At 40.7% G+C, this 232,053-nt stretch overlaps 1 protein-coding gene and 2 long non-coding RNA genes across 10 annotated transcripts; 2 read left to right on the top strand and 1 right to left on the bottom strand.

The window, feature by feature from the left end:
• Window positions 1-7,423: 7,423 nt before the first annotated feature.
• Window positions 7,424-162,934, bottom strand: MGLL (monoglyceride lipase). 6 transcript variants are annotated; one of them, XM_072598337.1, is made up of 11 exons: window positions 161,571-161,693; window positions 160,906-161,050; window positions 108,096-108,202; window positions 47,267-47,403; window positions 45,693-45,803; window positions 41,406-41,414; window positions 34,895-34,962; window positions 31,985-31,991; window positions 31,366-31,455; window positions 14,341-14,556; window positions 7,424-12,286 (listed from the first exon to the last, which is right to left on the bottom strand). In XM_072598337.1, exons 1-11 carry the CDS (start codon window positions 161,578-161,580, stop codon window positions 12,161-12,163), a joined length of 1,026 nt encoding a protein of 341 aa, XP_072454438.1. In that variant the 5' UTR covers window positions 161,581-161,693; the 3' UTR covers window positions 7,424-12,160. The 6 variants fall into 6 exon arrangements, with proteins under 6 accessions (XP_072454438.1, XP_072454433.1, XP_072454434.1 ...); XM_072598332.1 differs by lacking the exons at window positions 31,985-31,991; window positions 34,895-34,962; window positions 41,406-41,414; window positions 161,571-161,693 and adding exons at window positions 35,286-35,363; window positions 162,713-162,934; XM_072598333.1 differs by lacking the exons at window positions 31,985-31,991; window positions 34,895-34,962; window positions 41,406-41,414; window positions 161,571-161,693 and adding exons at window positions 35,286-35,363; window positions 162,106-162,124.
• A 120-nt stretch (window positions 162,935-163,054) lies between these two features.
• LOC140497413 (uncharacterized) lies at window positions 163,055-177,331 on the top strand. 2 transcript variants are annotated; one of them, XR_011964674.1, is made up of 2 exons: window positions 163,055-163,175; window positions 171,986-177,331. It is a non-coding gene; the product is annotated as an uncharacterized lncRNA (long non-coding RNA). The 2 variants fall into 2 exon arrangements; XR_011964675.1 differs by having other exon boundaries at window positions 163,175-163,377.
• Window positions 177,332-188,297: 10,966 nt separating this feature from the next.
• LOC140497412 (uncharacterized) lies at window positions 188,298-190,466 on the top strand. 2 transcript variants are annotated; one of them, XR_011964673.1, is made up of 3 exons: window positions 188,298-188,363; window positions 188,852-188,949; window positions 190,178-190,466. It is a non-coding gene; the product is annotated as an uncharacterized lncRNA (long non-coding RNA). The 2 variants fall into 2 exon arrangements; XR_011964672.1 differs by lacking the exon at window positions 188,298-188,363 and having other exon boundaries at window positions 188,765-188,949.
• The last annotated feature ends 41,587 nt before the right edge of the window (window positions 190,467-232,053 follow it).

The raw sequence follows: 232,053 nt of genomic DNA, 5'->3' as shown, positions 1-232,053 counted from the left end.
AAACCCAACTTGGGGAGAGAAGCGTCATGTCACACGAGGAAAGGATGGATCCCTGACAATGAGGAGGTGGGGGTGTAACCTGCTGCCTGGCCTGGAAGCCTGAGAGCCCTGAAGAGAGCTGGCCTGGAATTGGGGCTTGGGTCTTTTTGGCAATAGGCTTGGAATCCTTCATTTCACCTATGGCAGCTCTGGAGAGAAGGCTGATTTCTGAAGAGTTTCCCTCCAGGCCTTGTTGGGATCTCTTACTAGCTCAAGCCGCTGACCTTCCATGGGGTGATGCCTTTTTGTGGGGCAGAGGTGGCAGTACTGAGCAGTATTCTCATGGGGGCTGGAGTCAGGCTTCCAAAGCAACGACCTTGGGCCTTGGGAGTGAGTAGCCCGGTATATAGGGGAGCCCATGGGCTTCCATTTCAGTCATACACTGGGTTCATGCCAGAAGTCCTGACTCCAGAACTATGTGGCCCTGCAAAGTCACTTAACTTGGAAAAGAGAGTGGCAATACCTGTTCTACCTACCTCACTGAATCTTTGGAAGGAGAGCTCCTCCTGGGGAGCCATAAAGCCCTAATAGAAATGTAAATTATTGCTATTTTCCTACAGGGCCTTTGGCTCTGTCTCCTATGGGAACTTGGAGAAGGAGGGCATAATCCTCTTGTCTCATTATTCTGACCCGATGCATGGGCCTTCTGGCCCCCTTCAGAGGCCAACAACAGCCCTTTACTGGTTTATGTGTCAGAATCGGAATGGATGGGCCTCTCAAGGACCGCTTGTCTTCCTGCAACTGTGATCAAGGCTAAAGTCTTCTCTTACCTGGAATATCAGGATTTCTCTTGGCCAATTCCTTGCCTCTGCTGCTCTGAGCAGTCAGATTCCCTCCAGGGGTGTGGGGTCAGTGGGCATGTGACCCCTTCCTGGGGGAAGCGGTAAGAAATACATTCTTCAAGTGAGAAACGTGTTTTGATGAGTTAATTATGCAATCCCTTGCATGGGGCGTCTTTAAAGTCACCAATCCTGAACCTGACCTTCTCCCTTTTTACACACCTGTCTCCTCCATCCTGCCCTCTTTTCCCATTCTATAACCTGTTTCTAACTTTACCTGCTTCCCTACCCAGCCTGGAGGAGCTTCTGGGCATCCATATTAGCAATGCACTCTTTCCCACCAGGATCTCAGAACCAACCTCGCCCCCTGTGGCTGCCATGACAATTCTGCCATCTGCTTTCTCTGCTTGGGCTGCTGTGTTCCAAGAGAAAGAAACACAACCAGCCTGATTGTCTCCATTAAAAATTCCAGCCAGCCAGCCTCAGCTGGGCCTTTGCTGTTTCCTAATGGGTTTACTTACCTTCCGCTCACTCCCTGTGCTACTGGTAATTGTGAACCTTCTCCCCTCAAACTCTGTCCATCACCAGCTCCCCTTCCTCTTGCCTTTGGCAATATCATTCTTACCCATGGTTTCAGTCTTCACATAGGTGATCCTCCCTACTCCCATCTTTATTTTCAGCTCCAAACGCTCAGACTTCAACCCTTCATTCACAAGACTTGTCTTCAAATCTTGTCTCTGAAACTTACTAGTTATGTGACCTTGGACAAATCATTTAGCCCAGTTTCCTTCTATAAAATGAAAGGTTTGGGGATGGTCCCTCTAGCTGAAACCCTATGACTTCCCTCTGTCAACTGGACCTCATGTGGGTACTTCGCCAGCATCTCAAACTCACGGGTCCAACACAATTCAACCATCTCTTGCAAACCAGTTCTACTTTCTGGTTCTCTCCAATTTTGGCTTTTTTTTTTAAGAATTAAAAAAATCATCACCTTTATTTCAGAATATATCCCTCCTCCTTCTTAATTCAGCAAGCCATCCCTGGTAATAAGAAACAAAAAAAGGGGGAAACTAAAACTAATCAATAGAGTGTCCAAGTGTGTCATTTTATGTAATATACAACCATAGTCCCCTACCTCTACAAGGAAGGGAGAGAGGGCAGAAGGAAGAGAGAGGGAGATGTATTTTTTGTATCCCCTCTTCTATTTCTGCTGATGAGATGGTAGTGATTCTGCCATCTTCCTACAGTCTCAAGGTTCTGCCCTCTGGGATTAAAGCCTTGCTCACCTCCCACATCCAGTCAGTCCCAGCCCTCTAGTGTCTGCCTTTGCAGCCTTTCCAATGAGCCCTCCTATTTCCATTCATCATTCCATCTCACCTGGACTATTGTAATCACCTCCTCACTGTCCCAGCCCTGAGCGTCTCTCCTATGTTTCCACTCTCAACCTCCCTACCTTCTTAGAGGGAAAAAAAAAATCTGTCCTGTAGACCACAGCCCAAATAACCTCTCAAGGCAGAAATGGGCTTCCAATCCCAGGTCTTCTTTTTCTTGTACGTGAACCTGGATCACACATGTAACCCCCATTTTGCTCCCCTTTGCCTACACCAGTGATGTCAAACTCAGAAATGGGGGCCACTTTATATAAGAATCCCTGTGGGCCCCATAGTGACTTAGAATATCACATGTTAACATCATCTATGTTTTATCACATTTTTATTTTTGTTAAATATTTCCCAATTACATTTTGATATGGTTTAGTTGTGCTGGTCTGTTTTTGTTTTTTTACACTTCTGTTCTAAACAATCTTAAAGATTATAAAGATTATAAATTTTAGAGCAGGATTGGTAGACAAAGTTAGTTTCTTTCCACTTAGTTTCTGGAATTGAAGGTCCTGTTCCTATCTTTTGACTATGCCTAAGGTCCCAGTATACTCAGAAGAAAAAAAAACCCATAAAGATGTAGGTTAATGCCTATTTGGCAGTAAATCCCATATCTCTCCATGAATAGATTTAGTTAAAGGGACTCTCAGTTACTAATGTACAACATCTCACCTCAAGCAGCTGCTTTAGCACCTCCACCTAGGGGGCTTCTCTTTGGATGGATAAATTCTTGGCTCAGAACTCCATTTCCCAAGGACCAAGCTGACCTCACTCCTCACTATTGTTGTTGGTCAGTCAAGTCTACCTCTTTGTGACTCCATTTGAGGTTTTCTTGGCAAAGATACTAGAGTGGTTTGCCATTCCTCTGCCAGCTCATTTTACTGATGGAGAAAAGCTGAGATTACAGTTTTCACATGACTTGTCCAAGGTCACACAGGTAGTAAGTGTCTGAGGTCTGATTTGAACTCACAAAGAAGGGTCTTTCTGACTCCAGGCCCAGAGCTCTAGCCACTGCTCCACCTAGCTGCCCTTCACTCTAACTCTCTAGACTCAGCCTTACTCCCTAAATGGGTATACTTTCCAACCCCCTACCTTCCAGCTTCTCCTATTTGAAAGTTAAGTTCTCTGAGAGTAGAGACCATCTTGTTTGCTTTTATTTGTATATCCAGGACTTAGCACAAAATCTAACACACAATAAGCACTTAATAAATGCTCTATCTACCTATACTACTTGCCTAGGTTGTCTGTCTCTCTATCTACCTCTCCTTCCATCATCTATCACTCTATATCTATCTATATATCTATCTTTCATCTCCATCCATTTATCCATCCATCCATCTATCGGTCATCTATCTATCCAGTCTACTCATGGCCCACAGCCCTGGGCAGCTCTCACTGCCAAGCACATGCACTCTTGTAACATCCCCCTGATGGACAAAGTGGGAAAAATTCTGGATTTTTGAGTCAGAGAATGTGGGTTCCAATTCCAGCTCTTCTTTTTGTCTTAGGTGAACTTGAATAAGGCCTTGGGCAATAGAGCTAGAGCTGCAAGGGGCTCTTAAGAGATTTAATCTTTCTGGGTTCTGGTTTTCCTCATTCAAAGAATAAAGGGGTTGTACTAGGTAATTTCCAAGGTTCCTTCCAAATCTGAATCTATGACTCCATGGTTCTTCTTGTTGTCAGCATCCCAGAATTGTGATGCTTTGATATTGTAGAAGTCCAATAAGATAAAGTCTCTCAGAAAAAGTACTGGGCCAAGGTGGGGGGGAGGGGCCCAGGTCTGAAAAAACTGTCAAAATCTCCTTAGTACATTCTTTGAAATTCATTTGGGAAATAAGGTTGGCCATCAAGAGACATACATCTTTTTCTTTAAAATTTATTAAAAAATTAACATTTATTTTTCCCTCTGCTCCCTTTGTCTCCTCCCACCTGCCCCTGAAAGAAAAAAGAAAAAGAAAAAGCCCTTGACAACCCTATGCATTGTCGAGCAAAACAGATTCCCATATAGGTCATGTCCAGTAATGTGTGTCTTGTTCTGCCTGGTTAGTTCATTTACTCTGCCGGGGAATGGGCAGCACTCTTCACTATCAGTCATCTGGAAATAAACCTTAATCTTACACAGCTTTTTTTTTTTAATCACTCTAAATATTTTAACGATCAGGATTTTTTCCAGGTGTTAGTGGGGAAGTACTTGGAGAAAAATGATAAAGAGGGTTTTCTTTCTGATTTCTTCTGAATGAGAAACTCTGGAATTCTGATACCTCCAAGGTTTTTGGTCTCCAAATATTCAGGGGCACAACTCTCCTTAGGAGCACAGAACCACAGAATTCCCTATCTAGATAGGACCTCAGAAGTCACTTCATCCATGAGCCTAGAGTCAAAAGATCTGCGTTCTAGTCCCACCCCTGATGCTTACTCTCTGTGTGATACTCCCTGGGCCTTACTTTTCTTACCTATAAATTTAAAAAACGAGGTTGGATTAGATGGTCTTTGAAGTCCCTTCCAATTTTAGCTCTATGGTCCTGTGATCTTACGAACCTCTTCAACATCTGCAGAAGCTGAGGTCCCAAGAAGAAAAGTGATTTGTGGAAGAATAGATCAGAATTGTTGCTTTCTTTATCACCCTGGAAAAACTGGAACATTGCTTGAAGAGGAAAAACCACTGGTCTATTTCCTTCTCAAAACTGGAAGAGGATGAAATTATGCAGTGGGGAAAATGATAGAAATACATGGTTCCTCTTTGGTGGGTCACCCATCCTAAACCATATGAAGAAATGACAATTATCCTTAAGTTTTCCCTGCCTTCTTCTCTTCCTTTTGGAGCCTTGTCCTTTTCAATGGTTGTCTCCCTCCAGCCCTTCTTCCCTGCACCCTTCTGTGAAACGTGTAGCATTTAGGACAGTCATTGTGGGAGATTTTAGCCTGAATTTTCTGGTGTGTGTGTGTGTGTGTGTGTGTGTGTGTGTGTGTGAGTGGGGGGCCAAGCATACACTTTCCCCCAGAGTATCCATAATGTATTAATGTTGCATAATAAATATTCCTTGACTGAATACACAACTGTTTTCAGTTAAAAGTAAAATCCCCACTGGATGCTGAGAGCATAGACTTTAGAGAGCTTCTACTTCAACCTCCTTTTCCAAATGAGGAAAGTGAGCCCCAGAGGAGTAAAATGACTTGCCTAAAATCATGCAAAGTGTTCTTTCATGTCATGTTGCTCCTTATCTCAGGTCTCAGATACTTCACCAGCCTCTGGTTCTTGTCATATTTTTCTGGGGCAGTCCTAGAAGCTGAAGCATCAGGAATCTTGGTTCTACCCTAGCTCTGTTATTAATTTGATGTGTGACTTTGGGCCAGTCACTTTGATGCTCTATGACTCAGTTTTCCCATTTATGAAATGGGGGAAAAAACTTCTAAGATTTTGCCTAGCTCTGATATAACCATGTTTCTAGGTCTATTTTGTTGTTTTTCTTCAATTCTGTATCACTTTTTGTGACCCCATTTGGGGTTTTCTTGGCAAAGATACTGGAGTGATTTGCTATTTCCTTCTCTAGTTCATTTTACAGGTGAGGAAACTGAGGCAACCAGGGTTAGGTGACTTGCCCAGGGTCACACAGCTAGTAAGTGTCCGAGGTCAGATTTGAACTCATGAAGACAAGTCTTCCTGATTCCAAGCCAATTGCCCTTTCCTCTATAGCTAGACCTAATTTCACATGGTCTTGCTGCATTATTAATACAAAATGATATATGGATTGGTTTTCTTTTCATATGAAAGAGCCTAAAAGTGGCCTTCTCTTTTGCCATCTGCTTGAAGTTTAACATTGCTTCAGGCACTTACCCTTTCTGGGTTTCTTTTCCTCAAAAATAAAATGGCTCAATTCCTCTCTATGAGCTTCAGTTTCCTCATCTGTAAAATCCAGGAGTTGGACAAGATGACCCCTAGTTTCCTTCCCAGCTCTCTGATCCTATGATTGATGGTTAACTGTAAAGGCCACAGCTTGGAGAGGAGCCAGGGCTCGTAGGTATGATGCTTTTTATATGGCGGACATTTATGATAATCACAGAGTTTTGGAGTTGGAAAGCATTAGTTTGGTCCATTCCATGGAGGACCTTGAATGTCAGATAAAGGAATCTGGTCATTATTTGGTCTCTGATCTCTTGTAGTCAGCTGTAAAAAGTGATCTAGCCAGAAGTCTTACATGAGGAAGATACATCTGAGTTAAAATTTGTTTTCAACCAGTTTCCCGAGTAAGCTGTCTTTCCCATTCCCTTCCCCCTCCTCCCCTTATTTTCCTAGCTCAGTGGAGAGAGAAAGGGTTCCCAGATTGAAAGCAAGACTCCAGAGGTGTAAGATAGGGCTATTGGCTTCTGAGATTTGGATTCTCTTCACAGGGAAGCCATCTAATAGCCTTAGGCAGGACAGGGAACGAAGCACATATAAATCTGTAGGCTTGGGGAGAAACCAAAGATTCAGCTCATTGGTCTTTTCCATTAAAAACAAGGAACATGCATGATGGTCAAAACAATAAATTAACAAATTAAAAGATCCTTTTTAAGTTTCATGTGATGGTGGGTTATGGGAGAAAGAGTAAAAAAAGAAAGAATGGAAAGGGAAAGAGAAGGAGAGGGAGGGAAGAAGGAAAGGAAGACGGGAAAACTAAATTTAGCAAACATTGTGAAGACCGTAGGAACGTAAATTCCAGGACTAGGAGGGAACTTAGAGACTGTTTAGTCCAATTTTTTCATCACGTAGATGAGGAAACCGAGACTCAGAGAGGAAGTGGCTTGACCAAAGTCAAACAAGCAATAAACAACAGAGGTTGGATTTGAACTCATGTTCCCTGACACCAAATCCAGCATCTTTTATACTTTCCTGCACTAGCCTTGTCTTATCACCCCAGCTCTCCTTTGAGCTCACAATTGTTTGGATTGTCCTTAATGATGTGGGGGCTGGCAGTGGTGATCGGCAGAGAGAGACACCTCTCCTACTGAACTGAACTGTACCTTACTCCTCAAACAGTTCTCACTGAGCCTCTGACAGTGGTTTGAGGATTTAGCAAGTGAAGAAGCTGTGATGGGGGTGGGGCAGCAGCTGAAACTCTTATCTCCATCTCAGCAAAGAAGACTGCAGTTTTCCAGTTTTGGAGAGAAATGTTCAAGAGCTGCTCACAACAGCGTTTGAGCTCTGCTGAAGAAAAACACACACAGACACACACAGATCCAACGCCATTCAGAAAACATATGTTTTTATTATAGATTACCAGTAATCATACACTGTGTTCTTGTAATAGTTCTAAACTTGTATATATTTGCCCCACTAAAAGTCTATATGAGCATATGTCATTGAACTGCAATGGAACATGGTGAGAGGAATGCGATAGGAATTACTTGGGGGTCTTGATAGGTTTATGTTAGCAATAGGTTAAAGTGCAGGGCTGGGGACAGGGTAGGAAAATAGCATTGAACAGAAGATGCTTCTGGCCTTTTGTTATGTAGGGCCTTTGGATGCTAGAGTGATGGGTGCAGGAAGGAGAAGGGAAACAGGCACAGAGAACTATTGCTCAATCGCCATTGGGCTGTGTCCTTTTTTTAAAGGAAAACCCAGTTCCATCAAATAGTGCACAAGGAAGGCAGTGCCACTGATGGGTGGAAGTCCACATGGTTTGGAATCAGGACCTGAGCGTACCACCTGCCACCTCCCCATCACCACTGGGGACAAGGGGCTTGGTGAGAGGGTGAGATTCCCAGGGAACATGGGACCTTCATCAGCAACAACTGGTTTCCATTCCTACACAAAAGTTTTGCATGCACATCCAGTACAATCTAATTCATTTCTATCCAGTGCAATTTAATCAAGTGTTTGTTAAGCTCCTACCATGCTCAAGATGCTGGGCATCACATGCTCACAGTTTAAAATCCCTTAAGACAAAAGGGACTGGATGGTGGGCACCAACACTCAACCAACAAGCATTTATTTGGTGCCAGCCAATGTGCTAGGTGCTGGGGATACGAATACGAGAGAGAGACAGTTCCTGTCCTCAAGGAACATGAATTCTAAAAGGTGGATTCTATTTCTTCACAGATAAGTCTCTACTCTGATTTGTCAGTCCCTGGAATCCTCAAGACCCAGTTATACTAGCCAAAGATTCTCTCTCTCTCTCTCTCTCTCTCTCTCTCTCTCTCTCTCTCTCTCTCTCTCTCTCTCCCTTCTCCTCTCCTCTCCTCTTTTTTGGCCTCTATTTCCACCTCACCTTCTGGGGTGCCAGGTCTGGCTGGCTGCCTCAGTTTACTCAGATTTCTGTCATTTGCTCCTTACGAGTTTGGGAACCTCTGCTTGTTTCTGTCCCAGTCAACACTGGGGCTCGGTCCAAGGGGGAACTCTTCCTCCACTGGCAGTTAGATGAAATAGCCCTAGCATCTGGGTCATTTCTTCAGAAGTCAGTTTCCCTCTTCATACCTTACTTCAAAAACCTTGGTACATAGCTAAGGGATCTGTGCCTCAAAGTGCCTGGTGGAAGGCTAGGTCCTGCATCCCAGTACTGACTGGGCCCTGGATTAGGAGGGCTGGATGGTAAGGGAGTGGGTGCTTTTTCGAGGAACTGTTTGGGGAAGAGGGAGGGTGATAAGTGTGATCACTTCTACCATCCTAAAGACTAGTATTCACTGCTTAGAAGGCTAAGGGCCCTACTCAAGATTTTTGCTTTTTTCTTCAACTAAAAAATGGTGCTCTTTTGATGGATTCTTTGGTCCTGATAAGCATATGTGGGTTAATCTTTTGCCCAGAACTCAATCTCTGCATTATTTTTACCTCCCCAAGCAACTGACTCTAATCTAGACATCTGAAACCAAATGGACTATGGTGTCTGTTGCCAGTGAACCCACAAGTGCCTGTCTGCCTCCTGCCTTTGGTAATGTACTCATGGTCTCACCAAGGGTCATTTGTTATTCTCTGGATCTCATTGGAACTGAGCTCAGGAGTAAGACCCTCCTGCCAGCCTATAGTGGTGACCAAGGTAGCTGTGTCTTGTGGGAGCTGGGGAAAAAGGTTTCCATCTCTCTGAGGTGGCTCATCTCATTGACTCTTCCCTGAGCCCAGGCTCTCATGGCCAAAGTGGGTTCCTGAAGGTGGTAGGCATGGGTGAGGCTATACCAGGAGTAGTTTTTACTGCCAGTTATTGTTAACCTAGCCATATTACTGGTGCCCCACAAAAGTGGCAATGAGTCGAGCTGGGACAGAAGCAAGAAGCACCTTTTTAGCTCCTGGGAGACGTGGCAGCTATATTTCAGTAAATGTCTTTTCCAAGGTTCTGCCTCACCTTCAGATCTACAGATGAGTTTGAGGCCTGGAAAGGGAAGGAAGAAGGCTTTTGGCCAAAATCTCACTTCTCAGCAGGGTGGAAGAAAGATGTAATTTTTGCCTCTCTGTTGTGAAACTGGTGTTGGCATTTCAGTGGGTGAGCTTGGCGTCTATGTGCGGTTTTGGAAGCAGAAATGAGTCCTGCAGACTGATGGGTGGGAGGGACCCTTGTGATGGGGGTTTGCTCCTTGAATTATCCCTTTCAGAGCTTCACAACAGCTGTGTATCTGATGAACCATGCAGTTTTTTTTTTTAAAGTCCATTTTGGAAAAGACACTACTGCAGAGTCTTAGCCACATGGCCCCCTATTTATTGCTGGCATTCATTGAGGGGAAGAGAAGAGGAAAAGAGAGGCAGATGGAAACAACACCTGAGAAGAAGCGGGCCACTGGATCGGAATCAGTGCTGGAGGCATCCTCCTTCCAAGTCCTTTTATTCTGCTGTCAGGGGCCCGAGAGAGAGAAGACAAGTTCCCCTCACTGACTTAAGAAAGTGACTCCCCCCCCTGAATTTTGCTTGTTAATTATGCAAAACTCTAATCTGCTTCCGGCTTTCCCACGTTTGTGTTTTTAGGACTATTAACTTCTCCTGGCTGTGCTGGGCAAACTTGGGAAATGAGGCAAATGATTCCCCCATCTCCTCTCTAAGGTCCATTCCCAATGAGCCAGACAAGACTGGGGAGAATGTGCTGGCAATTTTGGAGCACCCAGATCCTTCCACCAGAGGTAGCTGTGTCCTCAGTACTGGTGACTTCTTCAGGAAATGTTCGATGACCCTCAATTCATTCTGAAGGCACCAAATGGAATTTAGGGAGCAGTTACCCAAGCAGCCAAACTGCTGAGTCAGTTTGTCTCTATGCTCCCACATCATTCAGGGACTGAGGAGGAGCTGGACCAGATCTGGCGAAGCCAATTCGTGCCCTGCACACCATGGACTTGATGGGAAACCCTGGCATAAGAAGTGCCCTCCATGCAGAATCGATGAAGGAAGGAAGACTGTCTCCAGGGTTTACTCATCACCAGCATCACCTTGGTAGCTGTTGTTTCCTCTCATTTTATCTCCTGAGCATCTTCTGGATAGTTCAGATTTGCTTTAGTTTCCTTGATGGCAGACCATCCAAACAGTGCTCTTGCTACCACTAGCTCTCTGCTCAAACTATTCCATTTCCAATGCCTATATTTCACAAATCCTGTTGGTTCTCTCTCCAAGAGATAGTTGGGCTTTAACTGGCATAGACGGCCAGTGGACATAGCTGCTCTCTTCCAGAGAGTCAGTCTGGGGGATATGGGTAGGGGGAGGGACCCTGGAAAGGCGCCTTAGGTCCTGTTCTTCAGAGTGATGGACATCTTCCAAAGAGCAATGGAACACTTCTGGGCCCTCATAGGCAGAGTCCACTTTGGTCCTCCCCCAAGGTTGATGGGCAAAGCTGGGGGCACAGACAGAGGGCTAGGGCCATGTTAAGTAAGAGACATAAGTGATCCTAATGGCACCCTTTGGAGAAGACAGAGACATGAAGAGCCACGCTTGAATGGTCTTGGGTCTTGATGGCATCTGGACTGCTTTAGCAAGGGTCTCTCAAACCCTCCTTAGTGTCTGATAATTAGTCTTCTCTCAATCATCAAAATACTATATTTCTTATAATATGCATCATATATTAAACATTTTCTATTAAATACGGCTTTTTCTTTCATAGTGTCAGTGGTTAAACAAGTGAAGGCAGACTCTTTGAAGGTATATAGAAGACCTGTTAACTCCAGGGTTTCTGTCCTTTGAAGGGGAATGGTCTATTTGGGGAAAATAGAGAATTGTCTTCTGTTTTGTTGGTTTGTGTGCTGTTATTTTTCAAGCTCCTTTTGAATATTTCATTCTGATTTCCCCCTGAAAACCTGATTATATTGAGAAGGAGTTTAATGTGCTCCTGTGTTCAGTTTATCTGTGGGATGATAGCCTCACCCTGGAGGCTCTACAATCCCAGCCAGCTGAATTAGACATGAAATAGCTCATGGAATAACTTTCACTGATCCCATGACTAGACAGATCTCCTACCTGACCCTTCTGGCTACAGAACTCACTTTCTGTCTATTTGAATATCAAATGGGAGGTGGGAAGTGGGGGAATAGGGCAAGAGTCCTTCTGATACAGATCACATTAGGAGGAGAAACTCAACAAAGTGTCAGTTATAAAACCACTGCAAATATAACTGCAGCATATGTAGAGAGACAGCACTCCCTCCCCCGACCCCTCATGTAATACCAGGCTTCCAAGAGAAACCACATGGGAGCTGGGAGAGTTGGTGCACAGGGGCTCCTTCTGACAATCATTGGCATATAGTCCCTACCTTGAGATTTGCCTGTAGCTTTTTCCCCACCGGGTACCCTTTTACCATAAAGGGTTTCTCCCTCCCCACACCCCTCCCCTTAAGGGAAATGTTCAGATAGCTGATGGGGGGGTCATCCCATAATAGGAATGTCTACATATTTGTTTTAAGCAAATTGTGCTAGGAATCCCTCCAATTTGAGATTTTGGTAAGATGAAGCCAAGAAACCAGCTTCCACCCCTTTCTCTGCCTATTTCCCACAGACCATGACATGGTAACCAGTCTGCTGTGCTTAGGGATTGGAAGTGGCTCCCCTTGAAGCTATCCTTTGAGAGAACCACATCTTTATTTCGTGGAAGACAGAGCTTGTCACCTCAGGGAGTTCTTTGTGGAGGACATGGTAGGCACCTTCGTAGATCTGTGGTCAAGAGAAAAACAGATTGTCAGAGCCATCAAGGATAGGACAGAGAGAAGATCCACCCCATGGCATCTGAAATGAATGGCACAGCTGACAAAATGGATCTAAGTCTCAGCCTCACTAACAGTAACTGTCCCGCTGCAGATAGAGGAGGCTCCCTAGAGATGTCTGCTGAGTGTGAATTCAAATCTTCACTCTGTCTACCAAAGTGGGCCTGGGAAGGCCAGCTTATGGATGGTGATCAACACCAAAAGGGCAACCATTTAGTAGGTGGCAGCATGGCATAGGGCAAATGACCCTGGGCTGGCTGTCACAAAACTTGGACCCTCACCCCAGCTTGGAAGCTTAAAGACTTGGTGACCCAGGATGGATCATGCGACCATTTTACCAATCTGAGACTGCTTCATCATCTAGAAAATGGCCATTACATAGAAATAGTATACATGTACACACATATGATATGTGTGTATACATACATGGGCACATGTTCCTATGTTGGCACACGTTCTATATAATATTTTATTTCTATATACATACACACATGGGTACACACATGTATATACACATAGCACATGCACACATAACCCATACATGTACACATGTGCCTATAAACATACCACCATGTGTATATGTGGATTATGCACATGCATGCATGTATGTACTATGTGTAGATACATGCACATGTGTACATGCATGTGTCTATGTATATACACACACCATACATAGCATGTGTCTGTGCATATACACATATAGAATACATATATGGTACTATTTCCTTCACAGGGCTGTCAGGAATAAAAGTGCTATGTATATCTTACAGGGCTATTATTCCACAGTCACTCTTACAGAGTATCCTTTTCTCCAGGGCTGCCATTGCCACATGCAGAGGCAATCAAGGTTTTCATTTTTGATCCAGATCTTCCTTCTACATGAGTCCTCCCAGTCTATGCCTAGGACGCTATGCCTGCCCCCCACCAGCTATGGCTCTTGTGCTCAGCTTCCCTGGGAATCCAGAGTCTTCTCAGTTTTACCTTCTCAGGGTAAATAACAAGCTCTTCACAGCTCCCATAGGCCCATCTCATAGGATCTTAATAACATTTGTAGCTTGAGAAGGGAATAACTGTGGAGGTCAGGAGTGAATGACTGCCCAGTGGGGAGAGACAGAAGGAAAAGACCAACAACATCAAAGGGACAGCGCCTCTGGTATTTTGCGTGGCACCATCTTGGCACCATCCTCTTGGTAGGTGCTGCATACCCATGGTCATTTTTTCTTTCAGTCACTGATGGAAGGGTATGGGCCAATCCTTTTTACTCACACAGAAAGATCCAAGTGCCAGTCTGGAGATTCTAGAATGTAGTAATGGCTTCTTCCAGCTGTCCCACCTCAAGCTTAGAGTCTTTTACTCAATCAGAACCAATCCAGGTCCTTCCATACACTGCACTCTTCTAGACCAAGCCTGCTCTCTCACCCCAAACCCGGGATGTTCCAAAAGTCTTGGTGCATTTTTAAACTGTTAAAGATGAAACCCGCACTAGTGGGGGGAGGGCAGGAGAGAAAAGAGAAGGGGTGGTGATGAAAGAAACAGAAACAAAACGAGAGACATAGAGAAAGAGGAGAGGAAGAGAGAGAAAGAGGAAGAAAGAAAAGACTAAGGCTCTTGGAACACCTTGTATGTCAACAACTCCAACCTAGGCTTCAAGAATACACACACACACACATACACACACACACACACACACACACACATGGCTGGACCACACCTATCAGAATGAGCAGGACTCAATGGTCACCTTATTTCAGCCTATGTTCTTTACATCTCAGAGGTGACTCGGCTGTGCACCCAAGTGGGGTAGTGTAGTTAGAGTCACAGAACCCCGGTTCGAGTGTCAGCAGTGACCCCTCTGAGCCTCAGTTTCCTTCTTTACAACATGATTGAGTGTGGATTTGGTGACCTCTAACAGCTGTTTCCACTTTTTTACTCTAGACCTGATGATCACACTTGGCATCACAGCTGGCCCTAGAACCAGCACAGCACAGGCACCCAGAGGTTTACCTTCAGGGTTTTATCTTGACTTTTGGCAGCTTCCATGAGGACATAGGCCCCTTTGCTGTCACACAGCTTGTCAGCGGATCCCTGCAGCAGCAGAATTGGCAGCGTCAGCCTGGGGAGGGCCCTCTCCACCCGGGATACGGCGTTCAGCAACTGAATGCCAAAGCAAACCTTCAATCCTGTATGGCAGATCAGGGGATCTGAGTTGTAGGAATCCACCTGCCAGAGGAAAGAGTTCAAGGTCAGAGGATTCCTTTGGCTGAGTGCAGTTGAGCTAAGTTTAATTTCTATGATCTTCAGAACCTGCTGTGCAGGCAGCTTGTATTTAATGGAAAATTAAGAGCTCAGACAAAACTTTTTATCTTCTTAATCCTGAGATAATGTTTGTAAAGTGCTTAGCATAGTGCCAGACACATAGTAGGCTCCAAAAAAATATGCTTATCTCCCTCCTTCCTCCTGGCATCTCAATCAAGGAAATTTCTAATCTTCACCCACATTTATTCTTTCTTCCTTTTTCCTCATGTTCCTTTTCTCTTTTCTTTCTTTCTCATCTTATTTTCTTTTGTTCCTTTCTCTAACCTCTCTCTCCTCCTTTCATTCTCTCTCTCTCCTTCCTTTAATCTCCACGCCTTCTCTCCTCTCTCTTTCCCCATCCCTCACTACAACTTTTTGGGACTGTCCAGGTTGCTGCCTATACCTATGAAATATCAACCATATTGACACCTTGCCACCCTGACTCCCACCACAGGAGAGTTACAGAGTTGGTAACTACATGTCATCAAACAACCATCTGTCTAGGCATCAGGACAAAGTAATGTGGAAAGCATTCTGAACTGACAATAAGAAGACCTGAGTTCTAGTTCCAGCTTGAGTATTAACTTGCCATGGGACCCTGGGCCAGTCACTTGTTTGGTCTTCCCTTCTATCACCCGGAGCACATGAGGGTTAGCCTGGATGATCTCTCAAGGTCCTTGTCGATTCTAATATTCTTCAGCTTTATGAGTCTAAGCTCATATTCTAAGATGCTTCCACTGAGCAGGCTATAGGAAGCAGGGACTGAGCGCAGTTAGCAGAATGAAGTGGGGACTCCATAAAGGAGCTTTTAGGGGAGGGGTTTTGTGTTTAGATAAACATCCATCACTGGAGGTTTACGAACAATTAAAACGGAGTGAAATAAACATGTTGTTGTTCCCATTTGGAGTTTTCTTGGCAAAGATGCTGGAGCGGTTTGCCATTTCCTTCTCTGACTCATTTTACAGATGGAGAAACTGAGGCAAACAGTGTTAAGTGACTTGCCCAGGGTCACACAGCTACTAAGTGTCTGAGCCAGGATTTAAACTCATGAAGATGAGTCTTCCAGACTCCAGGCATGGCCCTCTATGCACTAGCTGCCCAAAATAAACATAAAAAAAGATTAAGATGGCAGGGGTATGTAAGAGACACCTGAAGAGGAAGAGTCTGTGAGCTGGGGAACTAGACTGGGCATGAGGGGGTAAAGACTTTGTTGGTGGCAATGGGAGATGCTTTCAGGTCACTTATGTACATATCCTGCTCTATGCTTGGTTTTTCATTAGCAATTAGAAAAAAATCATTTATCAAATAAGGAAAAAGCCATTACCTGACTTGCTACCTGTGTGATCATGGGTGAATCACTCAATCTCTCTGGGCTTCTATTTCTTCATTTGCAAAATGAAAGGATTGGCCTAGATGTCTCTGAGTTTCCTTCCAACCCTCTGGCTATATTCTGCAGTCTTGCTTCCTGTTCAGAGGCAGCATGGTATCATGGAGTTCTTTAGACTTGTGGGACAGAGGCCCTGGGTTCTAGTCACTATTACTAGCTGGGTGACCTGAGCAAAGCCTGCTCCTTTCTTCAACCCTCCATTTCTGTAAAATGGAGCTGTTGAACTAGATGCTTATTAAAACCCTTCCGACTCTAGATTCTGACTGCTACAATCCAGCTCCATTGGCTCATTTGCTGTACCTGCCATGCTTGTCTCTATCTCTGGTCTGTCTTTGCACTAGCTTTTCTCCTTGCCTGCAATGCTTCCCCTCTTCCCTTCTGACTCCTATGAACAGGAGAACTTGAAGAACATTCAAGTCTCAGCTCAAACGTTACTTTTCTTAGGAGGTCTTTCTCAATCTCTCTCTCTATGACTCCTCCCAGGCTGATGAGGAGATTATACCCTCCCAGTGACACAGAGTTTGGAGGTAGGGGCAGGCTGGTACAACAGGACTGACTTTAAGAGGCTTGGCTAGGGTGAGTGAGTGACATGAAAAATGGGATGGGAATCAGAACCTCAGAGTCAGAAGACCATCTAGCCAACGAACTGTGAATTGGAACAGAAGTAAGGGTGCTTGCTTGCATACCTTCAGGAAAAAGAAGAAAGAGCTTCAGCGGACAGTTGGCCCAGTCATACCCACACCAAAGGTATGACAGGGCAGGCACAAAAATTAATGGGCTCTCAGGCAGCATCAACAGAAGGCCAGTGCCCACAATAAAGGAGATCATAGTCTGGTTGTCCTGTGCCCCAGTGTATAATCATAATAGCTCACTTAAGAGTTCACAAAGTAGCCTTTTCTTTGTGAACAAACCCCTTAAAGTATGTAGTGCAAGCCTTCTGTCCATTTTACAGATAAACAAACTCAGAGGTTAAGTGATATGCCCGGGGCTACATACTTAGTGTTAGAACTGGGACTTGAACTCCGGACTTCTGACCACAAGTGTAGTTTCACCAGACAATGTCTGGACTGTTGTCCAATCTGGCCATTTTCCTGTGTTTCTTTGGTTTTGGTATCCTCAATGCCTGGCACAAAGTTGGTGATCAATAAATACTTGCTGACTGACTCAGGGTACCGCATTTACAGAGAGACTTTCATGAATGGGAGGGCACCCAGAGGAGGGGCCTTAGAATGGCAAAAGCTGGATGGAAGACATGGGGAAGAGGGTGGCCTGGAGAAAACAAGATTTAGCAGATCTTCAAGAGTCCAAAAGGTTGTTCACTACTGACCTCCCTGGCTTCCTCTAAGTCCCAAAGAAAACCCCACCTTTGGCAGGAAACCTTCCCCAGCCCCTCTTCATTCCAGGACTTTCCCTCTTTCAATTATTTCCTGCTTATCCTGTGTATAACTTGCTTTGTGTATGGTCTCTCCCATTAGAACATGAGCTCCTTGAGGTCAGGGACTGTCTTTTGTCTCTTTTTGTATCCCCAGTGTTTAGTATAGTGCCTGGAACATAGCTATACACACACACACACACACATATACACATATATACATATATATTCATATATATATATGTATACAGATATAAACATTTACTGATTGATCCTTGGTTCCAGAGAGCAGGAGCAGGTACGACGGGGAGACATTGTTGAGAAGCAGAATTTGGCTCGATAAGCTTCTTAATAATTAGGTCTAATTGCTATGATGATGATGATAATGACAAACTAGCATTTGTAGAGTACTTTAAGATTTTCAAAGAGTTTAACAAACACTATCTTATTTAATTCTCACAACAGTCCTGGGAGATTAAGTACTATTATTATTCCCATTTTACAGAGAAGGAAACTGAGACAAACAGAGGTTAAGTGACTTCTCCAGAGTCACACAGCCAGAAGAGATCTGAGGCTGGATTTCAACTCAGGTCTTCTTGACTCCAGGTCCAGAGCTCTATCCACTGAGGGCATTTTAGGAGGTAGATAGGTCCTAATTGCTGAAGATGTTTGGACCAGCGGCTATATCTCTGGTCATGTGTCCAGGGAAAGATTCTGCTAAGGAAAGGCTCAGACCACATGGCATCTAAAGTCCCCTCCTGCTTGAAATCTCTGGCCACAGCAGATTTAGCCACATTCCTTTCCATGCTTAGAAGTAGCCAAGAAGAACTCAGCTCTTTGTGAATTGCCAGAGAAAAAAAAGAAGGAACGGCTGAACAACATGCCACCATTGAGATAATGTCTGTCCTGCTCCCAGCCCCAGGGCTGGAGCCAAACCGTCCATCTGGGGGCCCTCCACTGCTGAGTGGAGCTTGTGGTGGGGTGAGTGGCTTGGGATGGGAGGTTACGTCTGGTTCTCGTGTTACAGGGCTTGAGGTTGGACAACCTTCCAAGGTCAAGTCCCTAACCTCCCAGGCCTGCTCCTTAAATACCCTCAGGAGCTGTGCCCTGATTGGTTTTTAATGACCCACGGAAGATGTTGAGGGCCCCTCCAGAAGGTTGCTCCCTGGGTTAATGGCCCCAACAGCTTTACTATCTTCCTGACATGCAGTTCAAATTGCTTCTTGTCCTTGTCCATATTGGCCACTTCAGACAATGGTCTATTTTGGGTCTGAGTTCCTGCCAAGCCAGCCGTGCAGTCAGCAAATGTGGGGGAAAGGGCAGGAGAGGAGATGGGAAGCGGACTTAGGGCTGTGGGTGAAAGGAGAAGAGCGAGGACATTGTGCACGACTCTGTTGCTTAGAAGGAAGTAAAAGGGTCTAGGAGGAGCTCTTCCCATGCCAGATGGAGGGCTCTTGCTTCTGGCCTTGGAGTCAAGGAACCTGGCTCAAGACCTGGGCTCAGCCACTTATCTGTCTGTCTGCCACACATGGTGGTGCCCTTAAAGGGCCACTGGAGTGGGAATAGATACTATTTCTCAGGGATGTTCAGTTCAACAAACCTTTATTTTTCCAAGACCTTGTTTGGGCTAGTTAGAACTCAAAGACAGCCAGTAGGCAGTGTTTGGGCTTTGAGGATTTGAAAAATAAAGTTTCTTTACAGAAAGAACCTTTGAATGAATGAAAAAATAACCAATGATAAGGGCAGCTAGGTGTTACAGTGGGCTTAGAATCAAGAAGACTCATCTTCATGAGTTCAAATCCACCCTAGCTATGTGACCCTGGGCAAGTCCCTTAACCCTGTCTGTCTCAGTTTCCTCATCTATAAAATGAGCTGGAGAAGGAAATGGTAAACCACTCCAGCATCTTTGCCAAGAAAACCCCAAAATGAGGCCACAGAGAGTTAGACATGACAAAAACACCTGAACAACAACAAAAAACCAATGATAATAACACTGTTTCAGTCAATATCCTCCAAGTTTTCAATAAGTCCTTGACTAAATATAACTAAGGGATTGTCCCTGCTGTCAAAACTTAGGACTTTACTTTCTCCATCTTATTTTATAATAAAAGATATGGCATAGTGAATAGAGGGCTGACCTTGGATGAGGGATGTATGGGTAAATATTTAACAACTAGCTCTCTGAAAAGTAGGAGACACACTTTTAAGTTTAATCTGTATTATTAACATTTCCCCCACCACTTTCTTAAGTCTCTAGACAATCAGCAGAACAATAAATCAAACCTTGATTTCTAACTTGTGATTTCTGGGGTGTAAATGTTTATACCCAAAATGTAGCATCAGTTTGAACTAGAGATACCTGGATTCAAGTTCCATCTCTGACACGTACTGACTGAGTGACCCTGGATAAGTCACTTCTCAGTGTCCCAAGGCAAATCCAAAAGTATAAAATACAGAGAAAGTGCCAATAGAGGGAGTTACTCACTGGGATCTCCCCACACCTATGAAATTGTAGATCTGGTCCAGAAAATAAAAATGCTCCCAGTATTCAATTGGATTTCATCTTTAAATTAAAAGAGAAAACTAAGATCTATTTTCCTTAGATTTTAATGGTCTGAGAGAGATGGAGCACCTAGTTATAGGATAGGTAAGACCAATAATCGATCTTTCAGTGTGATACAGTGTAAATCGTGCTGGGTTTGGGATGGGATGACCTGAGTTCAAGTTCTGGCTTTCTCTTTTGCTTCTGTAACTTTAGGCAAAGCAGCTCCCCTTAACCGGGCCTCAGTTTCCTCCTCTGTGAAATATGGGGTAGGAGGTAAAAATCATAGTTTGAATGTATATAGCCTATTTGGGATCTGCAAGGTTTGCAAAGTGCTGTACAATTATTATCTTATTTGATTTTTACAACAACCCTGGGAGGTAGGTGCTATTATTATTTCTATTTTATGGAGAAGGAAACTGAGGCAGGCAGTGATTAAGCAACTTACCCAGGATCACATAGCTAGTAAGCGTCTGAGGCTGGATTTGAACTCAGATCTTTCTGATTTCAGATCCAAGACTCTATCCATGATCTGATCTTTCATCTAAGATCTTGTGATTCGTTGAGTGGGAAATAAAAATGTAAAGCTTGTTTGCAGTAGAATGTCAGTGGGTGGTATCACATAAACAACTATCTGAAATATTTGTGGACCATAAGGTCACCTGGTGGAATGGAGAGAGCACTAGATGGAGACTCAAACTGAGGTCTGGACTGCTGAGAGTAACCCATTGGGCAATAACGGGAAATTCATCAACTCTCTCTGGGTCTCAGTTAAGACACTCTCTCCTAAATGATGGGGTTGGACTAGAAGAATTTCAAAACCCTTCCATAGAGAACATTATGTGTTCTCAGGATCCTCCCAACTGTGTCATTTCATGTGCCAAAATCTTCCAGTTCTGAGATTCTCTGTTCTAAGGCTGCTCCCACCTCTGACATTTTATGATCTAAGTTCCTTTATTATTATAACATTTTATGTTTTAAGATTCCCATTCCATCTGAAGCATTCCATATTTAAAGACCCTTACCAGATCCTCAGCTCTGACATTCTATGTTTCAACTTGATTTCTTCTGATTCATATTCTCTGTTCCACGGTCCCCTTCAACTCTGACATTCCCTGTTTTAGAGTCCATCCCAGATCTGACCTTCTATGGTCCTTCCCAGCCCTGACATTTCATGTTGTAAGACTTTTCCCACATTTGATATTCCATGTTCTAGGGTTCCTCCCAGCTCTAACATTACATATTTTAGGGTCACTCCCAGCTCTAACATTCAGTGTTCTAGGCTTCTCCCTCAGGTCTACCATTCTATGTTCTAGGGGTCTTCTCTGCTCTGACATTCCTTGTTTAAAGGCCCCTTCCAATTCTAACATTCCATGTTCTAGAGTCCCTCCCAGCTCTAACTTTCCATGTCCTAGAGTCCTCCTAAGCTCTGACATTCTATGATTCTACTTGGAGAAGCTGGTTTAACAAGCCCTCATGAGTAGCAGTACTTCAGGATTCACTGCAGTGCTCAGCTTCTAGATGGTATACTGGCAGACAGCCCAATCTTATTAAAAGTTGCTTTACATTTTTTCATGTCAGTAAGTCGAACATCCCCCTCTGGTGTATAAGAGAGGAGAACTTAAAAAAAAAATGAAAACATCATATCCCAGACAAATTGTGTAAAATATAATAATAACATGGATTTCTTTTTTTACAAATTTTTTACCTCTCCACATTCATGTCATGGGGCCAATGGTTGTTTCTGGGAGTGTGGGATGAGAGTATTCTCAGAGGCTGATCCTACCTATAGTCTGAGGACTTAACTTGACACTTAAGAAAGCCCCCTCTACTTAGACTGCAAAGAAAGCTCCCTGTACAGGGGAAGAATCTGACACCCTACAGTTTCTAGGCAGTTCAATCCACTGCCAGGTATAGAATAAGGCAACTTGATGTTCCACTCTCTTAGCCAAATCAGAATATCCCAACGCCAACGGCAGCTAGTCACCATAATCTCTGGATATGGGATCATGGGATTTAGAGCTGGAGGCCACCCAATCCAATCTACTAATTTGATAGATAAGGAAACTGAGGCCTGGCAGGGTTAAATGAATGGCCCAAGTTCACATAGGTAAAAAGCAGCAGATTTGGGATTCCAAACAATGTTTTTACCACTTCACCCCATTGTCTGGTGAAAGAAACATTCATTATGAGCAGGGGATTCTGTCCTGCAGGATGCTACAAATTAATGAAGGAATATTTGGTAATGAAACATTCTAATGGTTGATTAGGAAATTAGATAGGACTAACCTAAACTGAGGGCTTGATTTTAAAGATTTTGAAGGCCATTAATCAAACACGTTGACATCATTTTTTATTCTTTCAAAAAACATCACTTTTTGAAGATCAAAGTTTAAGCCACTGGATAGTCTTCTATTTACGAGAAGGCACCAAAATGCATAAGAATAACCTGCCATGGAATATTCCAGATAATTTTCTAGAAAGGGACTATTTAGAGTTGTCTGACCCATAGAGATCTCGAAGTTGGAAGGATGGTGGATTTCACATTGAAAGTGACATTAGGAATCAGTTTCACTTACTCTCTCTCCCATTTTAAAGTGACTTCCCTCAATGTTCGGGATTTGAACCCAGGTCCTCTAACTGAAAAGTCAATGCTTTTATCACACTGTCATCCCTCTTCTTTTGTTGTTGTTGTTTAAGCCTATGATTTCATCACCGTTACAGAGCTCTCCGTGAGGAAACTTCCTTTAACAATGGAGACGGCCAACTCTTGTGCAATTTATCATCTTAAAGAGATGCCTGAGAAACCAGCAAGTTAAGTGGCTTGCCCAGGGTCACACAGACAACATGCTTTGGAGAACCTAGGTCAAGCTGACTTAGAGGTCAGCCTTCCATCAATTACACACCATGCTGTCTTCTCACTTTTCCTTGAAGGAATTCTAAAGATCATCTAACCCAGGAATTCCACTCTACAACATTCCTGACAGCATCTGGCCTCAGTGTAAATACTTCCACTGATGGGGAGGTCATTATCCATTGAGGCAGTCTTTTTCATTGTTGGGTCTGTAATCATTAGGGGTAGCTAGGTGGTACAGTGGATAAACTGCTTGGCCTAGAGTTAAGAAGACTCATTTTTGTGAGTCTGGCTTCAGACACTTATTACCTGTGTGACCCTGGGCAAGTCATTTAACCCTGTTTGCCTCAGTGTCCTCATCTGTAAAATGAGAAGGAAATGGCAAAACACCAGCATCTTTCCCAAGAAAACCCCAAATGGGATCACAAAGCATTAGATATGACAAACAACTAAACAACCACAAAAACCATTAGAAAGAAATGTCTTAGACTGAGCCAAAATCTGACGTCATGTAATAGCTACTGATTAATCCTAGTTCTGACCTCTTGCTTCGCTCCCCGGCTGTCATGTAGTGCTCTAAATCTTCTCCATTCCTGGCAAAACACCACTGCCCTTTTCATTCCATTGCTCCTCCTTTGGAGACCTGCACAACTCCTTTCCCACTGAGGCCAATGCTAAAAGTCAGCTCCCTTCACAATGAATGGTCCCTGACATTTTAGCTAAGATACAGAAATAAACAGCTGGTGTAGCCCTAGAGTAACCACAGAGGACAGAGAGTGGACAGCTACTCAGACACTCCTGCCAAGGTTTCCAGCTATTGTTCATTGCTTGAAACTGGTGTGGGAAGTTACATGATACCAGCTGAGGAGTACAGTCTTCCTTTTTCCTAATTCTTGACCTTAGAATCCCAGAATCAAACAAGCCTCAATTTCTGAATCCCAAATTGGCGAAAGACAGTCATGAAGATAAACATTAAGCTGCAGGGCTGGGGGCAGGGAGGCCTGAGTTTTGATCCTGGCTCTCTCATTAACAGGCTGTATGACTGTGGGTAAGGCATTTCCTCCTTTTAGAACTGTTTCCTTTTCTCTAAAATGAGAAGGTTAGAGTAGATGACCTCTGTGGTCTTTTCTAGCCTTTAGGTTCCGTGTTCTAGCAGCCTTATTTGAGGAACTCAGAGAGCTTGAGCTATTTACCCAGGGTTTATGAACTGAGTACTGGATTTGGAGTCAGGATTATGGATAGAGTACTAGATTGTATAGAGTACTTGCTGGGGGTCAGAGCTATGGGTAGAGTACTGGATTTGGAGACAGGGTTATGAATGGAGAACTAGATTGGATAGAGTACTTGCTGGGGTCAGAGCTATGGGTAGAGTACTGGTTGGAGTCAGGGATATGGAGAGACCACTGGATTTGGAGTCAGGAAATCCTAGTTCTGCTACTTTCTATGTGACCCTGAGTATATCAGTCAAGCTCTCTGAGCTCTTCAAATAAGGCTGCTAAGTGGTGCAGTGGATGGATGCTGGACCTGGAGTCAGGAAGACCTGAGCTCAAATCCAGTCTTAGCCACTGAGTAGTTGTGTGACCTTGAGCAAATCACTCAGCCTTTCCCTGCCTTTATATAATAACACCTCCCTCCCAGAGTTATTGTGAGAATCAGATGAGATTGTATTTGTAAAGTGCTTTGAAAACTTTAGAGCTATGCAAATGTTAGCTGTTATTATTAGTTTCTGCATGGGCAAAGAGCTTTTCAAACCAGAAGGCATTGAATAAATGGGAGCTGTCACTATTATCCTCTATTATCCACCCTGATCCATCCCTTGCTCAGAGCGCATCAGTTTGCTGGGCTCAGGAAGCAGTTGAATGCAAGGCTGGCTTCTATCTGTTTTTATCAAAGTCAGTAAGGGAAGGACTCTGGGGGAAAACATCAAAAGGAGGCAGGTGACTACATTGACAGGCACTCTATTCCCAAGGAGTAAAATAATGGAACTTAATTCACATGAGCTGTCTTCCTTTCCCCCACCCCCCAATCAGCACCCCCATACGATATAGAACATGCCGAGAGATGTTCTGATGGGCTTTGGATTGTGTGGGGAGTTTTCTGTTGCTGTTTTTAAGCTGCAGCAAACAGACAAATCTTTTGTGTGGATTGTAAAATATGAATGATGGATGCTTATAAGATGAAAACAGCTAAGAAAAGCAGACTGTATTAGAAAGGTAATGATCCTTGCAAGGAGGGAGTCTGCAGAAAGCTGTGTGGGAGGGATGAGGTTAGCTTTAGTTGCTGGGTGGCTTAGTTAGAGATTTTCAATATTTCCATTCTTTAAATATTCACAGCAGAAGTCTTTCTGAAGGGACTGGGTAGTGACCAAATGGGCCTGAATACAGGCCTTTGGAAAGCATATTTTGGTCTATGAGGAATGATGGAGAAAGATCTGATATGTGTGGTTGGAAACGGATCTCTTATCATATTAAGACTACGGGAGAACTGGTTTTTCTTCACTGGGACCAGAAGGAGGGAGGGGGAAATTCTAGATTGGAAATGAAGTAAGCAAAAGTTATTGACTTATAACTACAACTTGAATACATAGAACTCACCATATGGCCTGCCTGTCGTGAATATAAACTAGTAAGAATGCTCTTGGAGCACATCCCAAAGATATTTATAGAGGACAGAAAGTTGGTTCTGGAAGAGGAATATATTTGACATGTAAATAATAGATGTCCCTAGGACACTATGCACTCAGAAACTGTCTTACATCGCTACTACCAGAACACTTAAAGTATCAGCTAGAATATTTCAGCTTTGAAATAAACCAGTCAGTGGGTCTGATCTTAAAGCACTTGGATACATACTGATTGCTTGAGGGGAGAAGAAGCCTTCTCCTTTAAAAGCAGCCCCCCTCCAATGAAGCTGACCAAGGTTACCCAGAACAATCTCCCAGGTTCCCAAAGGGAAGAATTGAATCATTTATCCCACTTATTTCATTCAGAAGGCAGCCTGTAAGCTCCCTGAGAGCAGGAACTACTCTACTGTTTGTAGAGATAACCCCTGTGCCCAGCTCAATATCCTTGTAGATGACAGGTGCTTACAAGATTTATGGTGAAAACTAAGGTGAATTCTGAAGGGTAGCCCTGCAAACAGAATGCTTAATCTAGGGTGCTAACCTACCTTTCCTGCATTTTATGAAATGTCAGAGATGGAAGGGACCTTAAAGAAAAAAACAAAACAAAACAAAACCTGTACCAGAGGGGACTTTAGAACATAAAATGTTAGCGCTAGAAGGGTCCTTGGAACACAGAACGTTAGAGCTGGAAAGGACCTTGGAACAGTGTTGAAGGTATAAGGTTCCTCAGAACATAGGATGTTACAGTAATGTTAGAAAGGATTTTAGAGTTCATCTGGTCCAACTTTCACATTTTACAGATCAGAAAACTGAGGCCTACAGAGGTGAATGTTTACCTAGGGTCATATCTTATATCTTCAATGTAGAGTCTGATTTTGAAAGGATCGTATGGAATATTGCTTATGCAGGGAGACCAAGCTGTTCTCTGGACCCACTAGTTTGATTCTCACCTACTTTTAATATCTGCCACTGTTGGTGTTCAGTCATATCTGATTTTTTGGGGTGCCATTTGGAGTTTTCTTGGCAAAGATACTGGATTTCCTTCTCCAGCTCATTTTTCAGATGAGGAAACTGAGGCAAACAGGATTAAATGATTTGGTCAGGGTCACACTAGTAAGTGTCTGAGGCCAGATTTAAACTCAAAGAAGAGTCTTCCTGATTCCAGGCCCAGCATTCTATCCACTGTGCCACTTTGTGTGTTCATCCTTTGTTGCTGAAGAAGACCAGGCCATCAGAGAAATAATGACATGACTTGCACTTGACTTGTTTTGAGTGAGGGAGGGCTGTGCAGGTCACCAGCCTCATTTGTCTTCTAGGGCCATACAGATCCAGTGACCAGATATTCATCAGGATGACTGGAGATGACCCAGGATGAGGCAATTGGGGTTAAGTGACTTGCCCAAGGTCACACAACTAGTGAGTGTCAAGTGTCTGAGGTGAGATTTGAACTTAGGTCCTCCTGACTCCTGTACTGGTCCTCTATCCACTGTATCACCTAGCTGCCCCTATTGTGCCACCTGCCTGCCCCTTTAATACCTGTGGAGGCACACAAATACCTTGCCAAGATTTTCACCCATGCGGGGCAGCCTCTTTGTGGCTCGGCAGCTATGAAAGCAAGAAAGATCACCACAGTCGGTTGAATTCCTTGGGTCTGCTGCAAGGTAGTTTGCCACAGAGTTCCCCCAAAATCCCACTTTTGACATTCAAATGACAAAGCAAAATTTGGTCACAGACAGACAAATTTCTAAACCTCTCTCTCCTATTTGAAATGCCCTCACTTCCTGTTTGAGAACTTTGCTTCACTGTAGGAAGTGAGTTGGAGAAGCACGTCCTCCAGTTGTCATTCCTATGGTCTTTGGGAAGTCTGGCTACAGTAATGGTTTGTTTAGGGAAAGAGGGATGAGTTCTTACCTGAACGAGCCATATCATGACCTGGTGCTCAGGCTGAAAACCCTGGGATGTGTTCCTCGTCCTGTCTTTGTTCACTTCAAAGATAGTCAGAGAACATTCAAGGGAGACACTATTGGCTCACCACCTAGTCTAGGAGGGCCCTGAGCCAGTCTTGTTCTTCATCCTACTCAGGCACTGCTTTCATACACATTCACAACTGGGGAAGTTATCAGGACCTCTGAATCAATGACACCATTTACCTGGCCAGCCAGAAGGCTGGAGTAGTATGAAGCAGTAGCAAAGAGGAAGAGGGGGATTGATGGAGAGATGGCAGGACCTGCCTGCCACACTAATACTGTCATTTTACTTTCATCATCATCATTAACAGCAGCAGCACCACTACCACCACCACCATTATCACTACCACCACCACCATTATCACCACCACCACCACCACCATCATTATCACCACCACCACCACCATCATCACCACCACCACCACCACCACCATCATTATCACCACCACCACCATCATCATCACCACCACCACCACCATCATTATCACCACCACCACCACCACCACCATTATCTCTACCACCACCACCACCATTATCATCACCACCACCACCACCACCATCATCCCCACCACCACCACCATCATCATCACCACCACCACCACCAAGATCATCCCCACCACCACCACCATCATCATCACCACCACCACCACCATTATCACTACCACCACCACCACCACCATCACCCCCACCATCATCATCACCACCACCACCACCATCATCATCACCACCACCACCATCACCACCACCACCACCACCACCACCATCATTATCACCACCACCACCACCACCACCATCATCATCACCACCACCACCACCATCATCATCACCACCACCACCACCATCATCACTACCACCACCACCACCATCACCACCACCACCACCACCACCATCATCATCCCCACCACCACCGCCATCACCACCACCACCACCATCATTATCACCACCACCACCATCATTATCACCACCACCACCACCACCATCATCATCACCACCACCACCACCACCACCATCATCACCACCACCATCACCACCACCACCACCACCACCACCATCACCACCACCACCACCACCACCACCATCACCACCACCACCACCATCATTATCACCACTACCACCACCACCATCATCCCCACCACCACCACCATCACCACCACCATCATTATCACCACCACCACCACCACCATCATCACCACCACCACCACCATCATCACCACCACCACCACCATCACCACCACCACCACCACCACCATCACCACCACCACCACCATCATTATCACCACCACCACCACCACCATCATCCCCACCACCACTACCACCACCATCATCATCATCATCACTATCCTCCTCCTCTTCCTCCGGATTTTGAAGCACATTTCAAAGGTTTACAAAGCTCTTTCCCTGCAACAGCCCTTGAGTTAGAGTTGATGAAGGAATGCTACGTTTGGAGAAGTAGGTTCTAATTCTGTTTGTTTGATGAACTTCCCACCTCTAAATCCATAATCTTCTAATAACTGAGGGTCCCTTTCGCTCAAAATTCTATGAAGCTAAGAATTCATGGAGTCAAAGGACTTAGGTTTGAATCCTTATGGATTTTCCTCTCTCCAGATCTCACTTTCCTCATCTTTCAAATGAAGAGATTATTAGGTGACTAATGAGGTCTCTTCTAGTTCTAAATTTGATGATCCTCTTATCCTTATTTTACAGGTGAGGAAACTAAGGTTCAGAGAGAGGAAGTAATTTGCCCAGGGTCAAGCAGCTAATAAATGCCAGAGATGGGACTCTGAATCCAAAGGTCTACCCACTATACCATGCTGCCACTCTGGCTTGCCTCAAAGCCCTGGATTTCATTTCACTTTGTTGAGTTATTTCAGTCATGTCTGACTCTCCATGACCCTACTTGGGGTTTTCTTGGCAAAGATACTGGAGCAGTTTGCTAATTCCTTCTCCAACTCATTTTACAGATGGAGAAACTGAGACAAAAAGGGTTAAGTGGCTTTCCCAGGGTCACAAAGCTAGTATCTGATTTGAATTCACAAAGAAGAGTCTTTGTGACTCCAGACCCAGCACTCTATGCACTGAGCTACCTATGCACTGAGCCACCAGCTGCCCCTTAACATCATTTGATGTTAAAAGGAAGGAAAATCCAGATGTCAAGCCTCTTAATGCAAGACTACAGCTCTTTCATTTTCTTCTATCTCACCCACATTTTTTTTTGGTGTAGAAATAAACAAACTTTAGTCTACACCTGGATGCTTCCTCCCTAAGAGTAGGAGCTTTTGTCTTTGTTGTGCTATCTGCGCTGTTGCTAAGATAATTGCCTTTAATAGGGATTTTTCCCTATTAAGGAAGAGCTATTATCATGAATATCTCCAGGTGGGACTCCTTTCTTCCAGGCTACAGTCATAGTCAAAATAGTCAAGTCATGTAGATAAGATAACATCTCTTCCCATAAATCCAATCTAGGAGATTAAATAACTCCAAAGTGGATTGGATAGGGCTGTGCTTAGACTGAAAATGATCAGAAATATTAAAGGGATGAATTGCCTCATGTTTCAAACTCACAGCTCTACAACCCTTCAAGATTTACAGAAGGTGCTTTTTGAACAGTGGTCAGGTAAGGTGGACAGTACACTCTTACCTCCATTTTATATATGAGGAGACAGAGGCTAAGACAGGTGGAATGACTTGGTATGCAGATGATCACCCAGATAGGAATTAAATAGATTTGAGTCTGTGTCTAGATTCCAAGTCTAGCATTCTCGAAGCCTACAGCTGAATGCTCACTGAAGAACTGGGCATATCAGTTCAATGGCCTTCCACAAAGATGCTGACGTTCAAGAGACTGAACCACCTGGAAACTTGAGTCTCTCACTCAAGCTCAGATGAAAAGGATCCTATGAGCTCAAGCTGGAAAGAAACTCAGAGACTATCCAGTCCAATCCTCCCCATTCAACAATGGAGGAAATAAGTCTGAAGAAATAAAGTGACTTGCCCAAGACCACCTAGTGATAAGCCCCAAACCCAAACCTTGGTCTTCTTGCTCTAAACCTAGAAGTCCTTCCATTATGGAATGTGGTAACATTGCCCCACATGTCTACAGTAGCTCACTATGCTGTCCTTGAATGACAGACTATAAGTTCTATGACCTTATTCTATGGAGTCAATCATGTATACCTGTAGTACATATGTGATCTGTCGTTTTTGCCACAAAACTAAGTTTCTTAGGAGCAGGGACTGTCATCTTTGTATTTGCATCTCCAGAGTCTAGTTCAGTTCTGGGCACACAGTTAATACTTAACAAATATTTGCTGAGTGCCTTTCCTCTTGTTACTTTCCATCTGTTCTGCAGTTATTTTGTATATTTCTAGGTACACAGAATTATAGATGGGAAGGTCATATAGTCCAAAACCCTCATTTACACACGAGGAAACTGAGGCTCAAGGAGTTTAAGTGATTTGCCTAGATTCACAAAGGTAATCAGAATCCAAGGTGGGATCAGAAGCCAGAACCTCCAAATCAATGCTCTTTCTGGGGTACACATGGTATTTTCCCCACTAATAGTTAATAATAACAGCTAAAATTTACATGGTGCCTATTATTTGCCAGGGGGTTTACAATTATTATTTCATTTGATCCTTACAATAACCAAGGGAGGTAAGTGATATTACTACTCTCACTTTATAGATGAGGAAACTGAGGTAAACTGAGTCAGGGTCACACAACTAGAAAGTGTCTGAGGCTGGATTTGAACTCAGGTCTTTCTGATTCTAGGCATTACTTACCTGTCTCAAGATACAAGCTCTTGGAGAGCAGGGACCAGTTTTCTTTTTTCTTTCTACACCAGCACTTAGCGAGAAATTTTACAAATGAGGATTGCTTAACAGAGTCAACAATAAGTCAGAGGTAGATGGGTGATTGTCTACCCTAATCTATTATCATTATTAATAACCAACAAGACATCCTTATTAAGGATTTCCAAAGAAGCTCACCTCGGTCTTATTTCGGGAAATCACATTGGAGTCAATGGATCCCAGGGACAGGTTGGGGAGAACAAGGTTGAGAACTTTTGCAGCGAGGACCTAGGTGAGAAGGAACAAGTCAGAGTGAGGAAACAGTGGGATTGTGGCAGGAACAAACATCCCCAGAGTGACAGTTTACAGTAAATTGTGGAAAATGCCACCAAAGCTGAACATCTGCCAGGTTCACGTCCTGAGATTGAACACTCCAAAAGTAATGTTCTCGAGGGCTTGGCGCGTTCTAATTCACACAGCTGCGAACCAGCTTTGGCTCTTGGCCACTGTGGGTGAGCTGAGGAGAAGATTTTGCCTGACTTGCTGCAGTCACACACACACACACGCACGCACGCACGCACGCACGCACGCAAGCTCCTTGCTAAATTTATTTTCTGTGGTTGCCTTCCCCACAGTCATTCAGTGATTCTACAACCACGCCTGGTTCCTTTAGCTGTATTCTTTATGAGAATCAATTTCTAGTGGGAGCCTGAACACAAAAGCAAAAGACAGTGATTGGCTATGGGTTCCCCAAGACCACTCAGAATCAGATACCCATAGACTGATTGTTAGAGCTGGATTGGGTCACCCAGTCAACCCACCACCTCATTTTATAGACAAGCTGAGATTTAGAGACAGGAAGTGACTTATCCAAAGTCTTACTGCTGTTGTATTTGAAATCCTGGCCCAGGAAAAGATAATCCTTTTTTCCCCCAATTCTATACAGCCTCAAGGACTTAGAGATGGCAGAGACTTTAATGATCCTCTAGTCTAATCCATTCATTTTACAGATTAGAAAACTGAGGGTCAGTGCAGCGAAGTGGCTTGTCTGAGGTCACCCAAGTAGTGTGTTGTAGAGGAGTCATCAAACCCAGCTCCTCTCTGGCTTCAAATCTTGTGCTTTTTCCCACCATTCTCTTGCTGCCTCCAGTAATCTCATTTTACACATAAGGAGTTAGGACTCAGAATAAAGAAGCCACAGAACACATTGGACTTCCATCCAGTCATGCGCTCTTTCTACCAAGCCTCTGATCTAGGCCACCCCTGGTCTGAGCATCTCTGGTCTTTGGACAACGTTTTTCTAATCAGAACGTGTGGATGCCAATATTCAGTCGTTTCCATTGTGTCCAACTCTTCTTGACCTCATTTGGGGTTTTCCTGGAGAAGATAACTGGTTTGTCATTTCCTTCTCCAACTTATTTATAGATGAGGAAATTGAAGCAAATAGGGTTAAGCGACTTGCTCGGGGTCACACAGTAAGTGTCTGAGGCCAGATTTGAACACAGAAAGATGAGTCTTCCTGACTCCAGGTCCAACATCTCACTGTTGTTCTTTTACTGTCATTTTCCATCACTTCTTGTTTTAGAAGAACTAGCTCTAGTTCAATTTTGTTCAAATTTTCAGACAGAGGTTGTGTTTGGCTCTGGAGGGTTTCTAGGCTCTTGGGTATGAAAGGTGCTATTTCAAAAGTGAGCTGTGAGAAAAGGAAACTGCTTTGCTGAAATTAGAACAGCTTTAAAGGAGGGAAGTGAAGTAGGAGCAGTGAAATTCTTTGCAAATGTCATCAGCCCCCTCCCCCTCCTGGAGGCAACCTGCTGTCCTCACTAAGCCAGGGAACCTTTCCCCAATCAGGGACTTCAGGGGCACCTAGAGAGAAATCAAAAATTATTCATGGCTGAAATCTGAATCTATCTCCAGCATTTTCTGCTTGAAATGAGACTACATATTTATTCATGAAAGACATTGTGATGTAGGGGACAACACACTAGCCTTGGAATTAGGTCACATGGGTCTACGTCCAGCTCCATTTCTTGTTGGGATTATCAGCTTGGTAGCTGGAACTGTAACCCTCCCTCAACACCACCCCTGCATCTCAGATCTCACATAGAGCCATCAATCAGTATCCATCAACCAAGAAAATAAAGTAGAATGAGGAGCTTCTGACATGCATTTTTTTTTGCCACCACCTGATTTCCCTTGGATCTTGGGCACACAGACACTGGCTAAAATACTTGCAGAAATATACACTTACCTATATACTTGGACCTAGGCATGAACGATTCTCAATTGTTCTTTCCTTTTTTAAAACCAAAATGTTTAGTAAAGAAAAGTGCCAAAGGATAGTAAATATATGTGAGTGGACAAAGATGATAATGACAACAAATCTTAAAGTGATGCTTAGCTTCTGCTAAGGTTCAGAAGTGAAGCTGCCCAAACCAAATTTCACCTGGCTTGTGAGAGTAAATGGGAAATTGAGCAGGGATGTGACAATGATGGCTTAAAAAAACCATTTCTGCTCCCATGAAATTGACTTACTCCCTTGTCTTCCTCTCATTTTATGTGCAGAGAAAATTTCTGCACCACTGGATTTTTTTTTAAAGAAGAGATCTTTGTAGAAAAGAAAAGAAGCTAATGTCCTTAAGAGAGATGCTACCATCAAATTCTTTATTATAGCAAAATTAATAATGGGAGGTCTCCATCCCCTGTGGTGAGGATATATGAATCTTCATCACCCCAAGATTTATTAGGCACCGAACAACCCCACTGCTAGGTGGGACATTCCAAGCTCCTTGTGGGTGCTCTGACTAGATAGGCTTTCAATGGTCCATTGCTTTCTTGAGCAGAAACAGAAGGGATAATTATGATAATGCATCACTCATAGTACAGCACGGAAAAGGTGGATGGGTCACTGAATCCATTTAAGTACTATATGTTTTGAAAAAGACAACATAGGTAAGTCATTTTCTCTCTTTCCAAAGTGGTTGGTGTGAACCAATTCCTGTGGGGGTGGGGGTGGGGGTGGGGATGGGGAACTGCAGAAAGGATTCAGGGCTGCTTTCTTAAGAATGAGGTCATAACAGTGAAACTACAACCATAGCTTTTAGAGTTGAAAACTGGGGGAAATGCTGGTGTCATGGCAACAAGAACTGCATACTCAATTATATATGTATATGAGAGCTAGCATCTCTCCATGGCGGCAGTGTGAATGAAGAGGTTACAGTATTTGTTAGGGGTCTTTCCAGGCAGGCCATTGTGCTGGACATTTCATATGCCACACCAAATAAGAGGAAGTGAGGAAGAAAGGAAACAAACATTTATTAAGCTCCTACTATGAGTCAGACATCATGCTTTACAAATATCCCCTCATTTGGTCTTCATGACAATCTTGGGAGATAGATGCTATTATGATCCCCATTTTACAAGTGAGGACCTGAGGCAGAGGTTAAGTGACCTGCCCAAGGTCATATAGCTAATAAGTACCTGAGGCTGAATTTGAACTCAGGTCTTCCTAACTCCAGGCCCAATGTTCGATCAACAGTGCCTCCTGCTGCCTCATGATAATAAGAGAGAGTGCTTACCCTCAAAAAAATTCAAGTTTTCGGAGGGAGAACTTAGCCCAGAGTAGGAATGTTTTTGTCAAATGCAAAAGGCATCCCCCTTCCCTATTTTTTCTCACTATTTATGATTTTTATTTTCATCATGTTTTATCTGTTTTCATTATCATCACACTCTGGGTAGAAAGAAAATGGCTACAAGTAGAGGGGAGCCAGACTTAAGCAGAACAAGTAGAAGACGCTAGGAGCCCCAGAATGAGAAAAGGAATTAAGGTGGGGGCAAAAGGTCCCAAGAGGTGAAGAAGGCAGCAAGATAGGATACCAAGAGGCAGGGGGGAGAAACAGACACCACCCACATTGATTGTCAGTTTTTCAACAGGCACATCATGATGCAGCTGCAATGAACTCAGTGGCCTTAGCTGCTGTTCCTCTGAAATCATCTGCTTCTGGCTCACCACTTCCCAATTCAACAGCTGTCCCCTTCCCAGGGTCTCAGCTGCAGATTTAAAGAAGGAAGAGAGACAGGGAGGAGAATGGTAGGTTGGTGGTGGTGGTGAAGCTCACCCAGACAAACACTGGACTCCGATGAGCTGCTTTGGCTGTTACCCAATGGAACACTCCTTTCAAGTCTTGCAATGATTCCTGGAATAGTTGTGGAGAAATCCCAAAAAGCCAGGTTCAGCAAGTTTCCAGCACCATGAATAGGTAACTATCTCCTTGAAAAAAGAACCTATCCATAAGGATAGATAAGGGTCTAATACAGAGAAATACTAAGGAAGGCTACACATCTTCCTGATTATATCTGTTCATTTCTAGCATTGATTCTCTCTACCTATTAATAATGTAGATGATGAAAACGTCGAGATCATTTAGAGCAGGAGCTTCAGGGGGAAACATTGGACTCCTGTCATTATGCCCAATGAAACCACATCCAGAAGAACCTAAATGTTTTATTTTCTTCCAATTTGTGCTGAAAAGGACTGTCACCCATGGAAGAAGAAAAAATTTCCACAAACCATAGAACATATGACTGAGTAAACTAATCCAGCTTCCTGATTAGTGAGAAACTTCAGTTTGGTGGGAGCCCTTCTACATGTTTGAGAAGATGAGGGCTGGGATGATGATTCAACGGCATCCTAACTTGTTCCTGATGCCGTTGAAGCTACTGTAGACACTTGCAAAAGTCTATTGATCCAAAAGGTTTTAATAGCTCCCTAAGATCATTTTAAAACCTCTGATGGTGAAAGGCTTGACATGAGAAAAGGTAATTACAATAACTATAATTATAAATGGAATGAATAGGAATAAATGGACAAACTACAAAAGTAACTATGGAAAGCTCAGGATTTCAAAGTACCAAGGGATCCTGTAGCCTTCGACAGTCATAGTATCATATATCCTGCTATATTAAAGGACAGTCACAAGATCTCTGAATTGGAAGGGGTCTTAGAGATTATCTAATCCCACCCAGGAAACTGAGTCCCAGGGAGAGAGATGGTCAGGCATTGAATTCTAGACCTGAAAGGAAATGACCCTCCAAACACAGAAAGTCAATGCTAGAAGGCTCCCTGAGAAGTCATCGGGGAGATGTGGGACATGGTAGATGCCTTCAAATTTTTGAAGAGCTGCCAAAATTTCCTAACAATTCAAGCCATTTCACATTGGAATGAACTATCTTGGGGGAGAGAGACAGGTAGTAGGTTCTCCCTAACTGGAGATTTTCATGCAGGGCTGGATGAGTTCTTTTTCAGAGGCAGGTTGGGTGATATCACCTAGGAGATCTCTTCCAACTTTGTGATTCTATGATAGAATGTCAGAGCTAAAAGGAATGTTAGAATATAGAATTTCAGAGCACAACAGAACCAGAAGATCCTACATTTCAGATCATAAAAATATTGAAAGAGATTGTAAAACAGAGTGTCTGAGTGGGAAGGATTTCAGAACATGTAAAGTCAAGGTAGAAAGAGACATTTGAATGCAGAATGTCGAATGTAGAATTAAGGGTCCTTCAGAATCATTTAGTCATACTCCCTCATTTGATAGATGAGGAAATTGAGACCCAGAGATTTTCTTAGGATCACATAACCAATTAATGGCAGAGTCAGAATTAGGACCCAGGTCTCCTGACTCAGTCCAGTGATCTTTCCATTGGCACTCTTCCTGAATGGAATGGATCACCAGATAGCCAAGTTATAGGAGAAGTCAAAGTACACCCTGGACTCAAAACAACAGTTATCCATTAAATATGTAGGCCTCACAACAGGTTTATGCTAGAAAAAGGGTCTGGCTACATTCCCTGGAGAACAAAGTTGAAGAAAAGAGAAGGGCTGTGAAAATTACATCTAAATCTTGACTGAGTAGGAGAAGTCCTTAGCAAAATCATATTCAAATAGCCTTCGTAGTCTAGAAAACTGGGCTCTAAGTTAAACAAACAGGCTCATGAAAGCCAGAGGTAAAAATACATTTCATATGTCTCAATCAGTTGCACAATGAGGCTGCCAAAGATGAAAGGTCATGGTCACAGCTGGTCAACTGAGATTACTGTGTCTAAATTCACTGGAAAAGCATCATAGATTGGCAAGTCTCTTGGGTGAAGGACAATCAGAGGTACAGATCTTAGTGGAGAAGTAACAGAGATTACCATTCTAGATGGGACCAAAGGGAATGTAAATGGGGATAAGTGAAGATGGTTTTGATGAACAGGAGAATGAAATGAGACATGCAGTCCTTGCTACCTTTAGGAGATATATGGATACTGCTTTGATGGGGGCTTTCAGAGAGTGAACCTGCTTTATCAAAAAAGCTCATTGACTCAATCTCTGGGTAGAGGGCTAGCTCACTGATCCTGAGGTCATGTTTTAAAACCAAGGAAAGAAGGAACAAACTTTAGAGAATCATTTCCTAGTTTTCAGGTTAACACCTGGATTGCTCTCATCTGAGCGGAAAGATTTAGCAAAGATGAGGGAGAGACTTTTCCTATGAATGGTGAGAAGACTCAAAGCCATATTACATGAGACGCAATTGAAGGAACAGAGGGTGTTGATGGGAGAAGAGCAGACTGAATGCTTCAGAGGACAGAGATAGAATTGAGTGGAAATCACTGCAAGGCAGATCAATATAAAGAATTTATTGAAGCTATCTGACAATGAAATGGGTTTCCCCAGGAGATGGTGGCTCCTCTATCACTGACACTTGGGGATTTTGTGGAAGGGATTCATGAATCAGGCAAGGAACTGGATTCCATGAGGACCCTTCCAATTCTGCCTTTCTCTTCTCCTTAAAGACCCTGAGAGAAAAAAGTGCATCTGGGGTCTATTAATAAATGCCTAACAATTGGTTAAATGTATACATGCTACACCTTCAGATTTAATTTGTGTTATTAATATTTTCTTCATCACTTTTTAAAATATAGACAATCCCCAAAACAATGAATCAAACTTAAGCTTTTACAGTTTAGAAGGATCAGTGAAATGTGGTCTTCTCAGAGTTGCATAAAATATATTCGTTTTCTGTACTAAACATGGATGTATATGAAAGGGATTGGGTTATTATTCAGACTATGTTTGGTAGGTGGAGCTGGAGGGTGGGTGGGAAAAAATGGCTTTTTGTTGCTGGTGTTGTTCAATTGTGCCTGACTCTTTGGCACCCCATTTGGGGTAAAGATATTGGAGGGATTTGCCATTTCCTTTCTTCAGCTCATTTTACAGATGAGGAAACTGAGGCAACAGGTATAAGTGACTTGTCCAGGGACACACAGCTAATAAATGTCTAAGGCTGGAGTTGAACTCAGGAAGATGAGTCTTCCTGACTCCAGGTCTAGCGTTCTATGCACTATGGCGCCCCCTAGCTATTGCTTTACTGTTTGTTTAGTGCTCTAACACAATGGTGTCAAACTCATACATAAACAAGAATGATTAAACCTTATACAAGGATCTCTGCAGGCCATATATTGTCTTACAAAACTACATAAATGTTATCTATGTCCTACCCCATTTTTATTTATTTTGTTAAACGTTTCTCAATTACATTTTAATCTGATTTGGGCAGCACTGTGGACATTGCAGGAGTTAAGAAGTCCAGGGGTCCAGGTTCTAGCTCTTCCATTAATCTAACTTCCACTAACTTGCCACTAACTTGTTTCTGTTTCTACCAAAGAAGGGAGATTAGGCGAGATTTTTAAGATCCTTGAAAGCAAGGCTAGGGAAGATCATTAATCCAGTTTGGCTATAGTTAGCAGCCAATATAAGCCTTGAGGATCTTTAATTCAACTCCCCATTCCTACTGACTAGCCAGGTACTCACAACTTAGCTATTATCTCTCCTTCAGGGTTCTGTGGGTCCCCCAAAGAATCAGGGGTGACTCTCTAGTGCCCCACCAGAGTGTCCCCTCCCAAGATTATCAGCTGAAAATCAATTTAGTCAGCTTGATTTAAGTAGCTTTTAGAAAGAAGTATTTATTAAGGAAGTACAAATAAGAACAATGAGTACAAAAATCTACCAAAAGTCTATGCCAATTTCCCAAAAGTACCAAGGCCACAGGGAGGTGAGCAAATGTGGCAAGAGGGTAACTCACAGGTCTGGATCCCATTTGTCAGATGCTCAAGAAGTTTCCCTTAAGCCTGGCAGATCTGTACTGATCTTCCTTGGATCCCAACGTAGGCACTTTGAAGCTAAGGTGAGGAAACTGATAGGAAGCTTCAAAATTCTCTGTACCAGCCAGCCCTCTCCTGAGAGATCTCCTTCCCCACCTCCAAGCACTTCTTTCTCAAGAGGTTTGGCTGAACACCATGCTTATTTCAGCCTTTTAAATGAATCTAGTTCCAGCTAGTTTTGTAATTTCTATATGACTCTTGGGGAATGGCCAAGTTTCCTTGGACTATACAAAACATGCTTCTTGTTTGAAGGACATTTTTACCCTTAGACTAAAGACTGATTGATTCCCTGAGACAAGTTCTTACCTAGTTAAGGTATTAAGGATAAAATGAGGTGAGGTGATTTTGAACCCACCCTGTCCTTACAAAAGACCCTACTGAATACAGCTGTGGAGAATAAAGCTAGAATGGTGTACTGGGGCCAGATCATGAAGGGTCCTGGATTCCTAGCTAAGGATTCTGGGCTGTATTCAGTAGGCAAGAAGTGCCATTGCAGGCTTCTGAGTAGGGGGTTAATTAGGGCAATTGCTGACATTTGAGAAACCAGAACTACCTACAAGAACCGCTAGATTTTTAGAGTGAGAAAAATGATATATTTTGGACCTCTTGGATTTTCTCTGGGTATACAAAAATTTTCATTTTGATAAAAGTACTAAAAAATGTTTATAATTGTTGTTGTTAACATGTTTGCCATTTTTATGATTTCATCAGTGTAGAAAGCTCCCAGTGATTGATTTCCTCTACCAATACAGGGCAATACTTTCTCTGTATATGAAGAGACTTCTAGTTGCCTAGACCTCTTGGAGTTTAAGCTCAGGGTCCTATAGACACTATGTGTGAGAGGCTGATTTTGAACCCAGGTCTTTATATATAATCATGCCATGCCACTTTTTTCATCATTGTCAGCACCACCATCATCACTGTCATGATTAATAATAATAGGTTAGCATACATGTGTGTATGTATAGCTATATCTATATTTTTTAAGATATGAAAAGAACTTTATAAATTCTATCTCATTTTATTCTCATAAAAACCCTGTGAGGTAGGTGCTGTAATCACCCCCATTTCACAGGAGAAGAAACCAAGTCTTAGGTTTAAGGATTTATCAAGGATTGGACAGCTGAGAAATATCTGAAGAAGGACCTGGCCCCAGATCTCCTTGACTTCAAGAGGACTTCAAGGGCTCTGTTCACTACACCACACTGTCTTCATATTCCATTACCTATAACTATGAAGGACAACAGCATCTATAGGAAACTGAGAAAGGACTTGATGGAGCCATAGTAGACTAGAGCTGGAAGAGAACTCAGAGAACATCTAGTTAATCTCTCTTATTTTATATATAGAAAACTGAGACCTAGAGAGGGAAAGTGACTGGGCCTAAGTCACACAAAAGCCCATCAATGCCCAATGTATCAATGTGTTTAACCTAGTACTAATATAAAGTACATTTTTGTAAGTTATTAGTGATTCTTTTAAAATGGCACAAAATTAAAAGGAAATACTCCTTCAGATAACATGACAATTCTTTTTGTTCTTCAATAAAAGTGTGAGATTATCAGGACCGTGTCCATTTTTTTCCCAGTTCCTTTCACTTGAACTGGAAAATCCAGATTTGACGCATATAACTGACACCCTCTACATCAGGGTCTCATTTTAACACTAATTACTTTAGCACAGAACGTAGTATAAGGCAGGTTTGCCTTAGGGCCTTGCTGATAACTGCAAGCATTATGACCTTGTCATAACCTCCTTTCACATACAATCAGATCCCACTGCATGGACCCTGAGGCTCCAGTGCAATATTTGGTCTTTGGAAAGCGTTAACACATCTAAAATCTCTCAGCCATGAAATTCCTAGTGTACCCACAAGCAGGGAAGTGTTGTAGTTTATATTACTGGAAGGCATTTCAGCACTGAGAAAGTCATAAATCCATTGATGTACTCAAAGACAAGGAGATTTCCTGCGCCATTTCTGCAAAGTGACTGATGGCAGCTGATTCCTGCTTTTGGGCCTGGCCCATCCCAACTCTGTATTCCTTATCTCCTTTGGAGTTTTCATATGTCTTTTCATGATTGCAATAGAATCCCATGTAGCATCCCATAGTTCCAATTTGAGGATCCAGATAAGTTGCCTTCTATAAGGAATATGGATAACATATACTCCAGTCAGTTATATTTGCTGCAGCTACACTGCATAGTGCCTACAGAGACATATAGCTCCTACTCTAAACTGTAGTACTCAAAGGGCTTGCTGATCATATCAGGTTAGGAGTTCCCTCCAATGTTAGATATAGCCCTCCACACCTGTCCATTTTGTGTGTGATCTTGGCCAGGTCCTCCCATAAGTTTGTCGTGAGTGTCTACTCAATATGCTAAAGGCCTTCCTCTCTTTCTTCCGACATTGGGAGGATGCCAGTGTAATAATGGTTACACACTCATCATCCCTTGCCTTGGCCACAAGAGCAGCCTAACTTTTGTTTCTGTCACATGTCTTGCTGTTGACATCCTTTCATCGTCTTATTCTTCGACGTTCTTCATGGGTTACATGATGTAACCTCCTCACATGTCCCATGAATCTCCTCATATAATGCCATTTTTTCAATAATCATTTTTAATTCTTTGAAATCTACTGTGTTCTACTTGCTGCCATACACTGAAATTGTAGAATGTGCTATTTACAAGGTGAGCCTTTGCTTCCATGGGAAGTTTGAAGTCATTCAAGAAGCTTTGCTAATTCCCAAAGGTGAGGTTGAACTCTTCCAGTTCAGCTCTGGATCCAACTCATTGCCCATCTGTCCCAGTGTCCCAACAAGTAATAGCTTTCCAATCTCCCTTAATTCTAGTGAATCCCTCTGTTAATTACCTCCAGTTTATCCTGTATATAACTTGTTTATACAAAGTTGTTCAAATGTTGTCTCCTGAGTTAGACGGTGACCTTCTTGAAGCTAGGGATTATCTTTTGTCTTTCTTTCTACCCCTAGTGCCAGGCACACAGTAGGCACTTAATAAATGTTTATCAACCTACTGTGAGGAGTCAAGACCTGAGACCTGTATTTTTCTGTTGTGCCTCTAGAGAGGTTAACATTACCGTAAAAGCCTATGGTTAGATTCAACCTTGCTAATCTGAAGGAACTAAGCAAACTCCTGATGCTTCTAGGAAAAGTAATGAAAGGCTTGTTCTATTTGTTGGTGTAATTTTTGATTATCCATTACCTGTGATTTTTTTTTACTTTTCTCAGAATACTGTGGAGGAGCTTGCCAATTCTTCATGATTCCTCTTTGAATGTACCCATTAATTTTGTGAAAGTTTTATAGATTAATCTCCCTGACTTCTTCATATAGTCACCCTATTGTACACCTCTCATCATTTGGCTCCGTACTTCTCATTCCCTGATTCTTTTCCACCCAAGATTACAAAAAGTCTCATTTTGCTCCACTTATTAAGAGATTCTTGTTGTCTAGGCCAGACTTGATGTCTGTATTGGATTCTCTGAAAAAGCTATATATAATTAATAAATGAAATACGCCATGGCATGCAGTCTTTAGAGTATTGGTAGATTATTTCTCCCACATCTAGACAATAGATGGTCTTCATCCACTTGGAGTTCCTTTTGTACATAGTCATAATAAGCTTTTTTTAAAAAATGGTCTCTACAAGTATATTGGTTAGTCGTCAATATTTTCTCTATTAACTTTTTTGGGTATTAACAAGGACTGAAAACTTTTTACATGCTTTTTGTTATCGTCCCCTGGCTTATCAGTCCCTTGATGATCTCCCAATTGTGTCTTCTCCACTATAGATCTCCACCATATTGAATACTTGATCCAATAGAACCACTTTTCCCATCTTTATTCTCCTCAGTCCCATTTCTACGTCCCCAACAAGCAAATCTGGGACTGTGATAACTGGGACAGAAACTTAATTATCCTTAATGGTGAAAACAGTTTGTCCCATGGATCTTTACAGATCTTTTCCATTTTTCTTTGACGTGTTGCCTTCCATTTCATTTTGAAATGTCCCTGGGATAACTCTGTGTACTTTGATCTCTTGACAAGCTTTCTTTAAGCTGAATGTAAGCTCCAGAAGGGAAGGGCCAATCTTTTGCCTTTCTTTGTGTCTCTAATACTTAGCAGAATGCCTGGCACATAGCACGCACTTAATAATATTTACTGACTGATTTCAGTATCTGTTCCTCACTACTTAATGAGATAATTCAGATTATAACTATCTATTATCATTCTTCATGATTTTTTAAAAATAAATTTACACTCTAAAATGGTACTGCCTTTGCAGTCACCTCTCTCCACTTCCTAGGCAAGTTAAAAGCTTGTTGAGTAAGACACTTCCTGAGCATTTCTGGTCTTCTCAGGGCGATAACAATTTACAACAGTTAAGCTTGTGTAGACATATTGACCTTATCAGTGTCAATACCATTTTTTTGTGTCCATTTCCCAATTTTCACCGTCAATTACTTATTCAAATAGTTCAGAATTAAGTTGTTTCTGTTATATGTCATATCTTTCCCCCATTCTTATTATTTCTTCTTCGTTGTTAGTTCCTTGAGGGCAGGGACTGCCTTGTTCCTCTCTGTTTCCTCAGGGCTTAGCACAGTGCCTGACATGGTATTGAACATGTTATTGTTCAGTCATGTCTCACTCTTCTGGACCCCGTGGACCAAATGTCCATGGGTTTTCTTGGGAAAGATACTGGAGTGGTTTGCCATTTCCTTTTCCAGTGAATTAAGGCAAAAAAGATTAAGTGACTTGCCCAGGGTCACATAGTGAATGTCTGAGGTCAGATTTGAACCCAGGTCTTTCTGATTCCAAAGCCAGTGTTCCACTGAGCCATCTAGCTGCCATTGCTGGCATATAATAGGTGATTAATAAATGTTTACTGAATTGGACTAAATTGATTTTGACTAATTCTGATCTTTGCCCTGACAATTTGGTGACAAATAACTAACTCAGGGATAATTGCCACATCAATAATAAATCCTTTCCTGTTGGTTAGAAAGAGAATTTATTTCATTTTTAGTGATATGATTTGGTGTGCTCCATGCCCAGAGCCTACCAATTCTTTTATGAAAGTCAGTTAATAAGCATCTACTATATGCCAGCAATAGTGCTAAGTACTAGGAAAACTCAAAAAGGTAAAAGACAGTTCCTACCATCAAGGAGATTAAATTCTAATGTGGAAAACAACATATAAAACGAAATGGAAAAGCAGGGTGAAGTGGGAGATGGTCAGATGCCTTGGAGTGGATCCTCAAAGTGAATAACACAACGGAATAAAGCTTCTATATGGTCTATATGCCTTTAGTTGCTCTAATTCTTTTTTTCCTAAAGCATGCTTTCTCACTTATTTCTTGATATCTTCACATTTTCCTACCTGCATCAAAGTTATAGAGTATTACAATTCATATTGATTTAGTTTGTAAGGTCTCGTTCAATTCTTTGTAGAAATTCTTTACTTCATCTTTAGCACAGATGTATGTATATATAAACATGTGTATCTTCAAATGACTAGATCTGTAATTTCATTGGTTTAAGAACTCTTGGTGAGATTGGCGATTGCTCCAGAACATATATTCTTAGATACATAGATAAAGCATTTATTAAGCTCTTACTGTGCTAGGGTGCTGGAAGGTTACATAGTGATTATTCCGTGGTTACATAGCTGGTAGATGTCAGCGAGGTCAGCAGCTGTTCATCCTCTATGACTCACCCGACTCTCACTATATATGTTAAATTGAGATGGCTAGGTGGCATAATGGACAGAATGCTGAATCTAGTCAGGAAGAATTGAGTTCAAATCTAACTTCAGATACTTATTAGTTATATGACCCTGGGCAACTCACTGCAATTCTGTCTGCCTTAGTTTCTTCAACTGTAAAATGGAAAGAACAGTATTACCTACCTTCCAGGGTTGGTGTGAGAATCAAATGAGATAAAAACGTGTAAAGCATTTAATACAATGCCCAGCTCATAGTAGGCACTTGATAAATGTTTGTTTCCTTCTCCCTTCCTAAAGAAAGAGTTTGGTGTTTGCACTTAACTTGTTGGTAATCGCTAATACAGTAAGTAATCTAGCACAGTGTTCTTTTTCTTAAAAAAATAGGAACCAGAAAATAATTTTTCTTTAGTCTTTGAAAAACTTATTTTGCTTTAGATATCCCAGCATCATAGTAGCAACAATTGATAGTGAGCAAATCTATAACTACATATAAAATCAAAGCAAATATGAACTACAAAGATATTTTTCAATTACTCCATGAACCTGCAATAATGTTTTACTGAACCAAACATTCTTTTACCTTGAAAGTTGTTGCTGATTCTGGGCTGGCGACCACCAACGGTGAAATTAACACCATCCCAGAAAAACTACTTGGTCTCTCGGAAGCAGTTAGGATGGCAATGGCTCCTCCCTGAAATGAGAAGTTATCAGACACCATGAGCTGCTCACCTGTTTTAGGCAACAGGCAATGTTTCAAAGGAGTAACGTTCATGACACCTCTAACCTAAATTACAGCGTTTGCCAAGAACACTGGACGAAGGACATTACCTTCTACTGGAAGCTGTGGAATGTTGGATAAACTAAGACTACAATTACTTTATTACAAACATGTTTTTTTCCCTCTGGGTTTTCTAAGAGCAAACATTTCAGAGAGATATAAATAAAATTCTTGCTTGTGGGCTGCAAGTTAAACAATAACACATTTACACTTTATTTCTAGCCCAAAGCTGGCATGGACCCAGTCAGGGCGGTGTGAGATTTTTAGTAATCAGATCAGAAAAGGGTGGTGCTTACATTGCTTGCTTAGTAAAGATCACAGAAGCTTAGTTCCCAAGGAAAACACTTGATGAATTTCCTGCTACTAAAGGACCAATGCCCAGTTTGTCTGATGAAATGGAAAGAGGATTCCAAGGGACAGGCATTTGGTAACTGGCACAGGATTTTAAAGTGTAATGTACATTTATAATGTGTCAAGGGCTTTCTACTGGTCCAAAGGTCTCCTTGGATCAAATCTGAAAAGTTTCTACAAATGGTCCCTTTATTTCTAGTTTCCACTTCTACTGGGCAATTCCACAACTGCCAGATTAAAAACAATTGCCACATTTAATCCTCTCTTTTTAATCGAGATACTTTTCCTTTCTGGTCTATAGTGATCAGAAAGTATTATCTGATTACTACTTGAGAGCCTTGGGTGACTTGGTAGAACCAAAACTGTTTTTTTAAAAAATGATCTGATTATCCCCAAACAACCAAATCATCCCACCTCAGTGAATATTTGCTGGCAACCTCATCTGCAGTTTCTTCACTCAAGATAAATAAGCCAGACATTAAAATCCTCTTCTCCTTCCATAGCCAGGACTCTGGTCTCCAGGGCTGTGAATCTGGCACTGACTTACAAGCATTAAACTCTCTGGGAACACGAAATACTCAGGATACAAAGAGAGCTGTACAAGCCAGGAGGAGAGACTTTTGGGCAAGAAGGCAAGGCCCCTCCCTTTCTACTCCATTCTCTCAACCATTTTGTTTCCCCATACAAGGCTACTGGAGTCTAGGAGCTCCTATGAGCACAAAATCACAGATTTAGAACTGATAGGAGGTAGAGAGGCCATCTAGTCCCTTATCTTACAGATGAAGAAACTGGCATCTGTGGAGGTTAACTGACTTTCTCCTAGTTACAAAGAATATGGACTCAGATCCCCTGACTGCAAGTTCATCTATCCCTAATCTTTCCTTAATTCCTATGCTCTGCTGGAGAAAAGGGGTAGCTATTAGAAATTGTGAAATAGCAGATATAAAGTACTTTGTGAACCCTAAAGGGCTCCATCTTATTCTATACATCCATCTATCATTATCATCATATCAGAATCTGCTCACCATGGAATGCCCCAGAAGGAAGATGGGAAGCCCAGGGTGATCTTTTTGCATGAGATCCACATGCTGGAACACATCCCTGACGAAAACATGGAAATCAGACACGATCATCCTCTCCCCTTCGCTCTGTCCATGGCCAACTAAAAGGAAAGGGAATAAAGTGGAGCACAGCTGAGTCTCATGAAACTCTGTGGAAAGCAGAGCAGCCCTTCCATGGATTGTGGTAGGAATAGGATTCTCCAATGGTTTCCTCACTGAATAATAAGCAAACAGGTGAATAATAAGCAAAGAAGAGGTTCTTAAAAACATTTTCTGCCTGCTGATATGACGAAAAAAGAAAAATAGGTTAACAGTGAACAAAGCATGCCTGTCTCAATACACTAAGAATTTGTGGTTCTGTATATGTAAGAACCCCTTCCACCAACACAAGAGAATAACCCTCTAGACTTTAGGAGGTGGTTAGAGGATCTTAGATCTAGGAAAGGAAGAAGGAAGGTAAGAAGGAAGGAAGGATGGAAGAAAGGAAGGAAGGGAGGGAGGGAGAGGGGAAGGTGAAGAAAGAGAAGGGTGGAGGGAAGAGAGGAAGGAAGCACTTATTAAGTGTCTAACTATGTGCCAGATACTTTACATATTATCTCATTTAATCTTGACAACAACTTTAGGAGGTAGATGCTATTAGGATGTTCACTTTACATTTGATGAAACTGAGACAGATAGAGGTTAAGTGACTTGCTGAAGACTGAACAGCTAGTTAGTGTCTGAGGCTAGATCTGAACTCAGCTCTTTGTATCTCCAGGCCTAGCACTTTATCTGTGCACTTTATCAACAGATAAAGAAGTGAAGTGCAGAAAGGCTCAAGGCCACACAGATAGCAGGTGAAAGAGATTTAAACTTAGGTCCTCTGATTTCCAAACCAGTGCTTTTCCTTCCTTTCTTTCTCCCTTCCTCCCTGGCAATTGGGTTAAGTGACTTACCCAGGGTCATACAACTAGTAAGTGTCTAAGGCTGAATTTGAACTCAGATCCTTCTGACTCCAGGGCTGATGCTCCATATACTGCACCACTGTAGTGTTAATAGGATTTAAGATCTTCCCTACCCATTTATAGGTCTCAGGTGGAGCCCATTAAGGAAAGCATGCTTAGGGGAGACTTGCTTGTAGGAAGGCTTTCACACATTTTACTAATTTCTAATTAGGCATCTGAGTCACAAGGATTGTGATGCCCTGTGGCTCTGAGAAGTGTATATATACTCTGAGGTAAGGTTTTTCTTTGGGGGCTTGCTTATGAGAAGGATCTCGTGATTTCCTGGTGGAAACTCAGTGGTCATATGTTCAGAGCTCCCTGACTGCTCAGATATAAAGACTCTTTTGATCCAGGGATATATGTAAAATGTATAGCAATATTGCTTTGATTCAGGCAGTAGTGTCCTGTCTATTGGTCTTTATTCCTCCACTTGGGGCAGCTAGGTGGTGCAGTGGGTAGAGCACCAGGGCAGGAGTCAGGAGGACCTGAGTTCAAATCTCACCTCAGACACTTGACACTCACTAGCTGTGTGACCTTGGGCAAGTCACTTAACCCCAATTGCCTCATCCTGGGTCATCTCCAGTCATCTTGATGAATATCTGGTCACTGCATTCAGATGTCTCTGGAGGAGAAGTGAGGCTGGTGACCTGCAGAGCCCTCCCTCACTCAAAACAAAGTCAAGTGCAAGTCATGTCATCATTTCTCTGATGGCATGGTCTTCTTCGGCAAGGAAGGACAAATACACGTTTCTCTGCTTATGTTTTCTCTGAAGTTCAGAATGCTGACTTTCCCCCTGAACTAATGAATATAATTTAAAAAGATTGTTGACCCGTTAAACAGCTTTCTTTCCTAGTAAGGCAGATCCAAGAACCTGTACTAGCAGGTCATCCTGGGTATGCTAGGGTACTTGCTGTTACAACCACTTAGCTGCCCCCACTAGTACTCTTTCAAGTCTCATGCTCTCTCTCAGAGGCACTGTTATTGAAGAGTTGTGGCTAAAGATTTCATCACTCTGTGGACATCCTGATAATGGCTCTCTCTGAGGTTAGCTGATCTGGTCCTCAGCAAACGGGCATCCAGTTTACTATCAGACTCACATTCAATGCCTTTCCAGAGTGGCACAACCTTCAGAGAGCTAAGGTGACCTTCATACCAAAGTGAGACACTGGAATGTGGTTATTTTTGTCAACATAGCATAGCAGACAAAGAGTTAGCCTTGGAGTCAGGAATGCCTGCATTCTGATCCCACCTCTAACATCTGCTGGCTCAGTGTCCTAGGCAACTCAGTAGGACAAGAAATTATAGAGAAAGTGCCAGTCTGCATTGGTAGAAGGAAGACCTCCTCAGGAGCTCTCTATCCCAGTGAAACCACAAGCACAGCACAACATAATAATAATTAATAATAATATCACGGCTTCCTACTTAAGTCCTAGTTTCCCATCACTTCATGGCATGGTTATGACTCTGGGTCACCTGAAAAGTTTTACCAAAGAAACAAACTCTGACAGGTCCTCTCCAGCTGCAAAGGCTTGAGTAATGGCCAAGTAACAGATGGTGGGTGTGTGATTTGACGATCAGAATGTGAATCAGGAATCAGCTCAACAAGGTTCATTGCCAAAGCGATTGGCCACTAAGGGATGAGTTATCCAGACAGCAATCAGGAAGTGCGTGGTGGGGTGATGAAGTGATGGATTTTTTGAAGTATAAGACTATGATGATGATGATGATGATGATGAGACAACAGTCATAATTACCTTGAATCTTCCCCTTTCCTTATTCCCAACAGTCCTGTTATGACATTAACCTCTCACCAGGAGAGGACTCAGTTCTGCCCGCTCACTGGGCAGCTTTAGATGAAGCTAAAAATACATATATGTTTAAAAAAAGGGCAAGTGTGTTGGAGAGAAGTCTTCCCAAAGAAGTGGGCATCGATAAAACTAGGCCAGCCTCTGTCCTACTCAGAGGTTTCTTATTTTTTCTTAATGTCACCTATTTGTGCTTTTCCTTGTCCTCTTTGTCATCTCCCTCTACTCTCCCCTCTTTGAAGTACATTAGTTGCTATAGAAACAATGAGGCTGTGGCTGCCTCCTGGTGCCACTGGAGAAAGCCAGTTGATCGGATGGTTCAAAAACCAGAATATGAGAATGGAGAGAGAGATTTTGGTGAACAGGAGCAACGTCTGGGAGAAATCATCCCTTTCTTCAAAATCATTTATTCAGAGATCTTAGAGAGTTATTCACTAAATCACATGATACCCCCAGAGGGAGGAAACACTATTATCATTATTGGCAGAAAAACAAATAAACCACATGAAGGGTTAAAAGATATTTCTAGCCCAGGGTTCTCAATGTGTAGTCTATATAAATACCCTCCACACCTTTCTCTCCAATATTTCAATACATTCTGTTTCCACTGTAATGATATGCATTTTATTTTATACCTCTAAAACCAATGCTTACCAGACTGCTAGGGAGGTCTATGATACACCTAAGAACACCTGCTTTGGAAGAATGAGTTAGAAGGTAGGAGAGGAAACATCCTCATTCTCTTATAGTTGTTACAATGACTATGTCACTTTGTTATAGTTTTAATCATGCAAGCTAAATCTAACTCAAATAATTCATAAAGTTAAGAACTACAGGCGGCCTCACAGATAATTTAATCCAACTTCAACATTTTACATTTGAGGAAAATGAGACCCAGAGAGAGAAATGATTTACATAAAGTCACAAGCTTAATAGACCATGGTAGAGACTGAATTTAGGATCATAGGATTAAAAACTCAACAGAACCTTAGAGATTATGTAGTCATTTTATATATGAAGGAACTAAAATCTAGAGAGGGGATATTACTTGCATAAGGGTACATGGTTAGTAAGTGACTGAGCCCTAATTTGAACCCAGGTCTTTGACACCAGACCCAACACTCTTTCCACTGAAGGTAACTTTAGTTCTATATGAGCAATAGGAAAATTTCTGTACCTTGTTTTAAACAACTACTAACTTAGCACTATCACAGGTCTTAGACTTTGACCAAATTTTGCTGGTCCTACTCTCTCAGCCTCAAAGTCTGAGTACCAACAAGTAACTTTCTTTTGAAAAAAATTTATTTATTTTTATTCTGAACTTAACAAATACCAATTTAAATAAGCATTTCCATATATGTTATAGAACAGAAGAAGATTGCACATGAAACTGTGAATCTCTATTATAGAGAGCTTGCTTTTCTTTTTAAGTACATGATTAATTCAATACATAATTTGCAAAGCTGCCCTGTTTGTCTGTGATTCCTTCTTCCATTCTCTTCTCTTTTGATGGGGGCGGGGGGTCAGGCGAGGATTTGGGGTAAGGAGAATGTTATCCCTTGTCTCTCTCTAACCTTCCACCTTTCATTAAAAATAAAAACAAAACTCTTGCAATAAAATTTCAGTCAAGTAAAACAAATTCCCATATTAACCATGTTCAAAAATGTGTGTTTTATTCTGCACCTTGAATCCATTACTGCTCTATTATGAAGTAGGCAGCATGTTTCATCTAGAATCAAAGTTGGCCTTTTAACTGATCAGCATTTTTGAGTCTTTCAAAGTTGTTTATCTTCACAATTCACTTTCCTCTGCCTCAGTTGATGCAAGAGATGCCATACGCTATATATTAAGCTCTGATATTATTTTATTGTCTGTGGTGCTTTTAAGTTTAATGTAGTTTTTAATCAAATGTATTTCTGCTGTTACCTTGTGTGAGATTATGATTGCTATCCTTTTTCAGTTCAGCTAAAACATAATAGATTTTGCTCCAGCCCTTTATTTGAACTCTGTGTGAATCTTTACATTTCAAATGTATTCCTTATAAACATAATCCTCTTTTGTTTTATGGGTGAGTTCATTCCATTCACATTCGTAGTCATGATGGTTAATTGTATATTTTCTCCTATCTTATTCACTTATACTTTTCCCTGTATTTGTCCCATCCCTTACAAAGAAAGAAATGGTAAGAAAGAAGTGTTCTCAGCACTAGGGATCCAGAATCATGGGATCTTGGGCTTTCTTTCAAAAAATGAAAATGATGATGAAATAAGAGATGTTATAAAGAATGATGAAATGCTGAATGGAGGAGGGAGGTTTTGGATATTTGAGAGATGAAGGGAAATCTGCATTTAAATAAGACTTTTTTTTGGACTTGTGATTATAATGGTACAGAGAACTCAAGATAAGGAAACTCCTTTCATTAATACAGATTGGCAATTCACCTTCATTTTAGAGTCTGAGGCACTAAGATATGACATGGCTTTTCTATGTTACCCAGGTTGCCCTTGTATCCAGGTCTTCCTGAGATCTTATCCATCACACCACGCTGACTTTCAAAAAGGATGGCAGTGAAGTGAAAATATAACCCCCATGTTTTGCTTCTCACTGCGCTCCTTTCCACCCGAAACCACCTCATGCCTGAAGTGGAATTCTTGATGAATTCAACTAGGCATTTCATGCTGAGACTAATTTGCACTCATCATATGATTTTGCACTTTTGGCAGGTCTGCTGATATGACAATTGGTGGTACCATTTTGTAGTTTTAATACATATTTAATGAAAATAGAACCATATAAGTTTTAGCAAAGTGTCTAGCACACAGTAGGTACTCAATAAATATTTCTTGATTGATGGATTCAGTGAATGGATGAAAGCACAAGGAATAAGCACAGATCTGCTTCAGAATGAAACCTTTTTTCCTCTTCCCCCAAACCATCATTTGGACTTCCTCTGACATTAATTTGCAGTTCATCCACATAAGGCTTGATAATCTGGACCAAAGAATGTAGGGGCCAGAGTAGGTCCCATTTCTTGGTGGGTTCTTATTAATTAATCCCTTGAGCAAGAGAAGTCCTAACTGGATGATCCCAAAGGGAAGATGTATGGGGGAAAGATGGGGAGGAAGGGAAGACTTTAAAGACAGAGGACAATCAAGGATGACACCATCATTAGGGCTGACTTCCCTCAGCATGCTCTGGTCCTAGATGTCACAATTAGCCAGCATAAGAAGCCAAGAAACTTGCCTGAGAAAATAGTCCAGTTGTATTGTCTATGAGTGAATTCTGGACGACTTTGTATTGAGGATTCAGGTAGTGCAGTGTGATGGAAAGAATATCGGACTTGGGGTCCTCTGATCTAGGTTCATATCTTGTTTGTGTTATTAACTACCAGTAGAGAGATACTGGTCGGGTAATCTACCCTTTCTGGGGCTGAGTTTCTCTGTCTTTAAAATGAGGAAAGGGAGGAGATGATTTGTGAGGTCCCTTCCAGCTCCAAGTTCTGTGATCATAGCATTATAAATTTAAATCTGGAAGGGACTTAAGAGGCATCTAGTCCAATCCCCTCATTTTGCAGATCAGAAAACTAAGGCCCAGGACAAATCTTGTCATTACTATCTTCATAACATCTCCTTTTCACTCCACTCGCACAAGCACCATCCTGTCCTCATGTACTCCATGTTCCTCTCATATAACATCTCCACCTCCATGCCTTTGGACATGCTTTCTCTCCTTACTTTCACCTCCTGCCTCTGCTGGCTTCCTTCAAGACTCAACTTAAATCTTACCTTCTGTAAGAAGATTTTCCAGGTGTTCACCTCCCAACTCCCACAAACTTTCCTAGTTCCTTTTTCCTTCTGATATTCCTTCCCACTTACACTGTACATATCACATTCTCTCTCCACTTAGAATGTGAGTTCTTCCAGGTCAAGGGCCATGTTTTTGTGTTTCCTTAAATCTCCGTCAAACAGCACAGTGCCTGGCACATAGTAAGCACTTAATAAATTTCCTGTTGACTAACACAGTAGGAGTTTAATAAAAGCTTACTCATTGACTGATGACTTGATGTTCTCTTTCAATCTCCTGACTTATCTTCATCAATTTCCTCTTTTGCTCAACAAAGACCTTTCTCCTTGCTAGGAAATTAAAAAGCAAAATAGGAGCTGAGTAGTTCATCCTTCTGTCACCTGATAGTGATGCTTTCCCTTAGGAGTAGTCCTACTTCTTTATCGACTTTTCAGCTACACACACAGTTAAAAAGAAAACCACCCTTTTTTGTTGTTTTTAGAACTATTAGGGAGCTTCAGCTCATTATGGGTTTTAACCTTTCTGACATTCTTTCAGGGTAGTGTTGGTCTTATGTTTATCCTTGGATATACACACTCCTTCCTCATAGTTGCACATTTGTTTAAAACCTGACCTTTGACACATTTCTTTAGATGCTTCTCCTTGTCTCTCTAACTAGAATTTCGCTGCTCGGACTCTCCCATATGAGCCATATCCCCACTGAAAGGACTTGGAAAGGATCGTATACATTTTTCTTTGACCTTTTAGAAATATGCCTTCCTAAAACCAACTATTCCCAGCATTCTCAATGGAATCCTTTGCTTCCTTCACAACTCAGCTCAAATGTCATCACTTATCGGAAATCTTGCCAAGTCCTCTAGGTGACAAACCTTCAATGTTTTTTTTTTTTTTAAATCTTATTTTCATTTTCAGTTTCAAATTCTCTCCTTCCCTTCACACTTCCCCCACTCAGGAAGAAGGCAAGAAATACAATACCCATTATACATATGAAGTCTATAAGAGATATTTCTGCATTAGCCAGGTTATTTTCCAACTGGATTTATCTTATGTGTGCCCAATCATTTCTAGGTTGTTCTCCCACTAGAATGTGAGGTCCTTGAGGACAAAGACTGTCGCTGTTATTGCTGGATTTTTGTTTTATTTTGTTTGCCATTCTTGGTGTCCCTTACACAGGGAAAGCACAGGACCTGACACATCCAGTTAAGTTCTTAAATAAATGCTTGTTGATTAACTGATCTTAAAACAATATGGCCTTTGAAGACCAAAAACATGAGAAAATTGTGGTGGAGGAAAGGATGTTTGGAGGCATTGCCTAGATAACTGCAACCCAAAAGGAGATTCTTCGGAAGGAGCGAGAGTTGGAAGAAATTTGGAAGAAGCTGGTCCAGATCTGACATCACAAATTCCTGCCTTCAGTGTTCTAGGATGAGGGACAGCATTGAGGACAGCATCTTCTATTTAATGCAGACCTAGGCTAGAGACAAGCTGGTACCCACCAAATGCCTATGGCCCAAAGCCTCTGGCATCAAGAAGGATCCATCCCCAGCATTCCTAAAGAGCCTGCCATCCCTGAGCTGCACATCTCCTTGCTCCTTCTCTGTCCAAGTGCCTTCATGCCCTAGGTTCAGCCTTCAACCCAACCCTAGGGCTCTCTGAGTACCTATCCCTTCTCAGAGTATTAATGCTTGCTCCAAGAGTATTAATGCTGCTGCGTCTCACACCTCCAGAATCTGCATGGGTCCCTGCCTCATTCTCAGTGGTTCTCACTCAGTCCCCACCAGCCATGGCTCCACTCACCTTTTCTGATATGGCCCCTTCTACTCTAGCCATGTGTGGGAGTTGCAAGGGTCATCACCCTCCCATGCACCCAAAAAAGGTCACCCTCCAATAAAGGTGGTTCTGTGGCCAATTCCAAACCATCCCAAGATGGCTGTCACTTCCATATCCCCAACCTATTCATCCTAGCTGGTCAGAAGTAATTCTAGAGTGGTAGTTCCCTGAAAAGAATCATTCCCTGAATCAGAATCATTCAGTACCATCCCCTCATTTCCCAGAAGCAGCAAGTAAGACCTACACAGATGGAGTACCTACCCTACATTCATACAGGTGGCAAAGAAGAGAGTTGAGATGCTGCTAACACAGGTGGCTTTTTTTTTTTTAAATTTCAAAACCAGCTCTCTTTTCTCTAAGCCATGAAGTTGCAATGGATTCCATTGCCTTCTGAAGGATAAAAGTGTGAGCAAGGCAAGTATGAGATGCTGTGCTTTGAGCAAATGATACTTCCAGCAGAGTTCAAGAAAGCTGAAACTTCCTATCATTATTTTACACTCCCCTGGGACTATTTTGTCAACTGTATTATGGATGAATCATCCATCCCTTTCATCTGGCCAGGTGGTCTGTATTTATACTTCTCTGGCAATATTCCCTATTTCTCTCTCCTTTAATCCTAACTTAAATTCTTTTATACCATCAGTGAGACTCTCAGATTTCCAAATAGTTCTTTGCTTTCTCTGATTCCATTAGATCTGCTTCTATGAGACAAGGACTACCCCTCTGGGTACAAATTCTTTCCTCTCAAGTGTCAATGATACCCAGAAAAATCAGATTTATCCTACCTACTTGGGTGGCTATTTCAGTTCTGAACCTTTTAAATCATGCTCAAATTTTTGATTTTTTGCAGGATAAAAAAATCATTCACATTTTTAAAGACTCTGCTCTTTGAACTTTGTTCAAACACCCTACACCAGAATTAATTAACAGCTCCTTAGAAGGTTGTTTATTCATTTCAGTTGAATGGACACCTCTTTTTCTCTTTATTTTAAGAGGGATTTTTCCTTCAGGGTGAAGGACCACAGAAGAAAGCAAAGCTACAGCAGATGAGGTAATAAGTGACTAGAACTTGGGCCTCAAATTTCACTGGGGAAATCTAGCTGTAGGAAGCCAGCACTTTCTCTTTTCCTACATTCAGATTTTTGGGTCCTGTATGCTCACTGGGATTCACAGAAGGCTTGAGAAACCTTTAGAAAGAAAGGCAGGAGGGAGGAATCTTGTGCAATCCTGGAGTGGGATCTCAATGCAAGTGACAGTCTTAGACTGCCTGACCTCCAGAGCTTTGAGGTCAGACAATGAGGCAACAGAATCTGGACAAATAAGGAAACTCAGCCTCTCAAGCTGAAAGTGAAATCACTCACGAGTCTTCACGATGTCATGAGGCCATGATCCCTGAAGAGTCATGGGGTGCAACATGATCTCAGCGTCATTTAACCAAAATTCACAGCAAGAAAAGAGAGATTTAAAGTGGGCATCAAAAAGGGAAATTCTCCATCCCTACCAACTGCTCAGTTAACTCATATGGCCAAATAATAAGTGCTTTAAAACAAAACCCACTTAAGAGACACTTATTAATTATGTTAGAAGAGGCTTTCAGCAGTATGGGAATCACACATGATACAGTGGTGGCAGATTTAATAAGCTGAAGAGAAAAGAGGGGAGTTCATTTTCTATTCCCTGCAGGGTCTTTGGGAGAATCAGAGGCATAGAGTTTCACTGTTTTAGCAGATGCTCCTTGAATCACAGAAGGTTAGAGCTGAAAGAGACCTTAGTTCAGTCTCTTTGTTTCCCAGAGGTTGAATCTAAGGACCAGAAACAAGAAGTAAATGACTCTAGATATTATAGGAAGAAAGTAGCTGACTTAGAGTTTGAACTCGAGGTCTCCCAATACCAAAGTTTGTTGTCAATACACCATATCACAAGTATCTCAGGGGGTCCAATGATGATTTCAAGAAGTGAGAGAGAAAAGAAATCAGACGGTAACCTCATGAGGGCAGATAATATGTCTCTTCTGAATTGTGTATCCTTCCCAGTACCTACCATGGCAGTCTCGTGCTTATTTCAACAATCAAGGATCTGTAATGTAGGTGATGTGAGTGCTCCCTGTACTAATGAAGGTAGCAACCTCTCTACATCTTAGGAAATAGTCTTCAAGAGGTATTATGGCCAAAATATATTTTAAGTATTGCTTCTTTCTCTATAAAAAGTAAGCTTCCTGAAGGCAGGGGTTGAATCATTTTCATCTTTGTATCTTCATCGCCTGACAGTGATTGGTTGCTAATGGTACAATTTCCCCTCTGTAAGAAATGGAAGTAGTCTCTGAGGAGGCTTAGTCCAACTCCCTTGGAGAAGCAATTTGGTACTATGGAAAGAATTTTAGGCCTGGAGCCAAAACACTCTGGGGCTCCAACACCTCCTAATTGTGTGACCCTGGCAGACCACTTATCTTCTCTGGCCCTCACTTTCCTCATCTGTAAAATGGGTATATTGATACACTACTAACCTTACAGGGTTCCTTTAAAGGGAAATGTTTTGCAAATCATCAAGCCCCATTTGGGATGCAAGATTCTTCTTTTCATTCAGCACCATCCGGCTATTCCTGGGGGAGAGTTTAGGGCCACCTGCTTGTAAAATTCAACCGGCTCTCGGTTGCTGCCTTTGTTCGAAAAGCTTGTTTCTGAGCCCACTAATGAACACACTGGTTTGCTTCGCCAGGACCTTTCACCTTCACTGGCATAGATCTAATTCTGAAGTGAGCGCCTGTGTTTCTCCCTCATATTCCTGAGTAGACCACTTCATTCTGGGTTTTTGCATTTCCAGTGACAAGGATGGAGTAGGTTTGTTGGACTTAGTCTTTCATTACGATCGCTTCATTTTGAAATGTGTTTGAATGAAGCTACCTTTTATCCCCAGATTTTTGGCAGAGAAAACCAGCATCCATGGGCAAAGGGAGAAGGGGCTAAGAAAACAGAATGCTGACTGGGATTCAGGCCCAGAGGGGAAGTATTCACTCCTCTGGGGGTGGGGAGATTCATCTGCTCACATGAGGCTGTGTGGATAGGAACCACATTGGAATCCACCTCTCTCATATCCTCCTCTCTTATATTCCCAGCTTTCTATAGGATAGCACAACTCAGATAACCCATGATTACATCAAGCAAAACAAAACATCTAACTTAGATTTTTCTAAAAAATCTAAACTAGATTTTTCCATGATAATCTCTCTCCCTTCTTAATCTATCATCACTGTTTTTAATAGTTAGAATAAAGGTGGGTAGCAGCATGGCTGAAGCATTTGTATGATGAGGACTAGAGTGAGATAAAGCATGAGAGACTTTACATCATTGCTTTACATCAAGACTTTACATCATGGAGGGCTTTGTTCTTCTTGGAGCTGTTTGGGGAGGGGATAGGAGAAGCAGGATGGCAGAGCAGAAAATGTCCTAAGCTAAGAATCTGAAGACAGATGTACTGATAATGCAAAACTAGGAGTGAATGGTTAATGCACTGGATGGCAAGATCAGGATACAAGAAAATTTTGATGAGCTAGAGCACTGGGCCAAATGTAACAAGATGAAACTGAATAATTTAATACTGAGGAATGTAAAGGCCTGCACTTGGGTTTCAGTAATCAACTTCATAGATTCAGGATGAGGTTGATTTGTTTCTAGGGAAATATCTGGGTTTTTAACTGGGCTGCGGACTCCATGTAGATCAATGGTGTGATACAGTTTTCAAGAAAGCTCATGAAAACTTTTAGCTTGTCTCAAGAGGAGTAAGGAAAGGGTCTGCAACATTATTGTCAGTTCTAGGGACCATCGTTTAGGAAAGACATCGACATCCTGGAGTCTATTTAAAGTAAAGCAACCAGGATGAGGGGACTGAAGACTATGTCATATGAAGTATCACGGAAGGGACAAAGGATGTTTAGCCTGGAGAAAAGATTTGTGGTTTGAGTAGGAAGAATAAAATGCCTTGGAGTATTTTAATGGTTGTCCTGTGAAAAGGCTAAACTTTTTTTTACACCTAGGTGAACCAGTAGACAGAGAGTCCTGGCTCTAGAGTCAGAAGATTTGAGTTCAAATCTAGTCTCAGACACTAACATCATTTAATCTTTTTAAAATCATTGGCCAGTTTTTCTTCTTCTTCCCTAATTTGGCTTTTAAAAGCCTTCTTGAGCTCTTCCAAGAATACTCTTTAGACCTGAGAGCAGTTCATATTCCCTTCTAAAGTTTCAGATGGGAGTACAGTCTCAATGCTGATATTTGTGTTTTGGTCCTTGTCCCCATAGAAAGATTCTACGCTCTTTTTTTTTCTAGTTTGCTTCCTGCTCATGATGATTGCCTTTTTCCTGGCTTTTAAAGTGGATCTCTGCTTCTGGGACACAGGGGGCTCTGTCCCATGGTTCTTGTGCTTGGAACTTGAGGCTCTATGTATTGTGGCCTCTGATTCTTTCAGTTAGAAGCTAAAATGTGGCAGCTTACCTGGTGTTGAGTTGGTCCGCACCCCAAAGCAGAGGTCAGGTGAAGTCTTGCTGAGTTTCCCCAGAGTTACCCTGGAGCATGCTGCACAAGGTATGGGGGAGGGGTGGTCTGGGCACAGGAAGTCTCCCATCCTGAGCTAGAGCATAGGCAAACTTAATGGTTGGTGAACCCCATCTGTGCTAGTGTCTTCTTGATTCCCCTGGTTGTGCTCAGGCATGACTGAGGTCCTGGTGTTGGCAATTAAGGGCTCCATCCCCCTGGGGCTGAGGATCTCCTCTTGTTTTACTGAGGTGGCGCTGTCTGGGACAGCTCTGGTCCTGTACTTGTCTCCTTCAGTCACAGCAAGAGGGACCCCCCCCCCCTTTGTGATTTTCCTAGCCTTATGGGCTAAGAGACTGTTTACCCCTTCAGCTGATCCCATTGTTCCAGTATATTTCCTGAAGAAATATTCTGAGTTTTTCAAGGTAAACAAGGGGAGGGATAGAGCACTTACAGATCATTCTGCCACCTTGGCTCTCAGAAGTTCAAGTAGGTGACTTCCAGACATTTAATCTATGGGCTTATAGTCTCAGGTGTGGCTGCTGCAGTCACGTGGGGTTCTACAGTTCTTTCTTGCTCATTTCCCCTGGACTCCCATCCTGGGCTGATATATTTGAGAATGCTCAGTGCTGCCTCTGCTTCAGACCTCCCAGGGCTTCCTCCTCAGCTTTGCTATGGTGGATCTTCAGTGGTACAGCCTGTGCACTCTGTACTCCTCCAGCTCCGTGCAACAAATCTCTCCTGTTGATCTTCCAGGCTGCCCTGGGCTGGAAATCTGTCACACTCTGCCTCCTCTTGGATTCTGCTAACTCTAAAATTTGTTTAGATTTTCTTTTTAGAGGTATCTGAAGGAGTTTATCTTAGAGCTTAGGTGAGCATTTGCTCTCACGCCACCATCTTGGCTCCACCTACATCATTTAATCTACCTCTGCCTTAGTTTCTTCAACTATAAAAAGATCATAATAGCCCCTGCCTCAAAGGGTGGTTAGGAGTCTTATTTGTAAAATGCTTAGCAAAGTATTGTTATATAGTAGGAACTTAATAAATGTGTGTATGTGTTTTTGCTTAGACCCAGAGTCCCAAACTAGGAAAAATGGGAGGCTGTTATATATAGAGAGAACTTACCTTTCAAGTTTCTAACAATTAGAGCAAATGTACAGATGTGGGAAGCCAGGAGTGTCTGGGACTTAGAGCAACTGAAGTATTGAATGTGTGTGTGTGTGTGTGTGTGTGTGCGTGTGTGTGTGTGATGGGCATAGTGGGACATGAGACTAGGAAAACAGGATGCCATCCTATCATGGAGGACCTTTGAAGGGCATACAAAGCAGGTTAAATTTTACTTAGCAGGCAATAGGGAGTGATGAGAGGTTGTTGAGACATCAGTAGAAGGAGAATTCTAGGAGAAGTTATTTGGTAGGAGTTTGGGTACAGAAGAGACCCACTTCCTTTGGTGGCTGAAAGAACTCAGCAAATAGCTCAGCTTGGATTAAGGGGAAAAACAAAATGGGGCTAGAAAAAGACTGTGGAGCAAGCTGGGCTCAGGTAATTAGACAGAAGAGTCCAGGATCCAGGGATGTCTTAAGATGATACAATCATCTTCTTCACTGGAGAAAAGATGGGGCTGCTTACAAAGTAAATTCTGAGTGAGAAAAAAATTATCTCCCAACTGAAATATGAAAAGTAGAATTTGTTTGGGACATATGATGGCATGATACTGGGCTACTCTCACTAAGTTATTTAGAGTTGGAAAGGATGGGTCAAAAGGCAAAGTTCACTTTGGAATCATATTCATAAGGGGGTGGGTGACATTTAGCCTCAATTGCTTGGAAGCTATGCATCCTGAGCCTGCCTTTTCTGAACATCCTTTTAGGTGGAAATTTCTAACTTTCTTCATTAGGTAGCTAAGCTCTCCCTCTGGCACATGAATTTGAGAAAAAATGAAGGCCTTTCGTTAGGGAAAGTTCTCCTTGTTGGGCTCACCATTCTTTTTTGTGTTTATTTTGTCTATAGCCTGTATTTACTTGTTGGCAGATACAGATCCCCCTAGCAAAATGTAAACTTCTTGAGGGTAGGCATGGATAATGTAATGACAATGGCACATAGTGGTGGTGGGGGAGGGGGGGTGTTGGTTATCCATTGGTTAAAACTGACTTTCCTTGATTGGAGTCAGTGGGCTTTTGAGTGCTGGTCTTGGAATGATGTGATTTGAGCTGAACTCCAAGCTATTTCTATTTATCTATGTCTTCGGGCAATTCACTTAACCCTCTCTTGGCTTCCGTTTTCTTTCTCTCTACCATGAGTAGGTTGGACTAGAAGACATTGAATGTCCCTCTGGGCTCTAAATCTAGGTTCTTAAAAGTCTATCAATTTAACCCCTCTCCTCTGAAAATGAGGGAGGTGGCTGGATGATTTCTGGATGTCTTCAGCTCTCAATTCTTAGGAGCTTTCATTGCACAAAGCTTCTCAGTTCCATTGCTTAACTTATTGTCTCTGATTAACCTGATATGTTTCAAAAGTCTTTTGACCCTAGCCTGGGAGGACAGTTCTAACTCTTGGCTGAAATGGAGACTTTGGCAACTTTGCTTAAATAAATTGCTTATTTGCCAACAACCTAGAGGTAATACAGTGTACTATGGCATAAAGGGCGAAAGGCTAGAGTTCAGAGTCAGGAGACTCAGGTCTGAACGTCATTAGCTTCAGTACTTACGAGTGATGTGGCCATGGGCAAGTCATTTATATTCTCTATACCTTGGTTTCTCCTCTGTCAGTTGGAGACGACAACATTTCTTCTAGTTACAGGGTGGTTAACATGAAAAGTGCTTTGTAAACTGTAAAGAGCAGTATTAGTGAAAAGTGCTTTGTAAACTGTAAAGAGCAGTATTAGTGTGAGTTATTGTTACAATTTAAAAACAAACTTGTCCTCTGAAGAGGACGCAGAGTCAGACTAGGCAGAAAGGCAAATTGGAAAATCCTATGCTGAGGCCCTCAGCTGTAGTTATGCTGACATCCGTTTCCAGAAAAGCCCAAATTTTCTTATTTTTATCAAACAAACGAAAGCTCAGGACAAACTCATGTTCCTCTTCTTGGGCTCCTATTCTGCAAGGGACACAGCAGGCATGTAGTAGAGAGCTAGGATATACTTGGGTGATTTGGGACAAATCCTGGAGCTCTGCCGATGCTTATTTTTTTATAACCAGCAAGCCCCGGGGGAGACTTCCTTAGAAAGACATTAATAAAAAGATCCATGGGAGATTTGGGAAGGGGAAATGAGGCAGTTTCCCTCCTTGCCTGTTCCTTCTGATTGTCAAGTTTAAGTACTCCTCCACCCTGGCCCTTGTGCCTGAGATTTACTAGGACCAGGGACAGGAAGCAGGTGGGCACCGGGTATGGGGGGTTTCAGCATTTCCTCTTTTCTGTTGAAGCAGAGTCAGGGCATCCCATCCCACCAAGGCATTCTTCCTCTGCTGGTTTGGCAGAAGAGGAGGAAGGGGAAGGTATGTGGCTGAAGGATTATCTACCTCAAAGAGCAGAAAGAAGATGACAATTGGGAGGTTAGAAACAAGGGTTCTAGTCCGTGCTGTGTCATGAAATGTGTGACTTCATGAAAGTTACTTTGGCTCTCTGAGTCCCAGTTTCCTTCCCTGCAAAATGAAGGGTTTAGGGCTAGAATCAGAGCTTCTTAACCTGGGTTCTATGAACTTTTTTTAAAAAAAAGTATAACTATTTCAATATAATATGTAAATTTATACTTTATAATCCTATATATTTTATTTTTTGTATTTAAAAATATCTAGAGAAGGGCTACACAATATCACAGGGCTACAAAAATGTGCATACCCTTTGACCCAGCAATACTGCTTCTAGGACTATATCCCCAAGAGATTCATAAAAATGGAAAAGGGTCCCACATGTACAAAAATATTTATAGCAGCTCTCTTTGTTGTGGCCAAAAACTGGAAATCAAGGGGATGCCCATCCATTGGGGAATGTCTCTGTGGTATATGAATGTAATGGAATACTACTGTGCTATGAGAAATGATGAACAGGAAGAATTCAGAGAAACCTGGAAAGACTTATATGAACGGATGCTGAGTGAAAGGAGCAGAACCAGGAGAACTTTGTACACAGCAACAACCACAGTGTGTGAGGAATTTTTCTGGCAGACTTAGTCCTTCATAGCAAAGCAAGGACCTAAAAAATTCCCAGTGTACTCTTGAGACAAAATGCCTTCCACACCCAGAGAAAGAACTATGGAAATGGAATACAGAATGAAGTAGACCGTTTACTTTTGTATTATGTTTGTTTTGTTTTATGATTTCTCCCATTCATTTTAATTCTTCTATTCAACATGACTAAGGTGAAAATGTATTTAATAGGAATGTATGTGTAGAACCTATATAAGATGGCACTCTGTCTTGGGGAGGGAGTGGAGAAGAAGGGAGAGGGAGGTGAACAAATCTAAGATATATGGAAGTGATTGTAGAACACTGAAAACAAATAAAATCATTTTATAAAAAGAGAGAAAGCCATATCACAAAAAAAGATTAAGAACTAATTCCAAATCCGATGATTCTATGACTTAAAAAGGGGGAGGAAAAGAAAAGAAAAGAGGGATAGATAGAAGCCAAAGACAAAGGAATAAGCCCTAACTGTTTGAATGGTGGCAAAAAGGGGGAGGGAATCTGCTTTGTTTTCATACCATATCATCCCTTTTCATGGATTCCTAAAGTGGCTCCCCAAAAGAATGTTGTCCCTTTTGGAGAAATTAACTTTCTTGCTATTTTTTTGCCAACAAACAAACTTCCTCATCTCACAAGGTCAGGGCACTACATAAAACCTAATCAGCTTCCCTGAAAAGTTTCTTTTCTCCCTCCAGAGGGTAATAGAATTGAAAAGGTTATAAGAGGTGGAGTCAGATGACCCACTTTGCTATTTACCATGTGTGAGGGCTTGGACAAAGCACTTCCTCTCTGTGGGCTTCAGTTCCCTTCTTTGTGGAACAAGGGGGTTGGATTTGATGGCCTCTCTGGTTCCTTCCATACCAAATCTGTCATGCCAAGGTCCAGCCTTACACAGTTCCAGTCAGTCCAATAGTGCTGACCATCCTCACCTCTTTATCACTTGCAGAAAGCATACTGGAAGAATCAGAAGCTGGGTTCAGATCCCAGCTTCTACATTTATTAATGGTGTGACCTTGGGCAAAGCTTTGGAGTCAGAAGACCTGGGTTCAAGCCTATCTTTGCCCCTTTTACCTGTGTGACCTTTGATAAGACCCTTCATCTCTCTGGGTCTCAGTTTCCTCATCTGTAAAATGAAGGGAGTGAACTAGATGTTCTCTATAGTCCCTTCCAACTCCAAGTCTATAATCCTATGATCATTCTGAATTTCTTTATTTGTAAAATGACACACTACCTGCCAGCTACTATAGTACTTTTGCAAACTTAAATTTCTGTATAGTGTGAGTTATTATAATTATAATAGGCACTTAATAATGCACTACCTGCCAGCTATTATAGCACTTTGTAAACTTAAATTTCTATAGTGTGCGTTATTATAATAGGCACTTAATAAATGCTTGTTCACTGACTGATAGATTGTATATATTTATCACTTTAAAAAAATCACTTATTTCCTCCCTATCTCATTCCACACAGTGCCCATTCCAAACCTTCTCCTTTCTTCTGAAGCCCCAACTCCTCTCCCAACCCTGACACTCTCAATAAATGAGCTCTCTTTTTGTTTTACAGAGGCCAAGACCTTGTGACCAGAGATCCTACAATCCCTCTCTTCCTCTGGGTCTTCACCCTCCGCCCCTTTCCTCCTCTTTCTGGAGAGGTTACCTGCTTTCCTTCTGTCCAAAGCAAACCCCTTCACCTGAGTCCTTGACCTTGCTCCCTCACTCATTCCTTCTCTTTCTTACATCTCTAATGCCTGATCTCTATAGGCTCCTTCTTCTTTACCTAAAAAAATGCTCATATATCCTCCTTTTAAAAAAGAAATTGAACATCCCTCCATCTACCCTGCTTACCTCTCTTCTCCCTTTTCCTGTGAGCCTTCTTGAGTCACTTTTTCTACTTCCTCACCTTGACAACCATATCTATATCTGAATTATCTCTAGGGAAATAAAGTATTGTTAAAGAATTACTAATAGTGACTTTAAGGATTTGTCAGAAATAAGAAGTTGAAAGCTTTTTTTTTTTTATCACTAAAACATTTCACAAAGATCAAGCCAATATCTCATATTTTAATTGTCTGACTTTAGATGTTCTAAGGCCACAGTGGTGAAGATTCTAATGAAACATCAAAGTTATATTATATGATTTGGCATCTGTTTCTTTCATTCTAGGAAAGAGCTCTTCTGAAGATCATCCAAGACTTCTTGATGACCAAACCCAATCCCCACTTTCAGTCCTCCCCCCCCCCTTGACTCGACCTTGAGGATCCATTTGTTACCTTCTTAGCTTTCATGAACCAAACTCTATTGGTTCCTCCCCCTGCCTTGGGCTACTCCTCTTTGGTCTCCTTTGCCAGCCCCTCTTAGTCCTTTTCCTTCCCTAGCTCTCTTCTTTCCCTCTTCTCTTCCTCCTCTGTGCCGTCTTCCTTGGTGAGTTTGTTTTCAAATCTTTAATGATCACAGTTAGGCAAATTGGTGTCTCGCCTCCTGATCTCTCAATCTCCAGACAAGCAACTGCCTACCAGGCATTTTCCCCAGAATGTTTCATCAACACCTCAAGCACAATTTGTTTAAAATTAAGCTTCTCTCTACTTTGGGAGGCAATGTGGTATAGGACAAAGAGTGTTGTGTTTGGAACCAGAGAACCTAGGTTCAAATCCTGACTATGTCACTTATTATGTGTGACCTTGGGAAAGTTACTTAACCTCATCTGTAAAATGAACTAGTTGAATGAGATGACCTCTAAGGTCCCTTCCACGTCTAGATCTATGATCCAGAGATCTGTTGATCCTTTGACCCTGTGACCAAAGTATAGCTGGGTCATCCAGTGCACAGAGGAGAATAAAGTAGATGACTGGAAAGGTAGGAAGAATCCAGGTTATAAAGAGCTTTAATTGCCAGAGGGGCAGCTAGGTGGCGCCACAGTCCACAGAGGACTGGGCCTGGAGTCAAGAAGACTCATCTTCCTGAGTTCAAATCCAGCCTCTGACATTTACTAACTGTGTGACCCTAGGCAAATTACTTAAACCCGTTTGCCTTAGTTTCCTCATCTGTAAAATGAGCTGAGGAGAAAATGGCAAATCATTCCAATATCTTTGCCAAGAAAACCCCAGATAGGGTCATGAAGGGTTGGGCATGAACGAAACAACTGAACAAGGACAAATTGCCCGAGGATTTTATATTTGATCCTGGAGCTAATAGATAATAATAATAAAAATTAAAACAGTAATAATAGTAAATATAATAGTATATTTATATATAATAAATAATAGTACAGTATAATAAATAATAATAGTAAAACTAGAAGAAGGCTGACATGCTCAGATCAACATTTTCATTTTCCTTTATTTTAATTTTTTAAGAAAGTAACCAAAATGGTGAAAGGCCTAAAGATCATACCATATAAAGATCGACTGAAGGTACTGGGAATGTTTAGGCTGAAGAAGAGGTTTAGGCACTCAGTAACCTGAACTTTAGAAAAATCACCTTGGCAGCTGATTGGAGGATGGATTAGAGTAGGGAGACAGAGACTTGAAGCAATGAGGTCAATTGCTATTACAGTTGTTCAGAAGAAAGACATAAAGGTCACAAACTAGACTAGTGGCTATGCTAGTGAGAAGAGAGGATGCACATGAGAGACAACAAGATTTGGTCTGGGTCTCAGTTTCCTCATCTGTAAAATGAAGAAGTTGGACTACATTGTTCTCTAAAATCTGTTTCAGCTCTTCTAACTTTATGATTACAGAGTTTAGAGCTAGAGGGACCTCAGGGATCTTCTAGTCACTGCCATTTTAATGATAAGGAAATTGAGACCCAGAGGAAAGTGACCAGAATGGTAAAAAGCCTAGAAGACATACTATATGAAAGCTGGTTGAAGGATCTGGGAGTATTTAGCCTAGAGAAGAAAAGGTTTAAAACATAAGTGCCAAAAGTAGGAACAATGGGCAGAAGTTGCAAAGAAGAAAGTTTTAAGTTTGATATAAGAAGAAATTCCCTAACAATATTCCTAACAAAATTCCCACCAAAAAATGGAATGGCTGACCCCAGGAGCTCATGGGTTTTCCTTCCTTGGAAGTCTTCAAGAAGATGCTGGATAACCACATGTTGGGAATATTGTATAATTCTCATTCAGGTATGGGCTGGACTCAGTGGTCTCTGAGGTTCTTTCAACAATCAATTAACAAACATATATTAAGTGCCTACTATGTGCACTGCACTAAGTCCTGAGGATACAAAGACAAAGATGAAATTGTTCATGCCCTCAAGGATTCTGTGATTCTGTACTGGATGCTGACAGATGTTCAAATTTATTCTCCTCTGGGCAGGACCACATTTAAACCCCCTCTTAGACAAATAATACTGATTGAACAAATGAAATGAATCTACCCTGCTTTTTACAGAGACTTCCAGACAGTGCACTTCACATCCTTCCTTGGTTACTCAGTGCAGTGTTCTACAGCCTTCGCTTGCCAAGAATTTTTTCTGTGTCTAGCCCTCCATTATTCTTAAGCTGATTTTACAACACGATTGCCTAAGCTACCCTGTGAGTAACACGGGAACTGACTGCACAGTGCTTTAGGAGTTATACAATATAGAAATCAAAAGATAAGACCAAGTCAACAAAAATCTACATTTTGTTGAAATGATGGGAAGCAACACTTTCTAATCAAGAGGATGTACAAGTTGTAAGTCTAGAGGCTGTGGGGGCGGGGTGGGATGCAAATACTTCCTCCTCTAAGATATGAAGGATTATGTGTTTAATTTAAACGAATGGGACATTCAGTAAATCTTACAGATGCAAGCAACTGGCAGATGCTTGCTGAAGTAAGGAAAACACAGCTTTTTGAAAAGACAAGAGATTGGTCAGCATTTTCTGGAAGGAAGACAGCAAATAGATCTGCTCACAGAGAAGAGCCATGCATGAAAAGGCTACTCTTGACTTAATGAGAGAGACTTCAGACTCGCTTATCCACACTTTTATCCCACTGTGTCATGGAGATGAGAGTAGCCTCGGTCCCAGTTCTAGGGGATTGGGAGGGGCAGAGTTATCTCAGTTAGTTTAAGAATATTGTGGAATCTTCTCTCAGATGTCTCAAAACAAAACAAAACTCATTTAAATTCATTTTAGTTGAGCAAATAGATTCCCTCCAGCACTTCTAGGTGATGGGGCAGATGGTGTTACTGAATAAAGCAACAGTATGTCCCAATTCCAAAAGGGCTGAAAGTTACTGAGCTCTTGGGGCTTAATTTGGGATGCCACAGGGGTAACTATGCACTCAATGAGTTTGACAGGCTGGTCAAGGCAGGAGTGGGGCTCTCCACTTCTTCATCCTATAATTCATCTTCTGGGGTCCCTTTCTCTCTCTGCTTGGAGGCAGGTGCTTGATCTGGGTCTCTGGAAAAAAACTTAAGCTTAGCACTTATATAGCATTTTAAGGTTTACAAAGCACTTTGCAAATATCATCTCATTTGACTCATACAAAAACCCTAGGAGGTAGGTATTATTATTACGTCCAGTTTACAGATGAGGAAACTGAGGCAGACCAAGGTCAAGTGTCTTGCCCATGGACATACCACTAATGTCTGAGGTCTGATTTGAACTAAGATGTTCCTTATTCCAATCCCAGCACTCTATCCTCTGTATCATCTAACAATCTGGCCAATGAGAAGGATAATAAATCAATCAGTCTCCTATCGAGTTTAGACTCATCTTGAGACAAACTGATTTTCTTGGTTCATATGTTAATAGATTTATAATTGGAAAGGATCTTAGCAATCATCTATTCCAACCCTCTCATTTTACAGATATATAAAGGGAGACCAATAGAAGGGAATTATTTCACCCATTGTCATGGCAAGTGGTAGAAGCAGAATTTAAAGACAAATCTGCTTTTATTTTCAACACTCTTTCCCCTGACACTGTTTTACCTCTTTGGCTTCTCAGGAAATAATAGCCCTGTGATTGGCTGGAATACAGGAGATCGCCCTCCCAGGCAGAATGAATATCTTAGATCCTGCCAGTAATGCTTGAAAGGCAATGTTTTCTGATAAATTTATTTTTCAGCGCTTGGTTAGGTACCATGTTAAGTTCAAAAAATCTGTACGTAATCTGGGTAATACTGGAAAGGCTAAGAGAGTCAAGGTTGTAGAAAATCTATTGATCTACCTTTCATAAGAACATCAAATAACATAATCAACTTGGCTCTTCAATCAATGCCCATTATCTCCTTTTATTAAAGATCACATGGCTGTGATTCTTCATTATTTACATCTTGCACAACAACAAAGAAAAACAGAATGTACTTTAAAACACTGTGCTCTTTGGGAAAATAAATTCTGGATCTTCATGACACCCCTAATGGTTAATGGAGAACAGCACAAGATCTAGGACCACAAATGTTCCACTAGGGAAAATGTCTTGATCAGGAGCGTCTTTTTAAGGTCAATGTCTACATGACCCCAAAACATATCTTGGTAAGAAGTAGAACTTGGACTATTGTGTCCCAAGAAATTTATAGCTGCCAACCTCAAATGCACTGGCTGGTAATGTCTGGGAATCAAGTTTTGCTGTTCAGATGTTAGCATTCATGAAAACTTACATTCCATCCTCCTCCAACCACATAGTCAGTAGACACAATGCTAGGAAAAGACTTTAATTATGTCTAATTTCTGGTATAATCTCTCTCTTTTCATTCCTTGCCTCCCTATTCCATTCCAAGAGGACTGAGCACATCTGGTGGTCAAGTAGGGTTTCCATCATAAGTAAGACTGGCATTTCAGCTCTGATCCATTCTGGTAAGATTCCATTAAATGTAGAAAGGAAGGAGTAGAATCCTAGACTGTAAGAACTAGGAGGAACCTTAGAAGTTACCAAGTCCAACATCCTCATTTTACACACACAGAAACTGAGACCCAGTGAGTTTGTGACTTGTCCAAAGTCACATAACTAGTTAGTGATAGAACTAACACTAGATCTAACTAACACCAAATTGTGTCTAATACTTTTTCCCAAATAGAGCTAAGGGAATTAAGAATCTGATAAGTTCAGAGACTTGCCCAAGGTCACACATCTAGTAAGGTCATGTCAATATGTCAAATGTCAATAGGTGAATCTGCCATTATGCCAGCAAACCATAAGATTTCAGTTGCAACTGATGAGGTGTTTTCAAAACACATACACTTTGCCATTTGAGAATTAACTGTTCCAAGAAGGCCTTAGAAAGTCAAGATGTTATGTAAAATCAATGCATTTTCTCAAAGCTTAATGAGAGGGACATTTTAGTTTTTAGGAAAATTCATTTCTCTCTCCCTGATACAGAAAAATATTTTAGATTATTTTATACATAAACAATATCTTTAAAAATTATCTAGCCCTAGTTTGCTTGTTCTAATACCTTAATGACCAATTCTGGTCACAAGTTGATTTGTCCAGTCTTCCTCCTGGATAGAGAAAACCTAACAGCTTGGAGAACAAGTTTCTTGCCCAGAGATGGGATAGGTCCAAAGCAATGAACACAGGAAGCAGAGGTGTGTTTAGAGTGTGTCAACACCTGAGAGGATCTAATCTAGAACAAGAGTCACCACTCTAGAGAGAGGACTGACATGGGAACATCACAAGTGAGGCAAGGTTTGAGCCGACAAAACCTCTTCACCTGTACCGCCCCCAAATAACCTTGTGTTTACTTGCTATGTTTTGCATACACTTATTTGTACCTACATGTTATTTTCTCTGATAAAATATAATCTCCTTGAGGGCAGGGATGGTTTCATTTTTGTCTTTGTATCCCCGCTCTCTTGCAGAGTGCCTGGCACAAAGTAGCCACTTAATAAATTCTTGTTAATTGATTAATGGGAGCCAAGGGCAGAAGCCAAGTCAAGGATGACACACTAAAAGATCAGTCAAGGGAACAAAGGAAACCAGAGCAAAGAGGCATCAGCATATAATCATGGTCAGTGGACATTTCTGGTGTGTATCCTTTTCAAACATGTGCTGACCATGCCTCTTTTAATTCCTAAAAGAGAAAGTGCTATCACAATATGAGAAGTAAACAAGAACCACAGGGTTAGAGGAATGCCCTAGTTCTCAGAAATAAAGCCATTGTCATCTGACCCTTCATTATGTATACATACACCCTAACTTGGCTCCTGTCAGACCAGTAGTCCTTAGCAAAGCGGGTAGCCATGGACCACATGATGGATTAAGAAGATGGTATTCTTACTGGTGCTGGGGCAGTAACACTGTGATTAAAATTTGGACGTGTTCCTTTAAAAGGGACCACATCCCCCAAATTGGCTGTCAGATAGGACCTAATGTTTGAAATGCAGATGGTATAATTTTTGCTGTCAACCCTCAGGAGCAAGCTACAGACTCTTGAAGGAGGGAAGATAATTACTCATGCCCTGAATTGGCTGGAAATAATAGGAAAGATGCAAAAAAGCCATACAGAGAATTTCTACTCCCCCCATCTCATTTCTTTCTTCTCTTTTGGGTATGGTAGAGCCCAAATGCACCTCTTTCTCCCCACCCCTCCTTTTTCTGGCTCAGTGCCAAAGGCTAGAGATCTATTTTCAGGAGCACTGGCTTTCTTTTTTGGTGGACAGAGCAGCAGCTGGCACTAAGGATATCATCTAATTCCAACCTATTTTCAAGAATGTCCATGCATCTTTGTCTTTAGGGTTATTGTTAAGAATTGCATCTTTAAATATAGAAGCCATTTTTAATAGATTTAGATATTTATACTGAGCTAGAAATTTTCCTGAATGTCCATCATGTGTGCCAGCAGGACCTCATTAAATAACCCACACTGATTTGGAAAGTTCTGTCTGTTTTATTGAGTGAGATTCAGCCTACCACAATTTTATTCATCATTTGCTAAAAGACTGCTAAAAATTCTGGTCGGGAAGGGGAGTCAATTGCACCCTGAAATTCCTTCCTGTAGGAGTGCTGGTTAATAACACTCTATTATTGATTATATCCTTTCATAGGTCTGGGGGGGGGGGGGGGAAGATTTGGCAGAAAAATGAGTTGATTCAATAACCACTTACAGGCCAGTCTGTATGATCAGGTTTCAGCAGTTTTTTTCCATGATCATTTCCTGTTTTATGATCATAGACTGAACTTATTCCCTCATTTGAATAAGAGGAATTATGTCTCCCAATTTTCCTCTCTACTATAAGTTCCAATTTGATTATATGTGTATATATACAACACACATGTACATATATGTGTATGTATACACCTTAGTTGTCAAAGTTTCAAACCACAGCTTTTCAATGAGGTGAAGTTTGTTTCATGGTAGGAGTCAGGAATCTATTTTTCTATAACTCTTCTATTTGCTCAGCAGAAACTCTCTTAACATCAAGAGATGCTTCATCTTCCAGAGTGGGAGAAGGAGAGTAAGGGCCATCATAGATGCTCATCGAATTGTGTTTTAATGGAAAGAGTTCTGAACAGTTAAGAGGACTTGTTTGAATTCCATTTATGATACACACAAACTGTGGGACCTTAAGCTAGTCATTTCCGATTCTATTGACTTCAGTTTCCTTGTTTATAAAATGAAGAGGTTGAACTTTTTTAGTGTCATAGAATCCTTTGGAAGTCTCAGGGAGCCTATGTGCCCCCTTCCCAAAACAATGTTTTTAAATACATAAAATAAAATGCACAGAATTACAAAGAAATTCAGTTACACTGAAATGCAATGATCAAAGTATAGATTTAAGTCCATTTAAGTCAGATTAAGAACCACTGGAATAGATGATTTTGACAGCCCCTGTGGTTTAATGGAAAGAGTGATGGTCACTTATGTGACCTTGGGCAAGTCACCTCCTCTCTATGCCTCATTTTTCTCACCTGTAAAATTAAGGGACTGGACTATATGACCTCAAAAGGTTTCTTTCACCTCGGTATCTATTTATGATCCTGAAATTCTATGATTTTTTTTCCTTTTAAATTAAAGGGAATTTCTCCTCTAAATAATATCATAATCTTTATTACTCCTACTTCAATATTCTAACATGGTAATAAAAAAAATTCATGGCAATAAACTCTCAAAGATTTTGCCAGTGGGATAATCCGTCTGACAGATCCAGGTCATAAATGGTGACTTTTCTCCCAAGGACAAATCAAAGATAAGTAGAGAGGATTATTACCTGTAAGTTGGTCACTAGATGACACATTCCTTGGTGATGCCAACCCATGAAACAATGAAAATAAATTCATTTGTTGTCATAAATGCAGTCAGAGTATTCTTTTTATACGCACACAAATGCTACCTCCCCTGCCAGCTCTGTTATCAAATTCTAGTTTTATGTGGTACAGAAATAACAGAGAATGACTTGAGAAAACAGGGTGTGTGTTTCCTAAAGTCAATGTCACCAAGGTTATAGAGCTGGGCTCTTTTCCCACTTGTAACAAGCTAAAGTGTAATCAGCAATGGGTGACCTCTAAGTTCTTGCCCTTTCTTTTTTCTTTAAAACATATATACACACACAAGCAACACGCACATATGGCAAAAAGTCCAAGATTACAGCTTGCTGGCCTGGAAAGTGCTTTGTTTCCCTCAACAAAAGCCATTTCCTTTTTACTCTGTTTGCTTACTGAAGGTCCAGTTTGCCATCCATGGACATTTTGTGCAACATATTTCATTTTCCACAGCTACAAGTTAATGGTTTACCTTCGATCTATGACAAAGTCTTCTTTTTGCTCCGTGCCTATCTATGCATGAGTGTTATTTTACAAAGGGGATAAAAGACAAATTAATTTTGTTACTAATTGACAGCAGCTTGAAAAAGGTATGAGGATGCCAGAATTCAGCATATGGGCTAGGGAAACACATTTCAGCTTGAATTTTTTTTTTAAAGCTGTTACAGCATGCTTTATAATATAACCAACTAAAAGGCTGTTAACGGTGCGTGCAACGTTTTCAAAGTAATGCATTCTCGGGATTTCATATTTAGACAATTTATTTGAAAACATCCTACTTTCCACTGTATAAATATGAGGAAACAGTGTGACAGAGAGTGCCACAGCTACAGTTCTTGGCTCCTAGTGAGACTATCTTTTCGCTGTCTCATCACTGCTCTTGGAGCGCGGTTCAGTCTCGAATGTACGGTTCAGAGTGCTAAGGAGAGGTCTGAGAATCCTGCCTTTGTAGTAGCATTTTGCCTGGTGGAATCTTCTTAGGCAGCTTTACTTCTTAAATAGGTACTTCTGTTCTCACCATTTCTGATCACAGCTCTCATGAAACACCCCCCACACCACCAGTTTCTTCATACCTGGTTACCTCTCAAAAGAATGCACACCTGACTTTGAAGCAAGCAACAGCTGTGGGGAGCTCACATCCTATTACTTAACCAGAGATCTGCATACTTATGAAACCTAGCATGCAAGTGTTGTTAGGTGCCTTATCAACCAACTCGTCCATCTTTTTTCCTTTTATAAAGGAGGAAGGTGAATCTCACACTAGGGAAAGACTTTGGCCAGGGATGCACAGAGTGCTTGCTAAGGGCAGATTCAAGTCTTGAACCCAAGGGTCCTGAATTAAAAGCCATTGGTCTTTATAGCATCTATCATGAAGTAGCTGGTCCTGATCTTAGATCTAAGACAAGGAATAGAAAAGGAATAAACCAGCTAGTCAAAGTGTGAGGTGAAATAATAGGGAGTAGGGAGCGTGTAACTGTGCCATCTGACACATCGGGCAGGGCACTAGATTTGGAAGTGGAGGATCTGGCTTCAGAGTCTGACTTGGCTACCTGTGTGATCCTGAATAAGTCCCTTTACTTCTTCTGAGTCTCAGTTTCCCCATAAGTAAAAGGAAGGAATTAGTTCTCTAAAGTTCTCTCCAGCTCCTTATTCCAAGTATGAGTTTTTCAAGTTCACTGTAAAACTAATGTAAGACATTACATTTGTCATTAATGAAGCTAGAACAATGAGAGAAGTGGTCAAAGCTCAGTAAAGAAAGGGTGTGGCATTTTGTCCAAGGTTATTTTTTAAAATTCTGAAAGTTGTTCTGTCTCATTTTTATTTGGGCTCATTAATAACAGTTCGCATTTAACTGGTATTTTACATTTTGTAAAATAGGCTTCTCACAACAACCATCTATAAAATGAAGGGGACTGGATTAATTGATCTCTCTGATCCCTTTCACCTTCCAACAATCTAAGACTCCTTCTGGCTCTCATAGTCTATCTAAGGCCCCTTTCCAGTCTGACTTCTCATGCTTCTATGACCTAGGTGAGGTTGGTAGGGAGAATATTATGATTCCCATTTGATAGATGAGAAAACTGAGGTTTGTTGAGTGAAGTGACTTGCCCAGGCTGGTGTCAGAAGCCATGTTTGAACCACAAGCTTCTCACTCAAAAGCTAGGGTCCTTTCTCTCTCACCATGGCCCCCTCATCTCCATCCTGCTGTCTCTGAAGACTAGAGTGAGTATATTTAGACAACTGTATTTATGTTGTCATCTTTAACCAACCACACAGGCTTCTCTACTCCTGTTCTTTGTCCTCTGGATCTGCAGACAGCAGTGATCATTAGAAGAATACTCATTTTATGGGCCATTCATTTATAACATTTGTCTCCACATAGTATTTATAACTCAGCCTCAAGGAGGGTTTTAAAAAATTGCTTTGGGTAGGCTGCCAGATGAAAAATAAATCCCAGTATCTGAGATGCTCTTGTCATGGAAACTTTTCCTTGTGAACTGGAGCAGACAACTTTGGGAAAGAACGAGTACCTTGGGCATGGCAGGGAGGAAGGAAGTAGGGGGCTATGTACCTCGCTGACCTCTTATGAGGTACTCTGAGAAATTCTGTTTTTTGGTGCCCTGTGGTTTATATAAGTGGCTTTAATTCACCAAAGAAAAGATGGAAATTAGAATGACTTTCCACTTGGTGGTGGCCCAGAAAAAAAAATGAAAGAAAAATCAAAACCAGCTGTGTTCTCCCAAGTACAATGAAGACCTTGGCTTTTATGGATTTCTATGGCATTTCAAAAGGCTCGTTAGTCTCTACAGGTAGATTGGCAAGCACAGCATGAGGCCAAAGAACAAGGGAATGCTGATGGTCGTTGCCACCTGACACTGGATAGCTCGCTTCTGGTTTTCAGTTTGAAGCCCATACCTAGAGGCTACTAGGAACTTGTGTGTCTCACTGACCACCAAATTGTTGACAAGTACCAGATATAATTGGATACCACCACTGCTTAGACTTTGGTTACCCCATGGGTCACTTCATTTAGGTAATGCTTAACGGGCAGTCACTGTGGGCAGAGCTTACAGGAGCAGAGACAGTGGATGTAGGCTGGGTTTACGTGATAATAAAATTTCTAGTTAAGACGGGGGTGGGGGAAGGCCTGTCTAACGGCTGGAGGCCTTGAAGTGGCCACTTCCCTATCTAGGCTTCCATTTCCTCCTCTATAAAAACAAACTATGTAAAACAAAAGATATTAACAAAAACTGACAAACAGAAGTATATATAGAGTGATTTTACATACATACATATTATGTTTAATGGTATCCATCTCTAGGGCAGAAAGAAAAAAATTTACATGATAAATTTATTATATATTTAAAAAGAATAGCAAGTTATACATAATAGATTTGCAGTTTCAAGTGCAATCATCTTTTTCTTATGCTCTTATGGAAATACTTATTTTGCTCCATAAATTAAAAATAAAACAAATTTTAAAAAATTTTTAAATAAAAGGTTTAGATGATCATACATCTAGAACTGGAAGAGATTAGATGTCATTGGGGTCTAACCCCCACATTTTACAGATGAGGAAACTGAGGCCCACCAAAGGTAAGTGCTTGCTCAAGGTTCATAGTAGACAGAGACAGTACTGAAATTGATGGTATATTGGTCCAAGTTTGGCACACTGCACTCTTCCTTCCTCCCCATAGTCCCTTTAAATCTCATAATTTAATTAAATGATTTAACCAGTTAAATGAAGGAAGCATCAGTTGTATTTATTTGTCTGAATTGATCAGTCAGTTCAGTCATAATGATTGTATCCATCAGCATCCCTAGCATAGTTGGCTCCCATCAGAAGAAGATTTAGAGAAATACTGGGGCCTCCCACAGAAGCAGACCATAAGAGATATAAGGTGGGTGGGACTAACCCTGGGTTAAAGGCTCCCAACCAATCCCAGCTCAATAGGGGCCATAAAATCATGACTTAGAGGTTGGTAAGAACTTAAAAGACCATCTCCTCTCATCAAACTCCTGTCCCAATCATGAAGCCTGTCTTCAAAGGAAGCTAATCAGAATAGGGAGGAAGGGAACTTGAAACCATGCTATTCTACAAGTAGAAGGATCAGTTAAAGGATATTTAGCCTGGAGAAGGGGAGATCTAGAATGCAGCATCATCATGTGGCAGAAATGTTAGAGGGATATTGCTTGGTCTTAGAAGGCAGTGGTAGAATTTACCTGGAGGCAAATCTCAGTTCAATATGATAAAGAACTTTCTAATAAGTAAAGTTGTTCAGAAATGGAATTGACTAACCTGAAAGTGAGTTCCTTGGTACTGAAATCAAACTCACATCTAGTATAGCCTCTGACTGAGCCCCAGAAGCCAAATGTCCAGTACAAGTTCAACTACTTACCAGTTACGTGACTTTGGGCAAGTCACCTAATTCTTCCGTACCTTAGTTAACTCATCTATGGTGGACAATTCGACTAGTTCCTTATCTTTCACAGGATTGTGGTGAAATAATTGATATGAAAGTACTGCAAAGTAATGCATCAATCTAAGGGATTGTTGTAAGAGGTAAGAAAGTTTCACAGAATCCTAAGGTAGCAAGGGACAGTAAGAGGTAATTTATTGAATCTTTTGTCACTGGGCAACTCTGTGTTTAAACGTCTTGAGAAAAGTAGCACTGTACTTACTCTAGACTCCTGCTTTGTTTTTATACAAAAGGCAAGTTCATAGGTATTGATTAAAATATACAAAACCATATTCAGAATTCACACATGTCAAGGTCATGGAGAAAGAGAAGCATATTGGTCCCATGGAATCAGCTGCCATATTTTCTTCACTAACCTGACATAGAAGGCACTTGTGACTTCAAGACAAAATCAGTGTCACTCAAGAATAAGTCCAGTATCAAGACTGTTATTAATAGTAGCATTAGTATTGCTGGAGAAAGGAGATGAATTTTAGCCATCGACTGTCACCAGGATAAAGGGTTACCTTGGTCAAGTTGCCAAAACTCTCAGGCTATTTCTTCATCTTTAAATTGGGAGATTTTGAAGAGATGACCTCTAAGCTTCCTTCCCATTCTAAAATTCTAGGTTTTTACATCCCTTCCAGCTCTGACATTCTATGTTCTAAGGTTCCTATCTGTTTTAACTGTTCCTCTTCTTATTTTTTTATTGTTCCTATTTTATAACAGCAATCCATAAAAGGCTTTAATGGTTTGGGGCTCAGGGGATCAAGAAAATAGTGGGTCTTTTCCAAGTGAAATAAAAAAGTTTCACTGTGTCATTTTCATCAAGTTGAAAAAAAATTTTCTAATTCCATTGGTGTTTCCATTGGCTTAAAGAGGTTTCCATTATTTCCCCTGCATGCCTTTGAAATTTCCCCAAGTGTATTCATCATTCCTCTGCAGACAGAAATCATTCTCTTTGCTGCTCTGATTATGATGAGAAATCAGGATTTTCATTATTTTATGTCAAGCTTGAGCTTGTTCAACTAATATTCAGCACAGTTCAACTAATATACCCTTGAACTTTTGGTTCAGCAGGGTCATAATTACAATCTAGGGCAAATTGGTAGAGGAAAAAAACATGCCACTTTCGTCTGATAGCCATCCAGTGCTATGTGAAATAAGATCCCAGTCTAATTCCTATTGGAAAACTCTCTCTGTCAGGAGAAAAATTAAACAACCCTCAGTGAATATCTTGAATTAAGCTAACATAGAATCACAGAACTGGAAAAGACCTTAGAAACCATCTACTCCAACACTCTCATTTTGCATATTAGGAAACTAAGGTCCAGAGAGAATAATTCTGATTCCCAGGTATGTGGGTTTTAGAAGATTCTGATTCTTAGAGCAGAATAATTTTAATTTTTCTCTCTGCTCACCAAGGCAGAGCTTGATAAGAATGCTGGATCTTCCTAAGAAAGCAATGGGAAGGAAAAGTAAGTAAATGTCAGTAAGAGCAGCTAAGTGCTTCAGAGGCATCTGGCCAGAGGTTTTTTCTCTTTTAAAGGCTTTATATTCTCCATACAGCCACAGCTGAGGCACTGCTAGGGAATGCAATGTTCCAGACAATTCAGGATTCCACATAATAGAAAGTTTAACTCTTTAAAACCATTTCTGCTACCCAACTAGATGAGATTATGCCTCTGTTGAAATGTCAAAGCATGCCTTTTCTCAGCTATTTTCTTTGCAAGTAAAATAGTTGGAAGTTTTATTATTGATGATAATTGATGGTCTGAGTCACTTGGGTACCTGACAAGGGAGGATTTCATTGCATTCCTGCTCACTCACTTTCTCTGGGGGAATAAGTGCTCTCTCCTAAATTATCCAGCAACCTTCAAGTGCTGCCCTTGTAAACAAACTGCTTCTTCACGTGAGGGTTACATCAGTCCTTGGAAGTAAGCTGTATCCCCAGAGTGTTTTTATGATCAGCTGGAGTCAACCCAGCCAAAGCTGAAGTTAGCACAAAGCAAACTTTTCCAATTTCTTCTAGAGACTGAGTAAACAAGATGGCAGCCTTCTAAGTTATTTGTTCCTTAGTGTTAATCCCACTGTCTTCAAAAGCAAAACTAAGACGTTCACCTCCCTCCAACCAAAGGCAACTCCAACAAGCCAAAAACACATTCTTTCTATTTGGTATGGGCAATGCTGGAGAATGGTTGGGGTGATTAAAAAGGTAATGAACTTGGAGTCAGAAGACCAGGATGCTTACTAGCTGTGTGACTGTGGGCAAGCCATCACAACTCTTGGAGCCTCAGTCTCCTCAACTATAAAACAATTGAATTCAATGGCCTCCAAGGTCTTTTCCAGATCTAAGTCTTTGATCCTATGATCAAAATGTAAGGTAATATTTTTTTTCAGTTGTTTTTCAGTTGTGTCCAATTCTTGTTGACCCCATTTAGGGTTTTCTTGACAAAGATAGTAGAGTAGTTTGACATTTCCTTCTCCAGTTCATTTTACAGATGAGGAAACTGAGGCAAACAGGATTAAGTGACTTGCCCAGGGTCACACAGCTAGTAAGTGTCTGAGACTAGATTTGAACTCAGGAGCACTCCAGTTCTAGCACTCTATCCACTGCGCCACCTAGCTTATAACAATATTGTTATTTAGGAGGTCTGAAATCAGAATAAGAACAGGCTGGCAAAGTGAGAGACAAAACCTGGAGATACTTTCTTGGAGCTAGATTCATTCCTTGCCTTTTCCCTAAGAAATAGGGAAGTGGGAGGGTGGAGGGTGGAAGCACACTGACTTTTATCCTGCCAGCTTCTCCTGGTTTCCCACTCCCTTTCTCCAAGTGCTCCCGGCCAGCCTCCCCACACTTCCTCCCACTTAGCAGCTGAGGGAACTGAACAGAGGGGAGGGAGAGGGGATGATAAAATTGGAAAGCTTTTTTTGGTGAGCCCTGGGTAAAATGCCTTTTAGCATATGTCCATGTTAGTACAGTTGACTTCCTTTATATGGCAGGAGTCTTTGGAGTGTTTGCATATTCGGTTCTAAACACTTGCCAGGGCCACAAGCTACTTGAGGGTTAGAATCATTTTGCTTTGCTGGTATTATCTCAGGAACCTCCCTGCAGTGGTGGTGTGGTGAAAAAGGCCTTGGATTTAGGACTCAAAACACTGCATTCACACCTGCTATCTCTTAACCACCGTATGGTTAGTGGGACTGTATACAAGTCATTCAGGGACCTCTCTGAGCCCCAGTTTCCTCATGATGCCACTACCTCCCTGACAGGGTCAGCATGAGGAAAGTGGTCTACAAACTTTGAAGGACTGCAGAGATGGGAGCTTGTATTACTGTTTTTTGTCGGTCACCACTGAATTCTTGCAGAGTGACGGGTACTGTTTGCATTCCTAACCAGCCTAAGAAATGTAAGCTATGTGTAAGCTCTTTGAGGGCAGGATGAGCTTTCGCCTTTCTTTGTATCCTCAGTGCTTAGCACTGGGTCTGCAACATGATGTAAAAATTCCTCCCTGGCACTGAAAACATTTTAAATGTTCAGGGCTGCAAATGTAGACCAATGTGAACACAGCCCTAGTAGTCACTGAGACCCAGTCAAACCAAAAGACTTCCAAATGCCCATTTCTAAGGCCTCTTAAAGAAATCTGAAGACTCCGTTGTGGAAGTAGATATGGCTGTAAAGATAGCAGATAGCGCTTGGAAAGACTGGGCCTCTAGCCTGGTACGAGGTATTTGAAGTCCCACAAGAATTAGGTTACAAAGGAATGACCCTGGTATTGGTGCTTGTCAATAATGGCTGACTCCATCTGACCTCCTTTACCAACAATGGCGGAAGGATGACTACCTAGCAGGTATTGAGGAAAGTCCCAAGACGTCAGAATTCCATGAGACTTGTGCTGCCGCGTGGAGATCATTGGAGGAGGCACAGACTATTTTTGAAAAAATTTGAAGCCACCGAGATTCGCCCTCTCCATCCATACACAGAAGAAAAAATTCTCTACCCCCCACGAGTATCCTACAAGTTGTTATTTCTCCACCAAAGCCTGTAGGAAGGTCCAATAGTAACAACAGAGTCTTTTTGAAGGCAGAATCTTGAAGACAAAGAAAGGTCTTTGGCCATATTGAGGAGAAGGAGGAGAGGTGGAGTGGGCAATGCTGCAACAATGTCCCAGAACCCAGAAGGCCCAGAATAACCCTATGGAGACAGAGGGAGAGGGGGAATGACTGTACCCAAGAAGGGTCTATAGATCTCCATGGCAATTACTGAGACCAAGCTGAGAGGAGATGGGGAATGACTAATTCTTTCCTCACCCTGTCCATCCCTGCACAGAAGGGATATTTCTCTACCCTACATGAGTACCCTAGAAGTTGCTATTTCCCCACCAAAGCCTGTAGGAGGTTGAACCCTTTTTGTATAAGGAGGGGGAGGAGAAGTGGGAGGTAAAGGACTGAGAATTATTCTGTTGCCCATTTATTTTCTTCGAATTGCTTTGCCATTCTGTCTTAAATACTTTATTACTTGATTTGTGGTTCCTGCATTGTCTGAGAATAGCAGATGTACTCGATGGGAATTCTAGTCATGAATCATTACCCATAACACCCCACACTGAACTTAGAGGTAGCTAGGAGCTCCAGAATGGAGGGAAGATCGTGAATTATAGTTCCACAGATAAAACATCTGATATAGAGTAAGCACTTAATAAATGCTTTTATCTATCTACCATATCTAATTTGTCATATATTTATCTATCATCTATCTACTATCATATCATATCTAATTTGTTATATATCTATTATCTATAGATAGATATCATCTATCTATAGATGATATATTATTATATATTATGTTATATATGTTATGTCATCTACTATATCTAATGTCACATATCTATCACCTAATTTGTCATCTATGTATCTACCACCTACTATATATAATTGTCATATATCTACTTATCTATCATCAATCTATCTAATTTATCATCTATTTATCTTTTTATTTATCTATTGTCCATCTACTACCTATCTAATTTATCATCCATCCATCTATCTATCTATCTATCTATCTATCTATCTATCTATCTATCTATCTATCTCCAAGGTTACAGAAGACATGAGTCTAGTCTGAAAGCTAAAGGTTGCTGTTGATGGTCATACAATCTTACAACAATTCTCACAAGGCAGATAGTTCAAGAATTATTATCCCCATTTTACAGAGGAGGAATCTGAGGCCAAGAGAGGCTAATGTGACTTCCCCAGAGTTCCACAAGTTACTGAGTAGTTGCAACACTGACTGCACCCAGTATTTGACCCATATCCAAGAGGTTCTGAGGGAACAAGTCTTATCTCTATTTGACAAGCCCCACACTGCAGCAATGGAAGATACACTGGAAGCCTGGCTCTGACACTTTTGAGTTCTGTGCTCATAGAAAATTCATGCAATCTCTGTGAGTTTCAGATTTGTCTTCCATATAATGGAGGTAATGATTCCAGCTCTACCTAGCTCACAGGTTTGAAGGTGCATTGTAAACTTTAAAACACTATAGATATGGAGCTGGTATCATTTGCTACGATGTTAGTTTTGAGTCAGTCACTGACTCTTTGACATCTAGGATTTGACTGACTCTTCTTGGGTCTGCAGTTATATACAATGTGACTGGTTACCCATTCTCACACATTCAACTATTAACTCTTTACAGATTATGTGCATTTGCTATATTCGTATCAGCTTTGTATGGAGTTTGCCATTGACTATTGTAAGAAGCATGAAACTCAACTGTGGGTATGTACTTAAAGACAATGGGAAGGGTTACCTACAAGTTTCTTTTCTCTTAAAAAAAATGACATATTTGACAAGAAAATAATGGGGGAAACCCACTGTTTCCCTACAGCAATGAAAAGTTGTTGCTAAGGGTAGGGGAGAGGGGAGATCACTCTTGGAAATGTCAAAGATAAACATGTAAGATTGTAATTCTTCCCATTGGGAACTAACAGAAGACAGTGATTTCAAACAGCTGTCTCATGATTTCTTTTTAATCAATTCCCAGCTCTCTCATTCACTCATACTGGTTCCTCCCAGGGCTCTCCCACAGCTGAAATGACATCAGAGATGTTTAAGTGAGAAGAGAAATACTGTGGGATCGTTCCATTATATAATACAGCCATATCTTCACAGGTGGATGCATTCCCCAGCTCAGAGGGCATTTCCTAAGGAAATGCATGTGTTTCTGGAAGGTAAGCACTCATCGTAAAGGACTCTTCCATGAAGGCTGAAAAGCTCTGGAAGGTGGACACACCCCACTGGCCTGATGTCTCCATTACCTCTTGAATGGGAAGCAGCTGTGGGCTGGGTGCTGATGGACAGCACATTAGGATTGTGCTAGCTGATCAATTCAGTTCAGTCAGTGTAATTGATGCTCCCCCCCTTTCCTCACCACTACTAAATTGTTCAAAGCATAGGGTCATAAGACTAGAGGTAGAAGGGGCCTTCCAGTCTACCTGGGATCATAAGATTTAGATACCCTAGAGATCATCTAATCTGACCTCACTCTATAAATGGGAAAAATTCAGCCCTCTTCCCCAAAAGGCTAAATCATTTGCTCAAGGTTACAAACAGATTTGCACTCAGGTCTTCTGACAATAAACTAGTGTTATCCTTCTCAAATGCTCTTTCCCCATTTAGTCTAATGTCCTCATTCGACAGATGACAAAACTGAGCATTGAGGAGGTACAGGGATTTGCCCAAGACTCCATAGCTGATAACAGAGACCAAATTCAAACCCGAGGTCATATGGTTAGTAAAACAAACAGATCAACCCCCCCAAAAATAAACAAAGAACCCCAACCATTTTTAAATTCAGATTTTTAAAATTCCAAATCCATTTCCCCACAAAATCTAATCAACTCCTCTCATTTTTACAGAAGAGAAAACTGAGATGTAGAAATGAGTAACTCGGTAACAGAGTAGGCTCTTGAACTCCCTTCCCTCCCTAGCTCTTCTGACTCCAAAATTGAGTTCTCTTCCCACTCACAGGCAACCAGGTGATGCAGCAAACAGAGAAAAGGACTCAGAGTCAGGAAGACTTGAGTTCAAATCCTGCCCAGACACTTACTAGCTGTGTGACTTTGGGCAAGTTACTTTATTCTGTTTGCCTCAGTTTCCTCCAATTACAATAAGGATAAGGATAGCATCTACTTCCTTGGCTTGTTGTGAGGATAAAATGATATATTTGTAAAGCAATTAGCAAGCCTTAAAGTGCTATCTAAACATAAGCTAGGAGGTAGGGAGAAGCACCATCTTCTACAAAATCACATCCAACTTGCCATATTTTATGATACTACCTTTTTTGCCCTCGAGTAGGAATCCTAAAAGCAGCCATCAATGCCCCCCTTCCTTTTCTGGAAAAGGAGAAAGTTCACATTGAATAACTCTCCAAATGATTTCCCTGATGACACAACATCTACATGACAACTAAGGGAAATAAATTATCATCATCTTCATCATCATCATCATGATTACTATTATTTTCAAGGTAGAAGGATCAAATCTTTATTTCCAGCTCAAGGAAAAGAAACATCTGGCTCCTGTCTTTCTAGCTCTGACAGTCTTAGATCATGAGTAAAGTCCCCAAACACCCTGGCTTTTTGAGAAGAAAGCCAGTAAAATATATATTGACAAGGAGTCATCAACTGTATTTTACCAATGGGAGTGTGAGCTCTCAAATGATGCATGAACTGAGAGAGCCCTTAGCTTTGGGGAATGGTTATATAACAGGACACCCACAGGATGGGATGGAGAATGAAGCCAACAGCACGAGGTTCACTGTCCTATCAATTTGCTAAACAAAGTATGTTTTTTCCCACAGGACTGTGATTTATTACTGTGTCAGCTGTCTAGGGATTCAGGAAGGGAAGGTTGCCTTCTAAGGGGAATGTGCTGCTTTGCAGAGCAGTCAATCTGTCCCTGAAAAAGAAAGTCAAGTTGTCTTGGCTGTTTTTTTTAAAGCATTCTTTTTGGGAACCAGAAAATCTCCACTTGAGGCTCCAGGGACCTTTGCATAAGGAGGGAAGGCTGTTTCAGCAGGCTGCTGCTGGCACCATTCAGCCAGACTGCACATTATGATCTGTTCGTAGGGAAAGCTGTGACAATGCTCATGTTCTTGTCCAGGCTGTTTGATTCAGAAAACCAAGAATTACCTGAAGAGCAAACTGATGCAAAACCAGGAGTCTAATAAATTTTTAAAATACAGGCTAGATCTTGGCCAAGAGAGCACAAGTACCAATACCGTCAAAGAATGTTTGAACTGGAAGAGATCTCAGAACACAGAACATTGGAGTTGGAAGGGGCCTTAAAATATACAATGTTAGAGAGACCTCAAACGGACCGTAGTATACAGAGAATATTCAATTAGACAATGGTAGAGTTCGAAGAGCCCTTAGGTATCATCTTTTCAACCTACATCATTAAATAGATGAGGAAGGGGAAGCTGTGAAAGGCAGAGCTGGGACTGAAATCTAGGTCTCCTGACTGCCAATCCTGTGCTCTTACCACCAAGCCAGGTTAAATTCTCTAAGGAACTCATTACAGCTTGCAAAGTATTGTAGCAGTTTTTGCGTAAGAAAACAATTTCAAATCTACTTGAGTATGGCCTGGATTGAAATTATCCTTTGACTACTTAGCTAAGCAGCTGTCTATCTCTCCAGACAACACAGACTTCCCAGAATCCCAGAATCTCAGGGTTGAATGTGACCTCAGGGGCCATTTGGTCCAACCCACACATGAAAGAGAATTCCCTCTACACCGCACTCAACAAAAAGTCTTCCAACGTCTGTGGGAAGTTTCAAATGAAGGGGACCACACTATTGACTATTTATTGAACTTTTTGATAACTTTAATTGTTGCAAAGGTTTTCTTTACATACACCAAGCTTACATTTTCCTCCTTGCAGATTTCACCCATTGCCTTCTAGGTCTGCCTTTTAGGACCAAGAAGAAAAAAAAAATCTAATCCCTCTTCTACAGACACCACATCCCCCCTTGAGTCTTCTACAAATTAAAATCCATTAGGATTTTGTGAGAATGATTGGGTCTCCTTTTAGACCCCAGGTGGGAAATGCAGGAGCCATTCACAGGCTGACCCTCCTGCTAATAGACACGGAAGCTTTGACCCTCTCCATTTCCAACTTGGGCTGTGCTCTTGGGATTCGTTATGGAGGTGCTGGACTAGTCGGGAACACCGAATAATCTCAGAACTCAGGGCTTCTGCTGCACTGCTATGACTTAAAACCAAAGGAGAAGAAATCTATTTTATACCTATGAATTGCATATGCATTAGAATAAACATATGTTCAATAGATATAGAACACATATATATATGTTCTGAAGATTTGAGTTATCTATAGAACACGTGTTTGTTTATATACATAGGAAATACAGGAGAAACAGCATGGCAGAGTGGATGGAGAATTGTCCTTAGAGCTAGGAAGCCCTGGCTTAGAATTCTGCTTCTGATACATACTGACTGTGTGACCCTGGGCAAGTCACTTCACCTTTTTAGGTTCTAGGGAACTCTCTAAGTATAAGTTGCAGAGAAGGTTTACCTCCATGCCAAGGGGAGATTTTAGAGGACTCTAGGAGAAGACATACACACATACACATATATGTATAAATGTATACACATATAAAAATATGTATATACACATATGCACACATATATGTTGGTATTGTTCAGCCGTTCAGTTGTGTCCAACTCTGTGTGACTCCATGAATGATAGTCATGGGATTCTCTTGGCAAAGATACTGGAGTGGTTTGCCATTTCCTTCTCTCTCTCTCTCTCTGTAAATATGTGTTTGTATGTATGTGTATATATGTATACATCTCCATATATGTACATATGTATATGTGTGTATATATTATATATGTACGTGTGTGTGTATATATGTGTGTATGTGTGAAAATATATATAATAGAGATAGAAACTGTGCCTGTGGTTTCATTGGTATAGGGAACTCCAAGGTGAGAAATGTCCCTCTACTCACCACCTGCTCTACCACAATGAGTTTTATCGGGTTTGGTATAATTTTCAGATATATTTCAGTGAATTCTCTCCTCCCTCCCCAATCTCCCCCCCCACCAAGAGATTGGCAGTCCCCTGAAGGATGGTCCTGGGAGACTGAACACATGCAGGAAGACAGGTGAGCTAAAATGTGATCTCATTCTTGAGCCAAAGAGCGCCCTTTTCTCCTGGGTAATCTATTGCCTAAAACTAACGTCTATATTGTTTCCTGTTACTGTTTTGTTTACTTTGATAAATATGTTTGCTTGTTTTAAGTGATTGTCTTTTGTAAAATAAGGCTATATAGTGGGAAAAGCTAAGGCCCTGGGATTAAGCTGTTTCCCTTGAGACCGGGGGAAAATTACTTCCTCTTACCTCACAAATGACCAGAGAAGGATGCTTTTCTCCTGAACTCCCCCAAACAACTGTGCTCTTAGACTACAAATACCTGATATTTAATAGCTATATATAATTCTAAGCCCAATACCCTTCTGGAAGCTAGGAGAACAAGGGAGCGATCTCCCAATCATGGCCATTCACAGTCTTCCTGGGATGTGGAGTGTTCCAAATCTATCTAGAGAGAGATCCATCTTACATCAATGTTCCCTTACTTTAGCTTCCTTCCTCAAGTTGGTATACTTACGATCACAAGGTTTGATAATAATAGCTAACATTAATATAGCACTTTAAGGTTTAGAGAATGCTTCACATATGTCATCTCACTTGACTCTCATAGCAACCCTGTTAGAGTAGGTGCTATTATCATCCCCATGTTATGCACAAGGAAACAGAAGTCTGGAACACTCTCCCTCCTTATCTCCACCTCCTTCCCAGCTGAAGTCCTTATTTCTGCAAGAAGTATTCTGTATATATTTTATTTGTGCTTAGCAGTGTTCATGTTAAGTCCTCCGCTAGACTGTGATCTCCTGGAGGGCAGGAGCTGTTTTTCCCCCCTTTCTTTGTATTTCCAGGATTGAGTAAAGTGCCTGGTATACAGTAGGTGTTTAATAAATATTTTGCTGACTGACTGACAGAAGTGATATGAACTGCTCAGGATCATGGTTAAGTATCTGAGACTGGATTTGAACTTGTTTTTCTGACTCAAAATATAGCATTACAACCACTTTACAGCTTAACTGTCCAGAAAGAACCTTGGAGATCTTCTGGTCTGACCCCCTCGTCATAAAGATGAGGAAATGGAGACTCTGTACAAGGTCACACAGCTAGCGTGAGGCAAAAACAGGCTTTGAACCCCAGATTCAAGGATTCCCACTCCAACTGTCCACTTAAAAGTCAAAGGCTTTCATTGATGGTTGTCGACACGGCATTGAACGATCTTGGTGCCTTTTTATTTTTAGTTCTCTGTGGGCTAGCTGTTTCCTGGTCACATGCTGTTTGATCTCTCACTTCATAAAGGTCTTGACTCACAAAATATAAAGCATGCTTATGCTTCCCCAAAGGCAGTTTCCTCTCGTGTGAGTCAGATTTTTGGTATTTGCTTTCAAGTCTGAAATGTCCATCAGCCTGGATTTTACAAACCACAGGCTCCTCCACCTGTTCCCTCAGCCTTGGATGAAGATCTTTGGTCTTTAGCCAAGAGTTATTTTGATTTGCCATTTCTGGGATGAGTAGGGCAAAGGGCACATTTCCTAAGTTTTAGCCTTTTGTTCTGAGGTTTGGTATCCCTCTCTAACCCAGGCTGGAAGGGCAGTAACTGAGGACCAACAGTAGAACAAAAAGAAAGCACACATGTTTCTGACATGGGTCCTTCTTATGCAGTCCAGTGGACCCCTACTCCCTGGGGCTCGCCATATTGCTGCCAGACTTAATGCAGACACCCAATCTGCCCTGGCCTTGCTGCTGCTCACAACATCTGTGCCCAAGTAATCCATCAGCCTCAACCTCCTCCAGGAGCAGGTATTACAGGTATTTGCCGTTATGCTCAGCATATCCCATGTTCTAACATTTTACATGATCTCTGATGTTCCATGTTCTAAAATTCCTTCTAGGTCTAATATTCTGCATTCTAATATCTATATCTCTAAACACCTTTCCATTCAAGATTCTCTGATTCTAATCAACAGCGGAAAAAACCAAACCAGATTCTCTTTGTGATGAACTTTCCCCCTCCACCTCCATTTCCAAATCAACCTGCAGCGAAGATTTTTAGACCATTACCTACAAAGTTGTGGGGGTTTTTCCCTCAAAGGACTTTCTAGCTTATTTGAAGGAAATTTGTGAAATAAAGTCAATCATTATGTAACAAAGCCTCCCAGATTGTTTAAATTTAGAAACTGTCTAGAGCTCGGCAGATGTGCCAGGTTAATTCAAGTGTGTTTTGCAGCTATCTGATATCACCATGTGATTGCTAAAGACATTCCTGAATTCAGAAACACAAAGCAACCAGGACAACAAGTTCAAGTTTTTATATACGCAGAGGCCTCAAAAAACGTCTCTTCCCTGTAACAGGTAATGAAGACTCTAGAGAAGGATGAATTATATTGGAAACAGGCTTTGTTTGCCAGTAAATACATTTACTACTGCATCACATACAGGCACTATAAAAATATTTCTAGATTTATTGCTTCTAAAACAAAAACAAGGAAGTAGGTGGTTCAGTGGATAGGGTGCTGGACCTGGACTCAGGAAAATTCTGCGTTCTCTGGCCCCTGACCTGCCAATTAAGAAAGAGAAGTAGAGAACAGGGCAAGAGATGCAGAAATACACCCACCTCTGAAATCATATTGAAAGTCCCTGAGAAGACAGGATTGTTTTAATGGACCTTTTCTTTACAAACCAACTTCTCATATATATCTCTTTTACAAAAGGAAGTATATCTATTGGCTATGATGCCTACAGAACTAACTGTGGAAAAGACTCATTCCATCTATTTCCACCCTGCTGAGAATTTAAAAGAGGCATCAGTTGTGTGTGTATATGCATGTGTGCGTGTGTGTGTGTGAATAATATAAGGGCAGGAAATACTTTCTGTCCATCTTTTTATTTTTAAGCCCAGATCTGTGATTTCATCAATATGGGAGCTGTCATTCCATTGATGAAAATCATCAACTCATCAGTACCTTGGTCCTAGGGAGAGTGGGCCGAAGTCGGGGTTTTAACCTTGGTCTTCCCGACTCCTGTATCTATTCTCTTTGTATTATGACACACTACTTTCTAATAGAAACTTAGACATCAAGGAGTGGATACATGACTACCTGAAGAGATGTTACAGAGGACTAATCAGTTTCAGGTAGAGAGTGGGTCAAAGTCAAGTCAACAAGCATTCATTAAGCACCTACTAAATGCTGGAGATAAAAAGAAAAGAAAAAAGCAGTCCTAACTCTCAAAGAACTCACAGTCTAATAGAGAAGATAAGATGCAAAGAACTATAGCTATATATATATAAAAATAACTAGGAAATGTTAGCTCATGGAATGTGCTGAACATAGCATCAAATGCCTATAATCCTTCCTAACAGGTGAGGTTGAGGCTGGTGGATTTCTTGGGCACAGGAGTTCTGAGCTGCAGAAAGACTAGGACAGATAGACAAGGAGGAAACAGACAGGACAGACTGAAGATAACCAGAGGAAGGCAAAGCTTAAGTAAGGGGCAACAGGAAAAGTTTTTTGAGGGAGGTGGGGTTTTAGCTGCAAGCTGGGGACGTCAGGAGACGGAGATGAGGAGGTATATTTTGATTGTCTTGGGGGGCTGCTAATGCAAATGCAGAGTCAGAGATAGAATATTGTGTGTGATGAACATCAAGGAAGCCAAGTCACCGGAACACATAGTACCAGGATGGAATCAAGTGCAAGAAGACTGGAAAGGTAGGAAGGGCCAAAGTTATGAAGGTGGAGTCAAATAATCTCTAAGCCTCCTTCAAAATTTGAGATTCTGTGTCTCTAAGCATCTCTTGCCCATTAACAATAGAACTGAGAACAGTAGGACAATAAAAACCAATGGATATAAAGACACACTTTTCAGTTGCCAGGTCACAGGAATTGAAACTGTGCCCGTGAATGCTTTGATATGAAGAACTCCCATGCAAGGAAAATCTCTACTAATGCAGATCAACACCTTCTCTGTAATTTATGGACCTAGAGAGTTATCTAGGGCATTGAGACATTAAGGAACTTGCATTAGTTCATATAGCTAGTATATGTCAGAGGAAGAACTTTAAGCTACATCTTTCTTGGCTTTGAGGTCAACCATATGTTATAACTGCTTCTCTATGCCAAGCCATATTACATTTTACCAGTTAATAATAGCTAATATTTATATATATTTTAAAAGTTTATAAAGTGTTTTACAGAAGCTTTTGGGACTTAGGCACTAAATCTGCCGAGGTTACATAGATGCTGTTTAACTTGAGCCTCATAACAACTCTGTGAAACAACTAATAGAGGTGGCATTGTCGAATCACAAAGTTCAAATTCAGCCTGAGATACTTACTAGCTGTGTGACCCTGGGCATGTCACTTAACCTCTGTCTGCCTCAGTTTTATCAAATATAAAATGAGAATAAGAAAAATAGAACCTACCTCCCAGGATTGTTGTTTGGATCAAATGAGATAATATTTGTAAAGCACTAAGCACAGTGCTTGGTACATGTAGTTGGCACTTAATAAATTAATCCATATATCCTTCCTTCTTCCCTCCCTCCTTCCTTCTCTTCCTTCCTTCCTTCTTTCCTTCCTTCCTTCCTTCTCTTCCTTCCTTCCTTCTTCCCTCCCTCCTTCCTTCTCTTCTTTCCTTCCTTCTTTCCTTTCTTCCTTCCTTCTCTTCCTTCCTTCCTTCTTCCCTCCCTCTTTCCCTTCTTTTCTTCCTTCCTTCCTCCCTCCCTCCCTTCCTTCTTTCTTTCCTTTCTTTCTGTAGATGAGGATACTGATGTTCAGTGAGGTAAGCCACTTGCTAATGGCCACCCACTAAGTTTCAGAGGTGGGATCTGAACTCAGGTCTTTCTGCCACCAAATCCAGCACACTGTCTTCCTCATCATGCTGCCTCTCCAGTACCCAATCATTCCCAGCTCTCTACTAAGTACTGGGATGAGATGCTATCCTTAGCATCAGCCAATTCCCTCCTTTCACACTCTTCCCAAGATGTAAGTGATTTCAGATTCTTCTCTACAAGTGGCTCATTTAAATATTTCAGAATGAAGACAAATTGATTCTTCCAGAGATATGAAATGACCCAAATTTCCTTCCTACCAAAGAGCCTGAAGTACTTGGGTACTATGGACCATCTGAATCATTGTGTCCCCCTCATTTGGGGCTGTGTCTTTCTGATAACGAACCAGGTGACAAATTGCCGAGCATCATCATTATGGGAACAAAGAAAACATGGTGCTGACTTTACAGAAGCCTTCATTTTGCTTTCAAAACTTCTAACATTAATTCACGGCTCAGTATTCATCCTGCAAACTTGACTGCGCTTCTCAAAAGAGCTACAAGTTTTTTGTCACTTCAATGAAGCCAAGTAAATAATGTGCCTGATTCACAAATGAATAACACAATGTTCATATGGTAACTTCCAAAGCAATCAAGGGCTTTTATGAAAACCATGGTAAACAGGAGAAGGGAGGCGAGCATTTCAGAGATGAGGTGAAGCTTTATACCCCAGAACTCCAAGAAAAGGCTTCTTCTGGAAAGTTGTGGGAGAGTAAATAACCAACCTGAGGAGCTGGACAGCAACCGAACTGCATAGGCCAGGTGGACCAACCCAGCTCTGAAGAGCCATCTGAATACAAATGGCGATTAATTGTTTAATCAAGTGCTGCACACTATGCTAGACACTGCAATACAAAGATTGGAAAGGAACATTCCTGCCCTCAAGGAACTTATATTCTACCTACAACGCAGACGTGTTTAAATACATCTAAAGAGGGGACACCTACTACCCAATTCCTTAGGCAGTTCGTTCCTCTTCAAGGTGGCTCTAAGAGATAGATAGATAGATAGATAGATAGATAGATAGATAGATAGATAGATAGATAGATAGATAGATAGATGTATAGATAGATGCATGCATGCTTACATACATACTTACATGAATGGCTAGATCGATGGATGAATGGATGGATAGATTAAAGAGAGAGAGAAGGATAGATTGGCAGATAGCTACCTAGATGGATAGATGGGTGGAGAGATTAGAAAGAGAGAGGGATGGATGGATGGATTAGAGAGAGAAGTACAGATCTGTAGATAGATAGGATGAATGAATGAGTGAAAGTGTGAGCAAGTAAGCATTTATTACACACTCACCATATGCTAGGCTCTGTGCTAAGTCCTGAGAATATAAATACAAAAAAGCAAGACAGTCCCTGCCCACAAGGAGCTTCCATTTTAATGGGAGAAGACAGCACATAAAGGGGAAATGGAAAGTGTGGAAGGGGTAGAGGTGGAAGGATATCTGAGAGAGAAACATGGCAGGCAAAAAGTAATGAGAAGAAGCATGGCCGAGGTCATTCCTAAAATAATGGTGCCAGGCAGGGAATAATGAATGAGGGAAGGAACATCCCAGGGAAGAAGATTCTCAGAGTTAGTAAGTAAACATTAAGCACTACACTGTGCTAAGCACCAAGGATACAGCAAAAAAAAAGGCAAACAAACAAAAAAACCAGTCCCTTGGCTAGGAACTCACAGACTAAGTGGGGAGACACCAGGCAAATCACTGCATACGAACAAGGTACAGCCAGGAGAAATTAGGAACAATCTCTGAGGAAGGCACTCAGATCAAGGACGACTGAGAGGTTTCTTGCAGGTGGGGATTTAGCTGCTTCCAGTACCCACTGGCTGCCTGAATACAGTTAAGTATTAACCCCTGAATGCCCCCAGGCAACTCTCTAGGAGTTGCAAATTAGTAGGAGTTTCCTCCATTTGAGCTTCTCATACAGATGGAATCATACATTTATTAAGAAATAAAAGCATACATTTTTAAAGCACCTACTATGTGCCCAGCGCCGTGCCAACCACCAAGGCTTGAAAGAAAAGCAAACAAACCCTCAAGGAAAAAAAAGGTATCATGATTAATACTACATAACTTCACGGCAACTGAATTCAACAACATTTGAAAAGGGCCTACTGTGTACCCGACATCTTTGCAAAGGTCCATTTCCAACTCTTATGGAGCAAATTGGAGCCACATGGAAACTTATTTCCTATTGATATCACTACTCCCACAGAAGAACTGCCCAATTCTAATGTTGTTTTGTCAGATGTTGTCCTTTTATGGTGCCAAGAAATTTAAAAAATGAAATCAGGTGGCGTAAGCCTGTATATGGCACAAGGTACATCTATGTTGCCACTGAAAAATACAAAAAAATAAAAATTTTAAAAAGCTAACTTTGGCCTATCTGTGGGAAGTGCAAATCTTATCTTTCATTCATATACTGCCTTCCTGGAACCTAGAGGTGAAAGTCATCCCAGAGGTCATCTAGTCCAAACACTTTATTTTGTCTGAGTAATCTGGGGCCAGTGAGGTCATATGGGTGGTAAGGGATTTGCCAGTCATCATATAGGTGATGAGTAGCAGAGATGACATTTAAACTGACCTGCCTCCACAGCTAGGGGCTCTTTATACAAAATATCTGTTTTAGAACACTAGGTACAAAATTTCAATATCATCTCACTCACATTTATTCATTTCATACTAAAACATACACAAATGCCCATCCCACTTCCCTTTAACACTAGCTCCTTGTCTCTAAATGCCCCTTATCTCCACATCTGATCCTCTGCGCTCTCTCAGGTCATGCTGGGGGATGTTACCCAAATTTGCTGCTCAGACACAGCTGTAGCAAAACATATTGATCAGCAGAAAAATCTGTAGGTGTTACAGCAGGGAAGACTCAAGCATCTAAGTTTGGGGCTGGAAGGGGATCACAGGATCATAGATTTAAAGCTAATAAGACCTCAGAGGCCACCTAGCTCAACCCCTTCATTTTACAAAAGAGGAAACTGAGGCTCAAAGGACTTGCCCAAGCTCACATGGGTAGTAAATAGAGAAGCCAATATTTGAATCCAGATCTTTAGACCAAGGTCCACTGTGCAGTGGAGATTCCCTATCAGTAAGCTGCAATCTACCAGTAAATCCCAATGCTGTTTGCTGCCATGTTCTTAAACCAGCTATTAGCATACCTGCTTCCTCTGGGTTCATCGGGATTCCTAGGAGGAAGGGTACAGAAATAGTACTACTTTTTCTCCCCACCCCCAGTCTACTGAGAGACATAACTGTCAAACACCCCAGATTTGGGGCATTGGACAAAGAGACCCTCCTTAAAAAAAGTTTGGGGACTTCTGTCCTGGAGGCTGGATGACATGGAAAGTCAAGTACAGATGAGATTAGAGGATCTAGCCTCCGCTTCTTCCAACTCAGTTTCCCTCTGCCTTATATTGACCCGAGATGATTCACCCACAAAATGATGGAGAACTTCACCTTGTACTCTGCATGAGGGAGGGAGGCAGATGTCTTTGAAATCCTCCGAGAGGCCTTTAAGGCTTAGATAATATAGTAGACTACATTACATGACGAAGGACCTTGAAATCCAGTTGCATATTAATTAGTGTACAAGCAGATGATAAAGACATCCTTCACAAAGGTTTGTGATTACGTGTGCCACTTTATTCAAACACAAAAGGCCTCCTTTCCTATTTTAAGAATCAGTTTTCATTGTGTTGACATTCCCTGCACATGAATGAAGTGGACCATACATGCAGAGAAACGAGTGCTCTCTGCTCTCTGCCTCAGGTGCATGGGAGACAATCCCTGGAGCTCCAGCTGGAAGTTCCAAGCCCCTTTGGAAATGGATGCATGAACATTAATGTCTCTTTGGATGAGGTGTGTGTTTAGGGCACCTTCAGCTTGGCCAAAGTGGCAGGAATGTGGGGCCCAGCTAATTCGAGGTGGGAGGCTCCCACAGATAGATGAGAGGTACAATGAAGGGACAGACCCTTTGCCCATCGTGATCCTTGCCAAGTGCTGTGTAAGTGAGGATGTGAGGTCTGCTGAGCTGCTAAGGAATGAAAGGGAGTAGCCCACAGGACAGTTAGCTGACTGTGACATCTTATTTCTATGGCCACAGCAAAGGATGAGTCTGTTTTCCACCAGTCTCACCTGACCCCATTTGGGGTTTTCTTGGCAAAGACACTAGAGTGGTTTTGTCATTTCCTTCTCCAACCCACTTTACAGATGAGGAAACTGAGGCAAACAGGGTTAAGTGATGTGCCCAGGGTCACAGTTAGTAAGAGTCTGAAACCAGATTTGAGCTCAGGGAGAGGAGTCTTCCTGACTCCAGGCCCCACACTATTCACTGTACCACTGAGCCATACTTTAAGTAAAGCCAAACTTTCAATTCGCTTGTTGATTTAGTACAGTTTTTTTTTTAAAGAAATCGTGTAATAGACCAGATTGTAAGCAGGGCCTCTGCTTTTGTTTTTATTTCTTCAGCACTTAGTAGAGGCAGTCAGTGATGCAGTGAACAGGACATTGAGCGTGGAGTTAGGAAGACTACCTGTGTGAACTTGGGTGAGTCACTTAGCTTCAGTCTGCCTCAGTTTCCTCATCTGTAAAATGGAGATAATAATCCTACCTCTCAGGATTGCTGTAAGGATCAAATGAAATAAAATTTGTAAAAAGCACTTAGCACACGCTTACTGCTTTCCTCTTGTTTCCCTAATAAGCATTTAATAAATGCTTGTTTATAGACCGGCTCATTGAACTGTGTTTGTGGCCAAAAGATTGTCAGTTACTGTAGGTACATGAAGCTTTTGTTGAAACAGTTTGCACTCATTTTTATTTCTCTATTTTAAAAGCTATTGATTAAAAAACAAAAAAGACAATCTCATTGTTATGATAGCCTGACAGGTTGATCTCTCCACTAGTGTCACTGCCCATAATTATGCTACATTGGGACATTTTCCAAATTCATGTCACATATATAAAAGGAGATTTTCCCTCTTTTTCAGTCTCTACGATAAGCAAGGCATTATACGAAGCTCTTTCTCCCTGTCTAGATGCTAAACCCCCTTCTGACTGTGGTGAGAAGGTGGACAGCCTGAGCCCCTCCCCAGGCCTCTCTCTCTCCCAACAGACAGTCGGCCGATTCCCCGGTTAGCAGATTGCCAATGACAGGAGAGCTACAGCTTTGTTGTTGGCAACTCTGCCACAGAATGATTCATCACTACCCCCCACAACTTTGTAGAGCTGGCCCTGTACAAACCCAGCTCAACCCCTGAAACTGTCTCAGGTGCCTCTACTCCAAGGCCATGTCTGCTACTCTTGCCCGTGCTCCCAAGCTTCCCCCAGCAGAGCCCCACCTGATGAAGATTCCTTTTCTACCTGAGCCCACTAAATCTTCTCTCCCTGCACAAACAAGCAAGGTCTGCTGTCTTTGTAGCACCTAGCACCAATGCTCCTGGAGTAGCCTGGAAGAGGCTTCTCATCCCATCTCTATGAGTGGATAGAGCACTGGACCAAGAGGGAGAAAGACCTTAACTCAAATCCCACCTTAGACATTGACTAGCTGTGTGATCCTGGGCAAGTCACATAACGCCTCAGCTTTTTTATCTTCAAAACAAGGATAATAATTCCATCTATCTGACAGGGTTATTGTGAAGACCAAATGAGATAACATATATATGTGTGTGTGTGTGTGTGTGTGTGTGTGTGTATACACATATATATACACACATATCCATATATATGTATATACAATCACATATATACACATATGTATATCTAGATATATGATATATATATATATATATATGTACTTGCTCACTCTATTCTCCAAGACTCAGCTCAAATGCCTCCCTCCATGAAGCCTCCCCATTATCCTCCCTCCCAGCAGGAGCTCATCTCCCCCTCATCTGACCTCAAAACACTTTGTTCTCTTATGGACTAATGAGTTTTTACCGCATTGGTTAGACAGCATTTCTCTACGTTTTTAATCAGCTTTATTATAGAACTCATTGAATTTTACTTCTCCTTGCACCTCTCCACCAGTGTCTTGTGAAGAATATTGCTCAATACACAATTAATGAATATTTAATGGATGAAATGAATGAAATGCTTTTTGAGGAGGAGGAGGAGGAGGAGGATGGTCCAGGTTAAAGGGATAAACCTTCATATTAGAATCTTAGAGCATCTAGCATGAGAATAAATGCTGGCAGATCTCAGCTCTTTCATTTTTCCTCTTCTGTTCTCTCTGTTTCTGTGTCCATGTCTGTCTCTGTTTTTCTCACATAAATGCAGGCACATGCAGGCACCACAGACACGCACACACAACCGAAGAAAGGTTTGCCCTTTTAGTAATGAAATGTCAGTGGGCCAGATGCCCACTCCTTAAAGTTCTAAAGATAGTTGTGACAAGACTGTGCTTGGGAAACCAGAAAAAGTCAGGCAAATATCTATTGGGTACCCACTATCATAATAATTGCTAGTTCCCATTTCTGCAGAACTATAAAATCTACCAGGTGCTTTCCACCACAACAACCATGTTAGAGAGGAAAAAACGGAGCCTTACACAATTTAAAAGTATTGTAATTCCACGTGTGACTTGTCCATAGTCACACAGCTAGAGAACATCCAAGGCACTGTGCTCCATCCTGTAAAAAACAAACTGACCCCTTACTGTATTACCAGGAGATTTCTTACTCCACAATGAAGAATTGGGATCCTGTAAGGAGGTCAATGGCAGAAATAAAGAAGTAACATATACTAAAATATCCACAGTAACACTTTTTTTTGGTGGTAACAAAGAATTGGAAAGAAGGTGGCTGTCAATTGAAATGGAAAAAGCTGACAAACTATGGCATATAAATATAATAGAATTCAGCAGGAAATGACAAGAGTTGGATGCAGTAATACAAGGGAATTATTAGTGCCACCAAAGGAATAATCCATATAATGTAGGTAAAAAGATTACTCAAAGGAAGCCCAACTCTGAGTAATAAAAAACAAAAAATCCACAATGATGGTCCCAGACAACTGATAATGAAACTATCTCCCCCCTCTCCATAGAGGCAGAATATTGTATGAATTGTCAGACAAGGTCACTGTATTGAATGTTTTTTGTCCAACTGTTTTTTCTTGTACAAGGAAAAGTTTATTTCTAAAGGAGGCATATTTATATGACTATGATGTAAAAACAGATAATCAATAAAATTGAAAAAGAATTCAGTTCTCAACCAATAGGACCAAGAAAAACAACATGGCACAGTGGGTAGAACGTTGGACTTGGAGTCACTTAGACCCAAGTTCACTTCCTGTCTTCGATGTTTCCTAGCTGTGCGACCCTAGGCAAGTCATTTACCTTCTCTTGCTCTCAGTGCCTCATCTGTAAAATGTGGGAGTGGGACCAAATAGCTTCTATATAAATCTCCTTCTACCTCTAAATCTATGATCCTAGAGCAGTCAGAATCTACCTTAGAGATCATTTAACCCAAGTAACTTGTCCAAGGTAACACAGATAGGAATCAGCTGACCATGTATTTGAACTCATCCTGACCCCCAAACAATGTGCGTCCACCATTTAACAATGCTAGGACCCAGACCTCTAAAATGTGTTAGCATGGGTTTTATCTGAATTATAGAAAACAGCCCAGCCATCCCTTATGAGTACTTTTTGCTTTGCAGAGAATATTTATAGCTTCTATTTAATTTTATCTTCCTGATGACCCTATGAGATGAAATCCCCATTTTCAGTGAAAGCAGTCAGGGTAGTTTATTTACCTGGCAGCATTGTGATGAGCTGGGGCCGGGAGGTGGCAGTCCCTGAGGAGACACCCAGCACAAAACACGCTAGCTGCTTTGACTCAACTAGGGATAAAGTCACTCTCTGAACTGCTCTGTTATCTGGTCTATAAAAACAGCTTAAATGTAAAATGACTCCTCCAGCAGTGTTCCTGGGAACCTGTGCAGTAAAGACTAACATCTATAGCATAGCCTGATGGGATAACAAGCAACTCAATCAAAGATGCAGGTATTTGCTGAAATCTCCAAATCCCAGGATGTCGGAATCACAGTGTTGGCAAGGATCTCAATAGCCATCTAGTGTTCTCTATACCTGACTGAGACATCTCCTCTACAGCCTCCCTGACAAGAGCCCCCCAGCCTTGGGGAGCCTGCCACCATGGAGAAGCAGCCCATTCCTCAACTTTTGACTGAGAGCTGCATTAAATTCTTGTTCCAGGCCTATCTTAAACACAGAATGTGAGGGCTGGAAAGGGCCTGAAAGTTTAGAATGACAGAGCTGGGAGCGACCTTAGAACATACCAAGAAAGACCCTCAGAGCACAGAATTTCAGAGTTCGGGTGAGGGACATTAGACATAGACTGTCAGAATTGAGAGAGATCTTAGGCCAAGGAATATCAGAGTTGGTGGGGGGGCCTTAGAAAACAGACTGTCAGAGCTGGGAGAGACCTTAGAGCACAGACTGTCAAAACTGGGAGAGATATTAGAACATGCAATGTCAGAACTGGGGGAACCTTCGAACAGAGATTGTCAGAGCTAGAAGGATCATCTGTCCTCTAGTCCATAGACCACATTTTGGGGATATTAGTATACTGAGGTATATTCATGGGTAGCAACTTGCTTAAGGTTACAAATGGAACCTGTGGCAGAGCCTGCATGATAGAAGTTGGGTCTCCTGGACCTACAGAAGGTTTTTCAGAACCTAGCACTGGCTGGAGTACCTCTAGAAGAGATATTCAGTGATTGTTATCTCAGATTTTACTACCCTCAGGGAGACTCCAATCATCTTAAGCAATGCCCGTGATTCTCAGATTCAAATTAATTATTATTTCACTTTAAACATAAGCCATATAGCAGAATGAGGAAAGGGGGTTAAATGGAGCAAAGCACTACAGACCTAGGAACTCCTTGATTTATAGAACTCCTACTTTGGATTCTTCTGCTGAGGTAGACTGGCAACTTCTCTGGTACTAAAGGCATTTTTGCTTGGGAGTTTGCCTGGGGCTCTGAGAAGCTGAGAGGTTTGTCTGTACCTAGTATATGTGTTAGGACTGGAACTGGAGCCCAGATATTTTGGACTCCAAAGCCAGATGACACCACTACACCCAATATATCACAGACTTTTGACACATCTTACTTTTTTAAAAATAGCTATTATGTGTCACCAAATCAAGAAAAACCCAAACAAGATGCCAGACTCCACAAAAGGGCAAGAATCTCAGCCCAACAACTCCGATCATGCAACTCCAGTGGCAACAAATAAAAAGCTTGGCACTCTAGTGATCGCAGAACAATGAATCCTCAAATAACTGAGATTTCTTGGCAAAATAAAAGAAACCAAAGTTCAGTGACCTCTAATGGTCACATTTTCTAGCTCAAAGGCATTCAGAAGACCCACTGAAAGCTCCTCTCCCCAGCTCCTGCCCACTAGGCAGGCAAGAACTATCCCTCTTCTATTCACAACAAAAGGCTACACACAAAATGAGAAAAAAAATGGGTTAAATCTTCCCTTGTTCATTTCTTGAATTAAATCCCATCCTCATGCTGTTGGCAAGGGGAGTTCCAGTGAATCACCGTAAGCAACTCGGTAAACCAAGGGCTTGAGCAAGCAGAGAGGGACACTATATTTAGAATGCCACAGAAGCAGCATCTCTGCTTCGGATGTGCTTCTGGAAACCTCAAAAGGTGCTGTTTGGGTTTTTTCTTCTCTCCTGTAAAGAGCCTGGCACTTGTGGTTTCAGAGGTCCACTGACAAATTCAGTGCTTTCCTAGCAGTTTGTCCTGAGGAGCTCAGCCCTCTGCCCCCTCGTTTGACAGATGAGATACCGAGGCCCTAAGTAGGCAGTGAAGGGACCACAGAACCAAGTTTACTTGATTGTTATGAAGTTGGCTAGGGCTTCGTAGGGTGTAGGACATAATGTATCAAAGGAAGCTTGACGTAAAATTTAGCTGAATTTCTTCCCTAACCTCGTATCCCCAGTATTTGGTAGGTCGTGAAGGTGATCTCAGATTCTTGACGGCTTACTTAGGCCAGTGGAGGCAAAGTCAGAGTTTCCGACTCAGACGGGAAGGCTTTTGGGACAGGCCTGGTGATAAACTGGGTATCCATCATCAGAGGAACAACCAAGTCAAGTTTAGCAAGACATGTCACCAAAGGGCAGCTACCGGATGATGAATATTCTCTGCCTCATGAAGACCAGCTAGAAGAACCAGGGAGCTGAGTTCTTTGCTAGTGGTGGTAATACCCACAATGAGAGAATGACAGATGAGTTTTTGGTGAGGTGTCTGAAATTCTAATTGGAGATGCTTAGGCTTTTTATGGCATCAATGAGAGGCACGATGACATAGAGTACTGAACTTGGAGTCAAGAGATACAGGTTCAAATCCTATCTTAGATACTTATTAGTAGTGTGCTCATGGGCAAGTTGCTTAGCTAACTCTTTGAGCCTCACTTTCCCCATTGGTAACATGGAGGTAATAATAACAGTATTTATACAATGCTTGAAGGCTTGCAAAGCATGTTTTATCTCATTTTGATCCTGACAACAACCTTGTGAGGTAGGTACGATGATTATTCCCATCCTTAGTATCAGCAGAAACTAAGGTTGAAAGAAATTCAGTGACTTGCCCAGGGTCACACATAAGTGTCTGAGGTAAAATTTGAACTCAGGTCTTCCTCAACTCCAGTTTGAGCACTCTATTACCCGTATCACCTAAATGCCTCAAGTGTGGGTTGTTATCAAGATTATTATTATTCATTTCAAGGCTTCCCCCTCCTCCTCTCCCTTTTAGTTGAGAATATAATGCTGACAACTTTCACAAATAAACTCCATTATGGCAAGTGTAGATTTCCCCCCAAAACTATTCTTTATTATTTTGTCACTGTCTCTCCAACACCTATCATGATGCCTTGCATATAGTTTTTCTTATTCAGTCTTTTCAGTTGTGTCTGACTGCTTATGACCCCATCTGAGGTTTTCTTGGCAAAGATACTGGAGCGATTTTCCATTTCTTTCTCCAGCCCATTTTACAGATTAGGAAATTGAGGCAAACAGGGTGACATGACCTGCCTGAGGCCACGTAGCTTGCAAGTGTCTGAGGCCAGACAGAACTTGGGAAAATGAGTCATCCAGACTCCAGGTATAGCACTCTACCTACTGTGCCACCTAGCTGCTCCTTGCACACAGTAGGCACATGATACATTCTTATTGAATGGAATTGGACTGAACGGTATTGGAAAGGCCTTTACACACATTGGTCAGTGCCCATTTTAATAAGAATACAGTCCTTGTATTTAATGTACTTAATGCCAGATAACTACTTCCCCTAACATTACATTACATCTTGACACAAACTTAGATATATAGTGAGATATTTTGCAAGTAACCCTGGTTTATCATTAAAGATAATATGAATTTAGCTAATATTGTATTCTCCATTACAAGAAAATTTACTGGAGTCTGGACTAAAAGATCTCTTAGCAGAAGCAACCCAACTCCTAACCTTTTATGCAGCATGCTCTCCTGACCAAGCTTCTTATTTGCCAAGATCAGCATCTGTCTCTCCTAATGCACCTTTTGCTCTCTTATTTACAGTCATAAAATCCCTTATCTCCAGTCCCCTGAAAGCTCCTCTGCACATTACCACTTAGTTCTACATTTTAAAATAAGATCAAACACAAGCCTCCTTTCTCGGGATGACAGAGACCTGTGTTGAAGCTGGATTGACCTTCCACTGTCAATCCCAGCAAACCAGTTGAAAGCAGCCAGTGGATAAATCTACCGGGGAAAGAAGATGGGCACTCACCGACTTCAGAAAACAGTTAAGGACCCCAGATATAGGTTGCACATGCTGCATTGCCAAAGTTTCCTGTACAGCATGAGAAAGTGCTTTAAAACAAAAATTCCATCCATTCTAGATGAATTGAGTTAGGGTTTGTGTGTATATGTATGTGTGTGTGTATTGTTTTGTGTTTTATATGCCTTGAAACATTAGCTATGGAGCCAATGAGGGATAACAGATGGACAGCCTGAAGTGCTTGACTGGCACCCATGAAATTTTAAAGAGCCTGGAGGAAGGCCCTCAGTATTTATGGAGAACCTGTGTGCTCTCCCCGCACTGGCCTGGAAAATTATCTAGTATTTATTTGTATAGACTTGTCACTTACCTATCTGTATTCTATGTCATTCCCCATTATAGAATGCTCCTTGAGGGCAGAATCTTTCCTTTTTTTTTCACTTTGAATTCTTACTTCCTAGCACAGTAGGTGGCACCTAGTAGGCATTTAATGATTGCTTTTTTATAGAAGTTTAAGCAAGAATCAGGATAAGAACCATGCAGGATGAAGGAGTACCCACATGGGTGGGTACTCAATCCATCTGCCAATCAATAAGCACTTATTATGCACCTTCTATGTTCCAGGCACTGTTCCCAAATCCCTACCTTCAAAGAGCTTACATCTTATGGAGGAAACAGCCTATATACATGTTATTACAAAATAATTACAAGATTAAAACAAGGTAATCTTGGGGGGGTGGGCAGAGATAGGGCTAGGAAAAGCAGAACTTTGAAGGAAGCTGGGGATTCTACGAGGTAAAGGTGAAGGGGTGGAGCCCTACAATTCAAGCATAAGGCACAGCCTAGGCAAAGGCACAGAGGAAAGAGGGAACATTATGCATGAGAAGCAGAAGGAAGGTTAATTTGACTGCGCTGCACAGGGTGTGAAGGGGAGTGATACCTGGAAAGGTAGGTTATTTTAAATGCTGTACTGGGGAGTTTGTGTTAGACCCTAGAGTCTATTGAGGAGGGAAGGATACAATCAAATGTTGTTTTAGGAATAGCATTTTGGCAGCTGTGTGGAGGACACACTGCGGAGGAAAATCTAGGGGCAAAGAGACAAATCAAGCAATTTTTGCAATATTTCAGACAAGTAATAACAGCTGCTCAAAGTAGGGAGCGGGTCAAGGAGGCAGAAGGAAGTTATGGAGGCAGAATTGACAAGACTTCCCAACTTACTGGGCATGGGGCGTGAGGCTCAGGCTGAGAGACAATGAGTGAGTCGGGTGATTCATAGGCTACGAACTTGATCACAGAACCATTCAAGTATTGATATACTCAACCACAGCTCCTTGGTGTATATTTGCAAAGGACAGAAGTTAAAAAGAAGCAGAGTTAGAGTTGATGTTTAGACAAAACCAAAACCAAAACCCCTTAACAATCCAAACCAAGGCAAAATAGAAGGGGCTGACTTGAGAAGCAGTGGGCTCCTCTTTCTTGGAGGTCTTCAAACAGAGGACAGATGACCACTTGTCAGATCAGAGTGGGGATTCTTTACTGATTATGGGTTGGACCAGAGAGCCAGAAAGATTTTTTCCAGGTCTCAAACTTTGTGATTCTGTGTAGGGGCATGAAATAAGAGAGCAGCATTTCCCACTTGACTATGATTAACAGGAACAATGCTCTCTCCCTCTTGGAGAGGGATGTGGCCTTGGCCAGTGTGGCACTAGATGTTTCCCAAATCTCTGGTGTTTTAAACTCAGCTGCTTCCTTAATCTGTTCTTGAGCTTGTCATCATATTCCTTTGAAATTTCAAGAAAGAGAAAGTCAGGGTTTATTGCTTTTATGCCAGTATTTTGAAAGCTACAAATACCCATTACATAAGCAGGGATTATTATTTGGCTTGTGCTAAAGCTAGCAGATGGTCTCATAATGCCCTCTGACTCAATGCCTGTGCCTGGCCTTGTAGGTTCACTTGGGAATATGCTTCATAGTAAGCAGACAGTGAGATTTTTCCTTTAAAAATAGTTTTGGAAACCTTGTACTAAGAATGTTCTTCTTGTGTTTTCCAACAGGAAACAGAAAAGGGAAAAAAGTCAAGAAGGGAAGACAGAAAAGGTGACATGACATTGGAAAGGAAAATCCAAACACTGTTAAACTCTAAATAGCACATACTGTGACTCATCACCCCACCCAGTGATTGTTCTGTAGTACTCACCATGGTCATGAGCAAACACCAACAGGTCAAGTTCAGTCAGCATCTGGGCCAAGTCATCATAGCGGCCACAGTGTTCACCAGCACCATGAGAGATAAACACGAGGCCCCTGAAAGCAAGAAGAGGGCACCTAGGGTGAGGACAGAATTCTAGCTCATTTGGAATGGAGCTTAAACAACATCTAGCAATTTGGACAATTGGAAAGGTTCAGACGGGAAACAGAGAAAAGAATTGCTGGACATTGTAGCAGATGATGGCTCTAAAACAAGTGGAAAACCAAATCACAGCAGGATGGAAGAATGTAATAGAATATTACTGTGCTGAAGGAAGGACATATGAACAATTCAGAGAAACAAGGGAAGGCCTAAAAGGAAAAGCAAATAGTAAAGCAAGCAGAGACCTCCCCCCGCTACAAAAAAAGAACTTTATATGAAATTGCCACGTAAAAAAAGGGCAACATTCAAGGTCAATGGTCAAGTTCAATGGTCAATGTTAGGACTGTTCCATCAAAGTTAAAGATGATATCATTCCTCTCTGCTAATAATCAGCGAACCAACTATTTTCTAAGGAAATAGCACTTAGCAGAGGTGCTCGGTGGCTATTGTTATAGTCCTGGCAAGAGCTGAGCAGGGCCTGAACTAAAATGGTAGCTCTGTTGAGTAGACAGAAGAGGACAATTATGAGAGATCTGATGGAGGCAGACTCATCGGATTGATTGGAGATGGAAAGGAGGAAGACAAAGTCTGTGCAGATCGCTATTGGACTCTGGACTCGAGTGATTAAAAAGATGGTGATTAGCAAAGTCTGTAAGAGGGATGAAATTTTGGTATAGTAAATTCTGTTTTGAGCTTGTCACGTTAGAGATTCTGATAAGGGGGGGAAGGAAGGGAAGGGAGGGGAATAAGTATTTATACAGCACTTACTATATGCTAGGCTAAGTGCTTTATAAATATTGTCTAATGTGTTTCCCACAATAACCCTGAGGTAGATGTTGATATTATCCTCATTTTACAATTGAAGAAAAGGAGGCAAACAGATATAATGATTTGCTCAGGGTCATATAACTAGTTAATGTTTGCAGACAGATCTTAATTCAGGTCTTCCTTGACTCTTGGCCCAGCTCTATCCACTGCACTACCTAGCCAAATAATGAGACATTTGGGTGGAGATGTACAGCAGGGACATAAACAGTGTTCAAGGGGCAGAGAGTAGAGCAAATTAAAAAGTAACCATCTTCCATTTCCAAGAGCAGTTTTTATTTATTGGGGGCATGATAAACTATGATTTCTAAAAGTCCTTTGAGGATAACAAACACTGTATTTCAACTTAATTGAACAAATATTTATAAAGTATTTACAAGATACCGAGAAGGAAAAAGATGAAATATGATACCGTCTCTGCCCTCTAGGAGTTTATAGTCCAGAAGAGGAAATCAAAGCACTTTAGAAAAACCTAAGGAAAAAGGATCACTTTCAGCTCAGTGGGACATCGGCCAGGAAAGTACAAATTTCACACTGTATACAGCCTGTTATGGTTTTCTCACAATTAAGATTTGGGATAACATGGTGAAGTCTATGGTCATTGAACTAGGAAGGGTAAAAGCTAAAACTTCCATAGAGATCGCAGAGATGATGTTTGCAACTGAGACATACCGACAAGTGATTATGGTGAGAATTTAAAGGAAAAAAATCAATCAATCAATAAGCATTTATGAAGTGCCTACTATGTGCCAAGCACTGGAGAAACAAAAGAAGGAGAAAGACCCCAAAGGCCTGACCTCAAGGGACTGACAGTCTAACAGGGAAAAAAGCAAGCAAATATGTACAAACAAACTATATACAGGATAAATAAGAAATAATTAAAAGGGGAAAACACCTAGAATTAAGAGGTATTGGAGAAGGCTTCCCATAAAAGATGGGATTTTACTTGGTAGTTAAAAGAAGACAAGGAGATCAGTAGATGGAGAAGAGAAGGGAAAGCATTCCAGTCATGGGGAACAGCCAGTCATAATGCTAGGAGCTAGAAGATAGAGTGTCTTGGGACAGTCAGGATGACACAATCACTGGAGAGAAGGGTAAATTTCAGAGAGTAAAGTATAAGAAGACTGGAAAAGTGGAAGGGGGCTAGGTTATGAAGGGCTTTGAATGCCAAACAGAGGACTTTGTATTAGATCCTGGAGGCAGTAGGAAGCCACTGGAGTTTATTGAATAGAAAAAGGGGAAACGGTGACATGATCTGACCTGTGCTGTGTGAGGTGATGATGGCAGGTACTAGAGTGGTAGCAGCGTCAAAGGAGAGATTTTGCAAAGGTGAAATTGACAGACCTTGCCAATAGATTGTTGAGGAGGGGTGGGGAGATAGGAGTTGAGAATTGTGAGAAATAAATATTTTTCTTATAATTAATAACTATTGTATTAGGACCAAGATTTTTCCCCTTTTCTACTTCCTCTTCCAGAAATCAATCAATTTGGGAAATCTCTCTTAAAGATTTACCCAGGTCAAGATCTAATAAGACAGTTAAAGAAATTCTAAGATTAGGCTAATGGATATATTCCTGCTCATTGAAAGGTTGGTGTTGATTCACCCTATTATCAAGACAGGTGATATGGAAATGGATGTCTCTTTGGCCAAGATTTGAGTGACTTAAGTCACATACCCTAAGACCTTCATTTTAATAAAGTCCACATCTGTTATTGGGTTAAGCAATTCTATTGCCACCCCTCGGGAACACCTCCTCTTCAAAGAACATATAAACTGTAACCCCACTGTCATTAGGGGTCCTTGATCTAAGAGAGATGGACAATCATTCTTTCATTAATAACCTGGCAGCCTCATCAAAAAAAATGGTTAAATTACTAAGAAACTATGTCTCTGGAGCCTTTTTAAACTTCACAGGATGACACCTAGGTTATAAGCCTGAGGACCTGGGAGGATGGCATTGCCCTCTACACTAATGGAAAAGGGGAGGGGAGGGAGGAAAGGAGGAAGATAATGAATTCAGTTTGGGGTATGTTGAGTTTAAGATGGCTACTGGACATCTTATTTGGGATGTCTGAAAGGTAGTTAGAGATGCCAGATTAGAGGGCAGCAGAGAGGTTAGGACAGGATAGGTAGACTTGAGAATCGTCAGCATAAGATGGTAATTAAATCCATGGGAGCCGATGAGATTACTGAGTAGCATAGAAATTCCTCTCTAGAGTAAATAACTCACCCATGAGAGGTGTATTCTAAGCTTCCTTTTAGCACCCAAAAAGAACTGTGGTAGATTCTAATTTATTGAGGCAACACTTTTAGAAAAATTATAATCACTTACAAGGATGTATGGGGAAAAATATGCACATTCCAATGAATGTTGAAAGGCAAAACGATGTTGTTGATAAAAGCGTTGGACTCAGGTCAAGAAGATCTGGGTTCAAATCTTGACTCAAACTCTTACTAGCTATGTGACAGTTGGCTTTACACTTAACCTCTCTGACCCTCAGCTCCTCATCTAAAAGATCTCAGTACTCTGTTCTAGTTAAAAAGCTATGATCTCATGATGATCTGACAATCTGTAAACTCCTCAATGTGGATGTTCCCTCTAACAGTGCAGATCACAGCCCATCCATGGCTGCCCATTCTTGTTCATTTCCTCCCCCCTGTTTTTCACAGTGGTTCTACCCAGCATACCAGGCAGGAGCCTTCCTCATAAGACCTATTCACAGCTCTGGTGGTAGGGGGAGAATGGGAAGAGGGATGTTTCCATAGCAATCAACTTGTCAGTTGTCAGGATGGAGTTGGGAAGCCTGCTTCTGATGCAAGCAATGTGACTTGGGCAAGTCTTTGGGTCTCAGTTTCCCCATCTGCAAATGGAGATACTTGCATTACCTATCTCATTCCAAGGGTACTGCTACATAAATGCTTTAAGAAGCTTAGACTGCTCCAGAAATGTGAGCTATTATTTTTATGTAAATGTTAGTTATTATTATGAGTAGGTCATGATCCCATGGTGAGGAATCATTGCTTCAAAGCTTTATAAAAATCCTTGCATTTAAAAACACCCCCTTTAGCTCTCTAAAAGTACAGACCAAGTAAACCCTGGGATCCTTGGAGACAAACTAGAAAACTCACAGACACTGCAAAAAGGTATTAGAACCCCCTGTCCAGACAATACCCAACTCAGCAAAACAAACAAAGAACCCTACAATGTGGACAATGCTTACCTTAGATATTTTTCTTAGATCTCCTCTTAACTGACTTAGGGAAAAGAATGAAATCATCATTACCCAAAGGAATTCCAGTAAAAGGATTTCATAGTAAAAAGTCATCAGACACAGGGACCAATCTGACATCTAGCACTCTGTGACAGGCCAGATCAGCTGCCTGTGATAGGGGTGAGCCAAAGGCTCAATGGAGGTTGGTAGGAGGAGGGATGAGAGGGTGGGCAAAGAGACTGGAGCAGGGTACAACCAAGAGGACATACAACAAGGGCACTGAGTTTAAAGCACCCCATCATGTGGGTGTCCTCTTCCTCATAGGCTCACAGATCAAAGCTTTGGAGCCAGAAAAAATCTCAGCAACAATGCTGCCCGTTGTACACAGGAGCAGCCTATGGGTTAGGCTAGGTGACTTGACCAAAGTCACACAAGTAAAAAGAACCTTCCTACAATCCCTCTCACACTTAGGATACAACAGCTGTGAATCTCAAAGCTGAAAGGGACCACAGGGATCATCTGCTCCAAACCCCTGAGTTTATAGATGAGAGAGAATGAGATGTGGAGAACTGAAGTGATTTTCTTAAGGTCACACAAGCAGGTAGTAGAAGATTTAGGGTTCTAAGTCAGGTCTCCTGACTCTAAATCCCATTATACATTATGTAATCCAACATCTCATTCTACAAATAAAGACCTGGGAAGAAGTGATGTGATGTACACAAGTACAAAGTCCCTTGTATTAAAGTCAGAGTTGAAGCCCCCACCTCCCATGTTGCAAGCTCACCTTCCAGCACACAGTCTAGCCTTTCTGTTCCTTCTCTCATGGCAGTTGGTGGAGGTACAATCTTTGAGGCCAACTAGCCATTCAGGATAAATGTTATGACCTTGGTCTTGGCTGTAATAATACTTATTAACTTATTACTTTTAACCATCCTCTGAGTTGGCCACAGGACAAGCATTGACCTATGAAGGCATTCTTAAATGGATGTTTAAAAACACTACCAGAAATAAGGAAGGAAGGGAAGGAGAGAGAGATAGACAGAGAGAGAAGGAAAGAAAGAATAGGAAAGGAAGGAAAGAATGAGAAAGAAAAAGGAAGAGAGGAAGAAGGAAAAGATTAGGAAGAAAAGAAGAGGAGAGAGGGAAAGGGAAGGGAGAGGAAGGGAATAAACATTAATCACCTACTATGTGCTAGGCACTGTGCTGAGAACTTTAAAAATATTACCTCATTTGAGCCTCATAACTACCCTGGGAGGTAGGAGCTATTTTTATTTCCATTTTACAGGTTAGGATATTGAAGAAAATAGAAGTATCTGAGGTCACATTTGAACTCAGGTCTTCCTGATTCCTTCAGATGGACTTGGAATTTTTGTTTATACATTTGGTTCTATTTTGTTAACTGGTAAGGGATCATAGGTAATCCATAAATATGGAAGGTATTTACTCTTTTTGTCTTTGTTGATGGTTATTAAGTTACATGCACATATTACAAATATATGTGTGGGGGTGAGAGAGAGAAGAGAGAGAGGAGAGAGAGAGAGAGAGAGAGAGAGAGAGAGAAAGAGAGAGAGAGAGAGAGAGAGAGGTAACAAGCACACTAGCACACAGGGTGTGCTGCTAGTACAGGTTCTTTGATCTGCTTTTCTAAAGGAAAGACAGCTTCAAAAGGGTTGACAATCTTATTTTAATTAAACAATGCAGACAAATAAGTAGAAAGAAGTGAGTATCCAAGAAGAAATCCAATAGACAGGGTTCAGCTGTCTAAACAGAATAATACAACCACCTACATGCACCACCACAGTGGTAGAGCACCAACATCTGAGTAGTCGAGGGGCTCTAAACAAATATCTACCCAGAGTCCAGTTCAGGGAATCAAAAGGTCCTTCTCATGAATGAGCCCCCAAAGCAAAATGCCAACCTTCCAGAATGTATAACAAAGATTCAGCCCCTGACTGGCTCAGCACAGCTGTGAATTATCAGAGTTCAAAGGAGATTAATCCTTCAAATGTCTATAATTTGGCCTGAGCCTGGGAAACTGAACTCCAAAAAGAAAACAACAAAAATCCCACTTTGTTTACACTTATGGGGGGAGGGGGAGAAAGGTAGAGAAATATCTTTTTTTATGGAGATATAGATAGATATAAATAGATGATGATAAATAGATATGGAGAGAGGAGGAAAGAGAGGAGAAAGACAGACAGAGACAGGCAGAGAGAAAGAGAGGCAGAGAGAGAGAGAGAGAGAGAGAGAGAGAGAGAGAGAGAGAGAGAGAGAGAGAGAGAGTGGTACAGATAGAATCATTTCATTTTGTCTCATGTGGGAAAGCTGACGGCTCCCACCGTATGAAGTCCTTCCTTCCCACAGGATTGCCCTCTCTCCACTGCCTCTTGAGGCCTTAGGTATCTTAAACATGATCTGAACTCAGAAGGGAATGACAGGGTTTACACTTCCCTCCTTTCCCAAGGAAGATGTGGTTGTTCATTGTATCATATTATAATGGTTTCCCACTCACTCCAATGGATCTCCAGTTCTATGACTCCAGCACCGATATTCTCAAGATTGAATTTTTGTTAAAAAACATTCAAAACCTCACACCCAGCTTCTGTTGAGGAGACTTCACGTGGGTATGTGATGGATGGACCTGATCCATTTCTCTTAACTGAAACAGAAGCAGTAGGATTCTGTGGAAATCCAAATTTAACTTTTTTTCCTCCACTTTGAATTTTGTAAGCAGATTGTCTTTGCTCTGTATCCATGGTTCCATCACATGCTGAGGCCCTGATGAGCTCACAATTCAACAATTATTTATTGACTACCTTCTATAATAATCATATTATTAGATAATATTAGACTCACCTTCCTAGAAAGCTGCACAATTCTATTTATTTACCATAAGGTAAAATATTTTGCTCATAATAATTCTATAAGCAGGGAGTGAAAGGGCTATTTATCCCTATTTTGTAGATGACAAACCTAAGTCCAGAGAGAATTGACTTGGCCCGGGTTATAGAGTTAAGAGTCAGAGCCAGGATTAGATGCCAGGGTTGATTCAATATGGAGCCGAGCACCATGGGGGATGAGAAAGAATAAAAAGTACAGTCTGTGCTTTCCAACAACCTAAATTCTCATTGGGAAGATAAGAAATCCACATATTAGATGGCAAAAACATTGACCAAATGCCTGCTAGACATTTCACAAGCATCTCAAGATCGCTATGTTCAAAGCCTGTCTCTCAACTCTCCTCTTTCTTTTGAGAGTCCTATCATCCTTCTGGTCACCCAGGTTCCCCACCTCAGCCTTGTTCTTGGATCTTTCTTTCCCTCAAACTCCAAATCCAATTGGCTGCCAAGTCTTACCAATTCTGTGACTATAACACTCCTTGTATCCATCCTCTTTCTCCTACTCACATGACTCCCCTCTCCAATTCACCCCTCCCTACAACCTATGAAAATAACCCCCCTCTGCTCTCCAGCTACCTCTGGGACCAAATACAGACTCCTCTGTTTGCCATCAAAAGCTTCTCACAATGTGGCTCCACCCTGTCTTTCCACATTGATTTCACATTGTTTTCTCTCCTGCCTTAGACAAAGTGGTCCACACATTGTTCCTGGTAGATGACATTCAGCTCTTGCCTCAGTGGAATGTGCTCCCTCCCACCTAGCTCTTACCTCTTAGCACTTCCTTTGTTTGTTGTTCTTTTTCCCTTTTTGCTGTTGATCTTTGTCCTTTGTTCTCCAAGAGGACCATGACATCAGGAAGGTGATGCCATGACAATCCACAAGGGGATTGGATTTAAGTGAGGGAGAACCTCGCTCTCTGCTCCAGACCCACCTGGGTCCAGTGGCCAGACATAGATCAGGACGACTGAAGATGGCTCCAGAGGCAGTGGGAGACCTTGGTCCCTTTAATCTAAGGTCTTTTCCAGGTCTCAGTCTGTCTGAGGCAATGCCCATCTAGTGATGAAGGCTAGGAGAGAAATGAGGCAAAGAAGCACCATTTCATACAAAAGCCTTTTCTAATCCTTCCAGTCTTTAGCTTCCTCTTCCTCCTCAAATTTCTCTGTGCTTACTTTGTATGGACTTTGATACACTTTATATTTATTTCTATGTCATATATGTTGCATTCCTCTAGTAGAAAATAAGGTTCTTGAGGGTAGAGATTGTTTGAATTTTTTATTTTTTTATTCCCAATGCCAAACTTACCCTTAGAGCTTAAACAACACTTGTTGAATTGAACTGGATTATGACTGAGGGTCACTGTCTATGCATGGACGGTAAGTACTACAAGGAGATGGTCAAGAGAAGAGAAAGATCATTGTGGATTAGCATGGTCAAGGGAGACTTTGTGCTGAAATCTGCTGCACAAAGAAAGATGGGTGAAATTTTGGTAGTCAAGAGGAAAAGAAGGGGACTTGAGACCGTATGATGAAAATAAATAAATAAATGTATAATTATATAAGCGTAAAGTGTATATAATGTATTGCACATGCAACATGTACTTTGTAGTACATATACATATATACCAACACACACATATATGTGTGTGTATATATATTATATACATATACAGAAGTATAAATAAAAGTTTAAACACGACCTGTCAAGGGGGCAAGTGAGCAGACTGGCTAGGCTGCTGCAGAGATTTCATAAAAAATAATAATAGATAAGGTTGGATAGGAGCCAGGTCATTTTAGGGCTGTGAATACCAAGATTATAGCTAACGATAGCTAGCATTCATATAGTACCCTAAAGTTTGCAAAGCACTTTACAAATAGTATCTAATTTAAGGTTCAGAACAATCCTGGGAGGTGACTGTTATTATTATCTTCATTTTACAGATAAGTAAACTGAGGCAAACAGAGGCTAAGTGATTTGCCCAGGGTCACACAGATGCAGAATGTGAACTTGGGTCTTCCTCGAATCCAATAAACATTTATTAAATGCCTAGTATGTGGAAGCATTGTGCTAAATACTGGGGATACAATAAAAACAAAAACAGTCCGTATCCCCAAGGAGTTTATAATCTGACTCCATATCCAGCATTCTATCTATTATGTCACCTGGCTGCCTTTTGGATTTAGAATAGGAAGGAATCTTAAGGATTGTGGAGTCCAATGAGAAGTTCAGAATAGATTTCTACTCTTTTCGCCTCCACCTCTCCTCTTCCATAGCCAGTCTGTTGCTAAAGCCCAACTTCTATGTCTCTTGCATCTGTTCATTCCTTTGCACTTCCACTTTTACCACTGATCCTCATTCAAGCCTTCTTCACTAGCTCAAACTACTGCAGATAACTTCCTAATTATTCTTCCTTCCTCAAATAGAGACTTTCTCCAGTATAGTCTTCATACAACTTGTTCATTTAATGTTCTAAATGCATATCACTCCTCTACTCAAAATCCTTTATTAGAACTCCATTGCCTACTGAATATGATGATTTTAAAAAAATTAATGTATATATATACACACACACATATGTATATATATATACATATACATATATATATATATACATATATATACACACATATGTCTGTCAAAAGAATTTATCCTTAACGTTCGAGGCTTTCTGCAATCTAGCTCCAACCTGCTTTTCTAGCCTAATCTCATACTACTCCTCTAGGACTTGACCAAAGGAGACTGCTCACAATTGTTCATTCCCACCCTCTCCCTTTCTGTCTCTTTGCCTTTGGTCATGCTATAACCCATGTTTAAAATGGATTCCTAATACCACTTCCTCCTCCATGAGAACTTCCCTGATCTCTCTCCTCATCTCCCACCTCCTCTCCACCCTCCAATAGCTCAAAACATAAACACTTCCTTCTCAAATTCCTCATAGCATTTTGTCTAAGGCTGTCCATTCCTTGGATCACATTTCACTTGGTATCACAGTTATTTATGTAAATATCTTATCCCTCGTCTTAGATTATAAGCTTTTAAGAGCAGAATTTGCATCTTAATTCACCTTGATATCTATAGCATAATGCCTTGCATTCCTGTAATAGGTACTTAATGAATGTTTGTGAAATTGATTCCAAAGTTTTTGAGCCTCCTAAAGCCTTGATAAAAGGACAAATCTAGAGAGAAGAGAAACACAAGACAAAGGAACAAGAAGAGAACTGGACAATTTGTCATTAAAATATGGTAAATAGTTTCATAAAAAGCAGAACAATGTTTTTTAAGAAGAGGATTTCAAGTTCACTTCTGTCATATGTTTACAAAGATGGCCAGGGTCTCGCAAATTTATCCCATCGTATAATACTCCTTTTAGAAACTGCACACGTCCCAAAGTGAAGGACTGCTTCACTTGCCATTCAATTTGAACTCATATTTTGGAGGCTGCCCTCAATCTTATCAACACTTCCAACACAGAGACAGAATAAAAGGCCTTGGGCAAGTCATTTTCCTAAGGTGACTGCAAGAAGTTGTACACCCAACAAAAAAGGGAATGTGGGAGAAATGAGTCGGATGTTATTGTTGTTTAGTTATTTGCAGTTGTATCTGACTGTTTGTGACCCCATTTGGGGTTTTCTTGGCAAAGGTACCGCAGTGGCTTGCCATTTCCATCTCCAACTTATTTGACAAATGAAGAAACTGAGACAAGCAGGGTTAAGTGACTTGCCCAAGGTCACATAGCTAGTGTCTAAGCCCACATTTGAACTCAGGTCATCCTCACTCCTGGCATTCTCTCTACTGTGCCACCTCACTGTCCCAGTGAGTGAGATATTAGGGCAGAAATAATTGCTTCAAAGCTCAAACTGGTGACCACCATGAACCTACTATCCTTGAGGTTCTTTCAGGACAGTCTGTTTGAGTCTATTTAGAGGCATGTCTTCTATTGCAGTTCCTTCCCCCTGTAATCAGGCATAACTGGCGTTGAACCAGCAATTAATTGGTCAGCAGGTAGATTACTATGGTACAAACAAATTAGGGATATGATTGGTTGGTCAGAAGACTTAGCATGTCCTGGCTACCTGGACCAGTGTAGTTGAGTGGAAAGATTGCTTTGCACATAATAAACACTTAATAAATGCTTATTGATTGATTGATTTGGAATTAGAAGACCTGGGGTCCCAACTCTGCCACTTACTATGTGGCTTGAAGCAATTTCATTTTATCCCTCTGGGTCTCAGTTCCCTGATCTGTAATATGAGGGTTAGTATGGACTATTTCTAAGGTCCTTTCCGCCTCTAAAGTTGTATGTTCATGACTCATTTTGTCTCTCAGGCCCTAAATATCTAGTCTCTAAAATGATGAAAATGCATTGTTTCCATCATAGGATTGTAGTGAGAAAATTACTTTCTAAATCTCATAATACTATATTATTGTGAATTATTCTTTCCCAGGACTGGATTTTGCCACTTCTATCCATAGCAGTTTATAAACTTCAGCCACCAACTAAAAAACAATTTCTGACCCCATTCTATCTCCAGATTTGGCAGCTGTTTGTCATGGTGCTGGGCAGTGCCATTCAAGCTTCTGATGCTTCTGTAAGAGCAGGAACCACATTGGCATATTTGGGGATATTGTCTCATATAGGGATGCCTAGGTCCAAACTGGAATCTCTTTCCCTGTTCCTTGCCCAATTCTTTATATTTTCTCTGTCCCATTATTATAAAACTCCTACTTCTCCAACTGCTTGCAGGACATCTTCTCCTAAAGGTCCTACCAACACCTCAAACTCAACATGTCCCCAACTAGCTCACTATCTTTTTCCTTAAAACTGCTCCTTCTTCTGACTTCTCTCTTTCTGTCTGCAGCACCATAATTCACCCAGTCTTCCATATGGAGAATCTTCATGTTCATTCTGACTCTTCCCTCTCCCTTATTTTCAATAACCAGTTAGTCACTAGGTCCTTTCAGTTCCATCTCCAAACAATTCCTTGAATCTATCCTATTCTCAGTGCCCTTTTGCCACCATCCTCATTCAGATCCTCATTATCACTTACATGGACTATTCACAATAGCTCCCTGACAAGTCCTCATACCACTGCTCTTTCCTGCTGCCAGTCCATCCCTCACATTGCTGCCAGAATGATCGTTCTCATTTAGAGATTTGGTCATGTCGCTCCTCTGCTTAGAAGTCTTCTTGGGCTCCCTATTCCTTCCAAGTCAAGTTCTACTTTCTCTGACTGACTTTCAAGGGCCACTAAAATATGACACAACCCAATCTTTGTAGCTTTATCTTTCCCCATGTCCTGGCCTAACTGAACAAGCCTCTGTCCCTGGACCATTGGCCTTGGCGTGATCAGTAGGAACATCTGAGCAAAATAAGACCACAGTTGGTCTCAATTACCCTTGGGAGTCCTAGAGTTTGTTTGTCCTGATCTAGTATGAACCTATCCTCCAAACACATGGTTTATCATTCTGTTCACAGATCCTTCACTTATAACAGAATGAATCCTACATAAGCTAGAAAGGAAACACTTTGGAGGAATTTGATCCTTTGGAGGGGTCAGTCAGGCCCTCTTTGTCAGCCACATGGTAGTTTGGTTCCACTGTAATAGAAGTCTAAACAATACCAAATGCCATAGACAAGATCAGATGTCCGTACTAACCATTCCTGCTGAAAACAAAACAAAACAGAACCTATGGGAGCCAAGGATTATGAGATTGCTTCACACCCCCTTCCTCCATTATATAACCCTGTACTGCTACTTCTAGTTAGTATAACCTACAAAACTTATGGCAAAATCATAGAACCACAGAATCTCAGAGCTAGTTGGATTAGAGGTTGTCTAAACCCTCTTGTTTTATGGAAGAGGAAACTGAGGCCAAGAGAGGGGAAATTTCTTTATTTTTAAAAAATTATTTTCCACTTAATAGTATTTTATTTTTTCCAATTAAATGTAAAGATAGTTTTCAACATTCACTATAAGATTTTGAGTTCCAAATTTTTTTCTCCCTCCCTAAGACAGCAAGCAATCTGATATAAGCTATACATACACAATCATATTAAACACATTTCCACATTAGTCATCTTGTGAAAGAAAAATCAGAACAAAGGGGAAAAAACATAAGAAAAAAAGAGAAAACAATATGCTTTGATCTGCATTCAGACTCCATAGTTCTTTCTCTGGAAGTACATACTATTTTCCATCATGAGTCTTTTGGAATTGTCTGAAGTCATCGCATTGTTGAGAAGAGCTAAATTTATCAAGGCTGGTCATTGCACCATGTTGCTGTGACTGTGTACAATGTTCTGGTTCCACTCACTTCACTCAGCATTAGTTCATGTAAGTCTTTCCAGGTTTTTCTTAAATCCACCTGCTCATCATTTTTATGGAACAATAGTATTCCACTATGTTCATAAACTACAACTTGTTCAGTCATTTCCCAATTGATGAGCATTCCCTCAATTTCCTATTATTTGCCACCATAAAAAGAGCTGCTATAAATATTCTTGTACATGTGGGTCCCTTTCCCTTTTTATGAACTCTTTGGGATACAGACCTAATAGTGGTATTGCTGTATCAAAAGACACACAGTTTGATTGCCCTTTGGGTTAATTCCAAATTGCTCTCCAGAATAGTTGGATCAGTTCACAACTCCACCAAGAATGCCTTAGTGTTCCAATTTCCCACATCTTCTCCAACATTTACCATTTTCCTTTTTTAGCATATTAACCAATCTGATAGGTGTGAGGTGGCAAGAGGGGAAATTTCTTGTCCAACATCACACAAATAATAAATAGAGATGAACTGGAATTTGACTTATAACAACATCTTCTGGTTCCCAAGTCTAGTGTTCTTCCTACTACATCATAAAGACTGGTGTATCTTGCTTTGTGAGTCTCACACAGAGCTTAACATCCATTACAGACACACACTTAAGGTGATGGGAGGATACTCAGAGCAATTTCCTGATCAGAAAATTAGTCCAGACTGTATCTGAATGGTCTTGTCATCACAGACAGCCCTTACCAGCTCAAACTAACACAGACACTGTCCCCACCATAACAGTGAGACTGCAGCACACAAGGATGTCAGCAGAAGAGAAATACAAATATTCCCTATCTCATTTAATCCTCACAACAACCCTGTGAAGTAGGTACTGTTCGTATCCCTATTTTACAGTTGAGGAAACTGAGATAAGCAGAGACTAAATAACCAAGGTTATAAATCTGGTAAGTGTCAAAGGCTGGATTTGAACTAAAGTCTTCCTGACTCCAGGTCCAACACTCTATCCACTGACCCATCTAGCCAAACTAGGAAAGTTTCAATGACATCCCTATCAGAGAAATTTCTCAGGTGGCCCTGACAATGTAGCTCTCCCTGAGTCTAAAGGGTTTGTCTTTGTCTCACCTTCATCCTTCAGACCACCTAAAAGTATGCAACTAAAGAAAATTTGACTGTGGCCAGTCTTAAAAACAGCCCTATGTGCCATGTTAGGGGCAGCTAGGTGGTGCAGTGGATAGAGCATCAGTGTAGGAGTCAGGAGGACTTAAGTTCAAATCTCACCTCAGACACTTGACACTCACTAGCTGTGTGACCTTGGGCAAGTCACTTAACCCCAGTTGCCTCATCCTGGGTCATCTCCAGTCATCCTGACGAATATCTGGTCACTGGATTCAGATGGCTCTGGAGGAGAAGTGAGGCTGGTGACCTGCACAGCCCTCCTTCACTCAAAATAAAGTCAAGTGCAAGTCACGTCATCATTTCTCTGATGGCATGGTCTTCTTCAGCAACGAAGGACAAACACACATGTGCCATGTTACTCTCTCCTTCGCATGATGCCAGGATGGTGATACAATTGTTCACAACATATTCTACTTGGTCTCCAAATCTCATTGGTGCTTTCTTAATTACAATTTCAAAAGAAGTGTTCTCATCTTCTCCAGCCTCTCCCCAACCCATCTGACACAGCACTCCTGGATCAATTGACTTCTTGCATAAATCTGATCACATCTCTCTCTGCTGCCCCAAACCCATCAGCATATCAGCACCGTGTAACGAATCAAGTCCAGATTCCTTAGCCCGATACCAAAAGTCCTCCAAATCTGACTCCAAAGTACCTTTCTAGCCTTTTTTCAAAGCAGCTCCCCTCATATGCTTCATGCTCTAACCAAAATGGTTTACTAGCTGTCCCCCAAACAGATCCTGTGCTTTTCCACCTCTTTGTTCACACCCTCCTTAGCTAGCATGCATTCTATTGTGCCCCCCCATCTCTGTCCCTTAAAGTGCTGCTCAAAAATGCAGCCTCTTTCTTAAAGCTTTCCCTGATCCCCTTGACAGTGATTTTCCCCTCCTCTAATCCAATAACACTTTCCCTATACACTCATCTTATTTAGATTTGCATTACAGTTATGCAAGTCTGGTCTCCCCTATTAGATGACAAATTCCTTGAGGAATGGAACAGTGACTTATTTATTTTTGAATTTCTCCCAGTGCCTGGCACAAAACATTGAAAGCATAGTAAGTGCTTAATAAATGCTTATTGAATGAACAAATTCACAGATTCTGTGCAAATCAAACATTCATAAACCAAAGATTGTCTTCAGGGCATATGGGAACGTCTTATTTGAAAGGAACTTCATGGTGATTTTTCCCCCCCACAGTGTCAGGATCACAGGTTTAGAGCTGGGAGCGACCTCCAAAATACTTTAGTAGTCTGACTCCCTCCTTTTACATAAAGAGAAACTGAGACCTGGAAAGAAGTGACCTGCTCAGGGTCATAAGGCAGTAAGTGGCAAAGTTGGTAAGTAGGTATTTCCTCATCCATTCTATATCTATTTGGGCCTTTTCTATACCAGTCTTGCTTCTATTCTGGAAACCAACTGGGCTAATGTATATGCTGGGGTCTGTGATCAGAAATGCTTTTGTCCCTGGCAATGACTATGATTCCCATTCGACCTTACTGGATAGGAATTCTTAGTGCTATAGCAGAAGAAGCAGATGAGATGCTTTCAGGTGGAAAAGTGGCAATTCCATAAGGGTTCCTTAATAGAAAAGAAGCAATCAGAGGGGAACTAGACCCATAGGACAAAACGCTGGCAGCTCTGTGATCTCTGCTTTCTCAACAGTCATTGGCAGGTAGACTTTGGTCCCTTTTTGCAAACCACATGAATATGTGAAGAGTGAAAGGCAGATCTAGCCTTGTAAGCATGTACAAAGCCTGGGCTTTTTTTCCTTTAGAAAAAGTATTTATTAAAGTGCTGAACAAATCATGCATTTTAAGCATTTGAAAATGAGTAGTAATGGTCACTTCAGAGCCATCTCTTTTTAAGTATTAGGTGCCAAGAGTTTAAAGAAGGTTTTTCAATATGATCCTTAATTTTTATATATAATTTTCTTCCACTAAAACAAATCACAAGTATTCTTTCATAAGTTAATAATGACAAAAGCCTGCCAAGCACCCAAACAGTAATGAAAATATTAACAACAGTAATAACTTAGGCTTACCAAGTACTTTTATCATGACAAACTGATGAGGTGGATGATAGCAATAAGAATGATTTACGTTAACATGCAGCTTAAATACATTATTTTAATCAACTTTTTAAAAATCTATTTCTTAGTATTTATTTTTAGATGCAAAGGTTGTTGAAGTGGTTTTAACTGAATGCTTACAAAGCACTTTCCTCATGACAACTCTGTGAGGTAAGTGGTATTAATATTCTCATCCCCATTTTACTGGTGAGGAAACTGGGATAAAGAAAAAGGAAGTGACTTGTGCAGAGTCACTGCTAGGAAATTTCTGAGCTGGAAATTGAGCCCAGGTGTCCTGACATCAAAAGTTCTCTCCAGTGCAGAAAAGAATACTCCACTAGAGAGAAATCAAGAGAATTGGGTTCTAGTTCTGGTTCTGCTATCTACTACATGACCTTACCTTTTCTGGGCTAGAGTTTCTTCATATCTAAAACTGCATAATCTCTAGGGTCTCTTCCATCACTAACATTCTTTGAGCTCTTCCCTTCAAAGCAGACAAATACCAATACACAGTACTAGAAAAATATGGCATCCTATTCTGCTAGACTTTTTAGACAACATTCCTTACAGAGTTCAGTTTAGCTCATCAACCACCCAGAACCCCTAACTTGAGCCAAGTATAGACAATTAAGAGGCAGCACTGACTGTTGTAACACTGAGGATGATCTGCTTCACCATGGGAGGTACTATTGTGGTTAGGGCTTGATTATTCTAGAAAAGCAGTTCTTTAAGAGCAGTTCAAGGACTTGAGCAGGAGGGTCTTGGTTCCCCAAAGCCCTTTAAGGGGGACTGCAAGGTCAAAAACTTTTTTATAATAAATAAGATGTTATTTGTCTATTAAAATATTTTTCCCTTTTCCAATTATATATCTGTGCAAGGCACATATTTTCTTTATATATTCCAACCAAAACGATTATTTTAACAGTCTGAATGTAAAAGCAGATATGAGAAACCAGCTGTTTTCTATTAAGCTAGACATTAAAGGGATTTGCAAAAATATGTAAAACAATGTCTCTCTTCTCACTAATTTTTTTGTTTTAGAAAATGTACTTATTTAATAAAAATTTATTTATGTTAATGCATAATGAGTTGATGATTACCACATCTACGTTGCTATTTCTACAACTGACATGACGTCACAACCACAAAACCAATCTTTTAGCAAATTGGACCCTGAGTCTGAAAAGGCCAACTCCGAATATAGTTTTCTTTTCATGCCACACCCTAGGGATGTTGTTGTAACTGCACAAGCCAAAATGTTTAACTCCTCGTTTGTCTTTGGGAACTGAAAATTATACTTTCTGTCATATTTAGCTTGGCTTTTCGTTGTTCAGTTTTCTGACTCTTCGGGATCCCATTTTGGGGTTGTCCTGACTTCTACAGTGGTTTGCCATTTCCTCCTCCAGCTCATCCTACAGATGAGGAAACTGAAGTAAACAGCGTTAAGTGACTTGCTGAGGGTCACGTAGCTATTAAATGTCTGAGGCCGGATTTGAAGGCAGGAAGATCAGTCTTGTCCAGGGTCACATAGATTATAGATGTCTGAGTCCATATTTGAACTCAGGAAAATGAGTCTTCCTAATTCAACCAAAAAACTTGAAGTTACGAGACTAAGTTTGTCAAATTTGATGTTAACCTCAATACATGTGGTTAGTGTGGTATAGTGGAAAAAAAGAGAAGTAGACATGGCATCAGAGGACCTCAGTTTGAATCTAAGTCCCATGTCCCCTGTGACCCTGAGCACATCAACTGACTTGTTGAGATCCCAGTTTCCTTATCTGAACATTGACAGAGCTGAACTAAATAACCCTTTCTTCTATAAAGCTTACACTAATTTTATGAGGAAAAAGACATCGAGAGAGACAGACAGACAAAGAGATGTTAGAGATATAGACATAATATAGAAATAAATAAGAATTTTCTAGAGGTAATGGGGTATAATGCACAGTGTCAAACTCAAATAGAAATGGGGGCCACCAACGTGAACATAAAGATCTCTGTGAGCCATATAATGACTTAGTTTTAAAACATGTAATATATCATACATGTATATAATGCATATGTACATGTATTGTATATATTATATATTATTAGATACATGTATGTTACTGTATATCTATCTAAAATAGATAAATATTCCTCAATTACATTTTAATCAGGTTCTGCTGCCCTTGGGACTGTTGTGGTCTACGTAGGCCACATATTTGACAACTATAGTATAGCAGAGAAAGCATCCTCTTTAGAGCCCCAAAGACCTGAGTTCAATCCCTACTTTTGACCTACAGTGACTGGCTGGCTCTGGGTAAGTCATTTAACCTCTCAATGCTCTAGGCAACTTTCTAAGTCTAGAAGTTGGAGGAGGTGCCAGTCTGCATTGGTAGAGGGAGATTCCTCATCTGGGAATTCTCTGTACTAATTAACTCACAAGCCCTTTCCCTATGTGTATATCTGTGTATATGTGTATATATCTTTATTATTACTATGTGCATGTATGTGTGTATGCCAGTTGGTTGGTTGCTGTCCTTGATGCTTGAAGAGGACCAAGATGACATCATTTTGTCGGGGTCAAGGCAGAGTGTGTTTGACTGTGGCTGATCAGACTATCAATATGAACTTAGAATGCTGCCCTCCAGGTTAGGCAAAAATAGTCCATATGATTATTTGGAAGGGAAATGCCTCTAAATTTGCACATCTCATGTTTCTTTTAAGCTACTGCAATTCCACTTTGCTCACAGAGCACAGTGCTTTCATTGATATGGGCATGCTTTGTTAGGTGGTCCTGTGCCAGTCATCAATTCCCAAGTTCTTCAGAGAAGTGGGTATGTGAATATAGATACAACACAGGACACAATGGATAGAGTGCTGGACTTGGAGTCAGGAAGACTCATCTTCCTGAGTTCAAACCTGGCCTCAGACACTTACTAGCTGTATGACCTTGGGTAAGTCACTTAACATTGTTTTTTAAACTCAAACATCGGATCCTCATCTATAAAATCAGCTGGAAAAGGAAATTGCAAACCACTCTGGTATCTTTGCCAAGAAAACCCTAAATAGGGTCACAAAGAGTCAGATGTGACTGAAAAATGACTAAGCAACAACTGAATAACACAGGAGCCTGGCTTTATAGAGAGAGTAGAACTGAGGATGAGACAGGTTCATGTGGGCCCTTTTAGGGATTTAGTTATTCAATACCAAAGGACTTCGTTCTACATTGTGCCTTCACCCCTAAAAGAATGCCAAGGGCATTCTGTGGATATAGTAGGAAAGCTGTATCACCTTGATTAATCATTTTTAGATCAGGGGTGGGGAACCTGCATCCTTGAGGCTCCAAGTGACCCTCTAGGTCCTCAAGTTGGCCCTTTGACTGAATCCAGACTTTGCAAAACAAATCCCCTTAATAAAAGAATTTGTTTTGTAAAACTTGGACTCAGTCAAAAGGCTGTACCCAAGGACCTAGAAGACCACATGCGGCCTCGAGGTCACAGGTTCCCCATCCCTGATCATAGCCCAACTCCTTTCTTTTACAAAAGAGGAAACTGAGGCCCCAAGAGGGTACTGTAACAAGCAGTGCAGCCATATCTGTGTCTGTCAACTTCCCCAAGCAATGAGCCTTTCAAATTCTGTCCCAGCGCAAGGATATTAAATTCCAAAGTCAGCCAACCTAGAAAGTGATTCAACTGGAAAACTGCAAGCCATAGCAAAGATACATTTTCACAGACACCTTCAAAGCTAGACCCAGCACCAACAAGCACGAAAAAGAGTGGCAAAGCCAGTTTTTAAACAATATTGTGCATCATTTATTAAGATACTTGCAAAGTGAAACATTGACAAGCAGAAAACTGAAAAGTGTTTGCTCTCTCCAGTATGGAGGTCCTTCGAGTGCCCTGAAATACTAGACGCTACTGACTCCCTCTGCGTTCCTGAAACCCTCTCTCTTGGATTGCCTGGTTCTCCTCCTACTTCTCCAGCCAGTCATTCTTGGTCTCCTTTGCTGTATCCTTTTCTCATCTCTCATCTGTGTTCATTCCCACCCACCCACTTTCAAGTATTGTCTCTCTTCTTCTCTCTCCTTGAAAACTCACGTATTCTCTAGGCCTCAACTGGTCACCACTATGAAGATGAGTACTGGCTATCTCTGTCCCTTCATTCCGGACCATACTTACTGGAGTTCCTGCTCCACATCTACAGTTGTCCACTTGACATTTTCATGTGGCTATCCCAGGACTTCACATTTTACAAAAAAATGATGGGAAACTCACCATCTCCTCCTCCTCTCCCTTATTTCTGACAACGGCTCTCAGTCTATGGCCCTTCTTTTCCCCTATTCTGCAGGTGAGAAAACTGAGGTGCAGACAGGAAAAGTGATCTACCCCAGATTAGACAGCTGGCAGGGCTGGTATCAACACCAAGTGTGCAGAAAGTTCAGTGCCCTTTCCTTTAAACCAACTGCAGATGTATTTGTTTCTGTCACTTTTCAGAAGCAAACATTTCTTTATGAACTCTTAGCAACACCTTGCCTTCATAATCATGTTCCCTATTATCATATCAGAACTTAACTCATATAGCGCAAAAATCCTTATATCCCAGAAGAGAAACCTTTGAAAGCCTAAGTATTTCTCCAGTAAAGGTTGAATGAAATACTTCCCTAACTTGGAATATTGCTCTGTTATTAGGTTCAGATAAAGCTCTTTATCCCTACCACAGAGGGGAAGAAGAAAAAGGCTATGCTGGGGGTCAGCATGGGAATAGTGGATCGATCAGATAGCTTGCCAGTTCAGTTTGTCAGATGTTCTCAAAGTGGCTTTGCGATTTTCTTTGGAATGAAATGAGATACGTTCATTCATACATAACTTTCAAATAAGATTGATGTATTCTAAGAGATTCTAGGTGGTGCAGTGGATAGCGCTGGCTTTGGAGCCAGGAAGACTTCTCTTTGTGAGTTCAACTCCAGCCTCAGACAATTACTAACTGTGACCCTGAGCAAGTCACTTATCCCTGTTTGCCTCCATTTCCTCACCTATAAAATGAGATGGAAAAGGAAATGGCAAACCATTCCAGTGTCTTTGCCAAGAACACCCCAAATGGGGTCATGAAGAGTCAAAAACAACTGAAAAACTGCTGAACCACAATGTATATATTAAGTGCTTTGTAAATTGTAAAAGTAGCTATTCAAATGCCATTTCCTATTCTTTGTCCCTGGATCCGGGGCATTCACCAAGTCTGGATTATATTACCACAGCTGTCCCTTTCTTCCCATTCCTAACATCACCAGCAAGTCTAGATCCTTGGGTCTTAAAGATGAATGGCAAGGAATCCAAAAGGTAAGAAGGGAGGGCATTCCCTGGAGAAAGAATGGTCTGAGGAAAGGTATGGATGCAGGTAAGCAAAGAGGATGCTTGGTGGAGATTCCCAGTTTGGCCAGAACAGAGAATACTAGTAGGGGAAGAGGCAGGCTGGCCCCAGACTACGTCTGCCCCCAAGTTTAACCATCCTAGTTAAACACTTCAAGAAGCCATGACTTTGTCATTGTGGCTACAGGACCCACAGTGGACACAGGTCACCAAACCTCTGCACCTTCACAGATGGTCTCTGAAACCTGCTGTGGCTGAAAAAGCCATCTCACAACATAAAGGTGGGTGACCTAGCTGATGTAATAAGTAATGAATGTGCTATAAAAACAAAAGGTATTCATGAAAAGAAAATCCTTTCCTTGCTCCTTCACCTGTGTATTTCCTGTTACTGCCTGCTTTTCTTTTTGAAAACCACTTCTCTTGTTGAACATCCTTCCAGCAGGGGTGTCCTCCTGTCTCATGTCAGTCTGATGGACATCTGTCCTCACGTTTGGTTGACTTGTTTTTATCAGTGTGTCTTGATTCTGGCTAATCTACTGGCTCTGATCCTCTCTCAATTTCCTCTTCCTTCTTGATCTTTGATACCCTGGCCTCATCCTTGCATTCATTGCTGTCTCTGTGACAATGGAGGCATCAGGGAAGGTTCCAGGGAGATTCTCTTACTTAAGATGATCCTTTAAGGACAGATAGATTAGAGCAAGGGTTCTTAACCTTCTTTTGTGTCCTGGTCTCCTGGGGACAGCATAGTGATGCCTATGGACCTCTTCTCAGGATAATTTTTAGGTGCATAAAATACATAGGATTACAAAAGAAGCCAAAGCCCCAGATTAAGAACCCCTGAACAGGAGATGGCATTCCAAGTGAGAGGAATGATATGAGTAAAGTGTGAAGGCAGGAATGAACCAAGCATGTGTGGTAGACACTAAAGAGATAAGCCTAGAAAGTACAGAATAATGATGATGGGAAACAGTGGGTGGCATGGCTGAAAAAAGGAAATTGAACCCTGACTGTGAAGGCATTAAAACATCAGCCCAAGGTTTTTGCTTGATCTTGCAGGTAGCAGGGGCCAATTGAATATTTTTGAGCAAGAGAATTAAGTGATGAAAGTGATACTGTTAGAAGATTTATCTGTCATTGTAGGTAAAGTGGATTGAAAGGGAGCACAGGAGAGTGCATTTGGGGAGTACTTCAACAACATGTAATTCACAGATTATGCAGGGAGTAAGACAGCTAGGGCGGCTCCGTGGATAGAGCTTTGGGCCTGGCGTAAGGAAGACCTGAGTTCAAATTCAGACTTAGGAATTTACTAGCTGTGTGACCTTGAGCAAGGCATTTAATTTCTGTTTGCTTTAATCCACTGGAGAAGGAAATGACAAACCACTCCAGTATCTTAACTAGGAAAATCCCATGGACCACGCTGGCACACTTCAGTCCATGGGGTCATGAAGAGTAAGACACAACCAAGTAAGTGAACAATGACAAGGTATATAACAACAAGATATATCCACCGTGTTGTGAGATGAATTTATCAGTCACAGCGGGTTTCAAAGACAACCTCCTTAGGTGCGGAAGGTTTGTGTTCTGCGTCCATGGTGGGTCCTGTGGCCAAACTGACAAAGTTATAACTTTTTAAAGGGTTGAAATAAAAATGGTTAATCTTATGGACAACAGCTTGGAGTTAGAGGCATGGGATTTTATTCCTGGCTCTGTCATTCACTATTTGGTTTACTTTGGGTAAGTCTTTTCATTTCCCTGGGCCTCTTTTCCTCATTTGTAAAAAGAGAGAAATGTTCTAGATAACATCTAAGATCCTTTCCTGATCTAAATCTATAATCCTAGGTGTACCAAATTAGGGTGGCACAGTGACCACTGGAGTCAGAAAGACCTGATTTTGAATTGTGTCTCAGACAGTTAGCAGGTATGCAACCCTGGGCAAGTCACTTAACCCCTCTCTGCCTCAGTTTTCATTTGCAAAATAGGGATGATAATAGTACTCACCTTCCTGAGTAGTTATAAAGATCAAATGAGATAATATTTACAAAGGACTTAGCAAGTACTTGATACATAGTAGGTGTTAATAAGTGATTGTTTCCTTCCCTTCTCCTTCTAAGGTCCTTTCTATCCCTAAATTCTACTTTTTAAAATATCATCATAACTTCCTTAGTTTGTGTTTCTGTGCCATAATATATAGTATTCTTGATGTAATTCTTGAAGGATAGTACTGTCTGGTTTTTGTCTTTGAATTCTCAGGATTAATAACATAGTGCAGCTGCACACAGTAGGCACTCAAGGAATACTCGTTGAATTAAAGTCTAAATTCTACAGACCCAAAGGGATGCTTCCCAGAGTGTATGAGCCAGCCCTGAGCTTGAGGAGGAATTAACTCTTGAACTCAGGATGGGACAAGGAAGGATCTCTCTGTGTGGCAATGGTAGACTGGGGAGCTAGAATGAAATGCTGATGTTTTAGAGGAGAGATTAATGGTATACAAGGGAGCAGAAGGCTTCCCGAATCAGCTACAGAAAAGTCAAAGACATTTTTCTACAAAGTGAGATGTCCCTCAAAAACAACTAAAATTCTGCTCTCAAAAGACCGTTCTAAATAGAACTGTAACCAAAGCCAAAAAGGATGGCAAAACCATGCTGAGTAATGAAATCACCCCCTAGATGTGATTTCCCCCTTTCTGATCAAACTCAGGATTGTTACTTATTCAGGCAGGATAACTGAGATAAGTCGTAAGAACCTAGTCAATCAGTTATTTCAAGCAAATATGGAAATATCCCTTTTAGCAATGCAAAACTTATATTTACATTAAAAAATACCTGCAAAGGGAACTAGAACACAAGTGCAATAACACTGATAATAGTGTTTCTATAATGCTTTAAGTTTCACACAGCACTTTACAAATATTATCTTCTTGAATACTAGCTCATAGCAAGCATGGGTCAAAAATTAGACCTTTTATTTCCTATTTAAGCTCAATTATCCCCTCCCCAATTTTTCCCCTTCTACTAGGTTGTAATCTGTTATTACTATTAGAAATCTTTGTTAGTTACTCCTAAGTGAGATGGTTAACTTGCTCGGGATGAAATAGGTTGGAAACACATGTGGCAAAGAAATGAAGTCATTGCATGGATATGGAGATAAAATCTTAAAAGTTTTTTTGGGTTTGGTTTTTTTTTTTTTGGCACCATAAAGCACCTAAGTATTTTGAAATGAGATTAAGAGCATGAAGTTAAAATGAGTAATCCTCTCTTTAGAATATTCCAAAACTGAGCAATGGTGCTGGCCAGCTGTAAAACTGTTCTTCAAAGAAATGGGGTCCTTTAAATTAAGGCTAGTGTTAAAACTGACATTGGGAGCTAGTCTACTGGGACATTACTAATGTTTTGAATAAAACATCCAACAAAACCTATAGGATATGAAAAGAATACTTGCCAACTGTCAGACACCAGAAAAGAAAACAGAGTTTCAGGCAGTTCATGACTAAATTTCATCAAATGAGTGAGTACTTAGACACAGAGTTTCAAGTGAGTCACTTTCCCCTGGTAGCAAAAGGAAATTTGTTTATTCTCCTATTCCATGTGGGTTTCCAAAGTCCACACCTCCAGCCAGTGGCAAAGTTGACAAAATTTCCTGTTGTCCTGCCTGCAGCTTCTCTGTCAATAACTGCAAGAAATGCTAATAATTATATAATACTCACTACATGCCAGACAATTAGGCTGAGTGCTTTATAATTGTCATCTCATTTTTTTCTCACAACAACCCTGGGAGTTAGGTGCTGCTATTTTCCCCATTTTACAAATGGGGAAATAGGGAAACAGAGGTTTAAGTGACTTGCCCAGGGTCACAGAGCTAGTGTTTGAGTCTGAATTTGAACTCAGGTCTTTTCGATTCCAGGCTAAATACTCTGTGCACTATAGTGTCCCCTAGCTGTAGTTGTCAACATGTAAGTAACATGGGGCAAAAAGGGCTTTGCCCAGTGGCTCTAAAATGGAACTGGGGCGGGGGTTGTGTTTCTCCCCATGTGACTGAACTTCATGCACCACACTTCACCATCAGCTCAAGGTGTCACGTCCTTAACGTAACTGACAGAGGAGCTACCTTCCCTTCACCCACCACTGCCCCTTCTCCTGGTGAGGCTGCATTTCTGCATGCACTGTCCTCTGCACAGTCATCTCTCTCCTTCCCCCACAGGTCCCAAGTGAGGATATTACTAATCACAGCTCTGCTTGTCTGTCAGATTTTGCAGCAGAGTTAAAGCCATCTGGAATGCATTTGTTGCACCAAAATTTGAAATAAAAAGGGGGAAAGAATATATCCATTTAGACAGTAACTATTGAATCAAGATGTCCATGTACGTTTTAACCATGAAGAAACCTGAAGGGTCCACTTTGTCCAGGGCCCTGTGTTGGGCACTTTGGAAGAAGATATTGTGGGATTAGGGGAAAGAGCCCTAGATTTGGATTCAAAGGGCCTGGCTCCAATATTAACATAAATACCTATGTGGTGTTGGCTAAGTCTCTGGACCTCAGCTTCCCCATGTGCAAAATGAGAAAATGATGCTGTCTAAGATTTTTCCAGTTCTCCAGGCGTGATGCGGTATTTCACAGGGTACCCAGGCTTTCCCATAAAATGTCACTTGGTTTCACTCAGTGAAGGAAAGCTTGGACTGAATCATCATGGCATGTCCCATTCTTGGAGAACCTCGGTCTAAAGATTCAGAATTAGAGAAATTGAGGTACACTGCTAACAAAATCACTCACTGACAAATCATTTATTGATGTTAATTTGGGGAAACACTTGAGAGACAGTGTAGTTTAATGGAAAGAGTTTGACTTCTAATAACAGCAGTGGCCGCCCCAGAAATAGCCTTCATAGATCATTCTAAGGCTTATGCACATTTTATACAACTTCATAACACCCTTGGAAAGGTAGGTGCTATTGATATCTCCATTTTACAGATAAGGAAACTGAGGCCCAGAGGGGTAAAGTGATTTGACTAGGGTCTCACAACTAGTAAACATTTGAATCCAGATTTGAACTCAGGTGTTCCTGACTCTAGGTCCAGAGCCCCATCCATTGTACCACCTAGCTACCACATTTATTGGCCGTGTGGCCATAGGCATGTCATTTAACTTCTCAGTTTTCTCATCTCTAAAATGGGGGAGATATTATTTATAATATTATCTAGAAGAGTTGTTATGACAATCAAGTACTTTGTACACTTTAAAGCTCTCCCTATAAATATCAGCTCCTATTTTATTTTGACCACCCTGCCTAAAGTGCAGAACTAACCATGTCCCCCACCTGCTTTCCTCACACTTAATAAACTGCAGGGGCTCCCTATCTCATCTAGTATCAAATATAAAATCTTCTGATTGGAATTCAGAACCCTTCAGAACCTGCCACCTTTCACATCTTCTTATACCTTACATCTCCACCCCAAAAACACACTGTGATCCAGAGACACTGGCCTCCTTGCTGTTCCTTGAGTAAGATGCACTGTCTTCTGACTCTGGGAATTTTTACTGGCTGTTCCTGGTGTCTGGAATACCCACTCTCCTCAACTCTGCCTCCTGGCCTCCTTGGTTTTCTGGAAGTACCACTTAAAGTCCCACCTACTACAGGAAATCTTTCTCAATCCCCTTTAATTCTAGTGCCTTCTCTCTGTTTATTGTTTCTAATTTATCCTATACATAGCGTGGTTGTACACAGTTGTTTCCTCATTAGTCTGAGTCAACTGAGAACAGAGCCGGCCTTTTGCTTTTCTTTGCTTCCCCCATTCTTGGCACGGTGCTTGGCATACAGGTGCTTAGTAAACATTTATCGACTGCCTGACCACCTGTGAGTCTCTTTATCCCCGACTCTTGCTTTGGTTCTAGATCGAATCTCTCTTTGGCAAGGAAAGACACAGAGGATGCATTGTGAAGGATAATTCATCAAAAGTCTTCCAGTGCCACCCCTCTTTGGAAGATCTCCCATCCTGCCCCCCATCAGGGGGACAGCACAGGACATCAAGAACAGGATTCTCATGCATCCCCCACCTACTTAGAACATGATATCTGATACATAACCTTTACTCCAACTCATTCTTCCGTGGGTTTCCTCTCCTCCTGACTATTTCTTCTCTCCCTATCTCTCTATTCATTCTTCATCTGTCTTTTCTACATGCTTCCTATCAACTCCTTTAGGCTTCTGTCCTGAGGCCTTTACACTTCAATATGTATTCCATCAGCTCTCACCAACTCTCCCCTCCATGCTGATTAACTTCTGGCTTCACTTTCATACCTCTTACTGCCTACAGAACACCCCCACTTGGTGTCCAACTCAAGTGCTATAAAGGTCCCTAAAGTCTTCATGCAGTTTTCAGCTTAAATAGCTTTAAACTGCACAAAGACTTTTGGGATATCCTGTATGTCTAAAATGAAATCTTGACCTTCAACTTCCTTCCAATTCTTCCACCATGGACTTCTTTGCCTTCCTGATTTCCCCTTTTCTGTCAGTGGCACCTCCCTTAGGATCAGAAACTCTGGGGTCATCCTTGATTCCTACTCCCCCCACCTCCTCCCACCCAGATTCCCTCCCTAATCCCAGAATCCCATATGAAACTAGACACCAAATCCTATTGTTTCTTCCTTCACTTCCTGCTGCACTAGTTCCTAGATCCTGATTAACCACTCTTGCAGTCTCAGATGTAAATTGGAAGCTCAGATTATTTCCTCCTGAAAAGTTATTTCTTTCCTAATTTGCCTTCCTCCTTCCCTTAATGCCAACTCCAACCTGGCTCACCCAAATCATTGCCCAACCAATTCTGTTTGTGCCCTTGGGCACCTTTTCTCCATTTTCCAAAAGCGGCCCTGACTCTCTGACCTTTCAACAACATTCCTCCCACCTCCCTGGCTCTCTCCTCTTGTCATCATCTCCACTGGTGCCTTCACCTTCTCCCACCCACAAGGTCAGCATACTTCTTGGTCCAATGGCTACTTCCAGAATCCTCACATGCATAGATAGAATCTGTCCATCTTTTATAGTGGTAACCCCAACACCCAGTAATGTCAGTCTTCCTTTCAAAAATCTCTACTGGATCCCTTTTGTCTCCTGAGTTTTATTTATAGCATATATTTAGAGCTTGAGAAACCCCTGGAAGTCATAAAATTTACACTCCCATTTTACAGATGAGGAAACCAAAGCACAAAGATGTTGAGAGATTTCCTCAGGGTCACACAGCTAGTAAATGTCAAGAGGCAGGAGTCAAACCTGAGCCTTTCTGATTCCAAGTCCCTAGTCTACCTCAGGCGTTAATCTGCCCTTTAACCTTATCTCATAGGACCCTTATGTCCCCCGCCATGTACTTATAGCTCCAGTCCAAAAGAACAACTTTCTGCATTACCACCCTTAGCATACCATAACCAGCCCGTAAGTTCCCCCTTTTTGTCAGAGGAAATCCTACCCATCAGCATTTAAAGCTTAGTTCAAATGCTATCTCCTCCAGGAAGCCTTCCCAGATACGTCATCAGCAATGATCTTTCCCTTCAGATTCACAGAGTTTTTTGTTTTCAAACCCCCTCCCAATGCCCTTATCATGTGGTATTGTATAGTGTACCTATTATGTCCGTATCTTATCCCTGTATTAGAATACATGCCTTTGGAGGGCAGATCATGTCTTAGCTAAACTTAGTATCTTTCCCTGTGCCCAACATGTGGGCATGTATTAGGTGCTTAATAAATGGCTGTTATATTTCTGTTCAAGGCTCTCTGGCCCACCAGACTTCATTTAGGATGAATCTGTAATATCTTTGTGCTCTCTGGACCCTCAGGCATTGCCATCAGACCAGATGATGTGCCATAATGACTTCTGACCTTGCTATACACCCTGCTGTTGAACCCTATGGGCAACTGGACTTCTCTGTCCTGCAGCTGGGCCTTCCTATATGTGTAGTCTCCACCCACCAGGATATGAATCCCTTAAAAGCAAGAACTGTCTCACTTTTCTATTAGAATTTCCAGTGCTTGGCAATCAGTAAGCACTTAGGAAATGTTTTTTTCATTCATTTATCCATCCATCCATCCATCCATTCATTCATTCATTCACTATCCCCCAGTAGTAACCTCTCCCTGAGGCAGACTTCACCATAGCTTTTCACAGCCTTTCCTCTCTCCTCTCTAGCAGCATATACTCCTCTCCTCTCTGACATTTCAGACTCTACATTTCCTTTATTAGTCTAGTTTCAGTGTTTATAAGACCCTCACATAGGGCAGGGATTCTTGACTTTTAGAGGCGCATGCCCCTACTGTGACAGACTGGGGAAGGCTATAGATCCCTTTGCAAAATAATCGTTTCAAATAATCTTTTAAGTTAAAAAAACATAGGGTCACAAAGGAAACCAATTATATTAAACAAACAAACAAGCTCAGAGATCCCAAACTTAGAACTTCTGTGGGGAATCTGAATCCTCTAGGGTCTCAGGTCGGCCTGTGACCTCTTCCTCATCGCTACTGTCACCTCCGGGCTGGAGTCTGGGAGGCTGCTGCTGAATATTGTCCTACTTAGCAAAGTAATATCCATGTGTGCCTGCATATGACCCCTTCAGGGATATTTCTGGATCCAGCTCCTTCAAGGACAACAAAAGGCAGTAAGTCACAATTCTACTGTGGTCCTATATCCATAGATTTTCAGTCTTCTTCATAGGATCTCAGAACATCAGAGCTAGAAGGAAACCTGGAGATCATTTAGTCCAACCCTTTCACTTTATAAATGAGGAAAGTGAGATCCAGAGAGATAAAAAAGAACCCTGACTCTTGAGGTGGGGCATGGGATAGACTGGATCTTCCTGAGCTTCCAGAGTTCTCTGAACTTCTATGCTAAAAACACCATTAATAATATGGATCAATCAATAAGCATTTATTAAACACCCACTATGTACTGGACATCATGCCCAGGAGCTCCCCCATATAAAGACAGGAAAGAAATAGTTCCTATCCTCAAGGAACTTATATTCCAACAAAGGAGAAAACATGGCTTACAGAAATATATACAAAACACATACAAGGTAACCTTAGAAGCTAGGCACAAGCAGTGATTATTAATATTAAAAATTACTTTCAAATGAATGTGTGAACATATCAATTAAGGAGTTCCTGCCAAAAATTCAAATCATAATTCATCCATGTCTGCCCATGCAAAGTGACTCTCATCTATATTCTGGCAAAAGATCATTACTAATAAAAGTAATAAGCTAGCACGTATGTAATATCTACTATGGGTCAAGTGCTAAGTACCTTGTAAATAGTATCTTACTTAATCTTCACAACAACCCTGCAAGGTAGGTGCTATTATTATCCCCAATTTACAGATGAAGAAACTGAGGAGTGACTTCTCAACATGATAGACTAATGTGGGGATGAGAGGACTACACTGGAGAATAAGCATTTATGTCGTACCTACTATGTGCCAGGTACTTTTTATGAATATCTCATTTGGTCCTTATAACAACTCTTCTAGGTGGGTGCTATTATTATGAACATTTACCTTCTTAATTATATCATGATTCTCATTTTACCCCCCCTTCGATTATACTATTATCTTCATTTATCCCTATGGTTGAGGACGCTCAGGCAAACAGAGGTTAAGTGACTTACCCAGGGTCACACAGCCAGTAAACATGTGAGGCCAGACTTAATCTTTGCCAGCTCAAGCTTTCCTGGCTTCAGGCCCCGCATGCTATCCCAGGACCACTTAGCTGCCTCCATATCAAAAGTATTCCAAGTGAACTCTCAGGGTATCCAGCTCTCATCTCTTGGTCTTTCTATGTGATTAGCCCATCTTTTCTTCCAACCGTACAATGTCTTGATATTGTCTTTTATTTCTGTCCTTTATTCAGACTTCCTCCTGGGTGACTGCAGTCTGGTCCCCCTGCCCCCCCCATCATCCACCTCTCTATTGCCCTCTTTGTAATATTCCTCTTCTCTGGCACTAGCCTTCTACATCTTGCTGCCATATGGCAATGAGGGCAAAATGTTAGTATTGAAAGGATAGGCCTTTGCTTTCATACGGAGCCTGGGGTTAGTAAAAGAGCTTTGTAATTTCCTGAAAGCAATCCAGCCCTCTGTCCAACTCCGGGCCCAGTGAGTTCTCCATCTGGACTGTCTGTTGTAGATACACATATACGACCACTACATGTTCTAAAATGTTTAGCATTACCTTATTTTATCTTCGTAGCAATTCCACAAGATGAGGAGGGCTAATATTTTCCCCATCCAAAAGTGAGGAAACCTAGGTAAAGTGACTTGGGTGGCTCCAGCAAGCACAGCCAGACTTAACACCCAAAGCTTTCTCCTTTAGACCACACTCCCAGCTCACAGGGTTGGTTAATGACCAGATGGTATTCTAAGTAACAGTATTGGTGACTGGATACAGAAAGAGAATCCTTGGATTTACAGAAGGAGAGGCGGTATAAAAGAACATGTATAGAAAAACCACGAGTGAAGAGAATATGTTGGACAGTGGAAGGAAGAATATTGAGAAGGGGAAGGGAGAGGAAAGGAGACTTCTAGAGTGAGAGGAGAAATATCACTTCTACTTACCTTGTAATACAATATTTCAATACAATGTTAAAACACAAACATGACAACACAAGGAACTTTTAAATAGGACTCAAACAATCATAGTTCAATAAGTTACAATTATGGGGCACCTGACAGTTTATAAAAATGCTGGCCTCACAATAAATTGGTAGGGTAAGAAATGCAAGTTTTATTATTTTATAGATTAGAAGACAGAGGCTCGGGGTAGAGAAGAGGTCTGCCTCTAACCACCTGGAAATTCCTAGTCACAGTAGTAAGGCTCTTTCCACCCCTAAATTGCTGGTAGTGGTGATGATGGATCATGGTCAAGGTCAAGGTCATGGTGATGCTATGGGTACCAGGAGTCACACTTGGGTTTTTTGGCTCCACTAAACCATGCTGCCTTCTCTAATTTACTCCCTAAGTAATACCCTTTGCTTGCCTCATCTATGAACATTTTACAAACTGATTTCATCAGCCCAATTCTAGCCATATTAAATGATTAGGCTTATTTTGCAGTCAATAACAATGCTACAAATAATGTCAAGGAGCTTTCAGATAAGATAAAAAAACAAGAAATGGTTTTCATTAAGTTAACTACTGGTTATCTTAACAGCAATTTAATTACCTTTTTTAAATCACTTAATCCCTTTCTTCATAAAATGGAGTAGTACAAGCTTGTGGGATTTAATAGGTGAGTCTGAGGTTTTACTGGAATTTTAAAATTTTTTAAAGTTAAAATTTTTTGTGAATTTTTAAAGTTAAAAATATGAAGCAGTGTGGCATAATATAGAGGTCCTCCTTGGAGTCAGGAAGACTTGGGTTAAAATCCTACCTACATCATTCTAGACATGCGACAAAGGGAAAGAACCCAGGTTTGCCCTGCCCTGGTTACGTTTCTATCTCTCATTCCACAAAGGGAAATACTACTTTCTCTTCCTCTACCATCTCCCTTTCACTTAGCCTCTCAGTGCAACTGTCTAAGACCACAAGTTACAGATGAGTGGCTGATCTACATCAATGGAGGGAGTTTCCACACCAGAGAATTTCCCACATTGATTAATTAAATCTCAGATCTGTTCCACAAGTCTACCCTCTTCCCCATCTCCCCCGCAAAATTTTTCTAAAAAAATTCTTAGAATTTGATTACATGTGTAGACAGTTCTTCGAATTGATGAGAGGGAATTTTACATACAGAGGTAGCTACAAGTTCAAAAAAATGATGTAACTATAAAGTCCTGCTTGTATTCACTGTATTTTATGCCAAGATGAATGCCAATCAGTCATCTGATAAACATTTATTAAGCACCTACTATGGGCTTGGCACTGTGTTGAGTGCTAGGGATATACATAAAGGCAAAAGGGAGTCTCTGCTTTCAAAAAGCTTGAAATCGAACGGGGGAAGACAATGCACAATTACAGAACAGGCAACAATCAACTGAGGGAAAGTACTAGAATAAAGAGGGACTGGGAAACATTTCGGTAAAAGAAGAGATTTTAGCTGAGGCTTGAAAGAAGTCAGAAGGCAGAGGAGAGGAGATAGAATGAAGGAGGAATAGCCAGTGAAAATGCAAGAATCAGGAGATGGGGTGTCTGATCAAAAAGTACATGGTAGAGGGCACAAGGTGGAAGAAGACTGGAAAGGAGGAGAGGAATGGAGCAGGTTATGAAGGACTCTGAATGTCAGAGGATTTTCTATTTGAAAGGTGATAGGGAGCTCTTGAAGTTTATTAAGAGTGTGTGTATTGGGGGAGGCTGTGTGGTGTGATATGATAGGATCTGAATTTTAGGAAAAATGATTCAGGGGTTGAATGAAGGATACACTGGAATAGGGGGAGACTTGAGGCAGGCAGACCCACCAGCTACTGCTGCAGTCCAGGCATGAAAAAAGAGGGTGCACTAGGATGGGGGTGGCGTCAGAGGAGAGAAGGGGGCATATTTGAGAGATTCTGCAAAGGCAAAATCAACAGACCTTGGCAATAGATTGAGATGGTGACAAGTTGAAGATGAAGCCTCAGATTCAAGCCTGGGGGACCCAGAGAGTAAGTGGTGATATGGGAGTAATATGGGAGTTTGGAAGAAGGGAGAGCTTGGGGAAAAGATTACACATTCAGTTTTGGACATGTTGCATTTAAGATGGTTAGAGGACATCTGGTTTGAGACTTCTAATAGGCAGCTGAAGACATAACAGTGGAGGTCAGTAGAGGTTAGAGATGGATAGGGTGATCTGAGAAACATCTTCACAGAGATGATAACTGAACCCTTGGGAGCTAAGGAGATCTCCAAGTGAAATAGTCTAGAGGATGAAGAGGCCCCAGGACAGAGTCCTGGGGGACACCCATGCTTAGCGGGTTTGACTTAGATGACCATTCAGCAAAGGAGGCTGAGAAAGAACAGTCAGATTGATAAGAGAGAATCATGTTCTGAAAACTTAAGACTAGAGAATAATAAGGAAACAAGGGTGACTGGAATTATCAACAGCTGCAGAGAGGTTGAGAAGGATAAGGACTGAGAAAAGGCCATCGCAGAGGGTGATAGAGGCTGGGGGACAGGGACAGACAGGTGTTGTAAGGGTTATTTCAGACATAGTTATCCTGTACTTGTTATAACTGCGAGTTATGTTATAGAGAAGACGCTGAATAACTGAAAACAAGTTGGATCTTTGAGGTCCTTAATAGACCAATTTTTCCTTGCCATGATTGGTGAAAAAAGATAAATATGGTGAAATGCCTAATTTACATTTGCAAAATATTCCTCTTTACTGAGTTGAGATTCTTAATCATTTGGATGCTCTGAAATAGATCGCTGTGTGTGGAAAGAACATTAGGGTGCTAGAAATATTCTCAATTCTACCACTAACTAGTTATGTGACCTCAGATGAGTATTTTTCCTTCTCTGGACCTCACTTCACTTATCTGTAAAATGGGAGAATTAGGTTAGAAGGTCTCTTAAGATCTCTTCCAGCTCTAACATTCTATAATTTCATACTCAAGGTTGAAGTTACTAATGAATAGAAAAACAACTGCCTTTAAATATGATTCAAATGCATTCACTTTCCTGTGGACTAAATATACCTATAAAGAAATGTATGGAGAGAGCTTTTCCTTCAGTGGGGTAGCACTATCCAAATATTAGCACAGGCTCCTAACTCCTATGCCTTCCCCCCTAAACGACTGTTCTCTAGAAACAGAAAGTAGGATGAGGGCAAGGATGGACCATCCCTCATAGGATTCTTTGAGACTGAAAGCTTCCCAAAACATACTGTTTCCCCTGTGATCACTCCCATTCTCACCTATGAAATTTCAAAATTGTTTTTGTATTAAAGTTCAATTTCCATAGGAAGAAAGGGATGGGAAAGGAGCAGAGTGGTGATCTCAGGATAAGCTGTTTGATTGAACTCCTATGGAGAAGATATGGCATCCTTTGTAATGACCCTACCAAGATGGCCAATTGAAACAGGCACTAGGGACTGGTGATCAATCTAAGACTGAAACACAGAAAAAGCCAGAAGAAAGAACAGGAGGTTGGATCTGAGACTAATAAAAATGAATAGGTAACACCTATATCCTGTCCCACTCCTTGGCAGAGATAGAAGGATGTTGTACATTGCCCAAACTTTCAGACTTTTTTGACATACTGGTTGATCATCTTTGCTGATTTTCCCTCTTCTTTTCCGGTTTAAACTTTTGTCTTTAAAAATATTATTTGTTATATGGAATGGTTCTTTGGGAGGGAAAGAGAAAGGGACACTGGAGGAAATTATGATGATGTAAAAAAAAGGCAAATCAAGAGACATCAATAAAAACTTATTTTAAAAACATTCATTACGTAGAGTTGGAATTCTCAAAACAAGTAGACCTTGAATGCTTGCCAGAAGACCTTGAAGCCATCTATGGCAGCCATCCTCTTCTCCACCCCTTCCATAGAACTGACTTACAAGAGTCTAAGTAGGCTACTTTCTTGTCAGTAACACCTCCACCCCTTCAAGGAATCAAGACTGTAGGGAAATTTCCTCATCTGTAATAACGATACCTGCTAACACCTACCTCTTGGGGAGGGTGAAAAGAAAGGACTAGGCAAACTGGAAACTGCTGTTGAAATGTGACCTACTATCATGAGACCAAAGTTTTGCCAGTGAAATTGAATTAAATATTTAAGTACCTGCTATGTGAGTGGTACTGGGAAAATGACCAACACAAAACAGGCTTTGCTCTTGAGAGGCTAACATGGTAGCATGGGTTCAAATCCCATCTCTGTCCTTTAGCTCTGTGGCCTTAAGCAAATCATTCATCTCTTCTCTGCCTCATTTTCCTCATATGTAAAATAAAAGGGTTGAACTAATGTCTTCTAACATTAAATCTTTGATTTTATGATCATACAGATAAGTAAATACAAATTATATACACCAAATAATAGAAAGTAATTTCAAGAAGGAAATAGTACAAACAACTGAGAGTAAAGGGGAATCAAGGATCTATTAGGATACCCTTACACTGGGTAGCTAGGTAGGACAATGGACAGAGCACCTGGCCTAGAGTCAGGAAGACCTGAGTTCACATCTGATCTCAGACAGTTTATGTGACCCTAGGCAAGTCACTTAACTCTATTTACCTCAGTTTTCTCATCTGTAAAATGAGCTGGAGAAGGAAATGGCAAACTACTCCAGTATCTTTGCCAAGAAAACCCCAAATGGGGACATGAAGAGTTAGACATGACTGAAACAACTCAACAACAAAAATACCCTTCCTGAGTGGAGCCTTCAAAGAAGACAGGGATTCTAAGGGGTTAGAGGTGAGGATGGTCTCTATACTAGGCATGGAGAACCAGCTGGGCAAAGATGGAAGGTAGGAGATTGAATGTTGTGTTTGAGGGGGAACTAGTAGGACAATTTAACTGGACCAAAGATGGCATGAAATGGAAGAATAGGACATAAGGCTGGCCAGATAGATGGGAGTTAAATTGTCCCACAGAGGAGCATGTAGTTTACCCCGGAGGCTGAAAGGAGCCACTGAAGATTTTTTAGTAAAGAAATGATATGGTTAGATTGGTATTTGGAAAATACCAACTTGGCAGTTGTGTCAAAGGTTAGAGAGAAGAAAAGCCCGGAAACATGATGACCAGTTACTACTGCAATCTGCCAGGTGAGAGGTGATGCTCAACTATGGAGGAGGCTATATGAGTGAAATGCAGGGACCCACAAGAGACAATGTTATGGAGGCAACATGAGAGGACTGGGGTGAGAGGATCCCTTCTATCCCTTCCTACTCTCAGTTCTAGGAGCCGATTAGTGTTAGCATTAATACAAAAAAGGTTGGTTGCTTACAAAAAGCAGGTCTTCAGCTATGAATCACTTGTCACTTTAAGAATCATTGACTTAGACATGGACCCATTGGCTTGTTCTTTAAACACAAATAAAGTAAATCTGGGACTGGGATTAAGATTTCCGAGGTAAAAATCAACTGATAAACAGAAAATTGGCAACAATAGTTGCTATTCACTGAATAGCTTATTTTGCTATTTTTTCCCCTTAGGCTCCATTGCAAAACAAAGCCAGATTTGTATCTGCAGAACATTCTTGTGGTAACTGGAAGAAATTATCACACCAACAAAACTGTCGGAAACATCTACTGCAGCAATGGCAGCGGTCCTTCTTCCATCAAAGAGCCTCTGTCATTTAAAGATTTTTGTAAAACAAAATGTGTGAAGAGATGCCCCCATTTAAAAACCAGCCTGTTGTCCTGTTAGAAGGAAAGCATTAGCACCAGAAGTAGCCGAGAGAGTTGTACATTGAGGAGAGAAGCTTTTAGGAATACCGGGAGAGCAAGTTGTATAAAATAGTACTAAGGACTTCATGGTGACTGAGCTCTAGAAGGCTGATTAGAGGACTCTGGTAGATCCACCAAGTTCAAGGCCAGGGATGAATGCTGGCTTTCCATCCAAGGGCCAGTGTAGCTACATTTGGAGAGGTTCTTAAACAAATGGATGTCCATTAGGGGATAGTCAGTGAATCATGGGGGCAGTCTGCAGAGGCATAGAAGCAGTACCTATACCAAGGAAACAGCAGAACCATAAAGTATTGAAGTATGCATGGAACACTGTGTCAGTGGGAGAAACAAGAATGAAAAAGAAATAGTCTTTGTCTCTGCTAGTAGAAGGGATGTGCCAAATAAAGAGAAACTGTAGGAAAAGCATTAGATTTGGAGTTGGCCTCAGTTTCCCCATCTATAAAATGAAAGGTTGGTTTCAATTGCCTCCAAAGTCCCTTTTACCTCTAATTCTATGGTCCTAAGAACAAAATAATTGTTATACCCCAAAGCCAGAATTTTATAAGAGGAGAACAAAGAATTATTCAAGGTCCAAAGAAAGATCTCTTATGAAAAAGTACATGTTGCTTCTATAAATGGCATATTAATAAAATGTCCATTTCTCCTTCTATCCTAAGTCAGCATAACCTTTCAATTTTGTGAGTTATTATCTCAATTAAGAAGCAGGCTAAGTCAAGGGCTCTTAGTACTCAGGAAAATCTGGCACTTAATGCTCTGACAATATCTGAGTGGCAAGGCTGAATGCTAAACATGATTTCTGTATTAGGTTCATGAAAAAATATGACTTGTTTACTTTACTAGCATCTAGTTTTCATTATTTAAAATAAAATCATGTTTGGTCGTGCTGTGCTGTAAGCACATTGCCAACTCCCCATCACACAACTGCCAACTCCCCACCATACACAGCAACTCCCCACATACACGCAGCATTCCAGTATTGTTGCTTTAGTATTAAACAAGATTACCATTTAGAAAGCAGAGAAGACAAAGGAATGGAAGGATGTTATTGCCCCCAGATCCTCAGTGTAATTCCAGTCAGTTATCAACATGAATAAAGGCTTTTAAAGGGGAATGGTGAGTAGCCAATGGTAAACAGGAAGAAAAAGGAGATTTTTCCCTGGGCAAAACAGAGGATACTAAGACCCCTGGATGTAGGTTTTCTGGCAAGTAAGGGAGGAAGCTGAGGAACTGAGGGGAGAATCCAAAAATCCCTATGATCTCCAAGAGGAATTGAGCTGAGTTGCTATATAAGTCTTTCAAGTCAGAGTTGAGGTAACAAATGAGGTATTTCTTCAGTTTTCATGTCACTCAGTTACAGAATGTCAGAATTGGAAGGGACCTCAACTATCATCTAGTTCAACCTATACACAAAAGAAATCGTCGCTATGACATACCCAACTCTAGTCTCCGCTTGGACACCTCCAGTGAGGGGAATCCTTGACTTTCTGAGGTGGCTCATTCCATTTGGGGACCACCATTTTTTTTTAGGTTGTCACTGACATGAAGTCAAAATGTGTCACTTTGCAGCTTCTACCCATTGCTCTTGGTTCTGCCCTCTGAGACCAGTTTAAGTCTAACCCCCTTGTCATGTGATAGCTTTTCAAAAAACAGCTCTCATTCCATTCCCACTCCCTGAATCTTCTTCTCCAGGTTAAATACCTTTAGTTCTTTCAACCAACCTTCCTAAGGCATGAGTTCAAGGTCCTTGACTATTGGAGTTGCTGGCTTCTGAAAGCTCTCCAGATCATCAGTATTCTTCTTACACTACAGGGTGCAAAACTGAAAAACAACACTTCTGATGTGGTGTGGTCAGGCAGAGGACAGAGGGATTGTCACCTCCCTAATCCTGGAAGCTAGGCATCATGGGAAATAAAGCTTTTTTTATCCTTTCTCTTCACTATTTGCATCTGTATGCTGCATTTATTGCATTTGTATATTGCATTTATTCATTCCTTCAGTGGTTGGTTAATTAATTCATTCAAAGACTGAATATCTCTCATATGCATATGTGAAATACACATAGATGTATAGGGCCCAGTAGCTGGCCTCAAGGGGCTTACTCTCTAGTTGTAGAAATGAAACTGAAAAATTAAGCTTTACTGGAAATGTCACAGGCAGTAAGGAATTAAGTGCTAAGTGAGTGGCACAGACTTTTTAGTGCCAGGAAAACAAAAAGGAGAGAGAACTCACTGTTTGCTTGGTGGGAGAAGTTTTTTTAAAAAGCCTCTATTTCTTTGCATTCAAATTGTTTTTGCATTTGATTATAAACTCCAATTGGGAAAACACGTCATTTTGAATGAGCTGTTGTACAACACCTAGGCCTAGAACTGTAAGACTCAATAATGATTTTACAAGCTGATTTAGAGATTTTTTAAAAAGGCAAAATGGTGCTTGATTCTCTACTGTTAGTAGTTTCAACAAGGCAGGAAAGACATAAAATGTACCACAGTAGACATATAAAATTCTTAATCTCCTTCTGCACAAGCCTAAGGTTCAGTAACACATATTTATCCTTTCAAAACATAAAGCATAACAAAGTCCATTATCCACCGGGCCCCTGAAAGAATATATCTTTCTATGGTGCATCTAAGAGTAGGAAGAAGTATGTCTTGGCTCAACTTAAATTTATGTCCCATTTGGATAATTAAATTCTTCCTGAGGACAAGGACTGTGTTTTATTCATCTTTGCATTTCCCACAGAATTGAGAATAGACTTCTCCACACAGCGGGCACCATAGTGGATACAGGGCTATCTTCAAAGCCAGGAAGACGTGGCTTCAAGTCTCACATCTTATACATGACTGTGTGACCCAGGACAAGTCACTTAACCTGTCAATGTTCCAGACAATTCTCTAAGGCTGTAAGTTGCAGGAAAGGTATGAAATCTGCACTGACAGAGGGAGTTTCTTCATAAAGAAGTTCCTTATGAAACCCCAGTCCCTATCCCTTACATGTCTATATATGTAGTCAGAGACACTTTATACCCTTTGGTTCGCTCAGCATCACTGTGAGATAGAGCCAAGGTACCAGAATTCCCAGAAGGAAGGTAAGGAATCTGAAACACAGAAAATTTAAGTGATTTTCTTCAAGGTCAAGGCCACACCGCTCAAAGATGATAGACTCATGTCACCTGACTCCAAGTCCCACTCCACCACATTGCTGCCTCTCAAATGTTTGCTGAAAGAATCAATTAACTAATTACTTTAGGGCTCTGGAACTCAACAGAACTCCAAAAGGTGACCCGCTCATCATCTTGCTGAATTCCCCAATCGTTAGGTCTTAGGAGGGAAGCTAGCAGCAGCTACTCAAGTTTTTTTCCATCTCTGAATCATTCTTGTTTACAAACACCGATAGTTTGTTACTGGAACATGAATTGATTGAAGACAAACATTTTCACTACTCTAGCAAAACTAAACCAGAAAACCTGAGTTCAAACCCCACCTCTGACATTTCATAGCTGTCTGATCTTCACTAAGTCATTTCAGTCCAGGGAGTCTCAATTTCTTTATCTTTCAAAAGGGAACAAGAATACTTGTGCTACTTACCTGGAAAGGTAAGCCATGAAGGGTAAGTCTGAGTCCCAGACTCTGCCTCTCACTAGCGCCTTATGTATGGCTTTACCGATTCCTGGTTTTTGATTCTGTTTTTAATTCAGATTCTGGGTCCTGCCTCCAGCTTTCTGCTCCACTCTTACCTCTCCATTCTGACTCCATTTGCCCCACTGTTTTGAAAGACTAAGACCGCAACACAGTGGAGAGACAGGGCCTAAGTTACTACTCAGTGAAATGAATTGAAAATATGCTAAATGGTGCTTGAGTGACCTGAGATGGAATGTTAAATTTCCATCCTAGCACCAGTGAGATTAGGGCAAAGCAGTTAAGTCTCTTCGGTTGGTGGCAAAATGGGGAAATATCGCAATTAAGCAAATTGCAAGGACTGAGCAGAGCAAGATGACCGATAATGGTCCAGTCATCATTCTGATCCAGTCCTGATCTTACCCTCTTTTAGGAAAGAGAGAAAAAAACATGTGAGCATTGTACTTACTTCAAGTGTGCTTCCTGCTTTTAACATAATGTGACTGATGAGGGCTCTTTGCTCTGATGAAGTGAGCCTTACTCCAAAGCATGAGAGTTTTAGTAAAATAATTGCCTGGCTGGGTCAAGCACAAATCTATCAGGCACCTGAAGTTGACTATTCAGTACTTGTTCTGATATCATCATGATTTACAGACACTGATAGGTCATTATCAGGACCACAGCTGAATACATGAAGGAACTGTAGGAGCATGAATTTGCCTTCATGTGTCTGGCCAAAATGGTTGTACCCTTGGGTTTGACCCAATGAAATGACTTCGCCATCATACAAGTGGATCGGTTCTTCCCTGACAATGAAATGCCCTCCCTTCCTCCCCAGGACCAGAGTTGCAGAGTTCTGTATGTTTTAAAGCCAGCTGCTCATTTCCACAAAACTGGTTAAACGAGTCCACCAGCTATTTGAGGGCAGCCTGTAATACTCTGTTACCATGAGGTAATCAGTCAAAGCAAATGGTAAGCACTGGGTAACTTCATAAGGGAGGGCACTAGACACAGAAGACATGGGCCCCATGTGAAAGTGGCCTTGTCACCTAGTTGGGGAACAAATGACTCAGACTAGATTCCTCCTAAGGCACAATGCTCATCATCACTATGTGAAAATTTATTAATGCTGGATAAAATGGGTGCCAAAGCAGGTGTGTGAAGTGAGGCACTCAAGTGTCTCCTACATGAAACCTTCTCTAATCTCCTCCCAGTTGTTAGGGTCCTTGTCCTCTTGAAATTACTTGGTGTTTATTTACATATCTGTATATATGTTCTGCCACCAGCCCGCCCAATAGAACTTAAGCTCTCAGAGAAGAGGATTTCACTTTTTTGCTTTTAAATTCCGAGCATCTAAGACATGTGTTGTGTATTTAATAAATGCCTGTATTTAACTGGCTCAACAATTTAAATGTTTTTCTTGTTAAAAAAAAAAAAAAACAACACTGAAATTTAGCAAAGGAGAAACATTAATCTTGCTTGTATAGAAAAGTTCTTATCTATTGTACAAATGGAAGAAATTACTAGAAACAAAACAGATGGATAGGATTATAGAAAAATAAAGGATTTTTGAACATGTATGTATCACCCGAGGGCCTGTCCTCAGCCCTCTTTTCTCTACACTCCCTCCCCTAGCGATCTCATCTACTCCCACAGTATTATACAGATGTCTCCAAACCTGTATCTCTAGTCTTATACTGTATTTTGAATTTCAGACCCTCCTCTCTAACTGTGTTTACCAAACCGACTTGGAATCCTAGAAGTCTCACTAAAGACTCAATCCAATTCAATTAAACAAACATTTCTCCAGTACTTACTTTGTGCTAGGCATCGCGCTGAGCATTGTAAAGACAAAGACAGGAACACAAAAATCTCTACCATTGAGGAAGACTTCTATTCAACATGGCCAAAAGTGAGCTGTTTATCTTTCTCCTCAAATTTACTCCTGTTTCTGACTTTCGCCCCCATTATTTACCCAGTCTCCCATCTCTGGAAAGCTCGCTTTTGGCTCTAACTCTTCTCTCTCCCTCACCTCTCATGTAATTTACCATTTCTCTGGAATCTTTCTCACCCTTTCTGTTATCTGTCTCCTACTCTGTTCCTATGGCAATAACCCTAGCATAAGAGCTCACTACCACTCACCTAGACCATGGGAATAGCCCCTTAAACCCTTTTCAAATTACCCTTTGTACTGCTCCCATAAAATCTTTTCTGTATTTCGATGTGGAAATATAATTCCTCTGCTGAAAAATCTTCAATAGCTTCCTATGGCCTCCAGAGGAAAGCTCAAGCTACTTTGTCTAGTATTCAAGGACTTCCACAATCTGAAATTACTCTGTTTCCATCCTTCTCTTATACTGGTACCCTTTGCATATACTACATTCTAGAGAAATTTGTTGACTCTCGGCCATGACCCAGCTGGGTCATGTTACCTCATCTTTCAATTGGTTCAAATATTATTTTTAACAAGTTACTTTTAATTCACAGAACAAAACAAGCATTTCCATAACACAGTACAATTAAAAATATAATTGCACATGAAACTGAAAATCTATTCCCTTCAAATATACATCAAAGTTATAATGTAAATTTATCTTTTCTTCTTCCCTCTCCCCTACCCTAGAGATGGCTACCATTAGATACAAATAGGAAAATATATATACATGGGGGGGTGTATGGGGGAGTAGGGTATGGATATGTAAACTTATTCTACATATACTTCTATTTATCAGTTCTTTCTCTGGATGCAGAGAGCATCTCTCTAGCATTAAGCATTATTTTCTATGCGTATAACAGCCTATACCTCTTCTCCTTTTCCTTTCAAATTCCTATCCCTTCTTTAAGGTCTAATTCATTATGCCACCTTCTCCAGGGAGTCTTCCGGTCCTAAGTATCCAGGCTTCTAATTCTCCCAGTTTATAATGACTGTCTCAGGTCTCCATTTTGAACTTCTAAAGTACATATATCATGTAATATTGTGTTCTATAGTTCTGTGTGTTTGTCTTATCATTCTCACAAACCATGTTTCTAGATAAGGTTTTATTTAAACTCAGTATTCCTTTATGACCTATCCCTATAGTTTGTATACAACAGGTATTTAATAAATGTTTGTAGAATGAATGATTGAATGAGCAAAAAGTTATGCACACAAAAGAAAAATTTTTTTAAAAACTGAGAAGCATTTTGTGGTAAATGCTTTGAATACAAATCTGATATCTCCACTCTATAAGAATCTGATACAAATTTATGAGAACAAGATTCATTTCGCAGGAGATAAATGATCAAAGTATATGAATGGATCAGACAATTCTCAAAGGAAAAAAATATTAAGAATTTGTCATTGAAAGATTATTCAGACACCCTACTAATCAGAGAAATATAAATTGAAACAACTCTCAGCTACTATCTTACTTAAACCCACCAAACTGACAAAGTTAATTAAAAATTATAAAAAATGGTGCTGACAGAACCAAATTGTTATACTGTTGGTGAAACATTGAATTGATGCAATATTTTTGTAGAGTGATCAGGCAAGATGATAAAGGAATTTTAAAAGTAATCATGAACTTTGACTCAGTGATCCTATTATCCAGATTCATATTCTAAGGTAGCTAGTTCTATTCTAAAATATTCACAACAATGTGATGCACTACAGCTAGTAACTGGGAGGAAATGATATATCCATTGACTGAAGAATGTGTATGCCAACTGTGGTTTATCACTGAAATGGGACAGTACTGTTTGATTCAAAAATGAAATAAAGAATATTTTTAAAATGGAAAGACATAGTAATGAAAACGAAATTAGAGTAACATATGACTACAAATAGGTGTATATATACACATATGTGTGTATATATACATATACATATATGTATGTGTATCCCCCTCATTGGAGGTACTCCAATATGCACTTGCAGATTAGGTCCCCAGGAGGTGACTATTCCCAGGTCTGAACTCCCAAACTATGGCTCATGACTCTCTACTGGTATGCTCACCATACTAATAGAGGATACAATTAGCTCAAAGCAAAGGCATTTAGTGAGATGGAATAGTAATAGCTACAAAACATTTTCCCCATGAACCTGGGAAACACTCTCCCATAAGTACACATAGCATTAGTAAGATGAGAGGGCAGATACATAGAGTACTCTGGTCCTAACACTTGCAGCCCTGTGGAGTTCCAATGGCCTTTCTCCTCTTGTGGGACCCTCTGAGCCATCTCCTTACTGGGAAGTTTACTCATCGAGCTCCCTGAATCTATTTCTTTACATGGCTACATTCCTGACTTCCAAGGCTAATTCTCTCTTGAATCTATAACTGTCTCTGCTCTGTTGTCCATAAGGCCAGCCCCTCCAAGATGTACCTGGCTTTCATTCTACTGTTCCCCTTGGCTAGAGGCCCCAGAGAAAAGGCAGAGGATCCCACACCTCTCAAGATCTGTGTTCTTCTTTCATAGCAGGCTTTCTTCTCTGTTGCCAGGGATCACACTCCTGTGTCCTGTGTCTTAATGTTTTAAACAGTTATAAGGGATGTGGTTGATATTTTAGAGTCAATAGGCAACAGTCATCTATCTAATTCAATCAAGCTTAAAGATGCCATACTTTGTAAAGGAGCAATTCATTGTCCCCATTTTATTAAGTTAACAATAAGCCCTACACTTCATTCAAGATCTTAATATCATATTGTTTCTGATACTAGCTCCCTTACTCCTATAATTACATCAGTGGAGGGTGGAGATAATCAATGGATCAATAGTGTCCTGATAAATTTGCCCCCCCACTATATGTAGTATATTTGTTGATTTCAGGTTCATAAGGCATTTTCCTCACAGCACCCTGATGAGGTAGTTAGCACAAGCATTATCCCCATTTTAGAGATGAGGAAACTGAGGTTCAAAGATGTAGTAAAAGTAGCATCATAACTGAGATATTTCTCTAACTCTGAGTCCAAAGGTACCTCACACCAAATGATGCAAAGCTTTGTAAGTACACAAATGGAAAAAAAATCCAAAGGAGACACAAAGCAAATAAGATATTGTTACTGTGTGGTAGACCAAGTATACTTTTTTTCTGTTATCAAAATGGAAAAAGTTTGGAATTTGTGATTTTATATATATTTTATTCCTCTTTTTGCTGGTTTACTTACTCATTCCATTTTATTTTGTTGGTACATTTATTATTTTTAAAAGTTTAAAAACAGATGTTTAAGGAATATAGATTGTGGAGATTTCCAGGAAAGGGGGAATCTGGAAGTATCCATAAAAGAGACACAAATGGAAGAGTGAGAGGAAGCATCTGACCTACTTTTCCTCCAATGGCACATGGTTTTGGAATATCTCCTTCTCCTCCCCTTCCTCTTTCTTCCTTCAGTTTTCTTTTCCTCCAAGAGTGTGGGAAGAGTAGAAGAAGCCAGCCAGGAAGGTTCTGGACTAAACTGGGCGATCTAAATACAAAGAGCCTGGATCTACCTGGACTAAGGTAACAAGGCTGAACCAGAGGAATTGAATTTTGTAGGATGTCAAATCAGACCTAGCATTCCAGCTTTGGCTACCGATCCTGCTGATTCCAAAGGCAAAGTTAGGATAGTATTCAATGGCCACCAGGGCCCCTATTCATAAGTCCAAGTAGGTGAAGACTCTTTGGGATAAGATCAACTCTCCAGGTGGATGAGGGGTGGGCAGGTCTATGCACTCCCAGATAGGAATTTGTTAGTCAAAAGCATATCTATGTGGTGGTACATGGAAGAAAGACATTTTCCAGCAGAGGGAGTTTTTGGTCCCCTTTGCTTATCCTTCTCACTTTCTATCTCCTTGGCTTACCCACTAGTCTTTAGAGTAAAGTACATGCAATCAGCATTGCTCAATAGCCTGCTGTCATAATGCCACTCTTTCCTCCATTTTTATCAGTGTTTCTATACCCCCTAGTCAGCGTAGAGTATACACAGGTCATGGATTAGAAACCCCAAGTATGAAGTCCCCCTAAAGAAATTAGGATATAAATCTCTTTGATCATTTTAACAAGTTTCACCCTGAAGTTTAAAACACACACACATGCACACACATACACACATATACACACACACACACACATTTCTAAGACTTTATCTTCTTGGAACAAATGAGGGATTTTCTCAAATTTCTCTTCAAGGAAAGGGTTTTCTATAAAGATCAAATCTTTTTAACCTTTTTTGTGTGATGGACAACTTTTGTGATCTGGTAAGACCCATGGACCCCTTCTCAGAATAATGTTTTGAAACGCATAAATAAGATTACAATAGAAACCAATTATATTGAAATAAAAAAGTCACTTTTTCCCATTCAAGTTCATGGACCCCATGAAAACTACCCACAAACAGCTTGGGGGACCATGGGGCCTAGGTGAAGAACTCCTGTATTTGAGAGTCCATCCAAACATTCATCACTTGGCCCTTTGCACCTCTCCAAATTAAAACTATCGCCACATAATAAACTGGAATTCACTCACTCCTAACAATAAGGATTAACTCCCATTTAAATAGTGCTTTAAGGTGCTTATAAACTACCCCATAAATGGAAACTATCATTATCATCACTGATCATCATTATCATTTTTACTCCTATTAGCCAAAGTTCCTTTCCCAGCCTCTAAGAACAATTGCAAGAATGGTGGAGTTGCCATCAAAAGATCCAGGTGTCATGAATTATCCATGAGGCCTGGGGCTTGTCATTCACTTCTCTGGACCTTAGTTCCCTCTTCAATAAAATGAGGGAGTTGGGCTAGGTGACCACTGAAGTTCCTTCTAGCACTAAATTTATTTGTCCTCTGATCCTCACAATTTCACAGAACATCATCTGAAAAAACCAAATAAACACATACAAACCCCGATTGCTATCAGCCAGATATAACTCTCCTTTGGGGAGGACTCCTAAGTCTATATTGCCAATCCTGGTCCTTCCCCTGAGCTCCAGTCCCATGTTTCCAACCACCTATGGGACAGTTGGCCTAGACTATCCTGCAGGTCCCTTCCAACTTTAAATCTCTGTCAGTTTCAAAACTGAGATGTCCCCAAACAATTTCCTTACCTTCTCATCTTAAAATGTTCTTCTTCTCCTGAGTTCCCTATTTCTGCTAAGAATTTATTCTCCAGTCATCCATGCGTATACCTTGTCATTTAAAAATTTTTCTTTCCCCCTTGACTCCTATAACTAAATCCTGCCCATACTGCCTTCCCAGTCTCTCTCATATTTACTTCCTTTCCATTCTACTACCAGAGTTCATTTGCTTTCACCTGGATGAGAGTTTCCTCTCAGCACCACTCTCACTTCTCTTTAATCTGCCCTACACAATGCTAGAAGATTAATTTGCTGAGAGCAAGTGCACATCACTGACCAAAAATGTCTGTTAGTTCTCCATTCCTTACCAGTTATAGTCCAAAGCCCTCACCCAGGCATTCAAGGCTATAATCTGGATTGAACAGACCTTTACCAGCCTTATTTTACATTACTACCCTTCATATACCCTATACTATAGTGAAGCTAGGCTTTATGACATCCCTCAAGGTACTACCAAATTTTGCCTTTGAGCTCAAAAGAAATGTGAGATGTGTAAATTTAGAACCGTCTCCACTCCAAATGTTCATAACAGACTATTTGTGTCCAACCTGTGGCAGAGTCTTCCAAGCTATATTGGTCTGATCACCCACAGTCAGACACATTGTACATTGACCCTGGCATAATGATGTCATTCTGGTCCTCTTTGAGAATGAAGGACAACAACCAACCAACCAACCAAATTTTTCAAGTTCTATGTCTTTCTTCATGCTGTTCTCTCCTTGCCCTCAAGTTTCATACTCTAGTTCAGGCTCTGAGTCTTGTACAGAAATATACATATATATATTATATATACATATGTAATAACTAGAAGATATTAGGTGCTTAAGAGAGGTACAAAAAAAGTGTATACGTGGTCAGCAGGGAGAATTCATGTCCAGCTGGAGAAACCAGGGAAAGACTCATGGAAGAGGAAACATTTGTGCCAGGCATCAAAGGATAGACAGAATCTGAGTCGGCAAAGACAGCAAAGATGAACAGAGAGAATAAAATGCTCTCTAGGGAGACCGAAGGGCAGCAAGACAGTACAGTGCTGGGCAAGGGCCACACCTTATTATAAGACATAGCATGGTACCATGGAAGGAGTACTGAACTTGGAATCAGGACAGATTTGTGTTCAAATCCTACCAAACTAACAGTGCTACTATCAGCAATCTATCTCCAAGGCTTGTTTCCCTTATCTGTAAAAATAGGCACAATAATGTCAGTTACCATCTACCTCACAGGGTTTACTTAATAATGAAATAAGATAATGTACGTATAGCTTTTTGTATTCTCTAAAGCACTATCTCCCATGGTGACTGACATTGTCATCGTCACCATCATCATCATCATTATGATTATAAAGCTTCCTGGGGCAATGCATAGAGACCTGAGTTCAAGTTCTTCCTCTGACACAGGCTGACTGTGAGCCCAAGAAAACGCTTCTCAGTGGTCTAAGCAACCTACTAAGACTAGAAGATGCTGATCTGCCCTGGGAGAGGGAGTTTCCTTAACAGCTAGTTCTCTATGCCATTAAAATGACAGGTTCAGTCCCTATCATCATCACCACCACCATCATCATTTTTATCATTCATCTTTCTATCCCTCTCAGCACGGGGCTGTGTACATAGTAGGAAAGTAATGAATGTTTGCTAAGTGCACAGCCTCCAGATTGATCCCCTGAAGCAACAGTCACACAAGGGAACTGAAATTAAGAACAGAGGCAAAGATTCTGCGCATTTGGACAGCCTGAAAATTTTAGAGGTTCTGATGCTTGAGTTTGTGAACTTTTAAAAAAAAATGATAACTGCACTTCAATATAATTGGTTTTCTTTGTAATTCTGCTTATTTTATGCATTTAAAACATGATTCTGAGAAGGGGTCTATATACACCTCACTAGACTCTCCAGGAGAACAAGATCATTCAGCATGGAGTGGTAGAGAGAGCCAAGGACAGAAAGTCAGAAGACAACAAGTCAGAGTCTCTTGATACTGGTACTGCCACTTGGTGGGTGAACTCAGGCAGGTTACGTCCCTCTCTACATCTCATTTTCTTTATCTGTAAAATGAGGGTGTTGGACATTTTCTCTATATCTCAGTTCTTTGATCCTGTGATCTGAGTTTGAATTCTGGCTTTGTTATTTGCCATCTTATTACTCTAGGAAGATCATTTTCCAGGCTGGGCTTCAACCTCTTCATCTCTTAAATGAGAGGAATAAATAGTTTCTAACTTCCTTTCATGCTCTAAATCCTATTAATTTCTCAGCCATGTTCAATGATTTTTTTTCCCAGGAACTTAACATAACCCAGCAAAACCACAAGGAGACCAATTGTGCCCTTGTCCTACTGTCGTCCCATCAATCCAACGCAGTTATGATTGAGCTCCTGTTTATATTATCATTCTCAAACCAGAACACTGTCCCTCTCAATTAACTTCCTAGCCAATAGTAGCTCTAAGAGTTGGCTACCAAGAGATGAAAAACTTTTCCTTTCATTTCTTTACTATCCTTTCATTTGTGGATCAAAGAACTCACCGACGTATTACTAATTTGTACAGACATTAAAACCGAGACATTTAATTCTCTGATCTCCAATCCAGTGGAACCACAATCTAGTGGACAGTTAATGATTAATTAGCATTATAATCCCTGACAACTTTGTTTCACGCTCACATACACACACACACACACACACACACACACACACACACACACACACATCCTCCAGTACAGGAAATCTTTAGTCTGGTGCCAGGATTGGGGTAGAAAGGATGCCAGATTGTTCCTCGATTTTTGGAAGATGTTTATAGAGATGGAAATGGCCACTCTTGAACAGGTGGTCTCAGCCTGAATAACTGCCTTAAAGATTCACACCTCTAGAAGAGTGATAAACGCTATTCACTGAACCTGGGTTTACATTCACCTAAATGCAGGGAGCAAGCAGAGGAAATTTATAGCAATACTATCTGTAAACCTAAAGGGAAGACAAGAAGAAGCCAATACAAACAAGGAAGGGGGCATTTAGGGGCTGTTTGACAACACTAGACCAGGTGATGGATCCACCAGATAGGAAATTTTCACTTTCCCTTTGTGTTTTGACCAATCAGACTTTATAAATTATTTCTGCCCTGCACAACATAAACAGAGTTTTTCCTGATTGCCTTTATAGGAGACAAATAGCACACCAGCTGCCTTTTCATCTAGAGAGGAATGCCCATTTTTTATGGCAAGATCAAGCTTTGATGAAAAAGGCAAAAACTAGTTGAGTTAGTTTGAATAAAAAGGAAATAAACATGCTAGGCTGGCTCCCTCACAAATAACATATTTATGCTTCCTGAACCACGTAATGAAAGAAAGCAACATAGGCAAAGGATTAAGATGAGGGAAGCCTTCCCATCCCCTTATCTGATTAGGTGATTACATTCAATCTAGGGGTTTGATTTTACATTAATGTCAATGTGTGGCAGGAAACCCACTCAAGTACAAAAAATAATAACTCATGAACATGTGGAATATTTTTTAAATTGCCAGATGGTAGAACTTGTATTCTTGTTGTTACAGTGCAAATAGACATTTATTTCATAAGTTTAAAAAACCTCATAAAATGTTAATTTTTCTATTTAATTCATTTCTAAGAATGGGAAGCATCAGTGAATTCAGATAACTTTAAAACACCCCAAAATGATAGTGTACAACTCCTTAGCCTCTGGATGTCTCTTTAAATTAAATGGAACTAGAAGTTAAAATGGAGAAGACCAATGGCTTTTATTTCTACATCATCCAAAACATATCACTTAGAAACACTCACCTTGGCATCTCTTTGGGCTTCCAATATCTGCAGAAGAGATACTGCCCATCTGCATTGACCAGATGGGGAAGGCCCTCATAAGGGACATTCTGGGGTGTCCGCCTAGGAGAACTTTCCTCAGGCATTTTGGCAGCCTCTTCAGGACCTTGAAAGAAAAAAAAGCAAGCCTGAATTGAAGAGATCTTACCAAAACACTCATAAGCAGGGAAAGGGGGTCCTGTCTACATAGATTCAAAGTCAGTAACATTTTAAGGAAACCAGTCCAGGAAAAAAAAACGTCACTCCATTTCAAAGATGGGGGTGGGTGGGAAGAGATGATATCCCCTCCAACTGCTAAGACAGAGGACACATTTGTTTTAAGAAAATGTTCACTTTATTTAAATTTTCAAAAAAAAAGTCCAAGGGCCTCATTACAGCTTCCCCCCTTTCCCATCTGTGTTTATTTTTAAATCATTTCAAGAAACTTAATCTTAAAGGGTATTTTAGCTGTAATCAAGTGGCAATTATAGGTACCGCTATGGATGCAAGGACCCAGCTGCATCTCAAGATTCATCTCTCTTTTAAAAAAATCTCTAAGGAACAGCAAAGGGACAAAATAATGAGGTGAACCATACTGTTATTATCATTTCTACCATCCGACACACACACGGGCTAGGATGACAAACCTGTTTCCATCGTGTGAGGTTTTGCATTCCAGAGAGAAGACAGCACCAGGAAATCAAATCCGAGCAAAGAAAAAGCTTTCCCCCATCACTGCTGTCACACGGTAACACCCAACCAAATATTTAGCGCTCCCTCCAGCCCCCTCCCTCCACCCCACCCCCAAATCATGCCTTTCTGCTTCTTGGAGTGTACGCCTTAGAGCCTGCTCCAAGCTCAGCTCCCTGTGACAGTCTCTCTCTCTCTCTCTCTCTCTCTCTCTCTCTCTCTCTCTCTCTCTCTCTCTCTCTCTCTCTCTCTCTCTCTCTCTCTCTCTCTCTCTCTCCCTCTCTCCCTCTCTCCCTCTCTCTCTCTCTCTCTCTCTCTCTCTCCCCCTCCCTCTCCACTTTCTGCTCTCCCTCTCCTTCCTCTCCGTCTCTTCGCTTTCCCCTCTTCCCCTCTCCCTTCCTTTATCCCCCTCCTTGCTCCCCTGTTCTCTTTCCCCACTCTTTCTCTTCTCTCTATCCCTTCTCCTACTACTTGTTTATCTCATCACTTTACCTAAACAAATTCCCTTGTTCGAAAAGGGAGGGACAGAGAAGAGCCACTCCAGCCCAAAAGGTGCCTTGTGTACACACACACACACACACACACACACACACACACACACACACACACACACACACACACACACACACACGCACACGGCTTAATCTTGCCCCTGGAAGAAAGTTCTCTTTGCAGGTTGCTCTGCAAACTTTACTTCCTTCCTGTCTCTGATACAGGGGGAATAAAAGCGGCTCCTGGAGCTGTCATCCGAAAATTCAAAAAGAAGTGGGGGGAAAAGTAGGGCCAAGCCAAGAATCCATCCAGTCCCTTAGCAGTGGGTAGACATGAGTGGCCGGAGTCCAGAGGACAAGTTCATCTGGTAGCTTACAGGGATACCGGGCTGAGCAGGAGAGAGGGCAGGAGGAGAGGGTGGAAAGAACGCCAGAAAGATACTGCTTGGTTTGAAAGGCAAGGACTCCAGGCGTCAGATGCAGCAGGCTGCCACGCTTAGCATGCAACCGGGGATTAATGCAATGCAGTCTCAGAGAAGGAGGAGGAGAAGGAGAAGGCGCCCGGTGCTTGGCACTGGCTCTGCTGAGCCGCAGAAAGGGGAGTTTACCCGTGGCTGGGCGGCCGGGCGCGCTGCTGCTGGGCTGAGGCGGCGGCGGCGGCGGCTGGTGCTGCTGCCGCCGGGGCCAGGGGCCTCCTCCTCCGCAGGGCGGACGGGCTGGGCTCGGGCAGAGGCAGAGGCAGAGGCAGGGGCGCCCGCGGACTGGGCTCTGCTCGCCGCTCCTCCCGGCTGAGGCGGCGGCGGCGGCGGCTGCTACTGTTGCTGCGCTCGCTCGCTAGCTCGCGTGCATTGAGGGGAGGCGTTGTCTGCGGCCGCTACTTTATTCTAGGGCGAGGGCAGGGCAGCGCCAGCCGCTCAGCAGCCGGGATCCTGGGCTTGGCCAGCGGACGGAGGAGGCAGGCCCATTGGGGCCCGGCTGGGAAAGTGGGTGGGGATGAGTCCGAACCTGTAGCAAGCCGGGGCCGGGCCGGGCCGGGCCGGATGGCGGCCAGCGAGCATGAAGGGGCGGGAGGTGAGTGGGGGCAGCGGGGCTCCGGGCGGGCGCGGAGGCGGCCACCCTGGCAGCGGTACCCACGTTCTGTCCGGGAGCCAAGCCTGATCAAGTCCAGCGCGATCAGGAAGCCAGGGCTCCGGCTGCAGCAGCTCCATCCCGGCTCGGATGCCCGGCTCCTCCAGGGTAAAGCCACCTCCCTGCTGTCGGGGGCAATACCCATGTGAGTCACTCCTTAATTAATAGCAGAGGATTCCGTGGTTCTCTTAATTAAGTCCGGACCCTCTTGGTGTCTTAAAACACACATACATGGAGCTAAAAACATAATTTAATAAGCACCAGGGCCGACCAATCCCAGGGAGAAAGGGTGGAGGCAGCTGAGCCATCCATCTCTACAAAGATACAAAACCTCAGCCCCCTTGCATTCCTGCTGGTGCTGAGGGGGACACAGAAAGCACCGGAGAGGATTTCTTCCCTAACTCCATCGGAACAAGGATTCAGGGAATTCAGGCAAGGTATATGGTCATGACAGTGAAAGGATTATTCTTTTCTTACTAGCAGCTTAAAACAAAACAAAACTCCTGATATTATAGAGAAGATGGCCCCAATTCTCAATTTCCCCTTGTACTGCACAAGAAAAGACTAGATATGATTTTTAAACCTCTAAAAGATTAAGCTTTGTAGAATCCCACTCACAGGTTTTTTCTCTAGGCAGTGCAGTTTATGGTTAAGTAATGGAAAGTGCCCTAAACAGCAGAGACTTGGAGTCTGGGCCCAGCTCTGCTTCTGGCTTCATGTATAACCACAGACAAGTCTTTTCATCTCTCCCAGTCCTAATTTTCCTCTTCCTTAAATGAAGGTGTTGATCTAAATGATCTCTTAAGTTCCCTCCAGCTCCAGTCTTCAGATGACCTAAGAACCCTTGCAGCTACAGTATTAGGAGTTTTAAGGTGTTTCACAGCTCTGGAATTCTCTGCTCAACTTTACCATAATATCTTCTAAAGTCCCACCCAGCTCAAACATTTTATGTTCTAAGGTCTCTTCCACTCCTGACATTCTACATTCTAAGACCTCTTTCAGATCTGACAGTTTATGTTATAAAGTCCCCTTTAATATTAACATTTCTTGTTCTTGAATCTTTTCCAGTTCCATTTCCCATTCTGCTATCCTTTCCATCCCTATGTTCTGATGTCCCTCATAGTTTTAGACTTTCTGTGTTCTATGGCTCCTTTCAGTCCATGTTCTCATCTCCTATCCAGTTCTGATTATTCTGCAGTCTAAGGTCCCTTCTAGCTCTGACATTCTATGTTCTAAGGTTCTTTCTAATGCTGACATTCTGGGTTCTAGGATGTCTTCCAAGTCTAATATTCTGTGATGTAAAGTCCCATTGAGATCTAACATGCTATGTTCCAAAGCCCCTTCCAGCCTTCATGTTCTAAGGTCCCTCATAGTTCTATGTTCTATATTCTATGGCCATTTTCAGCTCTGACATTCCATGGTTCTTGGATCCTTTCCAGCTCTGACATTTTACGTTCTAATATGCCTTCTAGCTCTGACAATTTTTAATTAACAGAATTTTATTTGACACTTTCAAAGGACAACTCTAATGATCTATCTTAAAGTGGGATCTCAGAAAAGACAGTAATTAAGCACTTGATAAAGTTTTCTAGAGGGATTAACTTTTATAAATTAAAGTAGACAAGACAATAATGTAATCTGGTAGATAGGAAAGAACTTGAGTATCAAGAGACTGGGTTCCTGGGTTTCCCAACTAGACTCTGTAGTAAATCAGGTGACATCATCCTCATGTTTGATGATTTTTCTTTTTTAAGCTATCCATAAAATGAAGGGAAGGGATGTTAGCACCACAAGAGCACATGCACTGGATTTGGAGGTCTGAGGCTATGAGTAAATGGAAGCTTCCATGGGCCACAGTGGCCTAATTTATAAAATGGAAGGAGTGGATTAGATGTTTTTAGGGTCCCTCCTGGCTCTAAATCTCTGATTCCATGATCTCATTAGAATAAGGTGAAAGAGAGAATGCTCTCAGAAAAAAAAAAGTATTATTATTAAGAGCTTATTATTTGTGAGGGCAGGGAAGGCACAAAGAAGCAACTGAATTTGCTAAAACCTCTGTGGTTTGCAAGGTACTCCTTACTCAATAAGCCTGGGAGGTAGGCATACTTTGTACAAAGTATTCTCCATTGTACAAAGAATGAGAATATAAATCAACATGTGTCAACATAGAAAAGCAAGTTTTCCTCTCTAGATTTTCCAGATAATAGCCTCAGTTCTCCAGGATTTTCTCTGCTTGTGAAGACGAACACCATTACTTCAAGGCAACGGCATAGTACAATGGCATTAGCCTTGGAACTAGAAGGCAAAAGATCTGAATTCTGGTCCCAGCAATTTGCTCTCTGATCGTGAGAACTTAAGTCACTTGCCTTCAGTGGGCCTCATTTCTTCCCCAGTAAAATAAAAAATTAGGCTAGAAGCTCTCTAAGGTCCCTTTTCATTCTAGTGAGCTATGAATCTGCAACTGAACAGTATAAGACAGTCTCTGGAGCCTAGGCAATAGCCAAAGGTACTTTACTGACAATCCCCATATATCAAAGATGAGAAGAAAGTAATTGGTTCTCTGTAGTTATTTGTGAATTATGAATATTTTATTAACATGGTCCCTGGAGAACTTGCATTGGTGAGTTTACCCTGTTAGAAACAGAAACCTTTAAGAAACAGAGATAGTATAGAGACCTGAAAGGCAGAAAATATACACTGTCCAGCTTGGTCACTGATTAACTGCATTAACTCCTGTGGGCCTCAGTTTCTCCCTTGTTATTCACTTACACTTATATAGTCTTTGCAAAGTGCTTTCTTCACAGCTTCTCTGTATATTATCTTTACTGCTCTTGCTTTTTACAGTTGAGGAAACAGAGGCTCCAAGTGATTAAGGAACCAGTCTATAGTCTGACACCTAATAATAGGAGGCAGGATTTCTTTTTCCTTTTCTTCCTCCCTTCCTTCCTTCCTTCCTTCCTTCCTTCCTTCCTTCCTTCCTTCCTTCCTTCTTTGTTTCTTTCTTTCTTTTTCTTCATTTCTTTCTTGCAATCAGGGTTAAGTGACTTGTCCAGAGTCACACAGCAAGTAAATGTCTGGGGGCAAATTTGAATTCAGATCCTCCTGACTCCAAGGCTTTTACTCTATCCACTGTGCCACGTAGCTGCCCCATGCAGCAGTATTTTATCTGTAGTTTCCTGACTCCCAAGTCTAGTACTTCTTAGACCACACAATTCCACTTCTCATAAAAAAGAGGTTGGGTCCCTAAGAGATGTCTTTTCCAGCTCTCTTGTTCTACGTTCTAAGATTCTTTCCAATTCTCATATTCTATGTTTTAACATTCCTTCTAGCTGTAATAATCTATGTTTTAACATCTCTTCCAGCTTTTACAATCTACCTTTCAAAGTCTTGTCCAGCTTTACACTCTAGGTTCTAAAGTCTCTCCAAACTCTGATATTGTCTGTTCAAAATTCATGTCCAGCTTTGACATTCTCTGTTCTAAGTTCTCCCCTAACTCTGACAATCCATGTTCTCAAGTCCTTCCTGCTCTGACACTCTTTGTTCTCAGATCTGTTCCAGACCTGACACTCTGTGACTCAAAGTAAATTAATACCATTGTGTGTGACAACCACGCATATATTGTGAAATCGCTTTAAATAATGTAAAATCTACGAAGAGTTTCACCCTAAATGTTACCTTCTCTAGATAAATTTGGCATGTCAAAAATGTCAGGTAATTAGAAACTAGGATGAATCACAATAATAGGAATCCTACGTGAGGAGGGGAAAGGCTAATAATTACCTGCTAGTGAGAAAGAGATTCTTTCACTGACAAGCTTATTCTATAGTGAACCTAAATGTAAGTTACGGTACATGCATCAACATGATAGGAAATATTATTTAAATTGGGGGTGGAAATGGACCACAGCAGTCTGACTGGGTTAGGAGATAAAATTGTTGGTTCACACTCATACACATCTTCCCATTTTGCTTTCAATTTATTAAAAATAAAACTCCAGGAGCAGGTTACTTAAGTATCAAGTTTGAGCCATTTTAGGAGTAATAGAGGCATATGCTTATGCAGGCAAATTAAAATGAAGAGTTGAATAATTAGGCAAAAAATAATTAGTCTGTATCTTTACTAGTAACAGCAACAACCCCCATTTCTGTAACACTTTAAAGCTTACCAATATATTTCCTCACAACCATGCTGTGAGGTTGAAATATGAGTATGATTGTCTTCATTTTATTTTGATACTTGGATGGATTTGTAGTCTCAACTACACAAGTACTCCCTCCAGTGATGTAGGTTGCAATCCATCCCTCTCATCCTGTGCACTCTTTACCCGTGTCCTCCCATTTGTCTTTCATAGGCAGAATACTCTACAGGTTGGTGCTTTGCCATGAATTTTCTTGATGTTGCACTGATGGCAGTGGAGCCCAGCGGCTGGCCAGTAGTTATCACTCACTACAGCTCCAGTCCATCTCCTTTTCCTATCTTTATGCTCCTTCTCTTGGTTAGTAATGTGTTGCAGCCTACTCAAGACCCACCAAGGGCGTTTCCTTTGCCCTTCAGGTGACCTTCCAATTCCATTCCCTGGAGATTGTAATGCTCTATGACTTATAAACATCAAAATACATCATCTGTCAGATGGGCCTTTTATAGCTGTATTGCAATAAAATAAACAAACTAATGAATGAATTAATAAGGAAACAAATCAAAACTTTTAAAGCCTTTGATTCAGAGAGGATCTTGAGGTTACTAAACGCATCACGTGAGTTCCCCAAGTTCATTCAGCCTGATCTCCTGTTAAATTCTGGGTACCGTTCATTGTCCATCCAGTATGTTTCCAAGACATAGGTGTTGCTAGATCATCTCTATGGGTTATATATCCAATAATATCATAGTTACTTGTTTTTTCTTTGAGGATCATTAGGACTAACTATTTTAAATTATTTTGAATTTCATTTAGGAGGTTCTACAATATTTCCAAGACTGATATAATCAATATGATTTCATTCACAAGGAGAAAGGTCTGGAGGACTTCATCATTTGTGGGAAATTCCTCTTCCATTTGGACTTTGAGAGAATGGCAAACACTTTTGGAGAGTGCATGTCCCCACTTCATGCCTTGCCTGAGATTAATAATCAGAGGGTAATCAAACAAAATTATCCACTATTACACAGCCTCCAAGGAATCTTGTAGTCTACAGGCAACATATACGTACACAAGAGGCATCTTGTTGGAGAAAAAACTTTTAAGGCAGTGCTTTGCTCTATGATAGGGATTCTTAACTTGGGATCTACAAAACTTGCTTTTCTAAAAAATTGCTAAATGTATTTCATTAAACCTACTTTCCTTTGTAACTTTTTAAAAATTATGCATTTAAAAAGATCATTCTGAGAAGTGGCCCATGGACTTCACCAGACTACCAAAAGGGAGCCAGGACGCAAAAAAACATTAAGAACTCCTATTTCATGAAACCAAATATTTTATTCCCTTAACAAATGATAAGCATAGTGGGATCTTTACTGCAATTTGTCTAAATTTTTTCAATCCATCATGTATTGGTAAAGAGCCTATTGTTGTGGTTCAGCCTTAGTCCTTAAAGAGGGCCAATGACATTGCAAGCATGATGTCTTGACTTGAATAACTCTCACAAAAACCAGCATGATCCCATCTAATACCCTTATCAAGGATTTCTTCCATGCAGATGTATATTATTCCTTTAAAATTTTCCTATAGATGGGAAAGGAGGCATTATGTGTCAATAGTTATTGATGTTCTCTCAAAGATAACTTTTTCTCCTTTCTCTCTCTCTCTCTCTTTTTTTTTGGTAATAAAGTCTGCAATTTTTCCAGAGACTTTTGGTATCTTTTTTTCTCAATGGATACCTTGATTATCAGTCCCTCTATCCCCTAACACTTGTGTCTTCACTAACCTGGACATCTTGTGTCTGGTTTAGCTACTTTTCTCATCTTTGTTTTCTTCTGGGCAATTTCCACTTCCTCAAGAGAAATATATTTGAGATATCAATGTTAGAATGTAAATGTGGTGGTCCCACTATCTCTAATAGTAAAAACAGTTGTTGTAAATTTTTACTAATTTTTCTTCCATTTTTCATTCATTTCTTGAATAACCTTTGGATGGCTTTGTTGAGTTGAGTGTCTAGACAAACTTTCAATTTCTTCTTCTTTAGATCATTTTTGATAATTTATAAGACTTTTTTTTAAAAAGACCACACTGCTTATAATATTTGAATATCATTCTAAGTTGGCTCTTGCAATCGGATTTAAACTCAAAGTCAATGTTGCCCTTGACTGCCATATCATTCTGCTTAGCAACCAAGCCAAATGTTGACTGATTAATTTAGTTTTGGGACTTATTTTGGTCTCCTCATTTTGGCAATTGACTTTACTCGGTTAAACGCCCATATGATATTGTTATAAATAGTGTAGATGTCCTTTCCTCTATCTCTTTCCAGTTTTCCAGGATCAATAATGTATTTAGTAGATGGGACTGCAGTTGATTTAGGGCAGCTAGGTGGTATAATGGATAGAGTGTCAGATCTGGAATCAGCAAGACTCATCTTCCTGAGTTCAAATGTGGCCTCAGATACTTACTAGCTGTGTGACCCTAGGTAAATCTCTTAACCCTGTTTGCCTCAGTTTCCTCATCTGTAAAATGAGCTGGAGAAGAAAATGGCAAACCATGCCAGTATCTTTGCCAAGAAAACCCCAAATGGGGTTACAAAGAGTCAGACACAACTGAAAAAAAAAGTTGATTTGCATGCCATATCTTTTTCTCATTTTTTTTTCTTTCTTATAACTCTGTATTTACTTAGACCTTTGCTCAGAGTCAGTGGTCCAACCATATGCTGATTCAGGGATGACTCGTATATTAGAAATCATTTTCTCTCCAATAAAATTAATCATTTTCATTTTTCTGATGTGGTTTGGTACCTACAAATTCTTATCGTGAGTAAAGTATTCATGAGTGTAGGCATGATGCTTTTGGGTAGTATGCAAATCTTTGGCCTCTTTTCTTTCTTCCTCCTGAACCACATTTTCTTTTTCTTTCTTTTGTTGCTCTCTTCCTTTATATCCTTTCTCCCCCCCATTCTCTTCATAGTAGCACTATAATGGTATGGCTATGTCAAATGATATGTATGGCTTAGTGACTTTTAAAAGTATAATTCTAATTGTTTTCCAGAACAGTTGAAACAATTTCCAGCTCCACCAGCAGTGCATGTGTGTACCAGCCCCACCAACATTACTAGTTTTGTGTTTTGTCATCTTTGCCCATCTGATGGGTGTGCTTGAAATGTAATAGTTGTTTTAATTTGCATGTCTCTTGTTAATGATTGCAACATTTTTTCATATGATTAGTACTGGCTTAATTTCTTTTTTTTTAAACTGCTTACATTTTAACCATTTATTTAATGGGAAATTATTCTTGTTCTTATATATCTGTATCGATTCTCTATATATCTTGAATAATAGACCTTTATCAAAGATACTTGTTGCAAATTTCCCTCCCTACCTCTACCCCTAATTAGCACCTTCTCTTCTAATTCTAGATAAATTGATTCTGTTCAGAATCATGTATTACAGCATGTTTTTCCTCCCTGTCCTCATGGCTGTTTTTGCATAGAGGTTACCAGGTATCAAAGTGGTTTTTGTTTGTTCTGGTAAGGATCTATAATTTCATTGGTGTACACAACTCCCATTGGTCCCCAAAACTCCCTTAAACCAATGCAGGTCAGAAAGTTTTCTGCAACTCCAAAAGAGTATTTAGAGGTTAAATGACTTGCTAGTGGTCACATAGCTTGTATGTTTCCAAGGCAGGGTCTGAACCCAGGTCCTTATGACTTCAAAGCCACTTCTTTAACCATTAGGATGCCTCTCATCCTAATATTGGCTGATGTAATTAAGAATGTATTGGGGGGGTGGAGCCAAAATGACAGAGTAGAAAGACACACCTACTCTAGCTTTTCCCCACAGCCCATAAAATACCTGTTAAAAAGGACTCTAAACAAATTCTGGAGCTACAGAAGCCACAAAATGACAGAGTGAAAGAAATTTCCAGCCCAAGGTAGCCTGGAAGGCTGACAAGAAAGGTCTATCACATGGGGCACAGAGCAGAGTGCAGCCCTTGGAGCCCAGCCTAACCTTGGCCCCTGCACCAGCAGGAACAGGACAGGAGCAGGCCTTGGGGGCAGAATCCCCCAACAATAGCTGTGATTCCCAGATCCCTCAATGCACAAACGCCAAAGACAGCTTCAAAGGTCAGTGAGAAATCTTTAGCACCAGGGTGAGAAGAGAGCATGATCCTCCCCTCCCCCCAGCCTCAGGTGGTGGTGGCAGCAGCAGCTGCAGTATCCATTTTTGGAGCCCTTGGACTAAAGACCCTGGGGGAATTGAGCTGCTGATTTGGGTCTCAGCCCTGAGTGGCAGCCATGGGGTGAAAATGACTGCTAGCGTGGTGGAGCTGGTGGAGGCTCTGAAAAGGGAATTCTACCTGCAGATCCTGAGCAGAAAAGCTTTAGTAGCTCCCAGACCAGAGTACAGGTTAGGAGAGGAGTAAACTCCTCTCCCTTGATTGTGCCACCTTGGAGGAACTGAGAACTTACAGGTCCCCAGAGTACACCCTACTCTTGACAAAGGACCCAAAAGTCAAGTAACTGGTTGGGAAAATGCCCAAAAAAGGGGAAAAAATGAGACTATTGAAGGTTACTTTCTTGGTGAACAGGTATTTTCTTCCACCCTTTCAGATGAGAAAGAACAATGCTTACCATCAGGGGAAGACATAAAAGTCAAGGCTTCTGCATCCAAAACCTCCAAAATAAACATGCAATGGTCTCAGGTCATGGAAGAGCTCAAAAAAGGATTTTGAAAATCAAGTAAGAGAGGTGGAGGAAAAATTGGGAAGAGAAATGAGAGCAATGCAAGAAATTCATGAAAAGTGAGTCAACAGCTTACTAAAGGAGACAAAAAAAAATGCTGATGAAAATAACACCTTTAAAAATAGGCTAACTCAATTAGCAAAACAGATCCAAAAAGTCAATGAGGAGAAGAATGCTTTAAAAAGAAGAATTAGCCAAATGGAAAAGGAGGTTCAAAAGCTCACTGAAGAAAACAGTTCTTTAAAAACGAGAATGGAGCAGATGGAGTCTAATGACTTTATGAGAAACCAAGAAATCACAAAACAAAACCAAAAGAATGAAAAAATGGAAAATAATGTGAAATATCTCATTGGAAAAACAACTGATCTGGAAAACAGATCCAGGGGAGACAATTTAAAAATTATGGGACTACCTGAAAGCCTTGATCAAAAAAAAGAGCCTAGACATCATCTTTCATGAAATTATCAAGGAAAACTGCCCTGATATTCTAGAACCAGAGGGAAAAATATATATTGAAAGAATCTACCAATCACCTCCTAAAAGAGATATGAAAAGAAAAACTCCTAGGAATGTTGCAGCCAAGTTGCAGAGTTCCCAGGTCAAGAAGAAAATATTGCAAGCAGCTAGAAAGAAACAATTCAAGTATTGTGGAAATACAATCAGGATAACACAAGCTAGCAGGTTCCACAATAAGGGATCAAAGGGCTTGTAATGTGATATTTCAGAAGTCAAAGGAACTAGGATTAATACCAACAATCACCTACCCAGCAAAACTGAGTATAATACTTCAGGGGGAAAAATGGTCATTCAATGAAACAGAGGACTTTCAAGCATTCTTGATGAAAAGACCAGAGCTGAATAGAAAATCTGACTTTCAAATGCAAGAATCAAGAGAAACATGAAAAGGTAAACAAGAAAGATAAATCATAAGGGACTTACTAAAGTTGGACTGTTTATATTCCTACATGGAAAGATAATATTTGTAACTCTTGAAACTTTTCTCTGTATTTGGGTAGTTGGAGGGATTATACATACAGATATATATATTTTGACAGAGGGCACAGGGTGAGTTGAATAGGGAGGGATGATACCTAGAAAAATAAAATTAAGGTGAGATAGAGGAATATATTGGGAGGAGAAAGGGAGCCATAGAATGGGGCAAATTATTTCTCATAAAAGAGGCAAGAAAAAGCTTTTTCAATGGAGGGGAAAAAGAAGTGGTAAGAGGGGAAAAGTGAAGCTTACTCTCATTACATTTGGCTTAAGGAGGGAATAACATGCATACTCAATTTGGTATGAAAATTTATCTTACAATACAGGAAAGCAGGGGAGAAAGGGATAAGTGGAGTGGGGGATGATAGAAGGGAGGGCAAATGAGAGGAGGGAGTAATAAGAAGTAATCACTTTAGGGGAGGGACAAGGTCTAAAGAGAGAATAGAATAAATAGGGGGCAGGAGAGGATGGAGGGAAATATAATTAGTCTTTCACAACATGACTATTACGGAAGTCTTTAGCAAAACTACACATATATAACCTATATTGAACTGCTTGCCTTCTCAGTGGGGATGTGTGGGGAGGGAGGAAGGGAGAGAAGTTGGAACTCAAAGTTTAATGAGTGAATGTTGAGAATTGTTTTTGCGTACAACTGGGAAATAAGAAATACAGGTAATGGGGTATAGAAATCTATCTTTCCCTAAAAGAAAAGAGAGAAGATGGGGATGAGGGAAGGGAGGGGTATGATAGAAGGGAGAGCAGATTGGGGGAAGGGGTAATCAGAATGCAAGGTGTTTTGGGGTGGGAGAGGGGAGAGATAGGGAGAAAATTTGGAACTCAAAATCTTGTGGAAATGAACGTTGAAAACCAAAAATAAATAAATAAACAAAATAAGTTAGAGGCAAAAAAAAAAGAGAGAATATATTATCAAAATTCTTCATAGAATTTTGTTACCACTTCATCATGCTTGAAGATTTTGCTCCCTCTTCAAGCTGCAATTCTTTTCACAGAGGCATTTTTGCAAATAATTTCCATATGCATTGCAATATGAGATGACCTAATGGCTGAGGAAATAATGAGTTTTTGTTATCTTTGCTTGAATGAAAAAAACAACTCTATCAAATCCTTTACTTACCCTTTGAGGAAAACCTGAGTCATCCTTTGATTTAAGCTGCATCTTCCTTTTGTCTTCTGGTTTCATTTATTGTGAGAATTTCAAGATTGATATGATTTACCCCCTTGAGGATTATTTCCACTTCTTGGTTAGTGGGCAAGGATCTCACATTGGGAGTATCAACAGCTTTGTTAATATTATTAGTGGTCAAAAAACTGTGATTCTTAGCAGCCTTTGCCCCACTTTCTACAATTTTGGCACAGTCATTGCAAAAGCAGAAATGGGCTATACAGAAGTAAGAGCCATTTTGTATTTTTCTTTGTTTCATGGGTTGTCATGGCCAAGGAATTCATTACCAAGTGGCCAGCCAATTGGTGGTTTGCTTCTCTCTTCTTCGCTAAGGCTAGTCTTTGGAAAATAAACAGTCTATTTCTAGGATCATCCTAGAAAAGTTGGTTCTTCCCCAGTATAACTTTTAGGAAACTAGGATCATTGCCATACCATGAGGCAACATCACAGCTGAGTGTTGAGTGCTCTATTCATGAGAATACAGAATCTATAAGAAAACTTCATAAATTACGCCTTTTCCTTTCAAAGTTGTTTGATCTCTAGACTAGATGATCTCTGTGATCTCTTTTATCACTGTCACTTCAAGATTCTACATGAGCATGGAGTCTAAAATAATGATACATCTGATTGGATGTACTACTAAACAAAGCGACTGTACAAATTCCTGGTGGTAAAAAGGAAGCTTCCTCTATAAGGAAAAAGTAGGGGACCTGTCATGGGGCTGACTAGTGAAGAGAGAAGGAAGAATACTCGATAGGCTAAATGAAGCCAGGAAAAAGCTAGCAATCAGCATTAAGAAGGGGCAGTAGCAACAAAAAAGGAACTGATTTAGATTTTTTTTCCCTGTTGACAAAAGCCAGGAACCTGGAGGGCTGCTGCTGTCCATCAGGAGAGGGGAAAACAATAAACAGAGAAAGTGCAGCATGCTGCCATAGAGGACTAGGGATTAGAAAAATCCAAAGAGAAAGGGCACAAGGAGGGGAAGCCCGAGCCAAGTACTTCAGTTTCTCCTTCTGTAAAGGTTCCTTAAGCCCTTTTAGATTAAAGGTCCCAGGAATAGATGGAGGAAAATAGCCAGCCTCATAGGAAGGTAACACACAGGAGGGGACAATTTACATTTTATTAATGTACCTATTTTTAGGGGTAGCTAGGTGACACAGTGGATGGAGTAATGGACCTGGAGTCAGAAAGACTCATCAACTTGAGTTCAAATCTGGCCAAAGACACTTACTAGCTATGTGACCCTGGGCACATCATTTAACTTAAGTGACTGAACATGTCACTTAACCCTGTCTGCCTCAGTTTCCTCATCTGTAAAATGAACTGGGGAAGGAAATGGCAAACCACTCCAGTATCTTTGATAAGAAAACCCCAAATAGGGTCAGAGTTCGATACAACTAAACAACAAACTATTTTTAAAGGTTAAAAATTCCACTTTAGACCCTTAGGTATTTATTTCATAAGTTGTCATGATCTACTGTGAAGATCAAGTCTCAGGTGAACAGTAATACACAAAGGACCAATTTTCTAGTTTGTGTGTGTGTGTGTGTGTGTGTGTGTGTGTGTGTGTGTGTGTGTGTGCAGTTTTCATTCCTTGCCTCAGCTGTATGATTGCTTTCCTTGGATTCACCAAGACCTTAGAAATAAAAAACTGCTACAGAGTACTACATCCCAAGGAAGTCCTGTCATCATCGATAGTGATAACCATTGACAAGCGAGTCTTCCTGTCAGAAAAGAGGCTCAGGGAAATTGATTTCTACACTCTGGTTCCGAGTTAAGGCTAATTAATGGCCATCAGCACATTAATAGAGGGCACCTATGTGGAACACTCTATTTAGCCTCCTAGCTTATTTTAACTAATGTCAACTACCCTCATTCAGCTTCTTAGTTCAGGAGAAAGTGATGAACTGGGCAGACTTGCTGCTCACTGTTGTTACCAGAGTTAATGTAGGGTTGTTTAATATATTCCCCAACTCTACCCCTTAGGATATGCTAACAATCCCTAAGGAAGTCAGTAAAACAAACATTGAAATTTAGAACAAAGGCACCAACACCTGGTGCCACTTTTAAATTTGGATCAGTGACCTACAGTTACCAAACTTCCCCCTTTCGTTAGGGAGAGGCATAAAATGCATCTGAAAGAGCCTTTGTGAGGCTCTTGTATGAACAGTCAGCTCAATAAAAGCACATTTAAACAGGCTTGTGAGGCACGTAGTACAAATATTATTATTCATATTTTAAAGGAGGTGGTATGAATTGTGTTCCTATTAACCAGTGATGGATATGATTCCCCCTTTTTAAACTTTTGAGTCCTTCTCATCCCCTCCCTCTACCCAGATATGGAGAAGCAGCATTTTATAGTAGAAAGAGTTCTCTTTTTAAAATCAGAGCATGTGGGTTCAAGTGCCCACTCTATTATTTATTACCTGTGTGACCTTGGGCAAGTCACTTAATCTCTATGGATCCCAATTTGCAAAAAAGAAGAGGTGGGACTAGGTTCCTCTCAACTTCAAATCTATGATACTGTGACGGCTAAAGTGAAGTTGGACAAGTTGCTCTCTAAGAGCAGATCTTCTGTTCCTGTGAAGTCTCTGCAACAAATGTTGAGAAACAAAGGGATGAGAAAGTCTAAAAAACAGCTTGAATCATTCTAATAAGCTACTACCCCTGAATTAAAATGAAAGGAGTCAAGCTACCAATAACTAAATACTTCCAGAAGGCCTCCTACACTCAAAGCATCACACAAGATCTTTAGTGGTCTGCCCTTAAAGGGACTGACACTCTCGTTGGAAGGCATTATGTGTGTGTGTATAACATACACACATATACATGCATGCATGCATATACAAACACACATACATGTATGCATGCATACATATATACACACATATGTATGTATGAGAAAAGTTAATGATAAAGAATAGTCTATCCTAATTGCATTGGAGTGGTATAGACCCCAAAATACACACACACACACACACACACACACACACACACACACACACACATACACACACACACACACACACACACCAGAATGATCAGGAAGCAAACTAGGAAACAATATAGATAAAACTGATAAGTGGCCCACTTTTAGGAAACAGTAACTTGCCAGAAACAGATGTGATAAAGTAAAACCTTAAAATGGTATAAGGAGAAATAACACTGGATCAAAGGACCTGGGTTCAGCTCCCAGTTTTGCTATTTATCATCCATGTGACTTTGAACAAGTCATTTTCCTTCTCTGAGCCTTGGTTTCCTAATATAGCAAAATGAGGGAGCTGGACAGATGAACCTTTAGGTCTCTTCCAGCTCCAAAGTCTGTGATCATTTTAAAAAGCACTCGGCTACAGCGTGATGGATTCATTGCAGGTTACATCTCCTGTGCCTGAGATTCTTTTCGAAGATATTTCACTAGCACATGATGCTTTCAAAGTGCCAGAATGTCTCCTTAGACTACCCAGTGGATGATAAGGGTGGGATAGGAGAGGCTCCTTTGAAGCAGTGCATTGTTTTAAGTGCATTGTTCTTCTGGGGCCACCAAAAGGGAAGGTTTTCCAGTGGCAGCTAACCAAAGTTGAGATCCTAAAAACAGCAATCAGAGACTGCTTTTTATTAAACCAATCCTAGACAAGGAAGAAAATGCCTAAGAGAAAAGAGACATGGATGAGGCTGCTGAGTACAGAAGGCAAAATATGGATTTGTTGTAAAGGCACTGCAGAGAGACTTGTTCTCTCTTGACACTCAGTTATGTAGCTTTCTCATGATTACACAAACAACCTATTAGTTCTGTGTTATTCTTGCTCCCTGACACCAATGTTAGGAAAGGAACTGATAAATGTTAATTTTTGCACATTGATAAATGATGCTGCTTGCTGAAAGGCAAGTGACCTGATTTAGAAGGTTGGGGGGTTTTTTAATATGACAAAACATCTCTGAAAATATCTAAATTAATTTAAGTTTTTTCTATGGGTATATAAACCCTCAAAATGACCCACATCATAGGTTTCTTAAAAGTTCATAATTAACCTTGCAGGGTACTTGAACAAGAAAAACAGATAGTAAAATGTCCCCAATGTTAAGTGATTTGGAGAATTTACTAGGGGCTTGCTTTGTAATTTTCACCATACTAATAGCCAGAAATGGAGTACCTGGTGCGGCTTCATCTGAAGGCATATGAGAAGACTTGGCTGCCTTAAAAATCTTCTCTGCCCAAGTATCACAGTGTTGGAAATGCCACCATTAGGGAGTAATCCCCTTCTTCCATTTGTGATGTCTTTCCTCCTGCCCTTTTCCTACAATGACAAGACTAATGTATTCATTCTGTGTATATAATGTAATGTATATACCTTTAATGTATGTATTACTATTATGGATATAATGTATATATACATACATATATAAAATGTATTCATTAATATATTTAGGGGGAGGAGAAGGACAACCCACACCTGAGAAGGAAGAGTTGGGGTCCAAGTTGGAAAAAGAACAAACATAAAGCAAATACCCAGACCTTGTTGGTACCAGGTGTCTGTGGAATGCCGTAATCTAAGGGGTTCAGATTGGTCATGGATAGAGTCAGGAAGGATTGTTTGAATCCTCTCTCAGACACTTTCCAGCTTTGTGACTCTGGGCAAATCACTTAGCCTCAGTTTCTTTATTTGTAAAATTATTAGGTTTAGCTTGACAAGTTCTGAAGTCCCTTCCAATCCTGAATCTGTGATCCTTTGATTTTACGTTCCTATAAGCAGGAAAATTGGTTGGCAGAGGTTCAGGCCAGGAAGTGTTATGAGTTCAGGAAGCAAAATCACAGGGAGTGGTGAGAAAGAAGCTCTTACTTAGTCTGGTTCAGAATGTCTCCAAAGTCTCAGTCCTTTTACAATGGCAGCTGCCAATCAAGTTGAGAAAACAAGCATTTGTTAAATATTTACTACGTGCCCAGCTCTGTGCCAGTCATGGGGGATATAAAGCAAAATCAATCTCTTTCCTCACAAAGCTTACAAGACGACATGCAAACCCCACTACTAGAGTTAGGGGCAATATTTGCCTTGCCCATAAGAAAAGAAATATAGCCTGTATATATTTTGTTTGTACATTATTGCTTGCATGTTGTCTCTCCTCATTAGATTCTAAGCTCTTTGAGAGCAGGGACTGCCTTTTTGTCTTTGTTTGCATCCCAGCCCTTAGCCCAGTAACCTGACACATAGTAGTTACTTAATAAATACCACTTGACTTGACTCAACGTCCAATAACTGCTCCCTAATCCACTTCCTAATCCTAATCCACTTCCCTGACTTTGCCTCATCTACTAGTGGGCAAAGCCTGAATCACAGAATGTTGTATTCTAAATGGAAATCTATAAAATACAAATCTATATCAACATACAATATATATTATATATTCAAAATATAATCAATGGAAATCTATAATCAATAAACTACTCAAGGAACCAACTTTCAGCTCTAGCAGTGACTCAACTAAATGCCAGGAAAAAGGTGATAACAGGAGTACTGTGCCCTACCTTGGTCAGACCAGCTCCTGGAGCACTGAATTCAGTGCTGAATGCCCCACTTTAAGAAATATCTATCCAAAAAACAGTAGCTAGGATAGTGAAGGGCCTTGATTCAATGCCACATGAGGACTGGAGGAAGGAATTAAGGCTGCTTAGCCAAGAATAGAAAAAATTTACAGGGGACATGATCGCAGCTTCAAGTATTTAAGGAGCAGTTGGTTGAAAGTGGGTTTCGGTTTGTTCTAAGTGGTTCCAACCGTAAGAACTAGGAGTAGTGAGTGGGAGTAGTGGAGATGAATTTAGGCTTGATGAGAAGAACTTAATGATAATTCCAACTACCCTAAAGTACATTGAGCTGAGTTCATTCCTCACTGGAGTTCTTCTGCTAAAGACCAACTGACTAGTTTGGGGGAATGTTGGTATGGTCTCTTCCAATTCTGAAATTCTTCATGATTCTCTATTTTAAGTCTCCACTCTGACATTATTAACTTTATGATTTTGAGCAAAACACAACTTTCCTGAGCTTTTTTCCTGAGGCAGCTAGGTGGTACAGTGGATAGAGTGCTAGATGTAGAAAGACCTTAGTTTAAATCCGGATTCAAATATCCTGATGTGACCCTGAAAAAGTCACTTCAGTCATTCAGTCAGTCACTCAGCCAAGAGACATTTATAAAGCACTTACTATTGATTTGTGCTAGGCACTATGCTAAGTACTGGGGATACAAAAAGTGGCAAAAGACAGTCTCTGCCCTCAAGGAGCGTATGCATACGTATATTCTAATGTGGGAAATGTGTTAATAACTATGTACGTATAAGATATATACAAAGTAGAAACAAAGTAATCTCATAAGAGAACAATCAAGTGGTTAGAAGGAGTTGGAAAAGATCTCTTGCAGAAGGTGAGATTTGGGGCGATTCTTGAAGAAAGCCAGGCATGACAAGAGGCAGAGGCAGGCATGGGAGACAGCTCAAAGGTCAGAGATGGAGCATTGTAGGCCAGTAGATCAGCAAGGCTGGATGTTAGGGTGTTAGAGGGGAGTACAGTGTAAGAAGACTGGAAAAGGTAGGAAGGGACCAAGTGATGAAGAATTGTAAATGCAGATAATGGCTTTATATTTGATGTTGGAGGTAACGAGTAGATTATTGAAAAAGGGATTGAGATAGGTGGACCTACACTTTAGGAAATCAAAGTGGAGAATGGAGCAGAGAGACTTGAGGTGAGAAGGCTTAAATTAGGGTGCTGTCTGTGTGGGTGGAGAGAAAGGCGTTTATACAAAAGATGTCGTGAAAGTAGAAAAGACAAGTTTTGGCAATGGATCGGGCAAATTAGGGTAAGTAGTCGAAGGCAACATTATGGCTACTCTTGTTTCTAAATGTGGCAGTGCTCATAAGTGCAGAGTGGGAAATAATTTCTAATATTCAAAATGTGACCATCAAGGAGCGAGTTATTTTTATACCAGGTACAATCGCTTAAAGCTGTCGTTTTTCTTTTGCCTTTTGACCTTAGCTGAACAGAATACGCTAGGATGAAAAGTCACTTGGCTTCTATCAATCCCTCTCTTCAGGATTCTGCAGCAGGAAAATTCACAGTTCTCTTTGGTTGCTAAGATTGTTTCCTGGCACTTTGTGGAAATTGCTGGCTTTTAGATACAAAGCAGACGGATCCAGGCTGATGGAGGAAGAGCTGCAAATGCAGCAAAGACAGAAATTGAAAATGCAGCAGGAAATAAAGTAACTGGGGAACATGTTCCCTGGGGCAAGTGGCCAAAGAGACCAGGGAATTCTAAAGAGTAAGTTTTTCAGCAATGCACGTTGAATCAATTTCCTGGCTTACAAATTCTGCAACGGTGAATTTCAAGATATTAAATTACTGTACGCCTGTACTGGTTGCAAATATTTCCCAGTAAGATAGAAAAGAAGAAATCTTAATAGAACGAACATTCAAAGCTAAGAGGGGAAAGGCATCCCTGTACTAACGTCAGCTTTTGTAACAAAAGGCTGACCAACACAGAGTATGGGCTATCTGTGCTGTTTTTAAGTAGTGCTAGTCAGTTGCGGTATCTGAGGGAAGAAGCAGTTTCTTGGGAGTAATCAACTAATGCTGCTTGAGGGGAAAAAATGAAAACATTTGCTAATAGGAAAAGCTGAAGGTTTCTGTTTTAGATACTATACTTGAGTTGTTTAGTTAATTAGCTGAGTTCATCTAAGGACTTGGAGGAGTGTAACGTAGTGGCAATGATACTTCAAAAAAAACCAGGTTGAATCTCAGCTCTGGTACTTCTACCTAGGTGACCGTGGGCAAATCTTTGAACACTTCCAGGCCCCAGTTGTCATCTGTAAAGTGAAGGCGTTGGACTAGAGGATCTCTAAAATCTCTTCTACCCACAAATAAATATTCCCTCTTCTTTTCCTGTCATTCATTCAATAAACCTTTTTTTTTAGTTTCTCAAAGTCAGTATTTACAGAGTATCTACTTTGTGAAAGACGTGGTGCTAGTGGCTAGGTGGACTGACAAGTTTTAGGCAGAGTCCTTGCCATTAAGAAACTCAAAGGTAAGATAATATTATATATTATATGCATCTATAAAAAGACTTGGGCAAGACTAGGAAAGAATGTATTTTTCATGATGCCTGTGCCCATGGCACATATGATCTTGGGAGAATGAGGACTCAGTTCTCATGAGGCATAAGAACCAATGATACAAGTCAATTACACCAAAGAGAAGGGGGATAATTTGGACAAAATAGAGAAAATGAACATCTTCACTGGTGGGTTCATGGCCACGTGGAACAAAGTCCAAATTTTCCAAACTGTAGTTGGTGGAAGAAGGAAAGAAACTATATTCATTCAGAAGCATGACCGAGGTTGATCTCTGTTGCTTTATGATTCCTTTCTGTCCCAATTAAAAGCTTTATTTATCCAAGACTATTCTTGGTTTATTCAGTTAGGGTGGAGGACAACTGAAAGGCAAGACCTAGAACCTTCAGGTGTTCCCAGTTTTATGATTGGATGGTGATAAACAAGCCAGAGAGATAAACTATCATTGAAACTTGATTCCCCTCAACCTGACCCCAAGTTTTTGAGGGTCTAGAGCCAGCCAGGCCCTCTGGTGACACTTGAATGTAGATTTTAATGTTTCAGTGGATTTTTAATTTTATCTCTACAGATCAGCACAGATCATAACCTATCCATGCGTTCTAATCCTGTGTTATTCTTGGCCGCAGAGCTCCCATTGAGCCTCCATAAAGAATCTACATAATGAAGCAAGCAGAACCAGAAGAACATTGTGCTCAGTAACTGCAATGTTCAACTGTGAATGACTTAGCTATTCTCAGCAACACAAAGATCCAAGATAATTCTGAAGGACTTCGGATGAAAAATGCTGTCCACCCCCAGAGAAAGAACTGATAGAGTCTGAATGCTGATCAAAGCATACATTTTTTAAAACCTTCTTTATCTTTCTGGGGTTTTGGTGGGATTTTGCTTTTTTTGGTCTGTTTTTTGGCTTTTTTTTTGCAACATGTCTAGTGTGGTTTTGCATTTACACACATGTATAATCTATATCAAATTGCTTGCCTTCTCAAGGGAGGGGAGAGAATTTGGAACTCAAAATATCAAAAAGAGAATGTTAAAAAAAACTATTCCCATGTAATGGAAAAAAATAAAATATACAAATTTGCATACACACACACACAAGAACCTGAACAGTATGCAGGCCTTCCTCTGAGTAACCCTAGCTTTAATTCTCTGATTTTCCTACATGGCCCATTCACCTCTTATTCTGATACTACATTTCCTGAATGACATCCTTTACCAACTTCTTGTACATCAGTCATCATTGAAAATGTATTTTGGTAAAGTCTTTTTCTGGAACTCTCTTCCTACTATTGTGTTCATGTTTGTCTCTGTCTATAATCAGCTCATATCTTATTTCCTTCACTTTGACACAGTGACTTACTGATAAACTAGGTCTGCTCTTTACACCTGGGCGATGTAGGGCATGTTGACTTTACCTTTCTGGACCTCAAAGTCCTCCACCCAGAAGATGGCAGGGATGAGTCCTAAACTAAAATCTCTTCCAGTTCTAAATTATACCATTCTGTGTGAAATTGGCTTAGGAGGGTGGGCTTCTGGGTAAATACATGTTTTGTGAGCAGATTCTCTATATCATTTGTAGAAGTAATCATGACTCCTTCTGGAATGAGTTACAGGAGTTTTGACGCACACCCCCTTGTTTTCATTGACCAGACCCAAGCCATGGGAAGTAACTACAGGAAACTTCCTTCCTGACAAATTAAATGTAAAATCATGAAACTTCATATAAACGCTTACTAGCATTTACCATAATCCTCTAACTACAGGCCACCCTTCAGCCCAATTAGGCTGTGAGTTTCACAAGGCTCTCACTATTAATTGCGATCTGTCTAAACTATGTTTATCTCCTCCGGAATGTAGTACAACAATTAATGATGATAACAGCTAATATTTATATAACACTCTGTGCCAGGCACTGTGCAAAGTGATTTACAATTGGTATCTCATGTGATCCTCACAACAACCTTGGAAAGTAGGAGCTATTATTATCCCCATTTTATAAGCAAGGAAACTGAGGCAAACAGAGGTCAAGTAACTTGTCCAGGGTCACATAGCTAGTCAGCATCTCAGGCTGGAGTTGGACTCAGGTCTTTCTGACTGGTCTGCACACAGCAGGCACTTAAAATGTATTTGTTTAATTGTCAGATCTCAGAGTAGAATAAACCTTAGAAACGAAATGTTTGAAGGAAAGAAACTTGTTAACTTTAATCAATTGTCAGAGAACTCAGAGTGGACAAAACCTCAGAAATTAAGGTTTGCAAGAAAAAAACTTGCAGGAGGTCATCAGAATCTTTCACTAGAAAGGAATTCAGGGAATTGGAGAAGGCAGTGTGGCATAATGAAAAGACAATTGGATTTGAAATCAGAGTGTGGGTGCAAATTCTCGCTCTGGCTCTTACTTGATCATTCTGGGCCTCAGTTTCCCCAGCAATAAAAAACCAGGAGGTTAGATTTCTAAGTTCCTTTCCAGCTCTCAACTCTAGGATGCCATGAGGAAAACACTAGAGATGGTATCTGCTAAATGCCAGAGTTGAAATGCCATTTTACCTAACATTGTTTGGATCTCTATTTACTTTCGTATTTTAAGACCCAAGACTTCGGTGGTAGAGATGCCTTTCGCTGAATTAAGTTACAATTTCCCTGTGCCTTAGAAGACAGTATTCTAGAGTTGCTGTGGCCAAGGAAACTCAAAACCAGCTTGGGTGATGAGCGACTCCAAACTTAACTAGGCTGCTCCTCAGGTGACAACCACACAGTCTGTCACCATGCCTCTTCTTGAAGGTTTGCCCAACTTGGGAAGGCCTGCCAGAACTTGTGGGTTGTCGTTTTGTGGATTTTTTTTTTTGCATACTCTTTGAGAAAGTCCCTGTGGTACTGGGGATAGAGTGCTGGACTCCAAGTCAGAACAAACTAGATTCACACTGCCTCCAACATTTACCAGCTCTGTGACCCTGGGCAAAACACTTAACCTCTTTCAGTCTCACTTTTCCCACTTGTGAAATGGGGATACCAATACCCATAACACTAACCTCATAGGATCTTCTCAAGGATTGTATGAGATAACTCTAAACACTATGTAAATATCAGTTTTTATTATTCAGAACTCCTTCAAGTCTCAGTGAAGCAACAGAGAATGACTTCATTGGACATATTTAAGAAATGAAAATTTATTTGTTTCCCATTTATTTGTTTCCTTCTTTCCTGCAAAAGTCATTATGTGATTTCTTCTATCAGCCCATGATGCAGGTGTAAGTAGTTTATCCTTACTTTGTTGACAATACCTGCAGTTCTTGACAAGATTAAAAACTTTGGCTACGTTAATACAGAATATAGATTGCATAATTAGAAGACAGAGCATATCTTTCATTATCCATGAGGAAAAGGACAGTGAACGGACCCATGATTCCATTGGTGTAGAGTGCTCCCAAGTAAAGAAACTCCGTCTACCAGTGCAAGTCAACATATTCTTTGCAATTTACCACACAGAGACTTAATAGAGCACTGAGTGTTTAAGAAACTTGCCAAAGTTGATACAGCCAAGTAGGACTTGGCCAGATCCTCCTGGCTTCTGGGCCACCTCTCTATCTATTATGCCACCCTTCTCCTCTTCATCCATGTAGTTCACACTATAATTCTTTAGAGGAAGGAAAATTGAAACTATAAGGTAAGAGTAATCTAGGCTTTGAATACTGTATTAAAATAGAATACCTAAAAATACTCTTGAGAATGGACAGGGTGAAAGAAGAGAAAAAGAAGGATAAGCAAGAGGAAAATAGGATGGAGGGAAACACATAATAATCATTACTGTGGAAAAAAATTATAGCAGGGTTCTTCAATAAAGACCTCATTTCTCAACCATATGAGAACTAAGTCAAATTTATAGAAATAAAAGCCATTCCTCAACTGATAAATGGTAAAAGGATATGAATAGACAATTTTCAGATAAAGTAATCAAAGCTATAGGCACATGAAAAAATGTTCTAAATTGCTATTGATCAAAGAAATGCAAATTAAAACAACTCTGAGCTACCATCCCACAAGTATCAGTAACAGAAAAGGAAAATGGTAAATGTTGGAGAGGATATGGGAAAATTAGGACACTAATGCACTGTTGGTGAAGTTGTATAATGATTCAACCATCCTGGAGAGCAATTTGGAACTATGCCCAGAGGGCTATAAAACCATGCATACCCTTTGACCAAGCAATATCACTACTAGTTCTATATCCCAAAGAGATTTTTTAAAAAAAGGAAAAAGACATATATGTACAAAAGTATTTATATATCAACTCTTTTAGTGGTGGCAAAGAATTGGAAATTGGGGGGATGTCCATTAATTGGGGAATGACTGAACAAGCTGTTGTATACGATTGTGATGGAATACTATTGTGCTATAAGAAATGGTGAGCAGGCAGATTTCAGAAAAACCTGGAAAGACTTACATGAACTGATGCTGAGTGAAGTGAGCAGAACCAGGAGAACATTGTATCCATAATAAGAGCAACTTTGTAACAATGATCAACTTTGATAGACTTAATTCTTCTCAGTAATATAATGATCCAAAACAATTCTGAAGGACTTATGCTGTCCATCTTCAGAGGAAGGACTGATGAAGTCTGAATGCAGATTGAAGCATTCTTTTTATTTGCTTTATTTTTCTTGTGTTTTTTCTGTGTTTTCTTTCTCAACACAACTAACATGGAAATGTGTTTTACATGACTGTACATGTATAATCTATATCAAACTGCTTGCCTTCTCAATGAAGGGGGAAGGGGGAAAGGAAAAGAAAGAGTTTGAAATTCAAAAAATTTTTAAAAAATGTTAAAAATTGTTTTTACATGCACGGGGGGGGGGGGTTATAGCATATTAAGTTTTAAAAAATAAAAATGCCTCGCCATCCTCACCTTATTTGCCAAGGTGGGAGACTATGGATGTGAACATTGTGTTTAAAAAATATCAGACTTTTTCAGTGGATTGGTGTTGAACTCTTTTTTTTCCCCTCTCTTGCTTTTTCTTATAAGGGATTGATCTCTTGGAAGGGAAGGGAAGAGGGAGAAGGATGGTGGGAAATATAAAAGTGATATAAAAACAAGAGATATCCATTTCTTAAAAATGTTAATAGAATACCTTACTTGTTTGGAGAACTGTTTAAAATGGGTGACTTTTTAAAACATCCTTAGGGGAAGCACAATTCGTATTGTATTTTATATGCAGGCATTTTTCTGCACAGAAATCTTCCTCTGATATCTTATTACGATGAGGTTCCCCTGGCTGATCATAGCTATCTCACAGAGCCTCTTTTGAAATCTACTCCAGGGTCCCTTCTCGTAACCTTGAATCCTGAAAAGCTCTAACAAGTCCTCCCAAGCTGAAGAGGCTGGGAAACAGATGTCATGCCTGCTATCCTAGGACCAGCCTGGCCAGATTCAGAAAGGCTTATTCCTAAAAGGCTACCCACTAGGGGATGGAGTTGTTTCAGCTACAGCTACTCAAAAAGATATCTGGAACCTGGACCATGGCCTTCCTTGGTGGAGAGAATGCATCCACCCTGACAAATTCACAGATCCTCGTTTCGATAGAAATTACACTGGCCTGGAAACATAAACCCTGGAAACAAATTCTTCCTCTGCCATTTATTGCCTCTGAGACCTAAGGCAAGTCACTTAATCTCAATGGGCCTGTTTCCTCATTGATAAAATGAGGAGGCTAAGTTAAGTGACCTCCAGCTCAAGATCTCATTTACTATGAACTCGGTATCTGGTAATTATATTCCAAAGGATCTTAATGTAAAAAGTAATGTGACCCTTGGTCCAGAACACCCCAGAGATTTGCATAAACCCAATCTGACCCTGAGGGCTTAGTTAATTAGTTTCTTTCTTTGGCTCTCCACTGATGATACCAGTGATAAACCAACCATACCAGCTTATCTTGTGATTGCCTCTCCCAAACAAAATGGGACTTGGGGTAGGGTTCTTGTTCTCTTGTCACTACCCTAGAACACAGAGTCTGTCCACAGGGTGCCTGAGACAGTCACCAAGTGGTATAAACAAGTGACAGGTGTGCCGGAGGATTGGGGTGGGGGAGGAATTATTCCAATGTCACCTGCTGCATTGGATGTCCAGGGCGTGATAAGATTACAACTGCCAGAACACCTGATATGAAAGTAGATAGGTTGGGAGGGAGGAAGCAGAATTGGGGAATAGAGAAGGGGCAGTAAAGGTGAGTGTGGTTATGTGAGAAACAAACCCAACAGTTGTTTATCAGGGAAAGTATAGGATGTGACTCATCTTCCTACCCCACCCCCATTTGGTTGACCATACATCCCTAGGGATCAAGCTAAGTTTCCCACCCCCTCTTCCCCGACCTCAGCTTCCACTTTGAAACTACTACTCTAGGCTATCCATGTCCAAATGCTTAAACTCAGGGACTTTCAAACCTTTGTTGTTGTTCAGTTCTCTCAGACTCTTCGTGACCGCATATGGAGTTTTCTTGGCAAAGGTACTGGAATGGATTACTATTTCCTTCTCCAGTGGATAAAGGCAGACAGAAGGTAAGTCGCTTGCACAGGGTCACACAGTCAGTGAGTGTCTTAGGTCAGATTTGAACTCAGGTCTTCTTGACACCAGGCCCAGGGCTCTGTCCACCTTGCCACCATGAGGGCATGCACAAGGGGAAAAAACCCATTCTCAAGAATTCTCTGACCTGTGCTCAGTAAGAGAAACAGAAAGGCAGACTAAGGTAGCCAGGATTTGGACCTCCCCTTTCAAGTTGATCTAGATTAGGAGTCAGCAAACTACAGACCAAGGGCCAAACACAGCATGGCCTTGATAGCTCAGAATGGCTTTTATACTTTAAAATACAATAAAACTTTATTTTAACACGCAAAAACCATTCACTGATCACAAAAACAGGGAGAAGGCTGGATTTGACCCACAGGCTACAGTTCGTTGATCTAGACAAACACAGGCCAGTTTCCATATGCTTCTTCCTCAAGGTTCCATTTAATCGCGAGGAGGCAGGGGAGGAAAAGGAAGGTATTCTTCCTCTACCTTTGTGGAACTCTGGTCTGGAAGTCCAATGGAGAGAAACTATCTAAAACAGAAGGCACCACACATTGCGCAGTTTGCTTTTACAGGTAAAGGAGGAATAGCTCTGTCTCCCCTGAGAGTCTCTGTCATCCATCACCTGGGAGAGAGCAGCCATTACTTAGAACCAATCATAGAAATTCCCTATGTCCTCTAAGCAAGGTGCTATACTGCAAGTGGGAATCATCCATAGGAAGTACCTTTCAGATAAAGATCCGTGTCCTCTAATCTTACCATAATCTTTGGCAAAAGACATCAAACTGTTCAGAGTTCCTTGATGAGCCTTCGTTATGGTAATACAAATGTCCAGAGTATTAGGTCATTTGATTTATGTATATACACATATATATGTATAAATTATGTACACATATATGCATATTATATACACATGTATTATATATCTTAAAAGGTTAATTTAGTTTGTAAAAATTATAATTCAGTAAAACCTACTGCTGAATATGTTTATGCTGAATACTTGGAACCAAGACAGGTATCTTATGCTATACATCTACACACAATAAGAATTTCTAAAACATTTGATGCATTGAAAGTAAAAGTAAAGACTTTTATAAAAATCAGCTGGTATATCCCATGAGAGTGGAATGTTAAACAAATATTGTTTCAAGTTGTAGTAAAATCAACTCGTTTCTTTTGGGATTCAGTGACATCTGGACATTTTCTATCTCTTGACAGCTATGTGTTCAGAATATTCACTCGTCCAAGCCAAGAATGTCAACTTCAATTCTTGGGCCCAAAGGAAAAATTTCAATAGGAGTTCCTTTAACATCAGCTAAGAGCAAAAGAAAGAGAACTCTCGTGAAGGAACCACTTGGGCAACACTTTTGTAGAAAGTCCCAGAGCTTCTTCCAATCATAGCCAAACAGACAAAATAATCTCATTTCTTTTCTGACATTTCCCCTTTGTCTAATATGCAGGCAACTGTTATGTACTCTCTCTGTAAAATAAACCTTTGCAAAAATCATCCTTCCTCCCAACTCATATCATCATTAATGTCTTTTCTTATTAACCTTGCATGTTGCCAGGCATAAGTCACTTTGTTGGTTATCTATATGCTGGATTCTCTTGATAGGCTCTGGAGCAGCATATCATCATCTCAACAAAATGCACTTTTCAACCACTTTGTGACCTCACTGTGAATGGCTACCTAGTCTCTTTCACATTGCTGTGAATTTCACTGAAGACCCTTTGTGTGGTTCCAGGATACCACTTGATTAGTTTGTACCATAAGTAGCAACAAAAACTATTAACTTTTTGTGGCATTGTTTTTATGTTCACATTAAGAAACAGATGTTTCCACACAAGAAATGGAATCTCTGAGAAAGAAGATATTTAAATAGTGAAGTGGGGTTTTTTTTTGTAAGGTAATGATGCAATATAAGCAATTGCTTTATCAATGAATGGACTTAGTCACAAAGGTAATCTGAGGAAAGGTAAAGAAAAGAGCCTGCGAGTTAGGAATAGGCCCATAAATAGTGTAGTGTCTTTAGGGCTTTCTTCTAGGGTGTTGACATCTAGGAAGTATACTTCCTCTAGGAGGTAGCTTCTTCCCCAACAGTCAATAATTAATCAATAAATATTTGTTAAATGCCTATCATGTGCCAGGCACTATGCTAAGCAGTAAGCCTACCATTCTTCTGTGTTAAGGGGTCACTCCCAAGATTCCACCCCCTCACACTTTCTACCTACCACTCTTTTTCTGCCTCATTTCTTTCCAGGGCTGGGAGGTCATGGATCACTGGCTTTGCTGTGGGGGCTAGGGCTGGACTCTGGGGAATGAGCTGTTTCTTCTCCTGTAGTGACTATACCCAACCAAGGCATACTGTCCTCTATCCCCTCCCTTTCTTCATTCAACTGAATTTTCCCCAGGCACCAAAATTCCTAGTTATAACTTTGGTCAGGAGATCTGGATTCTAGTTCTGGTGTTGCCAGCAACTCATTTAGTCATTGCATCTTTTTTTTTTTTATTTTAAAAATGAGGAAACTGAGGACAAAGTCATATGGGGAGCAAATGACAAAGCAAGGATGTAACCCTAGTCCTTGTCTTTCCAGTCCTCTTTGTCACATGCAGACCTAGACACTTTCACAATCCACATAGACAATAAATAGCAGGAGCTCTGCCAAGGATGACCATTTCAAGTCATCCAGAAATGACAACCTTCTGCAAAGCATAGCAGCTCCCTTGCCACAGAACATGAGCTGAATGACTCCACCTGGCAGCTACAGTTTATCTCAAATGCCAATCACTGAAAGGCCACCATGACAGAATTGTTTTGCCATGTATATAATAATCATTAACTAGTACACCTGGGAAGGCTCTTAGAGATCATTTTATCCTAAAGTAAGTCATAGGCTTTAGAGTCGGAAAGGACGTTAATGATTGTTCAATCCCCTCATTTTACCAATTTATTTATTCATTAAGTACAAACATTTCAGTTCCTTCTATGTGCAAGTTACCCTGCTCAGCAGAGGAGAAATAAAGTGATGGTTTTTTAATGACAAAGTTTTTGCCCTCAAAGACCTTATATAAAATGTACCTAGGTGGTAGGAAGGACACAATGTACAATATATGCATAGATAAGAGTAAGACAGAGGCAAAGGAGAGATTCTGACAAACATTCTAAGAAGATTTCGATTTTTACATAGATTTATAGGGAAAAGAATCCTCAGAGATCACCAACCCCAACTTCCTCATTTTATGGATGAGGAAAATGAGTTTCAGAGAAATTTAGTGACTTATCCAAGATCTCCTAGGTAGTAAGTCTCAGAGCCAGGATTTAATCCCAGATCCCTCTGATTCTCTGTGCAGCATTCTTTCCACAGAATGAAATGGAAGAGACATTTTTAGCTGGGGAAACCTGGGAATGCTACCTGGAAGAGGTATGGCACCTGAGGTGAGGGGGAGGTAGAACCTTAAGGATTAAGGCATGGTTGAACTAGAGAGAGAGGAGGGAGAAGATCCTATTGAGATGTGATGATAAAGTTCTATAATGTAGCATATATCAAGTAGAGTGGAAAGTAGCCTAGAAAATGGAAATGGAAGAGATTAGGAAGCCCATAGAAATGAAATGTCTTGTCCAAGTTCACAAGGGTAGTGAGTAACAGAACTAGGATTCAAACCCCTTGTTCCTTAAACCCCTCATTTTACAGATGGGGAAACCAAGGCCAGAAAGCAATATTCATTTTCTCAAGGTCACACAGCAATTTAGTAGCAGAGTCAGAACTAAAACCCAGCATTTCTATCTCCCAAGCCAGTGCTTTTTTCTTGTGCTCCTCTATCTCTAAATTCCTAATAGTTTTAAATAATATCCTTCAGTCTGACTCTATATTCCACCCCCTCAAGGCAATTGAAATCCTGAGTCATTTCTTATTAACTCCCCATATTCAAATTCAGACCGCATTTAGGTAATGGCTTCCCCGTTGACTACCTTTATCTTTTTTTAATGTCATTTCCTTTATGAGCCTAGAGAGTCTCTATTCAAAAGCCCGTAAAAGTCTGCTGGTCCAGTGGCCTTCATTCCAATACAACAACGACACTAATTACTTCACGGAAGGAGAACACTACCAGGGCTTTCTCTGTTCCAGGTCTTACCTGGTATTTAGGAGCAGTCTGGTGCTTAAATTAAGAGGTAGAGGAATCTCCTAAAAAGTGAGGAGTGAAGTGAAGAGCCAGGCATTAAGAACAGACAAACAACGCAGAAGATGGAAACTTCAAATGGAATGTCCAAGGTCTTTTACAAGACATGACCTTGGGTTTCTACAGCATCTTTTCGACAGATTTCAAGTCTTTACAGACTATGGAGTGACAGAGCTGGGAGAGGCCTCAGGAGACAATGTCAGAGCTGAATGAGCCTTAGAACCAAGAATGTCTGAGGGGGGAGGGGCCTTAGAGCGTAGAATGTTAGAACCCAAAGAGGTTTTCAAAGTGTTGTCTGGGAACCCCTGGGGTTCCATTTCAGCAGGTCCACGAGGTCAAGACTATTTTTATAACAGTAGTAAAACATTTCAGTTTCTAATACAATAAATATATAACCCACAGAAACAAAAAGCTCTCAGTGGAGTGGATCCTCTAATTTTCAAGAAGGTCAAAGGGTCCTGAGAACCTATTAAAAGCCTTTCATTTTACATATCATATACTCCAATATTTTTCCATGAGGTAAATAAGGAATTTATTATAATCCATACTGTAAGAACAGTGGGAAAAGACTCTAAAAAGTGATGGAATCAAGTTAACACAAGAACAGAGCCTTAATTCTTTCCTCCAGGTTATTGTCACAACAAAGCAGAGATCACCAGTACTTTGGAGACAGCAGTTTCCACTGAATAATGAGATCAGATACCAACCTTCTGTTAAACATTTAAACTTACTCTTCTATAATAAATAGACTCCTAGCACTTTCCTCACAATAGGCCATAAGTTCAGTAGTCTTAAGAATTATTCTTACCCTCTTTTGTAAAATGGAGAAACAGAACTTAAGTGATTTGTATATGTTTGTAAGTCATCAGAGCTGGGATTCAAACCCAGACCCAATGTCCTTCCCAGTCCATACATCTATCTTGGTTAGTATGTCCTTCCAACAGAGTTCCACCTCCCCTTTTTTTCTGATACATGAAAAATTCAAGCCAAAAGAATTTCATTAGGAACCTCTCCTTATCTCCAGTAGATTGCTCCCACTGTGATCCAGTCTTTCTAATACTACATCTTTTCCTATTGGCTGGCTCCTTCATTAGAGCCTACTATTTGTAAGAGCATCCCTACTAGGCATCATCCTCTGCTCACTGAAACTCCTTGAACCAGCCTTCTATGCTCAGTAGCTGCACTTCCTTTCTTCTTAAATCTCTGCAGTTTGGCATCTGATCTCATTATTCAATGGAAACATCCATTTTCAAAGGGATCTTTGATTTGTCAGATATAATAATAGCCTTTTTTCAGTCTTCATTCTTCTTCAACTTTTGACATCATTTGTCACTGTTGATTATTTTTTCCTGCTGGACACTTTCTTCTCTTGAGCTTTTGTGATACCTCCTCCTTCCTGAATGACCAAGCTTTCTCAGTCCCCCTTGCTTGATCTTTTATCCCTGCCATGCCCACTAACCATGGGTGCTCCCTAAGGTTCTGTCCTAGGTCTACTTCTCTTTTCTTTCTACACCCTCTCACTTGATCTCATCATCTCCCATAGGTTCAATGATCATCTCTATACAAGTGATTCTTAGATCTCTATATCCAGCCTTAGTCTCTCCCAGTTCCAATCTCCTATCACCAATGGTCTACTGGACATCTAGAAATGAATGTCCCATAAAAATCTCAAATTCAATATGTCCAAAACAAAATTCAATATCTTACCCCCCAAACTTTCTCCTCTTCCCCACTTCCATATTAATGTTGAGGATACCATAATTCTCCCAGTCACCCCAGGTTTGTAATGGTGCCATCTCACTCACCTCACAAGCCCACTTGGTTGCCAGATCTTTTGGATACTGCCTTCACCTCTACTACATGCATTTACTTCTTTCCTTTCACATAGTCACTGCCCTAGTTCAGGGCCCCATCACATCTTCTATCAACAGTTACACTAATCTTCAGTCCATTTTTTGTCAGCTACCAAAGTCACCATCCTAAAGCATAGGTCCAACCGTGTTATTCCTATTCCTAGTAATACCCTATTACCTCTAGGAGATTTTATATGTGTGTATACACACATATGTATATTTATATGTATGTATATGTATATATATGCATATATACACACATACATATATACACATGTGTATGTATGTATCTATTAGTTAGATACAGCAGTGGATAGAGCACTGATCCTGGAATCAAAAAGACTCATCTTTCTGAGTTCAAATTTGGCCTTGGACACTTACTAGTTATGTGACCCTGGGCAAGTCACTTAACCCTATTGGCCTCAGTTTCCTCATCTGTAAAATGAGCTGGAGAAGGAAATGGCAAACCACTCCTATATCTTTGCTAAGAAAACCCCAAATGGACCCCAAAATGCTGAAGAAAATAACACCTTTAAAAATAGGCTAACTCAGTTGGCAAAAGAGGTTCAAAAAGCCAGTGAGGAGAAAAATGCTTTAAAAAGAAGAATTAGCCAAATGGAAAAGGAGGTTCAAAAGCTCACTGAAGAAAACAGTTCTTTAAAAACCAGAATGGAGCAGATGGAGTCTAATGACTTTATGAGAAACCAAGAAATCACAAAACAAAACCAAAAGAATGAAAAAATGGAAAGTAATGTGAAATATCTCATTGGAAAAACAACTGATCTGGAAAATAGATCCAGGAGAGAAAATTTAAAAATTATGGGACTACCTGAAAGCCTTGATCAAAAAAAAGAGCCTAGACATCATCTTTCATGAAATTATCAAGGAAAACTGCCCTGATATTCTAGAACCAGGGGGCAAAATAAATATTGAAAGAATCCACCATTCACCACCAGAAAGGGATCCAAAAAGAACATTCCTAGGAACATTGTGGCCAGACTCCAGAGTTCCCTGGTCAAGGAGAAAATATTGCAAGCAGCTATTAAGAAATAATTCAAGTACTGTGGAAATACAATCAGGATAACACAAGATCTAGTGGCTTCTACGTTAAGGGATCAAAGGGCATGGAATATAATATTCCAGAGGTCAAAGGAACTAGGATTAAAACCAAGAATCACCTACCCATAAAAACTGAGTATAATACTTCAGCTGAAAAAAATGGTCTTTCAATGAAATAGAGGACTTTCAAGCATTCTTGATGAAAAGACCAGAGCTGAAAAGAAAATTTGACTTTCAAACACAAGAATCAAGATAAGCATGAAAAGGTAAATAGCAAAGAGAAATCATAAGAGACTTACTAAAGGAAAAAGTAAACAGCAAAGAGAAATCATAAGAGACTTACTAAAGTTGAACTGTTTATATTCCTACATGGAAAGACAATATTTGTAATTCTTGAAACTTTTTTCAGTATCTGGGTAGTCGGTGGGATTACATTCACACACACACACACACACACACACACACACACACACACACACAGAAAGAGAGAGACAGAGAGCACAGGGTGAGTTGACTAGGATGGGATTGTATCTAAAAAAATGAAATTAAGGGGTGAGAGAGGAATATATTGGGAGGAGAAAGGGAGAAATGGAATGGGGCAAATTATCTCTCACAAAAGAGGCAAGTAAAAGACTTTTCCATGGAGGGAAAAAGGGGGGAGGTGAGAGAGAAAACATGAAGCTTACTTTCATCACATTCAACCTAAAGAAGGAATAAAATGCATACTCATTTTGGTATGATAACCTATAATACAGGAAAGTGGGGGAAAAGAGGATAAGCAGGGTGGGGGGGAAGATGGAAGGGAGGGCAATAGGAGGAGGGAGCAATTAGAAGTCAGCACTCTTGGGGAGGGACAAGGTCAAAAGAGAGAATAGAAGAAATGGGGGGCAGGATAGGATGGAGGGAAATATAGTTAGTCTTACACAACATGACTGTTATGGAAGTCATTTGCAAAACTACACATATATGGCCTATATGGAATTGCTTGCTTTCCCAGTGGGGATGGGTGGGGAGGGAGGAAGGAAGAGAAGTTGGAACTCAAAATTTTAGGAACTGTTGAGTATTGTTTTTGCATACAACTGGAAAATAAGAAATACAGGTAATGGGGTATAGAAATATATCTTGCCCTACAGGACAAAAGAGAAGATGGGGATAAGGGAAGGGAGGGATGTTAGAAGGGAGGGCTGGTTGGTGATAGGAGTAATTAGAATGCTGGGAGTTTTGGGGTGAGGGGAGGGGAGAAATGGGGAGAAAATTTGGAACTCAAAATTTTGTGGAAATGAATGTTGAAAACTTAAATAAAAAAACTAGAAATAAAATAAGCACAAACCAAATGGGAAATGACTAAAAAAAAAAAAAAAGAAAACCCCAAATGGGGTCACAAAGAGTCAGACACAAGGTAACAGCAACATCTATCTACCTATCTATCTGTTTATCCCTTCCTCTGTATAAAGCTCTTCACCTCTTGGCCTTTTCCTACCTCTCTAGTCTCCTCACACTTACCTCTCTTCTACTTACTCTATGACCCAGATATGCTGGCACTTGCTACTTCTTGCACAACACTCGGTCTCCTACCCCCATGCATTGTACTGGCTGACCCTCATGCCTGAAAACTCTTCCTTCTCATCCTTGGCTTCCTTCAAAGACTCAGTTCAAATGCCACCTGCTGCAGGATACCTTTCCCAAGTCTGGGTTTTTTTTTTTGGGGGGGGGGGGTTCTGTTTTTTTCCCTTGCTGTTCAAACTTTGTCCTCTGAGATTACCTCCACTTACTCTGTATGAATCTCATATATACCTATTTATGTACCCATGTCTGCCCCATTAAGAGGTAAGTTCCTTGAAAGTAGGGCTTGTTTTTACTTTCTGTCTGAATCCCTAGCACTTAGCACACAGCTTGGTACATGGGTAGTACTTAGTAAATGCTTACTGACTGACTTAACTTGCCTGTGTTCACAGTTCTTGCCTCTTTAACTACAGCTTGTCTCTTGTGGGATCTCTGGTCTTGCTGCCCAAAAGCATTTTTAGGATTTTTTATGATCAATCAAACTAAATAAATCAGTGAGGTTTAGCAGAAAAATTCTGGACTAGAAGCAGATGATTTGGGGTCATTCATCTCTATCCTTAGGCTGACCCTCTAGTCACTACCCCACAATGCCTCTTAAGTTCACTGTTAACATCTCTAATTTAGGCATCTAGGCATCACACACCTTATGCAACAAAATACCTGGTTAGGATCTAGATGTCTACATCCCTCTGAGAGAGGCACTCAGGGAGGCAGGGGCCTGAGTAACTATGTTTTCTCTTCTGTATTAGTTCTTGAGCACTTCATTATGTGTTATCAGGACAGGTTAATTCTTAACTTCAGTGTTCATCAGAACAGAAATAGAAAACAGAGTTTGCTAAGTGGTACCAAATAACTATCTTCCTATAGAATAGGGGTCCTTAATCTAGGGTCCACAGGATAATTTCAGGGGGACTATGAATGTGGATGAAACAAATGACATCTTTAGGTAATATGAAAATATATAAATATGCAATATTTCCTTTGTAATCTGTGTATCTTATTTTATTCATTTTAAAATATTATTCTAAGACTGGGGTCCAAAAATTTTACTAGACTACCAAAGAGCTCCAGTACACAAAAAATGTTAAGATCCCCTTAACCTTTAATCTCTTAAATTAATAATCTCTTAAATTAGTAATCTCTTCTTCCATTTCAATCTTTATTTTCTCTTTCCATCTTTTAGGTCTACCTATGAACTGCTCCTGAACTTTAACATCCCTCTGGGTATTTCATATTTTCACACACACACACATACACATATGTATGTATGTATGTACACACACACACACACATATATATGTGTATATATATATATATATATATATATATATATATATATATATATATATATATATATATATATATATATATATACATATACATACAATATATCCCATCCAGATAGAACGTCCGACACTGTGACTCCTTACACCCATCTCTCTTCTGTGGGGATGTGTGTTCCCCACATACAAACATTCATTCCTAACCAGTGGGTCTGAGATCCAGCCATTTATCTGAAGGCAAAGAAGAAACTGTTGGTGAAGACAACTTGGGTAGCTTGTTATTATTGGTTGTTGAGTCATTTCAGTCATGTCTCACTCTTCCCGACCACATGTGGGTGTTTTGTTTTGTTTTTGGCAAAGACACTGGAGTGATTTGCCATTTCCTTTTCCAGCTCATTTTTACAGATGAGGAAGTTGAGGCAAACAGGGTGAAGTGACCCATCCATGGTCACACAGCTAGTAAGTGTCTGAGGCCAGATTTGAACTCAGGAAGATGTCTTCTTGACTTCAGGTCCAGCATTCTACCCACTGAGCCTCCTAGCTGCCTCTTACATAGCCTAGCACTTCTTTTTTTTTCAGTATTAGCCTTTTTCATTTTCCTCCTTCTGTGAATTACATCAGAAAATTCCCTTCGGTGAATCAGCTTTTAAATGGTCCCAGTTCTTCTTGCTCCACATACTTCCTGGATCTCTGCAAAGTGATTTTATACCATAGTAATGATGACTCTACCCACTTGGTTTACACCTGTGGGTGGTCCCTAAGCTATGATGAGCCTCATATCTTTACAGCACATGTAATTATGCATCTAGAAAGAACCATCTGCAGACTCCCAAGGACTTTAACTTCTCGGGTTTTTTTCCCTCCAATTTTGTCTTTTTTCTCATTCCCTTTCCATTTTGCTTTTTATCTTCAAACTACTTTAAAACTCCTTTGGTTTGAGTTAGTCCTTAAGGATCTCTGCCCTGCAGAGAAGGAAGTGGAGACAGATGAAAAACAGAAGAGGAAGAAGCCCTTCACCATCCTTAAAAAACCTTCCCTGTACCATGCTACCCCTTTGAATATTTATTCCATCTCTCCTCCCCTTCACTGATAAAGTTCTAGAAGAGTAGTCCATATTTGATGCTCTTGTGTCCTCCCCTGAATCCATGTATTAAGGCTCTACAGACTGGCTTCTGATCCCACCACTGTACTCCTCTCTCCAAATCATCAATGGTCCAATACCTCTTCCTTGCCCAAGTCAATGGTCCTTTCTTCAGTCCCCATCCTTCTCTCAAGAGCATTTGCCCTTCTCTTCCTGGACACTCTTCTCCATTGGTTTTTCTGACACTGCCCTCTTCTGTTTTTCTTCTAGTACTTCCTAATTCCCCTTCAGGGGTTCATCTTACTCCATTTTACTCCCTAAGTATAGATGTCCCTCGATATTCTCCAACCTTTCCTTCTCTCGGTAGTCTTTCCCTTTGGGTAATTTTCTTCACTCCCATAGTTTACTTATTAAATGATTCCAACATGTGATGGTTAAAAGAGTCATAGACTTGAATTTCAGATAGCTAGTTCAAGTTCTGACATTGACTCATTGTGTGACCTGGGCCATTTCCAGTATCTTGACTTTTGTCCTGCCACTGGACTTGGATGACTCTGGAAGAGGGAGTGAGGTTGATGACTTTGTACAACTCTGCCTCACTTCAATTAAATTCACATGTGTGATGTCATTGATCCTCTTCAAAATACAACAATAATGACCTTGGATAAGTTAATTCATCTCCTGGAGCCTTGGTGTCCTCAACAGCAAAATGAGGACAAAAATATTTGGACTAGTTACCTCACAGGGTTGTTGTGGATAAAAGTCTTTGTCAATCTTAAAGTATCTTGCAAATAAATATTAACTATTGTTCTAAATCTACATGTCAAAGGCCTCATCTCTCCCTTCAATTCCAGTCCTATATTTCCAACTGTCTCATAAATATTTCCATCTGGTTATCCCACCGGTGCCTCAAACTCATCATGTCTAAAATTAAACTCATCACCTAAGCCCAAATCAGCTTCTCCTCTCAATATCTCTCATCCTTTTAATAGCATCAATGATCTCCGCAGCATCCAAGATCAACGCCTAACACTGGACTTGCGATTTCATTTATAAAGAGAAGTTCTTCCACCAATGCACATGAGTACCTTTTCTGAAATTTATCATCTTAGAGAACTGCCTAGAACAGTGGTTCAAATAGAACCATATAAAAGGATTCCTACAGGTAGCATACTGACTTAGAAAAATATATATTAACATTATCTCTGTTTCATTATATTTTTATATTTTTGTGAAATAATTCCTAATTACATTTTAATCTGAATTGGATCTCACTCAGAAGAGTTAAGTATTTAACACCTCTGGTCTAGAGCACTGAGAGATTAAGTAACTTGCCCAGAGTCACAGCCAGTATGTGTCAAAATTGGAACTTAAACTTGTGGTTTGGAGGATTTTTTTGTAAATAGTCCTTTATTTTTTCTAATTACATATAAAGATAGTTTTCATTTTATATAAGATACTGAGTTTCAAATTTTTCTCCCTCTCTCCTTCCCTCCCATCCCCTTCCCCAAGTCATCAAGCAATCTGATACAGGTTATCCATGTAGACACATTTCCCATTAGTCATGTTGTGAAAGAAGAAACAGAACAAAGAAGAAAAGTCACAAAAAAAATGCAAATAGTCTGCTTCACTCTGCATTCAGACTCCATAGTTCTTTCTCTGGATGTGGATGGCATTTTCCATCATGAATCTTTTGGAAAGGTCTTGGATTGCTGAGAAGAGCTAAGTCCATCAGAGCTGATCATCACACAGAGCTGCTGTTACTGGGGACAATGTTCTCCCAGTTCTGCTCACTTCACTCAGCATCATGAACTTGAGTCTTTTTGGCTTTAACTCTGTATGCACCATGCCGACCTGCAAGGGAGTTTTGCCTTTTTGCGTATCATGAATCCCTTTGGGGGCCTAGTGCAGCCCATGGACCCCTTCTCAGAACGTTTTTAAATGCACAAAATAAAGCTTGTAGCATTACAAAGGAAGCTAATTACATTGGAATATAGTTATCAAAAGATATATATGTATATATTTAAGTAAATGGACCCCAAGTTCAGAGCACTTCATCTAAGATGAGTGGCTGTTCAGTTGTGTCCAACTCTTTGTGACAAACCCCACTGATAAAGATACTAATATGGGTTTCCTTCTCAGTGTGTCCCCATTTTACAGATGAGGGCCTGCGACAAATAGGAGTAAAATGACTTGCCCAGGATTATACAGATAATAAGTACCTAAGGCCTTATTTGAACTTTGATTTTTCTACCTCCAAGTCTGGTGTTCTAGTCACTACACCACCTCTCTATGCCTATAAAAAGTAAAAAAATTAAAATTAGAAAAAGATGAGTTATCTCCTTATTTTTTTCTTTTTTTATCATGAACTTAATCATCAACAAATACAAATGTTTTAACATATGTAAAGGAACAAAAGGGGGGCTGCTTTTATTTATTATTCATTTATTTACTGTAGATTTCTATTCTGAAGTTTGTTTCTAAGACATATACCTACACACACACACACACACACACACACACACACACATACACACTTTGAAGATCGTGCGTGTGTGTGTGTGTGTGTGTATGTGCGTGTGTGCATGCTTTTACTGACTCCCTCTCCCACACCACCCTTTATGCAATCACTTCCTAATTCTATTGACTGCGCCTATTACATTCATCCCCTTTTGCAATCATTCGAATTCAGGCTCTCATGACTCAGTACGATAGCCTCCCAATTAGCCTTTCTTGTTTCTAGTTTCTATTTTCAGCAGTTTCTTCGTACAACTTCCAAAATAATATTCTTAACTTATTGGTCTGACCATGTCATCTCCTTGCTGAAAAATCTTCATTTGCTCCCTAGTGCTCACAGAATAAAACACCAGCTGCTAAGCCTGGCATTTAAGGACCCTCCCCCACTCTGCTCTTAACCTGTTTTAACTCCACGTACATTGTTCAAGCAAATTGAACAACTCTCTATTTTCTCCTTGCCCTTTCTGTCTCTAAATCTTTCTCTTCTTCCAAGGGGAATTCAGATGAGACCCCTTCCATGAAGCCCTCTGTGAGCACAATAGCTAAAAGTGGTTTCTTCCTCCTCAGATTTCTTAGGATATATTGCCTGGATTTCTCCTTTGTCTTTGTCACATTCTACATTGAATTTTACTCAGTTGTGTACATATCTTATCCACTCCTCTTGGAGTATATGCTCAAAGAGGGCAGAAACTATGGGGATCATCTTTGTGTTCCCAGGGTCTATCATAGTGCTGTGCACATGACAGGTATTGAATGATGGTTGTTGAACTGGATAGACCTAGAATGGATTTCAGCTCATGGATGGAAGCAATTCAGTAACTAAACTCTTCATTTTGATATATGACTGTATCAAAGTTAGAAAACTTAACTGTGCAACTTGATTGGGAGATGATTAAAAGAAATGAAGAGTAAACAGAGGAAGCCTATGAAGTAAGAGCTGATACCAGATGACTTTCATCTTCTCTTTGAGCATTGACTTCAAATAGGCTTCAACTCTCATAATAAAATCCTAGATGAGTCACTGATGCCGGGAGTAGCAAAGAGGGTAAGAATTAAGTGACAACCTATCATAGGATTCTAGATTTTGGAACCAGAATGACTCTCAGAGGCCAAGGACTCCAACTTCTTTGTTCTCCAGATGAGGATGAAGAGACACAGGAAAGTTAAGTGCCTTGTCCAGCATCACACACTAGTGTCTGAGATAAGAACTGAATCTCAGTCCAGGTCCTAACCAAGTCTAGTGCCCTCTTCTGCGGAGCTAGAATTTTTGTTAAAGGTGAAGATAAGGCACAATGGAAAGAAGAACACAGAAGACTCATGTGTCAATGGTAGCTCTGTCACTTACTGCCTATGGGCAGATCACTTAGCCCCTCTGAAACTCAGTTTTTTTATATGTAGAAGGAGGTATCTAGACCAGATGGTCTCTGGGAACTCTTCTGGCTCTTAGTCTATGATTCTACAAGGCGAATCTTCAAAAAGAAGTTGGTGCAGCTTCTGAACATGGGCTCAAATAACCCAAGGTGGCAATCATCAAGAATTGCATATAATGGACTTGTATGAACTGATACAGAGTGATGTGAGAAGAAGAAGGAGAATGATTTATACAATAACAACACTAAAAAAGGAAGAACTTTGAAAGATTCAAGAATTCTGATCAACACAATGACCAACAAAGATTTCAGTGAACCAGTAATGAAGGATGTTATCCATCTCCTGATAGAGAAGGGATAGATTTAAGATGAAGAATGAGACAAATGTTGTTGGACATGACTGATGTGGGAATTTATTTTATTTGACTGCATTTATGTTACAAAGATTTTTTCCTTTTTTTCTTTCTCAGGGGTAAGGGAGGAACTAGGTGGAAGGGAAAATAAATGCTTGTTCATTTAAAAAAATCTAACTTTTAAAAAAATTGCATAGACAAAGGAGTAAAGTCAGTAGAAAGCATGTTGCTTGTGTCTCATGAGTCACAGAACTTAGATGGCATCACCTTGGATCCAGAATTTGAACTTAATAGTCAGCTTCATTAGGTGTAATCAGGCCCTGGGAAAATAGCCCTATATTCCCTTAAACTCACATGCAGCTGATTTGTACCAGTGCAACAATCTATTAATTTATGGTCAGAAATACAATATAGAAATACAATACAATGTGGTCAGAAGTACAAATACAGCTGCAGTGTCTTGCTTCCAAGTCCTACCTGGGGAACAGAATTAAGACCAGAATATTCCTTGGTGAGCACAGCAAGGCTGGTTAAGTTATATTACGGAGCAGTTTCATCATCAGCTTATCAAACCTGATAACACACCCTTCCCTGCAGTAAGATTGTACCCTCTAAGTGGACCAGTATCCTCCTCTCTTCTGATCAATGTGTCCTTTCACCTAGGCAGTGCTCAACACACCTAAACAATCTCTTCTTCCCTGCTTCTCATCTTCCTAGACTCCTTTTTGACCATGCTTTTTGATTTTCATATTTCTGCTTCATTATAACATTTTCACAACACCCCTACAGGTCCACCCCCTTCTTTGATATCAAGGTCAATACCAGTGAGCACTATTTTCTTCTTGCCTCACTGATAGGAATTTGTCCATCATTGGAGAACAGCAGTTGGCCTGACTATATTTCCCTTTCCCTCAGCCCCTCCTTGAGCTTTAGATACCTATGCCCTAGAAATATTAAAAGTTGGAGGTGGTATAGTGGGCTTTGGGGGTGGGGAGGAGCTCCAACAGCCTGCAAGGTGCTTTCATGAGTTCCTGGACTCATGACTAAGGAAGGGGAGTCCTATTTTATGCCCTTTTTATTCTAGAACTGTTTGCTTTTAATGCTTAATTAGTAAAGTTGGGTTTTAATTGGATTTTACAGTCCATGAATGCTTATTGCATATTAGACCTCAAAACCTGCTGGACTAGTCTAATTTAAGGACTGTTAATAGCCTCTCAGAAGTATTCCTCAAGCAAGATAATCTCATCTTGGCTCATTACATGTGGAGTGCTATTTCTCATAAGCATGAACTAATTTCTGGAATATCTGACTTCATAATTTTTTACAAAAGTCTAACATTGCCAGCAAACATACACACTTATCACGTCTCTGACCTTTTACGCACAGCATGGTGTAATTCAATTCAACTCGGGAAGTATTTATTAATCACTTCCTGTGTACCAAGTAACATGACAGGAACCAGTATCCCCAAAATCAAATCATCCTTGCCCTCATGGAGATTTCATTTTTGGGAGGGTAGACATGTATAGCATGTACATCTATAAGTATGTCAGGGAAAGAGGAGGCAGAACTAATGAGTATTCATAGCACAGCTATTTGGAGCTTGCACAGACATTGTCAATTGTTCTGCTAACCATGTAATGGAAAGGAGACTTCTTGATTGGCTTTGGAGACAAACTTGGATGTATCCAAAAGGTACTAGCGAGACAAAATGGGTCTCTTGATCTGATTCTTTTTCTTCCCAGCTGTAGTTGGAGGAGGATGAGCTATTGTGAGCTTCTGGAAAGAGGAAGGGCCTCAGACCCTCTCTGGGGCTGACAGATGGCCTTGCCTTTGCTTCTGTCTCTTTTGTGTCTCTTCTGTGTCTCTTCTTTCCTGCTTTTTTTGAGGTGAGAAAGACTGGAAAGGGCTACAAACTTGTGAGATTCAAAAGCTTGGGATTGCAAGCCACCAGAGGTCTTGGAATTAAAGTCCATGCCAGAATTTGCTGGAAGCTAGATGGTGAGAAGCAATGTCCTGACTAACTTGCTTGACCCAGACTCTAGAAATCACAAAAATCTCTCTATTCATCCATCCACCCATCCATCCATCCAACCATCAGCCATACATACATACACATGTATAGGCATACATACATCCCTCCTTCCTTTGGGAATATGTTTGAAAGTGAACTTGGTGAGACCAATGCTATGTAGAAGCTGCTTTAAGTCTGAACCCACTTTCTCTAGGACCCAAAGGGGCATTTTGGAAAGTATACTCCCAAGTATTGAGGAAAGTGTTTGTAACTTCTGTTCTTGTTATAACTTCAAACTAAATATTGCTTCACAAATCATAATTGATATTAATTGGTAAAATGGATCTTGGTGCTAATTACTAGTGTTTAATGGTGGAGGAAACACACCTGAATGGGGGTTTGATTGAATAGTATCACAGAAGAGATATCCTGACTTCTTTGGGGTACCCCTAGAATCTTGAGGGAATGATGTAGCCAGTCTTACCCTGGGAAAATGAGTCTAGATTTTTCTAAGTATATAGCTGTAGTGTGTATCTGTTGCCTATGTAGCTTATGTGTCTACAGGGCTTTGTCTCTCAGGCTTTCAGGAAACTGTGATGCCCACTGCTCTCCAAGGAAATTTAAATTCCTAGCAAGAGGAGAAGAAAGAGGTTAGCCCCAGAGACTGGTTATTCTGCTTTCTTATTTCCTTAATAATTTTTAGGTTCAAGATATGCTTCTCATTCCTGTCACATAACAGTGATAGGAAGAAGAGAAGGAAAGGAGAGCCCCAAGCCATAGATCCAAGGTTTGACTCCCATTCCTCTAAACGCTGGTTACACAAAGACCACATATAATGAGAAGCAAATAAACCTGTTTATCCAAACCTATAGCCAACAGAAACTAGAACAGTTACAAGTGAGATTATACCAGATAAGGCAGAATGAATCAGCTCTCCCACTGAGAGCAAGATATCTCAGCTCAACCGAGAGAGTGAGTCCCAGACCTTACCCCAAGGGAAATTCCCTGAAGCCTCTAGTGTGGTAAATTGAGAATAGGGATGTGATTGAAGCACCAGCTCCTCTAAATGTCAGCCTCTCCCCAGAGTCTTGTTCTTCCTTCAGAGACCTCTCTTTAAAGAGAATCTGGAACTGTATATGTCTTCTCTCAAAGAGGGAAATCAGAAAGATTGCAGATTTCTCTTCTCCCAGCTCTCAATAACTCCACTTTTCACACAGGCATGGCTGAGTGAATCATTCTCTGCCAAAGAGCAGAATCTTATGCAAATGGACTTGAGCTCAGGGCTAAATTCAAAATAATTACAAACTAATTCAGGGACAACGAGTTAGAGTTACTTGTACCTGGAGAGATCAGGAAGAGCCTCCTGCAGCAGGCAGCATTGGAACTGAATTTTTGCAGAAAGTTAAGGATTCTAAGAGGTGAGATGAGGAAAGAATACACTCCTGGCAGAAGAGGTTGGCATGTGCAAAGCAAGGGTCCGCTGTGAAGAGGAGCAATGATTAAGAAGCCTGGAAAGGTGAGTTGGTGCCAGGTTGTGATGAGATTTCAATGCCCTTTGGCATTTTATTTGCATTTTATTCTTAAGGTAATAGGTAGCTTTGGAGTTTACTGAATTAGGGACTGACACAGTCAGATCTGTGATCTAGGAAAATCACTTTACCACAAGTATGGAAGATGACAAGATACTTGAAGGAGGGAAAATATTAAGGACATTACTGCAACAACCCCAACAAAAAATGATAAAGGTCTGGTTGGAGGAGGTGCCCATGTGAGTGAAGAGAATGTAACAGATGGAAGAGGTCACAGACTTAAAATGGACAAGATTGGATGAGTGATTAGATGTGTGGAAAGAAAAAGAGTGAGGTCTCAAGGAAGACTGTGAGGTTGCAAAGGTGGGTGTCTAAATGGAAGACAATGTCAACGATGTAGACAGACAAGTTTGGAGGAAGAGTATATTTAGGGAAATGGATATTGATTGCTTGCTGCATTGGACTTGCTGAGTTTAACATAGGATATCCAGATCTAAATATTGAATAAGCAGCTGGTGGGACAGGCCTGGATCACAGAGGAGAGACTAGGGCTCTCTATCTATACAACATGTAATTTTTATGTGAATTAAGAACAAAGACTGAAGTTAAATGACCACTGCTCTAAACACTTCCTGTTCCAAATACAAAGATATGACAATTCATCCCCAGACTCCTTTTTGGAAACCAATTTCTGCCCCTGTAATCATCCTTTTGTACTAATTTAAGAGAATGATGAGTTAATTATCTTACCACTCAGTAACTAGGGACTTACTCCCTTTCACATGTCATCTTGGAATGCCCACGTTGATGGCAGATTTTAATAGCAAAGAAGCATGTAGTCAGCCCAGAGTCTAGCAATGTGGGTTTAGTCAAATCCCAAATCTGTGGTTTACTACCCATGTGGTGTGGGGTGAATGAGCTCATGAATCCAAACCTTAGTTTCCCCATCTATAAAATGGGGGAGGGGGGCGGAGCCAAGATGGTGGAATAGAAAGACACAGGATACGCTAGCTCCAAACCCACTGCCCATAAAATATCTGTAAAAAAGATTTTGGAGCAACAAATTCTGGAGCAGCAGAAGCCACAGAACAACGGAAAGTAAGAGATTTCTGTTCTAGACAGACCTGACATGAAACGTCCGTCACGCCCCAGACCAGGAGCCCGGCCCAGCCCTACCTTGGCCGCAGCACCGAGAGGAAAAGATCCGAGCAGTCTTCAGGGATGGAATCTCCAGCATCCCTCCACCCACAGGTGACAAAGGTCGGTGAGAGAGTCTTTTTGGGTGGCCAACAGGGGAGTGGGGTGTCCCCATAACTCAGGCCCCCTCTGGAGGCAGCAGCAGAGGTGGGAGCAGACCAGGGCTCCCCAAGCAGGCAGGAGCCTGGATCCATTGTTGAAGGTCTCTGCATAAACCCCCTGAGGGAACTGAGCCTGTGAGGTGGCCCTGCCCCCATCTGAGCACCTGAACTTAATCTCACATTGAATAGCAGCCCTACCCCCACCCAAAGCCCTGAGGCTGGGAAGCAGCATTTGAATCTCAGACCCCAAGTGCTGGCTGGGAGGATCCAGAGGCAAAGTGGGTGTGGAGAGAATATTCAGAAGTCAAGTCACTGGCTGGGAAAATGCCCAGAAAAGGGAAAAGAAATAAGACTATAGAAGGTTACTTTCTTGGTGAACAGGTATTTCCTCCCTTCCTTTCTGATGAGGAAAAACAATGCTTACCATCAGGGAAAGACACAGAAGTCAAGACTTCTGTATCCCAGCCCACTCAATGGGCTCAGGCCACGGAAGAGCTCAAAAAGGATTTTGAAAATCAAGTTAGAGAGGTGGAGGAAAAACTGGGAAGACAAATGAGAGACATGCAGGTAAAGCATGAACAGCAGGTCAGCACCCTGCTAAAGGAGACCCAAAAAAATGCTGAAGAAAATAACACCTTGAAAAATAGGCTAACTCAATTGGCAAAAGAGGTTCAAAAAGCCAATGAGGAGAAGAATGCTTTCAAAGGCAGAATTAGCCAAATGGAAAAGGAGATTCAAAAGCTCACTGAAGAAAATAGTTCTTTCAAAATTAGAATGGAACAGATGGAGGCTAGTGACTTTATGAGAAACCAAGAAATCACAAAACAAAACCAAAAGAATGAAAAAATGGAAGATAATGTGAAATATCTCATTGGAAAAACAACTGACCTGGAAAATAGATCCAGGAGAGACAATTTAAAAATTATGGGCCTACCTGAAAGCCATGATCAAAAAAAGAGGCTAGACATCATCTTTCATGAAATTATCAAGGAAAACTGCCCTGAGATTCTAGAACCAGAGGACAAAATAAGTATTCAAGGAATCCACAGATTACCACCTGAAAGAGATCCAAAAAGAGAAACTCCTAGGAACATTGTGGCCAAATTCCAGAGTTCCCAGGTCAAGGAGAAAATATTGCAAGCAGCTAGAAAGAAACAATTCAAGTATTGTGGAAATACAATCAGGATAACACAAGATCTAGCAGCTTCTACATTAAGGGATCGAAGGGCGTGGAATAAGGTATTCCAGAAGTCAAAAGAACTAGGACTAAAACCAAGAATCACCTACCCAGCAAAACTGAGTATAATACTTCAGGGGAAAAATTGGTCTTCCAATGAAATTGAGGACTTTCAAGCATTCTTGATGAAAAGACCAGAGCTGAGAAGAAAATTTGACTTTCAAACACAGGAATGAAGAGAAGCATGAAAAGGTAAACAGCAAAGAGAAGTCTTAAGGGACTTGCTGAAGTTGAACTGTTTACATTCCTACATGGAAAGACAATATTTGTAACTCTTGAAACTATTCAGTATCTGGGTACTGGGTGGGATTACACACACACACATGCACACGCACATGCACACACACATGCACACACACATAGAGACAGAGTGCACAGAGTGAATTGAAGAGGATGGGATCATATCTTAAAAAAATGAAATCAAGCAGTGAGAGAGAAATATATTGGGAGGAGAAAGGGAGAAATGGAATGGGGCAAACTATCTCTCATAAAAGAGGCAAGCAAAATACTTATTAGTGGAGGGAAAAAGAGGGGAGGTGAGAGAAAAACATGAAGTTTACTCTCATCACATTCCACTAAAGGAAGGAATAAAATGCCCACTCATTTTGGTATGAAAACCTATCTTACAATACAGGAAAGTGGGGGTTAAGGGGATAAGCAGGGTGGAGGGGAGGATGGAAGGGAGGGCATGGGGAGAAGGGAGCAATTTGAGGTCAACACTCATGGGGAGGGACAGGATCAAAAGAGAGAATAGAAGTAATGGGGCACAGGATAGGAGGAGGGAAATATAGTTAGTCTTCTACAACATGACTATTATGGAAGTCATTTGCAAAACTACACAGATTTGGCCTATATTGAATTGCTTGCCTTCCAAAGGGAAGGGGTGGGGGGGGAGGGAGGAAGAGAAGTTGGAACTCAAAGTTTTAGGAACAACTGTTGAGTACTACTCTTGCCACTAGGAAATAAGAAATACAGGTAAAGGGGTATAGAAAGTTATTTGGCCCTATAGGACAAAAGAGAAGATGGAGACAAGGGCAGAGAGGGATGATAGAAGAGAGGGCAGATTGGTGATAGGGGCAATTAGAATGCTCGGTGTTTTGGGGTGGGGAGAGGGGACAAAAGGGGAGAAAATTTGGAACCCAAAATTTTGTGAAAATGAATGTTAAAAGTTAAATAAATTAATTAAAAAAATAAAATAAAATAAAATAAAATAAAATGGGGGAGTTGGCTTCAATGACCTTTAAGATCTCTTCCAGCTCTAAATCCCAAGATTCCATATTTAAATTCCATATCTTGATTATTTTTAAAGTGAGACATACCTGAACCCAGTTCATTCATTACCCCCCAGAATAGGCCTATGAATAGTTTTTCATTATTGACCTCCACATGTATGGTAGGATTAAAACAAAAAGTTAAATTGCATAACAAGATCCTTTAGATATTTCTTTATCTCAATTTGAATCAACAAGTATTTATTAGATATCTCCAACATTAATGCAAGAGATAGAGAGTTGGACTTGGAATCAGGAAGACCTGAGTTCAAATATGGAATCAGACACTTAGCAGTTGTGTGGCCTTGGACAAGTTGCTTTACCTCTATTTGCCTCAGTTTTCTCATTTGTAATGGGAAGAAAGTAATAGCAAATGACTCTCATGGTTGCTGTGACGGTCAAATGACATTTTTGTAGAAGAATTCTATAAACCTTAAAGGGCTTTATAAATGAAAGCTATCATTACCATAGAAGAGAGACTCTTTCTCTGCCTTCAAGGAACCTACAGTACATTGGGAGTTAAGAAAAGTATGTCATTAATTTCCCCAAATCTACTATAATTCCTAGAATATGGTCATTTCAGAGGGAACATGCATACAGTAAGGAAAAGAACATTTCTGTCTATAAATACCATAGAAAGCTTATTGAAGGAAGTAGAAAGGTGAGGCCAGAAATAGAACTGGGTTTGGGGTGAGGTGGGGGAAAATGGGAGATGTATAAGGAGGAGTTGGTATCAGGAACGTACAGAGGCAGGAAAGTTCTGGAAAAGGTAGCCATATTATTGGGGAAGTTTATTCCACATTCTAGGCATTTGAGGTAGTTAGATTATACAGGCTAGACTTGAAGTCAGGAAGACCAAACTTCAAATCCTGCCTCAGGTAAAGACTTTGCTATGTGACCCTGGGAATATCACTTTACTTTTCAGTCTCAATTTCCTCATCTGGAAAATGGAGCTAATACTGGCATCTACGTTGCAGGGTTGTTGAACGGATCAAATAAGATAATATTTGTAAAGTGCCTTACAAACCTTAAAGTATTATATGAAAGCTAGTTATTATTATTAATATTCTGAGAATTAATGAACCTATTTAGAATTAATTTCCCTAATTCTTCATATTATCAGCTATGATAAAAACTACAAAATAACTTTTCATATTAGCTTTTGAGAGAACTCTCCTAACCACATTATTTTGTATAATTGAAAGCAGGATAGGTATTAATAAGTTTTTAATTTAAGAATCTGTCATGTTTTTATAAGTTTTTGGTTTCAGTGGATTTTGTATTTTAAAAAGAACTATACAAAGGCAATTTTAATTTGAGAACCATTAAACCTTAAGGCCATATTAAAACTCATCTTGCAATATGGACTTTAATTTCTAATTAGTGACAGAACAAAAATAAGTTCTGTTTCAGCTTGGTCACTAAGGCTTTCACATTGTATGTCTGTTTAGACACAATTTTCAAAGTGGTTGACTGATTCTGACCACAGAGGAAGCATTTATAGATAATAGCTTGTGTTTCTTTGTATGTAGCATTAAATTTGTGGAGCAGTCCTAAAAATCATAGCTGATAATTTCTGAAAATTCAGCAAAAATGCTTCCATGCCTATACCAGGCTAGGTAATCAGTGGGGATAGGGGAAGATATCAAAGATTAAATAAAATATGGCACCAACCCTCATGCAGTTTTGGACATATATAGAAATAACTCTAATGCAAAATAGAATATGATAAGTGCCTAAAAGATACAAAGGGCTATGCCTGCTGAGCCACAACCAATGATTGGCAACCAGAGCTTTGTCCTGGGCATCAACATTTAGTATACAAAAATTTCAAATAATGATTTTTTTAAACTGTACATTTTAAAGAAATGTCACATTTCCATGTTTATAGCATTTGTATTCCTCCAGTAGCATAAAAAAACTGAACTTATGTAGTATATGAATATAATGTAACACTATAGTGCTATAAGAAATGATGAGCAGGCAGATTTCAGAAAAACTGGGAAAGATTTACATGAACTGATGCTGAGTGAAGTGAGCAGAACCAGGAGAACATCGTACACAGTAACAGCAACACTGTGCGATGACCAACTTTGATAGACTTCGCTCTTCACAGCAATACAGTAATCTAAGACAATTCCAAAAGACTCATGAGGGAAATGCTATCCACATCCAAAGAAAGAAATATGGAGTCTGAATCAGATCAAAGCATGATATTCTCTCTCCTTTCTTTTCCTTTCTTGTGGTTTTCCTCTTTTGTTCTGATTCTTCTCTCACAATATGCCTAATGTGAAAATATGTTTCATATAATTGTACATACATAGCTGGTCATCTTGGGGATGGAAAGAGGGAGAAAAAAATGGAACTCAAAATCTTATAAAAGTGAATTTTGAAAACTATCTTCACATGTAATTGGAAAAAATAAAATTCTATTAAGTGGAGAAAAACTGAGTTCAGCATCTAGTTAGCAAAAAATTGGTCAAACAAGGAAGCTACCAAAAGATGGTTCTCCCTTCCCCAATGGCTAACCCAGTAGTAATTGGATAGTGTTCCAGGGCCTCCCTGATAGAGGATGGTTTCAGTGGACTCTTTGACTCCCTACCTTGGAATGCTGTCCAAGCTCCATTGCCCTTGGGCAATATTGTAGAGTCTCTTCTCCAACTCAACTAAATTTGCATAATTACTTCTTGTATTAGTTTCACAGCATGAATTACAAAGTCGATTTGAAGGCTCATTTAATGCTGTTTGCCCTGAGTATAATTCTTGATGCTCTGCCTAGGGGGTCAAAATTGCTAGTTAGACACTGAGATTTGAGGGAGGAAAAAATCATTCCCAAGCATTCCCTGTTTGCCCAAAGTCAAGACTATAGCTCAAAAACACCACTAACATAATATACTGACATATATACCATTTATCTATCACTGTTGGGGTCTAAGGTAATCCATACAAATGGCATAATTCAACCTCCTTTAAGAGTAAAATCTCCCCCTCCCATTTTAACCATTTTTGTAGAAATTTCTTGACTATATTTTATCTTCCCCTACCTTCTTAACAGAAATGATTATGATTCATTCAGAGTCATCATCAGGAACATCCATAATCAAATGTATTATAATGCAGTGATCAATAAATCAACCAACCTGCAAGCACCTATTAAGTGCTCATTATATGTGAGGCAGTGTGCTAAACACTGGTGATCCAAATGCAAAGAATGAAACAATCTCTACTCTCAAGGAGTCTACATTATATCAAGGGAGGCAACATGAATTCATATCCATTCTTTCCTCTAGAGAACTCATTTCATTTATAATATGATTTTTTAAGTGCTTGCTTCATTTATGCTAGGGAATGACTTAGGCTTTCTTAGTCTTTTCATCTGTAATATTCTTCATTGATGGTTCTCTAAAAAGTTGTTGCAGAGTTCACTTCCTACAAAGCAATCAGTCCCTAGACCCAGGAGCTCTTGACCATGAAAACTCTTGAGGTTGCCACCGAGGTTAGAATTAGCCATCTTAAAATTGGTTAATTAATAGTTTAAAATTATTATAATAATTATAATTATATTGTTTATGATTATTATAATTGATGTTTGGTCATCTACACACAAGGAAAGGCATATAAGGTAGAAAAGGCAACCATCGACTTGACCTCAGGCTCATCTGGGCAAATATATGCACCCACTACCATGTTCAAGCAGCTACCGTTATCATGGGAGGAGATGAATTAAAGGGAGAGAATCCCCTTAGATGATGAAAAAGTGATCCTGAGATGGATATGTATAGTATTGGTGTGACCTTTTGAGCTTGAGAGATCAGGATTTCCTAGCTCTGGGTATTGGTTGCTCAGCAGGCAGGAGATGATTTTTTAAACAAATCCTCAGAGGAGGAAAGATAATTATCACTACAAGAATACTGAGAAAGACCAAGCCATACCCTTCCTCAACAGAAGATATGGACCTTTAAAGAATGGCTCACACAGTACAGATCAGAGATGAAAATGAAATGCCTACTTAGATGTCCCACAAATATCACTCTCCGAGGGGACTATGACATGTGTTGTAAGTTATCATTTCCTGTAATCCATACAGAAAATCTGGAATTTTTCTATGACATTTAGGGGAGGGGGGGGGTTTCATTTTGGAGTTTCTTTCAGGAAGTGACTAGTATCACCTCAAGCTTAAAGTGTCCTTTTATCTTCAACAGAAGATAAAAGAGAGATTGAGAAACTGTAGCCACCGAGTGATCACTGAGTGAGCAGCTCTTCCTGTTTCAGGAACCAGTCCTCGATGGTGCAACCCATACCAAGGGCACCAAGAAAAACAACGAAGGATTACTGAATCATCTCAAAGTCTTTTAGCACTAAAAGAGCATTGTCTCCCAAGAAGTGACCAGGCCATAGGCACATATTCACACACATGCCCCCTGGCATGACCCAGGCTAGTAGATCAAGGAGGTGGGGCATTAATATTAATTGCCCAATTAGTCTCTACATAAAATACGTGGGAGTTTTAGAAATAAGTGTAAAGAAATTCAGTTAAGAAGTAAAAAGTATGAAAAGCTCAGGCTTCCTTTTAGACTAAGGGACAACAAAATCTAGATTGACTGTAGCAGGCTATATTGTCTTCCAACTCTAAAAGCAACACTTGGATAATCACGTGTTCACATTTTGACTTTACTTAACTTTGCCTGTATGGCTTTTGGTAAGTCACCTGAACTCTTTATATTTCAGTCTACACATCTATAGGACTACAGTGCGATCACTCACAAGGACAACTAGGTGGTACAGTGCACAGAGCACCAGGCCTGAAGTCAGCAAGACTCATCTCCCCGAGTGCAAATCTAGCCTCAGATGCTTACTAGCTGTGTGACCCTGCACAAGTCTTATAACTCTGTTTGCCTCAGCTCCTCATTTGTAAAATGAACTGGAGAAGGAACTAGCAAACCACTCTTTGCCAGAAAAATTGGTTACCTGTTCATAACAACGAATCATCCAGACTCAGCATTTTAAAAGTTCACAGGTATTTACTAAGGTGGTGCAGAAATAATAATGTGTACAAAACATACCTCTGAAAGCTTGGGATGCGTTCTGCCCAGCCCTGCCAACCCTTACCAAGTACACATAGAGTCCAAGGGAAAGTGAGCTCAAATTTAGAGAGTACATGTGGCAAAAGAGTAAATCGCAACGCCTGATTTCAGGAAGTAGAATGTTTTCCTGAAGTTTGGTGTAGTTTTCCACTGAGTTCCTTGAAAAGTCCTGAAATTACTTTTCTTCAGGGTGTCTAGTTAGTATTCAACATCTAATGCAGATGGTGACACAAGCTGTTCTGGGGATGCTGATGGGAAATCCAAAATCTTCTGATCTGTCAAAGTTCACAAGGTCATTCCCTTGTGAAGGGGTAAAGAATATAGAGACTCTTCTTCTCTCCACAACCCCAAGTGGCTTGTCTAGAACTGCTCTCTCTCAGCTATCCTAGCCAGACACTGGAATAACTGGCTTCCAAGTTAGCTTACTATTTTATAGAAAGAGAGAGAAATGAAGAAAAAGAAAAAGAAGAGGAAGAAAAAGAAGGAGGAGGAGGAAGAAGAGGAGGAAGAGAAGAAGGAGAAGAAGGAAGAGGAGGAGGTGGAGGAGAAGAAGGAGGAGGAAGAGAAGGCAGAGGAGGATGGAAGGAAGGAAGGAAGGAAGGAAGGAAGGAAGGAAGGAAGGAAGGAAGGAAGGAAGGAAGGAAGGATGACACAGCATGACTGCATCTTCCCAACTAATCCCAATACACTTTTGTGTCATTTCATTTCATCCAATGGTTTGAAGCATCATACTCCCTCCCCATCTGATTATCTGGATTGTTTCCATTTAGTTTAATGCCTTTGATTGATTGATTCAATAGAGATGTTCACACCTATTTCAAACCTCTGATTTATTGATTCAGTCTAAATGTCTAGGCTCTCTGCAATTATTGAAGTAGGGGTGTAGAGCACCTCTCTTATACTTGCAAAGGAAATGTCTGTTGAATTGAATTGTCCAGAGGAAGGGTAGGGAGTGGAGGAAAACGTGGACTTCAATTAATTTTAGTGAATAAAATAACCAAGACATCACTTGGGTTTTTTCTTAAACCCACTTATAGAATTAACCTGAAAATAGAAATAATCTAGAAAGAAATTAAAATAAATCACTAAATTAAAATATTTATGTGCTCTGTCTGTTGAGCCCTGCCATCATGCACTGGCAAAAAGGCTACTGGCCAACTACCACAGCCAGAGGGAAGAAGCAGAGTGGACTGAGGTCAGTATGAACTGCATTTGTAAATGAGGAAACCAATTCAAGGGGAGGGTGGCAGGACGTCAAAGCCAAGGGAGGAGACAAACAAAAACCAAAACAGGAGCCAGGTTGGAACGACTTGAGTGGGTCAGTCAAAATGTAGCCAGACATCAGGGGAGCCAGAAAGGAAGTCAGGAGTCAGACATCAGTTCCCAAAGTTCAGGGTGGATCCATGAAAGAAGACAGCTTGCTCTGATGAACGTCACAAGTTTCTTTAGCTAGGTTGAAGAATGTTAAGTCTCACTCTTCTTTATTTCTTGAGGGAGCTAGCAACTTGGAACAAAACCTGCATCGATGTGAATAAGAGTGGATACTAATAAATGTTTTTGAAGGAAATTTAATTGACAAATAAGAATTCACATGTTCCAGGAAATAAGTAATAAATTCTTGATTAGTGATTTAAATTGAGCCTTCCTGACTACAAGTTAAATCAATTTGATTGAAATGAAATAGACCCTACCTGAAAGTAGTATATTAAAAAAAAATGAAGGGCTTGCTTTCAAATAAAGGAAGCAAGAAAGAATTCTATGCAGTTTCCCAACCTAGAGAAATAGACAAGAGGAAGTTTCTGCTCAGGGGGTTAAAGCTTTGTATCTCAAAACAACCTATCCTGTTAATTTTCATTATTGATGACGATGCTCTCCACTTTACAAGCCTGACATAATTACGTCAAGAATAAATACAGGGCAAAAAAGATATGGTTTGCTTCTGCACTTCAGTTTGCCAAATTGGAAGAGGGGAGAGAGAGAGAGAGAGTTATTATCCAGACTTGCTATATAGCTGCATTTCCAATTGACAAAACATCATCCATCATGCTTTGCATTCCAATTTTTCTCTGCCTTTTTTCCCCCAGCTCATCATAACATAATTATGTTTCATTTCTTCCAGCCAGGGGCCTGTATTTTCTTTCATAGAGGACAACAGCTGCACAGCACAACCTTGATACAACCTCATAAGAGTAAAATAGAATGTATTTGTGGTTGTTTTAGCCTTGGCATTTCAAATTTCCACACTCCCATTTGACCAATTTTCTCACTGCCAAAATGCATTCAACCCTGAAACTTTGATAGCAGTTTGTATGGGGGCACCCACGATACTTCAAGCTTGTCTAGGCCATAACTTATACTTGAGCTAACTTGTTTGGGTATTGTGTTTAGAAGATTAATTCCGCTCTCATTCTTTTTATAGGCTGATAATTGCTAATGGAGAATTGTCTTTGTGTCAAATAGAGCTGAACATTTTTATTCTTAACATCTATTTATTCCTATTCACTTCTGCTTGCGTTGCAATATTCAGAGGATTAGGTACACTGGGCCAAATTATTCTCAATAAAAACTTGATGCCCAGAGCCTAGAAAGGGTAGGGTTCTAATACTGTATGGCACCATGTGGATCTGATCTAATCCAAACCAACAGACATTTATTTAGTGCCTACGACTTGCAAAACATGTGCTAGGCACTGAGGGTAGAATTGCAAAATGAGAAGTGGGTCCTGCCTTCAAGGGGTTTGCCCTATATTGAAGGGATATAGCATATAAATGAAGAGCATGCACAATATTTTGAGGAGGAGGGAATAAGCCTCAAAAACTAATATATTGGTTGATAGTGAAAATGACCAAGACAAGTTAGTGACTCTTTAGGATGACCAGATCACTTCATCTCTTGGGTCTCAGTTTTCTCATTGGTAAAACAAAGGAAGGGGGTTCATAGGATAATAGAGATAGAACTGGAAGAGAATTTTCTACCATGTTTGAAATGAGAAGCATCATTCAAAACACAACTTAGGCAGGCTAAGTGTGTCAAAATTAGAACCTTCCAAGAGATGCTAGACAGGAAACCCCAGACCTATGGAGTTGAAAGGACCCTTAGTGAGCAGCCAAGCCATCCTTCTCATTTTATAGTTAACTTCCATTTTATAGTTAACTCCTTATAACTAAGAAGTTAAGGGACTTAGCCAAGGTCACATAGCTCATTAATAGCTGAACCAGATTAGAACTCAAATCTCTTAATCTAAATGGGTCTAGCACTCCATTATTCAGCCTTACTGACAGTCACAGGGACTACAGGTGTTAAATTGCTTTCTCTTTCTTTATGAGCATTCTTTTCTTTCCAATGAAAACATTTTTCATGATGATTCACTGACAGATCATTATAAGCTAGTGATGGATCATTATGGCACAGAGAAGGATCCCTGGAAATGGATTACAGGAACATGTTGGGTCCCCTTTGGAGACGTTGTTAGCTCTACTTGCCATCTCAGTCTATTCATATGGGACTGGATGTCTCAGAGTTATAGAGAGAAGCCCAAGGCATCCTCAGACACCTTCACATGGGGAAAAACCACTATCAAAAATTCCACCATTTCTAGCACTGAAATATCTGTCTTGTCTATCCCTTCTCTCAATTTCCACTGCCATCCATACTTCAAGTTCTCCCTGCCTTTCACTTGATCTATTACAAGAGTACTCTAACAATAAGAAAGCAATGTGGTGTATTAGAAAGAGGGGTAACTAGGTGGTTCAGTAGACAGAGCACTAGCCCTGAAGTCAGGAGGACCCTGAGTTCAAATCCAACCTTAGACACTTACTAGCTATGTGACCCTGGCCAAGTCACTTAACTCTGATTGCCTCAAAAGAAGAGAAGCCCTGGAGATAAAGGACCTGAAATCAACCCTTACCTCTAATATTTACTATTTGCATGATTTTGGGAAATCACTTAATCTCCCTGGGCCTTAATTTCCTCATCTACAAAATGAAAGGATTGGACTAGATGTATTCCTGAGCATTTCAATGTCACACTTAAAAAGCCTTCATTTTATCCCTTTTGTCAATTGAAAAAAAATCTAAACTGTTTAGTTGGCCTTTTCAGGCCCTCCCTAATTTGGCCATAGTGTACTTTTTCAGCCTCATTCCCACTAAGTCTTTCACATTTCCTGTTCAGGGATGTGTTGGAGCCAGCTCCAACCAGCTTGAAATTGTGGAATTTTCAGTGTGATCATTTGTACTTTAGAAATCAGCAGAGGCTACAAATCAGGGTCCAACTGATTGTTTTTGTTGATTGTCTAGACTTAAGAAAGCTATGGAAAAATGTTAGTAATGCAGATTAAACACAAGTGTGCCCAGCCTTTTTGGAGAGCTGGTTGTTAAACATTTACCAGCCTACCAGTATTTATGTTCTTTCCAAACTGGACCACGCACTGCCCCTGGAATGTCTCCTTTCCTTTTCCCTTTGGTCACGGCATTCTGCTCTACCTGGACTTCCCAGCTCTGCTCCATGCACCATTCTTTAAGCTAATATGATACTAGAGGCAGCTAGTGGTTCTGTGGATAGAGCACAACCTGGAATCAAGAAGACCTGAGTTCAAATCCAGCCTCAGACACTTCCTAGCTGGGTGACTCTGGGCAAGTCACTTAACCCTGCTTGCCTCAGTGTCCCCATCTGTAAGGTGAACTGCAGAAGGAAATGGCAAACCTCTCCAGTATCTTCCCCAAGAAAATCTCAAATGGGGTCACAAAGGGTTAGATGTGACTGAACAACTGACCACAATATAATGATAGTAAACAGCATTTATGCAGCACTCTAAGGCTTATCACATTATTTTACCTGATCCTCACAACTCGGTGAGGTGGGTCCTATTATTTCCCCCATTTTACAGATGAGAAAACTGAGGCTGAAAGGTTAAGTCAGGGTCACAAAGCTACTAGTACCTGAAGCAGGATGTCATCCGGTGTAGGAAGCCTTCCCTGGACTGCCTCTCCTCCGAATTCCCACAACGCTTCCTACGCACCTATGGAATCAAATATTCACCTTCCACCTTACATAGCCCTTACTTGTCTGCACAACTTAGTTCTATGATTAGAAGGCTGTTATTTGCATTTCTTTTAGCACCAAGCACAGCTGGGGAAAATATGTGAAAATTATCAAACATGAAATATGCAAATGACATATGTGGCGACTGATGCATTTGGTGTAGTTAGTATCTAATGTGGCGCATATGATGGTTTGTTGTTGTTCAGTCCTTTCAATTGTGTCTGACTCTTCATGACCCCATTTGGGGTTTTCTTGGCAAAGATATAGAGGGGGTTGCCATTTCTTTCTCCAGCTCATTTTACAGATGAGGAAACCAAGGCAAACAGGGTTAAATGGTTTACCCAGGGCCACAGAACTAGTAAGTATCTGAGGCTGGATTTGAACTCAGGTCCTCTTGACTTCAGAACTGGGGCTCTATCCTCTGGGCCACCCAGCTGCCCAGAATGATGTCACTTAGCTGCCAAAGGAAGCCAGCCATGGGTTGAACATCAAGGAGTAACTCTAGTCATTGTGTTTTTCAGTGTCAGTGAAAGGGGGATAAAGAGGGTAGAATACATCCCAGCAGGAGCATGCGTCAACCTACTCTTCTATAGCTCCACTCCCACCCCTGTAAATACCTCCCTCCATACCTCTCCTCTCTATGTGTTCTCTCCCTCATTTAAAATGTAATACTGTTGAGGGCAAGGACTATCTTTGGTTTTGTATTTGTATCCTCCATGCTTAGTACAGTGTTTAGCTTAATAAATGCTTTTTCATTCATTATCAGCCAATCATCCACATAACAGAGACAAGAGTAACTATTATCTCCTCCGTGACAGGAGAGACCACCCGAATGGCTCAGGAAAACAAGGACTCATTTCACTTCACAGCATAGCGTTAGGGTTTATCATTTGAGGTTGAGGCCATAATCACTTGTGAAAAGTGCTTTGCTGAGCCTGCAAGGCTCTAATCTGCTGGTGCAGCTTTGTTTAGTCCTGACATTCCATCAAATGACTTTTGTCACTGAAATCCCAATCTCATGACAGTCCCAGGTGTTTTGGTTGCTATCATACTTTTTAAAGAATTGGTTTTGCATGTCAAAAAAAAGTTTATCAGAGATTGCCTCCTTGAGGATGACCTCCAAATGTTGGCCCAGTTCTACTGCGTGCAGAAAGGGCTAGGATAGACACTTGTAACCTTAAAACTGCAAAGGGCCAACCCTTTTTCTACAGAAGAGAGATCTAACCCAGCAGGGAAAGGGATTTGCCCAATGGCCTACACAGCTAATTTTTAACACAGCCAGAAATAAACCCAGCTCTCCTGGGTATCAGTGTTCTTTCTCCCTAAATCATGAGAGCCAATGGAAATATTAGTGCTACATAGCTCACACAGTTGTTGTGAGGCTCAAATGAGATGGTTCAGCAAGCTCTTTATTAACCTTAAAACAGCATATAAATGTAGGTTCTCATCATTATTGCATTCTTTTTTTCACATTTTGTTTTATTTTTTAATTTGTGGAATAAAATATGAATCTCCATGACAATGTAATTAAAAAGAGGATTGCCCATGAAACTGCAAATCTATTATTTATTATGTATTGCTATTTCCTTTAAATATATAATAAAGTTGTTGTGTCAATTTTTAAAATTATACTTCTCTTCTACTTGGTTACTATCTATATGATGGTGGGCAAGTCACTTAATCTCTCTGGGGTCTCAGTTTCCTCGTCTGCAAGATGAGAAGGTTCAGCTAGATGGCTTTGGATCGCTTTCAGTTCTAAACCTAGAATCCTATCATTCTTTAGTGTTTCTGGGAAATGAGGACACAGAACCTGGTCCCTCGCTAAAACTTCCTACCTATTCTCACCTCCAATGATGTTCTTCCATACCATCTTTACTCTCTACTTGAATATGGCACAGTAGAGAGCACATTGGATTTGGAATCAAGGACTTGGGCTTGAATCTTGGCTTTGTCACTTAATAGCCACATGACCTTGGGCAGGTATATCCCTTCACCTCTACTGACTAAGTTCTCAATCCATGAAATGAAAGAGTTGGGTTACACGACTGCTAGGGTTATTTCCAGCCCTAAATCCTTCTCTAATCCTCCCCTTCATTTCAGCAAGTTACAAAGTTTAAGTGATTTTAATATAATGAGAAGACTTGGATGAATCAAAACTGAGTGAAGCAAGAGAAAGTGGGAAAACAACGTATACAATGACGATAAAAAATATGAATGAAATAACACTAAAAAATCCGCAGAACTCAGACGAATTGCAATGACTAATCTTGGTCCCAGAGGACAGATGATGAAAACACACATATTGCAAAACAATGTACACAGTGATGACAATAACATAAATGGAGACAACAAAGAAAAAAGCAAACTCATCACTGTGTGATTCTAAGGACCAAGCATGGTTCCAAAAAGAAGATGGCGGATGCATCTTATTATAGAGGGTGTGGAGTGCTTTCTGTAGTAACACATACTTGCTCTGTTAGTTTTGGGGAACTGATTTTCTCCCTCTTTTTTATTCATGTCCTAATGGATACCTCTCTGCGAGAATTATATTGGGAAATATAAAAACAAACTATGTCATTAATTTAAAAAAACAAAACAAGAAGCCTTTTCAGGCACAAGGTGGGAGATAATGGTGCGGAATTTTGCAAGTATTATTTTGTTCCACGGTTTTGCTTTCTTGTTTTTCTTTGCTATAAGGGAGAGTATAACAGTAGTGGGGATACAGCAGGAAATTACTGAGCTTACAAACTCTCTTTTTTTTTTTTTATTTTTTTAATGTTTAACAATCACTGCCATACAATTGCGATTTTATCCCTCCCCACCCACCCCCCACTACCTCCCTCCCTCCCCACGACTGCATACAATTCTGTATAGATTCTACATATACTTTCCTATTGAGTATATTTTCACTATAGTCATGCTATGTAGTCAGACTAAGATAAATGAAAGAATCCGTATAACAAATCAGAACATGATACACAAACAGATACACATACACAAACATGATCTGCTACATTATGTGAGTGACTTCCATATTTCTCTCTCTGAGTGTGGAAGGCATTTTGCCTTGAGGTCCACCATTGGGATTTTTTTTTTTTTCAGAAGTTCTTGTGTTATTACAAAAATCTAAGTCTACCAGAAAAAACTCTCACACACTGTGGTTGTTGCTGTGCATAAAGTTCTCCTGGTTCTGCTCCTTTCACTTAGCATCAGGTCATATAAGTCCTTCCAGGCCTCTCTGAAGTCTTCTTGTTCATCATTTCTTATGGCACAATAGTACTCCATTACATTCATATACCATAATTTATTCAGCCATTCCCCAATTGATGGACAAACTCTCTTTATTTTAAAAGAAACATTAATTTAAGAGTTTGGGTATGTGTCCCTAGGTTTTTAAAAGAAAATATAGTTTATCAATCCAATAAACACATCAGGTTCCCCTTCAAAGTCACATAAGGGTATATGCTTCAAATCTATGATTTCCTCAAGATGAGGAACCCTCCACTGATGCTGATTACAGCTCCTCTAGAATTTAGTTGGTGATTTTCAGAAGCTGTTGCAGCAATCAATCAATCAAATGATGGACAGATGAATGAAGAAATAAACAAAGAAGCAAATAAATGAATGAATAAAATCCAGAATGGCAGTCAAGGCTCTAGTAATAAGCTGCTTCAAACACATAGTGTGTTCCCCTCTGTAGTCCATTCTGCAGGTTCTCTTACATTGGTAGGATCTTTAAGAACCAGGGGTTCCTCCAAACAATAAGGAAGCATCATCATAAGAAGAAGACAAGTAGAGGATAGTGATATGTCACTTAAAAGAAAGGCTAGAGAGGAGTAGATTATATATTTTGCAAAGTTGGTTGGGAGTGGGATTAAAATTTTTCAGGAGATTATCTATAAATATAATTACAGAGGAAGCTAGGTGGTACAGTGAATAGAGCCACCATCCCTGGAGTCAGGAGGACTTGAATTCAAATCAGTTTCAGACTTGACACTAACTAGATGTGTGACCTTGGGCAAGTCACTTAACCCTAACTACCTTGCCTTCCCTCCTCCAAATAAATAAATATAATTACCAATATGGTATTTTCTCAGCCCTCTCTTGCATCTGTCCTGGTTGCCTACTTTCTCTTACTGTATAATCTCTCCTCTCTGGGTTTCATGATACCATTCTCTCTGGTTTTCCAAGAGCATCTCAAATTCAATATGCCCCAAACAGAACTCATCCTCTTTCTGCTTTTCTGAACTTCTGTGCTTCTGCTGAAGGTACTACCATCCTCCAGGTCACTCAGGATTGCAGCCTTAGCCATCACCATCAATTCCTCATTCTTACCCCATAAATCGAATTGGTTGCCATATTTTGTTGCTTGTATTATCAAACCTTGTATTGCAACCATTTCTTTCTCTCTACCCTCATAGCTACCTTCCTAGATCACAATTATGTCTCACAATTAACTCCTAATTGGTCTCCCTACATCAAGCCTTTCCCCTCTCCAAACCACCCTCCTTTCAGTTACCAAAGTGATTTCTCCGAAGCACAGGTCTAACCATGTCATTACCCCACTCAATAAACTTCAGGAGTTCTCTGCCACCTCTAGGGTTGTTTGGCCCCTCATGATCTGGCCACAAATGACTTTTTGAGCCTTATTACACTTTACTCCCCTTTATGCACTTTCTAGTCCAGCCAAAGTGGCCTTACTATTATCCTCCCATATAAAACACCATTTCCAATGTCTGAACCTTTGCATTGACTTTTCAGAATGCCTGGAAAATACTCCCTTCTCATCTCCACCATTCCTAGTTTCCTGCAGGACTCAGGTCAAATATTCATAATTTCCCCCCAACCCTGTCCGGCCTTCTAGTTGTGTGTCTTCTCTACCCTCCCCCCGCAAATCACACTGTATCTTTTTTTGTATGTATTCAGTATATATCGATGTATGTACCAGTTATCTCCCCTTGATAGACTATAAGCTTTTTTAGACCAGAGACAGTTTCATTTGTTCTTTGTGACTAGTACACAGTAGGTGCTTAATAAATGCTTGTTGATTAATAAAATAGATAATATAGTCATGGATAATTGAATTATTAAAATGCCACCAAATATTTTAAAATACATTATAATGTACCCTTTTGTTACTCATAATTGTTCTTATTTTTTAAAAATATGTTAAAATTAACTTCCTATATTGGGCTTTTTATCTTCACATCTGGTTCTGCACTATCAGCAATCTACTCACGCCCACTAATGTTTGCACATCAGACTCGAGCATTATTTTGGATGCTGGAGCATTTTGGCCTTATAACGTGTGTATAGCCGATTTTTTAACATAAGAAACCCTGCACGCGTATTTATTTTTAAATAAATATATACAATTGTTAAAATTTATGTTTCTTGGGTTTTGTTTCTCCACAGCTGACTGGACACATTCCCAGCCATGAAACAAGGTCGGCAAAACAGCTGCAGTGGTTAAAGAAAAGGGAGGGAGAGTGGTGGCTAGTGGAGACCAGGGTGAGGAAAAAATTAAAGCATCTCGGTTGTGGTATTAAAGTCTGGCCCTATGGAAGCTCCCCTCTGAGAAATATGCATGGCAATAAGAAGCTGGCTGGATAAAATTGGCCTGAAATTTTCATTATGCATGTATTCATCATATTTACCATATTTATCTACATAGAGCCCCTGCTTTCTCCCCCCCCCCCACTCATAAATATGTTATTACTATATCAGACCTCAGTTTGGTCTATATTCAAGTCCCTAATGACTTATCTATTCAACGTCTAGTCTTCCATAGTAGGAAGCAAGGGTCATGTGTAGAATTTCCAATAGGTAGCCATCAACTTCTTTCTTTTTCTTTTATTAAAACAGAATTTAGGACTATGTATATGCCAGTGGAGTTCATTTGCACTGTGCCCGCCACTGGTCTTGAATTCCCTCCCTTTGGCTCTGACTAGCTCAAGTCCAGAGGCAGGCATAATCCTGTTGGCACATCCAACTTTCATAGTAAATACTTCTTTTGCCTGGTAATCTTGTGCAACTATTTGTAACCCATGACCCAGAACCACTGCTCTGGATTAACACAGACTTGGAATAACTTTTTAATTCATAGTGTTACTAGAGTTCCTCTTTAGGAACATAAAAATCTAGCTCATACCTAGTTCATGCTTAAGAAGGAAAGGGATCTCATTGAACTTGAAAGAAAATGCAAAGGGATTTTACCCCAGCCTATAAACATCCTCTAGTGGTCCAACCTTTTCCAAGTAACTAAGCAGTCCACATGACTACCAGTGCCAGCAAAGGATTCTTGACCCTCAATGTAGAAAAAAAGGCCCACTTCCAATGGAGCAAGAAGAACTTTGGAAAAGACAAATTCATACCTTGTCAAAGAGTTTACCTTTTCTAGGAAATTTCCCACTTTGTTTCAGGTGAAAGCAGAGGAAAGAGAGGCTTAAACTAGTACTTCTGGGAAATGTCTAGCTATTTTTCAATATACACTTAGATATTTTTTTTTCCTTTCAGAGAGATAGCATAAGGGTAGAGGAAGGGCTGAGGCATGAAGAAGGCAGCTTATATTTGGATTAATACATATATAGCAAAGAATTCTACACAAAATTACTTCCATAAGATGCCTCATAGAAGTGTATCATATTCTAGACATTATAGTTTGATCCTTTCAAGTGTGCTAACATTGATGCGTATCCTCTAAAGTAAAATATATTTCAAACTAATCTTGGATGGCAGCTAATACTCTCTCTTAAGAGGAAGTATATTATGGTAGAAAGTATGCTGAACAAAGAATCAGATCTGGGTTCTGGCCCTCCCCTAATCACCTGCAGGTCCTTGTATAAGACATTTAACTTTTCTAGGCCTGGTTCCTCCTCTTAAACTGATTTAGATTAGAGAGCCTTTGCAATCCATAATTCTATGCTCTTTTTTTTTCCCCTCTTCTTTCTTTACTTTAATGGCAAATCCATGTCTGCAGGAGACTCCATATATTTGCTTCAGGTAGATATTCTCTTAACTAAATGGGGCACTTTCAAACAATAACAGGGATAGTTATCAAAATTAGTGTCTGTCTAAAAAACTTATGAACCAATGTCCTTTTTAAATGTCTGTTGTCAAGACTGACCATTTCTTTGGGTAAGATATTTGACCATTAGGGAATATAAGAAATGAATGTCTGAATTTCGTACTTGGCATTTCACAATAGGGATTCAGGCTCAAAAAATACTTTCATGTTCTGATATTGGTTAACACAAAGGATTTTAACTCAGTTAATTATTGATGATCGGCCACCAAAGGATAAACAGGAACCTGATTCACGAATTTGCTGATTATTTTTCCCCAGTACAACCTGTGTCTTCTTATTTGTAAGTGGAATTGGGAACATTTATTTGATTACTGTAGGAGGGAATGATGCAAAATTTCCAAGCCATGGGAGTTGTGTGTTCTCATGATTTCTGAGAAGAACCTGCAAGACTGCTTTAAAAGACTGCTTTGGAGAAACTAAGGTTAAGCTGCTTTTGAGGAGAGACCATAAACTGGTTGGTTTGTTTTACTTGTTGAAATGCTTTTTAAAATGCCTTAGATATTTTTTCATATGCTTAAAAATATAAATGATTTCAAAATCCCTGCTGGAGACAAGTAAGTCTATGGAAAATTTTAGCCCTATGGCTAAATGTTTGAGAAAAGAATGTAATGGAAAGCAGGGTTACAAATTTAACTGTTAATATTAACCGAGACCTCAGTTATAATGGGTACCTAAATGTGGCATGAGTATAAATGAGTCATTTTCTCCCTAGTTCCTGAGAGTCCATTAGCTATTTCAGTCTACCAGCTACTCTGCTTCAACACGTAGTAAAACTACAGAATAAAATGTATCACCCAGGAATTTCTGAGAGCCCCATTAAAAATCTTCAGACCATTCATCAAACTGGTTTAGATCAACTTAAATAACTAGAGGTTTTCGAATATTTTCAGAATGCTGCTGAGATTACTCAAAATCACCAGTTTGAGAGGTGAAAAGTTCATCTCTTCTGAGGTCTGTCACAGCTTTCAGAAACACTTAAGTGTTAGGAGGAAAACTTTCCATCAACATTCATAGAATACTTGCTGTGTACTATGGTTGTCTGTTTACACTTTATCACACTGCACCTCCTCCCTGCAGAATGACGTTCAAGTTTAAAGAAGAAGAACGTGGCAGTTACATGCAAAATGAATTGTAGATAGAAAGAGAAGGAGTGAGGAAAATATCTAGGAAGCTATTGGTGTCTCCAAAAGATAGAGCTTTGAACTGGAGTCATGGCAACGTGAATGGAGAGGAAGAGAGTGCATAAGAGATATTTTGAAGGAACATGCCCAGTGAGTTTTAGGGATCAAAGGGAGTGGAGACAAATGATTCAAAGATGATTTATCAAGTGAGTGACTGGAAAAATGGTCATACTATGGACAGGGAAAGGGAATTTGGAAAGGAGAATTAGCTTAGAGAGGGGGGAAATGTTAAATTCAGCTTGGGACATACTGAATTTAAGGTGATAACAGAGCAGGTAGATGGAAATATACAACAAACAGAAATATGGAAGAGGAACTCAAAATATAGACAGATATAGATACATGGATAAATAGATAGATGTGTGTATACACACACACACATACACATAGATACATACACACACACACTATAAAAGCAAGGACCCTGACATACATGGGAGGGTGTGCTGTATAGGTTCTTAGATTTGCATTTCTAAAAGGAAAGCAACTTTTGAGGAGCCAACAATCACTTTAATCAAGCACAATGTATCATCCACTTAGCTCAGGGAAAAAGTCAACACCGTGAACTTCAGAAAAAATACAAGCAGAGAAACAAAGATCAACCAATAGACAGGGCTTCCAACTGTCTGACTGTAAGCAACATATACACCACAAATCAACAGACAGATCCAAATGCCTGACCACACATATATAGTTACCAGAGAGAGAAGTACCAACATCTGGGTTTTCAAAGCTGGGGGGCTCTTTAGTAGTTGCCCAGAGTCTCATCTGGTCAAACATTTCCAAAGAGTAAGTTCCAAACTAAAACTTCACCTCAGACTATTCACTTTTCAGAATCAGAAGGCATCACAACCCTTGAGAACCAGTGCATCAGAAAAAGTGTGGGCCTCCCCTAACCAAGCTTCCCTTAATGAAGGGTGGGGAAGAACTTTAACTCTCATTAGCATCGCACATACATACACACACATGTGTATATATATAATGTATATGTATATATATAATTTCTTTAAGACTCATCCACTTAGAGTTCAACAATAAGTATTTAACAAGCATTTATTATCATGTGTCAGGCACCGTGCTAAGTATAAGGAATACAAACACGAGGGAAAAGACAGTCCTTGGCCTCAAGAAGTTTATATTCTAATAGGAGAACACAACCTATATGGGGAACTGAAAAGTAAGGGAAAGGACAAGTAACCTGGAGGAGGAGAAGAGAGAGGCATGGGAATTCATAGTGGAAATCCACAGAATTAGAAGTAGAGATAGGAAAGGACTGAAAGTGTGAGCATGAATGGCCTCAGAACTTCCTCAGAATAGAAGTCTCAGGAGGCACTCACCAGAGGGAAAATGGGGCCACACAGACAGCTGGATCTTCCAGGATAATGCAGAAGTTGCACAGTAGAAAAATCAGGAGACTCAGGAGCTGAGCTGGGTGTACGGAGTGGGCATGGCTGACCTGAGCACTTCCTAAAAATGGAGATACTTAGAATAAGAGCTATAAATTTGTAAGTCATTCACATAGAGGTGATAACTGACACAAGGAAGTTGGATTATTTAGAACTCAGGGAGGCTCTACTGATCTCCCATAGAACTCTCCGCCCCCAAAGCACAACACTTTCCCAGATTCGACTTAGTAGACTTTAGAAATAAAGAAGTTAAAAACATTTTATGAATGGAGCCTGAACTCTCGAAGACCCTTTAAGGCTAAGGCAGAGCTTCTGATCAGAGTAGGATATTTCACAGAGAAATTCCCTTTGATATAACTTGCTCTCTTCAAGGAAATCCTGGCTAATGTTTACAACCTGAGTCTAGCACTTTTCCATCTACTACACAATCATAGATTTAGAGCCGGAATAAAATTCAAATGTCATCTAGCTTAACCCACTCATTTTACAGATGAGGAAACTGAGACCCAGAGAAATAAAGTGATTTTCCCAAAGACACACAGCAAGTAGTTGAGGCAGACTTTTAATCCAGACCCTTGGATTCCAAGTCCATTACTCTGTACCACAGTGGCAGTACCCACTCATGCCTTGATGGTTTTTTCCTTTCTCTAATGCTGGCATTAATCATATCTCTGCCTGTCCCTTCTGT

This window comes from Notamacropus eugenii, chromosome 3, assembly GCF_028372415.1.
Source record: "Notamacropus eugenii isolate mMacEug1 chromosome 3, mMacEug1.pri_v2, whole genome shotgun sequence".
Classification (NCBI taxonomy): domain Eukaryota; kingdom Metazoa; phylum Chordata; class Mammalia; order Diprotodontia; family Macropodidae; genus Notamacropus; species Notamacropus eugenii.
The sequence above is the reverse complement of the archived record's forward strand: the minus strand, read 5'-3'. Positions and strand labels throughout refer to the sequence as shown.

Coding starts and splice junctions, on each gene's coding strand:
- MGLL (XM_072598337.1), bottom strand. Junction 108,203..160,905: donor AAGCCCAAAGAGATGCCAAG/GTGAGTGTTTCT, acceptor TCTTGCTTTCAG/GGGCCTCGTGTTTATCTCTC. Junction 14,557..31,365: donor TTTCCCGAAATAAGACCGAG/GTGAGCTTCTTT, acceptor TTCCTCTGGCAG/GTGGATTCCTACAACTCAGA.